This window comes from Schistocerca americana, chromosome 2, assembly GCF_021461395.2.
Source record: "Schistocerca americana isolate TAMUIC-IGC-003095 chromosome 2, iqSchAmer2.1, whole genome shotgun sequence".
Lineage (NCBI taxonomy): Eukaryota > Metazoa > Arthropoda > Insecta > Orthoptera > Acrididae > Schistocerca > Schistocerca americana.
In genome coordinates, this window is record NC_060120.1 from 95,715,331 (window position 1) to 96,003,688 (window position 288,358).

General features: G+C 41.5%; 2 protein-coding genes across 5 annotated transcripts; one reads left to right on the forward strand and one right to left on the reverse strand.

Annotated features, from left to right (window-relative positions):
- The first annotated feature begins 41,776 nt into the window (after positions 1-41,776).
- Positions 41,777-142,051, forward strand: LOC124590150 (ubiquitin-like modifier-activating enzyme ATG7). The gene is made up of 13 exons (XM_047131626.1): positions 41,777-42,213; positions 42,322-42,517; positions 42,707-42,820; positions 54,365-54,618; positions 64,390-64,617; positions 68,503-68,647; positions 73,694-73,852; positions 82,477-82,665; positions 90,316-90,459; positions 119,845-119,960; positions 131,100-131,268; positions 141,437-141,556; positions 141,867-142,051. The coding sequence occupies exons 1-13, from the start codon at positions 42,011-42,013 to the stop codon at positions 141,900-141,902; spliced, it is 2,073 nt and encodes a 690-aa protein (XP_046987582.1). The 5' UTR covers positions 41,777-42,010; the 3' UTR covers positions 141,903-142,051.
- Positions 142,052-142,787: 736 nt separating this feature from the next.
- LOC124590114 (nitric oxide-associated protein 1) lies at positions 142,788-166,133 on the reverse strand. 4 transcript variants are annotated; one of them, XR_006976351.1, is made up of 3 exons: positions 163,815-166,133; positions 154,348-154,457; positions 142,788-143,287 (listed from the first exon to the last, which is right to left on the reverse strand). XR_006976351.1 is itself a non-coding variant. In XM_047131624.1 (2 exons), the coding sequence occupies exon 1, from the start codon at positions 166,036-166,038 to the stop codon at positions 163,840-163,842; it is 2,199 nt and encodes a 732-aa protein (XP_046987580.1). In that variant the 5' UTR covers positions 166,039-166,133; the 3' UTR covers positions 142,788-143,287; positions 163,815-163,839. The 4 variants fall into 4 exon arrangements, 2 of the variants coding, with proteins under 2 accessions (XP_046987580.1, XP_046987581.1); XR_006976357.1 differs by having other exon boundaries at positions 154,344-154,457; XM_047131624.1 differs by lacking the exon at positions 154,348-154,457.
- Between the last annotated feature and the right edge of the window lie 122,225 nt (positions 166,134-288,358).

Below are 288,358 nucleotides of genomic sequence, written 5' to 3' on the forward strand. Positions count from 1 at the left end.
TCAGTGACACTCTCACCCCTATTGGGCGATAACACGAAACGAGCTGCCCTTCTTTGCACTTTTTTCCATGTCATTCGTCAATCCTACCTGATACGGATCCCATACCGCGCAGCAATATTCCAGCAGAGGACGGACAAGTGTAATGTAGGCTGTCTCTTTAGTGGGTTTGTCGCATCTTCTAAGCGTTCTGCCAACAAAACGGTCTTTGTTTCACCTTCCCCACAATATTATCTGTTTGGTCTTTCCAATTTAAGTTGCTTGTAATTGTAATTCCTAGGTATTTAGTCGAATTGACAGCCCTTACATTTGAGCGATTTATCGTATACCCAAAATTTATTGGATTTCTTTTAGTACCCATGTGGATGACCTCACACTTTTCTTTGTTTAGTGCTAATTGACACTTTTCGCACAATACAGAAATTCTCTCCAGATCGTTTTGTAATTGGAATTGATCGTCTGATGATTTTACTAGACGGTAAATTACAGCGTCATCTGCAAACAATGGAAGGGGGCTGCTCAGATTATCACCTAGCTCATTTATATAAATCAGGAACAGCAGAGGGCCTTTGACATAACCTTGCGGAAAGCCAGATATCACTTCTGGTTCAAATGGCTCTGAGCACTGTGGGACTCAACTGCTGAGGTCATTAGTCCCCTAGAACTTAGAACTAGTTAAACCTAACTAACCTAAGGACATCACAAACATCCATGCCCGAGGCAGAATTCGAACCTGCGACCGTAGCGGTCTTGCGGTTCCAGACTGCAGCGCCATTATCACTTCTGTTATACTCGCTTGTGAGGAACGGTATCAAAAGCCTTCTGGAAATCTAGGAATGTGGAATCGATCTGACATCCCTTGTCGACAGCACTCATTACTTCATGGTGCACAAGAACGATATTTTTTGAATCCGTGTTGGTTATGTATCAATAAGTCATTTTGTTCAAGGTGATTCATTATGTTCTAGTACAGTATATGCTCCAAAATCCTGCTGCAAATTGAGGTCAGTGATATGGGTCTGTAATTCAATGGGTTACTCCTATTTCCCTTCTTGAATATTGGTGTGACCTGTGCTACTTTCCAGTCTTTACGAACGGACCCTTCGTCAAGTGAGCGGTTGTATACGATTGCTAAGAAAGGCGCTATTGTGTCTGCATCCTCTGAGAGGTATACCATCTGGACCAGAAGACTTGCCTTTCTTAAGTGATTTGAGTTGTTTCGCAATACCTAAGATATCTACTTTTATGTCATTCATGCTAACAGCTGTTCTGGTTTCGAATTCTGGAATATTTACTTCGTCTTCTTTCGCGAAGGAATTGCGGAAAACTGTATTTAGTAACTCCGCTTTAGTGGCACTATCATCGGCAACATTTCCATCGCTATCGCGCAGCGACGGTATTGACTGTTTTTTGCCACTGGTGTACTTTACATACGACCAGAATCTCTACCATATTTTGAGACAATATTTCATTGTGGAAACTATTAAAAGCATCTCGCATTGACGTCCGCACTAAATTTCGAGCTTTCATGAAACTTAGCCAGTCTTAATGATTTTGCGTTCTTCTGAATTTGGCATGCTTTTTTCGTTGCTTCTGCGACAGTGTTCTGACGTGTTTTGTGTACCATAGTGGAACAGTCACGTCTCTTACTAACTTATGCGATATGAGTGTATGTATTGCTGTCGATCTTTGAGCCATATCCGGTCTACACTCAAAAAAAAAAAAATGTTCCAATGTGTATGAAATCTTATGGGATTTAACTGCTAAGGTCACCAGTCCCTAAGCTGACACACTACTTAACGTAAATTACCCTAAGGAGAAACACACACACCCATACCCGAGGGAGGACTCGAACCTCCGCCGGGACCAGCCGCACAGTCCATGAATGGTTCAAATGGTTCTGAGCACTATGGGACTTAACATCTGTGGTCATCAGTCCCCTAGAACTTAGAACTACTTAAACCTAACTAACCTAAGGACATCACACACATCCATGCCCGAGGCAGGATTCGAACCTGCGACCGTAGCAGTCGTGCGGTTCCGGATTGCGCGCCTAGAACCGCTAGACAACCGCGGCCGGCACAATCCATAACTGCAGCGCCCCCTAGACCGCACGGCTAATCCCGCGCGGCGTCTACACTCACATAATTAGCTTGGAAGGAATGGAGACTCTCTCTCAGGAGGGCATCAAGCGAATTTTTATCTGCTGTTTTAAATAGATATATTTTGCGTTTATTTTTAGTGATTTTGGTTGATATGGTTTTGAGCCTCGCTACAATGACCTTGTGTTCACTAATCCCTGTATCCGTCATGACGCTCTCTATTAAATCAGTATTATTTGTGGTTAAGAGGTCAAGTGTGTTTTCGCAACCATTTACAATTCATATGGGCTCATGAACTAATTGTTCAACGTAATTCTCAGAGAAAGAAAATTGAACGGTTTACTCCTTGTGTAACGACAACTGTACATATAATAATTTTTTTATTTATGAATTTAGATAAATTAATGTAAGCAATGTTTTGAACTTCTTTTTCGGTTCGTTTCGTTATGTTAAAGAAACTGTGAGTAACTTTTGAAATGAATATTATTATTTATGTTAGATTTCAAATAATGTGGTAATCAAAAGAGAGTGTATTTAATGTTAAAACTATTGTAAGATGTGAAAATTGTAATTTATACACTTGGTCCATACGTAGGTAATGCATTAGGATATGTGTAGTAGAAAACCTGTGGTGAATACCCTACCTGTAGGGGAGCGGGAAAATGTGGAGGCAGGCGAGGCGGGAAAAGGCACACTGGCGCCGTTCGGCACAACGGGCACAGTATTACAGTCGGAGGCGAGCAACAGTCGGAGTTGGGCATCGTTCGGAAGTACGCGTACTGTACCGAGGAGGCTACCCAGGAAAAGTGGATTCCATTGAGCCTCGGATGAACCGATTCCGCCGACTACTTGGCATGGCTATATTCTGAGGCACAAAGTTGGAAAGATAACGACGCTAAGAAGATGGAAAGTACCGATGTTGTGTGAGCCTTAGCCGTGCTTGTATGTGTGCCGTGCTGCCCGCTATCTCGCTGCCCGCCATCCGCCGCACCGACTTGCACAGGTCAAACATTTATTTCATCTTTAGAAGTGTATCTGTGTGGACCAGTGTCGAAACTGTTTCTAACTGTTCAATAATAACGTGACTTTTACCAGAATTGCCTTAGCCATTACTGATCCTGATCACTGTCCTAGACAGGGTCCTTACCTCGTATTGTGCAACCCGAGTATCCTGAACTGAAAGTTTAATGTCAGTGTTAATGAAAATTATCGGCAGATTAATCTATGCTATAAAGAAGTTTAAAGTCCGGTGTGTTATTGCAAATGTTGAGAAAGAACTAAAGTATGACTAAATTGGAAGAGAGTTTTTTTTAATTGAGTTTAGCGATGTTATTTAATTAATTTGAGACAGAAATAATGACAGTTAAATTATTCAGAAGTAAGACAAAAGAGTAGTTATCCATAGATCGATAATTTTGAGTGTTAATTTGCCTTCAGTACTTCATAGTTTTAGTATAACGACCATAACAGTTTCAGGCCCCCCCCCCCCCTTCTTTTGTCCATTCTTTCAAACCTTGAAATGTGTTGATCAGATTTGACCAGTAAAGCTAAATTCTATATTAATCCTAAGTGTACTAGTGTTTCTCCATCATTAATAGTGATATTGTGTGTGTACTTTTAAGATTGTCGATGCTAGGGCAATCTATGCCCGATTTCAGTCTGCTCAACATACAAAATGCAGTTCGTAGTAATCATTACTGTGTGGCGTTGTGAAAATTTAGCTCGTCCAAATAAGTACAAAAAGAGAAAACTTTAGTTCAGTGGATTTTTCTGGTTCCACACTTTGCCATATAACGCATCATTACTACGTGTTACTATGCTTGTACATGCACCCACTTGTACAAGGAAAAACTTACTCATTGCCTAAGTAGGCTGGCGACCGAATTGTTAATTATAGGTAGCATCTACTGTGTGTACTTCTTGTCCATGCGAAAGAGTAATTATACTTTACATTTGCTTGACTGCATCACTGTAGTTATTGACTGAGTATAAGTCCGATCTTGCTTCTATTAGGTACACGCGGTCAACTAATGTACTAAAATCCTTGTTTATAAGGTGAAGCCCGTGAACTTATTACAGTACAGGCTTTATAGAGCTAACGTACGTCCGAGCACGGCGGTAGCGTTACACTTGGTGCTCACAGTGACAGTCTCACCGGCCTCTGGGCGTCTGGCCCTCTGGAAATGAGCGTGCAACTGCTGGGGTGGCCGATGCGTGTGCACAGCTCTCGCGAACGGCGTGGCCGCATCTACCTGATTGTCGGCGGACGCCGCGCTCGCCGCAGATGGCAGGTGTATACGATCGGAAGGTTGTTCCGCTAGATATTTTTAGTGTAAGGTGGAAATATTATGGTGGAGGAGCAAGCTTGTGTTCTCAAACGTCGGTAGATACGAGCCTCAGATATACCGGGTGATCAAAAAGTCAGTATAAATTTGAAAACTGAATAAATCGCGGAATAATGTAGAAAGAGAGGTACAAATTGACACACATGCTTGGAATGACATGGGGTTTTATTAGAACCAAAAAAACACAAAAGTTGAAAAATGTCCGACAGATGGCGCTTCATCTGATCAGAATAGCAATAATTAGCATAACAAAGTAAGACAAAGCAAAGATGATGTTCTTTACAGGAAATGCTCAATATGTCCACCATCATTCCTCAACAATAGCTGTAATTGAGGAATAATGTTGTGAACAGCACTGTAAAGCATGTCCGGAGTTATGGTGAGGCATTAGTGTCGGATGTTGTCTTTCAGCATCCCTAGAGATGTCGGTCGGCCACAATACACTTGCGACTTCAGGTAACCTCAAAGCCAATAATCGCACGGACTGAGGTCAGGGGACCTGGGGGGCCAAGCATTACGAAAGTGGCGGCTGAGCACACGATCATCACCAAACGACGCGCTCAAGAGATATTTCACGCGTCTAGCAATATGGGGTGGAGCGCCATCCTCCATAAACATCGTACGTTCCAGCAGGTGTTTATCAGCCACGCTGGGGATGATGCAATTCTGTAACATATCGGCGTACGTCTCACCCGTCATGGTAGCAGTTACAAAACCAGAATCACGCATTTCCTCGAAGAAAAAAGGCCCGAAAACGGTAGATGTGGTAAATCCAACCCATACCGTGGCTTTCTCGTCGTGCAATGGAGTTTCCACGACAGTTCTAGGATTTTCAGTAGTTCTGCAGTTGTGGGCTTTGACAGACCCTCGGAGAGTTAAATGAGCTTCGTCGGTCCACAACACGTTACTCAACCAATCGTCATCTTCCGCCATCTTTTGAAACACCCACACCGCAAATGCCCTCCGCTTCACTAAATCGCCAGATAACACTTCAAGATGCCGATGGATTTTGTACAGATAGCATCGGAGGGTACGCCTAAGTGCCAACCGAACAGTAGTGTATGGAATGCCGGTGCGACGTGCGACTGCACGAGCACTGACTTCCCCGTACATAGACGAACCCGCTACAGTCTCCATTTCTTCCTGAACTGTCTCAGCAGCATTACGCCTTGTGCTCGGTCAGCCACTATGGGGTCTAACGTCTAAACATACCGTGGCTTCAAACTTCGAAATCATTCTCACCACAGCTGCATTTGTCAACGGACCTTTACCCGTTTGAATCCCCTTCCTACGGTGATAGGACCGTAACGCTGAACTAGCACATTCTCCTTTCTGATAATACAGCGCCTTTTCAGGTAACGTCAACATGCTGCGACTGCTGGCGCATCTGATTCTCTCTCTCATTAGAGCTCCTTTTATACACGATAGTCATGCGCAGTCACTGACGTTTTGCTGTCCAGCGCCATCTGTCGGACATTTTGTGAACTTTGTTTTTTTTTCTCTTCTAATAAAAACCCATGTCATTCTAAGAAAGTGTGTCAATTTTTACCTCTCTATCTCCATTATTCCGTGGTTTATTAAGTTTTCAAATTTATACTGACTTTTTGATCACCCAGTATTTAGCGCTACGATCTATCTGCGTCGGAAATTTAATTACTTGATTTGCTAAATGTATGTGTGTGATTCTCAAGCGGCGAAAATATCTTTCATTACGAAGAAGAATCGTCGTAATGTGGTGGTGAGTGTTTTAAGCTATCTACACTGAAGCGCCGAAGAAACTGGTATAGGCATATGTATTCAAATACAGAGATATATCAACAGGCAGAATACGGAGGTGCGGTCGGCAATGGCTGTATAAGACATCAAGTATCTGGCGCAGTTATTAGATCGGTTACTGCTGCTACAATGGCTGGTGATCAAGATTTAAGTGAGTTTGAGCGTGGTGTTAAAGTCGGCGGGCGAGCGATGGAACACAGCATCTCCGAGGTAGCGATGAAGTGGGGATTTTCCCGTACGACCATTTCACGAGCGTACCGTGAATATCAGGAATTCGGTAAAACATCAAATCTCCGACATCGCTGCGGCCGAGAAAACATCCTGTAAGAATGGGACCAAGGACGACTGAACAGAATCGTTTAACGTGACAGAAGTGCAACCTTCCCGCAAACTGCTGCAGATTTCATTGATGGGCCATCAACAAGTGCCAGTGTGCGAACCACTCAACTAAACATAATCCATATGGGTTTTCGGAGCCTAAGGCCCACTCATGAACCTTTGATGACCGTACAACACAAAGCTTTAGGCCTCGCCTGGACCCGTCAACACCAACATTGGACTGTTGATGACTGGAAACACGTTGCCTGGTCTAGTATCAAATTGTATCGAGCAGATGGACGTGTACGAGTATGGAGACAACCTCATGAATCCATGGACCCTGCATGTCATCAGGAGAGTGTTCAAGCTGGTGGAGGCTCTATAATGGTGTGGGACTTGTGCAGTTGGAGTGATATGGGACCCGTGATACGTTGCGATACGACTCTGGCAGGTGACACGTATATAACCATCCTGTCTGATTAGCTGCATCCATTCTTGTCCATTGCCGGCCGGAGTGGCCGTGCGGTTCTAGGCGCTACAGTCTGGAACCGAGCGACCGCTACGGTCGCAGGTTCGAATCCTGCCTCGGGCATGGATGTGTGTGATGTCCTTAGGTTAGTTAGGTTTAATTAGTTCTAAGTTCTAGGCGACTGATGATCTCAGAAGTTAAGTCGCATAGTGCTCAGAGCCATTTGAACCATTTTAACAACCCACATGTCCAGAATTGCTACAGAGTGACTCCAGGAACACTCTGCTGAGTTTAAACACTTCCGCTTGCCACCACACTCCCCAGACATGAACATTATTGAGCATATCTGGGATGCCTTGCTACTTGCGGTTCAGGATAGATCTCCACTCCCTTGTACTCTTACGGATTTACGGACAATACTGAAGGAACCTTCGTGTCAATTCCCTCCAGCACTACTTCAGACATTAGTCGAGTCCATGGCACGTCGTGTTGCGGCACTTCTGCGTGCTCGCGGGGACCCTACAACGATATTAGACAGGTCTACCAGTTTCTTTGGCTCTTCAGTGTATTTGACTTCTGCAGATAGTTTAACAATTAATTTGATACGGTGGTGCAAATGGACTGCATCCCGCCAAGAACAAGTGGTTTCTTCTTCTTCGAAATTTTGCTGTGTGTAGTTCAAAGTTTCTTTCGCTGTATGCAGTTATGATTACACAATTTACAAAGTGTTTTTCGATGTGCGGACAGTTTATAGGTTTCAGTTATCGTTTTAACAATATCCTGCCAATTTTGAGTGGTGTTGTCGACTAGAATACACAGCAGGATGAACATATTTGTACATAGCCGATCGGAAAAACTGCGCGCAGGGGCCGGCGGAAAGGGGGGGGGGGGGCGTGATGGCGGCTGTCGCACAGTTTCGAGCACCCACTACTGGCGATATTGTTGACTAGAGCAGTCGGTCTCCAGTCTTCGATACAAACATATACACAAACACGACTGGAAAAAGTGGGGTGGCAGGCGGCAGACACTGGGTACAGGGACGTGAACTCTGCCAAAGTAGGGAAGCCGTATCTCCCACAAACTGATTAAATAAAGAATATGCAAATTAAATTGATAAATATATTATTGGCATTCATTAATCAACCCCAGGGGGGTCATGAATCAATTCGCCGAACAATAGGTTAAGGGAGGGGAAGAGAAGGAATGGTTAAATTGGTCAAATTACTTAATTAGCAAATCAATTTGAAATTGAAAGTACTCCGGATCGGCTTTGTTCCAATATTTGCATAAGCACATACACTTGTAACTCTTGCACTTGATCGCAAAAATATCTTTAAACTAATAATAGTAAACGATATTTCGTCTGTAATCAGACACATTAAATATTCTTATTTAAAATAGGCACAGTAAAATAATAACACAAGAAACTTATTCTAAACAGATCCACGTATTTCTTAGAGAATAATCTAAATCAGTCTAGGGCCCCAGCAAACGAAAATCAGTATTAGTCGGCAATAACTTTACAACTTCGAATATTTTCTTCATGAATCACAAGGAAATCACTTGAAAAAGATTAGGAGATACAGGAAGGTTTCAGTTACATTACATCATGGTCGGGCAGAGATTCCGAAATCAGATATTGGATTGTAAGGTGTACCCAGGAGCAGACCACGATTTAGTAACCATAAAGAGTAGTCTGAAGTTTAAGAGACTAGTCAGGAAGAATCAATGTGCATAGAATGGGACACGGAAGCACTAAGGAACGAAGAAATACGCTTAAGGTTCTCTGAGGCTGTAGATACTGCGATAAGAAATAGCTCAGTAGGCACTACAGTTGAAAAGGAATGGACATCTCTAGAAAGGGACTCACAGGAGTTGAAAAGAAAAATATAGGTACAAAGTAGGTAACTGCGAAGGGACCATGGGTAACAGGAAAAATGAAAGATGTTCATGGAAATTCAAGTCACTTACAAATGAAATAAATCAGAAGTGCAGGAAGCTAGGGTGAAATGGCTGCATGAAAAAGAAAAGACTCTCAGAAAATCGAAAAAGAAAAGATTGTCAGAAGGACTGACAGAGCATTCATAAAGTCAAAACAGCCTTCGGTGAAATTATAAGCGAGGGTGGTAACATTAAGAGTACAATGGGAATTTCAGTGTTAAATGCAGAGGAGAGGGAGGATATGTGGAAAAAGTACATTGAAACCTCTATGAGGGGAAGACTTGTCTGATGACGTGATAGAAGAAGAAACAGGAGTCAATATACGAGAGACAGGGGATCTAGTATTAGAATCATGATTTAAAACCGCTTTGGAAGACTTAAAATTAAATAAGGCAGCACGGATACATAACATTCCACCAGAATTTCTAAAAATCATTTTCCAACGAAGCTACTACTCACGTTGGTGTGTAGAATGTACGAGTCTGGTAATATGCTATCTGACTTTCGGAATAACATCATCCACGCAATTCCGAAAACTGCAAGAGCCGACAAGTGCGATAATTAGTAAACAATCAGTTTAATAGTTCCTGACAAGAATAATATGCAGAAGAGTGGAAAAGAAAGTTAAGGGTATATTAGATGACGGTCAGTTTGACTTTAGCAAAGATAAAGACACCAGAGAGACGGTTCTGATGTTGCAGCTGATAATGGAAGCAAGCCTAAGCATTCGACAATGTAAAATGGTGCAAGATGTTCGAAAGTCTGAGAGAAATAGGGGTAATCTATAGGGAGAGACAGATAATATCCAATATGTAGAAGAACCAAGAGGGAACAATAAGAGTGGAAGACTAAGAACGAAGTACTCCGATCAGAAAGTGTATAAGACGGGGATGTAGTCTTTCGCCCCTGCTGTTCAATCTACACATCGAAGAAGTAATAGCGGAAATAAAAGAAAGGCTCATTAGTGGATTTAAAATTCAAGGTGAAAGGATATCAACGATAAGATTCACTGATTACATTGCTATCCTCAGTGAAACTGAAGAAGAGTTACAGGATCTGCTGAATATCATGAACACTCTAATGAATACAGAATATGGATTGAGAATAAATCTAAGAAAGACGAGAGTAATGAGAAGTATTAGAAATGAGAACAGCGAGAAACTTAACATCATGATTGGTGGTCACAAAGTAGATGAAGTTAAGAAATTCTGCTACCTAGCCAGCAAAATAATCCAAGACAGACGGAGCTAGGATATCATAAAAAGTACACTATCACTGGCGAAAAGGGCATTCCTGGCCGAGGGAAGTCCACTAGCATCAAATATGGACCTTACTTTGAGGAAGAAATTTCTGGTAATGTGTGTTTGAAGCATTGCGTTGTATGGTAGTGAAACATGGACAGTGGGAAAACCGGTACTGAAGAGAATCGAAGCATTTGAGATGTGATGTTACAGAAAAATGTTGAAAATTAGGTAGACTGATAATATAAGGAATTAGGAGGTTCTCCGCAGTATCGATGAGGAAAGGAGCAGATGGAAAACACTGACAAGCAGAAGGGACAGGGTGGTAGAACATCCATTAACACATCAGTGAATAACTTACATGATACTAGAGGGAGCTGTAGAGGGTAAAAACTGTAGAGGAAGACAGAAATGGAAATACATCCAACAAATAACTGAGGACATAGGTTGCAAGTGCTACTCTGAGATGAAGAGGTTGGCACAGGAGAGGAATTCATGGCAGGCTGCACCAAATCAGTCATAGGACTGATGACTCAAAAACAAAAAAAATTACAAATGGGCACGTAGGATGACACTGAATAACTCAAACAAGCAACTGCCTCTGAAATATCTTACCTCTACTACCAGCGACCTTCACCCTCTATGCTAACTGTCAGGGGTACTTTGGCTCCCGCTGCATCCTGCAATTTCAGCCTCCATAGGTCTACTCCTTTGTATACCTTGAATCCATTCAAGTCAAGATCTTCCTCTGTGCCTTCTGTTACCTGGTCTGTTTGCAAATATATTCTTGGTATTCATTCTTTTCCTATTCTCATTAAGTGTACAAACCAGGAAAAATGCTGTGCTCTACTTTATCCAATATGGTATGTTTCGTGTGTAATATTTCGTATATCTTCATTTGTTGTATGTCCCAACAGGAGGTCCTCTATGCTCGTCTTAGAAATTCTTCAGCTTTGATCTTCTTGCAGCTCTTCTCCCTACTCCATCCACAGACGGTAATTGCCTCAATAATGGCTTTATGTGTGTTAAGTTTTGTTTTCAATCTGATTTTTGTGGAACATAAAATGTTCAGTTCTGATTTTGTTCTCCTTCCAGAGCTCAGTCTGTTTCTCAAGTCATCTTCACTTGTTCCAGTTTTATTGATTATACTCCCTAGGTATTTATATATTTCACAGTTACTAACACCCCCCTGCGGATTCAGGGGTAAGAATAGGCCCGCAGTATTCCTGCCTGTTGTAAGAGGCGACTAAAAAGGAGTCTTACACGTTTCGGCCTTTGTGTGATGGTCCCCTCTCAGGTTTGACCTCCATATTTCAAAATTATTCCGAAGAGCGAGCCGATTTGGGAAGGGCACCTTACTTGGTGCATTGTGTCCATCGTGCGTTGAGACCTTTCGCCAGCTTCTTCGTCGTTGCATTGCAGTCCTGTCCGCTCTCCATCTCTTGGGCACGGATTCGTTCCTAGGTGCACTTTCCGCCGTGCAATGTGCAGTGTCGCTTTCTGCAGTACGAGGACCATGGACTACTTGTCACCTAATATCCAGCATGGTAGCCAGTCTGTTGTGGTGGGGTCGCCATGCACCCTGTTAGTTGTAGCCCCCTGACAACACAGGGATCGCTCTACTGCTTTCTGCAGTACGAGGACCATGGACTACTTGTCACCTAATATCCAGCATGGTAGCCAGTCTGTTGTGGTGGGGCCGCCATGCACCCTGTTAGTTGTAGCCCCCTGACAACACAGGGATCGCTTTACTGATGCCTGTGCCGTTAACTCCCCACGTATGCCAAGGAGTAGATGCCCATCTCTCTGGGGCATCAGGACTCCTGGCAATGGCCATCCTGACAGGTGGCCCTTCCTGTGGCTGGGTGGAGCCCATGGGGAGGGCCCTTGGTCAGAGGGGGTGGCATCAGGGTGGATGACACGCAATGAAGCGTGGCACATCTTCTCTTGCTGGTGGTCAACCACCAGCAGTCTCTAAGTGTTCAAGGGCTCACTTTAATGTTAACATGTATGACTCCTAAATCGTTCCCGTCTCTGGCCACACCATGGGAGGAACGAAAGCCTATGAATGACAGTGAAACGTATTCGTCCCGGTATCTAGTGTGTACCAGAGCTGATGGGGAATCCTTTGTGTCTATGAAGCCTCAGTTCTTTGTAGAGCATTTAGAGGAGAAGTTCGGGGAGGTGGAGGGCTTTCGTCCGGCGCGTCCACCATCGCGTCTGAGGGATAATCAGGTTGCTACCAGTGCCTTCATATCCGTCCCCCAATGCGGTGCTTCAAGTGTTGCAAGTTCGGCCATATGTCTTCCTGCTGTGCTTCCAGCCTCATACGTGGCGATTGTGGTCGTCAGTCCCATCCTGATACTCCATGTGCCCCGCCAGCTGCGGAGAGCACCATCCCCCTTGCTCACCGGACTGTAAGATTCTACAGAAGGAAAGGAAAATAATGGAATACAAGTCCCTGGACCGACTGACCTACACTGAGGCCAAATGGAAATATGAATGGCTTCATCCTGTGCACATGATATCTTATGCTACCACCGTCACTACTGTTACAGCTCCATCAGCTGCACCACATACGGTCAGCTCTCAGAGCCGAAGGACCATACCTGCCCCCTTGATGATGGGGGGGGGGGGCACTACCGTCCTTGTTGCTCCCACACCACCTGCCTCGGGAGCAGCACCCCCCCCCCAACCACTGGGAACACCAGTCCCCACTTCTAAGCTGGAGATGCGTAAGTCTTCTTCGGCTTCTCTCGCTAGCAAGGGATCCCTTGGGTCACTCCCTTCCCAGGCTTCTACCAGTGGCACAGCAGGCACCCGCTAGTGGCTGAAGAAGCCACAGGTCGCTGGTTGTAGAGCTTCACGATCCTCTTCAGTCCCAGAGACTGAATCAAAGAAGCCCTCCCAGCAAGGGCAACCAAAGGAACAGCATGAGAAATCGAAATTCAAGACCCCTAAGGCCAAGGAACCTGCCGTGGCACCCACTCCATCGCTACCTACAAGCTCTGCATCTGAGGATGAGGTGCAGATTCTGGCGTCCGCTGAGGACCTAGATCCAGCTGGTCCCTCAGACATGATGGATATCCCTCCTGTCAGTACTCAACCGGTGGCAGTAGGTGACCCAGTGGCGTAATTTGCCTCCTTGGTCCCTTCACGCCTTTCTGAGCCATGGACAGTGTCATCCTCCAGTGGAACTGCAGCGGTTTTTTCCACCATCTTGCTGGGCTCCGACAGCTTCTCAGCTTTCACTCTTTCCTCTGCATTGCTCTTCAGGAAACTTGGTTTCTGGCGATGCGAACCCCCGCCCTCCGTGGCTACCGGGGTTATTATAGGAACCAGGCAGCTTATGAGAGTGTATTAGGTGGCGTCTGCATCTATGTCCTTCACTCCCTTTACAAAGGGTCTGTCCCTCTACAAACACCTTTAAAGGCTGTCGCTGTTCGGGTGTGGATGCCTCAGGCTGTTACTGTCTGCAGTCTCTACCTCCCACTGGATGGTGATGTCCCACAGCATGTCCTGGCTGCGCTGATAGCCCAATTGCAACCACCTTTTCTGTTACTGGGCTACTTCAACGCCTATAACCCTCTTTTAAATACTGGTGCTTTCACACACTTCAGTGTGGCGCATGGCACGTACTCAGCCATCGACCTTTCGATCTGCAGCCCTGGCCTATTACCATATATCCAATGGAGTGTGCATGATGACTTGTGCGGTAGTGACAACTTTCCAGTCTTTCTGTCATTACCACAGCGTCACTCTTCTGGGCGCCCCTGCAGCTGGGCTATGAATAAGGCTGACTGGAACTTGTTCACCCCCATTGCCACTATTGAGCGTTTTTCCAATGACGCCATTGATGTGGTGGTTCAATCGGTCACCACCGGCATCGCTACTGCTGTAGCATTTGCCATTCCGTGTTCGTCCGGGTCCCCTTGGCGGAGGACTGTGCCTTGGTGGTCGCCCAAGATCACTGACACGATTAAAGATCGCAGGCAGGCACTCCAGCGTCACAAGCGACATCCCTCATTGGAACACCTCATTGCCTTTAAACGGCTCCATGCGCGAGCCCACTGTCTCATTCGCCATCGCAAGCAGGAGTGCTGGGAAAGATATGTCTCCACCATTGACCTCCGTACCTCTCCATCACAGGTTTGGGCCAAGATTAGGCACCTCTATGGCTATTGGACCCCTGTCAGTGTACCTGCGTTTTCACTGAATGGAGCAGTCTGTACTGACTCCAACACAATTGCAAACCGCTTACCAGAGCATTTTGCTCAGAGTGCTGCTTCTGCAAACTACCCACTGGCCTTCGGCTCCCTGAAAGAGCGATTGGAACATCGGAGCCTTTCATTTCACATGCGCCACCCTGAATTGTACAATGTTCCGTTCAGTGAGTGGGAATTCCAAAGTGCCCTCGCCACTTGCCCTGATATGGATCATGGGCCAGATCGCATCCACTGTCAGATGCTCAAACACCTCTAGGTGTACTGCCAGCGACGCCTCCTCGACCTTTACAACTGTATCTGAGTTGAGGGTGAGTTCCCATCGCAATGGCGGGAAAGCGTCGTAATCCCCATGTTGAAACCTGGCAGGAACCCACTGGAGATGGACAGCTACCGCCCCATTAGCCTCACCAACGTTCTTTGCAAGTTGCACGAATCCATGGTGAGCCAGAGATTGAGTTGGCTACTTGAGTCTCAGGGCCTTCTGGCTCCATCTCAGGGTGGGTTCCGTAAGGGCCGCTCTGCCACTGATAATCTTGTGTGCCTAGAGTCTGCCATCCATACGGCCTTTGCCGGCCGTCAGCATCTGGTCGCCATCTTTCTTGACATGCGGAAGGCATATGATACAACATGGCAACATCACATCCTCTCTACACTTCATGGTTGGGGTCTTTGGGGTCCGCTCCCGATTTTCATACAAAATTTTCTGTCGCTTCATTCCTTCTGTGTGCAAGCTGCAGCCTGCAATAGTTCCTCCCGAGTTCAGGAGAATGGGGTAGCACAAGGATCTGTCTTAAGTGTCTGCCTCTTTTTGACTGCAATTAATGGGCTCGCTGCGGCAGTGGGAACGTCTGTCTCATCTTTCTTATATGCTGACGATTTCTGCCTATACTATAGATCCACTGGCATTGCAGCTGCTGAACGGCAACTGCAGGGCGCTATCCACAAGGTGCAGTCTTGGGCTGTAGCGCATGGCTTCCAGTTTTCGGCTGCCAAGACCTGCGTTATGCATTTCTGCCAGCGACGCACTGTTCATCCTGAGCCATGGCTTTATCTTGACGGCGAACCTCTTGCTGTGGTGGAGACACATCGGTTTTTGGGACTGGTTTTTGATACCTGGTTGACTTGGCTCCCTCATATTCGGCACCTTAAACAGACATATTGGCGGCATCTTAACGCTCTTCATTGCTTGAGTCACACCAGCTGAGATGCCGATTGGTCTACCCTCCTACGGCTCTACCAGGTACCAGGCGTTAATTCAGTCCCATCTAGATTATGGGAGCCTGGATTACGGTTCAGCATCCCCTTCCACATTGCGGTTGCTGGACCCCATCCTTCACAGTGGGATCTAACTTGCCACTGGAGCTTTCCGGACAAGCCCTGTCAACAGCATACTTGTGGAGGCAGGTGTCCCTCCACTGCGGTTCCGGCGCCAACGATTACTGGCCGCTTATGCTACACATGTTTGTAGCTTGCCCGGGCATCCCAATTATCGTCTCCTGTTCCCTCAGTCTGTCATCCATCTTCCAGAATGGCGGCCCCGGTCGGGTTGTACGATCACAGTTCGCATCAGAGCTCTTCTCTCTGGGCTTGAGGTTTTCCTTCTTCCACCTCTTTTCCGGGCCCCTCTGCGTACACCCCCGTGGTGTGTGCCCCACTCGATTTGGCACAGGGCCCAAAGGACTCTGTCCCTTCTGAGGCCCTCCACCGCCACTTTCTTTCAATCCTTTCCGCGTTTCAAGACTCTGACGTTGTCTATACTGACGGTTCGATGGTTGCTGGTCATGTCGGTTATGCTCTCACTCTAGGGGATCATTATGAACAACACTCATTGCCGGCTGGCTGCAGCGTTTTCACTGCTGAGCTGGTCGCCATCTCTCGCGCCCTAAAGTATATCCACTCGTGCTCAGGTGGGTCTTTTATTATCTGTAGTGACTCCCTGAGCAGTTTACGAGCTATCAACCTGTGATCCTCTCACTCTCACCTGGCGATGGCTATCCAGGAGTCCCTTCATACTCTTGCCCGTTGCAGAAGCTCTGTGGTCTTTGTGTGGACTCCGGGTGATGTCAGCATCCCAGGAAATGAACGTGTTGACTTGCTGGCCAAACAGGCTATCAGTGCACCAGCCTTGGCGATTGGCCTTTCGGAGAGTGACCTCAGGTCAGTTTTGTGGCAGAAGGTACTTCACACCTGGGGTGAAGAATGGCGCACCCTTCCTTTACCCAATAAACTTCGGGCCATCAAGGACGCTACTGGTACGTGGCGCTCCTCCTTATGGGTCTCTCGCAAGGATCTGTTGTTCTCTGCCAGCTGCACATTGGCCGCACCCACATGACGCACAGCTATTTATTGCGCCGTGAGGACCCACCTCTATGTCGCTGTGGGTCATCTTTGACAGTGGTACTCATTTTGTTGGCCTGCCCCTTTTAATTGTGCTCAGGAAGACGTTTGCGATGCCTGATATGCTGCCTGCACTTTTAACAGATGGCACTGCCATGGCAGGCTTAGTTTTGCGTTTTATTCGGGCAGGGGGCTTTTGTCACTTGATCTAATTGTTTGTCCTTTTTTTTGTTACGTCTGGCCTTTGGCCTACGATTTTAGACTGGGTTTTTTAGTGTGTTTCTTAGTGGTTGGCTTTTCCTTTTTTGGTCTCTATGGTTGGCCAACCACTGTCACCCTGTGTAGTTTTAATTCCTTTTGTCTGGTCTCTGTCTGAGTCGTTTTTGTTCAGTGTCGTCTCTTGTGATCTCCATCGCATGTTTTTATTCTTTGTGGGTGTTTAAAGTTCGTGGAAAAAGGGACCGATGGCCCTAGCAGTTTGGTCCCTTCAATCCCACATACCAACCAACCAGTTACTAACAGCTACAGTGTCTGATATTTCAATATCTACTGATTGCGTTCCCATGGTTAAATGTTCTGTCTTCTTGATGTTCATCTTCAGTACCATTTGTTGTTTTCTTCTGTTAATTTTGTTAACATATACGAGATATCTTCTTCATCAATAGCAAACAACACTTGGTCATGTGCGAATAAAGTGGGCTACTCACAGTGGCCTTCTAACTGACTTTCTGTTTTACTACTTTTACTTCTCCAGTTCTCCGAGGTGATTTGTAGATATATGTATATTGAAAGATGTTGGAGGTAAACAACGACCTTGTCTCAATCGTTTGTTTATCTTAAACAATTTATGAATGACAGATCCAGTCATTTTTCCGTGCACATCTTTATATAAGTTACATATACACTGCCCAAAAAAATTAGTGGATCAGGTGAGATATCATACACAATAGACATGTGGTAAGGTGATTTATTCAGATATCGGTTACAATTGTAATTTGTGTGTGATACAGTACAATATTTTGCTGTCTCAACTCTTTACTTGAGGCTTACATGGCGTTTAAGTAGAGTGGAGCACCATGGGGCTACCATAATAGTGAAACACTCATTCTCATCGCCCTCTAATATGGTGTGTGATCATCTCGGATGGCCAGTACAGTTGCGCACCTGCATGGCATGGACTGTATGAGGTTATCAATAAGTTCTTGAGGGATATTTGGTCATTCTCCAACGAGTGCAGTATCCAGCTCTTCAACCGTTGTAGAAAGTGCTGGTCTGGCTGCAGTGCATCTGCCAAGTGCATCCCAGACAGGCTCAATCGGGTTAAGTCCAGTGAACAAGCTGACCACTCCATTCGTTCAGTTACCTCAGCTTGAAGCATGTTGTCCACCAGTGCAGCCCTGTGTGGATGAGCGTTAACGTCCACCAGAAGGAACCCATCTCCTATGGCACCAACGTAGGGCACAACTAAAGGTCGAAGGATCTCCATACCTCTCAGCAGTCAAAGCGCCATTCTGAACGGCATGGAGATCCATACGTCCGCCAATAGTGACTCCTGCCCACACGATTCGTCCACCACCATGATATGGTGATGTTTCCTGCAAATAAGCAGGATTGTTCCGAGTTCCATTTCTTTCCAGATGAGGGAACGACGATTGTCCAGCTGAACATAAAATCTTGACTCATCTGTGAATAGCAACCGGCGCCATTCGTTATGACTCCAATCCTAATGTTCCTCCGCCCAGTTTCTGCAGGCTAAACAGTGTCGTGGTTTTAATGGGACACACAGTATAGGCCTCTGTGCATAGAGGCCACATTCCAGAAGGCGATTTCGGACTGTTTGTGTTGATATTGCACATCCTGTTGCTGCCTGGAGGATGCGTTGCAGCTGAGTTGCATTCAGCCTACTGCCTCGACTGGCTGTTAATCGGAGATAACGGTCATCTCTTGCTGATGTTACTCATGGACAACCTTGGCCTTGACTTCTTTTAACGGTTCCTGGTGTCTAAAGTCGCGTCCAGATCCTGGAAATTACACTTTGGGACACTTCAATAGCTGCAGTCAACTCCCTCTGTGTCTGTCCCCTTCCAACCATCCTATGGCTGTCCATGCCATAGCTTCGAGTAAGTCACATTGACGTTGCATTGCATTACCTGCTCACTACACTATCTGAACCCAGCTGCTTGTGTAATTCGTTTGGTAAACACAACTCAACACCAACCCTCTCTGCAGAAAATTTCCGCTATTACCACTATCTCAGTGACCATAATGTTGTCTCCACTCCATAGAACTGACAGAAAGGCGTCGAACCATTTTAGTTCATTCTGCCGATGACAATATTTCAGAATCTAGATACCTCAACTGATCCTCTAATTTTTTTTGACCAGTGTACTTATTATGTGTAACATATCAATGCTATAAAGTTTTCATGCTTCAGACAGCTTGGCTAGTGGGACACTGTTACGAGTCGTCGCCATTGTTGACTGGTGGCCAATGCTAAATACGAGGGTCACTCCAAAAGAAATGCACACTATTTTTTTTAAATCCAACTTTTATTCTACATGTTTGAAAGTTTTACAGTGTGTAGATTCATTCTTTAGGAACAATATTTCCATTTCTCCACATAATTTCCATCCATCTCAACTGCCTTACGCTGTTTTGGAACCAGCGTCTGTATACCCGCACGGTAAAATTCTGGACCAACCTGTTGGAGCCATTGTTTGGCAGCGTGCACAAAGGAGTCATCATCTTCAAACCTTGTTTCACGAAGAGAGTCTTTCAGTTTCCCAAAGAGATGATAGTCACATGGAGCCAGGTCAGGACTGTGAGGCGGGTGTTTCAGTGTTGTCCACCCGAGTTTTGTGATCGCTTCCATGGTTTTTTGACGGACATGTGGCCGTGCATTGTCGTGCAACAGCAAAACATCCTGCTTTTGCCAATGTGGTCGAACACGACTCAGTCGAGCTTGCAGTTTCTTCAGTGTCGTCACATATGCATCAGAATTTATGGTGGTTCCACTTGGTATGATGTCCACAAGCAAGAGTCCTTCGTAATCGAAAACACCGTAACCATAACTTTTCCAGCAGAAGGTGTCGTTTTGAATTTTTTTTTCTTGGGTGAATTTGCATGATGCCACTCCATTGATTGCATCTTCGTCTCTGGTGAAAAATTCACAATTCTTCCAAGAAATTCATCTCCACAATTCTTGTACTGTTCCAAAAGTTCGCTGCATACCGTTTTTCTTGTTTCCTTGTGAGCCACTGTTCTGGGAACCCAACTGGCACAAACCTTTTTTAACGCCAACACTTTCAGTATTTTGCAAACACTTCCTTCCCCTATCCCAACATAGCGTGACAATTCGTTCACTGTGATGTATCTGTCAACAGTCACCAATTCGTTAACTCTCTGCACATTGTCTGGAGTGTGTGCAGTATGAGGCCTTCTGCTGCGAGGACAATCCTCAAAATTGCCATGCCCACTTTCATCACATAACCCGCTTGCCCACCAATTAACTGTACTGCGATCGACAGCAGCATCTCTATACACCTTTTTCAACCTCTTGTGGATGTTTCCCACTGTCTCGTTTTCACAGCACAGGAATTCTATGACAGTAAGTTGTTTCTGACGAACGTCAAGTGTAGCAGCCATCTTGAAGACATGCAGTGACGGCGCCACTCATGGGAACAGGTTGAACTAAGTTTGAAAACAAGTGGGAAGGATGTATCTACATACTGTAAAACTTTCACACATGCAGAATAAAAACTGTATTTTTACAAAAATAGTGTGCATTTCATTTGGAGTGACCCTTGTAGAAACATATAAATCATAGCAGGTTTGTAAGAAACGTCGATAAGGTGTTGGTACATTGGTCTGGATCTGCAAAGAGTAAAATAATTAGAAGTCTTTGGCAAAAATGGTTGTACAGGATTCTTCTTGGCTGCATATATATAATTATAAACAGATAGCTATTGAGACATTAGACTTAAGGGGGGAGGCACCGCCATAAATGGTAAAATACCGGTGGTTACAGGTGTTGGAGCAGCACCTTTTTTAGGCTAGGTAAGATAGAAAGATTTCAAGTTCTACGAGGAGTCAGGATTGAAACAAATCTTCAGTTTAGGAAAGAAATTAAACAGCACAATTCTAGCACATTGGATCACCAATCACAGCCGTCAATTATAAATTTTCACCAATCACAAGAAATTTTGTCTCCACCAAGTTGTGTCTCAGTCCTAGGTTATTGCATTGATGAATTAAAGTCACCCAACCCAGTTGACATAATCTGCCTCTCTGAACACCATGTGACCACTGGTATAGGAACTAGGCCTAAGCACAATGAGAAACTCAGACAGGAGAGTACTACAAATGTTAGAATAAGCAAAGGTTCTCATAAAAGTATAATTAAAAATAATGTAAGTATATTTCATCAAAATATTGGGAGTTTAAAGAATAAAATAGATGAGCTTTTGGTTTGTTTAGAAGATTTAGAAGCTGAGGATGAAATAGATATACTATACCTGTCTGAGCATCACATTGTTACTGATATGGATAAGGTAAATGTAAGTGGATATAAGCTCTCTGCACATGTAATTAGAGAAAATATGGAGGAAGGAGGAGTTGCCATATATGTCAAAAGTTATCATTGTGCAAAAAATATAGAAACAAAAAAGTTTTGTGTAGAGAAACATATAGAAGCATGTGCCTGTGAGCTTAAATTAAATAAAGGCACATTTATAATTGTAACTGTATATAGGTCCCCATCAGGAAATTTTCATCTATTTCTGAAAAATTTGGACTCCTTGTTGTGCTATCTGTCAGACATGGGGAAGCAAATCATTATTTGTGGGGACTTCAATGTAGATTCTCTGAAAGAGGGTAATAGGAAAAGGACCTTGGAGTATTACTCGGTTCTTTCAATTTGACATTCGTTATAGATTTTCTTACTTGGGTGGTAAACGATAGCAGCTCACTGATAGATAACTTCTTTATAGACCAAGATAGGTTTAACCAGATAAATGCTCAGCCTGTTGAGAATGGTCTTTCTGATCATGGTGCACAGCTAGATACAATATATGACATAGCTCCGTTCAGCAGTACTAAACAGTCCTCCAAAGTAGTACGTTCAGTCAACGATTTAATAATTGCAAATTTCAGGGAAAGCCTACACCAGTTAGACTGGGATGAGGTGTACCATGAACCTGATGCCAATTTAAAATATAATTTATTTCATGACACTTTTGTAAATGCATTTTAAAACTGCTTCCCCAAGAAAATAGTTAAATATACTCGTAAGAAACCATGTAACAAACCATGGCTTACTAAGGGAATAAAAATATCTTGTAACCGGAAAGGGAAATGTTTCTGACAGCAACAAAGAGTAGTGGCCCAGAAACTATCAAACATTATAAAAACTAGTGTGCTATATTAAGAAAAGTTATTAAAAAATCCAGAAGTATGTGTATCATGTCTGAAATCAGCAACTCTGATAATAAAATTAAAACAATTTGGAATATTATTAAAAGAGAAACAGGTCAACCAAGAGCACATGAAGATAGTTTTACCATCAAATTGAATGAAAACTTTACGAACAAAAAGTCAGAAGCTGAAAATATTTTTAATAATCATTTTCTAAATGTTGTGGATATAATGGGATCCAGGTGTTCATTAGAAGATGCTAGGCTGTTAATGGAAGAGGCCATACCTATGCAATTTGATACAATTGAAAGCTCACCCACTTCTCCCTCTGAAATTAGGAAAATAATAAACTTGCTTAAAAGCAAAAACTCACATGGAATTGATGGCATTTCCAGCAAAAAAATTCTAAAAGCTTGTTTTCAACAGATAAGTAAGATTCTCAGCCACCTGTGTAATAGCTCTCTGGAACAGGGCATTTTCCCTGATAGACTGAAATATGCTATTGTTATACCTTTGCATAAAAAAGGGGATAGATCTGATGTCAACAATTACCATCCAATCTCCCTTCTAACAGCTTTATCCAAAATTTTTGAGAAAGTAATGTATTCAAGAGTAGCTTCACATATCTGTAAAAATGAAGTACTAACAAAATGTCAGTTTGGTTTCCAGAAAGGTTTTTCAACAGAAAATGCCATATATGCTTTCACCAATCAAATTTTGAATGATCTGAATAACCGAACACCACCCATTGGGATTTTTTGTGATCTCTCAAAGGCTTTTGATTGTGTAAATCATGAAATTCTGCTAGACAAGCTCAAGTATTGTGGCATGAGTGAGACAGTGCATAAATGGTTTAATTCATACCTGACTGGAAGAGTGCAGAAAGTTGAAATAAGCAATTCTCACAATATGCAAAGATTAGCACATTCCTCAAGCTGAGGAACTATCAAGAATGGGGTTCCACAAGGGTCAGTCTTGGGTCCTTTGTTGTTCGTAATATATATTAATGACTTGCCATTCTATATTCATAAAGAGGCAAAGTTAGTTCTCTTTGCTGATGATACAAGTACAGTAATCACACCTGACAAACAAGAATTAACTGATGAAATTGTAAATAATGTCTTTCAGAAAATTACCAAGTGGTTCCTTGTAAATGGACTCTCATTGAATTTTGATAAGACACAGTACATACAGTTCCGTACAGTAAATGGTATGACGCCATTAATAAATATAGACCTTAATCAGAAGCATATAGCTAAAGTAGAATATTCAAAATTTTTAGGTGTGTCCATTGATGAGAGATTAAATTGGAAGAAACACATTGATGATCTGCTGAAACGTTTGAGTTCAGCTACTTATGCAATAAGGGTCATTGCAAATTTTGGTGATTAACATCTTAGTAAATTAGCTTACTACGCCTATTTTCTCTCATTGCTTGGATATGGCATCATATTTTGGGGTAATTTATCACTGAGGAATAAAGTATTTATTGCACAAAAGCGTGTAATCAGAATAATAGCTGGAGTCCACCCAAGATCATCCTGCAGACATTTATGTAAGGATGTAGGGATATTCACAGTAGCTTCTCAGTATATATTCTCTCTTATGCAATTTGTTATTAACAACCAAACTCAATTCAAAAGTAATAGCAGAGTGCATAACTACAATACTAGGAGAAAGGATGATCTTCACCATTCAAGATCTAACTTTGGCACAGAAAGGGGTGAATTATACTGCCACTAAAGTCTTTGGTCACTTACCAAATAGTATCAAAAGTCTGACAGATAACCAACAAGTATTTAAGAAGAAATTAAAAGAATTTCTGAATGACAACTCCTTCTACTCCACAGAGGAATTTTTAGATATAAATTTTAAAAAAGGAAAAAAAATTATTTAAAAAATTTAAAAAACAACAAAAATAAAAAGTTGTTATATTAACTTAATTATGTTGTTAAATTAATTATGTCATGTATTGGAAAATTTGACTCATTCCACATCGTTACGAAATATCGTATTCATGATCCATAGAACTAGTATTAATCCATTCTAATCTAATCTCTAATCTTAGGCCATACGTTACTAAGTGCCTTGTTAGAGGTTGCTTCCTATCAGCTGAAGGCTGTGCTAATTTACTACTGGACGTTCCGAGCAAGAGTGGACAAGAGCTCACTAGAAACTTGATACAAGCTGTGGAGCAGGGATAGCAGCGCTGGTCGCGACTCGCGGGTCCAATGGTACTTATACAGACCGCGGTCGATAATTGCAACCCCTAACAAGTGTGGTATCTAACGTTGATACCAAACTTCCGACTGCATCTATATTTGGTGCTAACAAATTTCTCTTTCAAGAACCGTTGCCAGTCTCTATTCTATATCCTCTCTACTTGAGTCATCATCAGTTATTTTGCTGCCCACATAACAAAACTCGTTTACTACTTTCAGTCTCATTTCCTAATCTTTCCCTTAGCATCACCTGATTTAATTCGACTACATTCCGTTATCCATGTTTCGCTTTTGTTGGCATTCATCTTATATCCTCCTTTTGACACACTGTTCATTCTGTTCAACTACTCCTCTAAGACCAGCAGAATTACAGTGTCATTAGCAAAACTAAAAGTGTTTATTTCTTCTCCATGAACATTAGTTCCTATTCCAGATTTTTCTTTTGTTTCCTTTACTACTTGCTCAATGTACAAATTGAATAACATCAGCAATAGGCTACGACCCTGTCTCACTCCCGTGTCAACCCCTTCTTCACTTTAATGCCACTCAACTCTTATAAGTGCTGTTTGGCTTCTGCACAAGTTGTAAATAGTCTTTAGCTTCCTGTATTTTATCCCTGCCACCTTCTGAATTTCGAAGCCAACATTGGCAAAAGCTTTCTCCAAGTCTACAAACGCTGTAAACGTAAGTTTGTCTTTTCTTACCCTATCATCGAAGATAATTCGTAAGGTCGGTATAGCCTCATTTCTCCAGAATCTAAACTGATCTTCCCCAAGGTCGGCTTCCAGCAGTTTTCCATTCTTCTGTGAAGAATTCATGTTAGTATTTTGCAACCATGATTTATTAAACTGGTAGTTCGGTAATGTTTACACCTGTCAGCACCTGCTTTCTTTGGAATTGGAATTATTGTACCTTCTTGAAATTTAAGGGCATTTCCCCCATTTCACACATTGTCCTCACCAGATGGAAGAGTTCGGTCATGGCTGGCTCCTCCAATGGTATCAGTAGTTCTCATAGAATGTCATCTACTCCCAGGGTCTTGTTTCAACGTAGATCTTTCAGAGCTCTGTCACATTCTTCTCACAGCATCATATCTCCCATTTCACCTTCATCTACATCCTTTTCCATCTCTACAATATTGTCTTTAAATTCATCTCCCTTGCAAAACCTTCTATATACCTACTCCACCTTTCAGCTTTCCCTTCTTTACTTAGAAGTGGTTTTCCATCTGAGCTCTTGATTTTCATACAGTTGCTCCCCTTTTCTCCAAACGCCTCTTTATTTTTCCCCATGTGTGGTATCTATCTTTTCCCTGGCAATATATACTTCTAACTCCCTGCATTTATCCTCTAGCCATTTTGCACTTCCTGTCATTCTCAGTATTTAAATGTTCGTGTTCCTTTTTGCCTACTTCACTTGGTGCATTTTTATATTTTCTCTTTTCATCAGTTAAATGCCATATCTCTTGTGATATCCAAAGGTTTCTTAAAGGCCTTGTCTTTTTACCTATTTGGTTCTCTGCTGCCTTCACTATTTCATCTCTCAAATCTACTCATTCATCTTCTTCTCTATTCCTTTCGCCTGTTCTAGTCAATTGTTGCCTAATGCCCCTCTGAAACTCTCAAAAACCTCTGGTTCTTTCAACTTATCCATTTGTCATCTCCTTAATTTCCTACCTTTTTTGCAGTTTGTTCAATTTTAATCTACATTTTCTAACCAATAAATTGTAGTCAGAGTCTCCGCATGGCACTCAGAATGTCTTACAGTTCATAATCAAGTTCCAAACTCTCTCTCTCTTGCCATTAAATAATCAATCTGAAGCCTTCTGGTGTCTCCAGATCACTTCTGTGTATACAAGCTCTTGTATGATTCTTAAACCAAGAGTTAGTGATGATTAAATTGTGCTCTGTGCTAAATTCTGCCAGGCAGCTCCCTATTTTACTCCTTTCTTCCAGCCCATATTCACCTACTATTTTTCCCTCTCTTCCTTTTCCTACTGGCAAACTCATATCCCCCATCACAGTTAAATTTTGTCTCTCCTTTAACTATCTGAATAATTTATTTTATGTTATACACTTTTTCAATCTCTTCATCATCTGCAGAGCTAGTTGACATACACTCTTGGAAATTGAAATAAGAACACCGTGAATTCATTGTCCCAGGAAGGGGAAACTTTATTGACACATTCCTGGGGTCAGATACATCACATGATCACACTGACAGAACCACAGGCACATAGACACAGGCAACAGAGCATGCACAATGTCGGCACTAGTACAGTGTATATCCACCTTTCGCAGCAATGCAGGCTGCTATTCTCCCATGGAGACGATCGTAGAGATGCTGGATGTAGTCCTGTGGAACGGCTTGCCATGCCATTTCCACCTGGCGCCTCAGTTGGACCAGCGTTCGTGCTGGACGTGCAGACCGCGTGAGACGACGTTTCATCCAGTCCCAAACATGCTCAATGGGGGACAGATCCGGAGATCTTGCTGGCCAGGGTAGTTGACTTACACCTTCTAGAGCACGTTGGGTGGCACGGGATACATGCGGACGTGCATTGTCCTGTTGGAACAGCAAGTTCCCTTGCCGGTCTAGGAATGGTAGAACGATGGGTTCGATGACGGTTTGGATGTACCGTGCACTATTCAGTGTCCCCTCGACGATCACCAGTGGTGTACGGCCAGTGTAGGAGATCGCTCCCCACACCATGATGCCGGGTGTTGGCCCTGTGTGCCTCGGTCGTATGCAGTCCTGATTGTGGCGCTCACCTGCACGGCGCCAAACACGCATACGACCATCATTGGCACCAAGGCAGAAGCGACTCTCATCGCTGAAGACGTCACGTCTCCATTCGTCCCTCCATTCACGCCTGTCGCGACACCACTGGAGGCGGGCTGCACGATGTTGGGGCGTGAGCGGAAGACGGCCTAACGGTGTGCGGGACCGTAGCCCAGCTTCATGGAGACGGTTGCGAATGGTCCTCGCCGATACCCCAGGAGCAACAGTGTCCCTAATTTGCTGGGAAGTGGCGGTGCGGTCCCCTACGGCACTGCGTAGGATCCTACAGTCTTGGCGTGCATCCGTGCGTCGCTGCGTTCCGGTCCCAGGTCGACGGGCACGTGCACCTTCCGCCGACCACTGGCGACAACATCGATGTACTGTGGAGACCTCACGCCCCACGTGTTGAGCAATTCGGCGGTACGTCCACCCGGCCTCCCGCATGCCCACTATACGCCCTCGCTCAAAGTCCGTCAACTGCACATACGGTTCACGTCCACGCTGTCGCGGCATGCTACCAGTGTTAAAGACTGCGATGGAGCTCCGTATGCCACGGCAAACTGGCTGACACTGACGGCGGCGGTGCACAAATGCTGCGCAGCTAGCGCCATTCGATGGCCAACACCGCGGTTCCTGGTGTGTCCGCTGTGCCGTGCGTGTGATCATTGCTTGTACAGCCCTCTCGCAGTGTCCGGAGCAAGTATGGTGGGTCTGACACACCGGTGTCAATGTGTTCTTTTTTCCATTTCCAGGAGTGTATAAACTTGTATTACTGTGATACAATAAAGCCTGTTTTGCAGCCAAGATTTTTGTATCTCCACCGAACAATATGTTTCATTGTGCAGCGCTATAGAGCACACTATGTAAGGCCAGTGCTGGACAGATACCCCATACCTCATGTAACAGACTTCATTAATATAACACGTGAACGCCGAGATATTTACCGTCATTGATTGTGAGAAAGAGTACTCACAGATACTGCTCACCCCAGAAGATGTGAAAGAAACAGCCATCATTACCCTGTTTGGTCTGTTTGAGTATCAATACATCCCTTACAGTTCAAAGAACACAGTGTAAACCTGACAACTGTTCATTCAGTGCTTTAGTAGGACCTGTACTTACCAGCACTCAGTACCAGTAGTTATAGGGTTGACCATATAGAGTACCAGAAGTACTAATACCTGCAACTCTATGGCAATATGGACAAGCTCTTAGAATACCAGTCCTACAATTCTTTAAAAATTCTATGAATTTTCTGAGTTGGTCAGTTAACAGAAAATAATCTCATATGCTATATCTAATAATGAGTGAGACATTAATATTAAAGACAGATATTATTGTTTGCAGTACATTACAAAGGACTACAAAGAAAAATGTGCTTCAGCAATGACATTAACCATCATCGACCGCTTATACCAAACCAAGTTAAATGTTAATCAGTAATAGTCAATACAATACCTCAATGTTTAGCTTTCAGAAAAAGATCTAATCTATGTTTTATGTTAAAGAGACCCATTATGTCTAGAGTTTGTTTACATTTGAAAGAGAATCTCTATTCCAGTAGCATTTGGTACGGTGACTTATTAGGAACCAGTAGTTATGTATCTGGGCATCAAATAAGAAGCAAATGAGTTTACTAAAGAAATTAAAACAAAATAAATGTGCCGAAACCGGTGAAGGTGAAAATAATATTGCAAATATTTTGAATAAAGATAGTGACAGTGCTGAAAGTGCAGCGAAAAGGCCCATTTCAGTGGAGAGTGTAGTAGGTGCCTCTGAAAGCTCTTCAAGAAACTGTTTAACATGGTCATTCAATGACACTACTCTTTTGCCTCACTGTTGTATCTCAGATCAATGGGGTTATTTTAATGCTGAGAATCCATGAATAATTATTAATAAATATAACTTAGGATGTAAGATATGTTCAGAAGTAAATTTTATTCCTAACAAGCCGCAGGGACTTCATATTTCACTGTGTAAGTTAACAAATATCTTAGTTACAGCACTGTGAACCAGTTTTTGTGCTAAAAACAAGACAATGTGGAATAACGAATGTCTTTTTTTGCTGGTATTGTAATTATTTACATCATTGTTCCTTCTGAAGTGCAATTAATGTTTTACAACAATCTTCATAAGGGAATAAATGTACTGTGAAGCAGTAGTTAGAATGTCCAACTTCCTAAACAGATGTCTACAAGATGATCTTGGATGAGCACACATATTATTCTTACAGAGTGCTTTTGAGCAATGAAGACTTTCTTTTTTAAAGATGGGTTCCCACAGAACGTTATTCCAAGTGACATCTCTGAATGAAAATATGCAAAATATGTCTACTTGCTGATTTCTCTGTCCCCAAGATTTGCAATGTGACTGAACTAAGTTGTTTTAGGAGTTTCAAAGTGTGCTTTTTCCACTTTAAATTCTCATCAATATGGACACCTAAGGATTTTGAGGTGTCAACAGTATTTATTATTTCTTCACAATGTGTTATGCTTGTCATTGGTTTAGTAAACCCTGTCATCTGCAAAAACAACTAATTCTGCATGTTGTATACCAACAACCAATGAAATTCAGTTTAAGAGAAGCCTAAAGGATTTATTGGTGGCCAACTCCATCTACTCCATTGATGAATTTCTCAGTAGAACCAACCGATTTCTGTGTGTGTATATATATATATATAAAGTACAATATAACTTCTGTGCAATTTCAGTGCAGTAATGTATTCATTGTAAATAAGTGTGTGTGTGTGTGTGTGTGTGTGTGTGTGTGTGTGTGTGTGTGTGTGTGTGTGTGTGTGTGTGTGTGTTAAAAAGTGTTAAAAAGTGTTAAAAAGTTGAGGAAAAATATTCGTGAACATAAATTAAGTAAATCATACATATTTGCATCCGAAATGGTAGAATTAACGAAAAAGCAATAGTTAGAACCAGGAGCTATAAAAATGCAACAAGAAGAAGATAAAACTACTGCTCGTGTTTTTTGTACAGCTTAAAAAATTGCAAAATATCAAAGACGTTATAGTGATATGACAGTTGATGTAGATATCCACTCTCTTTAACAGGCTCAATATGAAGTGAATAAATAATATAAATTTCTCTTGCACTAATATCGTATCTCATATCGCTAAAAGACTGCGTGAAAGGATCATGAAATGTGCTGTAAAAAACAAATAGAAAATAAATGTATTAATAGAGGAACCTACCACACTATAGATATGGTTGAACTATACAGTGGAACAGCTTCTAGTGTTACTACTGCTCTTTTAAAAAAAACTCAGCTTCTTTGGAATGAGTAAGGAATATTGAAAAGAATGTGTTATATGTTTTTTTATGTGATGGTGCCTAAACAATGATGAACATAAACAATGGTGTAGGGGCACAACTTAAAAATTTGTATTGTATACTGGCATTTTAGCAACCACTGACTGGCTCCATCATAGAAGTCCATGGAATAAATTACATTCCGATGTTTGTAGAAAACCTGTATGTGCTAAACAATCAGTTTCCTAAGAACCAAAGGGAACTAAACCCCTGTGTCAAAGCTTAAGGGCAGTGAATGTTGCATATTGGTGAAATTTTTGCAGTTCCATGGTTTTCATTGTGAAAAAGATCTCTACAAGCTGTATAGATGAACTTACATATTGTTTGACACATTCAGAAAACAATTTGGAATAATTTATTGGAAAGCTTTGACAGTTTATATTCGTATTTCTACAAGGCTGTGAATGAAGTTTCAAGACATCAGAAAGAAAGAGGCAAATATTCTGGTTTACAGAAATATTTTGTAGGTGCTGAGTTTGTATAAAATGTTGGAACAATTTGGATGCATTGATAGAATAGGTGACCTACATGTGAGCTTCAAAAGATGGAAATGAGACTCCTAACAGCAGACAAACTGATATAAAGAAGTGTTAGAGTATTTCAGTCATTACAGCAAAATCCTGGTCATTATGTCAACGTAGATAACAGTATGACTAAATTAAGAGAATTCAGATCTGTGCCTCTGTCAGGAGCCAATAAAAAGCAAATCATTCATGTGGGAAAGTTTTACAGGACTCTTCCTGCCAATTTAGAATCAGTATTGTTAACTACTCAGTACTCTTACACTGGAATGTCTCAGGGTTTGCAAAATAGTAGTAGTTATTATCTCCTCTGTCATGTAACTGTGTTAAGTACATGTGAATGGATCAAGAACTTAGATAAAATGTGTGGAGAAGAAAATAGAGTTAATTTCTGCAAACAGTCTCAGACAACAGGAAAATTATAATAGCTTTCGGGAAGTACAAGGTATATAGAAATATTGAAAGGAAGCCTTTTGATCAACTGCCACTGCTTTGTGCTTCAGACACTATTGCTATATCAACAGTTGAGTTTTGAATGCTCATTTATCTCCATGAGTGAGAGTATAGCCCCTTCAATAAGTGCTCTTTTGGTGGATCGTATGTCTAATTTGATGTACGTCAATTTAAATGGACCTCCTCTTTCTGACTTCAACCTACTACCATATGCGAAATCCTGGCTTACAACTAGGGGGCCATCAGCAGAGGAAGCCCCTGCTGTAAAATAAAAATGACACCAGAGTAACATCTCTTCAAGCCTGTCTGGAAAATTTTGAAGGATTAAGTGAGTACCAGAAATTGTATTTTTCCAACTAAAGCCCTGGATTCTTAAACCAAGTTCTTCGTATTCTGTTATTTAGATGACATCCTAGTGTTCACCATCTCACTGTAACAACACAGATTACATTTCAGGCAGCTCTTTCAATTACAAAGGTAACACAAGACAGTCTTAAATAAAGACAAATGTTTAGGCAGAGAGAATGTGGACATCCTTGGTTTCAGAATGTCAGCAGCAGGCATCCTGCCATCTCACCAGAGAGAGTGTTTAGCAATCAAAATATACCAGTTCTGCATACCTACAAGGGACTAAAACTCTTTTTGGGAATGCTAAACTAGTACCATCAGCACATGCCCATAGTCACAGCACTAAAAGTGATGTGTCGGCAGAAGTGCCGACACAGTGTGTCTTGAGGAGACCGAAATGCACGCTATAAGCTCACGCAGGATGGCGTGAGGTCTGAAACAGGATACATAATGAATGCTATAAAGAAAAGTACATAGCTTCTGGAATACTTAACTTTAATCCATCATTTGTATACAGCGTTCTTGATGATACAAGTGAGACTCTCTCTAGAAATGGTTAATGGCGCCTTGCTAGGTCGTAGCCATGGACTTAGCTGAAGGCTATTCTAACTATCTCTCGGCAAATGAGAGAAAGGCTTCGTCAGTGTAGTCGCTAACAAAGTCGTCCGTACAACTGGGGCGAGTGCTAGTACGTCTCTCGAGACCTGCCGTGTGGTGGCGCTCGGTCTGCGATCACTGACAGTGGCGACACGCGGGTCCGACATGTACTAATGGACCGCGGCCGATTTAAAGCTACCACCTAGCAAGTGTGGTGTCTGGCGGTGACACCACAAAAAGCACCGCTGACAGACATCTTAAAATGTAAGTAATCTGAAAGACAAAAAGTGAAGTAACCACAGGATCAGTTAGATGTGTTCCATAAACTCAAGGACTACCCAGCTCATGCTGTGCTTCTTACACATCCTTATCATGACACACCAATACTATTAATGGTAGACGCCAGCATTGCAGCAGCATGTCAGAGGAACAACGCAACCATTGGCACTCTTTTTAACAGCTGCTCATTCAACCACAGCAAACGTGGAGTGCAAAACATAGGAAACTGTACACAATCTACATACAGTACCCATTTCAGAGGCTCAGTAGAAGGAAATCGTTTCATAGTCTACACTTATTGCACTCTATTAACAGCGTTTTTTGCTGTGGACCACGGCTAGCCAAGGAACTGTCAGTAGTATACATCTTGCAGTTCACCATCAACATAACTCACATCAGTGGTAAACACAACAATGTAGTGAACTTCTTCTCGCACTGCTGCGCTAAGGTGCAGGCTATTCCAGGAAAATAAATTGCAGAGTGACAACAGGCAGACACCAGGCTGCAACAACTACTTGTGCAGCAAAATTCCGCACTCAACCTAACGCAGTTTTACATGCCTCTAACTACAACCAATGTTGTGGTGTAACATGGCCCACAACATGCAGTTCCCATGTACACCACAAGAGTTTTGACATCAGATATTTGTGGCCTTCCATAACATAGAGCATCTGATGTCAAGGCATCAGTCAAGTTGGTCACCTAGAAGGTTATTTGGCCACGCATAAAGAACGATTGCTGTCAATGTGTATAATCCTATGAGATCTGTCAGCAGAACAAGATTGCCAGTCACAGCTTGGCGCCATTAGGTGCAATGCATGTGTATGTGGATTTGGTAAGACTGTTCCCATCACAGATATGGAAGCAGAACTGTTGGAAGAGCCCTGATTTCGAACTGGATCACAAGATTTAAGGATATCCCTAACAACTGATGGTGGGAGACAGTTCAAGTCTCAGTGTTCCACGAGTTCCTGCATCAATGTGATTGCAACCATATCAGAAGCACCAACTAAGTTCCACAGAGTCTTAAAAGCAGCTTTAATATCCAACAATGGCCAGTGAGCAGAATCAAAATCACTAGTGCTGTTAGGTCTAAGAACAGTGGTTAAAAATGACCAGAACTGCTCCACAGTACAGATGGTGCATGGAGAACAATTATGACTCTGCTGATCTCATCCCTACCAAACCACAGCATGTTCCAACAACAGAAGCCATGGTATAGTCAGCCAATGGATAATGTCAAATCTAACCAAAAGAATGTAGAAAGCTGTACTTAGTAATTCAACCAGTGTAGTCTGGGAACATTCTGACTGGAGAGGATAAATGTAAGGGGTTCCCCAAGGCTCAGTCTTAGGTATATTATTGTTCCTTATATAAGATTAGATTAGATTTACTTTCATTCCAATTGATCCATAGTGAGTAGGTCATCCAGGATGTGGAACATGTTGGAAAAACAACAATACATGACAGATATATACAACTCAAACAAATAAGCTAATGTACCATTCCACAGGTCCCAAGTGGAATGATTGTCATTTTTTAATGAACACTATATGAAAGAATCATTTTACAAATACAAATGCACTGAATTTAAAATAAAAAAGGTTTTTTATTTATTTATAATGTAATAAACGTGTAATACAACTACTATAATACTTATTTACAATGAACACATTACTGCACTGAAATTGTGCAGAAGTTATATTGTACTTATATATATATATATATATATACAGAAATCAATTGGTTCTACTGAGAAATTCATCAATGGAGTAGATGGAGTTGGCCACCAATAAATCCTTTAGGCTTCTCTTAAACTGAATTTCATTGGTTGTTGGTATACAACATGCAGAATTAGTTGTTTTTGCAGATGACCGGGTTTACTAAACCAATGACACATTGTGAGGAATAATAAATATTGTTGACACCTCAAAATCCTTAGGTGCCCATATTGATGAGAATTTAAAGTGGAAAAAGCACACTTTGAAACTCCTAAAACAACTTAGTTCAGTCACATTGCAAATCTTGGGGACAGAGAAATCAGCAAGTAGACATATTTTGCATATTTTCATTCAGAGATGTCACTTGGAATAACGTTCTGTGGGAACCCATCTTTAAAAAAGAAAGTCTTCATTGCTCAAAAGCACTCTGTAAGAATAATATGTGTGCTCATCCAAGATCATCTTGTAGACATCTGTTTAGGAAGTTGGACATTCTAACTACTGCTTCACAGTACATTTATTCCCTTATGAACATTGTTGTAAAAAATTAATTGCACTTCAGAAGGAACAATGATGTAAATAATTACAATACCAGCAAAAAAAGACATTCGTTATTCCACATTGTCTTGCTTTTAGCACAAAAACTTGTTCACACTGCTGCAACTAAAATTTTTGCTAACTTACACGGTGACATAAAATAACTGACAGACAGTAAAGTAAAATTTGAAAACAAACTGAAAAGGTTTTGCTTTGACAACTCCTTTTTATTTATTTTATTTTATGTATTTATTTAGCATGTGTGTCATCATACAAACGATATTGCACTTGTCATACATAGAAATTAACAATATAGAATATACAAAATGAAATTGTCTACAATTGGATTTGTCATACACAGAAATTAAAATATAGAATGTACAAAATGAAATTGTCTATAATAAATGACAGCAAACTTACAGTTTCTTTCCACATACATGGTTTATAGTAATTTGTTTCTCAGTAATAGTATATAACTAGTACTATAGATGGTAAAGTATAATAAAGGCTGAAACAATCGAAGATGGAAAATTTTGGTGGTTAGTAAGTAAAGTCATTTTCTTGTTCTTCAAGATATTCATTTATTGAGTAGCAACATTTATTAATTAAAAATTTTCTAAGTTCCAATTTCAAATTTGTATTGTCCTTTAAATCTTTAATGTACTGAGGCAGTGCATTATAGAGCTTAATGCCCATGTGGCTTACATCCTTCTGAGTTCGTGTTCTTCTTACTTGTTCTATGTGGAGACCATTCTTGTTCCTTGTGTTATAGTTGTGACAGTGTGCATTTCTGTGGAGATTGCTTAGATTAGCTTTGGTTAAGTGTACATATTTAAGTATATATAGACTGATGGCAGAGTAAGTATTCCTAACTTTTTGAAAACAGATCTGCAGTGAGCTTGTGTCGGACTGTGGGTAATTATTCGAACAGCCCATTTTGTAAAATAAAAATGTCTTTCAAATTAGATTTTGAGCTGACCCAGAACACTATTCCAAATGAGGCAACATAATGAAAGTATCCGAAGTACGCCATTGATGCCTTCTAGGGTGCAAACATTTGCCATAACTATCAGTGCAAAGCAGGCTGAGTTAAGTCTGTGTGTAAGAAATTTTTCATGGTGTTTCCAATTCATAGCTTCATCTATATGCATTCCTAACACTTTTGCAAAATGCACTCTCTCTATTAGTCTGTCATCCAGTTCTAGATTAATGCCTACATCCTGAATCATTTTACCAAACTGTATGTAATTTGTTTTCTTTGCATTGAGTGTGAGGAGTGTGTTCAGGTTGGTTGCACCAATAATCACACCCCTTTAGCAGTAGTTCATTTATTAACCTTAACATATACAAGGATCACAAAGAACTAAACATGGCGGAACAGCCAAAGATAATGCTTAGAGTCCAAAGGTGAATGCATATCGATGTTGGTGTCGATTTCATCGGCGCCACAAGTGTAAGTTTATTTGCACTGAACCAAGTCTCAATACTTCTTAGGATTTTGTCAGTAGTTGACTGTAACGAGTTTTTAAAGTCGCTCACTATCAGAATTGTGTCATCTCATATAGCACAATTTTGGCTGTACCATATTGTAACGGTAAATGATTGACGTATATGAGAATGAGTAGCAGCCCTAAGATGCTGCCCCAGGGTGTTCCTAAAGGAACTATTTTTGCTTCTGAAACTAACCTTATTTTTTTATTTGAATTTACAGTTTTGAGCTCTACAATCTGAGATCTGTTTTTGAGATATGACTCAAACCACATTTTACCTCTTCCTCTAATACCTACTGCTTCCAGCTTATCAAGGAGGATTTCATGGCAGACCGCATCGAAAGCTTTAGATAAATCTAAATTGATTTCTACTACACTTTTGTTTTTCTCCGAATTTTTAATTATTTCTTGAGTGTAGTCTATGACTGCAGTTTCTGTGCTTCGTTTTGCACGAAAACCATGTTGATTACTATTCCAAAATTTATTATTGTCTAGGTAACTAGTGACTCTCAATTTCGTCAATTACCCAATTGGAGGAAGCAGGAAGAAGTGATATGGGGCGGTAGTTTTCTATTTTATGTCTGTCTCCATTTTTAAATAGTGGCCTCACTTTTGAGATCTTCAGTCGCTGAGGAAACACACATTCACTAAAGGATAAATTTGCAATACGTGCTAAAGGTTTTGCAATCTGCACTGCAGTCCTTATTATGATTGAAACTGGTACTTCATCAACACCCACTGCCATTTTTGGTTTTAAGCTTCTAATCACTCTAATTACTTCCTGTTCATTTGTTGAAGGAATATTCATGCTGCAGACAACCCTTGGAGCATGTATTATTTTTTGTTTTGTGAAGTTTACGTTTAGTGAATGTGATACATTTAAAAAATAGTTATTAATATGGTTTACCATTTCCTTCTTTTCTATATTGCAATTTTCACTGCTTTTGAGTATTATTTCTTCCTCTTCTCCCAAGGTAGTAGTTTCATTCCTCACAATGTCCCAGCTAGTTTGTGGTTTGTTGTCTGAGTTACTGATTAAATTGGCATTATATAGCAACTTTGCCTTTGCTATTGCCTTTTAGTATATTTTCTGTATGTTTTTAGATATTCTACAAACTGTGTATCTGAGCAACTTTTAATTTCTTGGTTCAGTCTTTTCATGGTTACACTGGAAATCCTGATGCCTGTAGTTATCCAAGGTTTGTGTGCTTTTTGTTCTGAAGACTCGGACCTCACCAACTTCTTAGGGAAACACATTTCAAATTGTGACATGAATATCGAAGAAAACGTATTATATGCCTTGTTTTCACTTCATTCTGATCTCACATCTGTCCAGCTTTCATTGGTTGGACATTAAACAAGATGTGTGCAGTTTTCTTTAGAAAAAATTCTTTTATAAGTGTGGCAATATGTTTTTTTTCACATGCATTTTGGAAACAGTAAGCACAAGAGCATTGTGATCAGATAAACCAAGGTCAGTGTTATTTACCTCCATTTCAGTGGAATCTATGTTTGGGAATATATTATCTGTGAGGGTCTGTGATGTGTGTGTTATTCGGGTAGGACCTATTACATGGGATAACATGTTAAAACTCTGTAAAATATTCAGAAATTTATCTTTAACCATATTATTGCACATAAGATTTATGTTAAAATCCCCACAAAGAAGCACAGTAGCGTTTTCATTTTACCCAATGTTTAACATAATTTCTAGTTTTGAAAAAAATTTATCTACATCTCCATTTACATCTATCATTTTCCTTTGCTTACCATACAACTCAATAGCAGCTGCTTCAAAATGCTTTTCTGTACTTAACTTTTCAATATCACGTCTCCTTTTGAATTTTGTCCCTGTTTTTATATAAATACAGTCACCACCACCTCTGGCATTTTCCCTACAGTAAGAGCTAGCTAGTCTAAAAGGGTGTATAATGATGTTGTTTAATTCATATTGCTGACACCAATGCTTCAAAAGACACAAGCACTCAATGTTAAACTCATATAAAGCAACTTCTAGTTCAAGGTATTTATTTCATAGGGACTGAATATTTAGATTCATAACTTGAAAAGAATTTGATGGGAGCCTAGATTTAGTTACACTTACAGTTTATTTTATCGAACTGGCCATAGAGAAGTTGGTTGTCTGCACATTTGTAGAAAGTTCTATACTTCAACTTTTCCGTTCTGGGGTAGAAAAAATCCTGGTACATTCTTGAAGGTCATTTTGACCTTAAGCTCATGTTTCCATTCTTTGGTGTGTCGGTTGTCATTGTAGGCTGCAATGGTCTTGTTTTTCCGTTATTCTTGCAACTACTTGGAATGTGGAGTGTTTCCTTGGATTATTGATCTCGCTTTCAGACTTCTGTGTGCTTGTTCCAGCAGGATTGAGCTGTACTGCATTTGTTATTACATTGGTTCTTGAAGCTGTTGGAGTGCATAATTTGTTTTGGACTAGTCCTTTAGGCACAGCTTTCATAGTTACAGAAGGTGCCGTGGTTGTTACCATATTAGAGTACTGTGTTGGGTCTTCTGCTTCTATTTGTAATACAATAGGATCATCATCTTTCTTGTCAATAAATTTTCAGATGAGCTTTTTAATTTGTGTACAGACATATTGTTTTCCCATATTATTCAAATGTATACCATGTCTGGTATAATGCACTCTTTCTAAGCCATCAAGTTTTAAAAACAATGTATTTGGGAAGGCTTTGGTAATCTTTTCAAGTTTTCTGTCCGTGACTTCAATTTCCTTGTTTACACACAAACTTGGAACTAGGCCTAGATCTTTTCTGAATGGTATGCTTGATAACACTACATTTAGATTTTTTAAATTATTCAGGGCCCTTCTGGCTGATCTGATAGCTTCTCTGTCGTTGTTTTGGTAGACATCATTTGCACCACCAAATATTAAAAAAAAAGTCCTTTTTAGTTAGTGGGCCTGCTAGTGTTTTTCAGTCCTGTGTGACTTCATTCATTGAAGCACCCAGCTGTTGCATTAGCTTCTACTCCATACAAGAATTTCTTCTATTACTGTAAAGTGTAAACGGTAGTCAGTAGGAATTACTAAGTCACGTCTATATGTTAAAAAGAAGAAAAAGAAGAAGAGGAAGCTTATAAACGTTCAGCATGTAGCCAAATTTAAAAATTAATTTCCGATGTGAATGCAAAATGACTTGCTCCACATCATTACGATTGATCGTGCAAAATGATCCATGTAACATGAAACTAAATACCAGAGGCGACTATAGAGTCAGCAGTTACAAAGAAAGATGGCACAAGTATGTTCCATGACAACGCAGAATCGAGGAGCTAAAACGAACTTCGTACACAAGACCAGACAACGACGCAATTCTGGCCGAGAAATGAGAGCTTACGGCTTGCTTTAAGACCGCCCTACACTGGACCCAAGTGTGTTCAAAAGAGAGACGTGTACACCTTGATAACAGAACGGAACGCCAAAGAAGTGACGGTTCAGTCACTGACACAAATAAGAGTCGAATACGCCCACCAGATTGGAGGGTGCACGCCGCTCTCCCCCTCACATGCCCTCAGACTCTGAAAACCAGGAAGAAGCTCGAGCCATTCCACCGAATCAATTAAGGCTGTAGATACCATCACCGCTGCAAAGCGGAGAAGCCTGTGTCACGTAATGTACAAAAGGAAAGTGCAATAAATGTGTAATGTGCAAACTACTCTTGAATCATTCAGTGTAGAGTCATAGCTCACCAAGCAAACAAAATCTTAGAAGTATTAAAACGCAACGTTAGTTATAAAAAAATAATTAATTACAAGACTGAAGAAAACAATGAACTCAGTACCATTGTTGACTTCTAAATTTTGATGGCTTAAAAGTATTAAAAAAAATAGATGTATTGACTAAAATGTACACATAAAGCCCGGTCCACACGCAACGATCTGTCTGCGCAGACATCGGCGCAGATGTCTGTACATGCAAAAGATCGCTGCAAATGTGGTGTGTTCACACGACACAAACCCCAATCTACTACTCGCCCGCCATCTGTCGGTGTAGAAAAGAAATATCAGTGGCAAGCGACTACGCTCCCCGAAAACGTCAAAATTTAATTCAGTTATTTTGAAAAATAGAAATGGAGGAAGTTCTGTTGTGGTCTGTGTTCGCAACTTGTGTTGCAAAAAACATTCAGACCAACCGCAGGAAACAGAGAAAGCGGTCAAAATGGTGCAGACAGTGGCTGCTAAAGCGAAAGCAGTTTTGTCACGTAAATTTACTGCGAGAGTTGCAGGGCGAACCTGTTTTGTTTTACATAACCTCGTGTTCCATTTCCTCGCACATTGGTACTCCAATTTCATCTTCAATTGTACTCCTGCTTGGTCTTGGCGTTTCTTGATCACTAAGAAAGCCAAGTAGATCAAAATACCATAACGTTGGCTGGTATACTTGATCTACTCCTACACCAGATCTTCTAGATTTCTGAACTTTGGATAACTCTTTTCGGTAAACAGTTCGCTGACAGACTAATTTACTTGACTTGCCTTCATGAACTCATCTTTCAGGAAAGCGTAAATAGCTTCACATGTGTTGGGTATTATTTCACTCAATGCTTGTTTCGATATTGCAGATGAAAATTCCAAATCATTGTAGCTCCTTCCTGTTGCTAGGAATCTTAATGTTACTGCCAGGCGTTCATGAGGAGAAATTTCCATTCTCATACAAGTATTTTTCTCATAATATGAGGGGTTAAATGCTTTAAGAGATAATTATAAGTTTCGACATCCATCCGCAAATAATTTCGCCAGTTCGCAACGAAATTATTTTTTTATTACCGTTTCTCTGTTTGCCGAGGCGCCAACTGCCCGCAATTTTTCAATTAGAGCATTGTATGCTGCTGTCTTTTTGTCTCGGTCACTATATTCTTTACTTTTAATCATCCACAAACATGGGTGGTTTCTGTATATTTCAATGAATTCACTTACAAACTCTCGAGAACACTGACGAGTATCAGCCATTTTAATGCCCTGTGCACACAAATACAAACACTACACTGAGCAAACAGCTGTTTCGCGCCAGATTTGCGACGATCTCCTGTCCACACGCTCCAACTTGTCTGCGCAGATGTGGTTTGAACCGACAGATTTGAGAGGTTTCGCTCAAACCTCCAACTCCAACTTCCAGGTTTGCACACACCTCAGGTTGGTGCAAAACTTCTGTTCACACGCAACGATCTGTCTGCGCAGATGTGATGTGCGCAGACATTTGCGCAGACAGATCGTTGCGTGTGGACGGGCCTTAACGTGATAGAATCGACAGTTGGCATCGACTTCTGTCAATTTGTTTCGAGTCGACAGTAAAGATTTCGATTGTATTTGGAAACAAATGTCACGTGCACAGTGCTGTGTTGTTTCGTAATTTTTAATTAAAAAAACATTATGGTGCTTGACGAAAATGATATGACACTGGTCGGGCCATGAAGTACTTAATAAATGATGTTCACTGTATTCGCTTAATGTGCTCGCCAGTGTATGCGTAGAGTGTCCACATAATTCTTGCCAGAAAATCAATCTGCTCGCGTTGTTTAAAACGTCAAAAGTATCACAAGCGTCATGAGTCAGGAAAAAGACCGAGATGTTTTGTTGTATGCACCTTTCGAGTCATTCGTACATACAACGTTTTGGCACAAACTCTCGCAAATTAAACTTGAAATAGACAAACTGAAAGAAGAAGCCAGACCAGTATGGGGTTGTTATACTTGTACCACACCTCCCGCAATGTGTTCTGTCCATGTTGATTTTAGTTCGTATAATCAGTGAGTAATGTACATATAAACATTCCTTCCACCATTAAAGTAAGCCAATCGTCATATACAATATTTACCTAGATAACGACTGTTAACAATGTACATTTCGTTGTACAGAGACTTTCAAGATCAACCACTTGCATTACCGATGCATGGGACTATTATAAATAAGAACACATTAGAGTCATTCAAGGAATATAACAAAGTGCAGCTTTTAGATGAATATGGACAAAACTTATTGTCTTCAATAAGGACAGCAGAAGCTTTGAAAAATCCGTCTCTGCTTTCCAGGTTTATCTTGCTGACATACGCTGTAAGTGTTATAATCAGAATTTCTGCAAAAAAAAGTGTTTTTCATGGAAGAATATTTTCCGTCATTTTCATTGCGTTAACTAATAAGTTGTGACTTTCCATCAGTTTCAAGGAAACAATATCTAATTCTATTGATTTTTTTTCTGAATAACAGTTATTTCAGGAGTACTAATCATCACATCTTTTGCAGGATTTAAAAAAATACCACTTCTATTACTGGTTTGCATTCCCAGCCATAAACTTGCCATCCATTAAACTGTTTCGACCGCCAAGAAAACTGAACACATTATTTAGTGGAGATCAGGTAAGTATATAGTGTGTGTAATTTTTAGCAGAGTATGTGCTGTAGTGTTCATTAATGGTAACCTTGAACTGAGACTTGAACCTGGATACTTGCTTTTCATGGGCTCTTTAAAATTGACAAGTCCTTAAAGCTGAACTGTAAGGGCACTGGTGTTTGTCAACATAAAAGTGATTGCTGCTCATATGCTCAATATTATGTTATTGAATCAAATTAAATATCAGTGTAAATATCATTTGCTTGAAGTCAGGAGCAGCAAAGTGTTAACAGTAATCCTTGTAAATGAACCCTACCACAGTATTACCCTCTGCAGTGAACAATATTTCTGTAATATATAGTAAATTTGAAGTCATACCTGCCCACTGCAACATCTGACATGACCCTTTCTTGCACTCAGGCTGTCAAATCCTGTTGCCACTATTGGTAAAGATATGTCAAATAAGTTGTAAATTATTTTGGTAATGTTGTATCATCTGGTCAGCTGATAACACAATATTTTGGTGCCCTTTGTGTTCTACACCAGCTGTATTGTGAATTCCAGGAGAGAAATATAAGGCAGTAACTTACTGTACAAAATATTCGCAAGTATAGGCCTACTGTCTTACAGATAAAAGCTATGTATTGGAGCCCCCTTGCATTTTCCAATGTGGCGGACATATATATTAGGTTTCACTACCGGTCAGTCTGTTACAACAACCAGATTTTCTACTTTCACATTCGCTGACTTCCCCAGCTCACAACCACCCTAACATAGATCTTGGGCTACACTACAAATCAGTCTGTCACCACAAATAAGATTTCAGGGGGAGTCCAACACAAAAAATGGTGTGTCTGGTGATTGACTTTATTTATCAGAAATGTTGTGACATGTGCTAGGGGTGTGGGACACATTCATAGGTGCATGTGTTTGTGGATACCAGTGAATAAAGAATTTTATGTTCGAAATTTGACTCTGTAAGTTACTAGTATTTCTTTCACTGTTTTAACCAGCCATACCCCCTGAAAACATTAGCCTATAATGACGGCATATGGCAACATCTCTGTGTCCTCCACCCTCCTCTCTGCAAGATGAAAACACACACATTTTAAGTTGTGTAAACTAGTCTATATGTGATAAAACCTGGTCATCGAAATCCTTATGTGGTACTCTATATTTAGGCTTTTCATTGTTTCTCTAAATCACTTAAAGTGACTGCAACTTTGTTTGTTTGAAAATATTCACATAGAAACTAGCATGGTGAGCGAGAATGAGGAAGAGTAGCAACTGTGACCATTAAAGAACAAAAGCTAACTGAAACAAATAGATTTGCATGACCAGTAAATTAGAGAAAGGAACAGTAGCATCGTATCTCAAGGAAGAATTTCAACCATTTAGTTGTGGACAGAAGTGGGTAGAAGAACTATGGATCAGATTTAGCGAAATGGTTGACTTAATGCTATATAGATATGTAAATAGTAAAAACAGTTCCTGGTGAGAGGGATGCTCAACAGTATACAGTCTGTGTAAGGACACAACATTTACTATACATTGGCTAAAAACCGAAGCATAGGGCTATAGTTTCAGATAAGCTAACTGAAACAAGTTTGGTTGTCAAGAGGGCAATGAACAACAAAGCCACAGTGGCTGCCATAGCTCAGTCTTATCGAAACACCCATCCCAAAATGGAAAGAAATAGTGGTTGTCTGTAAGGACTTTTAGTATCACCAAAGTTATTGTTCTGACACTTAAGAATGACACTGGAATTGAGTATAACAAACCAAAAGCATGAATGCCGAAGTCCATTTTCAAGTGTTTCTGTACAAAGGAGGACCCAGGATACTGCTCCAGTTTAATTCTCTCGTCATTGCCAAAATATATAGATATTAGTTTCAGAAGAATTGTGGAATGACTGAAGTTACCAAAACTGAAAAAGGACCTAATGGGTAAAGCTATACAAGATTTACAGATGAGTTAGCCCATCTTTTAACCATAATATGCTACAGATCCCTCAAACAAAAAACTGTGCCCAGTAGTTGGAAGAAAGCTTAGGTATCATGTGTATTACAGTATTCTGCTTTAAATGTTTTAAATATATATTATATGTATATATTTTTTAAATATATGTTCAAATTTGATGCTGTTGTGAAAGTCTGAATAGCTGTAATTTAAAATTTTGTCTCGGGCCATGCCAGAGTAGCTTGCTGGACCATATTACCATTACAGTTGCGCCTATGCTGGAATGTGATAATTTTTGCCAATTTTTTAACCTTCTATGAAGGAAAACAGCATACTTCTTCTCTTAAGAAGTGCGTATATTGAATCTCAGTGTACAATCACTTATTGTGCAACTTCTAACAACAGGGAAACATTACTCATATGTACAATCTGAGTTTGTATATTTGACTAATGACTTTTTTACAGTTCTCTAGAACTCTTCTGTTCTGCCGTGACATCATTCAACATTGTCATGCACATGTGTTTTCTCGATGGTGCACTGCACTGCTCTGGAGTGGGATGCCGACTCATGGAGATTACACACCCTGTGCATTTACTGCAACTCATGGTAACAGTGTGATTGCTGTCCTGGCTTGGAGACAAGCAGCATCCATGCTTATAAGTGTTACGTCTAAAACAGATGACAGAAACCCACAAACAGTTTTCCATCCATAACTATTAAACTAATACATGGTTACAGCTATCATGACCACAATTTCATTACACTTCACTTTGCCTGAGTGACATGATACACCATCAACATTTGTCTTCAAATAACAGCCATGGTCTCCAACCATGTCATCATATGACAAAATTACAGTACCTGTTGCTGCAATGAGAGATGGGAATACACTAATCATGTCCTTTATCAGAACAGGTAGCAGAAAGGCAGAAAGACAGATTAGCTGAGCATCTTGCAGAAAGTTTAATGTGGGCCATGAGCATTCAACACAGTATCACACTGTCTGTCTTTATAGTTGAGAGGTGTGTGCATCTGCTTGCTGTGTGGTGGCTTCAGATTCAATTCCTAGTACTGCCATGGATATTTTTCTTTGATGAAAGTGTGGTAACAGGGTACACTCAACCTCGTGAGGCTAGTTGAGGTATTACTGGTTTCTGTCCTGGCTGGTAGAGTGGTGAGATGACACTATGCCCATCCGTACCATATCCAGATGGCATCATGTGTACAGCGAAGGTGATGCAATGGCCAGTTAGTATTGTGTGGCTAACTGAGTGTTTCAGACATCCCCCAAGAAGTTTGTTGGGGCACTTGCTGTTTGTGTTGTATTTTAATGATCTGATCTACAATATTAATAGTAACCTTAGACATTTTGCAGACGATGCAGTTAGCTGTAATGAAGCACTGTATGGAAAAAGCTGCACAAATATTCATTGAGATCTTGATAAGATTTGTAAATGGTGCAATGATTGGTTGTGTGCTTTATACTAGAGATGTAAAATTTTGCACTTCATGAAACACAAAATTGTAGTTTTCTGTGACTGCGATATCAGTGAGTCACTATTAGAATCAGTCAACTCATACAATCTTGTTGTAGCTATTTATCAGAATATGAAATAGAATAATCACATACTCTCAGTCCTGTCCTAAGCAAGTATCAGACATCTGCTCAGTAATTGGATACTAGGAATATTCAGTCAGCCTCTAAAAGAGATTTCATACAAGATACTCATGCAGCCCATCATGTTGCTTAAGTTGTGAGACCAATACCAAATAGGCCTAATAGGGAGTATTGGATGTATACAAAGGAGGGCAGCACTAATGGTCAACTTGTATGACCCATAGGATAGTGTCATGGAAATGCTGTAACATGTGAACTGGCAGCTGCTTGAAGATAGATGCAAACTATTACACAAAAGCCCATTTCAAAAATTTGAAGTAAGTAGTCTAGCAGTATAGTACTGCTCCCCACATTTGGCTCTTGTAAGTACCCCATTACAGCCTTAGACTAATTATGGTGTGCACAGAGGACTTCACCCAATCTTTCTTCCTGAGCTATATACACTCCTGGAAATGGAAAAAAGAACACATTGACACCGGTGTGTCAGACCCACCATACTTGCTCCGGACACTGCGAGAGGGCTGTACAAGCAATGATCACACGCACGGCACAGCGGACACACCAGGAACCGCGGTGTTGGCCGTCGAATGGCGCTAGCTGCGCAGCATTTGTGCACCGCCGCCGTCAGTGTCAGCCAGTTTGCCGTGGCATACGGAGCTCCATCGCAGTCTTTAACACTGGTAGCATGCCGTGACAGCGTGGACGTGAACCGTATGTGCAGTTGACGGACTTCGAGCAAGGGCGTATAGTGGGCATGCGGGAGGCCGGGTGGACGTACCGCCGAATTGCTCAACACGTGGGGCGTGAGGTCTCCACAGTACATCAATGTTGTCGCCAGTGGTCGGCGGAAGGTGCACGTGCCCGTCGACCTGGGACCGGACCGCAGCGACGCACGGATGCACGCCAAGACCGTAGGATCCTACGCAGTGCCGTAGGGGACCGCACCGCCACTTCCCAGCAAATTAGGGACACTGTTGCTCCTGGGGTATCGGCGAGGACCATTCGCAACCGTCTCCATGAAGCTGGGCTACGGTCCCGCACACCGTTAGGCCATCTTCCGCTCACGCCCCAACATCGTGCAGCCCGCCTCCAGTGGTGTCGCGACAGGCGTGAATGGAGGGACGAATGGAGACGTGTCGTCTTCAGCAATAAGAGTCTCTTCTGCCTTGGTGCCAATGATGGTCGTATGCGTGTTTGGCGCCGTGCGGGTGAGCGCCACAATCAGGACTGCATACGACCGAGGCACACAGGGCCAACACCCGGCATCATGGTGTGGGGAGCGATCTCCTACACTGGCCGTACACCACTGGTGATCGTCGAGGGGACACTGAATAGTGCACGGTACATCCAAACCGTCATCGAACCCATCGTTCTACCATTCCTAGACCGGCAAGGGAACTTGCTGTTCCAACAGGACAATGCACGTCCGCATGTATCCCGTGCCACCCAACGTGCTCTAGAAGGTGTAAGTCAACTACCCTTGCCAGCAAGATCTCCGGATCTGTCCCCCATTGAGCATGTTTGGGACTGGATGAAGCGTCGTCTCACGCGGTCTGCACGTCCAGCACGAACGCTGGTCCAACTGAGGCGCGAGGTGGAAATGGCATGGCAAGCCATTCCACAGGACTACATCCAGCATCTCTACGATCGTCTCCATGGGAGAATAGCAGCCTGCATTGCTGCGAAAGGTGGATATACACAGTACTAGTGCCGACATTGTGCATGCTCTGTTGCCTGTGTCTATGTGCCTGTGGTTCTGTCAGTGTGATCATGTGATGTATCTGACCCCAGGAATGTGTCAATAAAGTTTCCCCTTCCTGGGACAATGAATTCACGGTGTTCTTATTTCAATTTCCAGGAGTGTATGTGAATGGAACAGATAGAAACCTTAATAAATAGTACAATGGGGGAAGGGGGCGGGGGGTTACCTTTTGTGATTCACTTCCCAGTGGTTAGCAGAATATGAGTGTAGATGAGAGTAGGAGATGGCCAGTTTTTTGCCAGAATATGTACTCTCTGTCTAATGACGTCATTGTTGATAGGCTCTTAAACACCAATATCTACACTTCTTCATTCTCCATCACGTCATTAAATTTTCACAAGATTTCAGTAGAGTACTTCTGAAGCATTGTTGATTGGTAACACAATGTTATGTGGTTGATGACTTCATCCTTATGTTGCCATGCTGTTAGTTGTGACATCAGTGGTGCTTAGTCCATAACCATATGAAGCAATTCTCTGCATGTCCATCTTTTTAGAGGTGGTTGTGGGACTCAGCTGTTCACTACAGGATGTCAGTTCCAACACCTTTCAGCCGTCTAATTTACAAACTGTTATTTTATTTGGCTACCAGTTATGGTGATTTGCTATGCCATCTTCAGGCCCCTGATTGATTTATAGGAAGATTCCAACCTCGTTTCCAGTCAAAATGGGGTCCAGTCTTCAGATACTGGTATCTGCAGGTTTCTGCTTGCTAGAGCAATCCCTTCAGCTATCATCTGCCGACTCTTCCTACACATCGGTCAGGGGCCTGAAGATACACATTGGTGAGGTACCTGAAGATGGCATAGTAAATCGCCAAAATTGGTAGCTGAACAAAATAACAGCTTCAAAATTAGATGGCTGAAAGGTTTTTGATTTGGCATGCTGTATGAAGCAATATTTGGTGCTTTGGAACTCCTGCTTCAACTTTGAAATTGCCATGTCCTAAACTGAACGCAGCTATAAGCCACCATGTTAGTTGTGTGTGTTTTCATTAGGCACTCAATCACAGCTTTTATTTTACTAGCCCAGAGATTTGGTGGCAGGCCCATTCTTGACTAAAATTCTGTGCAGATTTTCTAACGCATCTTTCATCATAGGTGATTTCGTGAAAGAATTTAGGTGTCAACAGTTTCGGTATACCCAGTTTTGTTGCTCTATAATGTGCACTGTCTGCCTAAGGTAATAGCGCCCACTCACAAGGATTCTTCTATGCCCTTAACATTCTTAGTCCTACAACACTTTTCAAGGGCATTATGGGTTATCGCATAACCCCCCCCCCCCCCCCTTTCTCTCTCTCTCTCTCTCTCTCTCTCTCTCTCTCTCTCTCTCTCTCTCTGGAAACCTCAATACTGATTTAATGTTGTCTCTCTTCAACAACACAAAATTCTTTTTCTGTTCCTTGGAGGCCACCTGCTTGCGTATCCATCCTCAAATATGATCTGAAGTGTCTGTCATTGGCTGTAGGCTTTGTGAAGATGTTTAATAAATGGTACTTTTTGTGCCAGAATTTCTTTACTTAAGGTTGAAGTATCACATATTAACATTCATAAACACATACAGGAAGCACGAAGTGGTGAACGCAGTAACAGTCACTGCAACACTAGATGCATGTTCAGGAGATAATGCCGATGTTACTCCTAACACACAGGAACTGATGTCAACGAGTCTAAATACTTTCCAAGAAAAATTAGGCCCATAATTTAAGTCACGGACATCTTCTGCTTAGCAAGACAATGATTGTGAACACAATTTTACAGGGACGAGAGCAAGCAGTATCAGATTTACCAGTCAGGTACTGCTTAACAGTGGCTGAGAAGTGAGCTGTTGAAAGGTATAGCTGGCACAGCTGAAAACTCAGCATGATTTTATTGATTCTTATTGCTGCAAGGTTATGCGTTAATATGTTTGGTCCATCTATGTTTCCACAGATTGGTGTTATTACATTCTGGGTACATTAATCACAACACGAGCAATGGGAGGAAGTGTACCAGGCAGTTACAATGAATGAGAAATTCTGTTCATTCCTGGATTTATTTCTCAAACATTTTGAAGCCTGCTTCCCCCAAAGAAAGATTAAAATATCAACCTGTTGTGGGAGGAAAGCAGGGATAACAGCTGGTATCAAAATATCATGTGCTAAAAAGAAAGACTTAGGTGTAGAACATAGGGCTAGAACAAACCTAGCAGTGAAACTACAATACAAAAAATACAGTGAAATTCTAATGTGGGTAATCAAGAAGGCTAAACAAATGCGTTTTGACTAAAAATTTAGCAAGTTAAACAACAAAGTAAAAACCATATGGAACATCATAAAAAGTGAGACAAATAAGAACATAAAATCTGAACTAGCAGGGACTCCATAGTCCTCTGGTTGTGTTTCAGACAAGAATAACCAAAAAGTTGCAGCCTCGATTTTAATAACTTTTTTCTCACTATAGCTGGAAGTGCAGGGAACCATAATAAACAGTCTCCCATAGAAGCCATAGACCTACTAAATCACATTCAAATCACACCAAATGTAGCACTTCATTTCGAAAGGACAGCTCCTAAAGAAATTGAAAAAAAAAAATTACTTAAAAGCCCTGGATCTTCCAGATATGATGGAATATCAAATTGTATTTTAAAATCATGTGCAGACTTAAACAGTCACATATTATACTATTCAGTCAATGAAAACTGAGACATTTCCCGAGAAACTAAAACATGCAGTAGTGACGCCCATCCACAAAAGTGGGGCAATGAATGTACTATCCAGTTATTGGCCCATCTCTTTGCTGCCAGTGTTCTCAAAGGTGTTCGAAAGAATAGTTTATGATAGGATTTGTGGCCACATGACACAAAATGGCTTACTGACATCTACAAAGTTCGACTTTAATAAGGGATTCTCCACAGAGAGAACAATATTTAGCCTAACAGATGAAATTCAACGTGAATTAAGACTCAGAAAGTATCCAATTGGGATCTCTTGTGACCTATCTAAAGCCTTTGACTGTGTAGATCAGAACATGTTGCTAAAAAAATCTTCCACACTATGGCATCAAAGACAAACTTTTGACATGGCTAGAATCTTATCTACACAACAGGCAGCAAAGCGTTATCTTAATAGGGGCTAGTCTAACAGTTAACTCAAACTGGGAAATTTATGAGGTGTGATTGGAAAGTGGGGAATACGGTGGTTGTGGAAGGGCACGAATTTTGAATTTGGTCAGAAATTCAATGATGGAGAAGGCACGGTGAGCCAGAGCATTGTCATGGTGTAGCACCCAACTCCTGTCTTTCCACAATGCAGACATTTTCTTCCACACCTTTTCATGCAAATGCTCAAGGACACATTTGTAGTATTCCTGGTTAATTGTCTATCATCCAGGGGTAAATTCATGCTGCACAATACCAGTAGAATCGAAAAAAGTCATAAACATTGTCTTCACCTTCGACAGACTTTGCCGTGCTTTTTTTGGTCTTGGTGAACCTGGGGTCTTCCACTGCAAAGACTATACTTTGGTTTCAGGATCATATTCAAATACTCACTATTTGTCACCTGTAATTATCCTATTAACAAATCTGGGTCATTTTTAGTCCGATTAAACAGTTCTTGGCACACTTCAAGTTGATATTGTCTCTGGTCACTTGACAACACTTTTTGAATGAATTTGCGGACACTCGACGCATGTTCAGATCTTCAGTTAAAAATTGACTGAACTACATAGAAACTTAAATTAAGTTCATCATCCATCTCCCTAATTGTAAATCTATGATCAGAGCACACTAAGTCACGAACTTTCACATTTTCATTTGTTTTTGAGGTGGAAGGATGGCCGGACAGTGGTTCATCTTCAAATGATTCACAACCATTTTTATATCTGTTGAACCAGACAAAAACATTTGACTGACTCATAAAATTATCTCCAAAGGTTGTTTTTAATAGTTGGTAAGTCTCAGAAGCTGATTTCTCGGTTTTAAACAAAATTTCACACAAACTCGTTGGTCCCTTTTTACATCCATTTTCACACAGACAGAATGCGGCAACAAGCCCTAACACACACACACTCAACCAGCTGCCTCAATGAACTGAATAAAGGAAACGCAGTTTCCTGTCAGAGGACGTTCAAGGACAAGGCAATGGCTCACTCCCCCCTCCGTGTACCTGCCCACCAAACCAGTAAGCAGTAGCGGATCCATTCTTAAAACTTTTCAATCACACCTCATAAAATATGAAGTTCCCCAGGGCTCAGTCCTGACTTTTCTGATCTACATTAATGATCTACCAGTTACAATTAATGGCAGAGCAAAAATAGTCATGTTTGCGGATGATACAATTATTCTGATCAAGGGTCCCAACTCCGCAATGCAGGATACAGCCCTCTCAGTCACTAACCAAGTACACAAATGGTTCATACCATATAGCCTAACCCTAAATTTTGAAAAACTAACATTATACAGTTTCAGACAGTAAATAAAAGACTTCAGCTTCCTGAAATGGAGATCAACATCCAAAAAATTTATGAAACCATTCATACACAATTCATAGGCATCCAGATAGACAGATAGCTTGGATGGAAAGAGCAAGTTGATCAGCTGGTCAAAAAACTTAGCACAGCGTGGTTTTCCCTCAGAACTATTTCTCACATTGTTGGCAGAGAAATATTGCTCTTGTCATAGTTTGCATATTTCTGTTGTGTTCTGTCCTATGGTATTATCTTCTGGGGAAATGCTACAGGAGTTGAAAAAGTGTTCAAACAGCAAAAACAAGCAGTGAGGTTAATATGTGGGTTCTCTAACAGAACATCCTGCAGTGGTCTCTCTCTAAGACTCTCAGAATATTTACTTTTACAGATCAATATGTATACTCAATGCCTAACATGTCTTCTTCATGGTAAGCAGCACATTGTTGATACTTCTACCTGGGGTTTCCATTGTTTGATATACTCACTGATGTTTGTAGCCAGCAACAAGGAATTATTCTAGGTGGAGGGGGGGACTTGTGATATTCACAAGAATAACACGAGATTGGGGAAAAATTTCAACCAAGTCTCTGCAACTCTCACTAAAGCCCATAGGGGAGCAACTAAGCTTCCCATCAGTATAAAAAAGGAAATTAATAGCATACAGATATTCCAAGGGAAACTAAAAACATTCCTCAGAGAACAAACTTATCATAAAATGAATTAATTCGTAGTGGAATAAAACAACCTTTTGAGTCAAAATAGGGAAAACCACTTAGATTAAATAATGAAAAAACATTCGTAAAATAAAATCTTTATTTAAATTATGAAGACAAAATTGAACAAAGGAAAATCCAGGATGGAATGTAACAAAACTGTGTATTTCTGCCGTAAATTATAATGATAAAATGTAAATTTATTTATGTCGTAGGTTAAAATGTGCACACTTTAACTTATACCAGTGAAATGCAGGTTGTAATATTGTACGCAAACAATCATTCATAGAAAATAACTACTTGTATCAAACAGTGGAAAATCCGAGATGGAATGTGACAGTATTATGAAAAGGATAGTTGCCTCTCACCATGTAGCAGAGATGCTAAGTCACAGATAAGCACAACAAAAAGACTGTCATAAATTGAGCTTTTGGCCAACAAGACAAAACACACACATGCACACACGTACACACATATAGTGTGTGTGTTGTCTATTTTCAACAAAGGCCTTGTTCGTCAAAAGCTCACTCTTAGACAGTCTTTTTGTTGTGCCTGTCTGCAATTCAGCATCTCCCATATATGTAAGCAAATACCCTTTTCATAATGTAAGTATTTGTATAATATATAAATTGCTCACATAATTTTCTGTTATTTCACTTGACTTGTCCTATATTACTTGTACACCATTTGTAGAATATGTGATCAACATGATCAAGTAAGAAATCAAATCAGACCAATCAAGAAAACTGAACTTTTTTAGGAAACCTGTTAATTAGTAGCTTCATCATTAAGTGATCCTCTCCATAATCAAAAAAAATTCTGAGTCATCTATTTTTTGTAGCTAACAACTAATCAATTGAAACAATGTCAACTTTTTGTGTAAAGAACTCTGTGCATCTTGACAGTGGTCAGAATTTTACCTCTGATAAGAAAATTTATGCTGTCAAAAAAGCAAGTACTCAGTGTCATTCCAGGTGACTTCCTCTCCGAGATGGTTTTACCACATATTTACGTATGCTCATATGAGCATTAAGAACATGAACTTATATGTACATTGCTTATCTCATTAGATGCAGCAACTTCTGGATGCCTATACAAATATTAAAGACTGGAAACAACGTCCATTTTTCTTAGTACAAGTACAAAGTGGTAAAGTTTCCATACTTCCGCTATGTGACATTGATTTACTGAAACAAGAATGTCATATAGAAAATGAAAATAATATAACAAATGGATTGTATCTTGGGTTTGCTGATCCATCAGTATTACCTGCTAATCCTGGATGGCCATTACGGAACCTACTGGCGCTTGTCATCTACCACTGGTATGTTGTCTAGGAGTTTGTCTGAATTGTAATTTGTGATTTTTCTCTCACTGCATTTATCTCTTAAAGTACAATAGTAATGGAAACAAAGTTTGGTCTTCATTCTTGATTATATTGTGTTAAAAATCTTTTAATTCTTTAAAGTTGAAATTTTTCTGTGGCTGACTGATGTCATATATTGAGTACAAGACTTCTCAGTAATCAGTAACTTCATAAAAAAGCAGTATTAATTTCAGGCAGTGAAATACTACTGGTTTCTTTTTCACTTATTATTTTGTTCAATTTCCATCATCAGTGTTTATTGATGTCTTTTAAGTACTGCTTATTTCTAATCCATCTAATGCATTGTGACAAAATGAAATTGTCCACCAAGAAATAGTAGTAATTTCATTGATCTCGGCTCTTTGTAAATCAAGGAACAGGTATAAACTGACATCTGTAATAATACAAAGAATGAGTTGTTTATGAACATATCTGTGTTTGTGTCACAGACCAGTTCATAGTTTCAATATACATCATTACAAATCAATATTTGGCAAGTAATATATTTAAAAAATGTGACCACTTTGTGAATTTCAAGAGCTGAGTCATCGATGTTGTAGCATAAGAAATAGAATTTTTTGAGTGCATGCAAATTATTTATATAATTTAATTTTTTTAAAAACTGTGATTTAAAAACCTTAATCATTTTATATTTTTAATTTATATTTGTACATACTCTTCTGAACTCCTCAGAAACTCTACTGCTTATCATAAAGGATAAAATGTTATGCCAGGAAAGACTTGACTACAACCGTTGTATTGTTTATAACTGAAGCTAGTAACGTGGTAAAGCACTAATCCTGTCTGTGACAGAACACCACATTTGAAGAAATAAATTCAGATTTAATTCATCTTCTGGGACACAGTTGCAACCTCTCAACATTTTTCACTTTGCTGACTTCTCTTCCAGAGAGTGAAAGTTTTCATTTCAGAACAGACCCACACGCTAAGATCTTTTCTCCACAGGGGTGAAATTTATATATAGAAAAGAACTGTCTCTAGGGTTCTCTTCCCCCCAGGCGGCCCACAGTCCCTTTTGTGGGTACGTGTCTAGCGTGCACGGGGCCCCAAGCTATTGCAGCCTTCTTCCTTTTTCCAGACTGCATTACCATCCCTGTTCCTCTCCTTCTTTGTCCTTGAACCTTTCTTCCTGCCCCCTCCCTTCCCTCTTGGTGGACTTCTTTATATTGAAACATTTTCCATTCAGTGTGAGCCATTTGGGGATGAACTCCCAACCTAGTTTCCATGGTGCAGGCTCCTCTCCCCCTCCCTTTTCCCCTTGCACCCTGGTTCCCTTCCTGCTAGGCCACCAGGAAGGTGCCAGTCCGTGTGGTGGGGCTGTTAAGTATCCACTTGGCTGAGCCCCCTGACAACACAGGGATCACACTGCTAGTACCTGAGCTGTTAACACCATGTGTGTGCCAAGGAGTCAATGCTCATCACTTTGGGGCATCAGAACTCCCGGCAATGGCCGCCGTGCCAGACGGCCCTTGCTGTGGCTGGGTGGCGCCAACAGGGTGAGCCCCTGGTCAGAGTGGGTGGTACTAGGGCGGACACCTTGCACATGAAGCGACAAAAGTGTCAACATCCTGGCCATTCTGTGGCCATCTCTCAGAGTGATAGAAGACTTGACACTCCTTCTTCTGATCCTTCGGCCTTCCACTCCCTGGCCACCCCCTGGGAAGAGGGTCAAGCTCGCCGGCTTGGGTTGAAACTCGGTACCTGGTTTGTACCAGGACAGATGGTGAAAGTTTTGCCATGACCAAGCCTTTGTTTTTCATGTAGACGATTGAAGATAAGTGTGGCGAAGTGGAATCCTTGAGTAAAATGCGGTCCAGTTCTTTGCTCATAAAGACATCTTTTGCTGCCCATTCTGAAGCCCTGCATGCTTGTGACCATCTCGGGGACATCGCAGTCTCTGTCGCACCCCACCAATCCTTGAACTCAGTACAGGGCATCATTTTCCACAAGGATCTTCTTCTCCGAACTGACAAGGAGCTCCGTGCAAACCTCGAGCGGTGAGGAGTTCGATTTATCTGCCGTGTACAACGAGGCCCTAAAAATAATCACACCGATACAGGTGCCTTTATCCTGGCTTTCAAGGGGAATATGCTCGCAGAGAAGGTCGAAGTGATGGTGTATCGTTGTGATATAAAAACTTACATTCCACCACTGATGTGATGCTTTAAATGCTTACGGTTTGGACACGTCTTGCCGCTGCACCCATGATCCCCTCTGCAGTGACTGTGGGCGCCCCTCCCCTCCATGAGGAGAGTGGCCATGCTCCCCGAAAGAACAGCGGATTCAAGAATATAAGACCTTAGATCAACTTACCTGCGCTGAGGCTTGTTGAAAGTATGACCAGCTCCATCCCGTGCCTATAACTTCTACTTTTGCTTCAGTTATGTCCATCCCCCTCCTACCCCCTCCTCTTCCCAGCCCCACCCCATTTGTACTGCACCTTCCTCCTCACCCTCCTGCTCCCACTCCCCTTCCCCCTCCCCATCAGTGCCCACACCCACCATTTCGAGTGCTGCTCCCCCACTGGAGAAGTGCTCCCCGTCTTCGGCAGCCGCTGGTGCTGGAGCTCACTCCCGGGACTCCTCTTCCTGGTACCCCCCTGAAAGGCAACCTGCAGCTCCACATCAGCCGCGTGGTCCGCGGCCGGTGGGCACCATGATTGCTAGGTGTAATTTCATGCTCGACCTTGCTGCAGTCTGCCCTTCTCTTCCTCCACAAGAGAAGAAGCAGAAACACAAGAATAAGAGGAAGGCCCCTCTGGTACCCCATGAGGTGGCACCTTCCCCTCCTCCAGCCAATGAACCAACAGTGTCTGACCCCAACTATATGGACATTACCCCATCCTTATCGGTGATGGATGGCGACTCAGCGGAGTGACCAGCTCTGGTCTGTTTGCTTCCCATTTGGATTCCAGCTTGAGAATCCTCCAGTGGAATTGTAATGGATAATTGTGTCTCCTCCCAGAGTTGCAGCCCCTTCTTTCCTCCTACTCTGCTGCTTGCATTGCTCTCCAGGAGACCCATTTTGTCAATTCTTACTCACCCACCCTTCATGGGTTCCACACTTTCTGTCGTAACCGAATCGGCCCCGTTGTGGACTTCTGGTGGTGTTTGCACCTTGGTCCACAAGGACATTGTTAGTAAATGGGTTCCCCTCCATACCACTCAGGAAGCAATAACTGTCAGGGTCCATCTGGCCACTCCAATCACAATCTGTAATCTCTACCTCCCGCCTGACAGGCCGCCCTTTATCCCTTGCCCTAACCACCCTTCTTCAACAACTCCCTTCTCCCTTCCTGCTTCTAGGGGACTTTAATGCCAGCAACCCTCTTTGGGGTGGTTACACGACTACTGCCCTGGACAGGACAGTTGAAGCTGTTCTGGCAGGGCTTGACCTCTGTCTACTAAACACCAATGCTCCCACACACTTTAGTGTGGCACACAGCACTTTCTCTGCCATTGACCTCTCCAACTGCAGTCCCGGCCTTCTTCCCTCCATTCAGTGAGGTGTCCACGATGACTTACGTGACAGCGATCATTACCCGATTGTTTCGACCTTCCTTCAGTGTATCTCGCTCCATCACCCTCCCAGGTGGGCGTTCTCTAAAGCTGATAGGGGTGCCTTCTCCTCTGCTACCATCCCCCCTTTTACTACCACCAGCAGTATTGATGAATCTACACAGACTTTGACTGCCGCCATTCTTTCCGCAGCTGTTTCAGCCATCCCTTCTTCCTCAGGTTACCCCCGTCGGAAGGTGGTCCCTTGGTGGACTGTGGAAATTGCTGTGGCCATAAAAGACCGCTGCCATGCTCATCAACACTTCGAGTGGCACCCTTATACTGCTCGCCTTCTAGTCTTTAAACAACTCCGCACCTGGGCGCATTAATCAAATTTCAGAAACTGATTTGCTGAGAACAATATGTGGCTGCCATAGGACCACACACCTCCTCTTCACAAGTCTGGGCAAAACTCAGGCGAATTTTTGGCCCTCGTCCTCCTACCGGCATTGCAGGAATTTCTGTGCATGGTGTTGTCCTTACCCATCTGGACTTTGTCGCAGAGCATTTCGCTCAATACTTTGCCCAAGCCTCTGCATCTACTCAGTATCTGCCCAAATTCCTCCTCCTGAAAGAGTGCTCAGAATGACTGCCTTTGTCTTTTGTTTCTCGCTGCTTGGAGCCCCATTTAGCGAGTGGGAATTCACCAGCGCCCTCACCCTTTGTCCTGACATGGCTCCTGGACCGGATTAGATGCATAACCAAATGCTCCAACACTTATCAGTGGCTGGCCACCGTCGTATACTGACCCTTTTCAACCGTCTGTGGAGTGAGGGGGTATTTCCTACCCTGTGGCAGGAAAGCACTGTTATTCTGGTGTTGAATCCTGGGAAGCCATCTCTTCAGTTGGATAGCTACTGTCCAATTAACCTTACCAACACCCTCTGCAAGCTCCTTGAATGCCTGGTGAGTCAGTGGCTTGAATCCCACAACCTTTTATCATCGACTCAAGGTGGTTTTCACTGTGGCCACTCTATGGTGAATAACTTGGTCCACCTGGAGTCTGCTATCTGGTCAGCTTTTGCCCATCGGCACACATTGCAGTCTTCTTTGACCTTCATAAAGCCTACAACACCACCTGGCGCCACCAGATCCTCACCACCCTTCACGAATGGGGCCTTCGTGGCACTCTGCCCGTTTTTATCCGTAACTTTCTTTCTTGTCACTCTTTCCGGGTCCAAATTGGTTCCACCTACAGCACTTCCCATCTGCAAGAAAATGGGGTTCCACAGGGTTCCTTGCTGAGCGTCCCTCTATTTCTTGTAGCCATTAATGGACTGGTGGTGGCTGCTGGGCTGACAGTGTCCCCCTTTTTGTATGCTGACGATTTTTGTATCTACACTCATGCTCATAAATTAAGGATAATTGTAGAATGTGGTGCCACACAACATGGCACTACACAAAACTGGTGCTAATAGCACAAGCACATAGGGAACACAGACGGCACAGATCTTTAAGTGCACAGTATTGGTTATATGTCGAGAAAACCATCCCAAAACACATGCTGCAAAATGCCGCTGTTTCCTGCGCATGTACCCTGACATCAGTATGGGATATGATCACCATGCACACGTACACAGGCCGCACAACGGGTTGGCATACTCTGGATCAGGTGGTTGAGCAGCTGCTTGGGTATAGCCTCCCATTCTTGCACCAGTGCCTGTCGGAGCTCCTGAAGTGTCACAGGGGTTTGAATACGTGCAGCGATACGTCGACTGAGAGCATCCCAGACGTGCTCGATGGGGTTTAGGTCTGGAGAACAGGCAGGCCATTCCATTCGCCTGATATCTTCTGTTTCGAGGCTCTCATCCACGATGGCAGCTCAGTGTGGCCGTGCATTATCATCCATCAGGAGGAAGGTGGGAGCCACTCACCCGTGAAAAGGCAGACATACTGATGCAAAATGATGTCCCTATACACCTGACCTGTTACAGTTCTTCTGTCAAAGACATGCAGGGGTGTACGTGCACCAATCATAATCCCACCCCACACCATCAAACGACGACCTCCATACAGGTCCCTTTCAAGGACATTAAGAGGTTGGTATCTGGTTCCCAGTTCACACCAGATGAAAACCCAGTGAGAATCACTGTTCAGACTATACCTGGACTCTTCTGTGAACATAACCTGGGACCACTGTTCCAATGACTATATACTGTGTTCTTGACACCAGGCACTACTGGCTCTCCTGTGACCAGGGATCAGTGGAATGCACCTTGCAGGTCTCCAGGCAAATAAACTATGTCTTCTCAGTCATCTGTAGGCTGTGTGTCTGCAGACAATTGTTCCAGTGGCTGCAGTAAGGTCCTGAGCAAGGCTACCTGCCGTACTCCGTGGCCGTCTGCGGGCACTAATGGTGAGATATCGGTCTTCTTGTGGTATTGTACACTGTGGACGTCCTGGACAATTTCCTGTCTGCTGGAACCATTGCCATAATCTTGAGATCACACTTTGTGGCACACGGAGGACCTGTACTACGACCTGCTGTGTTTGACCAGCCTCCAGTCGCCCTAGTATACTACCCCTCATAACGCCATCAATATGTGTGTTCTTTGAGCCGTTTTCAACACACAATCACCATTAGCACGTCTGAAAACATCTGCACACTTACTCGCTGCACCATACTCTGACATGCCCCAACACACCTCTGCGTATGTGGACTGCTACCAGCGCCACTGTGCGATGACTGCAGGTCAAATGCACCACATGGTCATACCCTGAGGTGATTTAAACCCGCAAACCACCAACCAGACCATTGTTTCACCATGTATCATCTTTATTCTTAATTTATGAGCATGAGTGTACGTTGCTTCCTCCGTCATGGGAACTGCAGAATGCTGTCTACAGGGGGCAATCTACCTCTCGCAATCTTGGGCTCTCTCCCATGGTTTTCAGTTTTCGGTGGCCAAGTTGCGTGTCGTGCATTTCTGCTGTTGACGTACAGTCCATCCCCATCTGGACCTGTTCCTCGATGGCCAGTCCCTCGAGGTGGTGGACGGCCAGCGCTTCTTGGGTCTGGTCTTCAATTCCCAGTTGACATGGCTCCCTCATCTTCGCCATCTGAAGAGGACATGCTGGTTACATCTCAATGTTCTTAGATGTCTGTGCAATACCACCTGGGGTGCAAACTGCTCTATTCTACTGTAATTGTACAAAGCACTGGTCCAGTCTCATTTAGACTACAGGAGTCATGTCTATGGTTCTGTGTCACCTTTGACATTCCAGATACTAGACCCCATCCGCCACCGTGGGGTATGACTTAAATATGGTCTCCTTTATCCAGACGCGGAGATCAACCTCCCGTGGCGGCGGCCACAATGTGGGCTTACCATGGCTGCCCGCATTCAGTTGCTCTTTTCTGAGCTCCAGCACTTCCCTGTACCGCCTCTTTTCTCCGCTCACACACGTACCCCTCTGTGGTGCATCTCTCAGCCACAGCTCTGTCTTGATCTCTCCATGAATTCAAAGGATTCTGTCCCTCCGGAGGCCCTTCACCACCATTTCTACCGTCTCCTCAGTTCATTCCAGGGTTCAGAAGTGATTTATGCTGATGGCTCCATGGTTGCTGGTCACACTGGTTATGCTTACACCTATGCGAGACACAAGGAACTTCGTTCCTTGCCAGATGGCTGCAGTGTTTTTACTGCAGAATTGAGAGCCATCTTGCACGCACTGGACCGTATCCGCTTCTGCTCAGGACTGTCCTTCGCTATCTGTAGTGACTCCTTGAGTAGTTTGCAAGCTATCGCCCAGTGCTTCCCTCGCCATCTGTTGGTCATAGCTATCCAGGACTCCCTTTCTCTTCTTGATCAACATGGATACTCAGTGGTTTTCACTTGGACCCCAGGCCATGTTGGGATCCACGGCAATGAACTTGCTGATCAACTGGCTAAATTGGCTACTAATTTGCTGTTGGCATTCCGGAAATAGATCTTCACTTGGCATTACATCATCAGGTTTTGGGACTTTGGAATGCAGAATGGTACACTTTTTCTTCTCTGAACAAGCTCAGGATGATAAAGGATTCTACAACTATGTGGCGGTCCTCCTTACCGGCCTCTCGTAAGGCCTCTGTCATCCTTTGCTGGCTCTGCATCAGCCATGCTTGGCTGACTCACAGCTATCTCCTGCGTTGTGAGGACTCCCCTCTCTGTCGTTGTGGATTGATGTTGACTGTGGTTCACCTCTTAATGGACTGTCCCAACTTAACTGTCATGTGACAGAATTCTGGCTTTCCTGACTCGCAACCCCTGGTGTTGGCTGACAATGCCTCAGCGGCTGATCTCATTTTACAGTTTTTTTTTTTATTTTTTTTTTTTTATTGCTTTATTTAAGGGTGGAACCTTCAACCTTATTGGTGTGTGGAGGGGATGGCAGGCTGTCTTGCTCCACCCTTCGCCCCGACTGGACTGGCTTTGATTGGGCTTGGTGGTTCACCCCAGCCATCTGTCTTCCCACTCCTCTGCTTATGGCGTCTGTTTTATCTTGAGTGTCTACCTTGTCTACCTGTGCTTCTTTCTTCATGCTGCTGTCATTCATTGCTTTCTTTCCCTCCTTTCTTCTTCTGCCTTCTTCCTTCCTACTCTGTCAATAGTTTGTAATTTTATGGCCATTGTAGTTCCCTCTTATAGTGTGAGGTTTTATCGGTTTTAGTTATCCCAAGGTCGGAGGGACTGATGACCACATAGTTTGATCCCTTCTCCAACCCAACCAGCCAACCAAATGTTCTCTTGGTCACCATTTAAGGCGTGCCCAGATAGTGTGGTTGTTACAAAATTTCCCAATAAATCCCAGGGATTCAGAGATCCTCTGAGATACATTGCCTGGCACTAGTGGTTACTTTCAGTGAACCCTCAATCTAACCTGGAAAAATACCATTTTGTAATTTCCTGCACATATAACATGTAGGATACCTATCTGTGAAATGTTCAAATACATTATGAATAATTAAGGAAACAAAAATGAGTAACATTGTGTTAAAATGTAATAGCAGGTTGTGTATCAAATTTGCAGTGGAAATTTATTTGACTGAAATACTGTTGTAACCTAAGGTCATGATGAACTATGCTGCCATTACTTTATGTGACTTGCTGCAAATAAACAGCAGCTACACAAGGTGGAAGTTGTTCAGTAACAAACTGACCGGTCACTACAAGTATCTGGAGTCGTGCTCTCTGCAGCATTTCCCACGGATGCAGAAGAGTGCATATAGGAGTCACAGTTGTCCCACAGCCTGTGGGTCCTGTTGTATACTACATACTTTGTCAGCACACATCATCTAATGTATGTAGAGAGCAGCATGCTGTTGCTGTCAAATCTAAGACCTGCCGTAACAGTGTGTCTCAATCATGTGACTGGGAGTCGCGTTACATGTTGAGAAAATCTGATTCACTAAGTAACAACGAAAATAATCAGTTTTTGACAATATAATGTAACTGGATAGATAAAAAAATCTACTCAACAAGTGGGAACAGAAGAACACACATATATACTAAAAAAAAAAAAAAGTTTTAAGTATGCAAGCTTTTGAAGCCAGTGGCTCCTCCTTCCACCAGAATGGAAAGGAAGAAGGGTGAAGGAAAAGGACTGGATAGGTTTAGGGAAAAGGGTAGAGTTCAGAAAAGCCACGAGAACTCCATGTCAGGGGAGACTTACCGGACACTAAGTCTCCTCTGATCCATGGTTCTGGGTGACTTTTCCGAACTCTACTCCTTTCCCTAAACCACTCCAGTCCTTTTCCTTCAACCCTCTTCCTTCCCTTCAACTCTTCTGCTGGAAGAAGGAGCCACTGGCTTTGCAAGCGTGCATACTTAAAACCTTTTTTTGTATGTGTGTTCTTCTGCCACCACTTGGTGAGTAGATTTTTTACCTACCTAGTTACATTATAAATCATTAAGTAAACTATCGAAAAACACTGAAGGGAGCTGTACTGATAAATTTTTCCAGTGTTTCACTCTACTTGCGTACCATTCTATAGTCTGCTTTTGCATGTTTATAAGGGCCCATTTCACAAAAGTAAGATCCTTACTTTTCTTCGTTCATACTTCAGCTTTAGCATGCTATCTTTTCAGATGATGAAATAATCCTAAACATATATTAAGTTATAATTTCTCATTACATAATGTGTGTAATACATATTATTTCTTTTTAGTAAAGAGATTTTAGGTAAACCACTTCAGTTAATAGCTCTACGCCTACAAAAATGTGGAGATGGTCAAAGTTGGTCTGCATTCTCCAGTCTTGTACTAAATATTGAACTACCTACTGAAGATGATGCGCCACCAAAGATAACTCCATCATGGATTGGTTGGCAACGCAATGAAAAAGGAAAATTTGGTCCTCGACTTGCCAAACTCAGTGCTTCTATGGATCCTGCCAAGTGAGTTCCTCAAAGAGGTTTTTTTCCAAAAAACACGGAACTTCTTGAGACTGTAAATGTAAATTATTAAATCAGAAAACATAACAGTTACTAAGAAACTGAGTTATATGTGTGTATGTTGTGTTATCTGGTTGTGCTGTTACAGAATTGTCCTAGAGAAACTCAAATATGATGGTATTGGAGAGCTCACTGGTGTCTAGTTTTCATCCTATCTAACTAAAACGACAGTGTGTTACCTTACAGAACTCAGTGTACACAATGAAACAGCATCTTCAGAATGGGGAATAATCACTATAGGTGTAGCATGGGGATTGATACTGGGTCCACTCTTGTTCTTGTTATGTATAAATTACCTCCCATAATATCTGCTAGATTTCCCACTTTATGTGAGCAGTCACCTTAACCAATTCTGCTGTCTGAGCATGCTTCCAGGACTGGGCCAAGTTTCCTTATCACCATGTGTCCACATCCAGCACTTGCACAATAGCTGTTATTCGCACACAGTTGCTGTGATTCCCACACTGGAGGAGACTTACTTGTTATTGTTGTGGCTTTGCCTAGTCGTTTAAATACTGTTTGTAGTGTCTGTATTTGGCAGTCTAGTATGCATTGTCTGCTGTGCACTGCTGCGATCTACAGCTGAGTGAAGTACAAGAAACGTATGAAACTGCAAATACAATGAGACTTCAGCTGTACATTTCATTGGTGAGACAGAAAAATTTGTGCCAAACTGGGACTTGAACCTGGATTTTCCACTCCAGAACTGACCCAAACCTCTATATGTCACCAGGTGTCCACATCCAGCACTTCCACAATACTATTTACTTGCCCAGGGAAAGGCCACGACAGTCATGAGTAAGTCTCTTCCTGTGTGAGAATAATAGCAGTTGACACATTGGACAATCTGCATTGATGCACCAGTAGATATGACAACTTCATTCACTGTGGAGTCATGGGCTCACTCAAACACAATATCTCCTTTCTGCCATTCTATCACATCTCCATGTTGATCAATCCTTCTAAGTTGATTACCGTATTTACTCGAATCTAAGCCGCACTCGAATCTAAGCCGCACCTGAAAAATGAGACTCGAAATAAAGAAAAAAAAAGTTTCCCAAATCTAAGCTGCACCTGAAATTTGAGACTCGAAATTCAAGGGGAGAGAAAAGTTTTAGGCCACACCTACAAATCGAAACAAAGTTGGTCCATTGTAATATGAGACACAATTTAGGTCGAATGAATGATGATACAGCTACAGTAGGTTCGAGTCGTAAGCTTGGCAGTTAAGCTTTACTGATTAGCCATTGCTATGCGTCACGCACTCCGTCCGCATTTATACAGGTACCTTTCCTTTTTCACGTCTGGTTTGAATTGATTGCTTATTTTGCTTTGATCTGGTAAGTGCCGTTCTCTTTGTTATAGGTGTTTACGTCACTCTAAGCTGAAAATGCATTACTGTACTGTGTCATGAATTGTTTGTCGCATTCTAATATGAGTGTATACGGCCTGTCCCCACTCGTGGCATGGCTTGTTTTCGTGCGCGCTATCGCCACTTACAATGAAAAAAGAGAGAAATCATTTCATTAGCAAAACAACGGCAAGAGACTGCTATTTGTTGTTACTTACACTGCTTCTTTCTTTGATAATGATCAACAAGAACCAAATAATAGACTGCTTTTGATAGGAGACATTCTGAATGAGAGTTTAGCGAAAATTTTTCTCCATTTGAAAATCTTTGCAGACGCCTCTTCAGTACATTACATTCTGCACAGAAATTAGAGTCACCTTAGATTTAAGAATCTAATCAATTGCCGTGCTTCATTTCTGACTGTATCACTATTAGGCATAAGAATAATACGAATATAAACATGACATGATATGTATATTCTTCCGCGTTTGCTGTTGTCTCACCCAAGTTTCGTAGTTTATTAGGCAGGCAGGATTTAAATGAGATAGCAGCAAAGATGAAAGAATACACGGCAAAATGTTTATATTCGTATTATTCTTATGGCGAAGAGAATACTGTATGTGATTCACAATTCATAAAAGTTCCTATTAGCAACCATCTCTTCTCACCGGTAGGAAAAAATTCAGAACGTGGGGTTGGCCATATTGACAAACATCCCAAACAGTCTTGCCAGTCGGATTTTCGTAGTACATTGAAATGCTGCTACATTCGAAGATGAACAATACGGAATTTGTATTTATTTCGTTGGATAATGTATAAAATGAAGTGGTCGAAACTCGGGGCGGAGAAGAAGGCTCGTGTTCCACCCTTATTTTTTTAATTTATTTACTGACGCGGAGGTTTTGGCGCTAGTATTTATCTTTGTGCCTGCAAAGCATGCCTATGCAGCGCTACCTATATTCGATGGCAGAAGTCACTTGTGGCGGCACCTACCAACATTTTTCAGAGCTTCCGCTTACTTTGCACTCGATTCTAAGCCGCAGGCGGTTTTTTGGATTACAAAAACCGGAAAAAAAGTGTGGCTTAGATTCGAGTAAATACGGTACATACAACCAGCTAGCACATTCACACCACATGACTGCCACAACTGGGGTGACCAGTGGAGGGTCACCATTTCTACACCATCAACATCCCTTTGAAGTGAGCAGTGTACTGCTTTAAGAGGATGACTAATATTTTGTCTGGTGAACTTAGGTGTGATGGTCCTTAGATCAGATAGTCATTACATTTAGAAGATATCCTCATTGCCCATGTGCTGTTACCAAATCTAGTACTTCCTTATCCAGTCTTCAGTGTACCATATACATATTTTTTGTAATCCTCTGCATTTAATTTCTTAAAGTATTGTTGTTACATAGAATATGACAGTTGCTTTGGATCCTTGTTTCTAAATGTCAGTACTAGCTTCGCCCTTCTGTTGTTCCTAGTGAAGGGAATTACATGAGTTCTGCTACAATATTTTCTTTTTATCCTGCCTCATCTGCTTGCAATGATTTTTATTCTACAACTAATGTTTGCAACATTGCCAGTGGCTTAGCAATAACTGTACAGGCTGCTCTTCAGTCCATTGGAAAATAAATGCCACATTTATTAGCTTGACCTTCACATCATTCCATCTCCGACCATGACAGCTGTCAGGTAGCATGGCTGGTGACTTACTTTTCTGGAGTAGACCAAATGTTCAGTATTATGGGTTTGGTAGGACCACTGCCTTGCAGCCATAGAAAGCATTTAAATGGCACCATTTTCAGCCTCCTTTGGCTGGATGTTCAACAGTTCAGAATGGTTTTTGGTTGGAAAGACATTCAGTTTGAAAAGTAAACAATTTGAGCAACGTGTGTCTGCAATCAGTGTTATTTAAACAAGTTCAGTATTAGATCTACATAATTTACCATTTGAGCTATCCTTGCTCTGTACTCACTTTTTGTGTTACACCTAATAACCAAACACTAAATTTAAATATTTTCAAATTATGTGCATAATATTCATATAATGCAAACCGTGTGGGTAAAGGTCTTGCAATTGATGTACCAGAATCTGTGCCATGGGGAGCCATTGGTATATGAGAGAGGCAGATCAGTCTCAGTGTGAGCTAGTAAATGTAATTGGAGTGTCCTTAAGAGTTATTTCATGTCTGCGTACTTGCTGTCAAACAGTTAGAAATATAAAAAAACTCCAGTACAGAATCATTCATAAGAAGCAACTCTGAGGGGTGTGGACTTCCTCAAGGAGCATAAAACAACTTATTTTCCAGCTTTGTGTGTCTTTTGAGCTTTCATTTCCATTTTAGCTGCAAACTGAGGGAATTTTTTTCTGTATAGCCTTTGCTATTACATTCTAGTACATGTTTGTCATTTCTTCTTATTCAGTTTCAGTACTCATTATTAATTAATGAAGTTATTAACCCTTTTACACAGGCTTGCTGAAACATCTGTACAGCTGAACTTAAAACTGATGAAGTGGCGACTTGTGCCAAATCTGGATCTTGATGTGGTGCGACAAACTCGCTGCCTCCTCCTTGGAGCTGGAACATTGGGCTGTGCCGTTGCGCGTACTCTTCTTGTTAGTTCAGTGAATTCCATCCTACCTACCTAATTTCTTATATATATCTTGTTAGCAGATAAGTAATTTGCTTTGTTGTAATATTTGGAAAAATATTAATGGTTTTCATCACATGAAGGTATGAGCAGTATGTATTTATCAGTTGCTAACATGAAAACATTCATAGCTAGAGTGGCGTAAACACAAATGCAAATGTTAAATCAGATGCAACAACTGGCAAATCCCACATTAAGAAGAAAACATGACACAGATAATGGGTCAAGATAAAGAAAATTTATTCTAGTAATGTATCAAAGGAAAAGTTATCACTTTTTCTCCCAATCCTCAAAACTTAAAGAGAATATTCTTTTCCTATTCCCGTCTGTCAGCCTTGATCTGGTAGTTTTCTTTTACACGAGTGTGGTTGTTTTTCTGGAGTTTCATATGTTTATCTTCTGTACTTACTTCTGTATGCCACAATATATAATATATTAATTTCCATAATGTTTATATGCTAATATACACTGCTTGACAGCTGCTAAGGAACAGAGAAATTTTTGTGCAGTGTACCACGTCAGCATTGGTACCACCTATTTTCTATCTTCCTCCTTCTGTAAGGATAGAGTTCATGGTCTACACCACACAATGGCATGACGAGGTCACACGCTCCCGCACGCGCTAGATGGTGCAGTGACGAATGGAGCTGGGAGCGACAGCCCTCGTTCTGTAAGGATAGAGTGCGTGGTCAACACCACACAATGGCATGACGAGGTCGCACGCGCTAGATGGTGCAGTGACGAATGGAGCTGGGAGCGACAGCCAGGATAGAGGTGGACATTTATGATGTGACAGCAAACTTGGGTGGATTGTGGATTATGTGGTGTGCCCATATTGCTGGTCTCTGGAATCACGTGCCCAAGCTGTCTGTCAACTCTGGTGGTTTGGCAGAACAGCTCCAAGAACTATGTGTGACTTTTGTACTCGGAGGCATGCATTAGTCCTGGATGAATTGGTATCATTAACCCAGTGGGGCAATCTATCCCCCTTCAGACTTGTAATAGGTGAAAGCAGGTCATAGTAGGAAAGTAAGACACATTAAAAGTTGTGTAACTTCCGTGAGACATGACTGGTGCAGACATTCTGTGATTGTGCGAGGTACTTACCCTTTTGTCGCCACACAGAGAGTAATGTAAGATATGTTTTGTCTTTTAAACCTCAGGGTGCTGTTTTAGTGTATGCTCATTCTACAAAGTGTAATTCATGAAGTACTCAAGGTAACGATGTATTTAACGGAATCATTTTAATGCACCCATGTTATTTCCCTATCGAGGATTCTTGAAGGCGGTGCATTTCAAAGTGTTGGTTGTAATGTATGACTATTTGGCTAAGACTGATTAGCTAAATACTTGATGTGATGATTTTCCTAAATTAGCCTTTCTAATGCATTGATGTTAATTATTAGTTTTCCACTTTGAGAATTCGTTAAATCCATTTCTCATGTTTATGAGATTAATGGTGATATGGAATGAGTAATTTTATGGCCTGTTGGCTAGTTTCTTATTAATGTCAGTTAATGATTAATTTTGGGCTGAATGTGGGTTTTTTTTCCAAATATTTTTGCATTACTGAGAAAGCTTTTGATCGATATGTTGAAAGATCATTTGGATCTGCTATATCAGTGGTTATTAACTTCTGTGTTTTTATGGTGGCACGGGTATTGATCCATCAGTCTGTTCGAGTCTAGTCTCTATTTACAAAATATCATATTTTATTGCTGTTTTCTTAAGATTGTCTCGACATTGCTTATATTAATAAATGTATTTCAAAATTGTATCCCAACTCACACTCAATCAGTTGCTCCATGCCTTTACATCTACCTTCCCGTTTATAATTAAAAATGGTACAGATTACACCATATGGGAAAGCAGGATAACAGATATAAATAACATTCATGTCTGACACAGGTCAGACTCTCAGTGAAGAATATGCCCTCCTCAGGCACTAATGCACATTCTGCACATTCTGCACTTGTTAGTCATGCTGGGCTACCAAACTGTTGCGGAGTCTTGGGGGATACTGTCCCACTTCTCTCTCAAGGCTGCTTTCAGTTCTTGCATGGGTAAGGGAAGGGTGTTCATTGAGAAACACATCTGCCAAGAGCATCCCAGGTATGCTCTGAAGAGTTTAGGTTTGGGAAGTGTCCAGGCTCCCCCATACATTCAATACCATTACTTTCCAGTGTATCCAAATCTCAACGGTCCTGTGTGGGCAGGCATTGCCATCCATAAACAGATGAACGTGATCCAGAATATTCTCCCTGCAACACCACTGTACTGTAACAGTACCTCATGCAAAGATATACAGCCGTGTTTGGCCGTCATGTACAGTGCCTGCTCACACAATAATGCCTAGGCCATACGGATGATGTCCGTGAACATTGTTTGGTATTTAACATGTTCCCTTCTCTCTCCACAGTAATTGCTGCCCCAAATCACTTGCCACTGTGAAGTGGAATCATTAAAGAACACCACTCTGGGCCACTGTTGCTGACCACAACCAACATGCTCCGTACACCAACGAACTCTTTCTCAATGATGTCGTGGTTGAAGTGGGATGCACTTTACAGGCTCCTGGGCATATAAACCATCCTGACATAATCATAGCAGAATGATTCTGACAGACAGTTGTACTGGTAGTGGTTGCAATGTGTCCAGCGATCTGCCTAGGCATGAGCTGTCTGATCCTTTTCGTCTTTTACTATCACAATCCTCTTGTGGTGCGGTGGTCCAGATGTGACTACTGACATGCTTTTGTATAGCATTTCCACCTTCAGTGGCCTTTTTTTTATTGTGTGATGACACTTTTGGAAACACCCAGTTATTGTGGCTGTAGTAGTAACACTTTAACTGACTTCAAACCATCAGACTGCTCATCCACAATCGTAAGCACTCAGATGGTGTTTTGCAGACATGTTGTGACACCACACAGAATGTCTCACTAATCGTTTCCACAACAATCATCAAACACCTTGCTGCATGAATTGTCAAATGCGTACAGAACGTTTGTGCACGAGCTTTAGTGAAGTTAACACATCTCGCCCTCTACATTTCATTTTACTATCATTGGTTGGGTGTTCCGTAGCTATTGTCTGCGGTTACATAGCAATTGGCAGTTATTCCTTAGAAGTTGTCAAGCAGTGTTCTGATGATGTACCTTCATTGTAAACATATACACGCCATTATAAACTTAGTGATCAAAAGACACGGGAAGGTTCATCCCAGCTGAAAATGAGCCATGTATGATGTCTGAATGTTGTGGTTGGATGATGCTTAAAGCGTGAGTATAGGCATGATATGTGAGCCATCTGTTACAGACATGCATGCTGTAATCATGGCTCCACATCATGTGTTTACCCAGCTTGAACATGGGGTTGTGATAATGCAAGAGGCGTGGGGCACAGCGTATAGGAGAATACACAAGAATTCAGTTTTCCAAGTGAAACTTTGTCTGGAGTGGATTGTCAGTATTGTTGAGACAGTATTTCCACATGCAAAAAAACACTGCACAGGATAACCACAAGTGTCTGAAGGATGGACACCATGTCACCTCTGCATATCTTTAAAGGACAATGTCAGATCACTGCCATTTTGAATGAGGTGCATCATGCTTCCAGAATCCATTTCTAACAAGACAATATAGAGACAAATGCACCACATAGGCTTCAGCTGCCAGCAACTGATTCATGTCACAGTGCTTTCCCATGTCTTTTGCTCACTCAGTGTGCAGAAAGGCCAGTGGCCCTATTACAAAAGAAAAAAATAAGAGAGAGCGTTACATTGTTGCATTTCAGCCATAATGCATATAAATTCATACTATTTATCAACTTAATATAATTCAGATAAATGTAAACCACTTCAGCACAGTAGTTATCAGGCAATCAGAAGATATCCTGTTCAGAATTTCAAAGAGAGAAAATAAAATTAGGATTCAATATAAATAATATCTCTTATCTATAAACTCTTCCCCCAACATTCATTAAAATACGTGCTTGTCTGTTTTTCATTGTTTTATATTTTAGCTTGCTATTGCATGTTTTCTTGGATATGTTTCACTTTCTGCAGAATTAATCTTTTAGTTATCTGCAACTCCTTTTTTTCTTTTCCCCATTGCATCAACAGCCAACTATATTGTCTGCTAGTCAGTGAGAGGATTTAGTATTCCTTTGTTTCTCACACTGTTTTTATAGTCTGTTTTTCTTTGAAGAATCTATGATTTTGTTCCCATTATAGATACTGGAGATATCATTTGTGTTTCAGTATTTGCTCATGGGTGGACAAAGTATCATCCTTTTTTCCCTATTCACATCTAGTGTCTAATTACATTCAGAGAGAACTGATAGTGGTTGGTGCCTAATAACTACACTTTACAATTTTTTTATGTTTTTGTTTAGTATGAATTGTTCTTGTTATCTTCCTGTGACAATTATTTTGCTTTCTGTTCAGTCTTGGTGTGTTAATTTCAGCTAAAAAGCTCTCAATTAATGTTTGTACAAACTACAGAATTTCTGAAACTTTGGGAAGTAATGCAATTGCTGAAAGTCATAAAGATTAACATTGTCACTATGTTTATCACATTGCTTGGATATGAAGTGTTTCTGCAGAACATTTGCTAACAATTCTTGATGAATCCTAGTTGTAATTAATATATCATTTTCAAGAAGAATATAGGTAATCTGATCTCTCAGATTTTCTTGACGTGATTGATTAAGATGTACTTCCAGGTGTTCAGTCAAGTCTGTATTTCTGTTTTTGCAAATATATTAATGACTGACACAGTTGTTTTCTCCAGGTACTGTGAGTTATGCTATAATGTGTATTCATTGCCTGTATTCCGACGGCCTGGTTGGAGTATAGGCAATGAGTACACACAATAGTGTAATTCATCACAACTGGGTCGTTGGACAAAGTATTGTGCAGAAATGGAAATCAAAACTCAATTGAACACCTGGAAGTACGTCATTAATACCTGTAATGTTTGATCTCTAGCTTTTTTGTATTTTCTTTACAGGCATGGGGAGTGCACACCATAACATTTGTAGACAGTGGCACTGTTTCTTTTTCAAATCCAGTTAGGCAGTCACTGTACAAATATGAAGACTGTTTGCATGGGGGCCATCCTAAGGCTGTTGCAGCAGCTGAATCTTTGAAAACTATTTTTCCTGGAGTTGTAAGTAATTAAAGTTAAGAGTTTTATCAGTCTGAAAATTCAAATGAGAAAACTGGTGTATTATAAGGAGGCAAATGGCTGGTCAGTAGTTATCTTCATGGGCTAAAAATTTTTAGTAACATAAACAAAAACAAGAGTATAAAATACTAATTGTAGCTTTAGGAACTTCATTTTCCTCCAGAGAGGAAAGAGAAATTGGTCAGGGAAGGTTGGAAAGAGGGATTATTCACTCAGATCATAGATTAGGTAGGATCCATTTGTTGAGTGGATGAAGGGAGACAATGTTAAGGAGCAGGCATCAGAGAGTAGGTCTAATACAGCCAGCATCAGTTTGGAGATGACAGAACAGACAAGAATGAAGTAAAAAATTTAATATTTGTCATCCCTATAAGAAAAAATAGGACTGTGCATTGAACACATGATAGTTGGTAAACAAATCATGAAGATTCATGTGTTGCACTGTCTTGGACACTTTAGAATGTATAAGTGGTGTGGCTGGGGTAAATGGAGTGAAGTGGGTACATCGGACAGATTTTACAGTGGGAACCATTGTAGTTGTCGAAATGACAGCCTTAGAATCTCATATGTTTCACGAGTATGTTACAGAGGTTAGGAGGCCGGCAGAATATGACAGTGGTGGTATAAGGAGGAAATTAGTGATGGATGATCTGATTTCAGGGCCTGATTTGAGAAAGTCATATTCTTGGTGATGTAACGTATCGGGGCATTCAGGTCCTGGGTGAAAGTAAGAGCCATACTTGTCAGAGGAAGAGACTGCCAGGAGATTTGTTTGTAGGAAATATCTGAGTCTGTGAGCACACACAATATAATTGACCTTCAAACTAACCATAAAATTAAGCAATGTCTCACACTAGGTGAGGAAGCTACTCATACCATTGGTTAAATACTTCAGAAGTTGATGTCCATCTACCTCACCCCTCACTCGAAACTACCATCCACAACTAGTATGCACTGGAACTCGGTACATACAGATAAAACAGCAGTAAAGTAGATTAGAAATAACGACCTGTTTATTCGGGATACAGGTACAGGAATAAATAACATTATCAAGCAACTGTACAATCTGTGTGGGTACAGGGAGACAGCATTTAGCAAGTAATCACCTAGGGCAGGGGCGGGCAGGAATCCTGCACGTGTGCGGTGCACTTGCACGCGTGCAGTTAACAGGTGTTCTGCGTGCACACGGGGGCAAGCTGGCAACCCGCTTATCTCCCCGCCACACCATACCGTCTGTCCACTCCTTTCTCTGTAATGTGTTTTGTCTCCTAGCTTGCTTTATTGAATGAAGGAATAATGTTATTAGGAGTGCTTGAAAGAAATCATGGTTTGAAAGAGTACTTATTACCTACGATACGTTTTATTTAATTATCACTGGTGGAGTTTACAATACGTATAATATCTGGAACAAAATTTCTACATTCAGACAAACGCAAACAGTTACGCAAACTTTCATCACTGATGTTTGCTCTTAACCGAGACGTATTAATTCAGCCAATGGTTTTCCAGCTCTCGGTATATTAAGCGCAATCTTATGACTTGCACATACCGCTGGGCTATCACTGTTGTGCTGAAAAATTGAAAACAGTGCTCCATAAAATGTTAAATCAGTTACATGAGAGACATGACGAAAGAAAGTCGCAGATCTCACTGGACAACAGCAACTATGACAGATTCCTCTCCTGTGGTCTAAGGCGCTGCAGTCGTGGACTGTGCGGCTGGTCCCGGCGGAGGTTCGAGTCCTGCCCTTAAACTCAGTCAGTTTCCCCATCCGCTCAGAATCTGAAAATAAATTGTACTCGTCCTTGTGAAATTTATTATAATGGCCTTCAATACTAAACTTCCACTGACCAGGGAGAATATTGCCAGATATTAAAAACTTCGAATTTTCACGTTTTTGCACAAAGAAAAAATGATTCTCCCACTCCTTTTTAAAAGATAGCAAATCTCCACTTCTCTGTTTCCTTGTTTCACTCTGCATTTCCCGGTACTTCAAATATAACGTTCACTACGTAGCGGTCGCTTCGCATCAACGTCCGCAGCTTAACCAGGCACTACACTGCCGCAACCTGCCGGCTGTCGCCACTGCCCCGGTCGACGCCTGCACGCGAGCAGCACACGTTCAGCGCTGTGCGCTCATGAGCCGCGTGCAACGTTTGCCCGCCCCTGACCTAGGGAGTTTTTTGAGTCATCAGTCTTTTGACTGGTTTGACATGACTCCACAATTTCCTCTCATGTGCCGACCTCTTCACCTCAGAGTAGAATTTAGTAACATACTTCCTCACTTATTTACTGGATGTATTCTAGTCTCTGTTTTCCTCTACAGTTAACATCTACAGCTTCCTTGTAGTCCAGGCACCCATGGCCTAGGGGGAGCATCATTGATTGGTAATAAAAAAAGTCCTCAGTCCTGCATTCAAACCCTGGCACTGCTTACATTTTGAATAAAAAATATCTGTAATGGTGGCCAAGGAGTTCAGGCATAAGAAGTCACCCTCATTCAGCCAATGGCCTTGTCAGAGAGGGAAGAGGAGCGGACAAAGGTTCAGGGCACTCTCTTGCCCTTGAGATGGGAATAATCAACAATGACCAATGGCATAAGGACGCAAAGGCAGTGGAAACCACAGTGTTAAAGACACACAATGTGTATCCATGGGACATAGGTCCTATGTAATTGAAAAAGTGTCATGATTATCTCCCTATTCAAAAAAGATTGCAGTATATCTCCCCCCCCCCCCCCCCCCCACCTCCACCTTTGGATCTCTAGAAGGGCACATCCAAGGGAGGAATGACCATGAGAGTGAATAACCAACAAAAAGATAACATTCTATGAGTCATAGTGTGGAATGTCAGAAGTGTAAACATGGTAGGGAAAATTTGAAAAGGGAAATGCTGAGTATCAATCTAGATATTGTGGGGGTCAGCAACGTAAAATGGAAAGAAGACAAAGATTTCTGGTCAGAAGATTGTGGAGTAATAGAAGAAGCAGCAGCAGCAGCAGAAAATGGAATTATGGGAGTAGAATTCATTATGAACAGGAAGGTAGAGCAGAGAGTGAATTACTGTGAACAGTGCAGTGGTAAGGTTGTTCTCATCAGAATCGACAGCAAACCAACACCGACAACAATACTTCACGTTTATGTGCTGAATTCACAAGCTGAAGATAGAGATAGAGAAAGCATGTGATGATATTGAATAGATAGTTCAGTACATAAAGGGAGGTGAAAATCAAATAGTCATGGGGCACTGGAATGTGGTTGTAGGGGAAGAAGTAGAACAAAGGCCTACGACAGAATGTGGGCTAGTTACTAGGAATGAGAAATAAGAAAGACTAGTTGAGTTCTGCAATAAATTTCAGCTAGTAGTACTGAATACTCTGTTCAAGAATTATATAGGAGGAAGTATAAATGGAGAAGGCCAGGAAATATGGCAAGATTTCAGTTAAATTACATCAAGGTCAGCAGAGATCCCGAAATCGGATTCTGGATTGTAAGGTGTAGGCATGAGGAAATATAGACTCGCAACACAAGTTAGTAATGATGAAGAGTAGGCTGAAGTGTAAGAGACTAGTCAAGAAGACTCAATGCACAAAGAAATGGGATGCAGAAGTACTATGAAATGAAGAGAGATGCTTTAAGATCTCTGAGGCTATAGATACTGCGATAAGGAATAGCTCAGTAGGCAGTTCATTTGAAGAGGAATGGATATCTCTAAAAAGAACAATCACAGAAGTTGGAAAGAAAACATACATACAAAGAAGGCAATTGTGAAGAAACCATGGGTAACAGAAGAAATACTTCAGTTGATCAATGAAAGAAGGAAGTGCAAAAATGTGTAGGGAAATTCAAGAATACAGAAATACAGGTCACTCAGGAATGAAATAAATAGGAAGTGCGAGGATGCTAAGACAAAATGACTGCATGGAAAATATGGAGAAATTGAAAAAGAAATGATTGATGGAAGGACAGACTGAGAATATAGAAAAGTGAAGACAACCTTTGGTGAAATTAAAAGCAAGGATGGTAACATTAAGAGTACAATGGGAATTCCATTGTTAAGTGCAGAGGAGAGAGCTGATAGGTGGAAAGAGTACATTGAAGTCCTCTATGAGGAGGAAAACTTATCTGATGACATGGTAGAAGAAGAAGAAGAAGAAGAAGAAGAAACAGGAGTCAATATTGAAGATATACGGAATCCGATATTAGAATCAGAATTTAAAAGAGTTTTGGAACTGGAAGACTTATGATCAAATAAGGCAGAGGTTATAGGTAACTTTCCAATAGAATTTCTAAAATCATTGGGGGAAGTGGCAGCAAAATGACTATTCTCATTGGCAAAATACCATATGACATTCGCAAAAACATCATCACACAAGTCTGAAGATAGCAAGAAATGCCATGTACAAAAATTATTGCACAATTAGCTTAACAGCTCATTCATCAAAGTTTCTGACAAGAGTAATATACAGAAAAATGGAAAAGAAAACCAAGGATGTTTTATATGATGATCAGTTTGGTTTTAGGAAAGGTAAAGGAAGTCGTTTCTGAAAGTATTTGTATGGAGTGTAGCCATGTATGGAAGTGAAACATGGACAATAACTAGTGTGGACAAGAAGAGAATAGAAGCTTTTGAAATGTGGTGCTACAGAAGAATGCTGAAGATAAGGTGGGTAGATCACGTAACTAATGAGGAGGTATTGAATAGGATTGGGGAGAAGAGAAGTTTGTGGCACAACTTGACTAGAAGAAGGGATCGGTTGGTAGGGCATGTTTTGAGGCATCAAGGGATCACAAATTTAGCATTGGAGGGCAGCGTGGAGGGTAAAAATCGTAGAGGGAGACCAAGAGATGAATACACTAAGCAGATTCAGAAGGATGTAGGTTGCAGTAGGTACTGGGAGATGAAGAAGCTTGCACAGGATAGAGTAGCATGGAGAGCTGCATCAAACCAGTCTCAGGACTGAAGACCACAACAACAACAACAAAGGCACCAGAGAGGCAATTCTGATGTTGCAGTTGGTAGGGGAAGCAAGACTAAAGGAAAACCATGACAGGTTCATAGGATTTGTTGACCTGGAGAAACCAGTCAACTGTGTCAAATGGTGCAAGATGTTCAAAATTCTGAGAAAAAAATATGGGGGTATGTCAGAGGGAAAGATGGATAATATGCAATATGTACAAGAGCCATGAGAGAACAATAAGAGTGGAAGAGCAAGAACAAAGTGCTTGGATTAAAAAGGGTGCAAGACAGAGATGTGGTCTCCTGCCACCATTGTTCAGTCTATATATATCGAAGAAGCAATGATGGAAATAAAAGAAAGGTTCAAGGGTGGAATTAAAATTCAATTTGAAGGGATATCTGTGGTAAGATTCACTGACAACATTGCTATCCTCAGTGAAAGTGAAGAAGAATTACAGGATCTGCTGAATGGAATGAACAGTCTAATGTGTACAGAATATATATTAAGAGTAGACCAAAGAAAGACAAAAATAAGAAGGAGTAGCAGAAATGAGAACAGCGGGAAACTTAACATCGAGATTGATGGTAATGAAGTTAAGGAATTCTGCTACCTAGGCAGCAGAATAACACGTGATTGATGGAGCAAGCAGTCTAGCACTGGCAAAAAGGCCATTCCTGGGCAAGAGAAGTGTACAAGTAGCAAACATAGGCCTTAATTTGATGATGAAATTTCTGTGACTGTACATCTGGAACACAGTATTGTATGGTAGTGAAGCATGGACTGTGGGAAAACCAGAAAATAAGAGAATCGAAGCATTTGATATGTGGTGCTTCAGAAAAATGCTGAAAATTAGGTGGGTTGATAAGGTACAGAAGAGGATATTCTCCACAGAATCAACACAGAAAGGCTTATAGGGAAAACACTGATAAGAAAAAGGGGAAAGATCATAGGACATCTGTTAAGACATCATGGAATAACTTACATGACACTTGAGGAAGCTTATTTTAATTTAATTTTATTTTCTGAGCCATCTGTCTTCTGAATTGTTTGATGCAGCAAGCCATGAATTTCTCCCCTGTACCATCCTCTTCACCTCACAGTAGCACTTGCAACCTATGTTCTCAATTATTTGCTGGATGTGTTGCTATCTCTGTCTTCCTCCACAGTTTTTACACTCCACAGCTCCCTGAAGTACCATGGAAGTTATTCCATGATGTCTTAATAAATGTCCTACACTGCTGGCACTTCTTCTTGTCAGTGCCATCTATGTATTCCTTTCCTCAGTGATTCTGTGGGGTACCTCCTCATTCCTTACCTTATCAGTCCACCTAATTTTCAACATTCTTCTATAGGACTATATCTCAAATGCATTGATTCTTCTTTTTTCCAGTATTCCCACAGCCCACATTTCACTGCCATATAATGCTGTACTCCAAACATACATTCTCTGAAATTTCTTCCTCAAATTGAGGCCTATGTTTGATACCAGTAGACTTCTCTTGGCCAGGAATGGCCTTTCTGTCAGTCTGCCGCCTCTGTCTTGCATCCTCTTTACTCTGAGTGCTTTATTCTTGGATTTCCACCCTTATTGTTTCCTCTTGGCTCTTTTACATTTTGCATATTATCCATCTCTCCCTATGGCACACCCCTATATTTTTTTGTCAGAATTTTGAACATTTTCCACCATTGGACATTTTCATTGTTTTCTCCAGGTCGACAAATCCTGTGAACATGTCGTGATTTTCCTTTAGTCTTGCTTCCATTACCAGCCACAACATCAGAATTGTCACACTGGTGCCTTTACGTTTCCTAAAGCCAAACTGATCATCTAACACATCCTCAGGTTTTCTTTTAGAGTATTCTGTATATTAATCTTGTCAGCAACTTGAATGCATGAGCTATTAAGCTGATTGTGTAATAATTTTCACACTTGGTGGCTCTTGCTATCTTCAGAATTGTGTGGATGATGTTTTTCCAAAAGTCAGATGGTATTTCGCCAATGTGAATAGTCATTGTGTTGCCACTTCCCCCAGTGATTTTAGGAACTGTGATGGAATGTTATCTATAACCTCTACCTCATTTTATCATAAGTCTTCCAAAGCTCTTTCAAATTCTGATTCTAATACTGGATTCCATATCTCTTCTATATTGATTCCTGTTTCTTCTTTTTCTATCATGTAATGAGATGAGTTTTCCCTCTCATAGAGGACACCAATGTACCCTTTCCACCTATCAGCTCTCTCTTCTGCACTTAACAGTGGAACTGTTACGTCATCAAAAATACATGTTGAACCATGTTTAAATTCGTTGAATCAACATCTAACTGTTGACACTGATAGCAAAGCACCACTATAAATGAAATACATTTTCATTTTTATCTAATCATGAGTGGTTTCATTCAAAAGCGAAAAGTGAATTGTCAAACAATAGGGCACTTTTTTTTCATTTTTGGCAAGAACCATAAAGCACATCTTAATGAAATGGCTGCCAAATTCAAACTAATGTACAAATCAGTGTCATTTTTATTTTAATAACAGCACATGGTGGCATCACTACCAACAACACTATTTTCGATATGGAAATGTAGTCAAAGAAGTTTTGCTAACATGGCACCTTGCAAAAGCTGACTGGGGATGTACTGTGACAGATTATGTACCCATCCTACACACACTCATTTCACTGTTGAGGAAAGCACAGTGTCATGTGTCCACAGTTGAATGAATGGCCTAAAATTAGAGACCATAAGCTACAGGTAGCCAATGACCTAGCTGAGGTGTACTGTTTTTGTCATCCAGCTGAGATGAAATACTTGTAACACTATTTTTTAATATAAGGCTGCCCTTTGATGCATTGATCACTTCTCTGGTGAGAGGTCCCACAGTTGTCTGGTGCTTATTGTGTGACTGGATATGATATAAAAAGAAACATTTTGTGTAATGTCCAGACCTCTTCTTAGGTTGCTAGAGAGGAAATTTAAGTGTATTGTCAAATTGGATGTCTTTCTTGTTTTATATCTGTAAGGGATGAGCCTTAAAATTCTTTCTGAGTTCTCTCTTCAGCCTCTGTTCTGGTTATCCAATCTAATTGCAACAGAATATTTTAAAACAAAGGATATATTCATGCTCAAGTTTGTCTGTTAGTGAATGTGTGAAATGGGAGAGATTGAATATGATTCTAGTTAAAATTATACCTCACCAGTTTTAGCATTTTAGATGGTTTAGAAATACCCATCTGAAATTATTTTTATAAGAGCACTTATTTATTATTACACGGCTAGTCTTTCAAACATGTAAGTACATGCATGTGTGACATGATCATCATTGTAATCTGTATAGTTATGTTTTCTTTAACTTATTGCAGTTAACAAAATTTTAAAATATTTGAAAGCAGACTATCTGAATGCCTCCATGTTCAATACGTGTATGAGAGACTGAGACATGTACCACTGTTTAAAAGAAAAATCTGTGAGCTCCTGCGAATTACAGACACAGATTATTTTGTGTGCAAATGTAGACCATATAATGATAAAAACAGGCATTCTATCCTCACTGAAGTGGAATAATATTGAAATGTCAAAAGATTTCAAAAACCATATACATCTTTATCTACTTTCAGCTGCCTGCTGAAACTCTCTGAACATTTGCAGAATGCGTCTGGCTATCAGTTACATATGCCGATGCCAGGACACACTGTTGGGGAAGTCATGCTTCCTGAGGTCCAAAAAGCTGTTCTGAAACTGGAGCAGCTGATAGAGAACCACGATGTGATATTTCTTCTGACAGATTCAAGAGAAAGTCGTTGGCTACCAACAGTTATTGCGACCAGTAAGGAAAAGGTAAACATTATTTTCATAATAGCAAGCTATGTTATCCTTATCAATTGTAATTACTCATTATTATTATTATTATTACTATTATTATTTATTTTATGGCCTTCATTGGACCACTCTAGTCAAAAATACAAAGTTCTAAACAAGTTGTTACACAGGGATACAATTTGGTTCAACAATAACTTAATATGATATTTATGTAATGGAAGGAAACATTCCACGTGGGAAAAATTATATATAAAAACAAAGATGAGGTGACTTACCGAACAAAAGCGCTGGCAGGTCGATAGACACACAAACAAACACAAACATACACACAAAATTCAAGCTTTCGCAACAAACTGTTGCCTCATCAGGAAAGAGGGAAGGAGAGGGGAAGACGAAAGGAAGTGGGTTTTAAGGGAGAGGGTAAGGAGTCATTCCAATCCCGGGAGCGGAAAGACTTACCTTAGGGGGAAAAAAGGACAGGTATACACTCGCACACACGCACATATCCATCCACACATACAGACACAAGCAGACATATTTAAATACAAAGAGTTTGGGCAGAGATGTCAGTCGAGGCAGAAGTGTAGAGGCACCTGTCAAGGTGAATAGTGGGATGATCTCTTAGAAAAGATCACAACCGATTTCCTTCCCAAATATTTCAACACATGCAGGAACTCCGTCTACACAGACCTTGTGGTCGACGGGATATGAATTGGACATCTCTGCCCAAACTCTTTGTATTTAAATATGTCTGCTTGTGTCTGTATGTGTGGATGGATATGTGCGTGTGTGCGAGTGTATACCTGTCCTTTTTTCCCCCTAAGGTAAGTCTTTCCGCTCCCGGGATTGGAATGACTCCTTACCCTCTCCCTTAAAACCCACTTCCTTTCGTCTTCCCCTCTCCTTCCCTCTTTCCTGATGAGGCAACAGTTTGTTGCGAAAGCTTGAATTTTGTGTGTATGTTTGTGTTTGTTTGTGTGTCTATCGACCTGCCAGCACTTTTGTTCGGTAAGTCACCTCATCTTTGTTTTTATATTTAATATGATATTTAGGTAATATAATTATTAGAGTCTATTCTTATATGAAAGGTGTTTTGCTCTTCTGTCTGCCCAATATTTCTTCATTCTTTCAGATATTTTCTTTCTTTCTTCATCTGAGACCACTCTTCCTGTACTCATTTTATTGATTTTCATTTGTAGTCTGGTTTGCGGGTCTTGCAGTATTCTGGTTTTCTCTGTCTTGTTTTTTAGGCCATCTACTGTAATTTGAAGTTCTTTTATATCTTCCTTAATTTGTGTGATCCATTTAATGTCCTCTTGCTATTCCACAATTTTTGTATTATTTTTTTACTAATTCTGTTTTCTGGAGTTCTCATCAGATGTCCAAAGAATGAGATGCGTTTCTTCCTGATTGTGCTCATGACTGGTTCTATTTTCTTGTATACTGTTTCATTTGATGCTATTCTCCAATGTCCATTTATTTTATACTGTTTATTTATACATGTCCTAATTATTCTTCTTTCTATTTTTAGTATTCTGTCAATTTCTGCTGTATTAGTTGTTCTGAAGATAGTTTCAGCTGCATACATTATTTCTGGTTGTGTAACTGTTTTATAGTGTTTTAATTTTGCATCTATAGATAGGCTTTTTTTGTTGTATGTAGTTTTGGTAATGTAATTTGTGTAGTTCAGTTTTTTTATTCTATTCTGCCATGATGGCTTCTCATTTAGATTGTATGTTATTATTTTGCCTAAATATTTAAATTTATCAACAATTTTGATTTCCTGTTCTCTTATTGTAATTTTGTTTGCAAGTGGTGGATCAGTTAGCATAATCTCCGTTTCTTCAAATTCTAAGGCCTACTTTCTCTGCTATTTCTTGTAGTGATTTCACTTGTTGCCTGGCTTCTTGAACGGTGTTGGCTGGGAGAGCAAGATCCTCAGCAAATCCCAAGCAGTTTAAGCTAATGTCATCTTTTGCACTTCCAATTCTTATCCTCTTTGGATTGTCCTTGTACCATTCTCTCATTATGTATTCCAGTGTGCAGTTGAACAGTAATGGTGATAGGCAGTCGCCTTGTCTTAAGCCTGTTTTTATGAGGAATGGTTCCGAAATTTCTCCTCTAAACTTCACTTTGGTGTTGGTTAGAGTGAGTTGTATTATTTTAATTAGTTTTGGATGGAGTCCTAGATTTCTTAAAATTTTTAATACTGAAGGTTTGTGGAGACAGTCATATGCCTTCTTAAAATCTACAAATGTTATTGCCAGAGGTTTGTTCCATTTCTTGTAGTATGCCATAATCAATTTTAAACTAATTATCTGCTCTGCACAGCTTCTCCATGGTCTGAAACCTCCCTGATATTCCCCTAACTCATGTTCTAATTGCTCCTTGATTCTTTCATATAGGATCTTGGATAGAATTTTGTATGCAATCTAGGAGAGAGATTCCTCTGTAGTTGTCTGGGTTGCTCTTATCTCCCTTTTTGTGTAGTGGGTGGATGATAGCTGTGGTCGAATGTTCGGGAAATCGTTCTGTTACCCAAATTTTTGTTAGATCTTCTCCACATGCCTTATAATTTTTTTGTTCTTTAAGAATTTTTTCCACTTCTTGGAAAGTTGGAGGGTCTAGTTTGTTAGGTTTGGTTTTTATTGGGGTAGTTATGTTGATTTGTAAGAGTTCTTTGGGTTCCTCACAATTCAGAAGTTTGTTAAATGCTTTTGCCATGATTTCTACATTTTCCTTGTTACTGTGTGTCATTCTTACATCTTCATCTTTCAGTATTAGTGTAGGGGCCTCATATTGTTGTAGTTGTTTCCCAAAGATTTTATAGTAGTTCCTGGAGTTGGTTTTATGATAATTACCTTCTATAGAGTTTATAATATCTTTATGAAATCCTCTCTTGATTCTTCTAATATTTTGAGTTAAATTTTTTCTTTCATTTTTTAGGTTGATGGCATTTTCTTCAGTTTTGTGTGTTTGAAACTTTAACCATGCTTGGTGTCTATCTTCATGGAATTTGTCACATTCTGATGTCCACCACACATGTTTCCTTCGTGGGTTCAAGGGAGCTAGATTCTCTGCTTCTTTTTTAAGATTAGGCACTAATTGTTCTAGATCATCCGTTAATTTGATGGTTTGTGTTATTTGTTGGTACCTATTATTTTTAATTAGCTGATGTGGGTCAAACCTCCTTTTTATTTTATTAGTTTTTCTGGTCCTCTTCTTTAACGGAGTGAATTTGATTTTAATTTTAACCATATAATGGTCTGAGCCTGTCTCTAATTTTTGTCCATACAGATGTGGTCTAGCTGCCACTCGCCCTTCCTCCAGTCTGGATGTTTCCATGTTTTAAGTTTACTTGGCTTCCTCTTAAAGTATGTTGATTTAGATATACAGTTGTGTTCTCTGCAGAGTTCTACAAGTCTTTGACCGTTTTTGTTCGTAAATTTATGTGGACTCCATTTTCCAATTATATCTTTATATTTCCTTTCTTTTCCCAACTGAGCATTGAAATCTCCCAATAAGATTTTTACATTCTTTTTATTTACTCTGTTCACAGTTTGTTCTAGAAGGTCCCAAAATTTATCTTCCTCTTCCTTTGTTTTTGTTAGACAATTTTTTTTTTCATTTGTTGGGGCATGAGCATTTAATATTGTATAGGTTTTATTCATTATTTTAAAGCTTAGAGTTGCAATTCTTGGTGATACTGCTTGGAAATCCGTTACTGAATCCATTATTTTTATGTTTACTAAAAACCCTGTTCCAAACTGGGGACATTGTTTCATTGACCTTGGTCCTGGTTTCCCATTATAAATTCTGTATCCTTGTGATTCAAATGGGTCCTCTGTGGTGTTCCTCATTTCTTGGATCCCTGTTATTAAAATTTTTTGTTTATTTAGTTCATCTGTGAGCTCCGTGAGTTTTCCGGTCTGAAGTAGTGAGTTTATGTTGTGTGTTGCTATATAATTTATTTGCTCATGTTTAATCTTCTTTTTGTGTTTTAGTGTGCATTTGGATGGTTGCAAACACTTCGATTCGTTGCTGTCTTCTAGTTGACTACCCACTGAATCCAATGTAGCCTTTTCCTGCCTTTTTGAGCAGGACGGTGGAATTTTTTTCCTAAAAGACCTTTCCATTTTTGACTTTCGAAGGTTGTCAACTTTAGTTGGAGCAAGATCCGATTTACAACTACAGGTGTTAACCGCAGAGGGTGTGTTTGGTCCACGAGAGCTATTTTATTTCACTCGAGTCCGCCAGTAAACCAGTGAGGACTTCCCTATCCGCCACCTGGGACGCGCCACGTAGGAGTATCACCTCTCCTCCTACTATGACAGCATAGTAGGTTCGTGGTGTAATTACTCTATTGAAGGTTACAACAAATATATAGCAGTTAGTTAGAAAACAATTTGTTCACTTATTATTATTTGGTGAAAAAACATTTCCATTTTCCAGGGTGCTGTTTGAGCCTCTACCACTTCCTTCTGCCCATTATAATCTGTCATGGAGAACATTATCCATTGCCCTTCCTTTGGCAGCGAGGTCATCCATGATCATGTCCATCCAACTGGTTCTGGATCTTCCTACAGGAAGATATCCTTCCACTTTTCTTTCCAAATTTATTCAGGCTGTTCTTGTACCACCGTAGTCTTGATGTCCTGAGTAGGTCTAAAAGGGAGTCTTGATTCCATCTTTCTTTCTTGCCTCCTCATTCCTTAACTTATTCATCATGGTCTGCCAGAAAGTGGATCCAAGGAATCTCAGTTCTGATGCCTGGAGTGTCAATGACTGTCTCTTTGTGAGGGTGCCTGCTTCAAAACCATAGGTCAGTATTAGTAAGAAGTAGCTGCTGAATATAACTGATTCCAGTGGTGAGTACCATAATATTATATAAAATTACAAAGCTTCAAGACAGATCAAAACTGTGTGCTACTCTGAAGCTTGGTACTTTAACCTTGTCTTACACAGGCAATCATCATACTGCCTGTGTTGCCCAGGCACAAGCTATGGTGTGCCCTCATGTTTTTTTTAATCTACCCACACTATCCTGCAGAGTGAAAGATCTAATTCAGGAATAATTTGTAGAGTGCAATTAAGACATTGCCCTGCAGTATCCCTTGTTCCAAGAGTGAAAGCAAGCTTCCATCAAGTTTGTAAAGTAGGAACAGGTAATGGCGGAACTGAAGCTGTGAGGGTAAGTCATGAGTTGTGCACTGATAGCTCACTTGGTAGGACCATTGCCTGGAAAGACAAAGGTTCCAGTATCAAGTCCTAGTCCAGTACATAGTTTTTAATGTCAAAAACAAGTTTAAAAACAGTGCACATCCCACTGCAGAGAGAAAGATTCATTCTGAAAATAACATTACGCTTTTTCATAAGAATGCCTCCAATAGAATGTGTGTTATTTCAGGGAAATTTCCCCCTGAAAGCTGCATCACCAAGAACATTTATTACAATGTGAAAGTCACTTCTAAGAAACGATATCCTGCTCTAAATAGAAAATTTTACAAAATTTACACTCCAGTTGCATTTTGCACAGTATAAGTTAACGATCATTGACTTGAAGTTCCTTTAACAAAGCTACGGTTTACGTAATTATGGCCTTTAGGTTGATGTACTTTATCCATCAGGGTAGTGAATCATATTAAAGCGTCTGCTTCCAGAACACAGAGAACTGCACTGGCTCCAGATGAAATCCGCTTTGTGGATAAACAACAGGAGTGGTGCGCTGGCCAGCCTGGATGTGGTTATTAGGTGGTTTTCTATATCCACCCAGGTAAATACTGACCTGGTTCCCTCATCACACCTCAGGCACATAATGCATGAGCACTTTGGAAAACATTGTCACATTTAATCACTAGTTGCAGATAGAGGGGGTACACGGATTCATCGCTTGGGTGTCCTGGCAGTAGCTTTAAAATGCCTTTGGGAGCAGTGACTCCATCACAATAATAACCTATACACTGATATGGTTTGTGCTTCATGAAAATTGGAGAATTACCATACCAGTCCCAACTCTGCACTGGCTGTATAAAGAGTCCTGGAAAGATAGAGAGGGAGGCTGATGTATTTTGAATACAAAAGAATTTGATAGGTTTCCAAATTAATCTTTCTGTTATCAGTGGTCTATACACAGACCCTTGCCTTCACAGGCAGTGCTCGTATTGAGTGATTTGTCAAGTACATCTCTACATCTACATCTACTCCGCAAGCCATGCGACAGTGTGAATTTCAGTGACAACTGTGTTTGATGACAATGCTGATGGACACTACTGAAGGCTCAGAACTAAAACCAAACTGATGTGACTTAGCATTTAGTAAGGTTTTATTCATCAGGTTCACTGTGTAAAATTGTGTTCAGTAAAATGAGATATAAACTTGCCAACCTTAATATATAAAAAATGTATATCCATTTTGCAGAGGTTAAAGGTTTATGATCTGTGGTGAAGAGTAGTGGAAAATGTTGCACCATAAAACAAACTTCAGAAACAAAATACCATGTAAGTTAAATGGAAGATGTGCAACAGCTGTATGGAAAGGGGTTATACACTAAAAGTTTGACATAATTATTTCACATTTTTTGTCAACCCTGAAATGATGCTCCACAATGTCAGTCACAATTCTCTCTTTCACCTGTACCACTGAACACTGCAGTAGATTATAAAGCTTAAATGATTAAGTTGTGAAGTACATTATGTGATTGTCCATTACAATTTTTGTTTCTTTTGTCACAAATTATAATTCCAAGTACTTGTTTTGACTGTTAATCAGTCTTCTTCAAATCTCAAAAGGATAGAAGAGCAAAATTCCTGCTTGTAGTCTGTTATAAATACATGGGTTAAAGAGAAGGGAATGATCCCAATCATTTGTTCGATTTCATGTGAAGCAATATTCACACAAACTCAGTGCTGGCCGTTCACTATAGTTTACCTGCTGACTTCAGCACATTAAGAAATCATCTTTCAAATGACACGTCAGATTAGATACAATATTTCATTCCTTAAACTAGTGTTTTTACTTATGTTTACATGCCTAACATGTTTCTAAGGTACTTGGTTGAATACTAGCTGACATAAACATGGACAGCACTGAGCAGAATAACTGTAGTTCATTGTTACAGATTAAGTTTCTATGATATGCTTGTCTTTAATTAATGTACATCTTGATTCATCCAGTCTCTGAAGGTTGTCAGTCTTGATGGGATTTACGGTACATAATGAATGAATGAATGAATGAACGAATTCATAGCCATGCGGAGTGGCCACGCGGTTTGAGGTGCCATGTCACACATTGCGCGGCCCCTCCTGCTGGAGGTTTGAATCCTCCCTCGGACATAGGTTTTTGTGTGTTGTTGTTAGCATACGTTAATTTAAGTAGTGTGTAAGTCTAGGGACCGATGACCTCAGCAGTTTGGTCCCTTAGTATTTCACACACATTTGAACATTTAAATTTTGAGCGAATTCATATCCTGTGTCCAGAGAAAAAATTCAGATTAAAACTTTTAAAAACCAGAATTTAACAATACAATCAAACAATTTCATAATATTGTTGAATTCAACAGTACAAATTGATATCTGTCAATGCAAGTAAAATAATTTGTGATGATGATTTATTTTTGAAATTCTATGAACATTTAATTTCTATGGTATTAATTTTATTTGTATCTTTCAGTTGGTGATGACAGCTGCTTTGGGCTTTGATACGTTTGTCGTCATAAGACACGGGATGCGCAATCAGAAGAAGGATGTAGCTGTTGCACCAGATGGTCCTCAGCTTGGATGCTACTTCTGCAGTGATGTGCTAGCACCTGGGAATGTTAGTATCAATTTAAATACTTGAACATTTAATTTTGCTTGATAAGATACTTTATTTATCATTTAATCTAATTTTTACTGTTGTGTATTCCTTCTGGTTTACAGTATCATTACCACTTGGAGAAACAAATGTTTGACACAGTTTTAAAGGGTGCTATTTCATTTATTCCTTAGCGACATCCTAATTAATGTAACCAGTTTTCTCAAATGCTGTGCAGAAAACTGGAGAGGGGGGGGGGGGGGGGTGGTAACTATATTTGCCAGTAAACTCCAGGTATACCGAACGAGGTGGCGCAGTGGTTAGACACTGGACTCACATTCAGGAGGACGACGGTTCAATGCCGCGTCCGGCCATCCTGATTTAGGCTTTCCGTGATTTCCCTAAATTGCTCCAAGCAAATGCCGGGATGGTTCCTTTCAAAGGGCACGGCCGACTTCCTTCCCTGTCCTTCCCTAATCTGATGAGACCGATGACCTCGCTGTCTGGTCTCCTTCCCCAAACAACCCAACCCCAACTCCAGATATACAATCCACTACCCTCTACCACAAATAGAACTGATAAGAAATAGCCACACAATCTTATGGCAAAATGGAAATCCATCATTGTCAGCCGTTTGACATCCACCATTGCTAGATAAAGGTGCTCTCTAGATGTATTCTTGCATTATGTGGTTTTCAGGAATTCATACCCAATTTGTTTCTACCTTCCTTTCTAATGTCAGCTACCCATCTTCTGTAGATCATCATTTCATTCTTTTCCTGTGTTTTGAATTCAGCACAGAATGACCTTGGTACATTCTATATCCATTCATCTGGCTACATCTACCTCCATTTCATTTCCATTAAAGTCATAATTACATCTACACATCTGGCTAATACTTAGCTCCAGAATGTGAAATTCCATCACTGCCAATAGAGTCATTTAAATGTGAGAGTACCAATCATAGTTTCTGGAAATATCAGTTCCTTATCCTGAGATGAAAGAGGGATGGTTCGGAAAGATTAGAAAAGAGTGACAGGTAACTCAGACCACAGGATAAGAGGGAGCCAATTGCTTTCAGGACAAGTGCAAACCCCTCCGTCTGATTCCTGGTCGATATTTTTTTCTCTCTCTTAGTAATTCTTAACATTCATGTCTCCATTGTTCAGTAATGCTCCAGTTTTTTTAGTTATGTTTGCAGTGAAAGTATGTGTATCGCTGCCATAAGTCAAAACTGGTAATACCCATTGATTGTAAATTTTCTTTTTCATGTATATTGGGAAGTTAGTTTTTTATGTCTTTTTCCTGTCAATCCGGTCATTGTCTTCAGCATCCTCAAATATATCAGCTGCTTTTGTGGCTGCATTATTAATTTTGTAAAAATGAGAAGTCTGCAGTTCCTTAGATTTATCACTCACTCAGCACACTTTCATAGGTCGGGGAATATCTGCCTCTGGACTCCTACAACATACCTCTTGCAAGAGTCCTTTCTTACCTCACCTGTGGCATGTTATGCACCAATGGGGACACATGCTGTGAGTATGGTGAGGGAAACAATATTTACAGCTATGCATCAGAGCTGCTGCTGACACAGCCCATCACCTTAGATGGGGTTGTTTATGAGGTCATCTGGCTTGTGGAGCAGTGGGGGGGACTGTCGAAGGTGATGGGATGTTTGCGTGACCAGTGCCCGCCAGGGGCACCATAACATACCTGATTAGTGTGCCCACATAAATGTTTGCACAAACTTTTAAAACTTGGGCTTTTAAAACTAGTGCTTCATGCTCATCCTCAGTCCTGCAGACTGAGCCAGTGAAGCCCTCCCAGCCAGGGAAACCCAAGGAGCAGTGAGAGAAATCCAAAGAGAAGACCCCTAAGACCAAGGAAATTGTGGTGGCACCCACACCACCGTTATCTAGAAGCTCTGCATCTGAGGATGGGGTGGAGATTCTGGCGTCCACTGAGGACCTAGATCTCGCCAGAACCTCAGACACAATGGATATAGACTGCTCAGGCAAAAAGTCGGTGGCAGCAGGTGACTCTGAGGCCTCATTGAATGTTCCATGCCTTCCCAGTCTCACAATGACGTCATCCTCCAGTGGAATTGCGGCAGATTTTTCCACCGCCTGGCTGAGCTACGACAACTGTTAAGCCTTACACCTGCTATCAGCATTGCCCTCCAGGAAACCTGGTTCCCGGCAATGCTGACCCCTGCCCTCCATGGCTATAAGGGATATTAAAGGAACCATGTGACTATAATTGAGTGTTGGGTGGAGTTTGCGTTTATGTCCTAAACTCAGTCTGTAGTGACACTGTGCCCCTTCAAACCCCTCTTGAAGCTGTGGCTGTCAGAATCCAGAGGTGTCGAAACTTTACTGTCTCAGTTCGACCTCTGCCTCTTAAATACTGGGGCCACCACTCATTTCAGTGTGGCTCATGGTATTTACTTGGCCATTGATTTATTAATTTGCAGCCCTCTATCCACTGGAGAGCACATGACAGCCTGTGTGTTTGTGACCATTTCCCCATTTTCCTGTCACTGCCCCGGCGTCAGGCCCATGGATGCCTGCCCAGATGGGCTATAAACAAGGCGGACTGGGAAACTTTCACCTCTGCTGTCACTGTTGAATCTCCCCCACATGGTAACATCGATGTCATGGTTGAGCAGGTGACTACCACAATTGTTTCTGCAGCAGAAAACACGATCCCTCACTTTTTAGGGTGCCCGTGGCATAAGGCAGTCCCTTGGTGGTCTCACCAGAAGTCGCTGAAGCAATTAAAGAACGTCAGTGAGCTCTACAGTGGCATAAGCGGCACCCTTACCTGGAGCACCTCATAGCATTTAAACGGCTCTGTGCCCGCATTCACCAGCTTATCAAACGACGGAAGCAGGAACGTTGGGAGAGATACGTCTCAATCATTGGGTGCCATACATCACCTTCCCAAGTCTGGGCAAAGATCAAACGTCTTTTTGGGTACTAAACCCCAACAGGTGTTCCCGGTGTTACCATAAATGGCGTGTTATCTACCAATGCTAACGCGTTTGCCGAGAACTTTTCTGAGCACTCGCTTGAGCCTGTTTGTTGGAGAATTACCCCCCAGCCTTTTGCACTCTCAAACAGCGGCTGGAACGGAAAGTCCTCTCATTCACTACATGCCACAGTGACCCCGTAACATGCCATTTACAGAGTGGGAGCTCCTCAGTGCCCTTGTACATTGCCCCAACACAGCTCCTGGGCCTGATCAGATCCACAGCCAGATGATTAAACATCTCTCATCTGCCTACAAGCGACATATCCTCCTCACCTCCAACCAGATCTGGTGCAATGGCATCTTTCCATCACAATGGCGGGAAAGCACCACCATTCCGGTGCTCAAACCCGGTAAAAATCCACTTTATGTCAATAGCTATCAGCACATCAGCCTTACCAACGTTCATTGTAAGCTGCTGAAACAACCTGGTGATGTCATATCCTTGCCACATTGTATGAGTGGGGTCTCTGGGGCCTGCTCCCGATTTTTATCCAAAACTTCCTGTCGCTCTGTACTTTCCATGTCCAAGTTGCTGCCTCCCATAGTCCCATCCATATCCAGGAGAATGGAGTCCTGCAGGGCTCTGTATTGAGTATCTCTCTATTTTTAGTGTCCATTAACAGTCTAGCAGCAGCTATCGGGCCGTCCATCTCACCTTCTCTGTATGCAGACAACTTCTGCATTTTGTACTGCTGCTCCAGTAGTGGTGTTGCTGAGCTGCGCCTACAGGGAGCCATCCACAAGGTGCAGTCATGGGCTCTAGCCCATGGCTTCAAGTTTTCAGCTGCAAAGTCGTGCGTCATGCAGTTCTGTCGGCACCGTACCATTCATCCGGACCCAGAACTTTAACTTCATGACGATCCATTCACTGTAGTGGAGATGTATGGATTCTTAGGACTGGTTTTTGACGCTCGATTGACGTGGCTTCCTTATCTTCGTCAGCTTAAGAGGAAGTGCTGGCGGCACCTCAATGCCCTCTGTTACCCCAGCAACACCAGTTGGGGTGCAGATTGCTCTACGCTGCTGCAGCTCTACAGAACCCTTGTCCAATCCCGAATTGACTATGGGAGTGTGGTTTATGATTCGGCAGCGCCCTCAGCATTGCATTTACTCGACCCTGTGCACCACTGCAGGGTTCGACTAGTGACAGGAGCTTTCAGAATGAGTCCGGTGACCAGCGTACTGGTGAAGGCTGGCATCCCTCCATTGCAAATCAGACATGCACAACTGCTTGCCAGTTATGCTGCACACATTCATAGTTCTTCTGAGCATCCGAATTACTGTCTCCTTTTCCCACCCGCGGTGGTCCATCTCTCGCATCGGCAGCGCAGGTTGGAGCTAACAATTGCAGTTCGCGTGCAGTCCCTTCTCTCCGAACTGGAGTCCTTCCCTTTACCACCTCTACTTGAGATCCATTCATGTATGCCTCCATGGTGTACGCCTCGGCTGCAGCTTCGTCTGGACCTTTTGCATGGCCCTAAGGACTCCGTTAACCCCGCTGCTCTCTGCTGTCACTTCCTCTCGATTCGTGACGTGTTCCGGGGCTCTGACATGGTTTACACCGACGGTCGATGGCTGATGGTCACATAGGCTTTGCGTATGTTCCTGGAAGACATATTGAACAGCATTCCTTGCCAGATAGCTGCAGTGTTTTCACTACAGAGCTGGCGGCCATATCTCGTGCTCTTGAGCACATCCGCTCATGCCCTGGCGCGTCATTTCTCCTGTGCACTGACTCGTTGAGCAGCCTACAAGCTATCGACCAGTGCTACCCTTGCCATCGTCTGGTAGTGTCCATCCAGAAGTCCATCTATGCTCTGGAATGGTCCCGTTGTTCAGTGGTGTTTGTGTGGACCCCAGGACACGTCGGAACCCAGGCAACTAACTTGCCGACAGGCTGGCCAAACAGGCGACGCGGTAACCACTTCTGGAGATGGGCATCTCCGAAGCTGGCCTGCGTTTTGTCTTACGCCGCAGGGTTTTTCAGGCTTTTGGAGACGGAATGGCATAACAGTATGCACAGCAAGCTGTGTGTCATTAAGGAGATAAAGAATGTGTGGAAGTCTTCCATGCGGTCCTCTCACAGGGAATCAGTTGTTCTCTGGCAGCTTCGCATTGGCCATACATGGCTAACACATGGTTACCTGCTTCACGACAAGGACCCACCTCTGTGTCACTGTGACTCCCAAATGACAGTCGTCCACCTCTTGCTGGACTGCCCATTTTTAGCCGCTCTTCGGCGGACTTTTAACTTTCCCAGTTCCCTACCTTCAGTGTTGGGCAACGATACCTCAACAGCAGCTTTAGTTTTACATTTTATCTGTGAGAATGGGTTTTATACTTCTATGTAGGTTTTAGCACATGTTGTTTGTCCCTCTGTGTCCTCCACCCTAGTGCTTTTAGGGTAGAAGTTTTAATGTGTTGCAGAGTGGCTGGCTTTTCCTTTTTATTCTCGTGGTCAGCCAGCCCCTTTATCTGCTTTCTTGTTTTACTCTCTTCTGTTTCTAGCATCTCTCAGTTGTTTTCTTGTCCTCTTGTGTTACTTTTGGTGTTTGTTGCCTTTCCTCCGTTCTTGTGGTTTTTCCTTTCTTTCCATTTTGTGTTATATGTCTCGTCCATTTTATTCTCACACTTGTGGCATTGTTTTATTAGGAACAAGGGACCGATGACCTCGTAGTTTGGTCCCTTGCTCCCTCTTTTAAACCAACCAATTCCTCCTTTCAATCAAATTGTGTCACACATTTCTTCCCCCCCTCCCAATTTAATTCAGTATCACCTCATTAGTTATTCAACCTACCCATCTAATTTTCAGCTTTCTGTTGTAGCACCATATTTCAAAAGCTTTATATTTTCTTCTTGTCTGAACTGCTTATTATTGTAAATACCAAAAGTCTTCCACAATGTTTCGTGTCTCATTTCCTAGTGTCCATGGTGTCATGTGATGTAATTTCACTACAATCCGTGCTTTACTTTTGTTGATTTTTGTGTGGGGGAAGAGGTGGGGGCGGGGGGCAATGCTGCCCATACCTATGGGCCGTGGCCCCTCCTAGCTCTCAGAGAAATGAAAGAATATAGTGTATTCAGGTGTTATCCCAGGTCTAGTCCCCACTTACAAACTCCTGTTGTATGGACACCCTTGGAGAGAGAGAGAGAGAGAGAGAGAGAGAGAGAGAGAGGGAGAGAGGGGGGGGGGGGGGATGTTCATAAGGACAGGAGCCACCCCTAGCCAGCCACATCAGCAAGGAATCACATTCCTGTATATGTCATCCAAGCTCAGTTCAACTCGATGCCCAGCCAGATTAGAGCAGTTGTTGTGGTAGATGTAAAGCTCTGGGTACTAAATTTTACATACTGCATTCTACCAAATAACTTTCAAATTTCATTACGTATTCTTCCTAGTGTACTGTATATACACAGTAAGTAAAATTTCATTATTTGCTTCATTTGTGGTGTTGCAACTTTAATGGCCATAAATATGGGTATGGTTTAAAGATAGAACAGGACGTTTCACAGATTGGATAGGCACCTGATACCAATTTGGGAGTGATGGGAAGGCCTGTGGATTAGAAGTTCCTCCTTTCCATGCATGGTAATAAGAAGTCATTGCCCTGGTCAGTCATTTGCTCCAATCCATTGTGACGGGCTGGGTGCTTCTTTGTAGTTGGTTCATGGGGGTAGTTGAAGGGTTATGGACCTGTATGGATATGGCTTAGAAGATCTGCTCGTTTGCTAGTTGGAGGGTAGTGCCTGCCTGTGAAGTCCTTAGTAAGAATTTCAGCATACTGGGCCAGTGTTCATCATAGGAGATTTGCTGTCTCAGTGGCCCAACTATATGTGAGATACAAGGGTGAGTCAAATGAAAACCTTAAATTTGTAATAACAAATCAAAATTTCACACTGTTATCTTGTAAGTTCGTAAGCGTGCTACAAACAGCGTGCAGAACGGCCTGTAGGTGGCAGCATAGTGCAGATGCACACATACCGTCGCAGTATCAGTATAAAGATGGCCGCCCCACTTGCAACTTGCACCAGGGAAGAAGAGCGTTCTGTTATTAGGTTTTTGCGTAGTGAAGGTGTGAAACCTATTGAAATTCATCGACGAATGAAGGTTCAGTACAGTGATGCATGTTTGTCACAGCAGCAAGTCTACGAATGGAGTAGGAAGTTCGCAAATGGTGTGACTTGTGGAAGATGCTCCTCGTCCAGGTCAGGCACAATGAGTTGTGACTCCACAGAATGTTGCAACAGTTGAAGCCATAGTGAAAGAAAACCGCTGAGTGACACTGAATGACATTACAGATTAGTAATGGGTCAGCACACCACATTGTGCATGATGTGCTCCAGTTTCACAAAGTGTCTGCAAGATGGGTGCCACGGCAACTGACTCCTGAAATGAGAGAACGATGTGTTGCTGCTTGTGAAGAACTTCTTTGGCACTTTGAATGAGAAGGGCGTGGCTTCCTTGCAAGAATCCTTACTGGGGACGAAACCTGGGTTCACTTGCACCAACCGGAAATGAAGAGAGCGAGCAAGGAATGGCGCCATTCCTCATCACCAAAACCAAAGAAGTTTCGAACAGAACCATCAGCTGGGAAGGTTATGCTGACTCTCTTTTGGGATGAAAAAGGCATCATTTTGGAGCATTACATGCCTAGAGGGACCACTGTCACCAGTGAATCATACACATATCTCCTAAAAATCATCTGCGGCCTGCAATCAAATCAAAGTGACGTGGATTGCTGTCAGCAGGTGTCCTTTTGCAACATGACAATGCAAGGCCCCACACTGCCCATACAACAGTTGCAACAATCGTAGACTGCATTTTGAGTGTCTTCTTCATCCACCATACTCACCAGACCTTGCCCCAAGTGATTTCCATGTGTTTGGACCACTCAAAGACGAAATGGGAGGAAAAAAGTTCCATTCTGATGAAGAGGTATGCCATGCGGTGCATGAGTGGTTGCACGGACTGCCAAAAGAATTTTTTTCTAAAGGAATTTATGCACTTTGTCACTTTGTAAGTGCTGGAGGACTTGTACCACTGAGCGTGGGGGAGATTGTGTAGAAAAGTGGTGCAGCTTTGTACCACTTCCGCACAATAAATAATATTTAAAAAAATATTTAAGATTTTCATTTGACTCACACTCGTACTTTGTACTGTGAGAGGAATGGTACCTATCAAAAAGAAGGTACTGTTAATAGTTGGTGTGCTTAATTTGGACAGAGAAGGTTAGGGTGAGGAACAATCTGTGTCTGTTTGCTGATGATGTTATAGTATATAGGAAAGTATTGTTGTTGCGTGACTGTAGAAGGGTACAGGATGACTTGGACAGAATTTCTATTTGGTACACTGAATGGCAGCATGCTGTCAGTGTAAAAAGCTCGGAGTTAATGAGTAGGAAATATAATATTGTAGTGTTCAAACACAGTATTAGTGGTGTGCAGCTTGACAAAGACATTTTTATTAAATATGTAGGCATAGCAGTGCAAAGCGATATGAAATGGATAAAGCACATAAGAGTAGTAATAAGGAAGGTGAATGGTTGACTTTGGTTTATTGGGAGAGTTTAGGAAAGTGTAGTTCAATTACAAAGGAAACCGCATATAGAACTGCTGTGCAACCCACTGCTTAAGCATTTGGGATGTCCACCAGGTCAGATTAAAGAGGAGGAGGAGGAGATTAGTGTTTAACGTCCCATTGACAATGAGGTCATTAGAGATGGAGCACAAGCTTGGATTAGGGAAGGATGGGGAAGGAAACCAGTCATGCCCTTTCAAAGGAACCATCCCAGCATTTGCCTGAAACGATTTAGGGAAATCACGGAAAACCTAAATCAGGATGGCCAGAGACGGGGTTGAGCCCTCATGCTCCCGAATGCGAATCCAGTGTGCTAACCACTGCACCACCTTGCTCAGTCAGATTAAAGAAAGACATTGAAGCAATGCAGAGGTGTGGCACTATATTTGTTACCAGTACAGTTGATCAACACAAGAGTGTTGCAGTGATGTTACATGAACTCAAATGGGAATCCGTAGAAGGAAGACACTGTTCTATTCATGAAACATGATTTGAGAATATTTAAAGAATAGACATTTGCAGCTGACTACAATACTATCATATTGTCGCCAATGTACATTTCGTGTAAGGAACACGAAGACAACATAAGAGAAATTGGGTCTCATGCGGAAGGATATAGACCAGGGTCGGCCAGAAATTCTGCACGCGTGCGGTGCTCCTGCACATGTGCAACTTCCGGGTCACAGCGTGCACGCCGCAGCCGTCAGCGTTCATGTAGTGCATGTTTCTACCCACAGATGTCGCTTTATCCACTTGCTGGGAGAGACTGTACCGGCGCATTCTAGTGCTCTTTCCACAGCTTGCATGCCAACCATGGGAAGGTATTTCGCGTATTAAACATTTAAAATACTGTCACAGTCTACTCATTGAGACGTCTACTTTTATGTTAACAGTTTAACCCAGTAAGACAAGTAATACAGTTAACAACCGTGGGTTTTTATTAAGGCAGCTTGACTGACGGCACGTAAATACGCGTAATGTTTTTGATCTAGTATTTAAGAAAGAGAGCACTTAGCAACTTCCAACGAACCTTATTCATGATTTCAAATAACATTAAACTAATGCAAGGTTTCCTATAACTAATTCTCGGTGCCCTCAGTTACACTCACATAATTTCTGTCTCACTGACATCTGAACAGAATGATAACCGCAGACCTCTCGATGATCACCTGTTTTTTCAATACGATTATTGCTACATTTTTCATCAGTTCCATCTGAAATGTGCATAATAACCGACAATTAGATGAATGTTATGTTTTATCGACTTCAGCTGGGCGTAGCCCTTCACACATTTAAAAAAAAAAAAAAAAAAAAAAAAAAAACCTAAATGTAAGTATACATTGGAACAATCGGTTTAATGACCAACTTTCCTGATAGTAATGTAACATGGAGCAGAACGAGGCAATAATGCACAGTTAGTAAACAATAATTTTTAATTATGAAAGGAATAAATCCAAACACGTATATCACTGGTCATGAGAAATGATAATCGAGTTGATGTGTCTCATCCATTTTCTTAAGGACATTTAATTTTGCTTGCCGTTCTTCACTGTTGAGTACACTACATTCGTCTTTGAGATTTGTATTGTAGTGCCTTTCAATTGAAAACTTATGCTGGCCGCCTATTATTCGGCGGCATAGCAAACACTGTGAGTTTTCATCAACGGCTACAAAAAAGAATTGCAGTTCCCAGTCGTTTTTAAACGGCTGAGAACATAGATCTTCCGTCCTTTGCTTTTTCACAGTACCTGCCATTTCTCAGTACTTCTCTGTTAAGTTTACCAGGGCTAAACGAGACTTGGTATGTTGCGCTCTTGCTTGTACCACATAAACAGGCAAGTGGAGCCGCCGCCATTCATTTAGGACACATGTCTAATAACAGATGTCGCTGTCGCACACGTGCGCACATGTGCAGCACTTCCGCACGCCTGCACACTGTGCAGCGTTTGGCTGGCCCTGATATAGACAGTTGTTTTACCCTCACTCCAGTTGTGAGTGGAATAGGAAAGAAAATGACTCGTTGTGGTACATGATACCCTCCACCATACACCATATGGTGGCTTGCAGAAAATGTGTGTAGATGTAGATGTCAAATGAAGATGATTGGGGATCAGATGTTGAGTCTGTGGATGACTGAGGATAGAGTTTCATGGCCCTGCATCCAGACTATAGAGCGATCGCCAATGAATCTGGACCAGGATAAAGGTTAAGATTCTTGGGTGACTTGGAAGGTTTCTCCAGGATGACATATGAACAAGATAGAGCTATGAAGTTACTATGTGAGTGCCCATGGCCAACAAGTGCTGAGACTGTTTCCATGGGAACATGTAACCAGCTGCAATGGAGTGTCCAGTTTTATGGATTTTCTGGGGCTGTATGTGAGAGATGAGGAGGAGTAAGATTAAGTTTGATGAGGAAGGAGACGCATTTGAGGGAGAGCTTCTGAGATGGAACTATGAATTTGGGTAGTGACTGGAAATTATCCTGGATTTCTGGGATGGGACCACTGCTGCAGGGATTGTGTATGGAACACTCAGGCAGTTGGTGGATACCTTCTGTCACTTACTGTGGGTAATCAAAACAGTGGTGTAGCCATTCTTCTTAGGGAGATGATCAACTCAAGATTTGCTTAATAGTTGTGAGTAGCTGTTCATTCCTCTGTAAAAATGTTTTTGTTCATGGCAAGTGACCTTGGAAAGGACGGTAAGGCCATGTTGAAGGTAAGGAATTCCTGGAAGGTAACCATGGGATCAGAGTGTGGTTGATGATGGTTGGGTGGAGGTTTGAAGTGAGAGAGGCATGGTTCAGTGTTAGCTTTTGGCTTGGTTTGGTCAGAGAGGGGAAGCTAAGTTGATCTTTGAGCAGTCCAGCTTGACTGAATTTGTGCATGATGCTGAAGGACTTTGTAAAGGGCTGAAGTTTCAGTCAGAGTGAGGTTCTTGCTGTATAGGATGTACAATGTGACAACAGTGTTCTCTGTTTGTTTGGTTCTGGGTTTTGTGAAATGTTTGAGAGAGGATTTTGGGGAATGTGGCAGACATACAGATGGAAACAGTGTGCAAGGCAGTGTCTGGTTGGTAAGAGGAGTTTTGAGAAGGAGTGGATTTGGGAGGGGGGGGGGGCATTATTGGGCTTAGAACAGGTGCCATTGGCAGGTGTAGGAAGACAGTAAGTTAAAATACATTTGGCTATGATGCATGGAGTACAGCCTCTGTCAGCATTTGCATTCATTTTTCTCTCTGCCTAGGGACTTACCATCCTGAATGGAGCCTTTTCCATCTATCTGAATACAATGCCTCTGATCCATCACTGGTAGCCAAACTTTCCACATAAATGGCACATATTGCTGCCTTCCTTTTACATCTCAACCATCTCCATCCCCCCCCCCCCCCCCCTCCCAATGAGGCTCAATAGTGCACTGTGTTGAGCCAAACTGCACCATGCTGATAATGTCTGGAACAATAAGGTCTGTGTCTAACTGTTACTCCCTCTGTTTATTCACATTCACCCTCCTACAAACTCCTCTCTTTTCAGAGAAGTCAGTAAAATAATGACTAAACCTTTACTCCCAGTTCACCAAATCTTCAAATGTGTATAAATCGACAGAGTACTCTACAGAACCCTTTTGTACTTGAAATCAAAGAAACTACTTATTAACAACTGTAATATTAATGAAGTGTGGAAAAACCATGGGAAAAGTCTTCACCAATATGTGTGGACACGCTTCCCTTTATCACAGAAAAACCCCAAGGCTTCAGCTTGCACAGAAAGAAAAGTACAGCCTCAACAGGATAATAACAACCCAAAGCAGATGTGTGGACTCATTATATCAGTGGTTTCACTAGAATGTCAATCTGGAGCCAACAGACAAACCATCCATCATGTACACCAGAAAATCCTTTATGATCTTACTCTGAACAGTGGTCGATCTTCTTCACTGTGACCCAACATGCAAACAAATACATAAAAAAATCCGAGTGTTTATTTTGTTTTACAACTGTTTTTGTCTTGTGTATGTAATCAGTTGTGACATGCTGTGCCATATGCTAAATAAGTCACTACACTATTCTCACAGCCAGTTTCCATCCGCATCCTTCCCCAATCTTAGCTTGTGTTTCATCTCTAATTTCTTTGAAACTTCCTGCTTTTCCTTCCATAATCCTACCAACTCCAAAATCACCACCTCATTCCTTATACATCGAACTTTATCCTTACTCATAACTACTTCTCTTTCAAAGGGAAATTTAGCATTTCCGTGGGCTCCCACACAGCATCCTGACCTACTGACCTGTGTTTGGGGCGTTAAGATGATACCTTCTTAGCTACCCAAGAACATAAACATTTTACCAAGTTCAGATTCATTGATGATATCTTCATGTCTGAATCCAGGGCCAAGACACTGTGTCTTAATTCATCAACAGCCTCAACACATTCTCTCCTATCTTCTTCACCTGATTCTCCTCAGCCCAACACGCTGCCTTTTCAGATGGCTCTGTAGAAGCCTTAGTCTCTGTCAAGCTCTCCAACTATCATTTTGATAGCTGCCATCTCTTTCACACTTTCACACTAAAAAATCTGTCCCATATAGTGTAGTCATCTGTGTACACCACATCTTCAGTTATGAGCAATCCCATGGCCGATTGCTGAAGGAGTTCATAAGAAGTTCACCCACAGGCTCTGTCCTTCAGACATTGTCCACAAACATACGTCCCATGTTATATTTATATGTATCCCTCATCCTTCAACTACACTCACAAACCAACTGCAAACAAGCAACCCACCCCCCACCCCCTCAAATCTCTGTCCACTATCGCGCTGGATTAGAGCAATGTAACCAGTGCCTTTGCAAAGTTAACCAACAGCCATCATTATACCTGGAGATGAACATCTGACCCACAACTCTTCCTATCACTCCCAAAGTAACATTTGTTGCTATCTTTACATTAACCTACAGTGCTAGCCTTTACAATTGCAACACTAGGAAGGAATTAAATATCAAAATTTTACTTTCTGTGAATGTACAGTATAGTAGAAAGAATACATGACTTAATTTGTAGTTGATTTGGTGCTATGCAGACTGTGGAATTTAGTAGTCATTAACCCAGCAGATATTAAATCATACTAACTTGGATATTGGCAAAAGCCTTACTAGGACTTTACAGGGTAAGGTTATATTTAGGTCAAGATTTCATAATTAGTTTTAAAATGAATATACTATCCTGGTGAAGGAGAGCTGCTTTCTTAGTAACAGTTAATGAGATATGATTAGCTGTTATATGAAATCAATTTGCTTGTTTGCATATAGTTTATATTTTTAAAAATGTGAATGATATCTTCTACTGTTACTCCATCACATTTGAAATAAGGATAATCCTGAAAATGGATTTCAGTGAAGATGGGAGGTGAATGATCCATGATTAAATCTCATGTGAATTGTGGAACTTGGAAATTTTTTATACCTTAATTGTCTTGAACCAAAGCTTCAGGGGAATGTTTGGCTGTGTTTGTCCATAATATTTCCCTTCTCAACATATCAATAACTGATATTTGTCTTCTTATTGGTTCTTATTTTGCTATACAGTATGAACATTATTTAAAATGACAAACTCTGGGAGGTTGCATGGGGCACTAAAACAGACATTTTTCTCTAGTGCTGTAATTACCTGTTAGCATTTTTTAATCTGGTAGAGGGTGTAATCACTCTCAGCACTCGTGCAATTGTGCTTAACATAGGGATGAATCAGATGAAATTAAGAAATGTCCTTCATGAGCCATTGTTAATCCATTTGACTTAACAGCTTGTGCGCAACCTGGTACCATGTGATTAACCATTCAGAGCACAGTTTTTTACAGTCGTTCCTGGAGCAGTGTCAAATGCATCCTACACTTCCGTCCTCTGTGCTGTTTACAGATGATGCAATGTTCAGGCATGATGCCATCTTCAATATCCACAATTCACGTCTTGTGAACGAAGTTAATGCACATGGCATATTTATTGATGCTCATAAAGTGCAGTTCTATGTGAATATGTGGGCAGATGTTGGAGACTGTTTAAGTGGGCTATATCTCCTACCTAGACCATTAAAGGACATGCATTATTACCACTCCCTCACTGGAGCATTGCCATAGTTAATGAATGAAGTGCCATTCACTACAAGACAGTGCATGTGGTTCCAGCATGATGAGACACTGACACATTTTAAACACCCTGTGCATTGATTCTTGAATCAACAGTTTCCAGAATAGTGGATTGACAGTGGTGGTCCTGTACCACAGCCTACTCTATTCGCTGATTTGATCCCTCTGGACTTTTTTGTGTGAGGAGAGATATGCAGACTAGTTCACAAAACCCCTGTCAAATCACAGAAGGATCTGGTTGTCCAGATAGTAGCAGCAGCCGTAGGTATTAAGGACACTCCTGTAGCTTTTGACCATGTTAGACGGAACGTGTCTCACCAGTGTAGCCTCCGTTTACAAGTCAATGGAAGCATTTTTAAGCTTCATCTGTAGCTGAAGTAATTGTGTTAATGGTGATGTCTCTTGGTAATAAAGAATTGTTTGTGTCTCTTTCTGTCCTCAGAGGAAAACACATTAGAAAAGGTGTTTTCATTGTCCCATGCTTTTTAGCTTGATTGATTTTCATCCAGTGAAAACTACTACTACCACTTTAAAAAATCCTCACAGAAAAATAACCCCCACAGGGGGCTCACCACACTTTGGCGGGTTCATCCTTGGCTACCACGGGGCCCCAGCCTTTGCAGCATCTTTTCCCTTCTGTGCTGTATGTCTCTACTCCTGTTATTCCTTTTCCCCTCCCTTGGGGAATATGACTGGGGTGTTTTTAGGAATGTGTTCCGCATTTTCTGTACCTGACGCGAGAACTGTTTCACCACTGCTTTGGCGTTTGATGCGCTCCTTTTTCTTCTTCCAACCTATGGGCTCCTGAAGGCTGGCCCATGCATCTGATGCATAACAGTTGACTGGGTAATGTGTAATTCCCAACCCCGGGTTGACAGATAGGGTTCGCATGTACCCCCTGGTACAGGCCAGGCCCAGGGTGGGGTGATTGCCTGAGCTGCTACCTGCCCAAATTGCCGATTGGTCCCTATGTCAGGCATTTGGGAGGTGTAACCTGAATTTTGAACAATCACCTAAGACGGGTGAGTCCCCCTCAGAGGGTGGGCCCCTAGTTGGAAGGAGCATGCCATCAGAGATGGTGGCAACCATGGGGGATTTCCTCGCAATGCGCCAATCATCATCTTCATAGTCCACGTCCACCAAACATAAATGGAATGAACATCCTGATTCAGAGACCCTTCCAGCTGCACCACGGTTCCTCATGGTTTCACTTACTGGAGACAGTCAGTCCTTTGTAACAGTAAATCCATTTCTTATTCAGAAAAGTGTTGGTGCAATTGCCGGCCCTATGAAATCCTGCTCTCGTTTATGCAATGGCACTTTGCTTTTGGAGACTACTTCTGATTCTCAAGCACAACAAATGCATGCCACTTCACTTCTCCACAGCTATCCTGTTCAAGTTGAGGCCCATAGAACTCTGAGTTCTTCCCATGGTGTTATTTACACTAGACTACTCAATGGTCTCACTGAGGCAGAAGTCCAAATGTACCTCTCTGATCAGTGTCTCACTGCCGTCCATCAGGTGATGAAAAAGTGCCCACATGCACTCTTTTTCTCACCTTTGATAGAGTGGTGCTTCGTCCAAGATCAAAGCAAACTATGGTTATCACATTCTGACTGTACATTCCGAACCCAGTGCGCTGCTGCCAGTGTCATTTCAACCACAGTTGAATGTCTTGTTGACACCCAGCCAAATGTATATCCAGTGGTAAGGAGGCACACTAGGGCAATTGTCCGCCTCCTTCTCTCCACTGTATCATCTGCAATGGTGACCATGCTACCTCCTCTCTGTCCCATGTATCTCAATGAGTGGGCTGTCCAGGAGATCCAGGTACTGGAAAAAGTGTCCAGGAGGTCTGGTAAAGGAAAAAGCATCTTACCCGGTCACTCACAAGTTATTGGCTAGTCGCAGACCCTGTGTTCTATCATCTGGCACTTACAGTACTGTCCTTGCTACATCCCGCTCCATGAAGGACATGGCCACGCAGACATGCGACCTCAGATTCAGCACTGCGGTTGAGAAATCGCCCAGTGTCATGGGAGCATCGCCATCTCCTCATCCAGCTGTGCCACAAACCACCAAACATTCGCCTTGCAAGGTGAAGTCACCTGCTACACAACTGGCAGGATGGTATGGATAGAAGGAATATTCTCACATAGACTCCCTATGGCCCTCCAGACAGCAAACATCTGAGTCTTCCTCTTCCAACTGGAAAGGCTCCAAGAAGTCAAACAAAGATAATGGTCTTCTCCTTCACCAACTTGGACATCCTCTTCAATGGTGTTGCCACGTGATACCCTCACACGGCCAACCTGCGTATTGCCAGTGTGCATCACCAACCATTTTTCTGCCCTGGACTCCGCAGAACGACAGAGGGAGAAAGCCAGTGCCTCTTTAGATCCCTTGGAGCAGGATTCTCCACCCTTTGCTCCCTGTAGCCATGAGTCTTCGAAGATTGGCACTCAGCAGCTGCCGAAGTGACATCCCTTCATTTTTTCCCTCCTCCCCTATCCTCATTATGACTCTCCTCCAATGGAACATTTGTGGCCTTCAATCTAACAGAGTATTTTTCAGCTGCTCTTAGAATCACAGCGTCAGTGTCCTCATGACCACTTTGAGCTCTCACATTTCTTCCCAGTCCGTTTTGACCTCACTGAGGACGGCATTCCATCTCCAGGGGAGTCATGCTGTTCATATGGGATGATGATCATAGTCAACCCATCTCCGTGACTACCTGTCTTCAAGCTGTTGCACTTCGCCTTTTCCTTCCTTTCGTGACCTTTTCCCTCTGTACAGTTTACATCCCATCATCATTCGATGTCAGCAGGGCAGACTTCCTCCAGCTCATTAGGCAGCTACCTCACCCCTTTCTGCTGCTCGGTAGCTTTAATTCGCAAAATCCCCTTTGGGGTTCTCACACAACCTGTCCAAGAGGTGCCCTCTTGGCTGACTTCCTCAATCAAGGCAGGAGCATCCACATTCCTTTCAGATTCCACGCACACCTATTCCCATTTGGACCTCTCCTTCTGCACTACCCAGCTTGCCCATCATCTCGAGTGGTCCGTTCTCTCTGGCGCATACTCAAGCAACCATTTCCCCTGTGCTGTCCATTTGCTGACTCATACCCCATCTACGTGCCACCCAAATGTCAGATTACTAAGGCCGACTGGAGGCTTTACTCCTCCCTGGTGACCTTCAGTGAACAACATTTCCCCAGTCGTGATTGCTGGGTAGAATATCTTACAAACGTTATCCTTACCACTGCAGAATGTTCCATTCCTCACACTTCCTCTTCATCACACTGCGTCTCAGTCCCTTGGTGGACTATGGCATGCCATGATGCAATTCACACTTGGAGACGTGCTCTTCCTGTTTTTAACCATTGTCGTTCAATGACAAACTGCACTCATTATAAATAGTTGCCTGTACAGTGTCATTGTGTTCTTAGGGACAGCAAGAAAGCTAGCTGGATTTCATTCACTAGTTCTTTTAACAGTTCCGCTCAATGTTCCATCATGTGGGCCAACCTCCAACAGCTCTCTGAGAACAAGATCTATTCCCCAATTTCCGGCCTGACAGTAGCAGACAATGTCATCATGGACCGTATTGCTATCTCCAACACCTTGGGCTGCCATTTTGCGGAAATTTAGATCTCTTCCCACTATCACACTGCCTTCCTCCATTGGAAACAAGTGAAGGAGGCTCAGGCGATAGCCTTCTCTTCTCCGAATCATGAGTGCTACAGTGCAGCCTTTACTATGAGGGTGTTAGATAATGCTCTCATATCATCCCAATCCTTCACTCCAGGGCCAGACAATGTTCACATTCAGATGTTGCACCTTGCTCTTGTGGGCAAGCACTTTCTGCTTCATATGTACAACTGCATTTGGGCCTGGTAAGGACAAACGCCTTCCTTCTAGCTATTGTCCCATTTCTCCTACCAGCTATGTTTGTAAGGTGATGGAATATATAATTCATGCCCAGCTGGTATGGTGGCTCAAGTCTCGCAATTTACTAACCACTGCACAGTGTGGATTTCACGTGCACCATTCTGTAGTTGACCATTTCGTCACTTCTCCACCCATGTCATGAATAGTTTTCTGCAGAAATCCCAGACTGTGGCCGTGTTTTTCAATTTGGAGAAAGCGTGCAACACCTGCTGGAGGACCGGTATCCTACTTATTCTATACATGTGGGGCTTCCACGGCTACATGTCCCGTTCCTGATCAGGAATTTTTAAAAGACTGAGTTTTCAAGGTACGTGTGGGTTCTGCCTTGTTGAACACCTTTATCCAGGAAAATGGTGTACCTCAGGGTTCAATCTTGAGTGTCATCCTTTTAGCTATTTCCACTAACCCTATAATGCTCTATCTCCCACAGGGCATCTCCGGCTCCCTTTTCATTGACGATTTTGCCACCTATTGCAGTTCTCCATGAACTTGTCTCATTGAGTGGCGTCTTTAGCAATGTCTCGATCATCTTTACTCATGGAGCATCAACAATGGCTTTCATTTTTCCACTGACAACACCATTTGTATGAATTTGTGGCAGTGCAACTAGTTTCTTCCAATGTCTTTACATCTTGGGCCTGTTTGCTCTTCTGTTCATCAAAACTATGAAATTCCTGGGGCTCATGCTCAATAGGAAACATTCTTGGTCCTCCTATGTGTCTTACCTGACAGTACACTATATGTGGTCCCTCAGTGTCCGTGTCCTCAGTGGTACTACCTGGGGAGTAGATTGAACCACTCTCATCTGCTTGTACTGATCCCTTGTCTGTTCAAAACTAGACTATGGGTGTTTCATTTATGCATCTGCACATCCACCCCTCTTATGCCATCTCAGTACTATCCCCATCGTGGCATCTGTTTGGCCACTGGCGCCTTTTACGCTAGCCCAGTTGAGAGTCTGAAGACAGAAGCTGCCAAACTACCGCTGTCCTACTGCCGTGACTTTCTCCTCAGCAGATATATGCATGTCATTTATCTGCCATGTCTGGCCACCTATCCTATGCCTCCTTCTTCGATGACTCCTTTGATCACGAGTATGGGGTGCATCCTGGAGTTCACTTGCGGCTCTTGCTCCAGCAGCTTAACTTTACACTACCTGCAACTGTCCCAGTGGGTGTAAAGTCTTCACCACCTTGGCTTCGTGCAGCAGCCCATGTTCACCTTGAGCTTCATTTGCTTCCTAAGGACACTACACCAACTTTGCTCTATCGCCTTCATTTTCATTACCTTCGCACACAACTCAGCGATAGTACGTTTTGTGTACACTGATAGCTCTCAGACTGACTGTGGTGTGCCTTTGTCATTGGCACCAACATTTTTGGGTATTGGCTTCCAGAACACTGCTCAATATTTACAGCAGAGCTCTTTGTCCTGTATCAGACCACACAGTACATCTGGCGACACAGACTTCTCAGTTGCATCATCTGCTCCAACTCTCTCAGTGCCCTTCAAAGCCTCTGTATGCTTTGCAAAGAGTCCAGGAAAGCTGTCACTTGCTCACTCTTGATGGAGCCACTGTGATGTTTATGTGGGTTCCTGGTCATGTTGGTCTGACAGGAAACGAGGCTGCTGACACTTCTACCAAAGCTGCCGTCCTCATACCTCAGCCTGCTAGTTCTTACATTACCTCTGATGATCTCTGTGTTGCCTTCTGTCAGCAGGTGGAGGAGGAGGAGATTAGTGTTTAACGTCCCGTCGACAACGAGGTCATGAGAGACGGAGCGCAAGCTCGGGTGAGGGAAGGATGGGGAAGGAAATCGGCCGTGCCCTTTCAAAGGAACCATCCCGGCATTTGCCTGAAGCGATTTAGGGAAATCATGGAAAACCTAAATCAGGATGGCCGGAGACGGGATTGAACCGTCATCCTCCCGAATGCGAGTCCAGTGTGCTAACCACTGCGCCACCTCGCTCGGTCTGTCAGCAGGTGGTGTCACTTTGGCATCACCACCGGTTCTCCCTTCATGGGAACAAGCTCCAGGTTATTAAGCCACTCCCAGCAGCTTGGACCACATCCTCTTGGCCCTCTCACTGTGAGGAGATCATTTTAGCCAATTTGCATATCGGGCATTGTCTTTTTAGCCATTGCCATTTGTTAAGTGGTGCTCCCCACCACTTTGTACTCATTGTCCACAACATCTGACAGTCTACCATTTCTTGATAGAATATCCTTTTTTTAACCACTTATGCCTTCATTTGTGTTTGCCGTCTGAGTTATTGGCCATTTTGGCAAACAACACGCGGGCTGTTGACCGCGTTCTACTTTTTATCTGTCATAGCAATATGGTAAAGGCCATTTAATTTTTAGTTCAGGACCTCCGTTTATCTATGGTGTGTTGCTCAGACCTTTCTCCACATCCCTGTTTTTAGCAGTCATCTCTTCCGTCTATTGGGATTAACATGTAGTTGTTTTTAACTCTTCTCTTCGTCTTCGTGTTCTACAGTCCTGCCATGGACGCGTATGACCGTAGTTGTTTTTGTACCCTAAAACAAAACAAAACAAATGACAGAAAAATAAAAATTAGAGAAAAATATTTGTTTCAGTGTCCTGTGCAACTTCCCAGAGTTTGTCCACTGAAATAATTTTTCATCCTATGTAGCATAGTCTGTAGGCCCGATGGCAGTAAGAAGATGGTTCTAAATGTGCTGTTTTGAGCAGAAGTCTTCACTAAGTCATCAACTATTTTATTATATTTAATGATCCCCTTGACCCATGTCAATTATACCTTCTTCCCAAGATTACTATTTTTCTTGTGGCTTTCATAGTGTCCATTACCGGTGGATTAATCTTCCTGAGAAGAGCTTTGTCTGCATATCTTGAAGCGAGTGTCTACAATCCATTTAAATCAAAATGTACTGATACAAGTATGTCTTTCTATGCTGCTTCAGCTCATAGTTAGCATTGGACAGTTTGGTAAGTGATGGCGTGGCAGTATGTTGGCGACCCATGACCAAAGGTTTTTCAGTGGGTGAGAGATCTGGAGAATGTGCTGACCAGGGCAACAGTTGAATCGATGTAGGTCTGGAGAATGTGCTGACCAATCAATGTAGATCAGGGCAGCACAAGGATCATGCAGTCTTGCAATATTATCTTGAAAGATAATGTCACAGGAACCTTGAAGATAGGGCATAGCCAGCAACATTAACACACCATAAATGTAATGATTGCTGTCGAAATTATTGATTATGCAAACCAGACGTGATAGAGTTCATGTCCCCAGTGGCATTCTCCATCATCACACCAGGTGATGAGCTCATATGATGACAATGAATGCAGTCAAGCTATGTTTGTGCTCCTCAAAGGCTTCACCCACAAATATGTCCATCGTGGTGCTGTATCCAGAACCAAGACTTGTCTAAAAAGATGATGTGATGTCACTTCTATGTTCTGTAGTGTCATGGAGCACACCACTGTCAGTATATATATCTTTTCTGCCACATCAAACAAAGCTTTGACAGTGGTCACTGTGCTGATAGTTCGTAGAGTACTCCAGATGCCATCACACTGACTGTGTGGATACTTGTCTTGCTGCAAACAGTCTTAACTGAAGGTATGCAATGTGGCTGTACAGACCTGCATGGTGGAGTGAACAATATGTGTATTCTCTCAGGCTCTAATCATGTGGGGGCCATTGAAGTCCATCATGGCACTGAGTAAGACTATCCTGAACCCATCAGTTCCATGGTAGTTGATAGGATCCAGAGCAACATGAACAGCAGTACCACAGTCCCATAAACTGCAGTCTTGATAGAGCACAATCATGCTGTTGCCAAATTCCACCCTGTGCCAATTGAAATTTCTCTTTGTCACAGAAAATTTAACACAATCTTCTCACAAACAACCAGCATTCAACTGTGATTCATGAATGAGAAACCAACTTCATAATCCTTCCTTTACTACAGAATGTAGAAAGCATTACTCCTACCTACTTTCTGTGGTTGCACTGAAATGCATTTTCAATCAATTACTTCATGTTGTGCAAATTTGACATGTGTTGTATGCTGCCTTTATGATATTTCAATTTCATGCGCCAGCAGTGTACCACCAGCCCCTTGCCGAATGAGTTATATGCTGGGGTGTCAAAAGTCATGGGATAGCAATAAGCACATATACAGATGACAATACTGTCACGTACACAAGGTATAAAAGGGCAGCAAATTGACAGTTGACATTTGCGTTTAAGTGATTCTTGTGAAAAGGTTTCCGACATGGTTATGGTCGCCCAATGGGAATTAACAGAGCACAGATTCTTTCAGCTGAAGTACAGTGGCCAGCTTTAATGTGGTAACTAAGATCATTGGGTTTATGGATTCTGGGAAGCATGGAAAATGCGGGTGTGCAGAGGTCATTAAGGAGATGAAGATGGATTCATGGGAGAGGTTCTGGGACGGGTTTAAGGATTCAAATTAGGACTTGAAGTTTTTTTTGGACTTCTGGCATGGGATCACTGTGACAGTCGCCAGATGCTTTCTGTAAGGTGACAGCTGTGATTCATCACAACGCCTGTGGAGCCTTTGTCTTCTGTAACAGTCATTAAATCAAGGTGTGTCTTGAAGTTGTGATGGCTGTTTTTCCTTCCATTGAGAATGACCTTGGGAAGGAGGGTGAGCCCAATTTGGAGTTAATGAATACCTGTATGGTAACCATCATGTGGTTAGATGGGAGAGAGGAGATTCACAGTTGGATGGTGATGCGAACTGGTACAGGCACGATTTAATGTTGGGATTAGGATAGTGTCCAGAATTAACACAACTTGAATTAAAGTTGTGAAAAACCATTTGTAGGTCAGATTGCAATCAATCACTTTGCAGAAATGGTGTCAGAAACCACTGAAGTATAACTAATAGTAGGTGGGCTTCACTATATTGAGATTCCAAGCAGGTCCAGGTGTCATGAACAAATAATATGATCAGTCCAAAAAATATCCAGATATAAACAGTTAACTGCAAAGTTGTCGCCAGTCCTTTGGTCAGTCATGTAGAGAAACAACAGTTTTCAGACAAAAGTGAGAATTGACCTGAAACCACATGGTCTTAAATTGGCCAGCTGATGGGCCCATGTAACCTGTAGGCCAGAGATGTGATTCGATGTAGCACACCACACCATTAGACATAGATGTAAAGAAGTGTACTGATAGTATGGCATCATTCTCCAATACGTCCGGCAGAATTGGAAATGGAAGTGTGAGAGCTTGTAATTGAATACTCTCATATGCAAAAGTGTGCTGGCCTTTATGGAAATGCTTTCGCTTGCCAGAATCTTTGTAATGACAGCTTTCAGTACTCTCATGTGTGCTGTAATACAGGTCAATGATGCCAAAAATATACCATTAGTGCTTTCAGACACTTGCTTCATAATAATTGCTTATTCTGTTTTAATAATTGTGCACACACACACACAGCATGTTACTAGCTACATTTACAATAACTTCCAAGCAGCTGCATCACTTCGAAACTTCACATCTCAGTATTCAACACACAAATGTGCAGACACTTTATCTCATTTACGTGGAAACCAACTCACTTTTTTCTCACCTGAAGGGCATATAAACTCCGACATAATGAACAGTAAATTAAATATTCAAAAGTATAATTGATTTGTTCTTGGTAAATGGTCTGTCACTTAACTTAAAAAAGAACACAGCTTGTTCAATTCAGTGCTGCGCTAAAAATATCTTCATCAGTAACAATACAAAATGGGGGAGAGCAAATACTGGCACATAAAACTGATTGTTCAGAATTCCTGAGTGTAGATATTGAAGAGAACATGAATTAGAAATCTCATATCAAGCTGCTGTGAAGGATGTGGCACATTCATTGCTCAGAAATTTCCTGTAAGGATAATATATGCTGTCCACCCTTAAGCTACATGTAAGCAACTGTTAAAAAAAAATAGATGTGTTAACAATAGCCTAACAATACATGTACACTCTTGTGAAATGTGTTGTGAAGAATCAGGCATTTTTTGAAAATAGTAATAGTAGTCATAAATATACCACTAGGGACAAAAATAGCCTCTACTATCCACAATCCACAACTTATCCTTGTCTTCATACAGAAAGGAGCAAAGTATTCATCCATAAAAATATTTGACTACCTCCCTTGAGGATTAAAGGTGCTGGCAGATGCTGAAAGTCTTAAAAACAAATTGAAATCAGTTCCCTTGGCAACAAATCATAATCCATATCTGAATCTCTAGTTAGTATGTATGTGTGTGGATTACTGATATCAAATTTTGTTGTAGATCAAGGTTAAAACAAAAACTAGTTATGTAAATGGCCAGCACGTAGCCATGCTTTCACAGAGAATTATTTTTTTTACTTGTGAACTAACTGACATGTTCCACATCATGAGGAGCTGTCATTGGGATAAAAGAATTCTAACATAAATACCAAAACTAATCCATAATGAAGTACTGGCCAGCCAATACCTTCGCTGCGCAGTGCCATTGGTACTGTTACCGACGACTGTGCTGCTAAAGTGGAGTTATTGAACGCAGTTTTCCGAAATTCCATCACCAGGGAAGATGAATGGAATATTCCAGAATCTGAAACATGAACAGCTGCTAGCATGAGTTTCTTAGAAGTAGATACCTTAGGGGTTGCGAAGCAACTCAAATCGCTTGATATGGGCAAGTCTTCAGATCCAGATTGTATACCGATTAGGATCCTTTCAGATTATGCTGATACAATAGCTCCCTACTTAGCAATTATATACAACCGCTCGCTCACCGATAGATCTGTACCTACAGATTGGAAAATTGCGCAGGTCGCACCAGTGTTTAAGAAGGGTAGTAGGAGTAATCCATTGAACTACAGACCTATATCATTGACGTCGGTTTGCAGTAGGGTTTTGGAACATATACTGTATTCAAACATTATGAATCACCTCGAAGGGAACGATCTATTGATACGTAATCAGCAAGGTTTCAGAAAACATCGTTCTTGTGCAACGCAGCTAGCTCTTTATTCGCATGAAGTAATGGCCGCTATCGACAGGGGATCTCAAGTTGATTCCGTATTTCTAGATTTCCAGAAAGCTTTTGACACCGTTCCTCACAAGTGACTTCTAATCAAGCTGCGGGCCTATGGGGTACCGTCTCAGTTGTGCGACTGGATTCATGATTTCCTGTCAGGAAGGTCACAGTTTGTAGTAATAGATGGCCAATCATCGAGTAAAACTGAAGTGATATCAGGTGTTCCCCAGGGAAGCGTCCTGGGACCTCTGCTGTTCCTGATCTGTATAAATGACCTGGGTGACAATCTGAGCAGTTCTCTTAGATTGTTCGCAGATGATGCTGTAATTTACCGTCTAGTAAGGTCATCCAAAGACCAGTATCAGTTGCAAAGCGATTTAGAAAAGATTGCTGTATGGTGTGGCAGGTGGCAGTTGACGCTAAATAATGAAAAGTGTGAGGTGATCCACATGAGTTCCAAAAGAAATCCGTTGGAATTCGATTACTCGATAAATAGTACAATTCTCAGGGCTGTCAATTCAACTGAGTACCTGGGTGTTAAAATTACGAACAACTTCAGTTGGAAAGACCACATAGGTAATATTGTGGGGAAGGCGAGCCAAAGGTTGCGTTTCATTGGCGGGACACTTAGAAGATGCAACAAGTCCACTAAAGAGGCAGCTTACACTACAGTTGTTTGTCCTCTGTTAGAATACTGTTGCGCGGTGTGGGATCCTTATCAGGTGGGATTGACGGAGGACATCGAAAGGGTGCAAAAAAGGGCAGCTCGTTTAGTATTATCATGTAATAGGGGAGAGAGTGTGGCAGATATGATACGCGAATTGTGATGGAAGTCATTTAAGCAAAGACTATTTACGAAATTTCAGTCACCAACTTTCTCTTCCGAATGCAAAAATATTTTGTTGAGCCCAACCTACATAGGTAGGAATGATCATCAAAATAAAATAAGAGAAATCAGAGCTTGAACAGAAAGGTTTAGGTGTTCGTTTTTCCCGGGCGCTGTTCGGGAGTGGAATGGTAGAGCGATAGTATGATTGTGGTTCAATGAACCCTCTGCCAAGCACTTAAATGTGAATTGCAGAGTAGTCATGTAGATGTAGATGTAGACTGTCCTAAAACATTGCAGTCTGAAGTTAGGGGCCAAATGTCCTGAAAGTGTCTTCCAAAGTTTCAAGAACCAGTACTAAGCAAGAAATTAACAATTACATTACAACTTTTTTTTTTATAATTCCCTTCATCATCTGCAACTCAGTTCTGAGTGTGCATAACTCCTTCCTGCATAGAGTGAGCATTTCAACTCAGCTTATGGATGTCTTTCTGATGACTGAAAGACTGGTTCTGATATTAACATGCACCCATACAAATTGCACTAAGTGGTTGGAAGAAAGTGGGAGTGTGATTGATGGAGCTTTCTTGCTTGTCACCTGAACAGCAGTGGGTGTAGTGTTCCTCCACAGTAACCAATCTGCAGCATGTTCTTCCCAAGATGTATATCAGTCTTCATGATGTGTTTCAGCTTGTGCTTAAGATGGGTTCCATGAGGTCTTCTGCCAGAACAGAGTTCACCAGAGAGGATTTGGTGGGGAAGCTTGGTATTGCTCATGTGGTGATCATGGCCTAACATCTCAGTTGATGAGTGATGATGATTTCCTCAGTGCTGTTTAGATTCATTTTCTTGAGAATGACTTTGTTGGTCACATAGTTCTCCCATGTAATGTTTAAGATGTATCTCATTTTTAGCTGATGGACGCTCTCAAGTTTTTTGATAACACAGCAGTAGTGTCCAACTTTCACAGTGTTATAGGAATGTGGGAATGACAACAAATCTGTGCACCATGAGTTTGGTATGCAACTTTGGTCTTTATTCTCTGACTGAACATTAACCATCTGAAAGCTGTGTGGGCAGCCCCAATTCTTTCAACAACATCCTGTTTGCAGGTTCACCTTTTAGACAAGTTGCTTCCAAGATTTGAAAAGCGATCAGCCTAATCCAGTGTTGTGTTTAAGATGGAGATATTGATCTCAGGAAGAATTAATCCTGGGCAGGTTGTGCAAGTACCTTTTTTGTATTGATGGTAAGACTAAAATAATTTTGCGCAGATTTAAAGCAGTTGAGTTACTGTTGTAACTCTGCAGGTGTTAGAACAGAGGATGCAGTGTCGTCAGCATTCTGTAGTTCTGTCATCCACGTAACCTGGATCCTGGGTATGACTTTATGAATGAAGTATTGCCGTACTGAAGAGATGCCCATCAAAATGAAACTTAATCCCTATGCCTTGGTTGTTTGCAGATGATTCATGTGCACAGAAGTCATGTACAGTGCAAAGACTGTTGGAACAAGCACACAGCCTTGTACTGAACCCTGAGTAATTGGGAATGAACCCAATGCAGAGGTACAGTAAAGAACATACCAAAATGAAGAACCTGATACAATCCCCCAGGACATCCAGAGCGTCTCAGTACTTCCCACATGGCAAATCTAGGTACTGAATCAAAGACCTTTCCTAGGTCATGAAAACTAAATATTGAGGTCTGTGTTGCTGTTTGCATTTCCCTGGAGTTGTGTAACACAGGATATCATATCTGTTGTGCCGCTGGAGGTTTGGAAACTGCATTGAGGTTCAAGCAGAACCCTGTCTGAAATAATTTGGAGTCAATTTCCAGAAAAGATTTGTCTTTTGCGTTTCTATCAAGTTGCTGGAGGCATCATCATGTCATTGTTTTTGTTCAGGAGTCAGTGTGTCAAGAATAAACTTTGTATGCACTTCTCTCTTCTTCAAAACATTCTGGAAAACATGTTGAACACTTGATTTAGAGATACTTCTCCACTGTGATTTATGACACAACAGCATCAACACGCTACAGTCGTACGTCCACCACTTAACGCTGCCTGCTCACAACTAATTGGTTGAATGCATATTTGTTATTTACAGCTGTTAGCCCAAGCTACCATAGTTACTGTGCTGCCATCGTCTGTACACCAGGAATAAAATCAAATAATAGAAAGTCCAAGTTGGAGTATCAACAACCTTATGAAAAGGCTAGATTGCTACTCACCGTAAAGATGACACATTGAGGTGCAGACAGCCACGATGAATAGACAGTTACACATCTGAGCTTTAGGCCAAAACCTTCTTCAGAATGGAAAACACATACACACAAAACAACCCTCTCTGGCCGCTCTAGCCACAGTGCAAACATGTCACATCGAACAGAAACAGAAATCCAGAGTGGGGTGGGATAGGAGAGTACAGGTGGGAGGAAAGGTGTCAGTGCCGCCTGCTGGAGTGTATAGGGACTAGATGATGGCAGGACAAAGTTGCCACCAGGTGCAGCATCGGAAGGATGTGCAAGGCGGTGGAGGGGGGTGGGGGGGGGGGGGGGGTGGCAGGGATGGGAAACAGAAAAGAAGAGGAACAGAGAAGGAGAAAAGGTCGGTGGTTGTATTGGCAGAGAGCGGTGCACAGTGAGGGTCAGGGACATGAATCGGCATGAGATGATAGAGATGATAGGACAGAGGGGGAGAAACTAATGCAATGTTTTCCTCTTGTTTCAGTACTTATGTCATTTAGTCTCCTGTGTCAAATGCTATATTTTTAACTTACCTTTGTTAGATGAATTTTTGCTGGACAATGATTTATGTGACCCTGATCCACTTTTCAAATTATGACAGTCACAGGTAGATCGAACTTTGGATCAGCAGTGCACTGTGACGAGGCCAGGAGTCTCAGCAGTTGCAGCAGCATTGGCTGCCGAGCTACTGGTGTCAGTCTTGCAACATCCACTAAGGTAAGGCATCAGAACACTTCACAATTTACGCAGCTAGGTGGAACAATGATCAGAAAATTGAATTCACATTCTGGAGGACTGGGATTTGAATCCCTCGCCCTCCCTCCAGAATGTACGTTGGTTTCCTTAAATCACATTAAACAAATCACCAATTGGTATCTAATGACCTCAGTGTTGACTTATCATTAAATCATACTCATTTTATGCTTACTTGTGATTATTCATTTTGTCCTTACTTCTATTTAGTATAAGAGAAGATGAACATAAAGGTATATTATTTAATGACTTTCAGCAGAGTGTAGCAATATATTTTGCCAGAAGAATTATTTTTGTATCTTATATATGTATTTGTATACACCCTTGGAAAAAGGCTTGCTTATCATTTGTAAACACATTTAGTACGTACAGTGCAGTAAATTTTATATGGTGTAAAATTTACATGGTAAATAGTTTGTAGCTTATACATGCAGTTTAGCTATCAAAATGCAAACTTTTCCCACTCATTCTGATCTAACCTGTACCATAGGTGTTGTTGTATCCAACATGTACACATTCTGATGTAAATTATATATATATATATGTTTTTGCAAGTATACAGGTATGATTCTGCGATTGTTTTTGTAGTTGGGGGAAGGGGGTGGGGGAGGGGAACTGTAGGATATATGATATTAAAATTTAGTTGAAACATTACTGACACAGTAGAGCTGTGTGCTAACCAAGACATGGATGCAGACAGAGATTGCCTTTTGCAGATATCACTACATATTATAAATTGAAGTCCTTCGCCATATTTTTCATCTGCCTATAAATGTTAGTATCAAGAACTACTGTAAACATTTTAGGCATTTTGATATGGTTCTCAATGATAAGACAGATTTGTCAGAGAGATTTGTGTATATAATTTATTAATAATTTCACACCATTTGGCTAAACTATGATAAATTCAAGCCCCAGATGTGTTTTCCTATTTGTATGTGAAGTCTGACCTCAAGAATTACTTTAGGGAGTTTGGTACAGTTCTCGCTAATGGATAGACCGATTCATGAAGAAGGTTTGTGTATCTAATTTATTATTTCTATGCCAGACTAGTCATCTGGCCGAAAGTATTTACACTAGGTGCAAATTGAGACATGTATAGCACAGTGCAGGGCAACATGCATTTTTGTAACTTAATAGGTTCAAGTGAGACCGCGCAATTTGGGATGTAACACAGTTGTGCCACAACTCACGCCTGTGCCAAGCCATGCGGCATTGTGGTAGTGGCACAGTTTCTTGGCTGCGTGCCATACTAGCACCGTGGGAGAGGTGAACTGGGCAGTGGGAAAGCAGTCCTCCTATATGCTCCCTTCGATACCGTGCATATGGGTGGTTGTGTTAGTTTTCAGGAAAATATTGACTTGTTACTGTACTTATTGCCATAGAGTAGTGTTTCGTTTTTCCATTTAAGCTCTCGATCTTTATTCATTAGTACATTATGTTTTCCATTTATTTATATCTGTTTAGTTTTGCTTTTTATTTTGTTATTGTTTTTATTTTGTCAAGAACAATCCACAGTTCAGTCACTCATAAACCTTTAGTCACTGAGATTATATCTTATGCCTCCACAGTGTCTTCAGATCACAAGAAGGGACAGATGATTCATTGTGAAGTTAGTTAAATAGTAAGGAGTATTATAAAATTGTGTGATCAAGAAGCAAGGTGGGACATTTTAAATATTATACTCAGTGAAACTAGATTGTCTACGTGCTGTATATTATGCTAGCGCAATACAAAAATTTGAAAAGTGGGAATTTCTACGAGTGTATACCCTTTGTGCTCCTGGTAAAAAGTGTCCAAGATCTGAGGTAGCATCCAAGAGCTGAAGTACGTATTAAGTTTCACTGTGATAACTTTTTGTACTGTGTGTATGCAGACATCACATTGTCACTGTAAGTTAGAAACAGTCAAGAAACCCCAGTGAATTAGAATGTTGTAATTGGTGCAAAGTGATGAGCAAAATCATATTAGTGCTTGTATACATAGTATTAGAGTCAATAAACTAATTATACAACAGGCTGAACAAATGGAGAACATGCTCGGTATTATTCCAAAAGTATCAATATCCTGGAAGAGTCTGGTGATTTGGTACTACATTTAATTTTCTGAAATGTATTGCTGACTAAGGCAGCTCTACATCCATGGCAATGTTTTTCGAACAACGTGAACTCTTTCCCTGACAAGGCACACCTGGCTAGCTTCCACATTCCTTCCACATGCATTATCTCACCTGCTTACAGTGCACTAACCATCTTGTGGTGGATCAGGTATTTACTTTTCTCAATAATAATTCTTTTATCATGAATGACATTGTCAGTTTGGCAAGCTGTAGGCCTCGAGGGCACGCTCATCATTATTTTCATATTTGTCAGATGAAGAACAGGAAGAAAATCCTTTGGTAAGTTTCCATTCCAGTCATTCACTGTTAAAAACATGATGTGTTATGGGAATTCTGCCAAAACTCCTACAGAACAGGTGATTTATTTTTCTGTGAATTGTTGATCTTTTCTCATTTTAGAAGCATCATTTATGAGTAACAGCTACATTTTTCTTGTTGACAGGTTTAATTGTGCTTCTTTTGCCAAAACACAGTATAGTTTGCAAAGGCGCATCTTGCAGTAGCTATTGCAACAGAATCCTGAAACAGTACCTCATTAAATAAGCACCTGACAGCCAGGGATGTCAATAACCTACAGAAAACATCATTGTGTCAGTTTGCATTAACATAAGGAAACAAAATTTACTGTTTATTTTCATACTAGGAAATTCTGTTTTCACTTGCTGTCAATGACTCATAAAAAATTACAGTAAGGAATTAAAAATAAAATAAAGTAAAAGCTATAGCTTCAGCTATATCAATGTAGATAAGAAATTTCCATGCATTAACCATTTGGCAAAACACTCTCCACCTCGCATGCTATCTTTTGCCAAAATATTGTTTTGATATCTCGACTAGTGCAGGAGTTACGAGGGATGTTACAAATACTTCATTCTTGTGTGTGCACGATTGGAAGTGAATGGCGACATATGATACATTTTCTGAAGATTGGAGACAGATACAGCCCTCCTCCTAAGTCTAAAGAAAAATTCAATATGTTAGTCTAAATTTCATTTGCAACAACATATTGTGTAATATGCACCAAACACAAAATCTTAGTGAAAATCAATTTTTTTTTTTACTGAATAGTTTCCATGAAATTGTTTGACAAAGATTGCAGGGTGCCTGCCTCATTTCTGTCAGAGCAATGCATCACCAACAGGTGCAGGCAAAGAATGCTTGTGCATCTCAATATACGAAGGACCTGCACAACACCCAGAACTTGGGTGTCACACTGTTATGCCGTGTCACTTCACATGTGCCATACATGTCTCAATTTGCGCGTAGCCTTAGTGCTACCCATGTGAAGCTGAAGCGTGTTACTATTATGAAATAAAATATCTGGTTGTATGTCCTAGTTCAGTACATAGTTTTAATACTCATGCTCTTTCACAGTGATTTTTATTTAGGATATCTTGGGAACATTTAGCAGGTGTTTAACAAATGTAATTTTTGCAACATGGGTGTTCCTCAATAGTTTGTAAATTATTACAGTATGAAATAAAATTAAGATACTGGCCATTCTCTCTTTGATTCAAGCATGATTCCTGTTTCTGATGAAACTTACTTATGTAAAATACGTTTTTTCTCAAAATTTACAGTACTATAAATAGTTCTATTCTGTGAATGTGTAATTTTTTTTTTAATTTTGCAATAGCAGAGCACATTGATGAAAAAGTTTCCTATAGGGAAATGCTTGTTCATTTTGCATTTACAATGAAAGTGACGCTGCAGCTATGCTGTTCAGGTGGTGAATATCTTTTATTTGTCACAGCTTTATTTTAGTATAATATATTAGCTGCTAAAGAAATACAAAATATGTAAATTTTGTTCAGATTTAAGACCTGTTCCTCATTAAATATAGTACCAGACTATTTGTAACATATTGAAAAGAGAAGTAATACATTTCATATAATAGAAAATTTTCAACACAATCAGGATGTCGGTCTGAGCTTCAGTGCAGAAATTCAAAGTGTGTCAGCTTCACCACTTGCCCACCACATGAACTTGCCAACTTATTATAGTTATGTTGACTGAAGCCCACAACTTTTTGATTTATTTATACACTGTAGAGAGATAAGCTAAAAGCCAAAATAACTGTCAAGATTTCTTCACTGGAGACTGTATCTGTGAAATTTCATCTATTCAGTGCCTCACAATTATCTACCTCTGCTTGTAAAACTATTATTAGCCACAGTTGATATGGTTTTCCCCTGTTCTAATTGTAATTTACTTGTTGTTGATATAAACATTGCATCCATTGTGTCTATCAATTTTCTGGTGCTGTTGCAGAATCAGGGTAAAGGTAACTGTCACCATGTAGGTATATGTCAGTATGTTAGTTTGTTAGAGAAGAGTAGAGTAGAGTCGACTAGAGTTTTATTGGGCCTGGTTATCATATAGTACACAAATAGTACAGTCTGATGCAAGGAAAGTCAATGTATAACAAAATATAATATTACATTTGATTAATGTCATTATTTCTACCTTAAATGATCACTGAGTTACATTACACAGAGCAAATATTGTACAAAAAAAAGTAGATATTTTAAAGCAGAAAGAGAATTTATTGTACTGGCAGATTAATATTTGTATTACAGTAACATTTACATGGTAAATCATTAAAGTTCTAGTAACATTTATATGATACATCACTAAGGCAAAGGCACAAATCGTTAGTGAACTTTCTGAAGGAACTCATGGAGGCTGTAGAAGCAGTGATGAGTCAAATATGCCATAGCATTGACTTGAAATTTGCCAGGTCTTTTATTGATTTAATTTGTGGGGAAGTTTCTTATAAATAACTTTCCCATAATACAGGGTTCCTTTTTTATTCAGAGTGGTGTTGGTGGGCTCTAGATGAAAGTCTCCTTTTTGCTTGGTGTTATAGGAGTGGATATTTTCATTTTTCTGGAAGAGAGTGGGATTTTCCATTGAATATTTTTTCACAAATACGGTTATCTCATACACATATATACATGGAAGTGGGAGGATTTCTAGCTTTTTAAAGAGTGGTCTACAGGTTTTGTTCCATTTTACACCTTCCATTACTCTTATAATTCTTTTTTGTAGCCTAAAGAGCTTTTGGCTAAGAGAAAATTAAACCCAGAAAATAATTCCATGTTTCAGTTGTGAGTGTGTATAGGCATAATACACAGTTTTCAGAGAATCTTTGTTGCAGCATTCCTCTAATATTCTCATTAAGTAGCATGTAGTGCTTAATTTCTTACGAACTTTTTCAATATGTGTCCCCCATGCAAGATTATCTTGGAGCCATATTCCTAAGAACTTAATGTTGTCTACATTCTAAAGGTCTTATATCTAAAAACAAAGATGATGTAACTTACCAAATGAAAGCGTTGGTATGTTGATAGAGACACTAACAAACACACAAAATTCAAGCTTTCGCAACCCATGGTTGCTTCATCAGGAAAGAGAGAAGGAGAGGGAAAGACAAAAGGATGTGGGTTTTAAGAGAGAGGGTAAGGAGTCATTCCAATCCCGGGAGCGGAAAGACTTACCTTAGGGGGAAAAAGGGACAGGTATACACTCGCACACACACACACATATATCCATCTGCACATATACAGACACAAGCAGACATATGTAAAGGCAAAGAGTTTGGGCAGAGATGTCAGTCGGGGCGGAAGTACAGAGGCAAAGACGTTGTTGAATGACAGGTGAGGTATGAGCGGCGGCAACTTGAAATTAGCGGAGGTTGAGGCCTGGTGGGTAACGGGAAGAGAGGATATATTGAAGGGCAAGTTCCCATCTCCAGAGTTCTGATGGGTTGGTGTTAGTGGGAAGTATCCAGATGACACGGACGGTGTAACACTGTGCCAGTTGATCGGCCTTCCCTGGACCATGTTGTGCTGTGGATACTATTTTGTGCTCTTCCAGAAAAACTACTACTCTTCTTTGAAAAAAATTTCCTATGGTTTTTGAGAATACAGATAGTAGAGCAATGGGCCTTTAGTTGGCCACTTCATCCTAGTTCGAATAGTGGTTTGAACTAATCTGTTTTTAGGCACGATGGCAAAATTCTGGTTTGAAAGGAATTATTTTAAAGGTGAGCTAATGGTACACTAATGAGATCTCCACATTTTTTAATAAGGCTGCCTGGGATGCCATCTATTCCAGTGGAATGATTCACTTTTAAAGTTCAAATAACTGATAGGACTTCTTTCTGGGTTGTTGGAAAGAGAAACAGTGAAGTGGGATTTATGTTGGTATTCACAGATGATACTGGGCAGTTTGTATTGCAAGGTTTGATTTCAGCGATTAATTGCTCACTTATATTGGTAGAATAAGTATTGAACACATTTGCTATTTCTTTAGGATCATTAATTTCTTTGCCATGACAATTCAGTTTAATATTGGAATTTAGAGGAGAAACATTGTCAGTTTGCTGTTTCAATACACTCCACACAGCTTTCATTTTGTTATTGGCATTATTTATATAGCAGTCATTTGCCATTACTTTAGCTTCTTTGATCACTTTTTTAAGTATCATTTTACAATTCTTGAAATATGCAAGAAATTCATTGGATACTATGGAAGACTTGGCGATCTCATATAATCTTCGTTTTTCTGCACGACTTTTTTATACCTGTTGTCAACCAGCAATTTTTTCTGTTAAGCCTACTACATTTGATTTTCTGGTTTTTAGCTGTAAATGACATGTTAAAATCATATGTAAATATATCCATAAATATGTTGAACTTCTCATCTGTGCTTTTATATCCATACATTTCAGTCCATGTTTCCTTCTTTAGTAAATTCTTAAAGTATTCAATGTTTTGAGGGCTGAAGGTTCTTCCTATTTTTATTGTTTCTGATTGTTTAATTAAGTTCAGCACCGAAGATATTTCAAGAATCTGATCATAGTGGTCACTGAAACCTGTGTTGAAGTTTCTAGCTGCATATTCATGGCTTTCCTTGTTTATCAGTATCATATCAATAGTGGTGCTGGATACACCTGTAACTCTGGTAGGGGAATTTATAATTGGGAGCAGGTTGTATGTTGCACAAATAGCCATTAGATCATCTCTATCTTTTGAAACTTTGTTAAAGTCAATGTTAAAGTCTCCACATATTATAACTGTTTTGTTTAGGTCCCTTATACTGTCAAGACTACCTTCAAGTTGGTTAAAGGATATTTTTATGTTTGAGTTTGGACTTCTGTACAGGCAGATGATGATTGTTTTTATTTAGGTTAGTTCTACAACAAAGATTTCAAAATCGCCTTCTTTTCCTAAATTTCCGAGAGATTTTAGGCAGCAGTAGCTGTTACTGTCTTTCACAAATATACATGTTCCTCCATGTGTAGATATTTCTCTACAGAAACGAGATGTCATAACATAACCCTGTATACTTGTGATTGCTAACATCTCATCAGTTAGACAACGTTCACTGAAACACATTACAGATACTTCTTTTAATTGATCTGACAGTAAAACTTCTTGCTCATTAATTTTGTTTCACAATGACTGCACATTTTGATGGACAATTATAAACTTGGGGTTTCTGCTTGGCATATCTGATTCATCACTTACTTTTATTTATCTCTCCCTTCCTTTTGTTTTAAGCTGAAGAACACTTCCGGGATGAACTATGGAGGTGCTATCTGTATCTGTGGCCAGTAAAAATCCTCACTTCTTGATGGTGGTTGTCTTGCTCTAGCAAGTTGTGTCCCCTCACTGTTGTTGGGAGGATATATAAAGGAAGCTAATAGATTGTTCTATTCCTTAGAAGTCTTTCTTTAATTATTTCACTAACATGATCACAAACAAACCTTTTCCCTTCATAGTTCAAATGCATTCCATGCTTTGTGTGCAGATTTCAATGCAGCTTGTTTATATCAAGTACATTGCACTTAGTGTATTGAGAGCAAACTTTCCTTATTTTAATGTTTGTTTTCCGAATTTCTTTGTTTACACACAAACTATAAATTAGATCGTGCTTATGAGGCAGAGTGGCAACTACTGTGTTTCTGCATTTGTTAGCTTGTAGAAAATTCTGCAGTGTTTTCATGCAAACCTCTGCTTCATTTTTTGCCACTTCGCTTGAACCCATTATACAGAGAATAAAGTCATTTTCCATTTCTTCTGAGAGTTAGTGTCTACAACATTTTGACATCCCGCTCCTGGTTTCACTACACTAGTCACTGCTGTCGTGATTTTTCTCATGGAGCATGCTGGATAGATTTCTGCCATGACTGTCTGTTAGTAATAGTACATTATACTTCTTCCATGATGGTCTGTGTTTGTTGTTTACATTTCTTGCAAAAACACTATTCATTTTCAGTTCACTAATTTTTGCAAGTTCACGATCATTTGGAGTCGCTATCACAGTCACTTGTTTGCAAAATGTGACAGTTTTAACAGAATTTGTTGATCTTTTTGCAGTTGGAAAACTATCTTTATATGACACTTTTATCCACTCAGACGATTTATTACTTTTGACTTGCATCACTTCACTTGGTGTTGGCTTCGATCGTAGATCCCGATTTTCTTTCTTGAGTGAATCAATATCGCTTCTTAAAGCACTGAGTGCAAATTGTAAGCTTACAATTCATTCTTTTAGCATTGTTATTTCAGTGTTACAATTCTTATAAACTCCTTTTTTAACCGCATAAGTATAACTATTTTTCAAGTTAGAATCACACATTTCTACTCTCACAGCCATCTTGTCTGTTAGACAGGAATACTTCCCCTATATGAGACAACTTGTGATATAATTCAACTAAGTGAATGTAACAATTTGTTCCAAAGTACAAAGGGCAACTAAAACAAGTTGGAAGATAAGTGTGTTCAGTAAAGTAGAAAAAGGCAGGTAGTAGTGTTGTATCCCAAAGAGGAATTCAAGACATTCAGATCTGTGCAGGGTCATGTAGAAAACTGTGGCTCAAATTCACAACAATAGTTGACCAAGCATTAGGTAAATATGTACCTAGCATAAGAGTTCACGTTGGTGGGAGGGAACCTCCATAATATACAGTCTCTGTGAACAAACTGCAAGAGAAACTGTATTGCAGTGAAAGACTGCATAGGGCTACAAAAAGAGTTATACCTAATGAACCATTTTTGGCTGTCATAAGGACAGTGCTTGAAGCCTTCAGTGACTATCATAAAATCATCTCTAATAAAATGAAAATAAATTATAGTCGTGTGTAAAGAGTGTCAAGGGTGCCAAAGTTAGTGTCATTTTTCAGGGCTGGCACACAAACTGAAGCTGAGAGTAACAAAGCAAAATCAGAAGTTCTGAACTCCCTTTTCAAATGTTTCTTTACAAGGGAGGTTCCATGAGTATTGCCCTAATTTAATACTGTCACCACTGTAAAGGTGAGAGATGTAGATAATGGTGTCAGTAGTGTTGACAAATATCAGAGACCCTACAGTTGTTCAAGACCACAGAACCCAATGGAATCCCTACCAGATTCTATATAGAATTTTCCATTGAGTTAGCCACTGTTTCTAACTGTAATATGTCTTACACCCATCACTTGAGATGCTATAAACAATAGTTGCAAGAAATCATAGGTCACATCAGTCTACAAGATGGGTAGCAGAAGTGAACCAGAAAACTACCATCCAGTATCTTTGACTTCCATGTGTTGTAGAATTGTAGAACATATTCTGAGCTCAAACGTATGGAGGTTTTTCAAAAAGAATTATCTCCCTCATGTCAACCAGCAAGGACTCCAAAAACATCTGTCAGAATACACATGAGGGATGGTAAAATGTTCCTTGTGGGAGCATTCAGGGATGAGGTGGAGAGACAGTAGGGCAGCTAAGTGCTGTCGGGAGGTTAGACGGAGGGCCGGGAGGCCTCCTCCTTATCCCCACCACCCAGTTGCCTCTCCCATTGTGTGCTGCTCCTCACAGTCTGGCTTCAGCAGCCAGAGACAGTGATCATGCATAGGTGTGTATGTGTGTGTGTGTGTGTGTGTGTGTGTGTGTGTGTGTGTGTGTTGTCTATTTATAACAAAGGCGCTGTTGGCCAAAAGCTCACTTTCTGACTGTCATTTTGTTACGCCTCTCTGTGACTCAGCATCTCCACTATATGGTGAGTAGCAACTATCCTTTTTGTATTACCATTACATTCAGCCCTGGATTTTCCATTGTTTGAAATGCAAAATTGTTTGACAAAATGCTAAAATGTATCATGTGGCCACAATATCAATGTGAGGCAACTGTAATCAGCCAATTCATGCAAATACCTGGGTGAAACAGTTTGTGCAGATTTTAAATTATTTTATCACTTAGGCTTAGCCATAGATAAAGTAAGTAGCAGACTTCAAGTGCATTGATGGAATGCTGAGAAATTGCAGTCAGTATAAAGAGAAGATAAAACTCTTTTGTGATTTATCATAGAATCTTGGGCAATGCACTTACAAAACAGAACTATCAGAGGATACTACGTATTCAAAGAAGAGGCAGCAGAGAGTATCATGGTAAACATCAACTACCCGACACTCAAAGATGATGCCAGGCTTCCCACAAATGTCTACTTGTAAATGTCCAAGGACAATGATTAATTGAGGACTCTAGGAATACATTCTGTGTATTGACACCATAGGGATTCGAAAGACAAGATTATATTAATTACAGTGCACACTGTGGCATTTAAGCTGCCATTCTTCCCACACACTATAAGTGATTGGAAGAGGATGAAACCCTAGTGCGTGTAACTGTGAGAAGTACTATCTCCCATGCACTTCACGGTGACCTGTAGTGTATGGAAGTACATGTAGATAATGAAAGGTACTTGCTATCATTGGAAAACTGAAATAGTATTGGTACTGTCATGTAAATACTTATAGTGAATATATTGTGGTTGGTTTCTATTGTGTGACACCAGTGTATCAACATTGAAAGAATCCAGGAGATCCATATCTGTTACAGATAACCCACTGTGATGTGAAAAACATCCACTCAGAGGAAGGACACAATAAATGTATTATTTGCCTCATGATCTGCAACTGCATCTGCTTTGTTTTACAGAGGGCATGCCCCAGCAGAGGGTGTGTTGGACTCAAATAAGACGCTGTCTTATGACAGTCAGTGTCCACTGGGCATTGTCCCTCATTCAATAAGAGGTTTCTTATCATCATATGAACAATTGATATGCGTCAGCCATGCATTCCAGAGCTGCACAGCTTGTTCCAAAATGGTGAGCCTTTCTCTCTACTGTATTCTGTTCATACAAATATATGTGCACTTCCAATAAAAATTTGCATGAAAAAATATAACTTTCAGAAAGCTTATTTCTTGTAAAATGTGCATGTGATACACTGTCGCTACGGGTATGTAAATACTGTAAGCTTCTCATTAGAACAAAAACAGACATTTGCAGGTAGTGAGAAAACTTTTACTATGTGCTTCTAAAATGCGTGTAATATGGTAAAATAGGCAGATTCTCACAACGCCTGCCATGAATCTCTAGAATGAAAATTAATTCCATTGTTTATTTCTACAGACTATTTAGTAGAGTAAAATAGCTAGTATGTCATTAAATGTCATTGTTCATTAAGGAGTTGTTAGCCTACAACATTTATAAGTTTTTTATCCTGATGAGGTAGCAGTGTGTCATGAAGTGTAACAGTCAGTGCTCGCCCATGTAGTTGATGCACCAGTTGCACCCATTTTAAATCTACTTTTTCTGGCACCCTTTATAGCATATAAAGTTCATTAGGAAAATTTCGTACATCAAACGCAACAGTGAAAACTAAACTTAGCAATTCATACAGGTAGGAATTAAAGAAGATTGTTTTGTGCAGTAAGAAAATAAGTGCCACAAATGTAATTTCTGACCTCAATATGCATATATAGAACATGGCTCCAATTATCACAGAGTGACAGGAGCTACAAACACAAAATACTCATAGTGGATTTGCTATTGCCAAAATATAAATTGGGCACATACAAAGGAGGGGGGCTTCAGTGGTGCAAAGAGCATGATATCAGCATTACTGAGCAGTGGAAATGTGTAGTAATTCCGCTGCAGGAGGCTTTTGGAAAGAAGCTGGATGCTTGTGAGTGAGATTAACATGAATTTATTTCAAACAATGGAGTGTATAGAAAGATCACATGGATACAGTACACAATCATTCACAGCAAGCTTAGGACAGCTCGAGTGAGAAAAGGTATTTGTCCCTGTGGTAGGTCTAAATAAACTCATTTCCAAAGAGTTTTGCTTCTGTTATATTTTGCATCATTGATGATGAGGTCCCCCAGAGCTGCCCACAGACTGTCTGACTGCCTGCCTGCAGCAATTCGTTGATAGTGGTTTTGATCACTTTTAGCATTTCTGATGCCAACCAGTTTGCTTTATGGTAGACTGGTGGGCTAGCATGGTGTTGATTTTGTCCATTGTGTCACGTCTAATGCTTCTCTGTTTATACATTGCACACATTGCATTGAGAATATAGGTTCACACACACACACACACACACACACACAGTGGATGCATGCATACTCGCAGAAAACTTCTACAGACATGTATTTGTTGCGACTCGTGTGGGGTAGGATTCACCAACGGTCCGCATGTGCGGTCTGGCAACACTTCAGTGGGTGCTGTTCCTGCTTTAAGTGCCTGTTTTGTGGCATCCAAGTCACCTCACAAATGTGCCCAAGCTTCCAGTGCAAAATTATCATTGGGTAGCCTGAGACTCTCCTTTTCTGTTCTTCATAACTCTTTGTCACCACTTATATTTGGACTCCAAAGCCCCATGGTTGTTAAGTAGTTGTTGGGTAAGATTTGAAGGAGGTTGTACTGAAGTTTCCCCTCTGACACTTCATGTGACTATGCTGGCAGACTGCCAGGTACTGAGTCTCCACTGCTAGTTTGTGTGGGGGATCAATAGTTATATATCAGGGGAGAAGTGAAATCAATGGACGAAATTCGTGCCCAAAATCAGTTCATGACAATAAACTGCTATGTAAATTTCTTATGCAAACCAAGGACAACAGTGTGTGTCATGGTTTCAAATAGCCTGATAAAAGTGGCGTTTTGCGGCATGCAGTTAGATGTCATATGTTCCATTTGTGGCATTTCCCCAGGAATGCTGCTCACTTCAGAGCCAGTGTCTACAAGGAACTATTGATTTGTTGAGATATATAGCACATATACTGTAACACCATCACTTTTAGATGGGGCAGAATTAGTTTGGCCCACTTGCTTGAGCTATAGGCAGCTTTGTTGTGCATCATGATCCAGGGCATCTACTGCAGACTGCAGTTTGCCTTTAGGTTATTGCATGGCATGGAGCAGCTGCATGCCTGGTTGCTGAAACATGAGTGAAGCCAACACAGTCACAGCCATGCCCCTTCACTGCCATGAGGTATGTTATTGTTGGTTACAGGTGTGGAAGTTATGGCCAGCCAGTGATCACTGCTCTTGGAGTCGTCATTCGTGACATCAGTCTTGTCAGTGTACATAATCTCTCAAGTTTCAGTGTCTCCTCATGGCTGCAGCCAGCATGTTGTGCCAGAACTTTGGTGGTGGTGTTTATTGTTACATCGCACTTGAGTATTGCTGTTGCTGTGGGATTCCGAAAAGTCTGTCAGCCAGAAAAAATTTGCTTTCCCTCATATCATATTTGTGTACAATTATCATTGACTGTATCTGAGGCAGTACTTTAATTAACCAGTGTGTGCTATGTAACATGGCAGTCAGGTTGATCAATTCATAAGATATCTCCACATCTGGGAGAGTGTCCTTGCATGACACAGATGGAAAACCAAGAGGCTTCTTCCGATGTGGCTCAACTGGCTGGGCCCCACAATCGATTATGAATGAATTTGTCTGGATCATTCCCGAAACAGATTGACCAGTAAAATAACATGAAGCCTTGTCACGCAGACATGAAATAGTTGCCCAAATGCTGTCTTGTTGATGTGAAGCAAGATTTTCATCATCACCAAAAGCACAAAGGCGTTCAAAATGCATTGAAATTGTTTGTGCACATGTTGAGCATAGTTGCCGTCAATGGTAAGATATAGAAGAATCTCATTTTCATGTTTCATATCTGATCCAAGTGGAAGAGAATATCGTGTGAGTCACTCTTAGTGTCACCATTCCATACGAATTGTCTGAAAAGATATCAAAGCTAACACTCCATTTTAAAGTACACTTGTTATGTCAAGATAAAGGCTGCTGCTTGTTGTGGGGTCAAGACTGTCGAAATTGCAATGGAGGAGGCTTGCAGAATGAAGCTGGTTGCTAGTGAGTGAGGTTAACACTTGTTTATTACTAGCAATGGAACAAACAGAAAGGTCATGTGCTTACAATACAATCATTCACAATGAACTGAGGATGGCTCAAGTGACAAAGATATCCCTCCCTTTGTGAGGGCTAAGTAACATCGCTGTCGGAGAGTTTTAGCTAGGTGATACTTCATGTCACCAGTGGTGTGGTCTCCATCACAGGTAGTGTGGTCTGACAAGTGTAATTTTACATTATTATCTACCACAGGATGTACTGTATTGTCCCAAAAAAAGCTGCCAACTTTACCCAAATTTCCCTCTCGAAAATTTAGGCTTCAGCTTGTATCCACTACTTTGTCTTTTTACATACACTTTCTGTAAAAGTGTTATGCTCATGTGCAGCTGTACAATTAGTGCATTTAATGGAAACTGCTGGCAAGGCATTCTGCTACACAACAATGCAAACTTTTGCCAGTATTTTATTGGCTTTAACATTATGTAGGTCTATTGATATAGTTTTGTTAGTTTATAATTCAGTTTCAGGTGGATACTGGTAAGAAAAACAGATTTATGCCGATATGAATGACCATTTACAGTGCAAAGCATCATCAAGCCAAGGAATTTGATGTACTTATGATGCAAGCTTCAAACTACAGTTGTTCGTTATGCCAAAACCACAACCGACAGAGAAGCCAGATAAAGTATGGCCTGGACAAATGTAATGTGCAACATTATGTTGCTTCAGAAAAAAAATGGAAGAAAGCAGTTTCCACAAGAAAATCATTCAGGGCACCAAAATATGGCATATATCTGGAACTAGAAGCTAAGGTTCTTTCCTATGTGCAATGTAAGAGGAAAGATGGGATGCCTATCTCTTGAGATATAATCTAACTGAAGGCCCTGGATATTGCAAGAGTCTTAAACAAGCCACAAGAAGACTTGTGTGTGAGTACTGGTTGGTGTCATTGGTTGATGCAGAAAAATGGCCTTGCTCTCCTGTGAAATACTACTCTAGCACAGAGAATCCTGGCAGATTTCGTGGAGAAACCAGTTAACTTCCATTGGTATGTCATCCAGTTGCTGAAAGTGTGAATCATGCTCTGTTCATCAGAGTGGCAATGCTGATGAAGTACCATTATTTTTTGACATGCCAAACAGTATGACTGTAGACATGAAACAAGCATAAACTATCTCATTTAAGAGGAACTGCGAATGAAAAATAGAATAAGTGTGATATTAGCTACTACTGCCGATGGGAGGAAGTTACCTCTTTATGTCATTCTGAAGATAAAAACAATGTGGAAAGAAATCTTTCCTAAGGACTTAATGATTCACTGCCGAGGAGAGGGTGGGATGCCAGTGCAACTGATTGTTGACTGGCTGTCTGCTGTTTGGAGCCACAGACCTGGCACACAGCTTGCTAAGAGAGTGATACTAGTTTTTGGATGCTTTTAAGGGACATCTAACTGCTGAAGTACAAAATAAACATGCTGCATAAGAGACAGATCTTGTCATAATACCCAGAGGAATACCTTCAAAACTACAGGTTCTAGATCTGGACAAGGACAAGTCATTCAAGGACAGTCTATGAAAAATGTTTTCAGTTTGGCTCGTGGAAGAAGACCATCCCTTTCACCACCTGGTAAGAAGAAGAAGAAGCCATCAGTCACCCTTCTGTGCCAGCGGATTCTTGCTTCTTGGTCCTCCATATTCTCAGGGTCTGTCATAAAGGGGTTCAAGAAATGCTGTATACTGAATGCATTGGATGTCAGCGAGTGCAAAATGCTGTGGGAAGAGAATAAGAAAATGATGGGAATGAGAGTGATGAAGCAAATACTGGCACTGGTTGTGATGTGAGTGAATAGAACAAAGTATGGTACCAGTATGTTAGGTGCCAATGTTCCGTGTCATATGTTAGAACAAATGTTTACAGCACATACTTCATGTAACTACAAGTAAATTTCTGGCAATTTTTCTTTTCTGTCAATTTGTGGCTCATTTTATAGAAAAAGATTTTTTTTTTAAATTTCTTCTTCATAATTCAAGGGTGTAGCTTACAAGTAGTGGCAACTTATTATCGGGCCAATATGGTGACTACATGTAGGAAACACAGGGAGAAGGATACAATTCAGCCGGTGTTCTGCCAACTTTGAAGCATGGTGGAGTTTCTGGAATGATTTGGGCACTAATAATATGTTTTTTGTCACAGCTGTTGTTTCCAGCATGGCATCACATCTGCAGCATGACAGTTGAAAATACCTTAAAAATGGTTAGATGTGAAAGAGATGTGGAAGCTATTGACTGAGACTACATTGTTGTGGCACATTGGCATAACTGCTGCATAGTTTCCAAAGCAGTTTTTATTGTACATAGAGCAACTAAAAGTTTTTAATGTGTCTGGAGCCATACCTACTGCAGTGTTTCGCATAGACTTTGTATGAAGTATGGCAGAAGATCCATATGGCAAACAATATGGTCAAGATAACCTACAGATGTTAGTTGGTGTGGGATATGAGGAAACTAGGAACCACAGATAGATCTGATGTCTTAATCATTTTCTAGCAGTATTTATAGCTCAAGAGAGGAGCTGGCAAGGCATGCTATATTGCCAAAAGACAATCAATAAGACAGCCCACCTCCTAGATGAATATGATGCCCACCAAAACTTGATTCTACTCCCACTAGTTACAGTCTTACAGTAATAGTTTGACTAGTTGTTCTGGCATTTCTCTCCAGGCATGCCAACACTCATTTATCATATAAAACTGGCAATTTGATTTATGGGAGAAGGGTACTCACTGCCAATCAGCAGCAGTACAGTTCGGATATTATTGGCGATATTAAAGTACTGTATTTGCTCTTAGTGAACTGACATTAATATGGCTGCACACTGTTTCCATCTACAACAGGATTCCCATAGCAACTCCCTGGTTTATTTGAACAGAGATATGTTTCGTTGTATCAAGTCATTTGGCCATAACATGCCATTGTATGATGAGTGTTCAAAAGAAAAGGTACTTATCCAAAAGCAATCACCAGACGGCTGAGCACAATTATTCCGCTGTTTCATAAGCTGAAGGATTCCCTGTTCCTAGAACTCCTGTGGCTGTGATAGGAGCCAGTCCTCCATTGTGTCCTTCAGTTTGCTGTCCGAGTTGAAGCGGTTCCTTTTGAGATATTTTTTCATGGACCAAAGCACATGGAAGTCATGAGGTTATATGTCCGGACTGGAGGGCGGATACTCAAGCTGCTCCCACTTGGAACTTGGCCATTAAAGTTTGTGTGAAGTTGGAGACATGTGGACACACGTTATCATGAAGAAGGATCACTCCCACTGTGGGCAGCCCACACCATTTGCTCTTGACAAACTTGTGTAGGCTACGGAGGATTTGACAGTGCATGCCACATTAATGGTTTTTCTGTGTTCAAGGAATTCTGTGAGTATCTGACCTGGGATGCTGAAAAAGACAGTGGGCATCACCTTGCCTGCTGTGGGCACAGCTTTGAATTTTTTAGGGGGAGGTGGTGACACATTTCGCATTCCTAGATGTCACAGTACTTTATCTCAAAGCAACATAATCAAATTTCAGCTGGTTTTGTTGTTATACCATTTTGTACCTTTTCATTTGAACATTCCTTACAATTCACATTCACCTCTTTCTACAACAGTAAATAGAGCTCTGCAATTTCTACAAAAGGTTCACAATGCTGTCATTAGCATACTCGCATATACGTGAAAAATCTACAAACTTCATATTTTCAAAAATCTAGCTTCCTTGGTCTCGAAGACTATGATCGCCTGTTTTCCCAGTGTGGATGCAGAACTTCTGTTGTCAAGGAGAGCATTGAGTATAGAGTTTCAGGCAGTCTGTCAGTACTCATAGATACTTACTTTGTATCTGGAGATAATGTGATGTACATTGTGAATTATGCACTTCACTCTTAACATCTAGGAGGTAGTCATTATAAGGTGACTCGACAGCACACGTACAGCTGCTTAGGATAAGGATCTCTTCATTATGAAACACTGCAGAGTGAACAGTTCCATTTAGATGACATGGACTTGGAGAATAATTCCTCTCCAAGGCATCTGACTCACCTGTGTGGGTACTCTGCAGGTTCATTTTAAGTAACTGGCGTCCTTAATCACACATTTACTTCATGGAGCTATGAATTGGCTTTCTGAAGTACTAGATCACTTGGCAGTTTTGTGAACACTACAATGCTCCCTTAACAGACAAGGAACTTACTATCTTACATGTATAGTGCACTCACATAGTACTTTTTATCTTTTTGCACAAACCTTATGTACAGGTGCTCCAAGGAAAAATGATGCTTCAGATTACAAGAGTGCTTTTTGATGCACCCTCAAGGGAGAAAGGCTTTGTTTTTATTCATTAGCATTTTCTAAGCATTGCATATGTAATGAGTTTCATTAATTAATGAAGATAACATTCATATGTACAGTCACAGTTAGCTTTATTTTCAGTAATGCATGATTCAATGTAAAATTATTTGTGACTGAGGGCGGCATTTGTACATACACACACGCATCAAAAAAAGTTTTGCATCACCCCAATTCCCAGAACTCCTGAAGATAGATGTTGACTGTGGATATTGTATTACAGACACAGTCCCTTTGACTGTTCAGAGATGTCACTAAACCCATCCAGCGATGTAAACAACCATGCATGAGCAGCGCCTATTAGACGGAGAGGGTCCAACAGCCGATCAGTTCCAGTCATTCCAGCAGGAAGGAGGTACATGGCTCGTGTTGTCTGTAGTTCAACCATGCATAGACGGTCAATATCATGGTTTGATCATGTATGGATTGTTACTTTGTGCCAGGAAGGGCTCTCAACAAGGGAAGTGTACTGGCGTCTCGGAGTGAACCAAAGCGGTGTTGTTCGAACATGGAGGAGATACAGAGAGACAGGAACTGCCGATGACATGCCTCGCTCAGGCCGCCCAAGGGCTACTACTACAGTGGATGACCACTACCTATGAATTATGGCTCAGAGGAACCCTGACAGCAACGCCACCATGTTGAATAATGCTTTTCGTGCAACCACAGGACGTCATGTTATGACTCAAACTGTGCGCAATAGGCTGCATGATGTGCAACTTTACTCTCGATGTCCATGGTGAGGTCCATCTTTGCAACCATGCAGAGATGGTACAGATGGGCCCAACAACATGCCAAATGGACCGCTCAGGATTGGCATCATGTTCTCTTCACCAGTGAGTGTCACATATGCCTTCAACCAGACAATCATCAGAGGCAACCCGGTCAGGCTGAATGCCTTAGACACACTGTCCAGCGAGTGCAGCATGGTGGAGGTTGCCTTCTGTTTTGGTGTGGCATTATGTGGGCCGAGGTATGCTGCTGGTGGTCATGGAAGGTGCCGTAACAGCTGTACAATACATGAATGCCATCCTTCGACCAATAGTGCAACCATATCAGCAGCATATTGGCGAGGCATTCATTTTCATGGACAACAATTCACGCCCCCATCGTGCACATCTCGTAAATGACTTTCCTCAGGATAATGACATGCTCGACTATAGAGTGGCCAGCATGTCCTCCAGGCATGAACCCTATCAAATATGCCTGGGATAGACTGAAAAGGGCTGTTTGTGGATGCTGTGACCCACCAACCACTCCGAGGGATCTACGCCTAATCTCTGTTGAGGGGTGGGACAATCTGGACCAACGGTGCCTTGATGAACTTGTGGATAGTATGCCACGATGAATACAGGCATGCGTAAATGCAAGACGACGTGCTACTGGGTATTAGAGGTACCGGTGTAAACAGCAATCTGGACCACCACCTATGAAGATCTCGCTGTATGGTGGTACAACATGCAATTTGTGGTTTTCATGAGCAATAAAAAGGGTGGAAATGATGTTTATGTTGATCTCTATTCCAATTTTCTGTACAGGTTCCGGAACTCTCGGAACCGAGGTGATGCAAAAGTTTTTTTGATGTGTCTACATTCATTAAAATTACAATCTTGTGTGTTTTAGATGTAATTGATCAACTTAAGTAGTCCTGCTATTACTTTGTAAGTAGCAGCATTAAGATAGGCCTGGAATTTCTGCTCTAAACCCACCTACCCTAGCATGTCTAAAATAAATTGTTTCAGTGGATCTGATGTTACTGAATATTTCCATCTAGTATTGCATGTTGTTTGCTTCAGAAGACTGCAATGAATGTATTTACCTTAATTATTTTATGTCAATTTCACCTTTTAAGACCCAATGTCATCCAAATCTGAATTTGTGTATTACTATTTTGTGTAGCTCATAATCTGGTGCAATCATGTTTGTTCATTGGTCTTAAACGTAACTATTGAGTTTAGTTAACTGTGATACACACGCTTACATTCTAATGTCATGTTTTCTTCTACAGACTATTTAGTAAAGTTATGCTCTGAAAAAGTCGCACCCATATGACCGACTGAGATGGCACAATGGTAATGCATTCACATGAGGAGTGAAGTTTAAATCCCACCCAGCACCCAGATGTAGTTTTTCTGTGGTATCTTTAAATTGCATTAGGCAAATGTATGGATGGTTCCGTCACAGAGCAAATTTACTTCTCTATCCTTTTCCTCCCATACATTGTGCTCTGTTTCCGGTGACCTCATTGTTGTCATTGTGGAAGGGCATCCCAAATCCCAATCCTCCTCCTTCCTTTACAGCAATCACATTCAGAAAGCACAATTGAACCTCTTAACGTATGCCTGAAAAATCTCATTTTCTCTTGCCTGTCAGCATAATATAGATTGAACAATCGAGGAAACATAATCAAATGTATGTTAGATCCCAGAGCTCTTACTGAGCAGGTCCCTTCTTTGGATTCTGAATAGAGGCAACACTTATGAAACATAGGATGGTATTCTATGTATATCATCTGGTTTCTCCTCCACTGTCATACCACATTCAGGTGTAGCCTGTTGTTAAGATGAATATGGAAATCTTTTCTTAGAAACAACTATCTTGTATAGCCGTGTGTGTGTGTGTGTGTGTGTGTGTGTGTGTGTGTGTGTGTGTGTTTTACATTCTCTCTCTGACATTTTCACCCAGTACCTTCTGCAATAGTTTCTGATCATTTCCTATGCAATTTTAGGTGATTCAAGAATATCAGCAGCAAGGATTTGCTTTCTTGATGGCAGCTTTTAACAATCCTCATCATCTGGAAGATCTCACAGGCCTCACAGAAATACACCAAAAGAGTGAAGATGCAGAGGTAATGATATTTTCCCCTTGTATTTTAAGTTAGTTGATGATCAGCCATGTACTGACTGACATACTAATTTTTGAGGGTATAAAAGATAAAGAGTTCACTGTAATTTTCAGTGTCATGGGCTAGATTTTACATTTGAATACACAAAAGTTCTACATTTTATTTCCTACAGTTTTTATGAATTTTTGTATTACTTTTGTCATAGAGAAAATATTTAAAAAATTATGCTTTGATTAATGTTCTAGTGTAATGTCACACTTACTCCACAACATATGGCAATAAAGACTGACATCCTACTTGCTTTCTGTTTCAGGTGTGGGAGCTCAGTGACACGAGTGATACAGAATAAGAGACAGCATATGTTTCATGCTCTGATGCATGTAATTAAAATACATTGCTATATTTCATTTTCAGACTGCTGCTTTACCTCGGTTTGATGCTCAGTAAAAAGTTTGCTAGTCTTATTCACAATAAACATGCCACAAATTTTGGACTTTATATTATATAATTTGTTTACAAAGTTTCCTTTTAGATTTCCTGTCAACCATCACACATTCTGTGAAAACTGTTAGTAGTATTGCAGCCATACTTTTTGCATCTCTTGTACAAAGATGTTTATACCAAAAAAGCTTGCTACTCTGTTGGCAGAGTATATATTTGTGTGTGTGTGTGTGTGTGTGTGTGTGTGTGTGTGTGTGTGTCAAGTTTAGTCAGGTATATTTGTTTAATGTTTCATATCATTCTCTACTTTTTGTTCATTCATTGCTGTATCATTATACACTTCCTTTAGTCGATAGTAAATTTTTGCAGGGTTCACTTCCCAGCATTCCAACAGCAAATAACATCTCTGACAGACAGCCAGTTGTATCTCTCAGTTCATGTTAAACAATCACAAGAACATCTTGTTCTGACTGACACTCACAGAATGCTGAGATTAGTTTTTGAGGAAAGCATTCAACCATAAACAGATGCCAGATATTCATCTGCACAGTGAGAATACGTGATAGGGGTACTATTGCATTTCAAGGTTTTGTAATATGCTAGTATTAAAACAATAATGGAAAATCCTTGTTGGAATATAAAAATTCATTTGAGTAAAGACAAGCACTCATCATGATAATGTGTTGAGTGTTCGATAAGCACATAAATTAGAAATTCAACAACGTAGTCCAGGTTCTGAATTTTCGTTCTCATTTTAATGCTGTGACACTGGGTCTTTATTTTACACAATCTGTTTAAGGATCTGCATTTATCAGTCTTTTGTACAATTGGAGTGCAAATTCAAAAGTTGAACTTCTTGTTTATCTGCCTATATAATGCACAAGGCTTCCAAATTGTCTGCTGTGTAAAGTCTTTACATTGTACTGACATTCCGTTTGCAGTCACACACATTTTTCTCAAAATCTGAGACAGTGGTAGGATATAGATATATTCTTAGCTTTGTGTACTAGACAGATGCAAAGTGATATATTAATTTTGAACAGTGTGTCCTAGTAAATTCGTGTACTACGTTAAGAGTATGTCTCTTTTTGTAGGATTGCATTTCCCAGCTTGTTTTTAACTGTAACTTCTGAAAATAATACATTTTCAACATTTCTTTTCATGTGAAATGTATGCTTTTATTATAAAAAATATGTTCAAGAGTTTACTGTATGTAATATACACAAACACACACTACTTCATACAATATGAAGCACTGTTGATGTCACAGTTCCTTTGTGCTGCACAAAGCACCTGAAAAGAAAAGGCATTTGTAACATTAATTAGGTAGTTACAAAATTAAGCAATAATGTACAGATGTTCAGGGCATCACAATGCATACTGGTTTGGATACAATATAACCAGTGTGAAGAAGGATGCGGGAGCGGAGAAGGGGGAGGGGGGGGGGGGGGGGGGTCCCACAGCTGTTGCCACACCTGCATCCACTGCCAAATGCCTCCTCAACCTTGCCATGCTTCCTCATACTCTTTTACTCCTCTTCTCTCCATTGTTTTTTGGATACTCCTTAACCACACTTTCTGTGGTCTTCCTCTTCTTCTCCTTCCCGGTGGTTGCCATGAAAGTATTCTCTTGGGGTCATCTGTCTCCATTCATTCTTCCTTACATGCTGTCTTTCTTCTTTTCTATCCACAATATTACGAGTGTGGTTTGAAAAGTTCTCGGAATCACCACGAGAGGTCAGCGCTAGCGCAAAGAGTTGTTCATGTGATAATCATTGGACTGTTGCCTGTAAACACGTGCCATGTCAGTGCTCTTGGAAGAGAGCTGTGACAATGACATGGCTCGGTTGTTGTTCCTGCGTAGTGATTAACAAAGATGGAAAAAATCGAGATTTGAGCAGTGATTAAGTACTTCATAAAGAAAGGTTACAAAGCAAAGGACATTCAAGCCAATTTTCAGAATACACTGAGGGACTCTGCTCCTTCATATTCAACTGTTGCCATGTGGACAAATGAATTTAAATTTGGTTGGGAGAGCTTAGATGCTGATCCATGCAGTGGTTGGCTAAGATGTGTCACTTCTCCAGAAATCATTGCAGAAGTGCACAAAATGGTCATGGCGGCTCTGCTCTGTCATCTTAAAGGATACATAAAATTTTACCTGAAGAATTAGAAATAAAAAATTATCTGCAAGGTGGGTGTGCCAACTCTTGATGCTGGATCAAAAACACATGACAATGGACATATCAGAACAATGTCTAGCCTGTTTCGGGAGAAACGAACACGATTTTTTGCGCCAGAGACAAAACAACAGTCAAAGCAGTGGAAACATGCTGATTCTCCACCACCAAATAAAGCAAAGACAATTTCTTTGGTGGGAACATGGCATCAGTGTTGTGGGATGCAAAGGGGATTGTGTTTGTAGATTAAATCCCCACTGGGCAAATAATTACTGGAGAATACTATGCTAACCTCCTGGACAAATTGCAACAAAAGATACACAAAAAAGGCCAGGTTTAGCAAGGAAGAAAGTCATCTTCCATCAAGACAGTGTGCGCCCGCACACATGTGCCGTCGCCTTGGCAAAATTACACAAACTAAGGTATGAATTGTTGCCACACCTGCCTTATTCACCTGATATGACTCTGTCAGACTTCGATCTCTTACCGAAACTGAAAATTTTTCTTGGTAGGTGAAGATTCACTTCAAATGAAGAACTGATAGCCGGAGTTGACAACTATTTTGCAGGTCTGGAGAAAACTCATTTTCGAAATGGGATCTAGGAACTGGAAAATCGTTGGACCAAGTGCATTAACCTACAAGGAGACTACATTGAGAAATAAAAAAGTTTCAGTGATGTAAGTACTTTTTTTTCCAATTCCATTCTGAGAACTTTTCAAACCACCCTCGTATAATGAGTCTGCATCCTTTCTCTTATTTTCTCATTTCTTATGTGGCCATGTCAGGAAATTCTACATGCTCTTCTGAAGTGGTCGATTTCTAAGTCTCTTTTTACTTCTTTCTGTGAGTTACCAGCACTCGCTCTCATAGCTTGTTATTGGTTCTATGATGGATTTGTATAAATGCATTTGTATGAAGAAGAGCCCACAACATAGGACACCAATGAGGAAGAAAACTGCAATCATCCACACTTTTTGAATGGATGATTTATTTAAGTGTGACTGGTTGCAGTTTTCTCCCTCAGTGACATTGCTGAAAACGGATGTGGTGTTCTTAAGCCACCATGGATCTACTCTACATCAATACTCCAAAAGCCACCTGACAGTGTGTCATGGAAGGTACTTCTGGTATCACTGACCGACCTCCTCCCCACCCCTTCCCTGTTGCACTCGTGAATGAAATATGCCACTCCTCATTGGATCTTTCCTCTATCTTCTATCAGTCCCACTTGGTAAGGGTCCCAGATTGATGACCAATACTCAAGAATCGGTTGACCAAGGGCCTTGTAAACCACTTCTTTGGTGGATAAATTACATTTTCTTAAGATTCTTCCTACGAATCTGTCTTGCATCTGCTTTTCCTACAGTTTGTTTTATGTGCCCTTCCACTTCATATCAGCTCGACAGATATTCCTAGATATTTTACAGTGGTTACTGTGCCCAGCTATTTGTCATCAATAGTGCAGGTCTAAGTACTGGATTTCTTTTCCTATGTATGTGCAATATGTTATATTTATTTACATTCAGGGTCAACTGCCAGAGCCTGCACCATTCATCAAACCACCGTAGGTCTTTCTGCAGATTGTTGCTAACTTCTGGCATTGTTACCACTTTACAAACAACCACATCATCTGTGAACAGCCTGAATGACGCATTCTACTAGATCACATTTATACACACTGTAAACAGAAACTGTCCTTTCATGCTTGCTTGGGGTACCTCTGAAAGTATCTTTACATCTGTCGATTTTGTTCTGTTAAGAGCGACATGTTGAGTTCTATCTGTAAGGAAGTCTTGAATCAACTCAAAAATCTGGTTTGATGTTTGGTAAGCTCATATTATTTCCACTAAATGGCAGTGCAGGACAGTGTCAAATGCCTTTCTGTAAGTTGAGCAACATGCCATCAAACCGACCGTGAGTGCCAGTGTCCACTGTGCCTTGAATCTCATGGTGGAATAGAGCAAGCTGAGTTCTGTAAGATCTATGTCTGCGGAATCAATTTTGAATTTCACAGAGGAGATTTCCATCCTCCAAAAGTCATAATACTTTACATGGACATAAAATATGTTCCATTGTTCTAAACTGATAAACATCAATGATACAGGCCAGTAATTATGTGCATCTGCCCTACAACTCTACTTGAAAATAGGACTGACCTGCACTTTTTTCCCCGTGGCTAGTACCTTTTGTTGCTCCAACGACCTATGATAAACTTCTGCTAGAAGGGGAGAGAGTGGCATCTTACAGGTAACTCATCTTGTCCAGGTGCCTTTGCACTACAAAGTGAATTTAGTTGTTTTTCCATTCCTTGATCAGTTATTTCAGTGTCTGCCATTTCAGAAAGTTCATATGATAATTGAAATGAAGGATCGTGTTATGATCATCTGCTGTGAAACTGTTTCTGAACAGAAAATTCAGTATTTCAGCCTTCTCTCTACCATTTTCCAGTTCAGTGCCACTATGGGGACTGAGTGACTATGGGGACTGAGTGACCGAGTAGACGATTTTGAACCACTTATAGGTTTTATGTAAGACCATAACCTCTTAGGGTTTTTGTCAAATCAGTTAACAAAATTTTACTTTCAAAGTTATTGAATGCTTCTTTGATTCCTCCTCCTTACACTCATTCTCAAGGACAAAATAATCAAGAAATATGCTGGGCATATTTGCCTGTAAAACTCCAAAGTTCTTAATACTTGGAAGAGACCTTGGACTAGGAGTGGATTAAAAATGACAGGTATAAGCATGTATCATACATCATCAAAATCAATTAAAGTAATACATCTTCCTACTGGTCATATGCTTTATACTACAAAATGGACAATAAGTAAAACATCCTCTCCTTTCCACATTTTACACATGAAAGACACTGAAACACCATTAAAACTGTAACTAGTACAGTATTCTCAGTGTAACCCGACATTTAGTAAAAGGAGTGCTGATAACCTAAGTATGCAATCCCCACCTTGCACATGGAGTAATTACAAGAGAGGAATGGTGTGGTTGGAACAAATCTGCCTTGAATAATCACACTGGAAAGATGTTGTCTAGAAATGCAGCTGCACATCTTAGGAAACCAATCTTGGACCTAAAATCTTCCCATGCTGTGGTACATTTGGTTTGCCAACCTCTGCCACACATTAGGTTACTTTCATCCTGCACTTATCCAGATACATTACGAAATAGGTCCCAAAATATTTCTTTCATAACGCATGTACCTTGACTCAGGATCTCTCCATCTTCAGTCCCCTCCCATCCCACTCCCTCAAACCTGGCATAAGTTTACTAAAGTTAAATGTACTTTAGTAAGTCAGATTCTTAAGCACTTTAACAACCCATCTGTTAAAATCCTATAATCTTTATGGAGGTCATCATTCCTTTGCTTACAAGGGAACCTCCCCATCGCACCCCCCTCAGATTTAGTTATAAGTTTGCACAGTGGATAGGCCTTGAAAAACTGAACACACATCAATCGAGAAAACAGGAAGAACTTGTATGGAACTATGAAAAAAATAAGCAAAATATACAACCTGAGCAGTCCATGTGCAAGATAGGCAACATCAAGGATAATCGGAGCTCAGGAGCTCCGTGGTCCCGTGGTTAGCGTGAGCAGCTGCGGAACAAGAGGTCCTGGGTTCAAGTCTTCCCTCGAGTGAAAAGTTTACTTTCTTTATTTTCGCAAAGTTATGATCTGTCCGTTCGTTCATTGACGTCTCTGTTCCCTGTAATAAGTTTAGTGTCTGTGTTTGGCAACCGCACCGCAAAACCATGCGATTAGTAGACGAAAGGACGTGCCTCTCCAATGGGAACCGAAAACATTTGATCGCAAAGTCATAGGTCAACCGATTCCTCCACAGGAAAACACGTCTGATATATTCTATACGACACTGGTGATGGCATGTGTGTCACATGACAGGAATATGTTGTCGACCCACCTAACTTGTACACTTGATGAATGGGTAAAAAGATTCTTCTAACTTGCCCGATTTAGGTTTTCTTGTGGATGTGATAATCACTCCCAAAAAAGTGATGAAAATATAAGAGTTTGTGACATAAACTGCAACAAATGAATGCAACAGTTTCACAGTCGCACAGTTTTCCCTGTGCTCTGTCAAAACATATGTTTTAACGTTTTCAAATTTTTCTGTGTGTAGACCGTCAAATCCTGCATATGTCCAAGCAAATCTGAACATGTCTTGGAATTTTGGAGAGCGAAGTTGATTGTGTGTGTGTGCCTGAACTTTGATAATTGACACACAATCACGTAAACAAAACTACTCTGTGTACCTGTGCTGCTTCACAAAATCATAGAATCTTTTCACAAAGTATTTCACTTGCCGAAAACCAAACACATATAACAGTTGAACAAGAGGTGTACAACCTGCAAGAATAGTAATCACGTCTACTCCCACACTATGGCGCAGTTACCTCGCATCGGACGGACAGATAATAGTTGTCTGAAAATAAAAAATTAAACTTTTCACTCGAGGGTAGACTTGAACCAAGGACCTCTCATGCCGCAGCTGCTCACGCTAACCACGGGATCACAGCGCTCTGAGCTCAAACTATCCTTGATGTTGCTTATCTTGCGCGTGGACTACTCAGTTTGTATATTTTGCTTATTTTTTTCACAGTTCCACACAACTTCTTCCTGTTTTCTCGATTGATCTGTGTTCAGTTTTTCAAGGCCTATCCACTGTGCCAACTTATAACTAAATCTGAGGGAGGTGCGATGGGGAGGTTCCCTTGTTAGAATGGTTTTGAAGAAAAATATTTCTCAGAATGATGAGCTGCATTTTTCACTGAATTTATGAGGGATATTCAAAAAATAACCCCCAACTGGCTATTAAAAATAATCAAATGCTTGTGCTTCATGATCCCTGCGTGGTTTAAGAAAGAAACTTTTAAGGTCATGTTGTATCAGTCAGGTCTGTCACATTCAATAGTGTGTAACTAGCAGGTAACTGAAATGGATGGTTTTATTACCTCTCATGGCAGTTGATACATAAGTATTGTTATTCGCTTCCCGCAAGCCAGAGGAGCCAATGCCACCAAGGCAAATTGACAATTGTGTTCTATGTATTGGGATGGGATTATGAGTGATTTGTGCATAACATTCAAGGCTAGTTGCACTGATGTACATGTCGAAAGTGATTGAGGAAGACATTCAGACTGATGAAATTGTGCAACATGCTGACAAATTGCATGTGCAAGAAATCCATGTACAATTTCCGAACTTTCTGAATATGCCCTGCAGATATCAAGAACAACCCTCTTTAACATTTGTGAGATACCATTTTCTTCTGATCACAATCTCTGTCTATTTCCCTTTCACCTCCTCCTCCTCCTCCTCCTCCTCCTCCTCCTCCCATCCTGTCCCAAATCATAATGTCGAACCGCTTTATGGCGACGTATATTCTATATGTTTATGTTAATACACTGGTAGACAGGAAAAGGAGTATATTTTGATTCTCAAGCCAGGCATAGTGTTGCATGTATAACTGGTAGAATATTGTGTAGTGTCACATTGGGAGATTTTTAATGCAGGGTAGAAGACAACGCCTGAAGAAGGAAGACATCTGTTTTTGTTTGGTACGTTGAAAAGTGCCAGTGCCATGTAGGACTAGCTCTGACTGTTTCTATGAGTAGCCCTATGCAACCTGAAGTATTAGAGAAGTAGTGGGATTATCAGATTCTTTCTTGACTAAGCTCCATGCCGATCACTATATATATATGTTTTGATTAAATAAGTGTTACTGTGATCAATAATAAAGTTTTCTGATTCAGTAGACAAAAAAGGTTGTGATGATCGCTACCACTATGGTTTCCATGTCGGTAACTGGTTCCAATTTTGCCAATATTCAAGAAATATATACATCGAACAACAACACTGAAATACACAGTCCGGTGCAAAAGAAATTTTATAGATAAAAAAAGAAATGGAGGGCTGTTTGTATGTTCTTGTGGTTAAATAACAAATGTATTTTTCTGCAGCATCTGCGTGTCAGAGATAATGCACAGGCAGCTAGCAGCACATTAAAAGAATTATCACCACTTATAACATGATTACACATTCTCTTTTGAAGATAAAAATTAAAATGTATTGACGATTAAATATAGAATTCAGAGTTCATGAAAGTTTTAATGAGAACACATTACACTCGGCAAACCTCATAATATAAAAGTCATTGTATCAAAGAGCAATTAAGACTTGAGGGTTCCTCTGAAGCCATAATATTGATCCGATTACATTATAATAGTCTCACAAAACATATCACGTACCACTATTTTCCAATAAACAGGACCAAAATCATTAATAACCAGTGTGACATATTTGACATTTGTCATCACTGCTACTTTATGTAGTCAGAAATAAGAAAAGAAAATTATGGTACCTGATATGTTGTCACAGAGATGTTAGGTTACCATAGGTTTTGTGCATGATGGGTACCGAAATGTTCACAAAACTGAAAGAATGGGCTTGACATTCCTTCAGTGCTACCATGAAGAGGATGAGGAACTTCTGAACAGAACTGTGACGAGTGCAGTAAGTGAACTCTGAAGCTAAGTAACAGTCCAAACAGTGAATGCACACTCATTCTTCCAATAAGTTCAAAGAATTCTAGTAATGTCAAACCACAAAATGATGGTTACACTGTTTTGGGATCACAAAAGAAATTTGGCAATACATTTCATGAGAGTAAGACAAGAGAATGCCGTGACATGGCGGATGTAGTGAGAGATTTGTGAAACTCCGAAAGTCAATCCCAAACCAATAACACATGATGATTAGCAAAGGCATCACTGATCTTCACAACAGTACACAACCCCATACTGTGAGTTACACAAAGTAAAAACTCATGACTTTTTGCTGGGAGGTTTTTCAACATTTTCCCTATACTCTGGAATTGGCACAAGCAACTTTTGTCACTTCCCCTACAGGAAGACCTGGCTGGCTACTCTGCACTTACAACTGATGATGAGCACAAGGATGCTGTCAGTAACTGGCTGAAGCATCAAGTGAGACCATTCTTTGGTGAAGGGATAAAGAAGCTGGTGTCATGAAACAACAAACGCTTGGATAAATAATGACAACATTTTTTTATAGCCAATCGGATGAGTTTAAGAATAGCCACTGTATTTAAAAGTATGGTAAGATTAAATAAATAGTCTATAAACAAGCACTGTTGTGTGTTGTACAAAGTGCTTTGGAAGTAATAACATGTACTTTTAGAATATTTAAACCTAAAAGATGGTTATCGAACAGAAAAATTAAAACTGCAGCTGACCACTTCTTACCACAAGTTTTGAGCACTTCACCAGGTGTGTGTGTGTTTGAGGTTTACGGGCGCTAAACAGCGGGGTCATCAGCGCCCAAACGCATAAAAACAGGAACACATGCAGTGAAGGGACTAAGACGAACAGCGAACAAGGGGAACAGCTAAAAGACACAGACCTGACGCAGTTCCAAATCCTCACATACAGAGGCAAAACAAGAGGAGAAGGAGTGCACTAAAAAAGGAAAGGAAACACAAGGAAGGGAGGACAGAAACCGAAGGGAAACAAGGAGGTATTCGTGACTGGCGGACCTCTTACCTAAAATCTGGGTGAGCCAGTCATCCAGCAGCACATGAAAACCCTCTCCCTAAAATCCGTGGCAACAAATTGGACAGGACACAAAACCGTAAAACCTTAACCACAGACGTTGCGTCGTCTTTCAAAATAGAGGGCAAATCCGGTGGCAAAGAAACCACCGCCCTCTGGTCAGAGAATAAAAGACAGTCAAGTAAAATGTGGCGGACAGTAATCTGGACGCCACAAGCACTGCAGTTTGGGGGATCCTCCTGCCGGAGTAAAAAACCATGTGTGAAGGGACTGTGCCCGATGCGGATGCGAGTGAGGAGAACCTCATCCCGCCTGCATGACGGGTAGGACGTACGCCATGGCCGCGTGGTGGCCTTGACCAGACGCAGCTTATTTTCACCGACTGCCAGCCACTCCTCTTCCCACTGACGCATAATGCAAAAACGCCGGAGGGAGGTAACAGCATGGAGGGGGACGGCACATTCAACAACCTGAGGGAGGGAACATGCATCTTTGGCAGCCACATCCGCCAGTTCGTTTCCCCTAATACCCACGTGCCCCGGCACCCAGCAGAAGGAAACCTCCTTCCCCTGCCGCTGCAGGTGGAGTAGGGCATCCTGGATGTTCTGGACGACCGTATCCGCTGGGTACAAGTGTTGCATGGTCTGAAGGGCACTCAGGGAGTCAGAACAGATGAGGAACTTACGACTGGGAACACATCTCATCTGCTCCAATGCCCGCAAGATCGCAAACAATTCGGCATCTAAGATGGTAAACGCCACAGGAAGCCGTAACTTGACGAGTCGATCAGGGAAAACAACAGCACAACCAACAGAGTCCCCCTGTTTAGAGCCATCCATAAATACTGGTACATGGTCGGGATGCTGGTTTAAAATATCATAAAATAAGGAGGTACACTTCACCAGGATGAGTCCTGTAAAACTTCATAGTTGTAGCAGAATTTGCTCATTTTTGCCATGTGTGGGTTATTGTGTGAAGCAGTTCAAGCTGTTCTTTTTCTCTATCACAGAATTTCGAAATGTTCAACCTAATTCTACATGCAATGCCAACCTCTGTGAAGGACCAAGTGTGATTTGGCACCCATTTCTAAATTAAATAAAAGATATGAGGATTGGAACTTTAATAGTGGCAACTATTTATTTACAGCTTGTACAAAATAGATAAGTGTTTCAGAGTTTTATTGACCTTCAAACTAGTCACCAACATTGTGTGTAATCCATTGCCAGCAATGTGGAAGTCGTAGGATACTCTTAGCAGTGACAGTTGTGTTGACAGTTCGAGCAGCGCGGTCTACTGCCCGACAAATTTGTAGCAGTTCTGAAGCAAATGCCGTTAAGTGTTTCCTTCAGTTTAGAAATTGAGTTGAACTTACGAGGGCTTTAAGTCAGGGAAGTGCAATGGGTGGTATAGCAATTAGCAGCCCCATCAGTCAAACAAATCAGTACCAGCTTGCACTGTATGTGCTTGAGGTCAGGTCCTGCAGAAAGTGTCATCACTTCTGTCTCTATGCTGTTCATTTTTGGAACACAACCTACGACCAGCTTAGAGAAGGAAGCGATGACACTTTCTGCAGGACCTGACTATCATTTTGCAGCTGTTACTGATTTGTTTGACTGATGGGGCTGCTACGTGCTAGACCACCTACTGCACTCCTCTGATTTGAGCCCTCGTGAGTTCAACTCAGTTTCTGAACTGAAGGAAACACTTCACGGCATTCACTTCAGAATTGCTACAAATTCGTCATACAACAGAACACGCTGCTCGAACTGTCAACACAACTGGCAATGGGTTATACACAATGCTGGTGACTACTTTGAAGGTCAGTAAAACTTTGAAACCTGTATCTATTTTGAGAAGCTGTAAATAAATAGTTGCCACTATTAAAGTTTCAACCCTCATATTTTGTCAATAATTGAGTTTGGTGGGATTGTGGCTTTGTAAAAATACAGGTTAATTCTTACAAAATGTAAAAAACAGCAATCAGCCACTGTTAATAAAGCTGCTGCTTAAGAACAAATAATGATATTACTCATTTCAAATCAATGGGCTGATTGTCAGATGGCTATTTATGTTCACCTTATGCTGTACATGCGACTTCGGCTGTTTTTCATTACGGTGTTGGTCCCGTCGAAAAATCCTGCATCAGTTTATGGCATAAAGTATAAAATGACACATCGCCTTCTGTCACCATGAAAAGTGGCCAACATCTCATGTACAGCATAAGGCAAATGTAGTTTTAAACACAAAAAGTCATCTGAAGATGACCTGTTGCTGTTTTTACTTTTTTGTAAGAGCTAACCTGTAAAATAATATACTAACCACGGAAATGGACAGTGGGATAACCATTGCATCCAAATGGCTACTACAATGCTATCTGCTAATGAGACTGGCAACAGCTATAAACAATTCAGTACCTGCCTGAAGTCATCAGACATCTGCCGCCTCCTCCACTCCCAACAGTCCCCACAATAAGTGAGAAGTTATTATCTCTGCACTGTTCTTTCACAGATATAACACATGAAGAGAGAAAGGAAGAAACATCTGACTAACTTAATTGTTTTTACCTACATGCAGAAACTGCTTCACTCTGTATGCTGTGCTGCCTTAAGCCATACGATGTAAGGCAAACATGTTTTGATCAATCCGAATCATTTCTTTAGTTGGTTCGAACAAGACAACTGAAAAAGAACACTACATATTAGAAATAAACAATATCACTGACCTACAATGTCACAGATATAGTAATGTAACATTAGTTATGAGAACATGACATACATCAATGGTCATTTCAGATTTGTTGTCTCTTCAAATCATTATCAAAATTGTTAATTGTTTCAGATCAAATGAATATCATTATTCTGTTTCCAACTAGATGAGAGAGAGATCGATAAAGGATTCATGCCAGAGGTGGCAAAGTTCTGAATCTTGCTTATGTGCCTGTCAATGCCTCTACCATTCAGTGAATTGTTACTTTTACTCCTAACTCAATTACATTTTACCAGAAATTTCCAGTACCATATAGATCTATTGTAAGATTGTGAACTGCTGCTCCAGTAAAAGTTATTATTAATTACATACATACACTAGCTGAGCACCCGGCATTGTCTGAGTATGTATTATTTCAATCTTCTATTAGTCCATCGTATGCTTCTCCCTCTCTCTGTGTCCATCTCCTCCATCCCCCTCTCTCTCCATCCACTTCTTTCACCCTCTCCCACTCCCTGTCCACATGCTCCTGCTCCGCTCTGCCCACCTGCTCCTCCCTCCTCTCACGGTCCATCTCCTCCTCTCTCTGTCCATCTCCTCCTCTTTCCTTTCTTTGCCATTCCCAACTGTCCCTCCTGTCTCTCTCTCCATCTCCCCCTCTTCCCTTTCTCTGACCATTCCTCCTACCTGTCTTCCAGGACAACTACTCCTCCAACCTATCTGTGTCCATCCCCTCCTTCTCCCCCCCCCCCCCCCCCCCCCCTTATCTGCCCAGCTCCTCCTTCCCTCTTCTCTCTCTAATAATCACCCTCACCCATATGTGCAGTTGCTGGTTCTTACCTCCACAATATTTCTTTCAGATAGTAAGTAATATGTGTACGTAATTTGGCTGAAATCAATCAAGGGGTTTATGAGGAGGTTTCTACCCTAGGCTTTGCCCACGTAAGAACTTTCCCATATATGTAACATATTTCATGCATATTTTTACACATCTTTCACCTTATTTGTATCAAAATCACAATCCAGCTTTGTTATCATGCAGCTCAATGTTCATGGTCCGTATCTCCACAACTATGTATCTTAAAATGATCCAATTTTGCACAGGTATAGATGGATACTGTCTGTGAAAGGTATTACGAACAGAGTTAGTAGCAAAGAAGTAATAAATTAAAACATTACGCATAATGCGGCAGTTTTCATGCGTCTCAATATCTGACATCATATCTCCTGGACAATATGTCATACGATGATATATTTTCATAGCTACATCCAGTGGAATATATGGATACTGTCTGCAAAATTTGTTGCGAACAACAGTATGCGTGATGCAGCAGTTTTTGACACATCCTACCATTTATGATGTCGTATCTCCTGATGTATGTCATACAATGATATAATTTTGCTGTGTAAAGGATGAGCCAGACAATAGGAGATTTTACTTTATTATATGAGCCTCCAACTAGTGACTTCATTACTCCATTACGGCCAAGCCACGGCCGGCAGCGTTAGCTGCCTGTAAATTCTTTCGTCCCACGGTCTAGTAACAGGAAGTCAGCACCGAGAAAGGGCACCTTGTTCACGCGCCTCTCTCGTGTGCTGACGAGGTAACGCCGTCCCAGGCGTCGCTTAGCAGGCAACGCTCTGGAAAGTTCCATGCCGCCCGCACGGTTTGCTCGGTCCTGACCAATCAGGGTGGAGGAAGCCGCGTGGTGCGTCGAACATACCCGGCCGCCCGTCGCCGGGCCCGCTCTCTTGTATTCTTGCTCACCCGCGAGTCGGATGCACGCCCTGTAGCATTGAACATCTCCCGCTTCTCCCGGTGCTGCGGCACTGTGGACTTAGTTTTGGCAGACAACAACTTTCAGTAGCTTCGCGAACAATGTTCGCCAAATTGTAAGCTCTGGCTCACCCTCACCTCCCTAGGCATATGTAGCCCCTTTTCAACATGCTTTAGCCAATAAATGGCCTTTCTCTAAAAATTACTCTATTATTCCATAACGCCCACCGCCTGCCCATACCCGCCATCCTGTACAGCTGGTACATTCAATGGTATACATGAATACTATATTGCATGAACATCAAAAATGTAGTAAGCAATAAACTTCATTCCTTTCATTAATTTGAGTTGGGGGGGGGGGGGGGGGGGGGGGGTTGCCAGTAAGAAAAAGTTTTATGTAAAATTACATGTAAAATTTGTTGCAAATCAGTAAATCAGTAAGTTCTCTCATCCTCAAATACTGAACAAATACAGTCTGGCTACTCATGCACCATGAGCTACCCTACTTTTCAGATAAGGTTCATGCGACCACTCACTTTAAGTGGGAAATCTGAGTTTGAATACTGGCCAGGCACAAATTTTCACCTGTTACCATTGATTGATTTCAATGCCCAAATGCAGCCAACACCATTAAAGGCTTTGCGTGATCATTTATTATGTTACATTATACACATCCCCACTGGGCAACAAGCACCGATTTGAAATTCGTTATGGACAGAGGAATTTTTTTGTACGGTATTCAAATATCAATTTTGCCATTGTGCCGAGCATTTCAAAAACTGATGGGGGCATAAACTCCAAAGTAAGAATGGTTGGCAAAAAGCTGTCACAAAATCTAAATTCAGAAGCTTGGAAGATGAATCTCTTGAATCTAGACACCAAGGTATACAAGAGAGCTACACACAGCTGTTCGAGAGAACAGTAGGATCTGTTTGGCATTTAATGACCCATTGAACCACCACCTAACTAAAATTAAGTTACTTTGGAATGTGCGAGACTTAAAACCAGCAAACTAACAATTGGGATATTGTAATGCGAGAACCATTTAAACTTACAACAAATATCATTTGGGCAGTTTGTCAACTCAATGCAGAAAAGTAACATTTTCAAACTGATCATATCAGATTTCTTTCAAATTTGGTGCATCCAATGATCCAGATAAGAGATGGAAATCTACCAATTTCCAAAGGTATACGAGCATTGTGAAGAATGTTACATGTCTGCAAAGTTTGGAGATTGGGTGAAATTTACATGTTTGCCTCAACATACATGACTATAATTCTGTATGTAATTCAGACACAGCAATGCAGCTTGTATCTTTGAAAAGCTGCAGAGTAGAGCTTTACATTGACATGCAACACGGTTGGTTTCTAGGAATTTTTACGTTCAGCATCATTGATCTTAAACTTTGTCTTTTTAAAAACGTCTCCAATATGCTGCTATAAACATGGTATGTATCAAGATGGCACACTAATTGATCATGCCCAAAAGTTTATTTTTTCAACATCAGTACACTATCAAAATGCATAAGGTAGCACATAAATATGGAATACAAATTATTAAAAAATATAATTCATAAGTAATGTACAGAAATATAGTTTATATAATTTTAGTGGTATTATTAATCATTTACAGTATAGCTTCACTGGAAAGGGAATAAAAAGTGATTACATCTTATTTCACAAGTCTCTAATAATTACATTGTTAATGTTAACCAGGTCTGATGCAGGGAACGAGTATGACCTCCCAGTTTGTGTCACTGGAGCCATTCTTGTAGGAATATCACATCTCCTGATAACACAAGTGTCTCGTATTGTAGGAAACATAAGTGAAGGAGATGGTCTGTACTTCATCTGTTTCTTCATAATTTTGTAAGACATAAGCAACTCACCAATCAATGGCACTCATACCTGCAACAAATCCATGTGTCTCTTAACAGCAGTTCTTTCCAAATAGCAATCACTGACTCTCCAATGCCCATTAAAGAATCCAATGATTACATCTGGGAATGTGTCTTTGAAATACACATATAATTCTTTCAGATTGTGCAATCCTAGCTGCTTCGGCTTATGTGCTCTAATTTGAGTTTCTTCCTTGCGTCACAAGGCTCACATTATAGTCACGGTAAAAATCATGTAGTTCAATGGTTTTTTAAGGGCATGTCTTACCTGTCTTTGGATTTTTTGTCACTGATATACCATGTTCTGCTGCTAACTCCTTGCTCTTCACACTATGGAATCTGAAGCGGAAAATTCTTTCATGTTTCTCATCATACGCCAGCTCTTCGAAAGTACTGTCAAAATTTGTATTTTGTCACACACACATACTGTATTGTGAAACCTGTCTTTCTGCTGGACTGTGGCTCCTCTTTCTCAATTTTTTTTCACACTCTTCTTTTTCCAGTTGTCATGTACCGGGTGATCAAAAAGTCAGCATAAATTTGAAAACTGAATAAATCACAGAATAATGTAGATAGAGGTACAAATTGACACACATGCTTGGAATGACATGGGGTTTTATTAGAACCAAAAAAATACAAAAGTTCAAAAAAATGTCTGACATATGGCACTTCATCTGATCAGAATAGCAATAATTAGCGTAACAAAGTAAGACAAAGCAAAGATGATGTTCTTTACAGGAAATGCTCAATATGTCCACCACCATAGCTGTAGTCAAGGAATAATGTTGTGAACAGCACAGTAAAGCATGTCCGGAGTTATGGTGAGGCATTTGCGTCGGATGTTGTCTTTCAGCATCCCTAGAGATGTCGGTCAATCACGATACACTTGCGACTTCAGATAACCCCAAAGCCAATAACCGCACGGACTGAGGTCTGGGGACCTGGGAGGCCAAGCATGACGAAAGTGGTGGCTGAACACACGATCATCACCAAACGACGCGCGCAAGAGATCTTTCACGCATCTAGCAATATGGGGTGGAGCGCCATCCTGCATAAACATCGTACGTTCCAGCAGGTGTTTATCAGCCAGGCTGAGGATGATGCGATTCTGTAACATATCGGCGTACCTCTCACCCGGCCCAGTAGCAGTTACAAAACCAGAATCACGCATTTCCTCGAAGAAAAAAGGCCCAATAACGGTAGATGTGGTAAATCCAACCCATACCATGACTTTCTCGTCATGCAATGGAGTTTCCATGACAGTTCTAGGATTTGCGGTAGCCCAGATTCTGCAGTTGTGGGCATTGACAGACCCTCGGAGCATGAAATGAGCTTCGTCGGTCCACAACACGTTACTCAACCAATCGTCATCTTCCGCCATCTTTTGAAACGCCCACACCACAAATGCCCCCCACTTCACTAAATCGTCAGGTAACAGTTCATGATGCCAATGGATTTTGTATGGATAGCATCAGAGGCTACGCCTAAGTGCCAACCAAACAGTAGTGTATGGAATGGCGGTGCGACGTGCAACTGCATGAGCACTGACTTCCCCGTCCATAGACGAACCCGCTACAGTCTCCATTTCTTCCTGAACTGTCTCAGCAGCATTACGCCTTGTGCTCGGTCGGCCACTACGGGGTCTATGTCCAAACAACCCGTGGCTTCGAACTTCGAAATCATTCTCGCCACAGCTGCATTTGTCAACGGACCTTTACCCATTCGAATCCCCTTCCCTTTTCAGGTAACGTCAACATGCTGGGACTGCTGACGCATCTGATTCTCTCTCTCATTACGGCTCCTTTTATACACAATTATCATGCGCAGTCACTGACATTCTGCTGTCCAGTGCCATCTGTCGGACATTTTTTGAACTTTTGTATTTATTTGGTTCTAATAAGACCCCATGTCATTCCAAGCATGTGTGTCAATTTTTACCTCTCTATCTACATTATTCTGTAGTTTATTAAGTTTTCAAATTTATACTGACTTTTTGATCACCTGGTATATAAGCTCCAACACTAGGGCAACATTTTTCAGTTTTTGCTTTTTGTGATATTTCTCATGCTGAGGTCGATTTTTCTTCAAGGGATATTCACCTGGCTAGTATTTAAAGAATCCAGTGCCAGATCCGATGCTATTTCATCTGCACTTAATATCGTCTCTCAAAATACCTAGCACAGCTAAGGCAACACCTGCAGGAATTGACAGGTTTTGTGATATTTGCTGCCAATTTCCCACCTGGCAATATATCAGGAGACTTGTTTACCATCCACTCCTGAACATTCCTTGAATTCTTCTGTACCCTTGCATTATGTTCTTCTTTAAATGAAGTACAACAATACAATTTTGGCTTGAAATCCATTTTTTACAAACTATAACTAAATATAGTACTACTTCCCAGCACATGTATACTGTAGTTTGAGTAAACAATCCACTCCCATGAAACAAGCTAATGACAACAGGTTGAAATGAAAGTACCTCTGATTGGCTCTTCACAGCAGGAAATTTTCACCAATTTGTTAGCATAATAGTGAGTGCTACTGTCTGCTGTTCTGGAAAAAAAGGAAACAGGTAGCTGTGTGTGTGTGTGTGTGTGTGTGTGTGTGTTTTAAAAGTGGGGTGTTTTGATGTATTCATGGTCAAGGTCAATGACTCTAAATGTAGCAAGTCTTAGAAACTCACCATATCGCATATCAGTGTAAAGCTCTACTCACTCATTTTTGAATTATACAAGTTTTGTTGCTGTATCTGGAGTAGAACCAGAATTATAGTTATTTATGTTGAGACAGACACATGAAGATTTCACAATTCACACATTTTGCAGACCTGTACCTTACTTCACAACTGTCATTTGCAAATTTGTAGTTTTCCATTTCTTATCTGGATTACTGAATGCACCAAATATAAAAGAAATCTGAGTGGGCTGGATTCAGTGCTGTGTCAAACTGAAATGTAACTACACATTTAGTTAATTCCTGAATACTATACACATCAAAAAAAGTTTTGCAACATCCCGGTTCCCAGAACTCCTGAAGACAGATGTTGACTGTGGATATTGTATCACAGTTACAGTCTCTTTGACAGCTCAGAGAGGTCACTAAACCTGCCCAAAGATGTGAACAATCGTGAATGAGCAGTGCCTATTAGACGGAGGCGGTCCAACAGCCGATGAGTTCCCGTCATTCCACAAGGAAGGAGGTAAACGGCTCATGTTGCCTGTAGTTCAACCATGCCTAGACGGTCAGTACTGCGGTTTGATCATGTTCGCATTGTTACTTTGTGCCAGGAAGGGCTCACAACAAGTGAATTGTCCAGACGTCTCAGAGTGAACCAAAGCGATGTTGTTCTGACATGGAGGAGATACAGACGGACAGCAACTGCTGATGACATGCCTCGCTCAGGCCGCCCAAGGGCTACTACTGCAGTGGATGACCGTCACATAAGGATTATGGCTCAGAGGAGCCCTGACAGCAACGCCACCATGTTGAATAATGCTTTTCGTGCAGCCACAGGATGTCGTGTTATGACTCAAACTGTGCACAATAGGCTGCATGATGCAGAACTTCACTCCCGACATCCATGGCAAGGTCCATCTTTGCAATCACAACACCATGTAGCATGGTAAAGATGGGCCCAAAACCATGCGACATGAACCACTCACGATTGGCATCATGTTCTCTTCACCAATGAGTGTCGCATATGCTTTCAATCAGACAATCGTAGGAGACATGTTTGGAGGCAACCTGGTCAGATACACTGTCTAGCGAATGCAGCAAGGTGGAGGTTGCCTGCTGTTTTGGGGTGGCATTATGTGGGGCTGACGTACGCCGCTGGTGGTCATGGAAGGTGCCGTAATGGCTGCACAATATGTGAATGCCATCCTCCCACCGATAGTGCACCTATAGCGGCAGCATATTGGTGAGGCACCCATCTTCATGGACGATAATTCGCGCCCCTATCATGCACATCTTGTGGCCAGCATGTTCTCCAGACATGAACCCTATCAAACATGCCTGGGATAGATTGAAAAGGGCTGTTTATGGACAATGTGACCCACCAATCACTCTGAGGGATCTATGCCGAATCGCTATTGAGAAGTGTGACAGTCTGGACCAACAGTGCCTTGATGAACTTGTGGATAGTATGCCATGATGAATACAGGCATACATCAATGGAAGAGGACATGGTACTGGGTATTAGAGGTACCGGTGTGTACAGCAATCTGGACCACCACCTCTGAAGGTCTCGCTGTATGGTGGTACAACATGCAATTTGTAGTTTTCATGATCAACAAAAACAGCAGAAATGATGTTTATGTTGAACTCTATTACAATTATCTGTACAGGTTCTGGAACTCTCAGAAACGAAGTGATGCAAAACTTTTTGATATGTGAATTTTGATAAATCCGTAATGCTACAGTTTATCTTACATCCATAACAGCTTATAAGCCAGTCTGGCAAAGTTTTGATGTCAAAAATTTGGTGAAAGGTACCTTGTGGACCTCCTTGCATTTTTCGTAGTTTATGCATGATACACATATGCAATATGCTTCAAAATACTTGGAGACAGGTTCATTGCCTAATATAGGTCTTTTGAATTTACTTTGCAATTTTTTGGTTTTATGATGAACGGTGTGTTACTTGTGGTGCGACGTAAACATTAAGGCACATGAAAGGTCAATTTGTAACCACAACCTTTATTTGGGATTCACATTTGTTGGCTTTGAAAACTTACAAACAAATTGTCACCTTCCAACCCAACATAAACCACGGGCTACACGACAGATCAGTCTGTCACCATAACCAAGATTTCAAGAGGTGGCTGAAATACCACATTGTTAACAAGAATTTTCATAATAGCATACAGTATGTTCCATTTAAAATATCAAGCATTTGAATATCTACACATACATTTATCATATTAGCAATCTTGGAAGGGTCAACTGAACCTACCAGTATCAGATGACTCCTCCTTCTTGTCAGGTAACAATGCTGTGGTGTATGAAGTTATGCATGCACAAACAGTAAGAGAACAGAACACTGACAATACCTGTGTTGTGTCCACATTATTTTTTGGAATGTAGGTTGCTGTGACAGACTTACCTGCAGCAAAGCTAAAAGTCTAGTTTATGCTGGAAGGTGAGGATTTAAGGGAATAGGAAATCTTAGTTGTGGCAACATACCGACCTGTAGTGTAGCCCAAGGCCAAGGTTCAGTTGAAAATTTACAATTTTGGTGTGAATTGGTGAAGCACTGCAGTAGCGAAGACATCAGTTAATCTCACTGGTAAAATATAATGAATCTGACCTGAATGGTTACTGAAGTATTCTAGTTCAGTCAAAAATTTATCATTTTGTTGGTCCTAAAATGTTATTCACACTGCCACTTGTTTCAGTTCTACTGTCTATTTCACTAGAAATTTAGAATGGTATCTGTTAAGAACAATGTTGTTTCAAAACAAAAAGTTTCATTGTAAAATCTGTCAATTAAATCTTTAAATGCTTGTTTTAAATTAAGACATTTCTCTAGAGCAAAAGGGGCAAGTTATACCAGAAGAAAACTACTGGTGAGCTATAATTTAACTTTATTCTTAATAATTACTGATAAGCCAAATATAATTCATTTTTTATATATTTGTATTAGATGTACCTGAGCAGTTTGCATCATGTCAAAATTAATTTTTGACATAAACAGCACGCCCCATTCTGTATGCTGGAGTTTTACGTATTCTGGCACCACGCAGGTTAACAGAATACCGCAGTAAGGCAGGCTGACGCACATATATTCCTCTTGCATCTGGAGTCCATGCTTGCAATTTGCATACATGATCCTTAGGAGGAGTGACAGCAATCCATCCAGCAGATGACAACACAATATCAGCGCAGCTTTCTTTTGAACTGATACCCACAACAGAAATGCTCTTTGGAGTAGTTGCAAGTTGTGGCCACTGTGATAATCTTTTGTCTCCACCACATGGTACAACAAACAGTGAAGAGCCCAGCAGCGACGAATATACAGTGTCTGCAATGTCCGTTTGGCATATAGTGACAGGCAGACAATCTGATGCAAATACTGTGAACCTAACAGATTCGTTTCCATCAACATAGTCTAGTCTTCCTAGACCAGCAATAAACAAAGTTCTTTGGGGTTTTAAGCAAAATGAGCGAGGGATCAACATCTTCTTTGGCAATGTCAAAATAAGTTCTTCTGTAGTAAGCAAATTCAGGATCTGGTCAGGTTGAACTGTTCCTGGTGTATCAAAACACCATCTGCTTTCACTAAATTCAGGATCTTTTGGATTTATACCTGACTGTTGGATAGTGAGTGATTTACTAACAGAAAATGGATCGTTCACTTCAGGTTGTTCTTCATTTTGAAATGTCCTTCCAATGTGACCTACAAGTGTGGCGTACTGAACATCATTCATACGTTTCAACTGAAAATGTCGGAGTTTATCTTCTGCTTGTTTGCGTTCTCTCTCAGCCAAAAGACGCTTAGTGCGCATATATAGCCTCCATCCAGACGGGCGAAGTATAGGAAACTTGAGCAAATTCATTGTTGTTCCAGGCCAAGGGGATGTAGTAGCTCTCTCAATAAGGTCCACTGCCTTTACTTTGCAGAAATCGGATTGCAGAAGAGCATTAAACAGGCTAGACTTTCCAACATTGGTACAACCTACCAGATATACATCACCTTTGTAGTGCCACATATTTTGTAACCTTGTAATAAGTTCCTCAATCCCATATCCAGTGCGAGCACTTATCAGCTCTACATGTTTTATGTTTGCAGCAGACAAGCCAGTCTGATCAAGACTTTTAATGATACATTTCTTGACATGATCAAGAAAACCACTGCAGTCCTGTGGAAGTAAATCAATCTTATTCCCAACAACCACCACTGGTCGTTTTCTGCCAATTATATCAAGTATTTGTGGCCAAATGCTACACGGAAAATCAGTGAGATCTACCATCAAAACAACAAGTGCAAGTTTGTTCCTGATTTCGGATAAAAGTTTCGGATACTCAGTAGGAGGTACTGTGACACTAAGAACAGTGTTGTAATACCTAATGAAATGACATCGTTGGCACAGGGTCCCACTAATGTTACTTTCATTCAGACGAAGAAATATCTCACTTGGTAGATAGCCAGGTATTGCAGTGTCCCGACAGTGTAATAAAGCACCACATCCCCCACATGGGGTATTACTCACAGGAATATTTGTATCAGGTGTACCATAGTTAAGTTCCCAGGGTGGTTCTATATCATCACCATCATAACACTCATAATCATTCATCCAGCTTTTTATATAATGCTCACTGGTCTGTTCTTTTGGAACAGGTTCTGTAGTAAACTCAGACACCATTATTTTTCCAGTACCATTTTCACCAGAATTATTCCGAGAAGAATGGAGACTACTACTGCCAAATTCACTGTAAGTCCTGTACGGAAAGTCCACTTTTTCATCTTTGAACACCGCTTCTGGCTGTTCTTCCGTCTCGCTATCTGCAATGTCTTCTACGTACTTTAATGCGACAGGGCTGCAGTGATATGACTCACCGCGATTCAACGTTTTTCTTTTCTTCTTGAAGCCTGCCAATCTATTTTCCCATTCTAATCGGTGCAGAACAGAATTGTATATAATTTTAGACCTAATTTCGCCTAAAACAAAATTCTCTCTATTATCGTTTCTGATGATTTTTTCATAATTTAAATTATGTTGCGAATGTGTAAAATGATAAAGTCTTTTGGTACTTGCAGACGAACATCGAATCACCAAATCTCTTAGGCAGGTTCCGAATGTTAGTATACCGAATTCATGTGACACGGGTGGTATGCGCAGTCTACCCACATGCACAAGTCGCAGAGTTCGCATTCTGGTACTATAGTACACTAAACAAACACATAACCATAAAACCAACGCACTCACTCAAGTTTCTATCGTTTTGTTTATAAACATTTTGAAGTTTTAAACCACAGATATGCTTTGTGATCCTAGATGACTATCGAAACCACAGTCGTAACAGTCGCGACCACATAACAAGAGTGATACTTCACGTCGATTTTGTTACTACTGCGCGAGCAGCTTGCCAATTGGCCAGTAAGTAAAAATGTTGAGTTCGGCGCGATCGTGAAAGCGAATAGTAGTTGTGTATTTTGGTTTTTCAAACAGGAGCGTCTGCAGCGCAATAAATTGCAACAACAACAAGAAGAAGACGTCACATCTGTCCTTTTAGGTTTCCTAAGGACCCTGAGAGGCGTATACCATCATGTTACTATACTGTGTCGTTAGGACTGGCTTGCAAACTATATGTGTATTAATGATTAATGTTTCGTTTTAAGAGCAGAAAATGGGTAGTGAATAGAAGAAGATCTTATGAAAAAAGACCCTCTTTACGTTTATAGTAATGCCAAGTTTTGTTCATGAATGCCGACAATAATAAACCCATGCGGAATGTTTGACATCCCAAATTTGCCACGTCAACCGACAATGAAGAAGAAACTGCCACAAAGGTTCGACAATCCGTCTAAAGCTGTAAAACCGTCCTATGACACAGAAGCGGCCACTTCAACTCTTCACACATCAGTGTCGAATTCATCTGAATCGTCACCATAGACCTGCTTTGGCGATGGAATGGTTAGGTTAAGTGCAGTTATTTGTGTCTTGCAAATGCGTGCGGAGTGTCAGAATGTGCAGATCGCCAGACTTCGCGCAAAACTATTACAGGACAAGGAAAGTGTCTATCATTTTAATTACAGACAGCAACAGAAACTGTATGAGTAGGATCAAGCGAAGGAGGACAAGCAAATTTGGAATACTATGAGATCCTGATATTTTAAAACAGTTGCCATTTATTCGTTGTTAAGCAAAGTTAGCATACTATAGAAGGAGAAACGTGCTGCAAGATGGAAAGACGAAAATAAGCTGTTTGCTCTAAATTTGTCACATTACAGCCCTCTGGTATACGGATTTTGTCAGAATGTTTCATGCTTCCATCAGTGCGTACATTACAAAGGTATATGGAAGGCATACAAATAAAATGTGGGATAAGTGACAATATATTCCACCTTTTAAAGCACAAGGTATATAGCATTTCTCCGATACTGATAAACTAGTGAATATGTCATTGGACGAAATGTCTCTAATGGCAAATTTAATATAAAACAGCATGTCTGAAAGTGTTATTGGCTTTGAGGACGTGGAGTTTACACGTATAGCATATTTGTCCCACTATTTGGCAGTTGCTTGTTCCACTTACAATAATATAAAGATGAAAGTCGTACTTGTGGCAGCAAGCGACAAAGACCAAAACACAGTAGGCCTACCAAACGGCAAATGGGTCGTCGATACCTTTTGCACATAGAGGCGGATGTCTGTGCTTCTTACGTGTGAATCTGTCTGTTTATACTCTTTGGATATAAACATGGTAAGCTGCAGTTCTATCACAGACTGTGGTTCTATCCAATGTCACAAGTGTTTCTTCATGAATGTGTTGTAGTTTGTCACTGGATTCATGATTTTTTTATCTCTACTTGCTCTTAGTTTAGAACCATCTATGTCTTCTGATATTACACAAGCTCTTGTAGGCAAAAAATAAATAAAATACTTCGTAAATCACGCAACAAAGGCATACAAAACAAACATTATGCATCTGACGTTCTCCTTTCTCGCCGCTTGGAACGCTAGTGTCGCTCCAGCTGTCAAATGGTGACAACTATTACAGCAGTGAGTGCCGCGACAATTTATTGTGCTACAGACACTCCCGTTTGTAAAAACCATTGTACAAAACGAAATACACAACTACTATTCGCTTTCGCTTTCACGATCGCACCGAACTCAACATTTTTACTTACTGCCCACTTGGCGAACTGCTGGTGCAGTAGGCAATAAAAAAGGCGCGAAATGTCGCGACTGTTATGTTAGACTGTAATCGAAACTATCTATGGATGAAGCAGAGCGTTTGTAAAAGGAACCAGACTCCAAAAGAGCGATGCAGTTGCAGTAGTTCATTGTGGCGTGCAAGGACACGCATCGAGCATTACGTATTTATTGGGGAATATATACAGTATTTGCCTGTCGTAATTGCTGTCTACACTTTACAGTTTATGTGAAGAAAACTAACGAAGATAGCATTTAAATGCATAAATAAAGTCGATAAAGTAACCAATCACTTTGTTTGCTTGGGGCACCCGAAAGCGGATTTTGTAAGCCAATTTCACAATGCCGTTTCTATTTGATCATGTAAACATGCCTGTATCGGTTCTGAAAATCCGTTTTTAGCTGCCGGTTTTCCTCTTCCACAATCGAATTTTGCTCCCATGTAAAGGCACAATCGTTTTTGAAACTTACTTGGACTGTCAGGTTATGGCTTGATTTCAAAATATTCGCCTAATATGGACAGTGTGCCTTATTATGTTGGGCTGAGCATGAAAGTGTCTACCTCTAATATTTAAGTGAAAAGAAATAGCAACTGTGCTGGCTAAATCAGAAACTAGAATAGCTGTTTCCCAGGCGCCATATTCAACTGGGCTAGCAAATCGGTGTCAGACCTTAACATGTAAACACGATTGCGAAAAACGACCTCCGAAGATCCGTTTTCGTATCTAAGAAGAAGTGTCGCATGTAAACGTAATGAATGTTACCTTCCACAGGTACAATGATACATTTAGATGTTTTGTATGTTAATGCACTTGTCTGATAAAAATGTAACAACATGATAATGAATGTGCATTTAATCGAGTGTTCTCTGTTTCATAACCACAGCTTTTAGAAAAATGGTTAAATGGCGTCAAAAGGCAAGGTTTTCGACTGACAGAAAACCATTTTCTATTTTCAGAACAATCTGAGGAAAGTTGTTTCCTTGCAAACTAGGCAAACTGCAAGAGACTGAAAGATAGTGTAGTTCCATCTATCTTTCGTATCTCTAAACATATACAGCAGAATATAAATTATAATTGTAAACCATAGGGCCCATCATATTTTGTTTTGACTATCGAACTTTAAAGACACTACGATACAAACAAAAGCAGATTTCGGGCGTAATTCTACCAGCATAGTGGCCGCTATTCAATTTGTCAGCTATTCACCGTAGGCCATTTGCGGGATTTTGGGGCCTTGGGTCGAAGTTAGAGTGAGAATATATTGCCTCTAACGCAGTGATCTCTGCTGTAATGTCTCGACTAAAGTTCACTTGCAAGCACCTCGCGTTCTTCACTGGCCCAGACATATCCCATTCAAAAGTGTCATGGATACTACACATACGATTCATAAGCATTTTTGTAATTTGTATTCCATATGTAGAACAAGAGCTTTTAAAGCTCTGAAGAGATATACGCAAGATCGTTTCCCTTCTTTGCAACAACACTTACAGTTCACATTTCGACATTTTTTATTACTGGCTAGAAGAAATGGCCAAAGATATTTCTTAAATTTTTCCTGCACGTTGTTGTGCTGTTTTGTCTGTGTTGTAATAAATTATGCTGCGGCAGCGTTGTGATATGGCTTCCTAGAACACCAAATGAAAGTGTACCCAAAGACCTGACAGTTGGCACAATAGCGATTTATCAATGTTTGCAATATTTCGTAGCGAAGAACTTCCTTCAGTTTTACTTTCTGGTATGCTCATTCCTAGGGGAAACTAAAATATTAATCGCTTATAACTACTCGCACGTCATAGTTGAGGTAGATTGAAAGTCGATGGAACAGAATGTGAAAATGTGCCACAATGCAATGCAAATCGTAGTATTCACACATGCCGAGCGAAACGATAGTCAGCATCAAGGTTTCTTGGGAAGAAAGTTTTGTCGTTGATGTTTGTGGATAGAAGAGTCACATCGTCTGTTATCATGGGAAGTTGCGTCGCGTCCACTAACTCTATAGTGGTAGAGTTCGTGCTTCTGTGTTTTCTCTACAGTAAGTAGTAGAGTTCGCGCTTCTGTATTTTCGCAGACTTTATTTTATTGTTTGCTTTGTTTTCGTAGTACGTTGCAAAGCCTCCATGAGCACTTCAAAATTTTTCCTCAGAAGGTCAATTCACATTGGCCGTCAAATCGTGTCACATCAAAACATTCCACAGTGCATTTCGAAAGGCAGCATTCACGCAGGCCATTAGCAAACCGTCACGTCACTTCACGTCACGTCCATCTGTCTCGCGAAGAAAGTTTTGACGGTGTTGTCGTCTGCTAAGTTAATCTATTTTCACCGTTCTTGGTCATTTCATAGTAGTGGACTTCGTGCCTTTACGTCTTAATTTTTATTTAACACTGATCAGCCAGAACATTAAGACCACCTACCTAAAAGTCGATATGTCCACATTTGGCACAGGCAGCAGCGGCGACGCGCCGTGTCGTGGAAGAAATGCGGCCTTGGTAGGTCGCTGGAGGGAGTTGGCACCACATCTGTACACACAAGTCACCAAAAGCCCATAAATTCTGGGGAGGGAGGTGATGAGTTCTGACACCACGTTCAAATCACATCCAAAATATGTTCCATCAGGTACACATCTGGTGAATTGGGGCCAGCATATCAATTGGAACTAGTCAGAGTGTTCCTCCAAGTGCTCTATCACACTAATGGCCTAATGACATGGTGCATTACCTTCCAGAAAAATACCACTACCGAGGGAAACAATCACCATAAAGGAGTGTACGTGGTCTGCTACTAGCTTACGATACTCCTTAGGCATCATGGTACCTTGCACAAGCCCGACTGGAGTCAAGGATGTCCATGTGAATGTTCTACAGAGCATAATGGACCTGCTGCCAGCTTGTCTCCATCTCGCAGTACACATGTCAAGGAGCTGTTCCCCTGGTAGACGACGGATTCGCGCTCTCCCATCAGCATGATAGAGACAATATCAGAATTCATCAGACGATGCAATGCTCTCCCACTGCACGAGTGTTCAGTGCTGATGCTCATGTGTCCAGGTCAGTCATTGTTGCCTATGTCTTGGTGCTAATATTGGCACATGCATAGGTGGTCAGCTGCAGAGGCCCATTGTTAGGAGTGTTTGGTACAGTGTTTGTTCGGACACACTAGTACTGTGCTCAATATTAAAGTCTGATGTAAGTTCCGTCACAGTTCGCTGCCAGTCCTAGTTCACTGCCTGTCCTGTTTTACTGATCTTTCTAGTCTACAACATCCATCATCTGTAATGAGGAGTGGCCACCCAGATGTGGTTTCCCCTTAGTTTCGCCATGTGTTGAAGAAACTGATCATTGCACTCCTCAAACACCCAAAAAATGATGCAGTTTCCGAAATGCTAGTGCCAAGCCTCTGGGCCATTACAACCTGCCCTCGGTCAAACTCAGATAGATTGCACACCTTCCCCATTCACCACATGGACAGCACATTCACTGATAAGACATGCTCTGTTGATAATCAAAATATCCACGGGTATGCTGCCGGTCTATAGTGTCCAACGGGCACAATATTTCGGCGATCATACATGTCGCCATCATCAGGTGAACTGACGAACTGAGCTCCTGTGAACGTGCCGGCACGGAGATCCGTACGCTATGGCTGCTCAGAGGGAATTGGGTTCGGTCGCGGCGGCGGCCGATTTAAATACCCTCCGCCCGCGGCGCGCTCCCTCCGCCGTCCGCGCCCCGCGCCACGGTCGCGCGGTGGAACAGATTGCGACGGCGTCTGAGATGACGTCGGTGTGATGGCTCTGTCCGCCGTGGTCGTCACAACTATACGTTTGCTCGATTTACTCTTGATTAACCTGATTGCTGGTTCCCAAGCCTTGCTGAGATTATAGCCACAGTCACGGTTTATGAGGTCGTCATTGGTGCGAATTTCGATGGCCTCTCTAACAACGCTCTCCCAGTATCTCGACGTCTGTACCAGAATCCTCGTGCGGTCATACTCCATGGCGTGATTTTCCGACAAACAATGTTCAGCAACCGCCGACTTGCTCGGATACATCAGTCGAGTGTGCCTCTGGTGTTCACGTCATCGATCCTCGACGGTACGCATCGTCTGACCAATACACGACTTGCCACATTGACAAGGAATCTAGTTCACGCCGGCCTTCCTCAAACCGAGGTCATCTTTGGCGCTCCCCACCAGTGCACGAGTTTTATTTGGAGGACAAAACACAGTTTCGATCCGGTGTTTCTTCAGAATGCGGGCGATTTTCCCCAAGAGTGCGCCTGTGTATGGAATAAATGCAGTGCCTACCTCCTCCCTCGTGACTTCATCCATCTCAACAGGTTGTGCTGCAGTGGTTGGGCGGAGAGCACGTTGAATCTGCCACTCTGAGTACCCATTTTTTCGAAATACAGTTCTCAGATGTTCCAATTCCTGGGGTAGTCTCTCTGCGTCAGAGATAGTGCGCGCCGTATGTACTAGAGTTTTAAGTACCCCATTCCTCTGTGAAGGGTGGTGGCAGCTGTCTGCGTGCAAATACAGATCAGTGTGCGTAGTCTTCCGATACACCCCATGACCTAGGGTGCTGTCAGCCCTTCTCTTGACCAAGACGTCAAGGAAAGGTAATTTACCCTCTGATTCAGTCTCCATAGTGAATTTGATGTTGGGGTGTATGGAGTTTAGATGTGTAAGGAAGTCAAGGAGTTTATCCATACCATGTGGCCAGATGACGAAAGTGTCGTCCACGTAACGGAAAAAGCAAGTAGGTTTCCATACGGATGACGACAGGGCTTCCTCCTCGAAGTTCTCCATGTAGAAATTCGCTACCACCGGTGAGAGTGGGCTACCCATGGCGACTCCCTCCGTTTGTTCGTAGTATTCTCCATTAAAAAGAAAATACATGGAAGTCAAGACATGCCTAAAAAGTTCAGTGGTGTTCTCGTCAAACTTCTGACTAATCAATTCTAGTGATTCTCGCAGGGGTACCCTCGTAAACAAGGAAATGACGTCAAAACTCACCATGATATCTGACTCATACAACCTGAAGCTATCAAGGCGTTTAACAAAATCCACGGAATTACGGATGTGATGAGGGCATTTACCCACATAAGGACTTAATATTCCCGTCAGGTATTTGTCCAACTAATATGTAGGTGCCCTGATGTTGCTGACAATGGGGCGTAATGGTACCCCCTCTTTGTGAATCTTCGGGAGTCCATATAGTCTAGGCGGTACCGGACCTTGGGGTAACAATTTCTTAGCGTCACCCTCCGGTAAATCTGCGTCCTTGAGAAGCGCCCTCGTCTTGTTCTCCACCTTCTTTGTAGGGTCAACGCTGATCTTCCGGTAGGAATCGTTATTTAGCAGGCTCTGCATCCTATCAGTGTAGTCCTTATGGGAGACAACAACTGTAGCATTGCCTTTGTCAGCCGGTAAGACAATTTGTACATGGAGAACTTCGAGGAGGAAGCCCTGTCGTCATCCGTATGGAAACCTACTTGCTTTTTCCGTTACGTGGACGACACTTTCGTCATCTGGCCACATGGTATGGATAAACTCCTTGACTTCCTTACACATCTAAACTCCATACACCCCAACATCAAATTCACTATGGAGACTGAATCGGACGGTAAATTACCTTTCCTTGACGTCTTGGTCAAGAGAAGGGCTGACGGCACCCTAGGTCATGGGATGTATCGGAAGACTACGCACACTGATCTGTATTTGCACGTAGACAGCTGCCACCACCCTTCACAGAGGAATGGGGTACTTAAAACTCTAGTACATACGGCGCGCACTATCTCTGACGCAGAGAGTCTACCCCAGGAATTGGAACATCTGAGAACTGTATTTCGAAAAAATGGGTACTCAGAGTGGCAGATTCAACGTGCTCTCCGCCCAACCACTGCAGCACAACCTGTTGAGATGGATGAAGTCACGAGGGAGGAGGTAGGCACTGCATTTATTCCATACACAGGCGCACTCTCGGGGAAAATCGCCCGCATTCTGAAGAAACACCGGGTCGGAACTGTGTTTTGTCCTCCAAATAAAACTCGTGCACTGGTGGGGAGCGCCAAAGATGACCTCGGTTTGAGGAAGGCCGGCGTGTACCAGATTCCGTGTCAATGTGGCAAGTCGTATATTGGTCAGACGATGCTTACCGTCGAGGATCGATGCTGTGAACACCAGAGGCACACTCGACTGATGTATCCGAGCAAGTCGGCGGTTGCTGAACATTGTTTGTCGGAAAATCACGCCATGGAGTATGACCGCACGAGGATTCTGGTACAGACGTCGAGATACTGGGAGAGCGTTGTTAGAGAGGCCATCGAAATTCGCACCAATGACGACCTCATAAACCGTGACTGTGGCTATAATCTTAGCAAGGCTTGGCAACCAGCGATCGGGTTAATCAAGAGTAAATCGAGCAAACGTATAGTTGTGACGACCACGGCGGACAGAGCCATCACACCGACGTCATCTCAGACGCCGCCGCAATCTGTTCCACCGCGCGACCGTGGCGCGGGGCGCGGACGGCGGAGAGAGCGCGCCGCGGGCGGAGGGTATTTAAATCGGCCGCCGCCGCGACCGAACCCAATTCCCTCTGAGCAGCCATAGCGTACGGATCTCCGTGCCGGCACGTTCACAGGAGCTCAGTTCGTCAGTTCACCTGATGATGGCGACATGTATGATCGCCGAAATATTGTGCCCGTTGGACACTATAGACCGGCAGCATACCCGTGGATATTTTGATTATCAAATACGCCGGGAGAAACTCAAGAATCACATGCTCTGTTGATGTTTCTGACTAGCGGTCTTTCCTCTCTTGGTGTCGCTGTTATCGCCTGAACGGGTTTATATCGATAGTAGGTCATTGGTCATTATGTTCTGGCTGGCCAATGTGTTATTATGCTTTGTTTTCGTGGCAAAATTCAAATTTTCCATTATATTTCCTCCATTGAGTGTTCTTCCATAAGTGAGAACACATATCTGAGAGTGAAAATTTATTTAAGTTTCACAATAACAGAACTGCTGCCTATGCTGTATATAATTAAGAACATCAGTTGATGAAGCAATTTTCATTAAATAACATTTCACGTGAAAATGTCAGCTCTAATGAAATACAGTTGTTTATTACATTATTAGTTATGTAAGAAAATAAACATAATGAATAAGGTTAACAGGCTGTATTTATTCTCTTATAAATATTTTTTGATGTGTCTATATGTACATATTTTCGTATCAAATAACTGACGGAATTTTGAAATGTTCTTTTACTTTGCAGCACATTACCACACAATACAGATCAACACCATAACTTTATGAAGTTTGCCATGGCCATTAATAAACTTTATCATTGTTAGTTCCTCAATTGCTATACTATACTTCAACTTTTTGCATCACGAATGGTAACTTGTAGCCTTGCTTTCACTGTTTGGACTGTGTTAAGCAAATGGATGTGACTTGATGTGATGGGCAATGTGAATACACCCTGATGTGATGGTGCGCAACGTGGTGGTGGATGGAGCTGTGACACGATGTGATGACCAGTGTGAACTGGCATTAAGAGCTCTTGCACAAAAGACGCTACACATTTAAAAGCGAAAAATTGGCCAGGTTCTGGTAGGACTCGCGTGCTGAGTGTTCCATACAAATTGAATTTTGAATACAGACAGTTCATCCGTGCTGGAAACCGAGGAGCTCGATAATTTTTACCTTTTATGGACACTGATACTGGCAATATATTGGTCCCAGGGATTCCAAGGCTTTCGAGAACGTTTTAATTTCAAGTTTGAAATCAGATGACAAATGAAAAGAGAACTATTTTTTTGCAATCTTTTCCTTTACTTGTACTGTGAAACCCTTCTTCATCGAACATTCATGATTCTATGTCAAGGGGAAGTTCTATGTAGGTTTTAATGAGTGAGTTTGCTAGTACAAAATATATCTGACATAAATGGTCATACCTTTTGACTGAAATGACATAGAATATTAACAATTTTTACACCACCAAAGGATTACAGACATCTAAATGTGACAAAAATTAATCTACCCATTCCTGAGAAAAAGGGATCTTAACAAATGGAGAGACAGACAAACAGACGGATAACAAAGACAAAAAATCTTTTCGTTTGACATAATCACAAATTAATGACTTCAGATTTTCTCTATTACTTGAACTGTGAAACCTTTCTTCTTGCCGAATTTCATGATCCTAGACCTATGGAATGTATCCTACAGGTTATGATAAGTGTCAAAATATGTGACAGAAGTGGCCATACCTTCTGAGGCCATATCTTCTGATTGCACTGAGTTAAAATCTAACGTTTATTATACCGCCAACGGAGCATAGACCTTAACATGTGACATAAATTTCAACTTGATACGTATAAGGGGTCTTAACGGACATACAGATAAACAGACAGTCTGATAACATCTACATTTACATTTACATGGATTTTCTCCAAATCACACCTAAGTGCTTGGCAGAGGGTTCATCGAAGCACCTTCAAAATTTATGTTATTTCACTCTCGAACATTGTGTGGAAAAAACGAGAACATACATCTTTCCATGTGAGTTCTGGTTTCCCTTATTTTATTATGATGATGGTTTCTCCCTATGTAGGTCAACGTCAACAAAATATTTTCGCATATGGAGGAGAAAGTTGGTGATAGAAATTTCGTGAGACAGTCCTACCGCAACGAAAACGACTATTTTAATGATGTCCTCCCTAAATCCTGTACCATGTCCGTGACTCCCCTATTTCTCCACAATACAAAACGTGCTGCCCTTCTTTGAATTTTCTCCATGTGCTCCATTAATCCTATCTGGTAAGGATCCTACATTGTGCAGCAGTGACAGCAACATCTGAAGATGTCAAGCAGCTGAATTGACGAAACATTGTGAGATTTACACAGTACTATCTGGCAGCAAACCTGAGAAGTGTATTTGCAACAGACCCATTGGAAAACCCTGGGAAGTCAATATAGAATCAATTTGAAATCCTTTGTCATCAGCACTCAACACTTCGTGTGACTAAAGAGCTAGTTGTGTTTCACAAGAACGATGTTTTCTAAATCCATTTTGATTCTATGTCAATAGACCCTTCTCTTCAAGGTAATTCATATTGCTCGTACACAATATATATTTCAAAATCCTGCTGCATACCGATGTTAATGATATGGCCCTGTAATTTAGTGGATTACTGCTATTGCCTTTCTTGAATACTGGTGTGACCTGTGTAACTTTTCAATCTTTGGGTATGGATCTTTTCGTGAGCGATCGGTTACATATGATTTTTAAGTATGGAGCTATTGCATCAGAGTACGCTGAAAGCAGCCTATGTCTGGACTAGAAGACTTGCTTTTATTAAGTGATTTAAGCTGCTTCACTACTCTGAGTATATCTACATCCAAGTTACTCAAGTTGGAAGCTGTTCTTGATTCGAATTCGGAAATACTTCGTCTTCTTTGGTGAAGGAATTTCAGTAAGCTGTGTTTAGTAACTCTGTTTTAGCAGCACTGTCATCGATTATTGCCGCTAGCATACTTTACATACGACAAGAATATATTTGGATTTTCTGCCACGTTTCGAGACAAAGTTTCGTTGTGAAAACTATTATAAGCATCTTGCATTGAAGTTCATGCTAAATTTCGAAGTTCTGTAAAAGATCGCCAATCTTCAGGGTATTGCGTTCGTTTAAAATTGGCATACTTTTTTCGTAGTTCCTGCAACAGTGTTCTACCTGTTTTGTGTACCATGGGGGATCAGTTCCATCGTTTCTTAATTTATTTGGTATAAGTCGCTCAACTCCTGTCGATACTATTTCTTTGAATTCAAGCTACATCCGCTCTACTCTTAAACTGTCAATTTGGAAGGAGTGGAGATTGTCTCTCAGGAAGACGTCAAGCGAATTTTTATCTGCCTTTTTTCATAGATATATTTCTGACTTATTTTTGGTAGATTTGGGAGTTACGGTTTTCAGTCTCACTACGACAACCCTGAGTTGACTAATAACTATATCCGTTTTGATGCTCGTTATTAGCTCAGGATTATTTGTTGCTAAGAGATCAAGTGTGTTTTCACAACTGTTTACTATTCGAGTATGCTCATGAGCTAACTGTTTGAAATAATTTTCAGAAAATGCATTTAGTACAGTTTTGGATGATGTTCCATGCATACATCCGAATTTAAACATGTATTTTCGCTAACACATCGAAGGTGAATTGAATTCCCCACCAACTATAATTGTACGAGTTGGGTTCGTGTTTGAAATTAATCTCAAGTTTTCTTTGAAGCTTTCAGCAATCATATCATCTGAGTTTCGAGGTCAGTAAAAGGATTCAATTACTGTGCCACTCTGGTTGCCATGAATGACCATTATCCATACTAATTCACAGTGACTATCTGTTTCAGTTTCGCTACAAGACAATCTACTCCTAACAGCAGCAAACGTTGGGTTGTCTTTATCATCATCATCTCATCCCCATCGACACGCAGGTCGCCGAAGTGGCGTCAACTAAAAAGACTTGCCCCAGGCGACCGGTCTACCTGACCAGAGGCCCTAACCACATGACATTTCATTTCAGCAGCAAATAAGCTACCTCTAACTGTATTTAGCCTAAATTTTCTGAACACCATTAGGTCTTTTGCAAAAATTTCAGCTGAACTTATGTCCAGGTTTAGCCAGCTTTCAGTGTCCGTAACGATTTGAGCATCAGCGCTTTCTATTAGAGCTTGGAGCTCTAGTAGTTTCCCAACACAACTACGACAATTTACAACTTTTATACCGATGGTTGCTAGATCTGTGTTCGATCTGCACCTATTGAGACTGAAGCCCTTTCTGTATTTACTCAAGACCATCTAACATAAAAAACCGCCCAGTCCACGATATGCGTCCCCTGCTACCCTTATTGCCACCCCCTGCATGTAATGGACTCCTGACCTATTTAGTGGAGCCAAAAACTCCACTTCCCTATGCCGCAAGTAGAGGAATCTGTAGCATACACCATCGCAGAACTATCTGAGCCTTCGATTCAGATCCCTCCATTCAGCTCTATACCAGAGGTCCGCAATCAGTCCTGTCGACTATGCTACAAATGGTGAGCTCTGCTTTCATCTCACAAACAAGACTGACAGCCGCTACCACTTCTGATAGCCGCTCGAAACCAGAGAGAATATCTCTTCTGATCCAAAGCTACACACTTCGTTTGTACCAACATGAGACACCACCTGCGGTTGGCTATACCCTTGTGCTTTTCATGGTAATCAGAAGGACCTGTTCTACACGTGGAATGACTCCACTCAGTATGCACACAGATTGCACACTGTCTTTCTTGCTCTCCTTGGCATCCATGTTTCCAAGCAGCCCCATAATGCACCTAACATTGGAGCTTCCAGCCACCAATATTTCCACCCTCTATGACTGCTTCAGTCTTGCAGTCTGAGAGGTTTCCCTGAAATAGGACAAGTGGCTGCATCTGGCTGGGGGACATGGCCAGTCAAAGAGAACACCTAAAACCTTTCTGTCAGACTAACTGGGGAGACCTTATATTCGGCCCCCTGGGAAGTCCTACACAGCCTCTCACACCCTGAGGCGACTTCCCACTCGACCACAGGTAAGGGGTCAACCTCACTGCAAGCAGTACCTGGGCCAGCTGCCGGTGCGGGCCAATCAGCGGACCAGCGGACTCGTGGATCGTGCTAGACGTCCATTGGGTCCCCATGGCTCGTCCACAGTAGGGATTCCTATTCACTGCAGCCTCAAGCTGTGTAACTGAAGCCTGGGGCTGAAAGAGAAGTGTCACCAACTCAGCTCGCATCCACACACAGCAATTACAATCCCTATCCATACTGAAGACGGCAGAAAACTACACTACACAAACAAACGACTTTCACCACGCACTACTAGGTTTTACTGTACACACTGACGATAATGCAAGAACCGTGTTTTATAAATTTGATTAACACACAGAGATTTCGGCTACTTTCTGACACAAACGAAACGCGATAACTATGTATATTAAATATTACATTAACATTCAGAAAAATCAAAATTAAACTACCAAAGCACACAGATGAAGCGGTATAATTTGCTCCTGGTTAAGAACTCGTAAAATGTCAGAAAGTCTGTTATTTTCATGTTGCTGCTCGTGTCTTGACCGGCTCATGCTGTCTGCCTGCCTGATTGACTGTCTAACGTCGACGAGCGATCACTAGCTTTTAAAACAAACGAAAAAACGACCACCGACACACACTACGCAATTTTACTTTAGGCACTAACTAAAAGCCAAGAACTGTGTTAAATAAAATAGATTAACACGCAGAGATTCGAAAACTAGACTATCAAAGCACATAGATGAGACTAAATAATTCACTCCTGGTTAGAAACTCGTAAAATGTGACAAAATCGACTACTTTCCCACACAAACGAAAACGCGAGAACTGTCTCTATTAAATATTAAATTAACACGCAGAAATTCAACAACTAAACGACCAAAGCACAGAGATGAAATTATATAATTCGCTTCTGGCTAGGAACTCGTAAAATGTCACAAAATCGGTTACTTCCCTGTTGCTGCTGCTTGTATTTCGGCTGTCTGCTGCTGCCTGACTGCAACAAATGAAAAAAAATCGTGTAATATAAACACAAATCCACAATTTTCGGATTTTTTTCCTTTAGTTGTAGTGTGAAACCTTGCTTCTTGCCCAATTTCATGATTCTCGATCATCGATAAGTACCCTGTAGGTTTTTATGAGCGAGTTTTCGAGCATCAAAACATGTGTCATAAATGACCACGTCTTTTAACTGCGTTGACTTAGAAATTTCCTTTTTTACGTCTGCAAAGGACTGTGGACCTTCAAATGTGACATAAATTTCAATGGGATTTGTCTACCCATTCTCGAGTAAAACGGTTTTGAACAGTCAGATAGACAGACAAAGAGAGAGACAACAAAGTGATTTATAAGGGTTCCGTTTTTACCGATTGAGGTGCGTAATTCTACAAATGGTTTAGGCTTTACAATTCCTGGACAATGAAAAAGCCTACAGTGAACTTGAATAACGACATAAATTGATGAAACAATTTTCATTCAGTGACCTTGGCTAAGATTGATCCACACCAGATGTCAGCAGAATGGAACAGACTGTCAGGTAAAGAAACCATCAAATGGTGGAGGTACAGCCAAGTGTACAGTAGGCTATGGTGGAGGATATGAGGAATGTGACGTGATCCAACCTGAACTCCGGTTGTAGCTTGCTCAATTTAATCACTTGTCTAGACAGAACATCAGCACAACATAAATTCCCTTAGCTAGTACCAAAAGGTGAAAGTGAGTTTATAAGATACTATCCACGATAAAAAATCAAAGTATTGTACCGGAATTAAGGAGATAATAACTATCAAGTTTATTAATGGCCAAAGAAAATATCATAATGGATATTCATGGTAACTTTTGTGTCTTTTTACTTTATAAATTATCTGATTTTTCCTGTGTAGCAAATAACATGAGATCAACAGTATTTTTTACCTGCAATACAGATGACGTTTTCACTTAAGAAAAGGTTATTTAATGAAAATTGCTTCATCAGTTTACATTCTTACTTATTCATAAGGTAAGAATTCATTCTGTCCAGTTATTGTAAAACATAAATAACTTCATACTTTCAGATATCTTGCCATTTGTGTGAAAGTATTCTCTTAAAAAATATTTGAGTCATCATGGAACATTTTGAATATGTCACGAAAATAAAAAATGATTATGAAATAAAGACTAACAATTAATAAAAGCCTAAAATCCATTATTATAACATGTGCACAGAAAATAACAATTTTGTAAGGGATCCTCACTCCTTCATTCAAATACGAGCATAAGCCGAGGATTGGCCAATAATCGACAGTCAAGCACAGAGTGTGCCCAGTGGGTGCTATTGTTGTCAGATACTGTTGAACAGGAGAGAGAGTGGGAGGAGTGGGATGAGGCAATATCGAATGGGCTGAAGATGTGTCCCAGTCAGAATGGGTTGAATGATACTCAATTGTGACAGGTGTTTTTAACAAGAAGTGATCATAAATACGGAGTGCCGAAATTACGTGTTGCATCGTTTGGCTAACGAAATGCAGTGAGGATAACGCGTGCAAATTCTTACAACAGTGTATGATGATGTTTCAAAATATTTGACCTGTGATGAACTCAAACGTGAATAGAAATGTGTGACAATGATAGTGACTGCCTTCAAATGTCTTTAAAGTGAACATATAGCTTTGTTTTGCACAAACCTTTCATGACCTTCATTAATCTAAAATCCCTGTTCCTTTCAAGTAGCATTACTGAGTAACCAAAATCCGACTGAAACACTCCCATAGTGGTCAAACCTGATAGTACTTATCCCTTAGGTCACAGTCATTTAAACAAAACGGTTACGCCATTACGTTATTAGACCGCTAACAATACCATAATTTAATCTGGGGGTGTTTCATCTTGGCTACTGCAACTGGGACTTGTTCTTCAAGTTGAACAATAGTGCATCTTAAACTGTGGAGACTGTGATAAATGTAATTCTGGAAGTCAAAAATCGCTGGAAGGAAGAATATAATTTTGACTATACAGTGCAATAATATCTTGTATATCATGAACAAACTTGTTTTCATCACATCAAACAACAGACGCAGTGCTAAAGAACAGTGTCATAAAGTGTCAACGTGAAACTCTGCATGTAAGACTGTGAAATTCAAGTGCTAAAGTAAGACACATGTGGACATTATTCCGACGAAACCGGTCAAATATTCATGACGAACTTACCAGAGAAGTGTTTTTTTTTTGTGATTTTGTTTCCAGATTAGATATCTAAACGGTTAAAATCGGTTGAGTTTACACGGCCCTATAAACTATAATGTGTATGCTAGTTCTCACAATGGTAGCGTAACTGTTAAGCGACGTCACACATGGGAGCGTGGGGCCCACGAGAAATATGGGCCCTGCTATGAACTCATGAGGTCACACTAGTTGCTTTGCCGCACATACATTGCGAACACTCGTTTCTGTCTGGGGCCTATGGGAAATCAGTATATCAAGGAAATGCTATCCATTAAAGGTCTTAATGTTATTTGTTATCAAGAACTTGCATGCATTTAAATGTACATTATTAAATTCATCGGAAATACTAACTCTTTCCCCGCCAGAGATGGTCGCTGGAACTTCTAAGACCCATAGTGTCAAGTGCTGTGAATCATACCACATAGCATATACATCTCGTTAGTCCCGGGCGAGCAGGAAAGCTGTGCCAAAGAATAATATGGTGATTCTACAGGCTGCTAGACCTGATGAAGGATTTTGGACATCGTGAACAATTACATCAAGTTGTGTGATAGTAGAGACTTCAAGTGGCAAAACTGGGAACACAAGCGGCAGCCTCAAAATCTAGTGGAGAAACTCCACATTAATACATCAATAGCGTCACCTTGTAGCCGGTCTGCGAACTGCCACAACCACATCACCACCAAGTGGCCAAGCACTAAACAACTATGGCCAGTAGACTTCATCAGCGCTAGCATTCCGAGAGACTGGGCAGACTGCCTGTGTGACGCCGCCAGTGGAACACATGTGGTCAGCGAATTAACGTAAAACAAAGGCATACCCAAATCAGAGGGCAAAAACTCTAGACTCATGTCAAGGGGTGAGTGAGGACGATCTGCTGACACTATTGCAATCATATTACGCAATCTTTAGAACATGTAATTGGCTTAAAATACTATTTTGCATTAATGTACAGATTTATAAAGAGTGTTCTCAATATTTTCGAGATATTGCTCTGAAGTACTATATACTTAACTGTGCATGTTTACACAACTAAGCTATGACTGTAGCAAGCAACAGGAATTTTACTGGCGCTATTTATTTTGAATTACAGGTTCAAATGTATATTAATTTACGATGTATATCTTGTTTAAATGTTTTGTGCATAACTGTGAATGGTAATGTTGGTGTTTGGTGTTTGAAGGCTGTACAGTCGTGATAGCTATTTAGTTACTTTGGGTGAATTTAAGTAACAAATAGCTACTTTGAGTGAATTTCAGTGGAACAATGAAGGCTTACTTAATTAGTTGTTAATTAGGGAGAGCATTTGGGTTACAAAGGAGTTCTTTAACAGTACCTGCCAGTGGATTTTGAACAGTCAGGATGTCTTCTCAGCCAATGCAGAAGGTTGGGAATGAAGTATCTGGAAAATAGAGGTCGTGCAGGAAGATAAAGATGATTCAGGAATCAGTGATTGTGCATTGTCAGTTGATGGCCCTTTAGGTCACTCAATGAGTTACCCTCAGACACCAGTAAAACCAGCAAAACGAGCAAAAGGCAAGCTAGGTATGGGAGACTTAATCACCTACATATCCAAAGAAAACTTATGAGTATCTCAAAACACGAGAGAGTATAAAGGAAATATTACAAGAAAATTCGAAAACATTACAAGAAAGTAAGAAAATATCCCAGGAAACTAAAGGGAGTACAGAAAAGATGTTACAAGAAAAGTGGAAGGTATGCAAGGAACATTTGGGAACTCGTCCTATATATTTGTTATGGAAGAATACAAAGGGTTACTTCAAATAACTATTTATTTCTACCACACAAACACATACTACAAAGAAAAAAACACAAGAGAGCCAAACATGTTGCTAGGCCGACAGCAGCAAAAGATAATCCTTTTACACTCCAAAGATATCACTATTCACTTATTGTAGTGCATCATCTGATTGATGGACTTTACTTAATAGCCAGTCCTCATGCAAACAGAGGGTGCTGGCATAGGCTGTTCCTGTCCGGTAGCTGAACTGTCAGGTTCGATGTCTGATGTGATCTGTTCCAGGGAACTGCCGTGGCTTGTCAGTTTCCTGCTTAGAAAGTAGAAAGTGATGTATCGGGCTGAGTAAGAAGGGTACCATCTTCCATGCAAACTGATTTCAGACTCTCGATGTAAATCACTTCTTGTCTCCCATCTTTATCGATTTTGAAGGTGTGTCTTCCTCTTTACATCACTTTGTAAGGAACAGCTTACAAGAGAATAAGTACGAGATGAACTGCATCATCTCGAAGCCACAAATGGGTTGTTGTTTCCAACTCCTTGTGCACAAATACCTTCTGTTTAGCATGTCTGTTTAGGTTGGTTCGTTGTATGTCCCTCATTCGATTTCTGAGTTATTGTACATACTGCATACAAAACTGTGGTTCCATTTGCTGTGTGAAATATAGGAAGATTAATTCCCCTGGAACCTGCAACAGTTAGCTGTGAACTAACTGTCTTGTAGAACGTTGAATATTCTCCTTCATTGCTTTGCTTATTCCCAGTAAGATGAAAGGTAGTGCTTGTGTCCACTCTGACTGACTACACATTAGCAATATCTTGACTGTGCGATGGAAATATTCCACCATGCCATTACTGGCAGGATGTTTGCTTGTCATGTGCAGATGGGTGCAGCCACATAATGACATGAGCACTTTGAATAGCTGACTCTCGAATTGCCTTCTGCCATTTGTGAAAATGGCCGCACGAAAAAGTAGGACTCCCAGGTACATTGCAAGCAGTTCACAGTCTTTGGCGCTCCATTTCTGTTGTTGCGTCAAATTCGTAGAGAAAAATGCCAGTGGCTGCCACTTCCTGTCTTCCTTTAGTTGCAACACTGCGCCTACTGCTGTCTGGCTTGCCTCTACCATAACGGCTACAGGAATCTTCTGGCTACCTGTAGTATTCTTTCTGGTTAGCAACGTCGTGAGTGGTTCCTGGGCTACTGCTAGCCCAGGCCGATGGCGTCTATATTAATTTAGCACGTCCAAAAATGTGTGAAGACCTTTGTATGTACTGGGAAGAGGCATTTGCTGCACAGCTCTGACCCGTTCAGGTAATGGTGTCAAACATGCCACTAACACTAAGTATCTCAGGAAATGAACTTCACTCTTTCCCATGGCATACTTCATTTCATTAATAATGGTGCCATAATGTTGCAGATGGTGGTCTGTGTGCTGATCCACTGAAGAAGAGAATATTAGAATGTCATCCATGCAACAAAACACAAATAGCAACTCCCATAGCACTTCGTGCATGAACCTCTGGCGAGTCTGTGCAGTGTTCTTGATACCAAATGGTATAAAATGGTATTCGAAAAGTCCAAAGAGTGTGGTAACTGCTTTGTTTTTAGTATCCCCTGGAGCCATCAGAATTTTAGAATGCACTTTCACACAGTCTCACACTAAATATTGTAGCATCACTAATGGTATCGTTGAAGTCTTTCATGTTAGGAATGGGGTGCCAATCTAGAATTGTCCATGCATTGAGTGCTCTACTATCGCCACATATCCTCCAGGATTTATCTTTGTTGGGAACAATGTGAACTGGTGATGCCCATGCATTGTTAGATCTAATTACAATACTTGCTTTTAGCAGCCAGTCGAACTCTACCTGTGTTGCAAGCAGCTTCTCTGGAGCCAGGGGTCACAGACAACAGGAGACGGGCTGCCTTTGAGTCATATGGATGTGATGCTGTGTGTGATGCTCGCAGTCGTAATGGCACTTGCGGGTTCCATAACTTGTGGGAAATCGTGCAGTAAATTGTGAAACGGACTGTCCATGGATAGTGCTGTAATGTCGCGTATCATAACCGAGCTGTAGCGCTATTCGGACTTCTTCTTGCATGGAGCACCCATGTATTCCCCGTGTCGTTGCAGATACGGAACTGCAGCATTGAATCCTAATGCAAATGGCGTGGAAGAGGTACCGGACATCGTTCTGAGATTAACCATGAGCAACTCACACTGTATGAAACCTGACTCAGAAGGCATTGTAGACAATATTTCTCCTGTATGAACAGGGACCAACCGACAGTTGACTAAATCCCACATGAGGCGGTAATTGTACAGAAAATCTGCACCTATGATAAGAACAGGCACATCTGCAACTATGAAAGTCCGCGACAGATGCAAATTTTTGTTCAGTTGTAATTCCAATCGTCTCTCGCCATTTGTCAAAATTCTCGAATTGTTGGCTGCTGTCAGTACATGTTCTGTTGTTGCTCTCATTGTAGCCTTTCTTGGATAGACATTGATTTCTGACCCTTTGTGCCCAAGAAATTTCTCACCCCCAACATAGTCTTGCACAAATAATCGTTGCAAACTATTGCTTGACGTCAAGGGTGTGTTTGTACTTACACATATTTTTTACTATTCTGGACATTTAAGTTGTTGCTGTGTTCGCGCTCTTTAACGCCTGTCTTTGCGGTTTAGGCTTCTGCAGGGTTGAGTGCAATGGTGCACAAGGTTCTTAAAACGTTTGTGACCAGGACCATTGTCCCATTGATGGTTGTGGTCCAGTATTCCTGCACTGTGACTACATATCTGTTGCTGATGGGTAGCTACTTGCATATTGGGCTTGGCAACTTGTCTGCCACAGTGTATCCTGTCAGCGTGCATGGTAAGTGTGAAACCTTCGTATTTTTTACAGAGTTCATACTTGTCTCATCTATTCCCATATCTGCTTCAGGCCTCTCCTCTCGCTTATCGTTGATTGTTGCACACATAGAAGCCTGTCCTAAAGTGTTTGCGACAGTGTCTGCTGTCTTAGTTAGCTAAGTCCTGTAAAGGGGTATTTGTATGTGCTGCTATGACGTTACGGATGTTGGCCGAAGTTTTAGTAACCATAGCACCCAGAAGGATTGTTCAGGAAGAATATCTGTTTCCGCCAAAGTGCAAAGGGTTCTGAGTATCTGTGACACGTTTCTGTCCACATATGGTGTACTGCAAAAATTTTTCGTAAACGTAGCTCTGGTGAGGAGGTAACCATTGTATCAACGCATCCTTATCTGTTGTCCCAAGGCATCCATAATTTTTTCTGTAACTTCCAAACTCAAGTGTGCAATCGCTATATTGAATTTATCACTGTTTGTGAACACTTTGCATTGCTCAAAAATACACTCGGATGTGTGAACCAAAGCTGTGATCTCATGATCCACAATGACAAAAGCTTAACATTCCCTCTCCAGACGTTTGCAATCCTCTCTTGAACATTATTCTCTATAGTTGTTGATGGCAGATTAACTGTCGAGCATCCTGAGTCCAATGAGAAACCCTGACCATCTTAATTCCCGCTGCTGATCTTTTGGTTGGCGAATCCATTTCTTCTGGCAACATATGTTTCTCCATTTCTTTCTTTACGGGGTCGCCACTTTGGGAACTTACCATATATATATTTGTTGTGGAAGGGTTACTTCAAATAACTATTTATATCTATCTTGCAAACACTCACAACAAAGAACAAAACATAAGAGAGCAAAACAAAAGTTGCTTTGCTGACAGCAACAAGGATAATCCTTTTACTTTACAATTTGTTGTGTTGCATCACCTGACTGATGTTGCCACAAAGAAATGAAGAGCGATTCCGACGAGAGAGGGGGCAAACTGCACCAGAGCATGGACCAGCTCTGCAAAGATATGGGCAAAATGGAAGAGGAAGTAGCAGGAAAAGCTGAGGAAGATATTAGCAGAGTTAAAACTGAATTAGAAGGAAAGATGTGAAGTAGAGACACATCATAACCAATAGATTAAAGAATTAACTTAGATGCAACAACAATGTATATTGCTATTAATGGACTGATTGTAAATTTAAAGAATGCAATAGCAGTACAGAGGCATGAAGACAATCAGAGAGTCACGGCAGAGATGAAACATTTACAGGAAAGGAAACACCAACTGGAGAAAAAAGCTTAAGAGATTGATAGGAGGATCAGCAGTACAACGTTGACAGAGGAGGAAGATACTGTTGCTGTGTTAGTGAACAGTGACAATGGGCACACTAAAGTTAAAATGGGGCAGAAGTATACACCAAAGGGGACATTACACCCAGCGACCTTTACTAAGTGCTTAAGAGGAGTTTTTCCAGCACATTTCATAGCAGTTCACAATAAACATAATGAAAGTCAAAGCTCTCACATAGAAAGTTAAGGAAAAAAGTCGAGATTCATGGTTACAATCAATTTGAAAAGGTATTTCTGAAGAAGTGCTAGTTAGACAGATATATCAAGATGCAACAACTGAATATTTACAGAATTTTAAATTTCGTAATATATCTAGGGGTTACACAGACAACACAGTATAATTAAAAAGACATAAGGAACCAGCAACTCTTCTGCTCATAAACCAATTGACAAATGGTATGCTCCCATTAATAGTCAAGGTCTATAATCTGCTAGATGAAATGAGTGATTTGAGTGAGTTGTTAAAATAAGTCTAATATACTTCTCTAGAATATAAAGAACTTAAGATTGAGAAATCATTGGCTTGAATTATAGCAACTGCTGATTCTAGCACTAGTAAAAGTATTTGTGCAATAATTAATAAAGAGTTTAAATTTATTCATGTTAAAGGTCCTGCATTTCCTAAAAATGTTAGCAGCAGGTGTTGAGCGATTATATCTGTGGCTAATCATACAACTAATGTTCCTGGTCGAAAACATTTCTAATGCTTTCAATTAAAACCATAAATAATATTAGTGTGAGTGGAATACCTTAAGGTACAAGGTGTGCAAACATGTCATTGTTGTGATGAATTCAACCAAATAATGTAAACCTTAATCACATAGGTAAGGTAATTGCAAATGTTAATGCTAGAGGTCATGTTCTAGAGAAAATATATGGAAATAATTTCATAGAATTATTTATTAGCATGATAATAAAATATTGAGATGAAGATGAATATTGTTCCATTGAACGATTTTGGTCCTAACAAGGTTTTGAACTCATTGTGTAAGATTGGATTTAATTTAAGATAATATTGATCTGTGATGGTGTAAGCCAGATTAGTGATGGGATTCATAGTAGTCCTAGGAATGTTCTAGTTCAATTTAGTGATAAATTAAAGATGTTAGGAAGATAAGTAGTAATGGTTATAATCAGTCTAAAAGGGGATTTTTGAAGAAATGCTGGTCAAAAAGTTATCAAGATGCAATAATTGAATATTTACTGAACTGCAAATTTCTTTACATATTTAGGGGTAACCCAGACAACAGAGCAGAATAAAACAAGGTGTAAGGAACCAGCAACTATTTTGGTGGTATACCAATAGATGAACGGTATATTCCCAGCTGGCAGAGATTTTACTTTGTGTTTCAATTGCTCTCCCATCTTCCCTACCCCTATTTTTAGAAAACTGTAGAAATGTTATGTATATTAAGTAGTGGTTGTCAAGGGTTTTCAATTATAAACAGTGTAGTAAGACCTGTGGTATATTCATCACAAAAATATGAAGTCAGTTTTAAAGTAATAATTGAGATATCAGAAAATATGTAATTTGTGTACCTGTTCGAAGTCGGAACTAGAGATATACTATTGTCAAAAGAATAATGATGAATGCCATACCTGAAAGGAAATGCCTGTTTAAATTCTGAGTGAAGCTAATTCTCATCAGTAAATAATTCTGTGTAATCATCTAGAATTACTTCATGGGTCATGAAACAGCAGAGGAACTATAAAGAGCTGGAGTTCCAGAAGAGCTGATGGTAGTGATAAATACACTCCTGGAAATGGAAAAAAGAACACATTGACACCGGTGTGTCAGACCCACCATACTTGCTCCGGACACTGCGAGAGGGCTGTACAAGCAATGATCACATGCACGGCACAGCGGACACACCAGGAACCGCGGTGTTGGCCGTCGAATGGCGCTAGCTGCGCAGCATTTGTGCACCGCCGCCGTCAGTGTCAGCCAGTTTGCCGTGGCATACGGAGCTCCATCGCAGTCTTTAACACTGGTAGCATGCCGCGACAGCGTGGACGTGAACCGTATGTGCAGTTGACGGACTTTGAGCGAGGGCATATAGTGGGCATGCGGGAAGCCTGGTGGACGTACCGCCGAATTGCTCAACACGTGGGGCGTGAGGTCTCCACAGTACATCGATGTTGTCGCCAGTGGCCGGCGGAAGGTGCACGTGCCCGTCGACCTGGGACCGGACCGCAGCGACGCACGGATGCACGCCAAGACCGTAGGATCCTACGCAGTGCCGTAGTGGACCGCACCGCCACTTCCCAGCAAATTAGGGACACTGTTGCTCCTGGGGTATCGGCGAGGACCATTTGCAACCGTCTCCATGAAGCTGGGCTACGGTCCCGCACACCGTTAGGCCGTCTTCCGCTCACGCCCAAACATCGTGCAGCCCGCCTCCAGTGGTGTCGCGACAGGCGTGAATGGAGGGACGAATGGAGACGTGTCGTCTTCAGCGATGAGAGTCGCTTCTGCCTTGGTGCCAATGATGGTCGTATGCGTGTTTGGCGCCGTGCAGGTGAGCGCCACAATCAGGACTGCATACGACCGAGGCACACAGGGCCAACATCCGGCATCATGGTGTGGGGAGCGATCTCCTACACTGGCCGTACACCACTGGTGATCGTCGAGGGGACACTGAATAGTGCATGGTACATCCAAACCGTCATCGAACCCATCGTTCTACCATTCCTAGACCGGCAAGGGAACTTGCTGTTCCTACAGGACAATGCACGTCCGCATGTATCCCGTGCCACCCAACGTGCTCTAGAAGGTGTAAGTCAACTACCCTGGCCAGCAAGATCTCCGGATCTGTCCCCCATTGAGCATGTTTGGGACTGGATGAAGCGTCGTCTCGCGCGGTCTGCACGTCCAGCACGAACGCTGGTCCAACTGAGGCGCCAGGTGGAAATGGCATGGCAAGCCGTTCCACAGGACTACATCCAGCATCTCTACGATCGTCTCCATGGGAGAATAGCAGCCTGCATTGCTGCGAAAGGTGGATATACACTGTACTAGTGCCGACATTGTGCATGCTCTGTTGCCTGTGTCTATGTGCCTGTGGTTCTGTCAGTGTGATTATGTGATGTATCTGACCCCAGGAATGTGTCAATAAAGTTTCCCTTTCCTGGGACAATGTATTCACGGTGTTCTTATTTCAATTTCCAGGAGTGTAGAAAAAGGTGTAAAACGACGTAGACACGTCTATTCAAATGTTGTAAATTACGTTTTAAATCGTGAGCTTAATGTTGAATTTTTGTTTTTCTCCAGTAATCAACAACAGTGCCCCAGCACACAGTTCAAGAAAGGGTGGACGTGGTTCTTATCTGTACTGCAGGCAAGAGTCTATGGGAAGCTGCAGAGGAATATCACAGACAGCATAGAGATCAACCACCCCTACATCACATAACCATTTGTCATTTAGTGGAGTGGTTAAAGGCAACAGGCTGTATCTATGACAAATGACAGTGTGGGAGGTCCAATACAGCAACAGATCATGCAATGAGTCCAACACAGTTGACATGAAAAGTGGCTCAAGAATGAGGCATCAATCAAGCATCCATGTCCATGGTACTATCTAGCAATCATTGACATCCATACCACATGCATTTTGTCCAGGAACTTCATGCAGATGACACAGGTAGACAGGTGGAGTTCTGTGAGTGGTTTACAGTAAGACAAAATCACCAGCCACACCCTTTGGCTTATATTCTTTTCACCAGTATACCCTGTTACCATGTGAACAGAACAGTGAATACACACAATACTTTTTATTGGGCAATCAAGAACCCATACATTGCTGTAGATGCTCATCATCAGACTGACACAATGTTTAAAATATGGTGTGGCATACAAAGGGATGTTATCATGAGTCCTGTATTCCTTAACAACTAGCTCACTGATGAACTTTATAGAGAGTGTCTTCAGGTGACATACTCGCCATGTTTAGATAATCTACTCCTAGCAAAATGTCGGGAGCTTTTCTTTCAGAAAGACAGAGCATCATTGCATTTAGGATAAATGACTTGCGAATTGTTGAATGAAATTTTACCTGAGTGTTGGATAGGTCGAAGCAGGTCCTCTGGAATGACTGCCTAGGCTGCCAGACTTTACAACACTTAACTTTTTCCTCAAGGGCTTTCTGAAATCTGTAGCATACACAAACAGGCCCCAAACACTACAGGAACTCCAGAGGAGCCTGTACGGCAATAACCCTATGGTACTACGTAAAGTATACAAGTGTTATGTGAACTTTATTCAGAAGTGTTATCAACAGGACAACAATAAATTTGAACAATACATTCAGTAGTGTCCAAGCAGTGCAGATGCATAGCATGGCAGTTCAAGTCAATAATTATTTTTTTGTTCAGTTTGCCACTTCAAGGGTTTGCTACTGCGATTGTCAGTTTTGTTGTTAAGTCATAAATGGTATATAGATAAGACAATGATTTCTGTGTGTTTGCTTCAGTTTGCCATTTTGACAGTCATTTTGTTTTGTTAAATTTGTGATTTCATACACACCAGTAAAGTACTCAACCATAAACTTGAATGGCGAATGTTATGTTACAAAAATGAAGCTCATGATTTCTAACAATGTATTTCCAAGAATTTTGCCCTGTATCGTTTTTTCAGTATCAGCACAAATAACAAAGTGGTCCTATGTTGGACAACTTTTGAGTCACCCTGGAGATGAGGAGATACTTGTTTAGATAAATGCTGTAGAATATGAGGCTGATTAATGTAATGAGGTAGATGACATATGGAGAGATTAAAAAGTATGGAGGAATATTAATGTAATTATTGAGGTGAAAAAGGAGGATTAATAGATGTTGAAGGAGTATATATTTGAGGTGAAGATGATATTGAGTTGAGAGAGATATGAGTAATTGAGGTTTATGCGAGTTAAAAGTTATATGGAATATGAAATACTTTAAACACTAATATTTTATTTACAAACAAGGTGTTATCTTTGTATCCACATGGGTTTACATGTAAGTCATGATGAAAAGAGAATGTTGACAACAGTAAAGTATTACTGATGGATGGCAAAAAAATAATCATGTAATGATCTAGTTAACTGTCAAGGTTGACAATGCATATACTGGTATTGAACTTCAAAAGTAAAGTTCTAATGAATAATGAGTACCAATATTTCATATTTCGAACCATATGTTGACTGAACAAGAAAGTACTGCACCAACCCTATTTACAATAATAATAATTACATAACCAAAATAAGTACCCTATGGTAAACTCAAATAGCCATTTCTTCTCTGATCCAGCATATTAACTATATTTGTGATAATTATAAATCAAGAGAATTCTAACTCTTGAAATATTCTTTGATAACAGAGACATACAGACAAATAAATTAAGTAGAGTCAATTGTGTATAATCAATTGTGAGGGACATTTATCTGAAAGGAAAGAGATATTGCCAAATTATTTGGGCTTAAGTTATGTAAGACATTTTTGGAGCGTTAATATTTAATAAAAAGTAAAGACTGTCAGTTAGTTCTACAATGTGATATACTGGAATCATGTTTTGTTTAACAATTATTTGTTTTTCACAGTCGACACTAACTACTGAAAGGAAAGATTAGTCATGGAACAAAATTTGGGAAAATATTTACCATTTGTCATTAAGATATACTCAATTTCAGTATGATATTTTTATAGAGGCAGGTCTCTATCAGAGTCAAAGAGAATTTATGCAAGATACATTATATTTTTTATTGTTTGCTCTTGGACGTAATGTTCTCTATATTCCGTTTTTGCAATCTTTATCAACTTCTTCTATCTTCTTTTTCACTTTTGTCTCCAAAGTGGTCTTTTAGGATGGAATGTAAGGGACCCGTGGCCCCTTACTCAAAGATGAGCATATTTTACTCTCCCAGGTCGAGGATAGGCCAACAATGGATAGTCGAGTGCAGCGTGTGCGCCGTGACTGATACTGCTGTCAGATGCAGCTGAGCAAGAGAGAGAAAGAGAGAGAGAGAGACGTTGTTGTAATGGTGTAGTGGGAGGAGGCAAAATTGTGCCAATGAGAGTGTCCCCACTGTCATGACTGATCCCTAGAAAAAAGAACTATACTGCATTGTGACAAGTGTTTTTACCAAGAAGAGATTATACACTGAAAGAACGTTATGATCACCAACATACTATTGATATAAACTTGCCTAGGTGATAGCAGCGTCACTTGGTGAGGAATGGCAGCTACTCAGACACACGAATGGTGTATGTAGTATCAGTGAGTGGGCTATCTGTGTGTTGAATGGGTAAGGTGTGCAATCTAGCTGAGTTTGACAGAAGGCAGATTGTGATGGCCCAGGGTCTCATTGCAAGCATTTCGGAAACTGCACGACTTACTGGGTGTTCGAGGAGTGCTGTGGTCAATGTCTTCAACACAGGGCAAAACCAGGGTGAAACCACGTCCAGACATCTTGGTGTTGGGTGGCCACTCCTCATTATAGATGGCGGACATTGTAGGCTGGGAAAACTTATAAAATAGGACAGACAGCGAACTGTGGCGGAACTAACATCAGACTTTAATGCTGGACAGAGTGCAAGTGTGTCTGAAAACACAGTATATTGAACACTCTTAATGATGAGCCTCTGTAGCTGACAATCCATTTATATGCCAATGTTAACACCATGACATTGGCAACTATGACTGAAAGGGGCATGTGATCATCAGCATTGGATGTTGGCGCAGTGGAAGGGCGTTGCACGGTCTGATGAATTCCGATACCTTCTTCATCATACTGATGGGAGGGCACGAACCCGTCGTCTCCCAGGGGCACAGTTTCTTGACACATGTACTGTGGGAAGGAGACAAGCTGGCAGCCACTCACGATGCTCTGTGGAACATTCACGTGAGCATCCGTGGGTCCAGTGGAGCTCGTGCAAAGCACCACGATGGCCAAGGAGTATCATACACTGGTTGCAACCACATACAACCCTTCATGACGGTCATGTTTCCCAAGGGAAGTGGCATTATTCAGCAAGATAGTGCGTCATGTCACAGGGCCGGGAGTGTGATGGAGTGGTTCGACGAATACAGCAGCGAGTTTCACTCGATGTGCTGGGCCTCCAACTCGCCAGATATGAACCTGATCGAATGTGGCATCAGAGCTCTTCGCCCCTCCCTGGAATTTATAGGAATTAGGAGATTTGAATGTGCAGTTGTTGTGTCAACTCCCTCCAGCGACCTACCAAGGTCTCATTGCCTTCATTCTACGACGTGTCGCTGCTGTTATCCGTACCAAATGTGGACATACTGGCTGTTAGCTAGGTGCTCATAATGTTCAGGCTGATCAGTGTAAACACTGAGTGCCGAAATTAAGCATTCATATGTACCATGCCAGCCAATGGATTGCATTGATGATAACATATGCAGATTGCTACAACATGATATGACAATATTTTAATATATTTTACCTGTGTCGAGCTTAAACGTAAATAAGAAAATGTACGAGAATGATAGTGACTGTCTGCAACTGTGTTTAAAGTATAAATATATCTTTTGTGATTAATGCGAAAACCTCTATTCTTGATTGTAGCATTACTGAGCCGCCAAAATCCGACTGAAACAACTCACATACTGGTCAGACCGGTTAGCAATTATCCATTACATCATAGTCATTTACATAAAAAGATTAGGCTGCTACATTACTAACTATACCATGAATTTAACGGGGGAATTTCAATTTCCAGTGTTAGTCTACGAAGACTATGTCGATAAAAAACTTCTTCCTGGAAAGCCTTAGGTGTGGTCGCTGATTCTGTGCTGTTGATGGCCTATGCAAATGCCACCATTCGAAACATACTGTGAATGTTTTGACATAACGTTTTCTTCTATTAGTGTGTATTGCCTTATACTGGTCAGTTCCATTGAAGGACAATTACGGTTGTTTTGACATTTTTTTAATACTTAGAAAGAAAAAGCAAGATGGATAGAGTAAAAAAGATTCTATGTGTTGCTTTCCAAATACTAACTGACTTGTTTGTATGTTTGTATTTTTTCTTCCAAATAAAGGTCAGTGTTTCAGAATCTTTAGATGACAGTTTGCATATTGGTTCACTTCTCAGCAATATCAATGTTATTCCTTAATTCTGAAATTATAATCTGATCGTTCGGTATCACTAACCTCAATTTCACTATTTGTTACTGGGCTAATCTAAGTGATGTCACGTTGACATTCAATGTTGCAAGTCACCTACCATCTTGTACAGTTGATGCGAATCAGCCTTCTCCACCATAAATAATGTAACAAGGAATATTTGTTTGTATTAATTATATGGAGTATATACTCCACTGTTGACAATATTATCACTGTAGGTAACCATTTAAACTTTATTTGGCCTTAAACGGTAGCTAGCCATTGTAATTTTCGTCTTCAAATCGTTTTCGGTTTTTTGCTGCAAGATGAAGAGGTGGTTGGCAAATGTCCTCCAAGGAGCAGTGCTATAGAACCTCACTCTTTTGCTTCTGACTCATCAGCTACCTATTTTGCTAAAGATGATTATGTGAGGAATGATATTAGCATACCAATTACATTTTTTTAAATTTTTTACATATTTTGCAGCTGTGAAGTTGACAGTATTCAGTACACAGGAAGTCTGTATAAAAATGCCACCAGTCACTATTTTGAATTGTGTTCTATTAAATTACACGATGCATTTAGAGCTCTTGGATCCATCATCAGGAGTAAATAGTCTAATACACATTTACAATAGTTCCTGAATGAGATGCAATCCACCTTCCTGTTAAGGGAAAGTGACATGTTAGGTTACATATTTAGTGAATAAAGTGCAAAAAAAATTTTTAGGAACAGTGGGAAAAAATTGAAAAACTTACTGAGCAGACAAGGATGATTATTTTTAACCTTTTGAGATCAGCATACATTGGTTTATTCATTCTGCCATAACACATTACGTCACTCAAGCACACATTTGTTTCCACATTTTAAATACGCTTTGCAGATGTAGTTTAACATGATGTGATCAAAGTTGAAATTTATCACATTGTGCCAAGTCATGGTCAGAGATCTGAGTACTGAGAGAAGTTTGACATATTCTAGAAATACATTTAAAATAAGTATTTAAAATTACTAAAATAATTATGGCTAGTGTAACATATTCAAGGAACAAATTTAAATAATTGTTTAAAATTAGTAAAATAAATATGACTAGCGAAATCTGTCTCATTTAACATAGATTCAGATGATTTAATGCCCATCCACACTGGCAGTCATGTCACGTCATGTCCTGTTGCATCAAAACCTTTGGCAATGCATTTCAAGTGGCAGCATCCACACTGGCCATCCCATCTCATCAATACATGTCACAGCTGCATCTAGGTTTCTCAGGAAGAAATTTCGACAGCTGATGTCATCTGTCCATTGTTGATCAAGTGACGCTAACCTCATTTCCTCCTGATACAGGGCCATTCACACATCTCCATATTTCGTATTGTTGTGGTTTTCGTGGTTGATATCAGTTGTTCATTGTTCGTTATAAATTGTTTCATTTCATTATTTCTTTTGTAGAGATTTATAATAAACGATGAAAGATTAACTGAAGCAGTGAGGCAGCAGTCTGAATTGCATCACATGACAGTACTAAATACTTGCACTCTATTACATTTACAAAGTGGATTTTTATACATAGCGGTACTGTATTTAATATTTTACAATGAAATGGATTACAATATCGCTGCAACTTGATGTGAAAAAATTCGTGTGAGTAGAATCAGATTGATCAGTTGGTTGAATCTATTCGTATGTCGTCAGGCATTTGCAGTGTTTCATAAAGAAATGGACTGCAACCTTCATACACTGCAAGTTGATTGTTTAAACATGTGTTTGTGGCAGGTTTATTTATTGTTAAGTATCTCTCCGGATTGTGTATAAAACAGTTTTATGTGGTTTTGCTAGCTAACCCCAGCACAAATAAGGCACTTGAACTATTTAAAAGTCCAATACAAGATGTAAAGACTACCAATAAATCTTGAATGGAAAGTTATTGAGGGAGATTATTGCACAAAAATTGGCACTGAGCTAGTAATTAAACCTAACCTTAAACAAACCAGTTTTTGACACGATGTTATGGTAACTTGTAACACTGTGTTTTTCCCTTTAGTAATTTTGGATGAAATTTACTGTACAAACGAAAACAATTGGTCCTTCAACTTTCTAAAATATTTATAAACTGCAGATTCCTCTTACTCGAGTTTCTTGTAGTGTCTGAAATTCCTCTCTTCTACCATTTAATGATATTTTTCAGACCCACACTCTTTTTTCAAGTTGTTTCACACTTTTGTCTCCCTTCTCTAAAATACAAGCTATTCCTGCAAGTTGGAAACCGTTTGAGTTCGATAAATGTCATTTTCGTATACGTGTGGACCCCCAGCATCGATGTATATAAGCTACCACATTGTGTATGGGCATTTCAGGCATAAAAACAGTTGAAAATCATCTTGCAAAAATCGCAGTTCCCACGAAAAAAGCAGCTGAGGACACCATGCGAGCTGAGTTCACATGACATGAATTGACTTGATATGTCGTGATGTATGAATACACATTGACATGACGGTGCCGAGATGTGACAGGGCCATGGCAGCCAGGTGAATTGAGTTTAAAGTCTTACTATTGGCTTCTATCCCGCTGATAATGTGGTAGATTTCTAGCATATCCTGTGCAATAACTGATTTTTCAAAGTGTTTGAATCTGGAAGCACTCATGCGTTTTTGGAAACAGGTTTCGAAATTTCTATGTGTTTCCGATTCATAGTAAGCAGGACAATTCTGACATGGTACTTTATACACTTCAATGCCATTGAACGTTTTGTTATCTGTTTTTATGTTGTGGAGTAATAATTACTTTAACAAAACACGAAATAAATTGTGAGTGAAGGGTTTTTATTCAATTGTCCTGCGTATACCAGTTATAATTCGTTCCCTACACCCATAAGTCATATTACTGTAGTAATATAACACTGATTTTAAAGACACACTCAGAAAAATGCATGGAAGTAATCGGAATTTGTGGCAGAAGCCATGGGGGTTTAATGTAAGCACTAGAAATAAGAAAGGGATGATGTTACATGTCTGTATATTAATAGGTAAAAGAAGAAAAATTCTCGAGACATGGTGTCACAACGACACTGTCATTTCTCTTACACAAAAGCGATACTGTGGCAGCAAGAGGCACAATGGAAAAAATAGCAAGCAAGCATTTGAAATCATTTCGAGAAAATCATGTAACTTGACTATATAAAGAGGAACTGGTTGACATTAAAATAAATATTCTAATGGACCAGTTTCCTAGACTATTGCAACAGTTTCGTATAGAAGACTATTTAGCTTATGGATGTGGATATAATACAATATTTTACTACAGTTTTTAACAAAATGAAGATGTGTGCCTACCTAACAACGAATCTTGTGTAAGTAAACGGTGATATTATTGTAAGCAATGATAACACTGCTTAACGTGGATAGGCTGCAGTTGTAGAATACATAACAGATTTGTATGTCAAATCACAAATGTAGGAGTGAGCGAAGTTTTCGGTAACTATCTCGTCAGTTTCATAAAGTTACCTAAGACACATCTAGCAAAAACACTTATATCTTCCCTGGCTAAAGAACATAGTATTATCAGAATACTAGCATCAGGCTACAAACTAAGTTTTGTAGCTATGGAATGGATATACATGTTTGACTCAGTGGAGGACTGTATAACAGCGTTAAATCAAGAACAAGAGAACTAACTATATTCTGTCTGCCTAAGGCTTTAATCAGTTGCCAGTAAACTATACAGAGGTTGTTAATGCAGACTCCAACAAGGGCGACATAAGTGTTATTCAGAGATGTTATACTAAAGCTGGAGAAATACACTTTTCTCAAACCAGGCCAATGTTCGTCACAAGCCCATAAATACAGATATTACTAAAGTAGGATTGGCTCCTACAAACACTGCTATTCTACAAGTCTTAAGAGCAAGACCCAGTGTGTTGAACAAACTTGAACCATTCCCTATTAACCAGTGTAAAAAGTGCGCCAGCAGCAAATTATGTTGTCTTAAACCAGTCCATTGTTCTTTTACTATTGTGAGCCTGTACCTACTCATTCATTATTGCTTCATCTAACACAGTGATAAGTTGTGTTACCATTCATCCAAGTGAGCAGCAGTAATATAAAATAAACAGCGAGCTAGATGAGAAAAAATTTACGATCTGTGCAAGAAAAGCCCCCTGATTCTGAGCTAGCAGTACAATCCCACAATGAGGTAGTCGTCTGCAAAATAATCAGTAACGGAGTATGCAACTGGTTGGTATCTGATGCAACTGTGCCATTTAATGCCTCGAGTGGGTCATTACTCCGCAGTAACACTTATACATGGCAGCAGAGTTACATAATGAAAGTTTATTTTATTATATTTTAATTAAACAGTGGTTTAGCTCATATGTAGTATAAGTTCATTTTATCGTTATGTAATTAAATTAAGATTAAGCTATGATTTTTCTCATACATCTTTACCTAGGTAACATAAAAGAACAACTATTCTTTACGTCAGTACAAAGTACGCTGCGTGCCTGCTCTTGTTACGAAAATTGATGCACCCACTTGAGAGCTAAAGATTTTGAATATAAAACACATATATAAAACGACTGTAATATATCCATACACATTTGTTTACATTTACATTGGACATGGGAGACATGGAAGATAAGAGGCAGTTTACATATTCTCCATAGCCTACATTGCATTAGGGACACATGATCACATATCTTACAATAAAGTTAACAAAATGCCAACTGCTCCAGTGCAGTGATTGGGCAAGCTCCTGTGGATACCCTGGTAGTCTGTAGACATTCACATAATATCCAAATAAATAAAACTGCTTCCCAACACTAGAATAAAATGTCGACCAACCTCACTATCCTGGTATATACAGGGACTGTAGCACAATAAATGTATAAATAAAACGATGTGACATAGACATTTAGGACTGTGTAATCATCTTATAAAACGCTCTGATATGTGTCTTCCGACTGAAAAGCATAGTATAAGCTAGTGTTTATACTCTATGATGCTGGTGCGCATTTTTCAGACACAAGCAGTATTCATAATAGGTATCTCTAATAGGTAAATTGTGATGTATACTGACAAACAGACATTCGTTTGATTCGGTAGTCGACTTATCAGTGTTGTAAGGAGCTCTGACTTAAGAACATTTTAGTACCACAGCCCATCGTCAGTGTGCAAGCAAACTTGCAGATTATTTAAAACACCATACATGGGAAAAATCAGAATATGAATGGAAAATACAAGATATCTACACTCCTGGAAATTGAAATAAGAACACCGTGAATTCATTGTCCCAGGAAGGGGAAACTTTATTGACACATTCCTGGGCTCAGATACATCACATGATCACACTGACAGAACCACAGGCACATAGACACAGGCAACAGAGCATGCACAATGTCGGCACTAGTACAGTGTATATCCACCTTTCGCAGCAATGCAGGCTGCTATTCTCCCATGGAGACGATCGTAGAGATGCTGGATGTAGTCCTGTGGAACGGCTTGCCATGCCATTTCCACCTGGCGCCTCAGTTGGACCAGCGTTCGTGCTGGACGTGCAGACCGCGTGAGACGACGCTTCATCCAGTCCCAAACATGCTCAATGGGGGACAGATCCGGAGATCTTGCTGGCCAGGGTAGTTGACTTACACCTTCTAGAGCACGTTGGGTGGCACGGGATACATGCGGACGTGCATTGTCCTGTTGGAACAGCAAGTTCCCTTGCCGGTCTAGGAATGGTAGAACGATGGGTTCGATGACGGTTTGGATGTACCATGCACTATTCAGTGTCCCCTCGACGATCACCAGTGGTGTACGGCCAGTGTAGGAGATCGCTCCCCACACCATGATGCCGGGTGTTGGCCTTGTGTGCCTCGGTCGTATGCAGTCCTGATTGTGGCGCTCACCTGCACGGCGCCAAACACGCATACGACCATCATTGGCACCAAGGCAGAAGCGACTCTCATCGCTGAAGACGACACGTCTCCATTCGTCCCTCCATTCACGCCTGTCGCGACACCACTGGAGGCGGGCTGCACGATGTTGGGGCGTGAGCGGAAGACGGCCTAATGGTGTGCGGGACCGTAGCCCAGATTCATGGAGACGGTTGCGAATGGTCCTCGCCGATACCCCAGGAGCAACAGTGTCCCTAATTTGCTGGGAAGTGGCGGTGCGGTCCCCTACGGCACTGCGTAGGATCCTACGGTCTTGGCGTGCATCCGTGCGTCGCTGTGGTCCGGTCCCAGGTCGACGGGCACGAGCACCTTCCGCCGACCACTGGCGACAACATCGATGTACTGTGGAGACCTCACGCCCCACGTGTTGAGCAATTCGGCGGTACGTCCACCCGGCCTCCCGCATGCCCACTATACGCCCTCGCTCAAAGTCCGTCAACTGCACATACGGTTCACGTCCACGCTGTCGCGGCATGCTACCAGTGTTAAAGACTGCGATGGAGCTCCGTATGCCACGGCAAACTGGCTGACACTGACGGCGGCGGTGCACAAATGCTGCGCAGCTAGCGCCATTCGACGGCCAACACCGCGGTTCCTGGTGTGTCCGCTGTGCCGTGCGTGTGATCATTGCTTGTACAGCCCTCTCGCAGTGTCCGGAGCAAGTATGGTGGGTCTGACACACCGGTGTCAATGTGTTCTTTTTTCCATTTCCAGGAGTGTATATTTACCGTAAATAGCAACTGAAAATTACCACACATTGGTATAAAATGTAAATGTAAACTTCATCCACAGGTATTGAATGAGCCCATCAGTACCAACTGACTTCCATATCATCCTCTGCCAATGTGATCATTCGATGTGGTATGGTGGGGTATGGGGTCAATACTACTCTCTCAGACACTGTCGGTTTTCAAGACCTGTAACTGCTGCTTTTCAGCCAAGTAGCTTCTCAATTAACCTCACAAGGATGAATGCACCCTGTTGCAGTCCTCCCACCAAGGAAAAATCCGAGGCAGTATCAAAAATCGAACCAAGATCCTCCACATGGCATTCAGCCACATTGACCCCTAGCATTGGTGTACTTGTAGAAAATGATGGATTAGAGGACATTTACTATATTAAAATATGCAAGAAAAACCTGTTTATATACCTCCTTTTGCATTTAGATCAGCTCAGTGAGATGGCTACATTGTATCTAAATGTGGAGAACTGCATAATGTGTATAAAATCCGACACTATTACGATTCGCTAGTCAACATATTGACATTATGAAGTGCCCTGATATGCCACTTCCAGACGAAATAGCATGATATTAAGCTGTTATTTGTAGCTCCAGTCATTACTATGTTGCAGCAAAACAGTTGTAACAAACTGCTCTCCTATCAGTAAAATTTTAGTTCGAACATCTTTGGGCTGTTTAGTAGAATATAACATCTGCAACAAGTCAAAATTGCGTTGTCATATGTTAAATGTAAATTACACAGCAAAATTTAGAAGAAAAGTCAGTTTCAACCCTTTCTTTGCAGAGGAATCGGTGGCAATGTTCTATAAATATAGGGGGAATGCTTTACATTAATTCTTGTAGGTATGTTTTAAATGTGTTGGATAGTCCAGAACACGAATCTCTTACCTAGAACTCCATACGGTACACACTTCGTAGTAAGGCACTGTCAGAAGGCACTACTCCACTCAGTCGATGTATATTTATGGGATTGTGATCATCAAAAACGTTGCAAATATAGTCGGTCTTTGCAGTATAAATCTCTTTACTGCACAAGGATGTAATACTCCTGTCAAGCTATGGTATTATATAAGTGATCCTTTAATGCACATAGACCGCTAAATATGCTAGATAGGGGCTTTAGGGCAGAGAGCAATGGCATATGTACAAATAATACTTAGGCAACTTGTCATGATATGCGAGTTTGATTACAGATCACAAATAAAATCGTTTTACATGACTGATTTAGTAGTGCCTGAACGGCGAAACAAGTGTAGTAACATAAATCCAGCAGATAATGTCAGAAGCTCCATGAGACTATAAGCAGCAATACATAAACCAGCAGGAGTTATACTCAGATTGTTTACGAGTTTACAGCGGTGTTACATATGCTGCTGCGGTTACTGGTTTGCTTTTGCATGATATTTTGCCTGACAATTCAAGCTCAACCACAGTGTTATCATAGAGGGCCTGATGATGGCATAAAGGAATGAGAAAGCCGGTTGCCTATAGAATAAATCAGAGATGAAAATACTGCTGTTGGTTTATTTATAGCTGGTTACATCTGTATTCTCTGTCGACCTGTCGTCCCTCGCAGTAAGGATGGATGAAGTGAAACTCCATAAGCATGGTCATAGATTATGTGGTTGTCAATAAGAACAAAATATAGCAGCACTGGAAGGCTGTAGTGAATTGCAGAGGACAGATGATTGGTACTGAGACTGAATACAAAAGTAAATATAACTCACTGCATATACATAGGGGAATAAATCATGTGCTCCATGATTACACTACTGGTGGAAACAGTAACAGCCATACAATACCTGTTGTTGTTGTTGTGGTCTTTAGTCCACAGACTGGTTTGATGCAGCTCACCATGCTACTTTATCCTGTGCAAGCTTCTTCATCTCCCAATACCTACTGCAACCTACATCCTTCTAAATCTGTTAAGTGTATTCATCTCTTGGTCTCCCTCTACGATTTTTACCCTCCACACTGCCCTCCAATACTAAATTGGTGATCCCTTGATGCCTCAGAATATATCCTACCAAGCGATCCCTTCTCCTAGTCAAGTTGTGCCACAAATTTCTCTTCTCCCCAATTCTGTTCAATACCTCCTCATTAGTTATATGATCTACCCATCTAAACTTCATCATTCTTCTGTAGAACCACATTTCGAAAGCTACTATTCTCTTCTTGCCTAAACTATTTATCTTCCACGTTTACTTCCATATATGGCTACACTCCATACAAATACTTTCAGAAACGACTTCCTGACACTTAAATCTATACTCGATGTTAACAAATTTCTCTTCTTCAGAAACGTTTTCGTTGCCATTGCCAGTCAACATTTTATGTACTCTCTACTTCGACCACCATAAGTTATTTTGCTCCCCAAAAAGCAAAACTCCTTTACTACTTTAAGCGTTTCATTTCCTAATCTAATTCCCACAGCGTCACTCGATTTCATTCAGCTACATTCCATTATCCTTGTTTTGCTTTTGTTGATGTTCATCTTATCTCCTCCTTTCAAGACACTGTCCATTCCGTTCAACTGCTCTTCCAAGTCCTTTGCTGTCTCTAACAGAATTACAATCTCATCGGCAAACCTCAAAGTTATTATTTCTTCTCCCTGGATTTTAATTCCTGCTCCGAATTTTTCTTTTGTTTCCTTTACTGCTTGCTCAATATACAGACTGAATAACATCGGAGAGAGGCTACAACCCTGTCTCACTCCCTTCCCAACCACTGCTTCCCTTTCATGCCCCTTGACTCTTATAACTGCCATCTGGTTTCTGTAAAAATTGTAAATAGCCTTTTGCTCCCTGTATTTGACGCCTGCCACCTTCAGAATTTGTAAGAGAGTATTCCAGTCAATATTGACAAAAGCTTTCTGTAAGTCTACAATTGCTAGAACGTAGGTTTGCCTTTCCTTAATCTATTTTCTAAGATAAGTCGTAGGGTCAGTATTGCCTCACGTGCTCCAACATTTCTACGGAATCCAAACTGATCTTCTCCGAGGTTGGCTTCTACCAGTTTTTCCATTCGTCTGTAAAGAATTCATGTTAGTATTTTGCGGCCGTGAGTTGTTAAACTGATTGTTCGGTAATTTTCACATCTGTCAACACCTGCTTTCTTTGGGATTGGAATTATTACATTCTTCTTGAAGTCTGAGGGTATTTCGCATGTCTCATACACCTTGCTCACCAGATGGTAGAGTTTTGTCAAGGCTGGCTCTCCCAAGGCTATTAGTATTTCTAATGGAATGTTGTCTACCCCCAGAGTCTTGTTTAGACTTAGGTCTTTCACTGTTCTGTCAAACTCTTCACGCAGTATCATATCTCCCATTTCATCTTCATCTACATACTCTTCCATTTCCATAATATTGTCCTCAAGAAGATCGCCCTTGTATAGACCCTCTGTATACTCCTTCCACCTTTCTGCTTTCCCTTCTTTGCTTAGAACTAGGTTTCCATCTGAGCTCTTGATATTCGTACAAGTGGTTCCCTTTTCTCCATGGGTCTCTTTAATTTTCCTGCAGGCAGTATCTATCTTACCCCTAGTGATATACGCCACTACATCCTTACATATGTCCTCTAGCCATCCGTGCTTAGCCATTTTGCACTTCCTGTCGATCTCATTTTTGAGACATTTGTATTCCTTTTTGACTGCTTCATTTACTGCATTTTTATATTTTCTCCTTTCATCAATTAAATTCAATATTTCTTCTGTTACCCAAGGATTTCTATTATCCCTCGTCTTTTTACCTACTTGATCCTCTGCTGCCTTCACTATTTCATCTCTCGAAGCTACCCAGTCTTCTTATATTGTATTTCTTTCCCCCATTCTTGTCAATGGTTCCCTAATGCTCTCCCTGAAACTCTCTAAAACCTCTGGTTCTGTCAGTTTATCCAGGTCCCACCTCCTTAAATTCTCACCTTTTTTGCAGTGTCTTCAGTTTTAATCTACAGTTCATAACCAATAGATTGTGATCAGAGTCCACATCTGCCCCTGGAAATGTCTTACAATTTAAAACCTGGTTCCTAAACCTCTGTCTTACCATTACATAATCTATCTGACACCTTCCAGTATCTCCAGGCATCTTCCATGTACACAACCTTCTTTCATGATTCTTGAACAAAGTGTTAGCTATACCCCAATTCCATATTCACCTACTGCGTTTCCTTCTCTTCCTTTTCCTACTATCGAATTGCATTCACCCATGAATTTTAAATTATTGTCTCACTTCACTATCTGAATAATTTCTTTTGTCTCATCATACATTTCATCAATTTCTTCATCATCTGCAGAGCTAGTTGGCATATAAACTTGTACTACTGTGTTAGGCGTGGGCTTCGTGTCTATCTTGGCCACAATAATGCTTTCACTATGCTGTTTGTAGTAGCTTACCCGTCCTCCTATTTTTTATTCATTATTAAACATACTCCTGCATTACCCCTATTTGATTTTGTATTTATAACCCTGTATTCACCTGACCAGAAATCTTGTTCCTCCTGCCACTGAACTTCACCAATTCCCACTATATCTAACTTTAACCTATCCATTTCCCTTTTGAAATTTTCTATTCTACCTACCCAATTAAGGGATATGACACTCCACGGTCCGGCCCGTAGAATGCCAGTTTTCTTCCTCCTGAGTAGTCCCCACCTGGAGATCCAAATGGGGTACTGTTTTACCTCCGGGATATTTTATCCAAGAGGACGCCATCGTCATTTAACCATATAGTAAGGCTGCATGCCCTCGGGAAAAATTACGGCTGTACTTTCCCCTTGCTTTGAGCTGTTCGCAGTACCAGCACTGCAAGGCCGTTTTGGTTAGTGTTACAAGGCCAGCTCAGTCAATCTTCCAGACTGTTGCCCCTGCAACTACTGAAAAGGCTGCTGCCCCTCTCCAGGAACCATACATTTGTCTGGCCTCTCAACAGATGACCCTCTGTTGTGGTTGCACCTACGGTACGGCTGTCTGTATCACTGAGGCACGCAAGCCTCCCACCAACAGCACGGTTCATGGCTCATGGGGCGGATACAATACCTAGGAGCAACCATTCGAAGTGATCTAAAGTGAGGTGACTACGTAAAAGAAAAGCAGGTGCTGGGCTGAGAGAAACTGTAAGGAAATGTAATTCATCCATGAAAGAGGTGGTTTACAAAATCACTACTAGCGATAAAATAACGTTACGTGATTGGTTGTGACTGACTTGCTTGGCAGCTGCATCAACATAAATTATGTGGTCGATAGTATCAGAAGCTCCATGGCAGGTCAGTGTACCCAATTCGAAAACTCGTGCCAGAAAAGCTTGGAAAAAATACAGCCTATTTTTCGCAAAAAGCTATTATGTTAGTTTAGAGAAACTGCATTCAGCGACGAAGATATCCTTTTATATCTGATGTAGCGATCATGAGAATAAAAGAGAGATTAGGGCACATAAAGAGGTATCTAGATGATCACTTTTTCCACCATCAGTATGTGAGAGATAATCGACAGCACTGTTACTGTATGACTAACACCGTCGTGCCCTATACAGTGGCTTGCACAGTACGTGTTTTTTAGATCGTGTACATAGGAGAAGAAATACAGTGTTCTTCTATTTCACTATCGGTAGAAACAGTAGCAGCCGTATAATACCTAGAAGAAACCGCCTGGACTGATTTGAAGTGGAATGGTACATAAAAAAAGGCAGATGCCTGACAGAAAGAAATCTTAAGATGAATTTACATACACCAGCAACACGACGGTGCTGCGACCGGCCTATGATTCTACGACTTCGTTGAAGTATTGTTGTAGGAATTTAAAGGGCATTGTCCACCATCACTCGTGGCGTGACTGTATCAGTGCAAATGTACTATCACTGACGCCCCACCACTACCACCACATTGCTTGTGGCTGATATTTTCTCACTTCGTGGCTATGGCGCTGTCAGATTTTTGAGTTTGATAACAAAGGCAGAGGCCCAACCTCAAAACAGAAGTATTCAGTGAATATTTCTGTTGCTGTGCTCCCTGCTTGCGAATGCGGATGTTGTTATGTGTGACCCTCACTATCGAAAACCATTTGCTGTGTGACATAATTATTCGTATCACTATCTTACTTTCTAATAAAATTATGCAGTAAGCAAGTGATCGTGATTATACTTTGAAGTGGTTTAAATTTGTCCACTATAAAGTCTAAATTTTTGAGAAAATGTATCAAAACTGTTTTCTAATGTCCCTCTGGCATGACTCAATGGAAGTTGAAGTTATGCTTATGATCGTTCAGATTATCCCCTGGATATGGTCGCATTAATACGTTTTTAGAGAAAATGCTTGGAACTCGAGTATCAGTGTTTCGAGGGTAGATTTTGCTAGTATATTCAAAGAGCCCTGTCGAAGAGCTTCACCTAAATTTTCATTGGAAAATATTATTCCCCCATCACTTTCCTTTCCTTATGCCCTAACATCAGTAGTAACAAAGTTACATCAGTCATCTGCGAGAGTCAACAAAATTGTGGAGAATATCTTTTTGTAATCAAAGAATAGTGATTCATTGTGCCAAGGAACCTAAACAGTAATGTGTTCCCATCCCTAAGGCGCTGCAGTCGTGGACTATGTGGCTGGTCCCGGTGTAGGTTTGAGTCCTCCCTCGGGCATGGGTGTGTGTGTTTGTCCTTAGGATAATTTAGGTTAAGTGGTGTGTAAGCTTAGGGACTGATGGCCTTAGCAGTTAAGTCCCATAAGATTTCACACACATTTGAACATTTGTTCCCATCCAAATTCCCATACGGTTAGGGAAATTCCACATTTCATAAAAATCCTTTGCAATGCTCCTCCACACTTTTTCTGTTGGAGTAGGCACAGATTCGTCCATCATATTGTCTGTAACTATCTTGCAGGTTTCTCGTATGATCCTGTGAACTGTATTATGCCTCATGTGATAAAAAAAAGTGAGATCATGTAACGCTTTTTCAGATGAACTTCCAACTTGCTCAGTAGTAAGTTGGATAAATTTTATGTGATAAAAAAAAGTGAGATCATGTAACGCTTTTTCAGATGAACTTCCAAATTGCTCAGTAGTAAGTTGGATAAATTTTCTGTAATTTCTGTTATATTCATAAAACTTTGCTCCATCATTGATCCGTCCACTGTACATAGTGGCAGACTGCCCTTCTGTTTGTTTGTGACAGGCCTCATGGACCTACTTCGCATTTTCACTTTTTTTCCTCTTATTTATCCAAAATCACAGCACACAGCAAGAGATCATTGGCCCAGAACTTCGCCATCCAGGATGCTCAAGTGTACTACCACACACTGGAGGAATAGGTATCCCTGTGACATCATGGGCAAATCATGGTACTGTCACATAACTGGTGTGTTTGAATCCATCTTGAAGAAAATGCAACCCATACACAAAATAAGATGCTTACAAATCACTTGTTCAACAGATTTTTGATTATTGCTAGTCAGTCTGGAATCCATGCCAAACTGGATTAATAAAAGAGAGAGAGAAAATCCAATAAAGAGTGACACTAACTCAGTTGTGTAGTTACTGCAAGACGACAAGGTCCGGTGGTACACACCGCAAGAGAGGCTTTGTGCATCATGGAGAGTTTTTACTGTCAAGAATCTGAGAGAGTATGTCCTGTGCAATGTGTATAAAATATTGCTTCCTACCGTACATCGTTGAAAATTTACAGCAGCTCTGTATTGCGTCTTAGCATCTTGCGGAAGATACTGTTGTATGAGGTAATGTAGATCTTTGTAGCAAGACATGTATAATTAAAGATGCTGCTGCAAGTCTTTTTTGATCATTGCTCTGGAGAAGTATTAATCTGCCTTTCTTTATATTCTATTCCTTAAAACTTTTCTCCTCTAGACTACTGTCTAACAGTGTACCCATCCCATAGGTGGCACAGGGTACTTGTTACCCCAAAACTCCACACAACACGTTGGCAGCCATAATATCTGGGTAACTATGTCACCAAGCGCACTTAAGAACTGTAGGAGGGTGCTGTATAAGGTGGATCGAACTGGGAAACTGGAACGTTTTTGTTAATGGCACCGATATAGGGAAAGGCTGCACCATGTAGCAATACTCTGATGTAAGAACCTATACAATACACAAATGACAAGAGAATGTACCCTTAATGGATTGGATGGCGTCTGTGTATTTGGTATTTAGCTGATATGGATGTATTAGTGGTGTGCTCCACCTCACTTTGCTGGAGTATTGGCTATTCTTTGTGTTCTAACTCCTCTATTAACGTATTTCACTTAAACATTTGTCGCAATGAGTGGATGCTTAAAATCATTTTTTTCGTAACAGCAAACAAACTGAAGCTTTCCCTCGACATTGGGCGCCATATTAACGCTATGATGAGGAATATTTGTTTGAGTGTACTCCAAGTACAAATGGCAAAAAACGAAATTGACAATATCTACTAAAACACCACAAAAAATGTGCCTGACAACTCTTAGGAGGGACAGCCTGTATCTCTGATTGCTAAATAGTGTTAGCATTATGGTATTTAATTGAGGGAAAGCCATGTACTATAATTGGAACATCTGTTCTGATAGACAGGTTAAATTATATATATGATGCTGAACAGGTTGAGTTCGTAGTTATGTAGCATTTGCAGCACATCATTTAACACAGTCGATGTATTTCGTTTATGGGTATATGTATTAAGTTAATAGCTTGCTTCTTCCACTTGAGTATTAACATAATTTTGACTAACCATATATATATATATATATATATATATATATATATATATATATACACAGAGTTAGTCAAAATTATGTTAACACTGAAATGGAAATAAAATGTAGAGGGCAGAAACAGTTTATTGAAATGTATCATAAAAAGTATTGTATTGTATTTTGTTGTTGTACGGCTGATCACTATAACTTCAATTTCTTCTGTTTTTAGTTGACAATGGTTGAACGTGACTCACCCAAAACGAATGTTTTGTGTGATGTGACTTCTGCAGGAGTAATCAGATTCTACTTTTTTAATAAACAACAGTAATGTTTGACCTCTGTTCACAGATGTTGCAGCAGTACTGATGAACTATCGCTAGAAATCAGCTATGCAGGGTATTTCCAACAAGATGGCGCTCTACAACACTGGGCCCGTACTGTTGGAGACTATCTCCATGCAACGTTTCCATGTCGATGGATTGGTCGTGATGGATCATTGTGCTGACCTCCAAAATCTCCTGATTTAACACAATGTGCTTTCTTGTTATTGGGTGTAGTAAAGGAGCAAGTTTATAGAAGCAAACTTCGCGACATCAATGACCGAATGAACCATATATGGGATGTGATATCATCCATTCCCAGTGGAATGTGTATGGGGTTTAAATGCTGCTGTTAACCGTGGAAATAAAAGAAATTATAAAAGAAATTATTCAGATAGTGAAAGGTGACGAAAATTTAATAGTCATGGGTGACTGTAATTCGGTAGTAGGAAAAGGGAGAGATGGAAACATAGTAGGTGAATATGGATTGGGGCTAAGAAATGAAAGAGGAAGCCGCCTGATAGAATTTTGCACAGAGCACAACTTAATCATAGCTAACACTTGGTTCAAGAATCATAAAAGAAGGTTGTATACATGGAAGAAGCCTGGAGATACTGACAGGTTTCAGATAGATTATATAATGGTCAGACAGAGATTTAGGAACCAGGTTTTAAATTGTAAGACATTTCCAGGGGCACATGTGGACTCTGACCACAATCTATTGGTTGTGAACTGTAGATTAAAACTGAAGAAATTGCAAAAAGGTGGGAATTTAAGGAGATGGGACCTGGATAAACTGGCGAAACCAGAGGTTGTACAGAGTTTCATGGAGAGCATAAGGGAACAATTGACAGGAATGGGGGAAAGAAATACAGTAGAAGAAGAATGGGTAGCTTTGAGAGATGAAGTAGTGAAGGCAGCAGTGGATGTAGTAGGTAAAAAAAACGAGGGCTAGTAGAAATCCTTGGGTAACAGAAGAAATATTGAATTTAATTGATGAAAGGGGAAAATATAAAAATACAGTAAATGAAGCAGGCAAAAAGGAATACAAATGTCTCAAAAATGGCTAAGCAGGGATGTCTAGAGGACAAATGTAAAGATGTAGAGGCTTAACTCACTAGGGGTAAGATGGATACTGCCTACAGGAAAATTAAAGAGACCTTTGGAGAAAAGAGAACCACTAGTATGAATATCAAGAGCTCAGATGGAAACTCAGTTCTAAGCAAAGAAGGGAAAGCAGAAAGGTGGAAGGAGTATATAGAGGGTCTATACAAGGGCAATGTACTTGAGGACAATATTATGGAAATGGAAGAGGATGTAGATGAAGATGAAATGGGAGATACGATACTGCGTGAAGAGTTTGACAGAGCACTGAAAGATCTTAGTCGAAACAAGGCCCCGGGAGTAGATAACATTCCATTAAAACTACTGACCGCCTTGGGAGAGCCAGTCCTGACAAAACTCGACCATCTGGTGAGCAAGATGTATGAGACAGGCGAAATTCCCTCAGACTTCAAGAAGAATATAATAATTCCAATTCCAATTAAAGCAGATGCTGACAGATGTGAAAATTACCGAACAATCAGTTTAATAAGTCACGGATGCAAAATACTAACGCAAATTCTTTACAGACGAATGGAAAAGCTGGTAGAAGCTGACCTCGGGGATGATCAGTTTGGATTTCGTAGAAATATTGGAACACGTGAGGCAATACTGACCCTACGGCTTATCTTAGAAGCTAGATTAAGGAAAGGCAAACCTACGTTTCTAGCATTTGTAGACTTAGAGAAAACTTTTGACAATGTTGACTGGACTACTCTCTTTCAAATTCTAAAGGTGGCAGGGGTAAAATACAGGGAGCGAAAGGCTATTTACAATTTGTACTGAAACCAGATGGCAGTTATAAGAGTAGATGGGCATGAAAGGGAAGCAGTGGTTCGGAAGGGAGTGAGACAGGGTTGTAGCCTCTCCCCGATGTTATTCAATCTGTATATTGAGCAAGCAGTGAAGGAAACAAAAGAAAAATTCGGAGTAGGTATTAAAATCCACGGAGAAGAAATAAAAACTTTGAGGTTCGCCGATGACATTGTAACTCTGTCAGAGACAGCAAAGGACTTGGAAGTGCAGTTGAACGGAATGGACAGTGTCTTGAAAGGAGGGTATGAGATGAACATCAACAAAAGCAAAACGAGGATAATGGAATGTAGCCGAATGAAGTCGGGTGGTGCTGAGTGAATTAGATCAGGAAATGATACACTTAAAGTAGTAAAGGAGTTTTGCTATTTGGGGAGCAAAATAACTGATGATGGTCGAAGTATAGAGGATATAAAATGTAGACTGGCAATGGCAAGGAAAGCGTTTCTGAAGAAGAGAAATTTGTTAACATCGAGTATAGATTTAAGTATCAGGAAGTCGTTCCCGAGAGTATTTGTATGGAGTGTAGCCATGTATGGAAGTGAAACATGGACGTTAAATAGTTTGGACAAGAAGAGAATAGAAGCTTTTGAAGTGTGGTGCTACAGAAGAATGATGAAGATTAGATGTGGTAGATCACATAACTAATGAGGAGGTATTGAATAGTATTGGGGAGAAGAGAAGTTTGTGGCACAACTTGACCAGAAGAAGAGATCGGTTGGTAGGACATGTTCTGAGGCATCAAGGGATCACCAATTGAGTACTGGAGGGCAGCGTGGAGGGTAAAAATCGTAGAGGGAGACCAAGAGATGAATACACTAAGCAGATTCAGAAGGATGTAGCCTGCAATAGGTACTGGGAGATGAAGAAGCTTGCACAGGATAGTGTAGCATGGAGAGCTGCATCAAACCAGTCTCAGAACTGAAGACCACAACAACAACAACAACAACAACAACAACAATCGTGGATTGTTATGTATTGAAAGTGATGACGAAGAGTACAGAAAGAGAGAGAGAGAGGGAGAGAACAGAGATCAATCATTTATCACAATTAAGTATGTGGTTGTTGAAGTCACTATGTGGCTACCATACCTGGAGCTGTGTACTGTTAAAGTCTGTGACCACCATATGTCTAGAGTCTATACAAATAGAAATAGTATGTCCGGATGTTAGGATTCCTGGAAGTACCCCCAATGAATAAGATATAAGATTATTAAACTATGTAAGGTGTCCACAGCAGTGGCTCTTGGCACATACTTTCATCTGTGCAGAGTGCTTGCCACTGTAGAGACAAGTAGGATGTGGTTGTACAGTGAGTCGATTATCTACAGGTCTCCACAGGCCTGCTGCTGTTGCAGCTGTTCCTGTTCTTAATTTGTAATTACATCTCACGAAAAAAATATTTCTTTTGTCACTTGTTATCCCATTTCAAACTTGAAATTGAAACAATCAGCAGTTCTGCATCCAGGCTGAGTGGATCGCAATGGTAAAAGTCAACTATCAGGTAAGGAATTATTTTATTGCTAGTCTGCGAATTTTCTTTTCGCGTACAACTTGAAACGTCATACCTACGAGCAGCAGTCACTCCTGGGTATCTGACACCGAAATGTGTCGCATGAGCAGAATGTTTAACTTTTACCGATGCGGCGGCGCAGTCAGCCTGAATGGCGAACTCCTGATTATTCTAACAATGGTCGCCTGCCTCCTGTACAGCTTCATGTCGCATCTTATGTTACTGAAATTGAAACATTCTCGAAAACCTTGGAATCCCCGGGACGAATATCTTGCCAGCATCAATGTCGATAACAGGCAAAGTGGTTAAGATTCTCGATTCCAGGAATGGATGAACTGTCTGTATACATAAGTATGTGTGGAGCCCTCAGTGCGCGGATCCTGTTCGCACCTGGCCATTTTTTTCAAATCTGGATTGTAATTTTCACAGCCAGCAGTCCTTTACAATTATCAGAAAGGGCTTTCTCATCTATAGACATAATCATACAACATCGCAGAATACCCATGTACGTTTGTCTTTATATTGCGAATTAGGAAAGAAGAAACTGGTCTCTGTCACAATTAGATTTTTCTTAACGGATCGATTTTTATCGCCGAGGTCACACAGTATCGAAGCCACATTGTAGCCAGATTCTGTTAGGCTATATACCAGATCAGAATTTAACTCGTCCGCTGTTCTCTATGTATCAAAAATACAGTAAACTGACTAGTATCATACTGGAGAGCTACACGTAGCATAACGAGAAAGAGTGTATCCTATGACAAGATCTTCGATGGAATCTCTCTACGTTCACGTCATGGTTGGAGACTACACATAAACATTCAAATTCTAGCAGCACTGATACATGGACTTTCATTCATTGTAAAACGTCAGCAAGCGCACAAGGACTAGCATCTGAAAGAGATTGATATCCAGTGTTGATACTCCTGGAGGTAGGAAAGCAGCCTTTTTTCCCTTAAAACCAAATAGCTCTTTCTGCGTGGAACACGAGGTTTTAGAACACAGCTGATGTCTTCTCTTTGTTACTACATTCGTTTGTTTATGAGTGACAGATAGTTAATCTATGTTCTTGACAATAAATTTCAACCACTTCGCCTTGTACTTTTTTTTTGTACTTGTCCAATTTTTTCCATTTCTGGGCTCAACATGCCACAGTTAGTTTCACACAGTCTCTTCTATAGTTCTGTTTTGTACGCTCAGCTATCAGTTCACTGTTTTCGAATTCCGATTTTTTCCCACCTTTCACAGAACTGCTAATTCAAAATGCCACATTCTTCAGTATATGTTGTCTAGTCTCTATTTTTTTAGGCGTCAAATTATCAAGGCGTCGACGTGCACTTTCTTTGTCCGCATTGTCTGTAACTTGACTGCTGAGACTCCGATCACAGCTGTTACGTTCGAAACTGTTGATATGAACTGCTGTTACCACGAACAATGGGAAAACTTCCTTGTAATCGTATATTTACACTCGACCCCTCGTCTGCCTTACCTCCTCGTCTTAGATTAAGCAGTTCTCCTCGCAGGTCTAGAACATAGCCATCGGGCGTGAAATGTAACGAACACACTGAATAATAAGTCGATGAAGCAATCTTTCTAGTGAAACGCTGTAATACAAATATTCTGCAACATCCTTCCAAATGTCTTTTGTGTTACATATCCCACTACAGGTAGCTACAATCTCAGCTTGTAAATACACCTGTGTACCTGTTTGGGTTTCATGAACTAGTGAGTTCCGATATCAGGAGTGTTGTGGTCAGGTGACCTAATTGGCGTGGGAACAGAATCCTTTATTCCACCGTCGCGCAAATGTAGAACTGAAACAATGGACGTCCGCACAAAACCGATCAGTACGTCGGCATGCAGCAACCACTTATATTCACAGATTATACTTACAGAACATCTGTTGATGATTCATAGCTTCTTGGGTCATTTGAAAGGCAGGGCTATCTCCTGGATGATAAGTCAAGGCTTTGAGCGGATTTCCAAATAAGGCAAACAGTCCGCTGTGGTGTCCATATCTCCTAAAGCTGGCTTCGCAGACCACACGTTTCTGTTTCACATTAAACTCTGCACGCTTCGACAAGAACATCCAGCAAATTACGTACAGCGTTTCTGGTTTTTAGCCAGTTCGTTTTGGTATGCACATTAAATTGTCTAAATATTCCCGCTACATCCTTAGGTATTGCGTAAACAATCTTAGAAGTTTCGGAGCGCTTGTTGTTGTTTCTGTACGCGCAATCCATACATAAATAAAAATCAATAGTTTTGCATTCAGGCTGACTGGGTATATCCATGGAACGATTACTGCACGTGGGTATGATGTTTCAAGTTGTATGTGAAACAAACATCCTCATACTAGTCTGCGAATGTCTCTTTCACAAACAACCTGAAATGCCATATCTAGCTGCAGTAATCGCTCCTGGATATCTAATGACGAATAATTTCCGAAACCGGACATACGAGCAATAGACTCACTCCTTGCCTGCTGTTTGACTTTTACCACTGCGGCCCAGTCAGCCTGAATGCAGAGCAGCTGATTATTGTACTAATGGTCGCCTGCCTCCTACACGAATTTATGTCACATTTATATTACTGAAATTAAAACATTCACGAATATCTTGGACTCCCTGAGTCTGATATCTTGCCAGTATCAATGTCGATAACAGGCAAAAATGCTCAAGATTCTCGATTCTCAGAACTGATGAACTAGTTATACACATAATTAAGTTTGTGCGTAACCATCAGTGGGCGAGTACTTCTCGCGTCTGACTTTTTTTTTTTCGTCTCAATCTGCTTCATCCATCCAACTTGGTAAGTGTCCCAGACCGAGAGGTAATACGTAAGAATTGGTCGAACGACAGATTTGCAAGCAGCCTGACTTACCCAACCTTAGGATTCTTCCGATAAATCTGAGCTTGTCCACCGCCTACCTAGCTAGTTTTCTGTGGTCATTCCACCTCAACTCACTTCGGAAAGATACTTCCAGATTTTTGACGGTTGTGACTGTTTCCAGCGACTGACCACCGTTTCTGTGATCAGGTCTTTCCACTCATTCACCTGCATTACTTTCGTGTTTGTGGGTCATACAGGGTGCTCCATTGATCGTGATCAGGCCAAATATCTCACGAAATAAGCGTCAAACGAAAAAACTACAAAGAACTAAACTTGTCTAGCTTGAAGAGGGGAACCAGATGCCGCTATGGTTGGCCCGCTAGATGGCGCTGCCATAGGTCAAACGGATATCAACTGCGTTTTTTTAAATAGGAACCCCCATTTTTATCACATATTCGTGTAGTACGTAAAGAAATATGAATGTTTTAGTTTGACCACTTTTCTCGCTTTGTGATAGATGGCGTTGTAATAGTCACAAACATATGGCTCACAATTTTAGACGAACAGTTGGTAAAAGGCAGGTTTTTTTCAATTAAAATACAGAACGTAGGTACGATTGAACATTTTATTTCGGTTGTTTCAATGCGATACACGTACCTTTGTGAACTTATCATTTCTGAGAACGCATGCTGTTGCAGCGTGATTGCCTGTAAATACCACATTAATGCAATAAATGCTCCAAGTGCTGTCCGTCAACCTCAATGCATTTGCCAATACGTGTAACGACATTCCTCTCAACAGCGAGTAGTTCGCCTTCCGTAATGTTCGCACATGCATTAACAATGCGCTGACGCATGGTAACAGGCGTTGTCGGTGGATCACGATAGCAAATATCCTTCAACTTTCCCCACAGAAAGAAATCCGGGGTCGTTAGATTCGGTGAACGTGCGGGCCATGGTATGGTGCTTCGACGACCAATCCACCTGTCATGAAATATGCTATTCAATATCGCTTCAACCGCACGCAAGTTATGTAACGGACATCATTCATGTTGGAAGTACATCGCCATTCTGTCAAGCAGTGAAACATCTTGTAGTAACATCGATAGAACATTACGTAGGAAATCAGCATACATTGCACAATTGAGATTGCCATCGATGAAATGCGGGCCAATTATCCTTCGTCCCATAATGCCGCACCATACATTAACCCGCCAAGGTCGCTGATGTTCCACTTGTCGCAGCCATCGTGGATTTTTCGTTGCCCAATAGTGCATATTACGCCGGTTTAAGTTACAATGGCTCTGAGCACTATGGGACTTGACATCTGAGGTCATCAGTCCCCTAGAACTTAGAACTACCTAAACCTAGCTAACCTAAGGACATCACACACATCCATGCCCGAGGCAGGATTCGAACCTGCGACCGTAGCGGTCGCGCGGTTCCAGGCTGTAGCGCCTAGAACCGCTCGGCCACCCCGGCCGGCAGAATGCATGGAGAAAATCTGTCATCGTCCCGTAATTTCTCTTGTGCTCAGTGGCAGAACTTTACACGACGTTCGAAGTCGTCGCCATGCAATTCCTGGTGCATAGAAATGTGGTACGGGTGCAATCGATGTTGATGTAGGATTCTCAACACCGACATTTTTGAGATTCCCGATTCTCGCGCAGTTTTTCTGCTACTGATGTGCGAATTAGCCGCGACAGCAGCTAAAACACCTACGTAGGTATCAACATTTGTTGCAGGTCGTGGTAAATGTGGTCCAACTAAAACATTCATATTCCTTTACGTATTACACGAATATGCAATAAAAAATGAGCGGGCCAACCATAGCGCCATCTGGTTCCCCCCCTTCAAGCTAGACGAGTTTCGTTCTTTGTAGTTTTTCGTTTGATGCTTATTTCGTGAGATATTTGGCCCGGTCATTATCAATGGACCACCCTGTGTATATATATATATATATATATATATATATATATATATATATGTGTGTGTGTGTGTGTGTGTGTGTGTGTGTGTGTTTGAGGTGCTGGCTGTGAACTTTTGCCTGTGGAGTGATCTGCCTGGTCATTCAAGTAATTCACAAACATTAAAGGACCTAACAATCTTCCTTGAGCTATGCTAGGTTCTTCTGATGACGCCTCCCCATTAGGAACAACGTATTGGTATTTTTGTAGCTAGGAAATATTTAAGCCACTCTCATCCTGTTCCGATATTCCGGAAAGTACGTGTTTTATTTATTACGTGACGCTGCAAAACTGTATCGAAGGCTTTCAGAAAGTCAAAAAACATGGCATCAAGCTGCGCGTCGCTTTATAAAGCCTTCTGGGTCTCCTGAATGGACAGAAAAGGCTCTTCCACTTGAGTGGTGCAGGCGGAATCGGGGAGGGAAAACTTGTGCAGAGTGACACTTCTGGGAAGAGACATTTCTACGTGGCCAGGGGCTCTTGCTGGGATAAGCGGCTTTTCGCAGGCATTATACAGGCACACCAAGAATTTGTTGCCTCTTTAATAGTGGTGCACAGCGTGCTGTAGTCAACGACACATATTACGAGCAAATAGTTTCAATATATGCTGAAACGTCGAAAAAATGCGACCAGTCACTTGTTTATGATAAGTTATTTTGCCTTTGCCAGTTTCATGCTGGTTGCTCATCTTCTGACGACGTCTAGGTTAGGTTGGAATGTGACAGTTTGGTTGTGAGGTGCCAGGGCTAACGAATGTGAAAGCGACAAACCTGGATGTGGATTGATTTGTGCCTCACGCCCAGGTATTGGTTAGGTTGGAGCGTGTCAGATTGATTGTGAAAGCAAAAAACTATCTGAAGTGTCTCGGGCTCCGCAGACATGTCAGCACATTCAATCTCCGCACAATTGTCACTCCGGAAACTGTCACAATGTTTGCGGAATCCATTTTGGTGCCTACAGATCAGGTTTTCGAGTTCTAAAACAGTTTTCATACACGAGCATTAGTGACGTCACTAGTGGCGTCAGTTGAGGTCTACAGTTCCGCTTATCTGTCCTCAGACCCTTCTCGAATACCATCTGCAGCTTTTTTCTAACTGAGTGAGACGATCCATCTTTACAGCGACTTACAGCAGACCGCTGCTAGAAGACGGGCGTTATCTTCCACATGTTCAATGTACCGAGTATCCTATCATGCCCCACAAATTTTTCCCTGTCGGTCGTCTTTAGTCACATTTTTTCTACTCCGTAATCACTTATTAGAATATAGTTTCATTTTTGCGTCCGTGTGATGGTATGAAATAAGAAATGTATTGTTATATCCTTCCAAAAAGCAATTTTGGAAGATAACATGGTGTAACTTCCTGGCAGATTAAAACTGTGTGCCCGACCAAGACTCGAACTCGGGACCTTTGCCTTCTGCGGGCAAGTGCTCTACCATCAGACCTACCGAAGCACGACCCACGTCCGCTCCTCACAGCTTCACTTCTGCCAGTATCTCGTCTCCTACCTTCCAAACTTTGTGTGCACTGGACGGGAGTCGTGCTTCGGTAGCTCAGATGGTACAGCACTTGCCCACGAAAGGCAAAGGTCCCGAGTTCGAGTCTCAGTCGGGCACACAGTTTTAATGTGCCAGGAAGTTTCATATCAGCGCACACTCCGCTGCAGAGTGAAAATCTCATTCTGAAAACATCCCATGTCTAAGCCATGTCTCTGCAGTATCCTTTCTTTCAGGAGTGCTAGTTCTGCAAGGTTCGCAGGAGAGCTTCTGTAAAGTTTGGAAGGTAGGAGACGAGATAACTGGCAGAAGTAAAGCTGTGAGGAGCGGACGTGAGTCGTGCTTCGATAGCTCAGATGGTAGAGCACCTACCCGCGAAAGGCAAAGGTCCCGAGTTCGAGTCTCTGTCGGGCACACAGTTTTAATCTGCTAGGAAGTTTCAACATAGTGTATACACTATGTTATCATTCTTAGAAGTAAACCAAACGTGGCTTCCTCTCATCTCGTTCACGAAATTAAAAATCAGAAGCGAGCTGCAGACAACATTAGATGTCCCGCTCCTGCAATGTGTTTTCGGACGAGTACGCAAATTATTTACAGAAAATGAAAAAAGACGACTTATCTTAGAAGATTAGTTGAAGAGGGGCAAACCTATGTTATTAAGTTTTATATGGAGGACGTTGAAAAATGGGCGTTGCAGACTGCCAGCAGAAGATCAGTCAGGTGATACTGCTACTTCGAGGATTCTTTCGTAGTGTGGACACACGATGCAGAGGAATTGGATGCCTTTCTGATACATCTCAACAGCACCGAACGGAAAATGGAATTTACTACGGAGACGGATAATAATGGACAAGTGTATTTCTTGGATGTGTTTGTTATCAAGCGAGGGGACGGATGTTGGGCCATAGAGTATACAGAAAAGCCACGCATATTGAAGGTTACCTGCGCGAAGGTTCTAACCACCACCCAAGACACAAAAAGAGGTACGATTAAAACTTTGGTAGACAAGGCGCACAAAATTTGTGAACCGGCTTGTTTAAAAGATGAGCTTGAACATCTACGGTCGACATTGAAGAAGAATATTTATTCTAACAAGGAGAGAGATCGGGCACTTCGACCGAGGGAGGGAATCAGGATCGACGACGAACGACGGCCGCCCAAAGTGAAAGTTTTCCTTCCGTTCATCAGTACGATTACAGGCTGCATTGGGAGAGTGTTGAGCAAGTATGGGTGGAAACTGCACTACTGGCCATTAAAACTGATACACCACGAAGATGACGTGCTACAGACGCGAGATTTAACCGACAGGAAGATGATGCTGTGATATGCAAATGATTAGCTTTTCAGAGCATTCACACAAGGTTGGCGGCGGTGGCGACACCTACAACGTGCTGACATGAGGAAAGTTTCCAACCGAGTTATCATACACAAACAGCAGTTGACCGGCGTTGCCTGGTGAAACGTTGTTGTGATGCCTCCTGTAAGGAGGAGGAATGCGTACCATCTCGTTTCCGACTTTGATAAACGTCGGATTGTAGCCTATCGCGATTGCGGTATATCGTATCGCGACATTGCTGCTCGCGTTGGTCGAGATCCAATGACTGTTAGCAGAATATGGAATCGGTTGGTTCAGGAGGGTAATATGGAACGTCGTGCTGGATCCCAACGGCCTCGTATCACTAGCAGTCGAGATGACAGGCATCTTATTCGCATGGCTGTAACGGATCGCGCAGCCACGTCTCGATCCCTGAGTCAACAGATGGGGACATTTCAAGACAACCATCTGCACGACCAGTTCGACGACGTTTGCGGTAGCATGGACTATCAGCTCGGAGACCATGGTTGCGGTTACCATTGACGCTGCATCACAGACAAGAGCGCCTGCGATGGTGTACTCAGCGACGAACCTGGGTGCACGAATGGCAAAACGTCACTTTTTCGGACGAATCCAGGTTCTGTTTACAGCACCATGATGGTCGCATCCGTGTTTGGCGACATCGCGGTGAACACACATTGGAAGCGTGTATTCGTCATCGCCATACTGGCGTATCACCCAGCGTGATGGTATGGGGTGCCATTGGTTACACGTCTCGGTCACCTCTTGTTCGCATTAACGGCACTTTGAACAGTGGATGTTACATTTTAGATGTGTTACGACCCGTGGCTCAACCCTTCATTCGATTCCTGCGAAACCCTACCTTTCAGCAGGATAATGCACGACCGCATGTTGCAGGTCCTGTACGGGCCTTTCTGGATACAGAAAATGTTCGACTGCTGCCCTGGCCAGCACATTCTCCAGATCTCTCACCAATTGAAAACGTCTGGTCAATGGTGGCCGAGCAACTGGCTCGTCACAATACGCCAGTCACTACTCTTGATGAACTGTGGTATCGTGTTGAAGCTGCATGGGCAGCTGTACCTGTACACATCATCCAAGCTCTGTTTGACTCAATGCCCAGGCGTATCAAGGCCGTTATTACGGCCAGAGGTGGTTGTTCTGGGTACTGATTTCTCAGGATCTACGCACCCAAATTGTATGAAAAAGTAATCACATGTCCGTTCTAGTATAATATATTTGTCCAATGAATACCCGTTTATCATCTGCATTTCTTCTTGGTGTAGCAATTTTAATGGCCAGTAGTGTACGTTCAGACCCATTAGGAAGATGAAAGAATGTTTAAGATCAGCAAAAGATATACAGCATGCTTTGGCTACACCGGGTGTATTCCTTGAAGTTTTGGACTGGTTTATATTGGCACCACAAAAAGATGTGTCAACAGTCGTTTGGTTGAACACAAGAGGAATTGCCACCTGGGGCGTGCTGTTGAGTCGGTCGTAGCGGAACGTCTTTACCAAGAGGGTGATCATCAAATAAAATTCACTGGAACGAATGTCACACAAAAAATATCGCACTGTCACGCGCGTATGAGATTTAGAAACTCAGTAATAATTTAAACAGAAATGAGTAAGATGTCCAATTTATATCAAACTTGGATGTCAACACAGCAACTGAAACGAACTAGGGAAAAGTTAAATTTCATGGCACAACTTGATTCAAAGACGACATCACTGGATAGGTCACATCCTGAGACAGCACTGAATAATAAGTATTAAATTGGAGGGAAGTGTGAGTGGTTAAAAACTGTAGAACGAGTTTTAGGCATGTATACAGTAAGCAGGTTGAAAAATATGTAGGTTGCAGTAGTTATTCAGATATGAAGAGGCTTGCTCAGGATAGACTAGCAGTGTAGAGGTGTGTAAGTGACTTGTCCTCTACAGGGAGGTGGATGAGTCGTTCTTCTAAGAAGTGGTGTTGCAGCAAGGTGGTGCACAGGAACCAGACTGACGTCTTCTGATAAACTAAGAAGGTAACAATGTCACATGTTTATCCAATAGTCTACAGGGATGGACATTGATCCTGGTATGTGTCAAGAATGACGATCGATTACTTTCAGTCGAAAAAGCTGGCATTACCGGAGATAATCCCGTAGCCGATATCACGTGATGGAGTGTGGTGACCTCTGCACTGCCCATATACTCGGCGATCCTTCGAGTTCTGGTTGCAGTTCGCCGCTTTACCTTCGAAGATGTCTCCCGCAGTCGGAGACGAAATGTTAGGAGAAAGTTTTAGCCCGGAAGTTTTAAGTGATGTCTAGGTTAACAGAATTTGTGTATTTACAGAAACCTTTTCACATCATTAACTGGAGGACAGTCTTTGGAAGTTTGAAGATAACAGGGATGAAATACAGGGAGTGAAGGACATTTTCACTTGTAGAGAAGCCGGACTGCAGTCGTAAGACTCGAAAGACATGAAAAGGAAGCAGTGGTTGAGAAAGAAATGAGACAGTGTTGAACCCTATCCCTGACGTTATTCAATGTGTAAATTGAGCAAGCAGTAACGGAAACAAGGAGTAATTAGCCTCTGAGCACTATGGGACTTAACATCTATGGTCATCAGTCCCCTAGAACTTAGAACTACTTAAACCCAACTAACCTAAGGACATCACACAACACCCAGTCATCACGAGGCAGCGAAAATCCCTGACCCCGCCGAGAATCGAACCCGGGAACCGGGCGTGGGATGCGAGAACGCTACCGCACGACCACGAGCTGCGGACAAGGAGTAATTAGGAAAAGGTATTACAGCCCAGGGAGAAGAAATACAAGCTTTATAAATTTTGCCGAGGGCACTGTTATTGTCAGAGATGGCAATGGACTGGGAAGAGCAGTTGAACGAAATGAATAGTGTCTTGAATGTGATGCTGTAGGAATTAGCAAATAAGACGCTAAAAGTAGTAGATGAGTTTTGCTATTGGGGCAGCAAAATAACTGATGATGCACGAAGTACAGAGGACATAAAATGCAGACTGGCAATAGCAATAAAAGCGTTTCTGAAAAACTGGAATTTATTAACATCTGACATAAATTTTAAATGCTAGGAAGTCTTTTCTAATGGTATTTGTCTAATTTGTCTGAAATGTAGCCTTGCTCAGAAGTGAAACACGAACAATCAGCAGTCCAGACAATAGAAGGGAATAGAAGCTTTTGAAATGCGGTCCCAGAAGGTTGTTGAAAATTAAACTGAAACGCAGCAATCCTCTTCTTTGGGCATCTTTAAGTATACAAATGTAGGGGAGTTGAATTAGCTGAACGGAATACATATTATCGCAGTGATGGGATGTGATGAGTTCACTTCCTCTTCTTAATTTTCTTATAATCTGACTTGCTGCTGGGCACTTCCAACCGCTTTCTGAGCTTGCTTTAGAAACGAGGAGTGCTGTGAACATGAGACTGGCGTCACACTGCGAGGCCCGGTGAAGTGAACAGCCCTTTTCAGAAACAGGGAAGAATGGCAGATGGGGCGACTACGTCCTGCCCAAGGGATGAAAGTCACTTAGGCAGATGGAGCGCTGGAGGATAAGCCATTGCCCATTTATAATGTTCAGTGGGTGGCCGGTATAAAAAAGCCTTTGCTGCATAAAACAGAATTCGACCGGTGGGCGATAGGCACTAGGAGCTTGTGAAATGACGTACGCTATGTGATCAAAAGTATCCGGACACCTGGCTGAAAATGGCTTACAAGTTGGTGGCGCCCTCCATCGGTAATGCAGGCATTCAGTATGGTGTTGGCCCACCCTTAGCCTTGATGACAGCTTCCGCACTCGCAGGCATACGTTCAATCAGGTGCTGGAGGGTTTCTTGGGGAATGGCAGCCCATTCTTCACGGAGTGCTGCACCGAGGAGAGGTATCGATGTCGGTCGGTGAGGCCCGGCACGAAGTCGCCGTTCTAAAACATCCCATAGGTTTTCTGTAGGTTTCAGGTCAGGACTCTGTGCAGGCCAGTCCATTACACGGATGTCGTGTAACCACTCTGCCACAGGCCGTGCATTATGTACAGGTGCTCGATCGTGTTGAAAGATGCAATCGCCATCCCCGAATTGCTCTTCAACAGTGGGAAGCAAGAAGGTACTTAAAACATCCATGCAGGCCTGTGGTGTGATAGTGTCACGCAAAACAACAAGGGGTGCAAACCCGCTCGATGAAAAATACGACCACACCATAACACCACCGCCTCCGAATTTTACTGTCGCCACTTCACACGCTGGCAGATGACGTTCACCGGGCATTCGCCATACTCATACCCCGCCATCGGATCGCCACAGTGTGTACCGTGATTCGTCGCTCCACACAACGTTTTTCCACTGTTCAATCGTCCAACGTTTATGCTCCTTGCACCAAGCGAGACGTCGTCTGGCATTTACCGGCGTGATGTGTGGCTTATGAGCAGCCGCTCGACCATGAAATCTAAGTTTTCTCACCTCCCGCCTAACTGTCATAGTACTTGCAGTGGATACGGTTGCAGTTTGGAATTCCTGTGTGATGGTCTGGATAGATGCGTGCCTATTACACGTTACGACCCTCTTTAACTGTCGGCGGTCTCTGTCAGTCAACAAACGAGATCGGCCTGTACGCTTTTGTGCTGTACGTGTCCCTTCACGTTTCCACTTCACCATCACATCGGAAACAGTGGAGCTAGGGACGTTTAGGAGTGTGGAAATCTCGCGTACTGACGTATGACACAAGTGACACCCAACCACCTGACCACGTTCGAGGTCCGTGAGTTCCCCCGAGCACCCCATTCTGCTCTCTCACGATGTCTAATGACTACTGAAGTTGCTGATATGGAGTACCTGGCAGTAGGTGGCAGCACAATGCACCTAATATGAAAAACCTATGTTTTTGAGGGTGTCCGGATGCTTTTGATCACGTAATGTACTTGGTGAGATAAACATCTGCTAGCATTCCTACAGAACTCAAAAACAGCTCTGACCTACAAAATAAGTACCGATTGGCGTGTTAGTTGTGATGTCGTGTGGATGTAGCACACGGCACAAAGTTTTTTAGAAAAGAAGCGAATAAATACGATTCATTGGCTTGTTGGTGGTTCGGCATTTGTGGTCATCAAATCTTTCATACGAAACAGTTACAACATTGCCTGGCACTGGCAACTTTTTAGAGGATTGGTCGATGCGTAGTGTTGGTAGGAAGACATCAAGAACCTTCGTTTTCAGAGACGCCAAAAGGAGTCAGTGGGACTACGATTCCAAAGGGAAGCGATGGGAAGACGTGGACGAGGAGTATCGTGTCTGGGAAACGGAAGAGAGGACGTGATCGAGAGCCGTGGAGGCTAGATTGTAATGGCACTTTCACTTGTGGGGTCGTTGTGTCTCAACTCTGCTCATAGTTAAAAGATTATGGTTAGCATCGCTTACAGCTCCGACGTACTAGGGAAATCGAGAGTATTGTAATTCAATTGCAAGAAAACTGCCACTGGCTCATTTATCAGCCCTCTCTCAGTTCTGTAGGGCCCGCCCCCGGTAGCTGAGTGGTCAGCGCGACAGAATGTCGATCCTAATGGCCCGAGTTCGATTCCCGCTCAGGGACTGGGTGTTGTCTTGTCCTAATCATCATCATTTCACCCCTGTGGACGCGCAAGTCGCCGAAGTGGCGTCAGATCGAAAGACTTGCACCCAGCGAACGGCCTACCCAACGGGAGGCCCTAGTCGCACGACATTTACATTTTAGTTCTGTAGGATCTTTGGGTGTCTGTCGGCCAGCTTGGATGGATGGTAACGCGTTTGCCTCCCATGCAGCGGGCTCGGGTTCGATTCCCGGCCGGGTTGGAGATTTTCTCCACTCGTGGACTGGGTTTGTGTTGTCCTCATCATCATTTCGTCCTTATTACCGGCACGCGAGCCGCCCAATGTGGCATCGACTGCAATGAGACTCGCACTTGGCGGCCAAACTTCCCTGGACGGGGCCTCCCGACCAGCAGTACCACACGCTCATTTCATTTCGTTTTGGGTGTCTGTGATCATCATAGTCAGGCTACTGTGACGATTTCACAGAATTATATCCGAGATTTGATGCAACTCCATCCCTTTCAGTAAATTTTCCAACTCAGAGCGTTAGTTAGCAATACGTATAGTAGAGAACATCTTTGAAACGTTCTTGTCATCAAAACTGTGTTTTGCTGCATTAATATCCATAGGTTTTCTGATAATAAACCATAGTATTATTTAAATCTTGAGTTCGTTATCATAACCTGTTCCTTTAAATAAATATATTGCGTCAATTCCAGACCTTCAGATTCTTTGCTAGGGCCAATCAATTAAAGGGTTAGTAAATCTGTTGGGCACACTAAACTTAGCCCTGGGTCTCAAGGATGCAACTGATTGTCGATTAATCTAGAGCCAGATAGATCTCACATTTTTCTCTCACATGTGGCGTTTTGCAAGATGTGTGGATCGAATAACTGATGAGGAGGTACTGAAACGAATAAGGGAAAAGTTAAATTTCACGGCACAACTTGATTCAAAGACGACGTCACTGCATAGGTCACATCCTGTGACAGCACTGAGTAGTAGGTTTGAAATTGGAGAGAAGTATGAGTGGTTGAAATTGTAGAACGAGATCTAGGCTTGTATACAGTAAGCAAGTTTAAAAATATGTAGGTTGCAGTAGTTATTCAGAGATGAAGAGGCTTGCTCAGGATAGACTGGCAATGTAGAGGTGTGTAGGTGACGTCCTCTACAGGGAGATGGATGGTCGGCTTCTAATTGTTGGTGTGGTGTTGCAGCAAGGTGGTTGGCAGGAACCATGTGGATGTCTTCTAATAAACTAAGAGGGTAACAATATCATACATTTATTCGTTAGTATACAGAGATAGACGTTGGCCCTGGTATGTGTCAAGGGCGCCTGGTGCCCGCACAGGATGAACCGTTGTCAGTCTAATACACCCATATGACGTAAATAGGCAGCAAGTAGAGTATCCCTGCACAATGCAGCTAGGCAGACAGCCATGAACCAGAGATCCCCGAGACAGGACCTGCAGTTGGTGGAAGTTAGCTGGTAGGTGGCCCTCCAACTGGAAAGCGCCATTTCAACTCCCAGTGTCATCCAAACTTAGAGATAACAGGCAGGTCAACAGTGTAATAGAAACAGCACCTACCTGTGGCGGGTAGATGACCTATTTCAGGATGGTGAATGGCACAGACTTCCTCTTGTAGCTGGCTCCTGGTGGTGACTGATACTGACAAGCTAAAATGGGCAGTATTCGGGCAGACTTGGCCCAGCGCAGTTTTTCCAGGTTAGCACTCGTTGCGACGTAGGAGAGAGAGGTGGGGAGTGCATGGGTGTGCTGTGTTGTAATCCTGCCATCGTTACTCCAGACTGGCTTCATACTTCATAGCTCATCTCCGTCAGTTGTGGTGAGACCAAGATATTTGGTAACTCTGCAAACAGTATGGTCTGCGCAGTGATTCTTGTAGCGTCAGCAACAGCCATTCTTGCCAAAGAAAGCTTCAGTTACCTGCTCCCGTGATGATCCTTGCATCAAGTCATAACGATGTCGTTCATTACTTTAGCCAAGCCAAGTACAGTGTCTATGGAGGAGGAGGAGATTACTGTTTAACGTCCCGTCGACAAGGAGGTCATTAGAGACGGAGCACAAGCTCGGATGAGGGAAGGACGGGGAAGGAATTCGGCCGTGCCCTTTCTAAGGAACCATCCCGGCATTTGCCTGAAGCGATTTAGGGAAATCACGGAAAACCTAAATCAGGATGGCCGGACGCGGGATTGAACCGTCGTCCTCCCGAATGCGAGTCCAGTGTGCTAACCACTGCGCCAACTCGCTCGGTCTACAGTGTCTATGATGCAACACACCTACCACTTTTGGGAGTTCCAGTTCACCGCATTGCAAATTGCAGACATCTCGAAAAATAGCTCCATTAAACACTCTACACCTTAAGATATACATTACATTCAAGTTCCTAATAATAATTCAACTTAATGTTTAATGTTAATCATTATTTACTAAGGTTAACCCAACCGACACGCGTCTGGTGTGAAGGAAGCTCGGGTAGGTGGGCAGTTTTCCACTACAAAATAATTCAACTTAATCTTTAATATTAATCATTATTTACTAAGGTTAACCCAACCGACACGCGTCTGGTGTGAAGGAAGCTCGGGTAGGTGGGCAGTTTTCCACTACAAGTCGATACAGGCTGCATCAAGAAGAGTCGAGACTATGCATTTCCTTATTATCAGTTCTGAGCTACATGTTCTAACAAAGTTTGCGCTGTCTCTTGCGTGGTAGCTCCTGTGCCTTTGACTTAGACATAGTGGCATCTCTATCCAAACATCAGAATACGACAGCAAAACAAAAGTAATAACAACACAGGGAATCGTTACGTTAAGACGTTATTCCTAATTCTTTTGTCTAATCATGAGCCATCTTGATTCACTACACTGCTTGCTATAATGACCATCCCTACGGCACCTATTCTAGGGCTATTCGGAAAGTAAGTTCCGATTGATCGCGAAATGGAAACCACTTTGAAAATCATAAATATTTTATCTGTAACAGCTACAGCTTCTAGCCACTGCTCTACATAGTCGCCACTCCGACTTAGACATTTGTCGTAGCGTTGTACCAACTTTCCAATACCCTCCTCAAGGACGGCAGCCGCCTGTGCTTCCCGCCAATTCTCTACGCTCATCTATGGCTCGTTGTCTGTGCGAAAATGCTGTCTTCATAGCCAGTAGTTATGTGAGCAGAGATGAAACACAGAGGGAGCCAATTACGGGCTGTAGTGCGGGTGATCAAACACTTCCCATCGAAAACGCTGCAGGAGCATTTTCATTGCTCCTGCAGATTGCGACCAAGAATTGTCACAAAGTAGGAACCGTATGACAGTTCTGTAATGGGGGCTGCATAACATCAGGCAAAATCTCTCACCAGGACCTCATACTTGGCGGGAGACACTATTTTCTATGCATCTTTATGTGCTCACCATGCACTCAGAACTGAAAAAGAGCTAAATGATGTAACCGATAGGCATACTAGAGACACTGTCGAATACATATGTGCAAAGCTTTATTAGATTTTACAGTGGTTTCCATTTCTTGACCAATCGGGACTTACTTTTCGAATATCCCTCGTAACATAGTACTGGGGCCAATTCCATACATGGCACACTGTAGCCTAATAAGTTACACAGGATGCACGCCAGTATAGTCCTCCCTAGTATTACAAGTCTACGCCCTCACCCGACTTGAAAGGTTTCACCTTCAGGTTCCCATGGCGCTCATTCATTAGTCTGTTAAACATGTGCACCAAAAGTGAGAAGAAAATCAGTTATTACACTCATTCAATTCCAGTTTTGAAGTTGCACATCGTCGCTGTCAACGTCATCCACAATCCAGGTGTAGAGGCGGTAGAAACAACTTATTTCACCAAATTTAAAGGTCGGAAGTGCCTTCACCTCTGCACGGGGAGGGGAGGAAGAGGTGGACGAGACATTTTTCTAGTTGTCAGGACGGTGTTCAGCTCTCCACCCTGGGCATGGTTGTTGTGGTTAAGAAGCGGTTGGATGACTTCTGATAAAACAAGAGGGTAACAACATCACACGATTTTTCATCAGCGTACAACACTGTGTTGTCGCAGACAATGGCCAAGGACGGACGTTGACTCTGGTGAGCATTGACGGTGCTAAGTTCAGCAAGCAGTCCCCACTGGTGTGGTTCGAATCCTGCCTCGGGCATGGATGTTTGTGATGTCCTTAGGTTAGGTTTAATTAGTTCTACGTTCTAGGCGACTGATGACCTCAGAAGTTAAGTCGTATAGTTCTCAGAGCCATTTTGAACCCACTGGTGTGGCCAGGCCGTGGCATAAGCAGGCTGTGGTAGCGCAGCGACCCAACGTCAGCAGTATGGCGGTGAGGAACCGCTGAGTCCAGAATTCGTCATCACAACATGAAGCTGTGGTGCCCTCCGGGAAGGATCCACACAGGCCGGCATCAATGCTCGACTTGGTCACAGATTGTGGAACTGAACTGTAGATCTCAGAGGAAGTGGCAGAGGATATCAGCGCTAAAGTGTGCCCATACAGTGTGACAAGCGGCACTGGAGTATGCTTGCACTAGATGAACGGGCGGCGGTAGAGTATACCCACCCAACACACCTAGGCGGACTGATGTATGAAATGGCTCCCCCAGTTGTGGGACGTGCAGTTGGTGGAAGTCAGCCAGCAGGTGGCCTGCTGGCTGGAAGACTCCAGTTCCACTCCCAGCGGCATTCAGACTTAGAAGCAGCAGCCAGTCCTGCAGTTTAACGGAGACAACATCTAGCTGTGACAGCTAGGTAATCCATTTCGGGATGGTGAGTGCCGTAGATTTTCCTCTTGTAGCTGGCTAGTACTGACTAGTCAAAATGGGTAGTATTTGTCAGGCTAACTACAGCCGTAATTTTTCCCGAGGGCATGCAGCTTTATTGTATGATTAAATGATGATGGCGTCCTCTTGGGTAAAATATTCCGGAGGTAAAATAGTCCCCCAATCGGATCTCCTGGCGCACTACTCAAGAGGACGTCGTTATCAGTAGAAAGAAAACTGGCTTTCTACGGATCGGAGGGTGGAATGTCAGATCCCTTAATCAGGCAGGTAGGCTAGAAAATTTAAAAACGGAAATGAATAGGTTAAAGTTAGATATAGTGGGAATTAGTGATTCTGAAGGTGGCAGGGGTAAAATACAAGGAGCCAAAGGCTATTTACAATTTGTACAGAAACCAGATGGCAGTTATAAGAGTCGAGGGACATGAAAGGGAAGCAGTGGTTGGGAAGGGAGTGAGACAGGTTTGTAGCCTCTCCCCGATGCTATTCAATTTGTATATTGAGCAAGCAGTAAAGGAAACAAAAGAAAAATTCAGAGTAGGTATTAAAATCCATGGAGAAGAAATAAAAACTTTGAGGTTCGCCGATGACATTGTAATTCTGTCAGAGACAGCAAAGGACTTGGAAGAGCAGTTGAACGGAATGGACAGTGTCTTGAAAGGAGGATATAAGATGAACATCAACAAAAGCAAAACGAGGATAATGGAATGTAGTCGAATTAAGTCGGGTGATGCTGAGGGAATTAGATTAGGTAATGGGACACTTAAAGTAGTAAAGGAGTTTTGCTATTTGGGGAGCAAAATAACTGATGATGGTCGAAGTAGAGAGGATATAAAATGTAGACTGGCAATGGCAAGGAAAGCGTTTCTGAAGAAGAGAAATTTGTTAACATCGAGTATAGATTTAAGTGTCACGAAGTCGTTTGTGAAAGTATTTGTATGGAGTGTAGCCATGTATGGAAGTGAAACATGGACGATAAATAGTTTGGACAAGAAGAGAATAGAAGCTTTTGAAATGTGGTGCTACAGAAGAATGCTAGATGGGTAGATCACATAACTAATGAGGAGGTATTGAATAGGATTGGGGAGAAGAGATGTTTGTGCTACAACTTGACTAGAAGAAGGGATCGGTTGGTAGGACATGTTCTGAGGCATCAAGGGATCACCAATTGAGTATTGGAGGGCAGCGTGGAGGGTAAAAATCGTAGAGGGAGACCAAGAGATGAATACACTAAGCAGATTCAGAAGGATGTACGCTGCAATAGGTACTGGGAGATGAAGAAGCTTGCACAGGATAGAGTAGCATGGAGAGCTGCATCAAACCAGTCTCAGGACTGAAGATCACAACAACAACAGCATTCCTTGTGATGTAGGACCGAGGGGGGGGGGGAGGGGGGGGGGGAGCCCTTTGCCTGGGCTAGACGTTGTTGTAACCCCAGTCTGCGCTACTCCAGCCTGGCTTCATACTTCCGCTGTGTGCAATACTCAGTTCTGTAGGTGGTCACACGACCTACATACATGGTAACTTCTGTACAGTATGGTGGGGCAGTGACTCATGCAGCGTCTGCTGTGTCCTGCTTCCCTGCTGCTTCCTGCATCAAACATCTTTCGTTACTCGTTACAGCGCGGCTGTGATCCAACAGCGTGGAGAGCTGCATCAAACCATTCTTCAGACTGAAAGCCCTAACGACGCCAACAACGTTTATACTGCTGGTTTCCGGTTTCATTTGTTTTTTTTTGCGTGGGATACTACGAATCTGCTCAGGGGAGCCTTTGGCAGAAGTACAGTGAATTAGTTCACAGTACCTCCAATTTTTTATTTGCAGACTTTTGTGTATTGCATTCTAGTTAGTTTTTTGCAAGAACATTTTCTCTGTATTCTACTGATTCAAAAAAAAATAATTTTTTTCTATAATTCAAGGTTAAAGCATCTGCTCGTTCTGGCTTTAAACTTTGCTCCATGTGCCGCTCCTATATTGCTCTTCTATTTCATATGTTAGTGCATTACTTGTTTAGATAATCTCATATTCCAGTCATGTAAATATATTGACGAAATGGGAAATGTTACACCGTATACGCCTTGATCGAATGCTACCAAACTGATATTCCAGCATTTCCATGCCTGTATGTTGATTAAAATTTCCTATTTATGTGAATTTTGCTTCAGGATTTTCAGTACTTTTCAGTACTTTCATAGCAACCACCGTTCGGAAATATTCATAAACTGACACAACATGCTGAAAGTTAATTGTGTGTCTATTGACTTTCCCCCTGAGCAGCACTCGACAGGTTTAAGCTCAATGTTTATCAAAACAACTTAACACAACAGATGCATAGGGAGGGAACCAGCAGCGAAGGGAAGTAACTGGCTGGCTCTGAGCACTATGGAACTCACCTGCTGAGGTCATAAGTCCCCTAGAACTTAGAATTACTTAAACCTAACTAACCTAAGGACAACACACACATCCATGCCCGAGGCAGGATTCGAACCTGCGACCGTAGCGGTCGCGCGGTTCCAGACTGTAGCGCCAGAACCGCTCGGCCACCAGCGGCCGGCGGGAAGTAACTGTTTAGAAGTGTTTGGAACACAGTCTGACCGATAAATAACCAAGTGGGATTCTCATTTAATTAATGACTAAATCAATGTTATTTCAGAAGATAAATATGTCCAGGATTGCGTTATTATGTGGCGTCAGGTGACTGAAATTACTAGCGTGAACAATGTGATGGTAATTCTCGTTTAAAGATACAATTTATTATGTCACTCATAGGAGGACAAGACATTCAGAGCATATTTAACGCACTGAGGGCGCTTAACATCTATACCTAAGCGATATCGTAACTTACTATGCACTCGAGTGGGAGGAAAACATGATGCTATCGGGTCTATGGTGGTTCTCATGCGTAACTTCCATACTCATGCCACCTATATCATTGTTAACAACTACCATTACTAATATTTATGCACACAACAAGGTTACTTGGGTCAGAATAGATTTGGCAGGAATAATAAGTATGTAATCACAAGATTTCATAAAGGGTCAGGTCAAGGACACACAGTACATATATATCAACTGTAAATCCTAACAAATCTTCACACGTTTAGCCTGTCATGAAATTTTCAAGATCGATCATCACTCATCAATCGTGCAACCAACGCCATGTGGGTGATTGGAAATCAATGGCGAAGTCATGTACTCACCATGTTTGATCATTCTTGGATTATTAACAAAATAGCACACAAATCACTCACAAAACTTCATATGAAATTCCTCAAGAACGATCATCGCTTATTGATTGTGCACTCAACAGCGTGTGGATGATTGGAATTCAATGGCAAAACTATGTACTTATCATATTGGATCGTTCTTAGATTATTAGCAAAACTTAGATTATTAACAAAATAGCACACAAATCACTCACAAAACTTCATATGAAATTCCTCAAGAACGATCATCGCTTATTGATTGTGCACTCAACAGCGTGTGGATGATTGGAATTCAATGGCAAAACTATGTACTTATCATATTGGATCGTTCTTAGATTATTAGCAAAACTGCACACGCTTCACGCAAATTCTACCCTAAGCTAATTTAGGAAGCAGACAGTCCTTTCTCCAGGCAGTTGTGCTCTCGTGTGAGCAAGGAGACAAGTACCAAGCAAGAAATAAAAAAATAAAAACCAAATAATTTTACACACAAGAATACTTAAGTACCTCACACTCTCCACACAACTATAAATCTAACAAAAGCTGAAACAGCTGTATAATACTGTCTACTCTTTTTTAGATTGGTTGCAACCACATGGCTGTCTGGTTGACAATGGGCGAAGCCCATATCACAAAGAAAAAACATTAAAGAATCTGCAAAAAAAAGTTAGATGGCCTTGGGCAAGTACAGAAAGGGCAACAACCTCAACGGGTGCGGGGCAAAGTCAGGACATGCGGGGACCAAGCAGCAATCGGTATTGTAATTGTCAACTGTCGACGCTGCGTTGGTAAAGTACCGGAACTTCAAGTGCTGATAGAAAGCACCGAAGTTGAAATCGTTATAGGTACAGAAAGCTGGCTTAAGCCAGAGATAAATTCTGCCGAAATTTTTACAAAGGTACAGACGGTGTTTAGAAAGGATAGATTGCATGCAACCGGTGGTGGAGTGTTCGTCGCTGGTAGTAGTAGTAGTTTATCCTGTAGTGAAGTAGAAGTGGATAGTTCCTGTGAATTATTATGGGTGGAGGTTACACTCAACAACCGAGCTAGGTTAATAGTTGGCTCCTTTTACCGACCTCCCGACTCAGCAGCATTAGTGGCAGAACAACTGAGAGAAAATTTGGAATACATTTCACATAAATTTTCTCAGCATGTTATAGTCTTAGGTGGAGATTTCAATTTACCAGATATAGACTGGGACACTCAGATGTTTAGGACGGGTGATAGGGACAGAGCATCGAGTGACATTATACTGAGTGCACTATCCGAAAACTACCTCGAGCAATTAAACACAGAACCGACTCGTGGAGATAACATCTTGGACCTACTGATAACAAACAGACCCGAACTTTTCGACTCTTTAAGTGCAGAACAGGGAATCAGTGATCATAAGGCCGTTGCAGCATCCCTGAATATGGAAGTTAATAGGAATATAAAAAAAGGGAGGAAGGTTTATCTGTTTAGCAAGAGTAATAGAAGGCAGATTTCAGACTACCTAACAGATCAAAACGAAAATTTCTGTTCCAACACTGACAATGTTGAGTGTTTATGGAAAAAGTTCAAGGCAATCGTAAAATGCGTTTTAGACAGGTACGTGCCGAGTAAAACTGTGAGGGACGGGAAAAACCCACCGTGGTACAACAACAAACTTAGGAAACTACTGCGAAAGCAAAGAGAGCTTCACTCCAAGTTTAAGCGCAGCCAAAACCTCTCAGACAAACAGAAGCTAAACGATGTCAAAGTTAGCGTAAGGAGGGCTACGCGAGAAGCGTTCAGTGAATTCGAAAGTAAAATTCTATGTACCGACTTGACAGAAAATCCTAGGAAGTTCTGGTCTTACGTTAAATCAGTAAGTGGCTCGAAACAGCATATCCAGACACTCCGGGATGATGATGGCATTGAAACAGAGGATGACACGCGTAAAGCTGAAATACTAAACACTTTTTCCCAAAGCTGTTTCACAGAGGAAGACCGCACTGCAGTTCCTTCTCTAAATCCTCGCACAAACGAAAAAATGACTGACATCGAAATAAGTGTCCAAGGAATAGAAAAGCAACTGGAATCACTCAACAGAGGAAAGTCCACTGGACCTGACGGGATACCAATTAGATTCTACACAGAGTACGCGAAAGAACTTGCCCCCCTTCTAACAGCCGTGTACCGCAAGTCTCTAGAGGGACGGAGGGTTCCAAATGATTGGAAAAGAGGACAGGTAGTCCCAGTCTTCAAGAAGGGTCGTCGAGCAGATGCGCAAAACTATAGACCTATATCTCTGACGTCGATCTGTTGTAGAATTTTAGAACATGTTTTTTGCTCGAGTATCATGTCGTTTTTGGAAACCCAGAATCTACTATGTAGGAATCAACATGGATTCCGGAAACAGCGATCGTGTGAGACCCAACTCGCTTTATTTGTTCATGAGACCCAGAAAATATTAGATACAGGCTCCCAGGTAGATGCTATTTTTCTTGACTTCCGGAAGGCGTTCGATACAGTTCCGCACTGTCGCCTGATAAACAAAGTAAGAGCCTACGGAATATCAGACCAGCTGTGTGGCTGGATTGAAGAGTTTTTAGCAAACAGAACACAGCATGTTGTTATCAATGGAGAGACGTCTACAGACGTTAAAGTAACCTCTGGCGTGCCACAGGGGAGTGTTATGGGACCATTTCTTTTCACAATACATATAAATGACCTAGTAGATAGTGTCGGAAGTTCCATGCGGCTTTTCGCGGATGATGCTGTAGTATACAGAGAAGTTGCAGCATTAGAAAATTGTAGCGAAATGCAGGAAGATCTGCAGCGGATAGGCACTTGGTGCAGGGAGTGGCAACTGTCCCTTAACAGACAAATGTAATGTATTGCGAATACACAGAAAGAAGGATACTTTATTGTATGATTATATGATAGCGGAACAAACACTGATGGCAGTTACTTCTGTAAAATATCTGGGAGTATGCGTGCAGAACGATTTGAAGTGGAATGATCATATAAAATTAATTGTTGGTAAGGCGGGTACCAGGTTGAGATTCATTGGGAGAGTGCTTAGAAAATGTAGTCCATCAACAAAGGAGGTGGCTTACAAAACACTCGTTCGACCTATACTTGAGTATTGTTCATCAGTGTGGGATCGTACCAGATCGGGTTGACGGAGGAGATCGAGAAGATCCAAAGAAGAGCGGCGCGTTTCGTCACAGTTTTATTTGGTATCCGTGATATCGTTACGGAGATGTTTAATAAACTCAAGTGGCAGACTCTGCAAGAGAGGCGCTCTGCATCGCGGTGTAGCTTGCTCGCCAGGTTTCTAGAGGGTGCGTTTCTGGATGAGGTATCGAATATATTGCTTCCCCCTACTTATACCTCCCGAGGAGATCACGAATGTAAAATTAGAGAGATTAGAGCACGCACGGAGGCTTTCAGACAGTCGTTCTTCCCGCGAACCATACGCGACTGGAACAGGAAAGGGAGGTAATGACAGTGGCACGTAAAGTGCCCTCCGCCACACACCGTTGGGTGGCCTGCGGAGTATAAATGTAGGTGTAGATGTAGAATAAACTAGAAAAAAGTTAACAAAACGAATAAACTAGAGCTCACTCTGATATTAAGTTGTCAAACATTAAATCTACTGAAGGCAGCACTTGATTAACTTCAGTCCGGCGGATTTAATTGTGCAGAATGGCCTCGATAGGAACGTAAGTCCTAACCACTGAATTTACTTGGAAAATAATAACACTAGGTACACGTGACACTAGTATTTGTATTTGCGTAGTACTTGTGCATTTGTTGTTGTCATTCACTGAGCTGATGTCAGATTGAATAAAGCTGCTTAGACGTATCCCCATTTTAAAACGCGACACGTTGCGGACGTGCGCTTGTACTTGAGGCGCGACGCTAGCTTCACCGGAAGTTTTCAGGAACTGTTGGCTATGTTCACCTCCAGATTAACTTTGACTTGGTAAGAGACATGTGTAGACTGTGGCATTCATCCTGCAAACATTTACAGAGCACGTGTTGCCACTCAATGTTTATTATTACACTGTCAGTGTAGGTATGTTTGTACTCAAATAATTAATTTCTGTTACTTTTGTATGCACTATTCACTGACAACTGTGTAGTATTTTTGTAGCTTCAGTAGGCCAGGTCTGAAAATTAATCTGTAAGGTTCGAAACTAGTCTCCTATTAAACACTGCATCTGTTGATACAACCATTATAAACGCTTTAAGGAATTTAAGTAAAGTTGCTGTTCTCTGTTAACCAAATGCTAAAACTGAAGAAATGAAAGTTTAAAATCTGAAGTTTGGCCTTGAGTGAAAATTTAGTTGCTACAGAGAGACACATTGAAGATGGACGTAAACTATCCCGCGAAAGTCTACTAACAAAGTTTCAAGAACCGGCTTTAAATGATGGCTCTAGGAATATACTACAGCCCCTACGTATTGCTCACATAGGGATCATGAGGATAAATTAGAATAATTACAGCACGCGCAGAGGCTTTCAAAAAATCATTCTTTTCGCTCTCCATACGTGGACGAAACAGGAACAAACCCTGATAACTGGTACAATTAGACGTATCCTCTGCCATGCACTTCACGGTGGTTTGCAGAGTGTAGATGTAGATGTATTTTCTGGAATTTGTATAAGCCATTCCTTTGAATAATAAAATTAAATTTCTTTTATTCTAAAATCTAGTTGTTATTTTTTGCTTCCGTTTTAAAGAATACGAATGTTATTGAAACTACAATACTGTTTTTTAACATTACTTTTGTAGGAGATTACCTCTTTTCTTGATTCCATCTTCAGCAGTCGAGCTTTCGTCAAATCTAACTCTCAAGTGTTTTAATTTTTTCTGAGGTCTCTTCAACTTCTAATTACCGAGCACTGACTGTACCTAAATCTGGGTGTCTTACATAGAATTTGAACTCTGTGGAATGCAAGTCCACCAGCCATCTCACTGCCCCTGGGGGTGATGCAATGCAATCAGTCTCGCTCTGCATTACTAACGCCTCTGTACTTTCTTGCTCTTTTGGATCGATAAGGTATCTCTTCTGAGTCTTAGTTGTGTAGTTGACACCCGTCAGAAATCATAAAATAATTTCGACTGGCAAAAGTCCGAGAAACAAAAATCGATCCAAAGAATGGATTTCAAATACCTTCAACACTTAAAATTTTTGAGGATTTGTGCTCAAAATTTGTCTCTCCGCAAATTTCTACGACTGCTAGTTCGCCCATACGTTAAGCGGCCTCTAGACGGTAAATATTTCTGTACAATAATATTGTGCAAGCAGAAGAAAAAAGAAAGTTTGCTGATAAATTAGTGTAAAGAAGCGTTACAAAATCGTGATCACCAATAAAACTCATCTCCTCGAAATGACACAATGATGGTTCCACTATTTGGTCGGCGTCTGTGCTACTTTTCTTTGAGTCTCTTGTTCGTTGAGCTTCCTTTTTGAAACTGTTCTTGAATTTTTTTTTTTTTTTATTTTTTTTTTTTTTTTTTTTTTTTTTTTTTTTTTTTTTTTTTTGTAGGATCTTCACTCTCAGCTGAAGAGTTCCGCTCTCTGTATTGCGTACGCAACAACTCGGAAGAAACACGGTTTTCCAATTGTTATTCTCATTTCCCCGTACCTTCTAGAAAGGCAGAAGTAATTTACCGTTCTTCTTGCTCTGAACTCATTTTAAGAAGATAAACGCGGCAGCGAACACAAATTAGCTCTGAGACCTGTAGTTCAACGAAGCACGTGAGCGACTGGGAAGGATATTGTCAATATTTACCACAGATGCAGTCTTTCCTCATTGAGTTTTCGAAATTCCCCTACAGCAAACAAACAAATTTTCAAAATTGAAGCCATTGCGGCAACTTTTCCCCAAATATCTTAAACCTACCAATTCCCTTAAATTATTATTTGTTATCAGTGTTGACAGCTTGAAGAGGTGGAATTATGCGTCAGCATACATAAACAAAAAATTAATCTGTAAATAAAAAACAATAATTTGACCACAGAAATAAAATCTCTGCTGTAGGGGCGCCATATTTGTTTTCGTCATACCTTATTCATTGTTCTGTTGATTTACCTTTAGGGAACAACCTGTACCCCACTTCGCAAATCGACACGCCCATCATCATCCACTACATACTTCCATCCATTACGCTACTGCGAACACATCCTAAGTATTTGAAACAGCATATATTCATAGGACATATGTGATAATATAAAACCCGTCAAATACAGACTTCAACGAAAGCGACGAAATCCAATATGGCGTCTCCTCGGAATTCGATACTACCACGAAACTCAATAGACATCCCAAACGGTCGAGACTGGGCATGTACACTTCATAGTGACGTCAAGGAGAGGTATCGCCGCAGTGAGTCGATTGATTTGAAGAGGCAGTGACATCTAGTGAACACCTAGAAAAATAAATATATGGTGTTTGAGCTAAAATATTCAAAATGACATCAGGCAGATAAAATACTTCCCCAATTAATTGTTGGTAAGGCGGGTGCCAAGTTGAGATTCATTGGGAGAGTCCTTAGAAAATTTAGTCCATCAACAAAGGAGGTGGCTTACAAAACACTCGTTCGACCTATACTTGAGTATTGCTCATCAGTGTGGGATCCGTACCAGGTCGGGTTGACAGAGGAGGCAGAGAAGATCCAAAGAAGAGCGGCACGTTTCGTCACAGGGTTATTTGGTAAGCGTGATAGCGTTATGGAGATGTTTAGCAAACTCAAGTGGCAGACTCTGCAAGAGAGGCGCTCTGCATCGCGGTGTAGCTTGCTGTCCAGGTTTCGAGAGGGTGCGTTTCTGGATGAGGTATCGAATATATCCTCCCGAGGAGATCACGAGTATAAAATTAGAGAGATTCGAGCGCGTACGGAGGTTTTCCGGCAGTCGTTCTTCCCACAAACCATACGCGGCTGTAACAGGAAAGGGAGGTAATGACAGTGACACGTAAAGTGCCCTCCGCCACACACCGTTGGGTGGCTTACGGAGTATAAATGTAGGTGTAGATGTAGATGTACCGAAGTTTCCTTCCCCAGTAATTTCCCCATGGTTTCGGTTTCCCCAAAAGCTCCCACAGAAAAATATTTTGCCTCAAAACTGCGAAAAAAACCGCAATCTGGATCGCTGCTCAGACAATACAACATTTTTCAGACAGCGCAATATATTTCAAAAGTTTTTAATGTGCTGAATATTATTGCACAGCCTATCAGCCAAACCAACACAAGTTCAGTATCACTAAACATCCGCAGATATCGAGCAATGATATTGCAAGTGCGAAGGCCGTTTTTTTAGTTCTGGTCCTGAATTTGCATTTGCCAACATTTATTGTTTAGCAATAATAATAACTTGAGCGAATTTTCAAACACGTCCGTGAATGATAACAGACTTGAGAGACGTAACCACATAAAATGAATAAGACAGCTTTACGCAGGACGCGAATGCACGCTCTAGAGATATACACTGAAAAAGGAGAGTGTATCTGAGCCGCTGCTTCCCGCTTGCATGGCACACGCCACGTTGCCTCCGCGTCAGCTTCCCGCTGCAAGCCGAGCGTGGGCGCGTTCCATTTAGCTTGGCAGAGATAGCGCCGCGGATGCCATCTTATCGCACGCGCGCAGTCAGAGGAAGCCGGCTGCTGCGTCACTGCAGACCTCTGCTATTCAGACTCAGCTGCAGGCGGTTGCTGTGACCACTGCCCTGTACAAAACAGAAACCCCACCGCCTACGCCTTTAGGCAATTAACCTGTATCGCTACTTAAATGCCCAATGGAGACTGTGAACTATAATTTGTTGCGCAAGAATTTTTTTTTATTAATGCTAAATTATGGCCCTGCTGACTTCAAAAGGGTGGTGGAATAGTGACACTGTAATTTAATTTTGTGACCACGTCAGATACGAATGTAATGAAAGCCAAAGTAGCCATAAGTTCTATTATTTCCTGTAAATTTTCACACAAAACGAGTGCAGAAGCTGCACTGAAGTATAACACGAACATGTTTAATAACTATTCACTGAGAAATTATCACAAGGACATGAAACAGTTACAAGTAACTATGGTAGGCGGAGATTCAAGACAAGGAGCCGACAGGTAGCTTACTACGTTATTAGCGCACTGATCCGTTTCCGCGATCTGACGATAGTGATTGCCAAAATCTTATATCGTAAAATTCAGCATGCTAGAATGGCGTCTTCCTCCTACTCACCAACAATCTAATGTTTATATACTAAGATGGTATCTGTTCTTTCGGACATGCAGCTCGTTAGAATGAAATTACAATGAAATGAACACCCTTACCTGCTTACAGGCGTTGACATACGTCAGCGGGGACAGATAAAAGTGTGTGCCACGACCGGGACTCGAACCCGTGATCTCCTGCTTACATGGCAGACGCTCTATCCATCTGACCCACCGAGGACATAAGAGGACAGTGCGACTGCGGGGATTTATCTCTGGCACGCCTCCCGCGAAACCCATCTTAGTATATATATATATATATATATATATATATATATATATATATATATATATAAGGCTCACCGACCACTTCTTCTGTGCGAATGCACACACAGTGCCCGAACTCTTACGGGAATCGGCAACGCGCCGCGAGTAATGAGTATAATGGGCAGGGGAACTACGAATGTAGTGCGGGACAATTCGTTGGGAATGTGGGTTTCGCGGGAGGCGTGCCAGAGATAAATCCCTGCAGTCGCACTTCGCACTATCCTCTATGTCCTCGGTGACTCAGATGGATAGAGCGTCTGCCATGAAAGCAGAAGATCCCGGTTTCGAGTCCCGGTCGGGGCACACATTTTCATCTGTCCCCGTTGACGTATGTCAACGCCTGTAAGCAGCTAAGGGTGTTCATTTCATTGTAATCTAATGTTTACTGAGTATATTACGACCTTTATACGCCCAAGCCAATTGTAATTCTTTTTAACAGCGTCGTGTTGTCCGCTAGTGCTACTGTCGAAGGTTACTGTGTCGGACAACGGCTGTGAATCTCGAAAAGCTACCTAAGGCAAACTTTACATCACGCTCTAATTTGAGCTACAAAGTGAAATGACTACTTCTCACACCGAATTCTACGAGCAGAATTCATAGTAATTCTCCCACTAGCAGTGGAAGAAGTGCCTTCTTAGTTTCTCCTGTCTTCCCTCGTAACATTCGCCCCTTCTTCGAGAGCCAATCCTAGCTTCTCAAGAACAGTAATCCAGTGACAAGTCTCCACTTTCCTGGGCCGTCCTCCCGCTTCTCAATAATTTTCCAAAACTGTGGTGTCACCGCCAGACACCACACTTGCTAGGTGGTAGCTTTAAATCGGCCGCGGTCCGGTAGTATACGTCGGACCCGCGTGTCGCCACTGTCAGTAATTGCAGACCGAGCGCCACCACACGGCAGGTCTAGAGAGACGTACTAGCACTCGCTCCAGTTGTACAGCCGACGTAGCTAGCAACAGACACTGACGAAGACTCTCTCATTTGCCGAGAAGATAGTTAGCATAGCCTTCAGCTAAGTCCATTGCTACGACCTAGCAAGGCGCCGTATTCAATTGCTATAATACGTCTGTATCATCAAGAGCGATGTTCTACAATTATGAATTAAAGTTAAGTATTCCAGAAGCTACGTACTTTTCTTTATAGCATTCATTACGTATCCTGTTTCAGACCTCACGCCAGCCTGCGTGAGCTTGTAGCGTGCATTTCGGTCTCCTCAAACAACACGGTGTCGGCACTTCTGCCGACACTTCAAAAACTACTACGTCAGACCAGGCTGACCAACGAAATTCCCACATTCTCGCGCCCAGAGTCTTACAGTTAAAGAAAGGAATGTGTTTCGGCTCTGTCCTGTCGTTGCCTCAAAAGAGCGCGTTAACTAGTTGTTTCCTACAACCACCGAAATATTTCTATGCGCTTTATATATATAAGGGCACAGCCACAGGAATTTGTGGGACGAGAAAGTTGCACTCTCATAGAATACTTCCACCTTGCCTGCCTCAAAAGAGCGCGTTAACTAGTTGTTTCCTACAACCACCGAAAGATTTCTATGCGCTTTATATATATAAGGGCACAGCCACAGGTATTTGTGGGACGAGAAAGTTGCACTCTCATAGAATACTTCCACCTTGCCTGCCAAGACCATAGAGCCACAAATACGTGTTGCTTTCAAAGAGCCACGATAGTGTCCACCGGTATATTGCTCTCCTGTCGGCAGACTGGCTCCGTCTTCTCTGCATTCTCCGCCTTAGGCTCATTGTTGCCCGCCTTCCCGGACCTTTTACTGTACTTTACCACGCCCTCACCGCCAGCCCAGGTAAACTTAATTTTGAAGAAATAAAAACGCCTATAAGTACTTCATCTATTGCCAATCACTATTGGATAATCTTTAACAAAAAAATGGTTCAAATGGCTCTGAGCACTATGGGACTTAACATCTTAGGTCATCAGTCCCCTAGAACTTAGAACTACTTAAACCTAACTAACCTAAGGACGTCACACACATCCATGCCCGAGGCAGGATTCGAACCTGCGACCGTAGCGGCCGCGCGGTTCCGGACTGAGCGCCTAGACTTTAACAAAAATAAACAAATAAGCTACTGGGTCTACAACTTTGCTTCCGCCGTTTTCTCTCGAAGTTCGGGGCTTTATTGTGAAAAACTTACAAAAAAATTATGATTCATAGTATTGCCCATCGCTGGCCACTACATTCTGCCATCTTTCGGATAGCATACGAATCCCGTGGTAGAAGAACTGGGCGTCTTTTGTGGGGATCCATGAATCGACTCAAATTTGCATTTGTTCACATGATCGGAAGTGCTGGTCAGCCAGACTGTATGCCACTGATCGAAAAAGGTGTTAGTCAGAGAGAGAAACGTATGGAGAATACGGCGGGACGGATAGGACTTCTTATTTCAACGTTTCCATGTATATTTTGACGGGTTTTGCGACATGGGGTCGAGCACTGACCTGCTGCAAAATCACCCTTACGTGTCTATCGCTGTATTGTGGCCGTTTGTATTTCAGTGCTGGGCTGGAACGCATCAAATGCTGTCGATAATGAGGTCTTGTGACTGCCTTCGTCTGTTTCAGTAGCTACGAAAACGTTCTGTCTGCCACCGCCATGCTGGTCTTCGACATCAAAATCACCGTTATTAAGGCATTGAAAGCATTTTCTGCACGTTCTTCCACTAATAGTCCCCTCACCTTTGGTCTTACCAGCATTTTAAGAGCCACAGCCGCAGATTTCTTCATGTTAAAGCAGGAAATTAAAACTTGCCGCAAATGGCGAGAAATAGGTACGTAAGCTGACATACTTACCGAGAATAACCTTATGATGCAATCACAAATCATTTTTATGGTATTATATTTACAGGTGCCTAAGCTCATTGTATTACACCTATGGCCAACCACCTGAACCCCACTTGCAGCTACTGCCGTCTATTGCAAAGTTGTAGACCTAATATTTTCAAAGCAAAGTAATTCGAACTACATATCACTACATATAAATTGCATCTCAAATATCGATAATGTGAAAGTCCACGAAACCGTCGGTTAAGCCATCTTTCAAATGTATCAAGAATAAATGCGGGATAACTGCGGAGTCATGCATATGCAGGGTGTCTCAGAATGAACTGTGAGTTTTGCCGCAATGAATACGTCTACAATTTCTAGTTTAAAAGTCGCATTTACGTGCCACTACGAGACATCACACTCAGGCAAGTACCGTCTACAGCAAACTGGCACAGGAAACATTCTATGGCCTTTTTTTTAGGGTTCCATGCCTCACTTGGTAAAAATGGAAACCTTATACGGTTGCTTTGTTGTCATCTGTCTGTCCGCTGTTAAAACCATTCTTCTGAGAAAGAGGTCGACATATCACGTTGAAATTTATGCCGTATACTGAGGTGTAGAGTCCCTTGGCGGTGTAAAAAATTGAAGCTTCTAAGTCAATGCAGTAAATAGTTACGGCCATTTATGTTACACATTTTAATAATCGCAAACCCACTCATCAAAACCTATAGGATACTTCCCGTTGGCCTAGAATCATGAAATTTGGCAAATAGCAGGATTTCACGTAATACCAAAGGAAAAAAGGGAAACTGTAAACTTGTAATTATAACACACGAAAAAAATTTTTATCATTTGTTATTAGACTGTCTGTCCATCCGTCTGTCGAGACCCCTTTTTCTCAGGAACGGTTAGACGTAACAAGTAGAAATTTATGCCGCATACTTAGGCCTAAGGTCGTTTAGCGGTGTAGTAACGTTAGCTTCTAGGTCAATGCCGTCAAAGAGTACGCCATTTACGTCACATTTTGATTGTTACAAACTCTCTCATCAAAACCCATAGGGTAGTTCCATTTGATCTACAGTGATAAAATTTGGCAGGAAGTAAGGTTTCACAGTACAAGTAAAGGAAAAAATCCGAATGTGGTTAATTTGTAACTGCATCACATGAAAAAAAATTCTTTTCTCATTTGTTATCCGACGTCAAACTTGAAATTAGAACAGTGAGTAGCTCTGCAGCCAGGCCGACTGGTTGGCAATGGTAAAAGTCAAATATCAGTCAGGCAAGGAATGACTTTATTGCTAGTCCGCGAATGTTTGTTTCACATACAACATGAAACGCCGTATCTATGTGCAACAATCACTCCTTGATATCTGATGATGGATACATTCCGAAACGAATCATATGAGCTATAAAGTCACTCCTTGCCCGATGTTTGACTTTTACCATTGCGACTCAGTCAGCCTGGACCGGAGGACTACTGATTATGATAATAATGGTCGCCTGCCTCCTGCATGACTTTATGTCACTGAAATTAAAACATTCTCGAACTTCTGAGACTCCCTAGGACCGGAATCTTGCCAATATCAATGTCGATAACAAGCCAAAATGGTAGAGATTCTCTGTTACCCGAATAGAAATGTCTATATACATAACTAATTTTTTACGGAACCCTCAGTGCCAGACTCCTACTTGCTCCTGGCCTATTTTTTATACTCATCGTGCACTGTTGATGTAGGAAACCTATTGGGACCCATAACTAAGATCCTTCTTCTTCTCACCTGCGTTCATCCCGTCTAACGCAGGTTCTACTTTTCCGGGATTTAGCAGATTTTATTTTAGTATTTAATTTTGTGGCCGGACGCCTCTTGCCCCTCCCCTTCTGGCGCCAAAGTCGTCAAGGCAACCTGGGGGTGGGGGGAGGGGGGGGGAGAAGTAATTGTGCTCCATCCGTCTGTGAATCGTGTAAATGATGGGTTAAACTTTGTTCCATATTATGTTACTAATCATCTGAATACTTTAATTCCTATTGGTAAAGCATTAATTATTATTGTAATGCCAAGTATGCTTGTGGGCATTACCGTATTTTAACTATTCGTGTGTCGTGCTCTCGGAGGAAATTGATTAAAACATTAAAACATTTGCATAAACAGGCGTTGAAATATTATAGAATGGAAGAGGATGTACTGTAGATGAAGGTGAGATGGGGGATATGATACTGCGAGCAAAATTTGACAAAGCACTGACAGACCTGTCTAAACAAGGCCCTGGGAGTAGACGATATTCCATCTCAACCGCTGATAGCCTTGGGAGCGCCAGCCATGACAAAAGCTCGCTATATGATGTGCAAGAAGTATGAGACATGCGAAAAACCTTCAGACTTCAAAAAGAATGTAATAATTCCAATTCGAAAGAAAGCAGGTGCTGACATGTGTGAATATTATCGAAGTATCGGTTTAATAAATCATGGTTGCAAAATAGTAACAGGAATTTTTTTCGGAAGAATGAGAAAATTAGTAGAAGCCAACCTCGCGGAATCACTCTGGATTCCGGAGAAATGTAGGAAGACGTGAGACATTACAGCGATAATGGAATGTAGTCGAATTAAATAAGGTGATGCGGAGGGAATTAGATTCGAAAACGAGATACTCAAGGTAGCAGATGAGCTTTGTTATTTGTGCAGCATAATAACTTATGACGCCGAGGTAAAGACAATATAAAATGTAGACTGGTAATGGCAAGAAAAGCGTTTCTGAAAAAAAATTGTTACCATCGAATATAGATTTAAGTGTTAGGAAGTCTTTTCTGAAACTACTTATATGAAATGTAGTCATGTATAAAACTGAAAAAGGGCGATAAATAATATAGACAAAAAGAGAATAGAAGCTTGTGGTGCCACAGCAGAATGCTGAAGACTGGATGGGTAAATCACTTGAGTAGTGGAGGAGGTAATGAACAGAATTGGGAAGAAATGAAATTTGTGGTATAACCTGACTAGAAGATGGAATTGGTTGATGGAACACATTCTGATACATCAAGGAATTCTCGTGATGGCTGGGTGTTGTGTGCTGTCCTTAGGTTAGTTAGGTTTAAGTAGTTCTAAGTTCTAGGGGACTTATGACCACAGCAGTTGAGTCCCATAGTGCTCAGAGCCATTTGAACCATCAAGGAATCACGTATTGTGTGTGGGGGGAGGAGGGGAGGTAACAACTGTTGAGAGAGACCAAGAGACGAATCCAGCAAGCAGATTCAGAAGGATGCAAGTAGCAGTAGCTATTCAGAGTTGAAGAGGCTTGCACAAGATAGGGTATCATGGAGAGTTGCATCAAGCTAGTCTTCGGACTGAAGACCACAACAAAAAAGAAGTGTCAAAGATCGCGAGGTGGCGAAGTGTAGTAGTATAATTTTTCATCGATACCGTGAGGCAAAGCAATGTCAGTATCCTAAAACATGACGATAGTTTCATTTTCGCGCACAGAGTGTTTAATTTCAGTCTAAATTTCCGTTTCCCAGTGCACCACGATGCTAATGTCTAGCTGCACATGATCCAGAAAATAATGTTACGGGGTCAGGGATTTTCTCTGCCTCGTGATGACTGGGTGTTGTGTGATGTCCTTAGGTTAGTTAGGTTTAAGTAGTTCTAAGTTCTAGGGGACTGATGACCATAGATGTTAAGTCCCATAGTGCTCAGAGCCATTTGAACCATTTGAAATAATGTTACTGTGAATATCTTAGATTGCAGTGGCTAGAAAACTAATTAACGGTACAACAAATCGTATCAAATTTAAAAACCGACTTGTTTCATATCACACCTATATAAATCACTCCTTATTTTCTGTGAAACCTAAAGCTGCTTCCATACCGGTAGCGCTGGGTCGCGCAAAACCGTGGAAAGGGATTTGGCTTAACGTGAAGCGTCCGGTGTGGACGTCAAACAGCTCCGGTCTGCAACAACGAACAAATTCCTCCCAGTGTCGGTACATCAAAGGAAATAGTTCGTGCGCGGCTCTCTTTGGACAGCGTTTCCTGTTTTCCATTGTTATTGAAGCGGGCGCTTGCACAATGGAAATTGCTGCGCACCTACGAACACATTTTTTTTTTATTCTCTTGATCGGACAGCTTTTTGAATAGAATTACCTGTATCCGATGTGCAGTAACCACGATCAGATTCTATAACAGAAGTAAACTAATATACATTACTAGGTACTACATGACGAGATTGAAAACAAATGACAGAAGTGCTGCTCTGCGCTACGCGCTTGTCCACGTGATACTCGCACCAGATCACTCACAGGGAACTGGCAGCGAACATGGAGTGTGTGGGGAGCAGGACTGTGCGAATGGCCTGACACTCGAGAGAATGTAATAGAAATAGAGCAAAATTTCAGCCGACAGATACTCGAACAGGGACGCCATTTATCTCTATAGCAAATTTTAGGAGCCAGCTTTCAGGATTAAATCTGCGAATAGTAGCCTAGGAAATCAGGTTTCCAGGTCCAAAAATAGGAAAACCGGACTCGGCGTTTTATTTAGTTGGACATTTTTGCCCTGAAGTTGGATAACGTATTTTAAATAAAAATAGTCAGTTGGGCGTTTTCAGTTGTTTATTAATAACCGATTGCAGTTAGTTTATTTTGCGAGGTCAACCTTAAACGCTCTTAAACAAAACAAAACAAAAACAGTCAGTAAACACGCTTATAATTTGGTAGCTCTGACAGCAACTTCGTGCTCAGTTTTCTTAATTGCTCAGTTGTCCTGCTAAAAATTTTCATTAAACAAAATAAAGTTACCCATTCTTCTGGGGTGGAATACGAAAAAATATTTTATAACGTCTGTCATTTCAATAACATTTATAATATGCAGTTAAGTATTCATATTTCTCGTTCGAACTCATTTCATCCGCACTGTTATTTTTCTTGGATATCTTTTTGTGGAACTCTTTAACAGGATAATTTTAAGTTACACAACAACAACAACATCTTTGTGATTGTGTCGGTTGGCACTTTATTGCCTTTCGTAGTCTGCAGGACTTTTACGGAAAATTGGAAATTTGCGGTCTATGAAATTTTTGGTCTATGGGACCAAACTGCTGAGGTCATCGGTCCCTAAGCTTACACACTACTTAATCTAACTTACGCTAAGGACAACACACACATACCCATGCCCTCCGTGCTGTGTGAACCGTGAAAGCCAGCCGAGACCGCGCGGCGACGTTTCTGAAAGGTCACGGTTTCGACGTTGGCATTGTGGCCTAAAATTGCAAAGTAGAATTTTACCAATTTCAATAATTTTGAGTAAAATTTTTTATTAGGCAGTAATTTGAAACAGTGGCGTAAATAATGGACCCGCAGTGCAGGAGAGGGGGCGGTAAGGTGGGGAGCATATTTTGGGGGACTCCAAACTGACTTTAATGATCTATTTAAAAACGTGTTCTTATATTCCGTTTAGCCGTGGAAACACTTTAATGAGATATCAAGTTGTGTTCAGCTGTGCGCGGCGTTTGATTAGTGTTATTTACAGCACCTTACCTTAATATCGTCCGATCGTCGTCAAAATCCTTATATCAATTTCCGGGAGTCTCATGAGTATATTTTAAAACTGCGGCCTATAGCACGGTAACCATTCACTCACATGACGAGGCATTAGCCTTTTTTAAGATCGTCCGATGACCGTCCAAACCTTACAGTAAATTCAGAGTGTCTCATAAGCGTATTTTCATATTCGAGCCTGTAGTGTGCAATCCACTCATGCTCGTGACGAGGCATCTGGCTACCTTAAGATCGTCAGGTGGCCGACAAACTATTATAGCAAATTCCACGTCTATCACCATCTTCAGAGTTTTATATCAATACAATCAAAATTGTTGCCTGCACTGCGGCAGCCGCTCAAGTTCGTGGCAAGGAGTTTGGCTACTAGATCGCCGACTAAAACTGCTCTCAAGAATAAAAAATGTACTAGTGCGTTTGCAGGTTTATACAGGGTGGTCCACGGATAGTGACCGGGCCAAATAACTCACGAAATAAGCGTCAAACGAAAAAACTGCAAAGAACGAAACTTGTCTAGTTTGAAGGGGGAAACCAGATGGCGCTATGGTTGGCCCGCTAGATGGCGCTGCCATAGGTCAAACGGATATCAACTGTGTTTTTTTTTAAAGTAGTAACCTCCATTTTTCATTACATATTCGTGTAGTACGTAAAGAAATATGAATGTTTTAGCTGGACCACATTTTTCGCTTTGTGATAGATGGCGCTGTAATAGTCACAAACGTATAAATACGTGGTATCACGTAACATTTCGCCAGTGCGGACGGTATTTGCTTCGTGATACATTACCCGTGTTAAAATGGACCGTTTACCAATTGCGGAAAAGGTCGCTATGTTGTTGATGTATGGCTATTGTGATCAAAATTCCCAAAGGGCGTGTGCTTTGTATGCTGCTCGGTATCCTGGACGACATCATCCAAGTGTCCGGACCGTTCGCCGGTTAGTTGTTATCTAAGGAAACAGGAAGTGTTCAGCCACATGTGAAAGGTCAACCACGACCTGCAACAAATGATGATGCCCAAGTAGGTGTTTTAGCTGCTGTCGCGGCTAATCCGCACATCAGTAGCAGACAAATTGCACGAGAATCGGGAATCTCGAAAACGTTGGTGTTGAGAATGCTACATCAACATAGATGGCACCCGTACCATATTTCTATGTACCCGGAATTGCATGGCGACGACTTTGAACGTCGTGTACAGTTCTGCCACTGGGCACAAGAGAAATTACGGGACGATGACAGATTTTTTGCACGCTTTCTATTTAGCGACGAAGCGTCGTTCACCAACAGCGGTAACGTAAATCGGCATAATATGCACTATTGGGCAATGGAAAATCGACAGTGGCTACGGCAAGTGGAACATCAGCGACCTTGGCGGGTTAATGTATGGTGCGGCATTGTGGGAGGAAGGATAATTGGCCCCCATTTTATCGACGGCAATCTAAATGGTGCAGTGTATGCTGATTTCCTACGTAATGTTCTACCGATTTACTACAAGATGTTTCACTGCATAACAGAATGGCGATGTACTTCCAACATGATGGATGTCCGCCACATAGCTTGCGTGCGGTTGAAGCGGTATTGAATAGCATATTTCATGATGGGTGGATTGGTCGTCGAAGCACCATACCATGGCCCGGACGTTCACCGGATCTGACGTCCCCGGATTTCTTTCTGTGGGGAAAGTTGAAGGATATTTGCTACCGTGATCCACCGACAACGCCTGGCAACATGCGTCCGCGCATTGTCAGTGCATGTGCGAACATCACGGAAGGCGAACTACTCGCTGTTGATAGGAATGTCGTTACACGTATTGCCAAATGCATTGAGGTTGACGGACATCATTTTGAGCATTTACTGCAGTAATATGGTACTTACAGGTAATCACGCTGTAAGAACATGCGTTCTCAGCAATGATAAGTTCACAAAGGTACACATATCACATTGGAACAATCGAACTAAAATGTTCAAACGTACCTACGTTCTGTATTTTAATTTAAAAAACCTACCTGTTACCAACTGTTAGTCTAAAATTGTGAGCTGTATGTTTGTGACTATTACAGCACCATCTATCACGAAGCGAAAAAAGTGGTCCAACTAAAACAGTCATATTTCTTTACGTACTACACGAATATGTAATAAAAAATGGGGGTTCCTGATTTTAAAAAACCCAGTTGATATCCGTTTGACCTATGGCAGCGCCATCTAGCGGGCCAACCATAGCGCCATCTGGTTTCCCCCTTCAAACTAGACAAGTTTAGTTCTTTGTAGTTTCTTCGTTTGACGCTTATTTCGTGAGATATTTGGCCCGGTCACGATCAGTGGACCATCCTGTATAATGTTGTGTGTGTAGCTTCTAACAAGAAAATTGCAATAGGTGGGACATATTGTTTGACATCATATATTTGCATGCCAGGCAATTTAAAAAGTGTTTTCAGTTTGATCGCCAGTTTCAAATTAGAAACAAAACTCCAGTCAAAGCGGTTTGCAAACCACGCAAACGCTAACGAAAGAAATGAACGCTGTTCGAATTTTCCTGCCAACTCGGTTTGGTTATCGTGTCTTAAGAAAAGTTAACAAGCCGAGCAGACGTTAATTTAGCTTTTACTGCCAAGTCTGTCAGAATGAGCTTATAGTCGTCTTGGCTTATGAAACGGGCTAAGTCGAGATGAAGGGGTTGAGTGGTGAGCGGCGTTGAGTTAACGGTTTGTTTAGCGCTAGTTCAGAGCTCACTGCCGCATTCGCACCGACCGCGGACCGAGTTACAGTGTCAGGTGTCTATGCCTTCAGCAACACACGCGAACTAAACGTCACTGACTGACTTTGAAAGTGCAATAACTTTTGATGAGATGTTTCATTTGATCTAAGTTCGTGAAGTGCTTGATAAATGTTATTAGTTACATTACTTTTATAGCGTGTGTTTGAACAATGCCAGATTGGGAGCCGGCCGGAGTGGCTGAGCGGCTCTAGGCGCTACAGTATGGAACCGCGCGACCGCTACGGTCGCAGGTTCGAATCCTGCCTCGGGCATAGATGTGTGTGATGTCCGTAGGTTAGTTAGGTTTAAGTAGTTCTAAGTTCTAGGGGACTGATGACCTCACAAGTTAAGTCCCATAGTGCTCAGAGCCATTTGAACCCGACTGGGAAATTTTTGATTCGCCTGTAGATGAAGAAGTGCAAAAAATGTTCAGATACTTACAAATATGAAGAATATATAAGCGTAAATCACATAAAGCATGAATCACATAAAAAGGCATACTAGTGAATCCTGTAGACTCGAGGTAGACAATTATACTTCGGCATCTAAGAGTACCGGTAGTCGTTCCTCGAACGCGTCATCGCTATCAGCGCCGTCTTTTTCATCTTCAACAAAACGATTCAGGCAAACTCGTTTGATTGTCCCACGAAACATTATGCAGACTCGGGAGATGATGTGCTGGTTCATATGATATTTAATGATTACCGAACAATGCAAACTGTCGAGTATGAAGGTTTCCACGAATACACCAAAAAAATTAAATGCTGTTGATTCCACAGCTTACAAGAACAAATGCAGAAGGTTGAAAATATTGCTTTAAATAAACATCTGATATTTGGACTTCAGAAAGTAACAAATGATTTATTAGTGTGGCCGCCCATTTTATAGAAGAAATAAAATTGCTGTCAATTTTGATTTCTACTTCGGAAATACAGCTGGAAACATAGGAAATGTTATTCGACATGTATTGGAAGACTGGCAGACAAGTTGAAAAATAGTGACTGTAGCTGCAGACACTGCAGCTTCAACGGTAAAGCCCATTAGAGTAATTTTTTTAAACGAAATCATTTCTGTGTCGCTCATGCTCTCAATCTTGCAGCCAAAGGCTGTATAGAAATAAGACAGGCTAAATTTACGAGACAGCACAGCGAATAATAATAATAACAATAAGCAACTAGCAGTGAAACTTGATTTTCTAAAATTGTAGGCTACTAAAAACAAATTTTACAAACGTGCAACAACAAATTATGAAACAACTAAAACGTTGCTCGAAATAATATTACAACCAGCATCTAAAGACAGCAATAATGGTTTACTCAGAGTTGACATACGCCCATCTACAACGTCAGAACTGATGAAGGCAATGAAGCTGTAATAAGCTTATATACTAAAATAAAACATCAAGCAGCATACTGTTTTCCAATTCTCTGCATAATAATAATCAGTTATTGCAAGTATTAAGTAAATGCCGAGCCATTGTTTCATTTTAAACATAGCTCAAAATCTTCGTGTGCCTTGGTCTTGGTCACCATGCGGAAGCAAATGAATCTGGACGTAATCAAACTAAAGCAAGATGTTCACACTCGCTGGAACAGTACATTTTACATGCTCGATTGTCTACTAAAGCTCCGCCACTTTACAAACACAGAAATCACACCCAGCAAATCTGGATTAGCTAGAGTGGTTATTGGTAGAATACATCATGGCTCGCTTACGTCCATTTGACAAAGTAACTGCAATTTTATCGGGGGAAAAATATCCGTCATTATCATCTGTTATAACACTTGTATTCAGTCTACAAAATGCCATAAATATGTAGCAAAATCCCAGTGACAGAGACAGGCAAATACTTAGCAAAGGTAAGAGGAGGACACCCATAACATTGCAGGTCTTGAATGGCAGTAAACTTGTAGATTCAAAGCATCCATGAGATCTTCTCCATTCCCTTCACCTTGATGATGGTATCCATGTGGTCGAATAATCAAAGTGACGTTACCATATCTTTATACGGTATGCAAGTATAATCCCAGTCAATTCCTTGGTAGAAACGTGTTAAGGTGACATTCTATATCCTATGCCGCTAACGTTAAATTAACGAATTTTGTGACCCATAATCTTGAGAATTTTAAAGACACCAACTTACAGTTTTCCATAATCATTGAATGCACCATTCTAGATACACTTAACTAGAATTATTACTAAAATTGTATTGTGGGGCATGTTATCTTTTTTTTTCAAATATTTTGACAGAATTTTGTAAATAAATGAACATAAAAACAAAACAACTCAGTATATTTTAATTATTCTAGTTCCATGTGTGTTGAATCTCACACTTGGCATGCTGTGAAAATTTCATGTCTTTACCATCAGTACTTTTTTAGAAAATGGGTCATTTATTGCCAAAAAAGTAATTCAGAGATATTGAGGTTTAAAACTTTTTTATTACAAATTCTTATACAGACTTACATTTTGCGTTTTTTATGCAGTAGAATTGCCCTGGCCCATAGTCTGTATCTTCTTCAGTGCCACAACAGCCCAGTGCTTTCCGCCTCCTTTCCTTTCTTGCTTCTGTTGTCATTTGCTGAGCAGTTAACTCTCCTTCACGTACATGAAGCTCATCCAGTTCCCGCAGTCCTTTAGCTGTGTTCTGTCCAAATCTTACCCCTAACTTCTCCAGAACCTTGTTTTTCATAGTTCCCACCACTAAAAGTTGTTACAGCATCAGACATTGCTAACTTTAGAGTCATAAGGCCAACAAATACATTTTTAGGCACACGGCACCACACAACATTATTGAAAGACTCATTCACATTCTGGGTCTTCCCATGTAAACACTAATTTAGTAGCTCAGGATTTGCCAGATCTCTATAAATAGGTTTCATTGCCTCCATTATTGCCAAGGGAAGAGAATGTTTATGTGTAAATTCATGCAGCGTGCCAAAAAATTCAGCTTTCCAATATTTACACCAAGTGTCTGGTGGAGGTGGACACAAAGCATGACATGACTTTTCATGAGTTGATATTCGATGAAAGAAAGTGCTCCACACAGCTCTGTTGATCTTCTCTAAATTGTCACAGTTATCTCTAATGGTCTTCCCATAATATTCCTGTAATTCATCAATTACTTTGACCATTAGTCTTCTAGCACATTTTATTGTCTTGCCATCAGACGGTTTTGTGTTACCCAGTTTGGTTTTTAGGTTATGGAGACGTGTTCCCATCGTTTTCTTGACATGACCTACACACTCACGTTTTTGTATAGAAACATCATATGATTTCACTTGTGGCATCATAATTTTTATACACTGCTGCTTATGAAGTAATCTGTTCTTCTGGTTCACTGTACAACCTTGGCAGTACTTACTGAGAAATTCAAAATCCCAAACCTTTCCAGTGTCAATACTTATTTCAGATGTAAAACCATTCTTTTGCCAGGATCCACACACATCAATGCTGATGTCTGTGTCACCCTCATTTTGTTCAACAGCTTCTGATGTAGCAGCAACCACTGAATCTTCAGCCACAGCCTTTACAGAGTTCCCAATTACTGTTACATACTTCGTATACCTAGAAGGTGGTTTTGGCAAATTCAATACAGTGCACAGAACATTACTAGCCCTTGCACCTTTACCAATGCATCTAAGGCCATAGAACAGTCTCACATTAGTTTCATACAATTCATTAGCTGAACACGTTGATGAAGTATGAAATGCTTTTTCGTTTCTGCACTTCTGACATTAAATAATTAACTTAGACACCACACCTATTCTAGCCCCAATATCCTCATTAAGGTTAACTTCACCACCACAAAGACAGCAAGAGACAGTTTCAGAAAGAACTTGTGCAAAGATTTGCAGTTCAATAATGACATTGTCCATAATATTATTACTTTTACCACTGTCACCCTTCCTTCACTGCTAGCACACTTGTTTTCAAGTACTTCAGAAGAAAATGCAGGTCTCACATTTCTGTTACCCGCAAATTTGCGTTTCTTGAAGTTACTTTCATGCTTAGTCAAGTTATTTATGTATAAAAAGCAACAGAAGTTAACTTACTACAGAAATAGCCGATAATGACACTACTTTCAACGAAATTTAATATCAGGAGCACAGGACGGATTTGTTTATTCGTTTTGCCAACTTCTGAGACGTATAAGTATGCACAAAACAAAGCAATTCACAGCCTTTCTAGACTGTGTTGTTCCCAAGATATGACTGCTCAACTGTGGCAATATACGCATAGCCGCGAAATTTGACAGTCACACATGAACATTCAAAATATTATTTTAAGGTCTCACAATTGTCTGATTTTAATGTATTATACACCAAAATGTTCAGGGAAGTCCAAAGCACTTTAAGGAGTAGAAAACAGAAAATGTCAAATTTCAACGAATTTCACATACATTGGCCCCTTAACTACTTTGCACTCTTCTGTGTTTTAGCGCACTTCACATCCTTGAAAGACTTGCTGAGAATGTCTCTATTATTCCAGCATCTTCTGTGTACGCTACGAATGCAACATCTTTAAATATGAACTGTCTACGCTCATCCTCATAGAAACGCTGAGTGTATACAATGATGTTGACAGCTTGAGGTTGTAAGTAGGCTATTTAGGTTTTCTTATTGGTAACGCCACGTAGCGCTCTGTATGAAAATCACTGGCTATGCTGTGTGCAGTCTGTGGCTAGTTTGCATTGTTGTCTGGCATTGTAGTGTTGGGCAGCTGGATGTTAACAGCGCGTAGCGTTGCGCAGTTGGAGGTGAGCCGCCAGCAGTGGTGGATGTGGGGAACTGAGATGGCGGATATTTGAGAGCGTTTGGACGTTTGTCCATCAGAAACAGTACATTTGTAAGAATGGATGTCATGAACTGCTATATATATTATGACTTTTGAACACAATTAAGGTAAATAAATTGTTTGTTCTCTATCAAAATCGTTCATTTGCTAACTATGCCTATCAGTAGTTAGTGCCTTCAGTAGTTTGAATCTTTTATTTAGCTGGCAGTAGTGGCGCTCGCCGTATTGCAGTAGTTCGAGTAACGAAGATTTTTGTGAGGTAAGTGATTTGTGAAAGGTATAGGTTAATGTTAGTCAGGGCCATTCTTTTGTAGGGATTATTAAAAGTCAGATTGCGTTGCACTAAAACTATTGTGTGTCAGTTTAGTGTTGATCAGAGTAGGTAAAGAGCGAAATGTCTGAGTACATTCAGTTTTGCTCAGCTGTTTGAAAATCAAATAATGTAAGAGATTTATCAGCACAGTAATTCAATAATTTTTCTAAGGGGACGTTTCAAGGTACCATTGTGGAATGCTCTGGGTATGGCGTAACACCTGTTCATGTATAGAGCTCATTGCATAACACCCGTGAGTGGGCAGTAGTTAATCACACGGTCATGTAGAAATAGAGCATACGCTGCAGAGCGTTCTGGGAAATTTGTCGAAGATTCAAATTCTATTCGTGCATCTATAGGTCCAGATTTAATTATCTCGTTCTGTTTTGAGCAGTCTATTACGATGCTTGGCGCCAGCTCCTAGAATTTCCGTAGACTGAGTAGACATCCCTCCCCTTCACAGTATGAAGCACAGAATCTCACATACACATCATATGCTAGACTGTATATATTTTCAATCCACTGCAGGTGTAAATTATCGAATGGGTAGAATTCTGAGTTCATGTAGACTTTCATTAGTTAACTTGCAGTTGTCGAATACAGTGGAATCATTTGCTATATTCCCTCTTCTACTGGTCTGAAATGCAAGTATCTAGTTGACAGGAGGTTTCAATAGACCACGTTTGCCTGCTTGCAGTCAGTAGCTCTGGGTACTCGAAAACCTCTCATGAACGGAAAGATAGCGGTAGAAGTACCCCAGCATTCAGAAATTTTAAAATCTTCAAACGCTGCTCATCCGATACTGTGATGTATGGCATTTTCCATATTATTTTATTGGTGGTGATCTCGTTCTCCTCCTGAGCTCCTTGAATGTATGAGTTGTTATCCGTTGCACTCCATACCGGAATAGGTTCCTGTTTGGCATTCAGAACACTCTTCCGTGTGTCCACAAAGTATCCCATATGCAATTTTAAAGGTATACACGCAGTAAAGCTCTTGTACTTTTCCGCTCTTCTATCCGCTAGCTCGTCAATGAACCATCCAGCATTTTCTAAATCGTGCAGATCAGAGGGAGAAGCAGAGACGTACGTTTTAAGAGTTGATGTTATGCCTACGTTGCGTGTATGGTCAATCTCGAGAGCGTTAAATTCATGTCGTATCTCATGAAACAGGAACGCTAAAGCATTATGTGTACGTTTCAATGTTATTGTAGCAGTACCATCCCTTTTCGTAAATGATCCATCAAGATATATGAAACTCTTGCATGGGAGGGTTAAGACGTCCTGGTGCTGGATGACAATCCTGATTTCGTAGTTCATGTTAAATGTGGTTGATGCATAATGTTAATGTGAGAAGTATTCTTGGCCTATAATATTCTCGTCATATTCCACAGGCCTAGTTATATCGAACGACGTCATTGCTCGGCTACAGACCCACTGATTCAAGAAACTCATAGTTTGCACGTGCTATCATCTTGCTGTCCTGTTGTGAAGTGCCCTGCTGCACGTTGTGTACTTTGTTTCTATACCTTATGCCCATCGTGTCTTCCTTGACAATAGGGGTCTGCTGCGATCCCCTGACTGGTTGAAGGTCACCGCCACCGCTTCAGGGTCTCTGCAGCTTGAAGGTCGCTGCTGCTTCCGCTTTATATGTAGCCGTATAACGATTTCCTCTCCGTGAAAATCGACAGGTGGTTATCCTGGTCCACAAAACGCAGTTCCAGATAGTCCAAAGCCTGAACTGTTACTGGGAAGTAAATAGCGTTGATAGGGGTCTGAACGACCTTATACCCTGTTCTCAATGATGGGAAGACTCCGTAAATTGTATGAATCGATCTGTTGTTGAGATAGGTATACACGCGGGAGTACCCCAGGGAAGCATCCTAGGGCCCCTACTGTTTAACCTCTATATAAACGATCTCCCAACCACGCACAACACAATGATGGCAATCTACGCGGATGACCCAGCCATCCTTGCGCAAGATTGGAAACCATCAAACATTACGTCACGCCTACAGACTGCACTCAGAGTGGCCGAGCCTTGGTTGGAGAAATGGCGTGTTAGAGTAAACGTCGACAAGTGCGAAGCCGTCCTGTTCACTAGAAGACCGAAGCAACTGCGCAAACACCGCTACTGCAGACCAATAACTCTACATGCACGTCCAATACGTTTCCGCGAGAAAGTCAAATACCTCGGTGTCTGGCTGGACCGGAAACTACTCTGGGGGGACTACATACAACACATGACCAACCGAGCTAGCGCGAGGCTCAAACAGCTCTATCCTATGCTCAACAGGCGTAGCACACTGAACAGAAGGGTGTCGAGGTCCATGTACATGACACTTATCCGACCCCTGATGACGTACGCAGCTCCTGTCTGGGGGTACGCTGCGCCTACACGCCTGCGCCGTCTGCAGCTCATACAAAACAAAGTACTCGAAATCATAAGCAATGCTCCACGATACACACGCATCGCGGACCTTCACCGGGAATACCGACTTGAGACTCTCACGGAGGTAATCAACAAACTCACCACAAGACTATACAGAAACTCCAGACATTCGCAGAACCCGTTTATTCTGAATCTGGGGAACTACGACCACAACCATAGATGGAAACATAGAAGACCAAAAGACATACTTGTAAGGACATAACATCTATGGCCAAGCATACGCAAACATAACGGCACAGGCGAGCCCCTGTTAATCAGACGCCATTACTGGATATCCAGCTGAAATACACTGTCGAATAACTGGCACCACACAGGGAAGCCGTACCGTACACTGCATGCAAACAAGCTCCACACATCCCCCACACAGTGAGATGATCTATGGCCGATCTCCCACTACTGTATAACGATCTTGATTGTTCCAGGAATGTAGCAGCTGCAGCAACTGGGACACATCGCCATCGCTTTTCACGGTAATGATGCATGATACCTATACTAACAAATCCAACCTTGCATGAGCTATCGCAGCTAGTAAGCCACTACTGCTCTTACTACCCATCCCACTGTCGCAGAGGTTTTTTTCCCACGGCACGAGCCATGGCACTTTTTTCCCTCTGCTCTTCAAATCGCTACCCTCACTCGCGTTTCGTCCACTATCTATCACCTGATGGAGTTTTTTGAGATAGGAGTTTGTTGCAATGTTACACACGACACGAATTGTACTGACAGAGAGTATATCCACTGACTGGTCGGATCTGTAGAATTTATTGGGCTCCTTCCTTTTGCGAAACCCGGTAGCCATCCTATTGATCCTTTCTGGTTAAGTTAATCGATTTACTAGTTGTATTTATTTCAGATTTAAGTGTATCGATGTTTGCACGTAGTGCAGTCCCTTTTCCAGACCGTTTTAAAACTTAGTTTCAATCGTTGATATGGTATGCACCAGGTTCTATTTCCACAATTTCTTTTCCGCCATTAATTTCCAGATGAAATTTATTGTTAGCCTCTGTGATATTCGGAATGCTGTTGTAAGTCTTCAGTCCAATCAGAGCAGTACTCCGCTCTCCGATGCTTAAGTCAATCGGTGGGAAGTAATTCGCACGTAATACTGACGATCGTTCTTTTAAAGTCAGTGTATACGACATTGCATCTGAACCTTGACTGAAGGGATGATGTTATATATGTGCTTCTTCGTAAACGTTACGAGGAACATGATGCAGAGATGCCCACATAAGTAGGTATTAAAGTCTTGGTAGCGATGAAAATTGTAGAACACACGTCTTCTGTTGGTGAAGTATCGTTGTAACTCTTCTGGCGTTTGCAAGTCTCCAAATGAGTCGAAATAGTAGATGTTATTTGTATTTTGCTTAACATACGCCACTCTGTGCATTCCTGGTCCCCCAGCAACATCTAAATTCATAATGCCACATTCTCCGGATTTCCACATCGTCTTCGGTAATGTACCCCGCATGAACACACCACGGAATCTTGGAATGCTGAATTTTTTCCTGACAAACTTGAGCAGATCTGTATTTACAAGTGGTCTGTCCGGTAGTATTGCTAACGGGCTTCCTTTTATTCATGAAGAGACCAAATCCTTTCCTGTGCGGTTTCAAGTATAGTCCTTTTCCCGCTGGCTGCTGCTTCCATTATGCGGTCATGTCTGCTTGCTTCCCCTGGTTGTTCCTGGGAGTTATGTGCGTTTGTTACTGTTCTGGCACTAGGCCCAGCACACCAGCCACTGAACCCGCCGCTGAGAGACTTACGAGGGCAGGAATGAAGAAGGGGATAATTCCATCTAATGTCTTGGGCATTGGCAGAACCCTGGGTGCTTTAACAGGTCTTTTTACTTCAGGGTTCTTTTAGCAGCATACATCGCTGTCAGGATATAGTTTTTTAAACACCCCTTCTTCTCCTTCATCGTCGCCGTCGTCTTCTTCTTCAGTGCACGACATGTAGGATTCATAACTTGCCTGAAATTCATCACCCCTAAGTCCAACTTAATTCTACCACACATGGCTTTATCTTCTACAAATGCAGCAATGCGCTGTCGTATACCAGTATACTTTCTTCTATGTATCGGTTTGAGTTTACAAGCTAAAATTCGATCTACGGGGTGACGTTGTGGCACGTCTTTACGTTTTGCGTATTCAGTGTCGTGTTCCAACGACGCCTCGTCAAGCAGGTTAATCCCCTTATCACCACGGGCCAAACGTTTTTGAAGCTTCGTACCAGGTCCACAGTAGTTATATCCTGGAATGTTATTGATTGGCGACTCCATGGAGTGTTCTGTGCACCACGACCAGATAATGGATATAATTGGAAGGAGAAACAGCATTGATCGTATTTTTTTGTTTTATTATCCGCAAAATCGATTTTCGGTCACTTAGCGACCACCTTCAACTCAATGTTCTTGTGATCGCTCTAAGCTTGTTGATACCAGTGCCTGCCAATTTTAAGTGTATATTACAGCACTGAGGATGGTCACTAAGTGACCGAAAATCGATTTTGCGGATAATAAAACAAAAAAATACGACCAATGCTGTTTCTCCTTCCAATTGTATCCTGGAATGTGCAAATCGACTGGCAGTTTGTCTAGAATACCACCTCCTTCTGTAATGCGTGTTATGCTACTGCGCTGGTTGTGTTCTGTGTACCCCATTATATAGCAAATCATCAGCGTCAATGCAGCTGTTTTGTGGGGCCGGCTGCGGTGGCCGCGCGGTTCTAGGCGCTGCAGTCCGGAACCGCGAGACTGTTACGGTCGCAGGTTCGAATCCTGCCTCGGGGGTGGATGTGTGTGATGTCCTTAGGTTAGTTAGGTTTAAGTAGTTCTAAGTTCTAGGGGACTGATGACCTAAAATGTTAAGTCCCATAGTGCTCAGAGCCATTTGAACCAACCATTTTTGTGTCGTGGGAAAACAGAGCCATTTAACTAGTGCTCCATTTCCTCTACGTCTTATGACGCGCTCTATGAGAAAAACGTGTGGTTCTGAGCTCTTCTGCACTTCCTCGGTGTAAAATCATCCCGAAATTTCAGTGCCATTGCTATCGTTTAAGATCTAAGTACTGGGATTTCTTCTCTACACTTTGGAAACTGCCAATATCTCACTCAACCAGTTTGGGAGGTATGGCTTCTCAAATGCCGTCTTGTGTTTTAAGATATGCACCAACACCTGCTTTAAATTTCTGTTTACGTGAATGCAGCATTTTAATACAATTGTACACCGTATCTGTGAGTCCATTATCACGAACTTCGATTGGTCTCATTTTTATTGTGCTCTGCTTGGCTCGATTATGCTGCGCATTTATTTCTGGGAGGATATATGTCCATTTGTATGAGCCGCGAAGATTAAAATCCATCAAAATTTGTGCTTTTATTGTTCTATTCAGACGTTCTACGATACTCGCCTTCAGGTGGGTAAATATTGAATAGAGATGTAACCCATACCGCTGCATCACAGTCTTGAAATACCAATTGTAAAACCCTCCACCGTGATCGGTTTGGAGGTTGTCGGGGCATCGATTCGTCCTTGTCTGCAACAAACGCTCAAACACATTCTCGACATTTCTGCCCGTTTTTGTTTTTACAGGTGATGCCCACGCAAATTTGGTGTATGTGTCATTAACCATTAAAATATATTTGAATCCATTATTCTCATGTGAATATTCTCTCACATCTATAAGATCAGCCTGCCATATGCCATTCAAACCTTTAATCATAACATGCCTACAAGGGTATGTTTTTCGTGTTGGTTTGTGCAGTTCTCGAACTACTGTCTCCATACTTATTCGATCACACCTCTCTCTAAGCTCTGACGTCATTGAGACAACCTCATTCGAATGAGCCGTATTGCCTGCAGCAGCTGTTGCCATGAGCAGTTGTAGTCGAGCTGTTATCTCATTGGGTTCATCGTAGTATGAAGGCACTGACTGCTGACTCTTTTATGCTGAATTTCATTACCATCACCACTGCTATACCGAACGTCTAATAACAATGGTTTTATAATGTTTCTGTATTTCGCACTGCACTTGTTTCCTGCTTTCCTGTGTACACCGGTCAATTGTTGCATTTCACCATACAACTCCAGATCTTTGGGGGGAAACTTTACTGTTTTGAGTGTTTGAGGAAAATGAGATTCCGTAGACCTGGTTTTCTTTGAAATTCCCTATCCCTTACCTGTAATAATTTTTCATTTAAACTTATAGGCTGTATGCCCAACGTCTATGGTTTCTCGCCACCGACGCCGAATATTTTGTCTATTGCTGTGATGGTTAATGAAACCGACAATAGCATCATCATCGTTTTGTAATTTCGCAAAGAGTTCATCGAGAGATCCAGTAACTGGTTTAAACGTTTCTCGCAGTGTCTGCTACCGATCCAAAAACCCTACCCTCAGCAACCGTAATTTCTCTCGAGTCGCCGTCCGTGCAGCAATGATATCATGCTTAATTGGCATCTTGCTATATACTAAGCGGGGTGTCTCACAGGATACACCCTACACAAATTTCACTCAATCTTTACAGTTAAGTCATGCAGTTTCTTTTGGTTTCCTTTAACTTTTACAGCTAAGCCGTCTACTTCCTTTCTCTGAATGATGTCGGTGTGCAACTTCCTTAATCGTAGCATTTAATTCATTGATCAGTCTCAGAAGGGTCCGGGCATACGTCTATAGCTCCGTAACTTTACGTTCGAAGGACTGAAATTTTCCATCTATGTACAGACGCATTCCCTATCTATGCACACCTATCTCTCAGGCTGATTGCCTGACGTATGTGCGAATTTGTCCATGGTGTGATGTATACTGACATACTCATCGCTTTTTTCATAGTTATGTATACAGAAACTCCTGGAATTTCGTCTATAACTACCTTCAGTTTTCTTGTTTTATCAATAACAAGAAACCCGCACCGTGTGTGATTCCAGCAATCGCCACATATCTTTACAAAATCCCTCGGTTTTCCTCAGTGCCTCACTTAATAAACCACTGTTTCAGAATTCTCTCGCAAATCTCTGCACACTCCGCTGTGTTTTGGCAAAAGAAGCAAATTTCAATATGGCAACAAGAGAAGTGTGTAGGTTTTACTCCAAATTCGCCACTCATGACATTTCCCTAAAAGTTACAAATGCTTAACAAACCAGGCAAAAACAAATCGCTGAATTTTTGGTGGAATCCTTTTTAGATGCAAACCAAAACAGCAGTGATACATCTTGAACGATCCCATGCAAGTGTGGGCGTGTATAGGTTCCACTTAATATTTGTAAAAAAAGATGTGTGCTCGGATTTGAAATTTGCTGGCAGATTAAAACTGTGCGATGGAATGGGACTCGAAACTGGGAACTTCGCCTTTTGTGAGCACCTGCTCTATCGACTTTTCCGACTGATCTGTCTAAGCATGACTCACTAACCTCCCTCAAAGCTATACTTCCGACAGTATTTTATGTCTTACGTTCCAACTCAGTTCAAACGGTAGAGTGCTTGTTTGTGGAAAGCGGAAGTTCCAGGCTCAAGTTCCCGTGTGGCACACAGTTTTAATCTGCCAGGAAGTTCCAAATGTGATATATCGGTTGTGATCTACATCTACATCCAGGGGCGGATCCAGGATCTCGGTCAGGGGGGGGGGCAAATTTTTTGGTACCTGCCTTCCAAAAAATTAATTCCAAGTAAAACCATTAATACTCTATAATCGCACACACACACAGACATATATATATATATATATATATATATATATATATATATATATAATTCTGTTTTTAGTTTAATTGTGGATCGCTATGTGTTAAGTGTGTTTAATGAAATAACTTACTGTATTACCTAAAAAATATTCTTCAAATACGACACGTGCACTTGAAAAACTCTGTGTTTGTCTGCTAATGTAAAATAATCTATAAAAATGCTAATGTTCATTTGTTTCCATTCTTAAATCTTCGAAATTAATTCACCAATTTCTTTCATTTGACAGAATGTTGCCATCGAATTCGCGCATGTGTTTATACGCAGCAATGACGATACGACTGCGAAAAGTTATAATAGGATATTTGACTGTGCTCAGGAAATCATCTTATATTGTTAATTACGTCATTTTATGCTCATAATAAGCTGTTTTTCCTCATGAATGTAAATATTAATAATAAGAAATTTATTTATTTCTTCTTGTAAAAAAAAAAGAAATAAAATAAAAATGCAAAGGTATAAATAAAATGAAATTTAATATTAAATATGTATATTCAAAATACTGCTCTTAAAAATTAAATTGTAATCTCCTTCTAAGCCCACCTTTTTAAAATCTTGTAATTACTTTTTCTACATCTACAGGAATCAGGTAATGAATATGCATAAGTGCAAGACCAAGGAGGCGGTTTTCATTCATCGATGTTCTTAAATAAGTTTTAAGGCGCCGCAACGACGAAAACGATCTTTCAGCAGATGCAATTGTCACTGGAAGCGTTGCCAGGACCAATAAGAGCTTACGTATTAGAGGATATGCATCCTTATCACATCTAGCTAATATGTCAAGGGCGATGGTTGGAAGCTCTTTTTGTCGTTTCTTTTCTTGATTCCATTTCTCTCGCCACAACATCATTTCATCCCATAACATAAGAGAAGCAATGCCTTCGTCCACGTCAAGCAACGAACCGAAGCGGTTGGTGAGGGACTCTGCAATGTTTTCAGTTTCACCTGCAGAGATCTTCACAATACTTTCTGGACTGGAAACAGAAAGGTTGAACACACCCAAAGTTTCAGCAGAGAATCTTCCTCGTAAATCAGTTATAATGAAGTCCAGTAGGGGAGCATAGACTGTTACTCTGTAATATTCTTCTGCCGAATTTGTTTGAGGGTTGTCACGATAAACTTGGTGTCGACCGTGGCGAGGTATTCGAGGGATATTGAGCTCGATGCCGGTGGCCACCCAAAGTGTTCGCACGCTGTCAGTTTCTTAAGAGTCAAACCGCACCTCAACACAACCTTCTTGACTTCAGCGGTTCGCCGTAGTTTCTAATATATGATACTTTTTTCTATCAAATCACGCTTCTAGGCCTACTACAGTGGTGACTTACATTATCACTATCGTGTTTCAATGAATTTGAGAAGCAAAAATTGCGAAGCCTACGATTTTTTTACGTTGGTGTTTTACGTCCTATTGACAATGTGGTCATTTGAGACAGCTTAGTGCTAACTTATGGTAGCTTAATCTACAGACATCACTAACACCGATACCCAAGGGGGAACACGAACACAGTCTTCGGGTACCCGCGGCTCATGACAACGCCTAAAGCTGTTCCATTGGGTTTTCAGAGTCCTGTTAAATACTTATGAACTGGTGGCGAAATATATATTATCAATAAAATCATGTGGGAGGAAAGCAGGTGGGGAATGATGGCATTATAGGATTCAGAAACAGGACGTAAACAATAAAAATTCATGAACTAGCAACAGGAGCTCATTTTTTTCTTTAAATACAGTTATGACAGTTTAGCAGGCTCGAGAGCAGATTCTTCCTTCTACTCCGGCAGTTTCCTTGGCTATTTGCAAACACCAGTTCGTTTCTTCAAGATTTGACTTCCGAAATAAGCAAACAGTTTAGAACAAAGCCAAAGCTCTACGTTCTAACACTGTTATGAAATTCATGCTTTTTTCAGATTGCGGCAGAAACATACGCTTAGTACCTCAGAATAAATTATATTTATGAGGAAAACGCATCTTCCTCAGTCTTTGGCAGAGTTGTTCTCTGCACTCTGGAGAAAGAGAAATGAATCTGAGTTTTCTAGATTTCAGAATCTGTTTGAATCTGCTGACCGTAACATTTATATTCTTACTTGACAAAATAAAAAATAAAATGGGAGAATGGATTGTGAATGAATCCACAGACGTTATTTTCGTGTACATTATTACGTTTGGCTAATTAATGTTTATTCACATTCCGCATCAAAAGTGAGAAGAAAGCCAAAACGGGGGAGAAGCGTTCATCCAGATCGAAACGTGCAATTTGCAACTAATGAGAATATTTTCAAGTATTCCTTCGGTGCTCATTGCCTAATTATCAACACCATCTCTTTGCAAATTGCCACTAGAAACAAAATCTTACATGCGCACTGCAGGGAAAGTGCTAAAAAAGGGACACACATCGCTCATGCCTCAGCGAATATTATCACTTTATTCGCAAGTATAGTTGTTTCTTCTGTAGTTTATTCGCTAAATGGAAGAGGCTTCAAGGTCTCTTTTTGAATTGTTACATCAAACTGCGCGCCATTGTTTACATCTTCGACTTCAAGTAAAACGTACTAGATAGGCCGACGTAATCAGCCCCTAAAGCAGTCGGAAAACAAGATCGGTCAAGCACTAGAGGGGGGGGGGGGCAATTGCCCCCATTCCCCCCCCCCTTGGATCCGCCCCTGTCTACTATATCTACATCTACATCTATGCGTACAAGGATACTGAACAAATCGCACTTAAGTGCCTGGCAGAGGGTTCTTCGAACCACCTTCATAATGACTCTCCATTATTCTACTCTCGAAAAACCTGCGGAAAAAACGAACACCTGTACCTTTCCGTGCGAGCTCTGATTTCCCTTATTTTATTACGATGATCGTTTCTCCATACATAGGTCAGCGTCAACAAAATATTTTCGTAGTCGGAAGGGGAAGTTGGTGACCGAAAGTTCGTGAGAAGATCCAACCGCAACGAAAAACGCCTTTGTTTTAATTATGTACACCCCAAATTCCGTATCATATCCGTGACTTTCTCTCCTCTGTTTCTCGATACTACAAAACGTGTTGCCCTTCTTTGAACATTCTCGATGTACTCCGTTAATTGATAATGATACCACACTGCACAACAGCACTCCACGACAGGACGGACAAGCATAGTGTAGACAGTTTCTTTAGCATTGTATCTTAATGTTCTGCCAATAAAACGCCGTCTTTGGTTCGCTTTCCCCACAATATTTTCTATGTGTTCTTTCCAATTTAAGTTGTTCGTAATTGTAATTCCTAGGTATTTAGTTGAATTTATTGTCTTTAGATTTGACTGATTTATCGTGTAACCGAAGTCTGACGGATTCCCTTTAACACACATGTGGCTAACATCTCACTTTTCTTTATTTAGGGTCAGTTGCCAATTTTTGCACCATATAGATATATTTTCTAAATCTTTTTGCGATTAGTTTTGATCTTCTGATGACTTTACTGGTGATAAACGACACCTTGCCTCTAAACAACCTAAGATGGCCGCTCAGATTGTCTCCTAAATCGTTGTTATAGATAAGGAACAGCAGAGGGCCTATAACACTACCTTGGGGAACACTAGAAATCACTTCTGTTTTACTCGATGACTTTCAGTCAATTACTACGAACTGTGACCTCTTCGATAGGAAATCACGAATCCAGTTTCACAACTGAGACAATATTTCATAAGCACGAATTTGATTACAAGCCTTTTGTGAGGTACGGTGTAAAAACCTTTTGGAAATCTGGAAATACGAAATCATTTTGAAATCCTTTGTCGACAGCACTCAACACTTCGTGTGTTTCACAAGAACGATGTTTTCTAATTTCATGTTGACTGTGTATCAATGGACCATTCTCTTCGAGTTGATGTTTGAACACAATACATGTTCCAAAATCCTGCTGCATATAAACGTTAATGATATACACCTTTGATTTAATGTATTACTCCTATTGCCTTTCTTGAATATTGGTGTGACTTGTACAACTTTCCAGTCTTTGTCGAGCGAGCGGTTGTATATGATAGTTAAGTACGGCGCTATTGTTCCAGCACACTCTGAAAGGAACCTGGTTGGTATACGGTCTGGACCGGAAGACTTGCTTTTATTAAGTGATTTAAGTTGCTTCACTACTCTGTTATTCATGTTATTCATGTTGGCAGCTGTTCTTGATTCGAAATATGGAATGTTTACTTCATCTTCTTTGGTGATGGAATTTCGGAAGGCTACGCTTACCTAACTCTGTTTTAGCAGTACTGTCATCGATTCTTGCCGCTAGCGTATGGGGCTTTTCTATTCCCAACCTAAAGTCCTCCAGCAAGTTGTAACACGCTTTTGCATCAGGTTATAAAACTCCATTCCGAATTCTAGGTAAGGATTCATTATCTAGACCTATATGTAAAGTTTTACTTTTAGTATAGTAGTAGCGAATTGTAGAGTTAACCTTTAATTCACTCTAGCTATGATCCACATATTCGATGAGGCGTAAAGCCTTGACGCCCAAGTGTAAGGATCCCTATGTCGCTAAAGACACTGCTGCAAAGTGTTTATTATCAACTTAACACAATATGTTGACTACATTCTTCTGCAAAATAAGCTCTTTTCTTTGGTTTCAGCTACACTGTCACATACGGATTATGGCACAGGACAGAAATGAGGGAAAGAGTGCTGGTGGCCCCTTATTAAGGTCATCAGAATGAGAGAGATTTCTATTACGGAACCCATACACTTGATCATTATTGTAGGGTTGGTCTCACGAGTGATTTGTAAAGAACCTCCTTTGTAGGCTGACTGCATCCGCCCGGTGTTCTACCAGTAAACCAAAGACTGTCACCTGCTTTATCTGACTCTGAGCACTTTGGGACTTAACTTCTGAGGTCATAAATCCCCTAGAACTTAGAACTACTTAAACCTAACTAACCTAAGGACATCACAAACATCCATGCCCGAGGCAGGATTCGAACCTGCGACCGTAGCGGCCGCGCGGTTCCACACCGAAGCGCGTAGAGCCGATCGGCCACTCCGGCCGGCTCTGCTTTATCTACGACTGAGCCTATGTCATCGTTCCATTTCGTAGCTGGGAATTCAAAGATTTGGCCGATTTCACCTGCGACTCTTCGTTAATGTAGTTTTTTTTCGGTTTGTGAAGCGAATAATTTTGCATTTATGAACATTTAAAGTAAGTTGCCAATCTTTACACCACATTCAAATCTTATCAAGACCTGAGTGAATATCTGTGTAGCTTTTTTCAGACAGTACTTCTATATATATGTCTGCCTCCGTAGCTGAGTGGTCAGTGTGGGTGACTGCCATGAGGAGGATCCCAGTTCGTTTCCCGGTACTTCCATGGACTTTTCCTTACTGGGAGGACTGATAGGGGGTGCACTCAGCCTCTTGAGGCCAATTGAGGAGCTGCTCGACGGATTAATAGTGGTTCCAAGGTCAATACATCCTACAGCGACCAGAAGAACGGTGTTTTGAGCACATACCCCGCCATAATGCATCCAATAATACCATTGGCAGAGGATGATACAGAGATCGGTCGGGCGAGGAATTTCACCTTACTTCCTTACTGATAACTGTGACCGAGCGAGGTGGCGCAGTGGGTAGACAATGGACTCGCATTCGGGAGGACGACGGTTCAATCCCGCGTCCGGCCATCCTGATTTAGGTTTTCCGTGATTTCCCTAAATCGCTCCAGGCAAATGCCGGGATGGTTCCTTTCAAAGGGCACGGCCGACTTCCTTCCCTGTCCTCCCATAATCCGATGAGACCGATGACCTCGCTGTCTGGTCTCCTTCCCCTACAACAACAACTGATAGCTGTGTCATTTGCGAAGAGACTGAGGTGACTGTTAACATTGCCTGCAAGATCATTAATATGAAGCATAAACAGCAAGTGTCCTACACACTAGTAGGGGGACAAAGACAGCATGAGGACGTTTTGTTAGTGTTGGTTACATCCAAGAGGGACAAGTATACACTCAGGGGCAAACCTACTGCTCTCTTTTGATTGACAGGACCTTAACCTATTCTTCTATCCCCAGGGGATAATCTGTCCTTCTGAGAAACCACCCCCCCCCCACCCCTTCCCCTCCTCCTTACAAAACCTCAGGAAATGTCCATCCGTCCCCCCTCCCCCTCACTGATATAGGTACACTTTCAGGCCTGAGTTATTCGAATACCCCCTCCCACTCTATCAATTTGACAGACCAGATGTCGTGCTAACGCCCGAACAAAAGCGTCAGGTGGCTGTAACCCTTTGATATTCGACACTCAAGAAATTCCTGTCGAATTACCTGCTCTCTCTCTCTCTCACTCGTCCTGTAGCATGCTACAGCCAGTCCTGCACACGCTGTCAGTCATGGTTGGACCAAACCGCAAACAAAGCAGTGTTTACCTGGTAAACCCCCAAAACTCCCATCTGTGGAATACCAATGCATGCAACATCTCCTTCCAAGGCAAATGCTTCACTGAGAATCGTTCCAGAAATACTTCTGCAGTCAATAAATCGAATGAGTGATTAATTTCTGGTCACGTGATCGTCATGCAGGGGATATAAGGTGGGCACGATAGGTCACTGCTCCCACTCGCAGTCAGTCTCTGGAAGAAGAAGAACCATGAAGCTTGTCAGCAGTTGAGACCGTCATCTGCCTCTCCGTTGCAGAAGAAGCGTAAAAGTAAGTGCTCATTACATGTCATTGCTACTATTATTGCATGTAACGGTTCCTCCTTCTCCTCCCCTCCTTTGCCTAGTTCTCTTTCTTTGTTCAACGAAATGTCATTCTCTGTGGATTCTTATTGTTTCATCTGATTTGTTCAGCGGCCTCTGGGGTGTCCGTATCAGCAACAGCCACCATCAGCTCGTCAGGACTTGCAGCAAACTCTGGCCTCTCAGGATCAGCAGCAGTAGCAGTACTGTGGGATCCTATACTACACCTACCAGCATGCTGGAGCAGGACAACGAGCTGCTATAATCCATCCTGCTCATTGATTTAGACACCCAGCAAGTCCTTGACTCTCAGAAAAACTGTGCTGAGGGCCCTACACCACATGATGTGGGTCAGTACTGGTCTCTGAGGTATGATCCATCACAGAACATTCTGGTGCTACTGCAAGGGCAGAATGTTGATGTGGTGGATGAGAAGCTGCTGATTTCTCCCAGTGCTCTACTGCTTTTCACTTCAACTTATAATTTAACAGCTAGTCCTTCAAAACACTTAAATATCGGTATAGAAGTATCAGTGGACAGTGGGTGGCACGTTCTGTTAGAGATTTAAAATGCATTGAGAAGTGTTAAAGTGGGGTTTACAGAGATGGATTTGGATGAACTGTGTCATGCAGAACATTACATCAACCAACAGATGACCTCCGCGTATTCTCCATCTCCGGACATTTACTGAGTGGGTCTGACGCTTTCTATAACATCATTGTATGACGGCGTGAAACTCATGGTGAGATCTGGAGGTCAATCCATTTATCTGCAGCACTCCACCATTACAAACTTGTTCGGTCTACGGACGGTGCTATCCCTTGTGCTGAAAGACTGAACAGGAGGCTGCTGTGTCTTCAAATTGTGTAGGAAGACATCATGAATTATCTCCGTATGTATAGTGTGCATGCAGATGATTTAGAACAGTGCAGCAATACGGTGTCAAAAGAAGAAGCTAAAGGAACTGCCATCAGTTTGAGAGAAATACATGCTGAATTTACTGCATACAAGAAACAGTTATTTGGATAGTACTGTAAAAAATGAATCAGTTGTTTTTGTTGTTGTTGATGTAATGCAATCTGTGTATCACTGCTGAAATATAAATGAAATAAATATAATCGCAAATCTTTGTTGGTTTTCTTATTCAACTACCCCATCATTATATACTGTAAGGTGTACCCATTTTACCTCACCAAGTAAGAGGACTGCACTATAGAGGCTACATATGCTGTTGTTATCATTGCTAGTATTATTATTACAAGCGTTCATTTTTTCTATACAAGCCCTTTGCAAGCCAAAATCTGATGGAGTTGGTAACATGGGTAACACGGAAGGGTGGGTGAAGCATCAGAACTTTGTTGTAGGTGACTGTCCTGTGATGCTGCAGAAGAAGACTGGGAGAAGAAGAAGAGGAAGAAGAATGGGCTACTCCCCTCCAATAACATAAGACCGATGATTGTAGGTCCGTCCAAATGCAACAAGATAAAAGTTCTCATGTCACTACTAACACACCCAGATGGAGTCCGCTTTGAGCATGTATGTGTATTTTCAAAAACGCTGTTTCAACCAAAGTACCTGCTACTGCAAAAGATACGCTGGGTGTTGACAGTGTAACATACACGACATTCAGTCAAAGCGTTCAAATTCCCCCACCAGAAAAAATAAAGCCAAATACAGCGTTCGTATTTGACGACTTCACGGTGGAAAACCAAGATCAAATTCTATAATACGAGGGCGGTTCAGAAAGTAACCTCCGATTGGTCACAGTGCGGGTTGTAGGGGGAGTAGCGACGCCATCTGTGCGTTCACGCACTCAGCAGGTCAGTCGGCATCAAGCCGTGGTCGAGTGAATGTCGTACCTGCGCTAGTTTAGTTTTTGTGGTAGTTTGAAATGTGTGCGGCAATAGAAAACCCCGCCAAATGTGAAGTGCGCGCTGTAATAAGGTTTTTTACAGCCAAAGGATATTCTGCAGCAGCTATTCATCATGAGCTTTGTGCTATGTACGGACCAAGAGTTATGAGTGAAGGAGCTGTCCGTGAATGGGTACGTTTATTTAAAAGTGGACGAGAAAACGTTCATGATGAAGAGGGGAGTGGTAGACCATCATTGGTGACTGACGAACTCGTTCAGACAGTTGATGCAAAAGTTCGTGAAAATCGACGTTTCTCAATGTCGGAGTTGTCTACTGGTTTTCCACAGATTTCTAAGACTCTCTTGTACGAGATAGTGACAGCAAGATTGGGTTACCGTAAGTTCTGTGCACGATGGGTGCCCAAAATTCTTACCGACCACCAGAAAACTCAAAGAATGGCCTCTGCATTAGACTTCCTGTCACGTTATGAGGACGAAGGAGAACCATTGTTAAACAGAATCGTGACCGGTTTAAGTACGTGAACCCTGAGACAAAAGAACAATCAAAGATGTGGGCACATTCAAATTCGCCTACCAAACCAAGAAAAGCCTCGCAAGATTTTTCTGCCAGAAAACTGATGGCAACGGTGTTTTGGGATGCCAAAGGGGTGTTGTTGGTTGAATTCATGGAACGTGGTACGACCATTAATCAAGACGTGTACTGTGAAACAATAAAAAAGTTACGACGGGCTATACAGAACAAACGCCGTGGTATGCTGACTTCCGGTATCGTTTTTTTGCACGATAACGCCCGTCCTCACTCTGCTCGCAGAACAACGGCCCTTCTTGAGTCCTTCAAGTGGGACGTTATCAACCATCCACCTTACAGCCCAGACCTGGCGCCAAGTGATTATCACCTCTTCATGCATTTGAAGAAATGGGTCGGGTCACAGCGGTTTGATGACGACGAAGAGCTCAAAGATGCGGTCACAGGCTGGCTCCAGGCACAAGCGGGTGATTTTTATGCAGAAGGAATTTCAAAGCTTGTGAAGAGATACGATAAGTGCCTCAATCGCTATGGAGACTATGTAGAAAAATAGTGCAAAGATGCCGTTGTAAGATGTATATATTAAAATATTTTTATTTAACTTGGTGTATTTTTTTAAATCAACTGGAGGTTACTTTCTGAACGGCCCTCGTATTTCTGTTTTGGTCGTCATATGGGTATTGGAAGTATTTTATATGAATCAGACATATTCCAGAATCCCGAAACAGTTGGCGAGGGACAATACAAATCTCATTATGGCTTTCAGACAAGACAATTTGAATCTAAAACACATTTACCAGGCACATGTAGGAACTGACATGTCGTTCAATGATGTGGTTAGCACAATGGACTCGCATTCGGGAGGACGACGGTTCAGACCCGCGTCTGGCCATCCTGATTTCCTTAAATTGCTTCAGGCAAATGCCGGGATGGTTCATTTGAAAGGGCATGGACGACTTCCTTCGCCATCCTTCCCTAATCCCTTCTCCAAATCAACCAACCAAACCAACCATCCACTGAGGAAAAGCAAGATCGTCAGTAGCTCGTATCCTCGATAAAAAGTAAACGTGTTATGTCTTCACGTACGTTGTTCCAAAAACCATAGCATTTCTCATTTCACCAGCTGCCAACGCCCCTTAAAAATTACATTCTTTCATCTACAAGTCTGTAGTTGGTGGAATAACACAGTAAATAATGAAGTTGTGCATAATAATTGTATGGTAAAGTACTCCTCTTTGTGCGCTGTCATTGGCCAACATCTCATTTCGATATCTCAAACCGTTTGTGGAATATGAGGAATATTGTGGATATTTCGGTCTAGATTTACCACTGGCGCGGCGCGATCGCAAATGAGTGTTACATCAGATCAATTTTCTTGAGATTGGCGACGGAGAGAAGCTCCCACCCAAGTCTAAAGAAAAAATCAGTATGTTCGTTAGATTTCATGTATATGTAAGATGCAGCAAACGCAATATCATAGCGACTCTTATTTTTCACTGCAGACTTTTTCGAATTTTGCGCAGAGTCTTACTTCCAGCTAAATATCACAGTAACTACGACCATTAACGAAATGAGAGACACATCATTATGAACCTGACTTATAAAGCTCTAAATAACGCAAAAATGTTTTTTTTTATTAAATAGTTTCTGTAAAATCGATTGGGAAAGGTTGCAGGACGTGCGCATCGATTCTATCATTGCCGACGGACCGAAAGGTGGCAAACCCAGTCGGCCTCCCCTTCCGAACAAACGAATGAACTCGCCCAACGCTTTGGAGTAAAATTGGTCACTGCGAGTCTGCCTGCTTAGCTGGGTGGTAACGCGCTCGCCTCCCATGCAAGCGGGCCCGGGTTGTTCGATTCCCAGCCGGGTTGGAGATTTCTCCGCCCGGGGATTGAGTATTGTGTTGTCCTCATCATCATTTCATCCTCATAACCGGCGCGCAAGTCGCCCAGTGTGGCATCAAATGAAATAAGACTTGCACTTGGCGGCAGAACTTCCCCGAATGGGGGTCTCCCGGCCAACGATGCCATACGCTCATTTCCATTTTTTTGGTCACTGCGCACTCAAACCACATCCACTTCAGATCCGCGGTGCGCAAACGTTCATAAAACGTTCCCACAGTTCCACATGTGATTAACTCTAGACGCAGATAGGACACGCAATTTCCGTCTTTGGTGTTAGTAGGAGGCTGATGACTCCAAAACCCTTAATTATCGTCAGAAGCCTCTGCGCGGACCAGTCGTTGCATGTTTAAAGGCCTTAAGCGTAAAGCACGCTTTCTCTCACGTAGCCCGTAGTTTCCCGCCTCCTACCGTGAGACACAACAGATTATATGTTCCTAGAGACATGGTTTCCAGATTTTCCGGTTTTCCGGGACAGTCTGGGTTTCAGATTAAAGAAATCGGTGTCCCGAAAAATACGAACTGGGCAGCAGTTTGTCTCAGGTTCCAGATTTCAGAGAAATATTGTCGTATTACCTGTTTTTTCTTCAAATTCTTGCTTGGATCTATGTTTCAACTCTCGATGTTAAGCTAAAAACCGGAAGTTTTCATTATTTTAAAGAGCATTATTGCGTGTTTAGCTGCTGAGTTTCCATTATTGTCCCTTATCTCAGTTCAGTTTAATCTTTGCAGCAATGGGGTTCTCTGTTTCTCCGCCTGAATCATATCGCGATTAATCTGTTATTAAAATGTTTCACGTAAACTCTAAATGCCAAAGAGGAACTGTTCTACACTCCTGGAAATTGAAATAAGAACACCGTGAATTCATTGTCCCAGGAAGGGGAAACTTTATTGACACATTCCTGGGGTCAGATACATCACATGATCACACTGACAGAACCACAGGCACATAGACACAGGCAACAGAGCATGCACAATGTCGGCACTAGTACAGTGTATATCCACCTTTCGCAGCAATGCAGGCTGCTATTCTCCCATGGAGACGATCGTAGAGATGCTGGATGTAGTCCTGTGGAACGGCTTGCCATGCCATTTCCACCTGGCGCCTCAGTTGGACCAGCGTTCGTGCTGGACGTGCAGACCGCGTGAGACGACGCTTCATCCATTCCCAAACATGCTCAATGGGGGACAGATCCGGAGATCTTGCTGGCCAGGGTAGTTGACTTACACCTTCTAGAGCACGTTGGGTGGCACGGGATACATGCGGACGTGCATTGTCCTGTTGGAACAGCAAGTTCCCTTGCCGGTCTAGGAATGGTAGAACGATGGGTTCGATGACGGTTTGGATGTACCGTGCACTATTCAGTGTCCCCTCGACGATCACCAGTGGTGTACGGCCAGTGAAATAGATCGCTCCCCACACCATGATGCCGGGTGTTGGCCCTGTGTGCCTCGGTCGTATGCAGTCCTGATTGTGGCGCTCACCTGCACGGCGCCAAACACGCATACGACCATCATTGGCACCAAGGCAGAAGCGAATCTCATCGCTGAAGACGACACGTCTCCATTCGTCCCTCCATTCACGCCTGTCGCGACACCACTGGAGGCGGGCTGCACGATGTTGTGGCGTGAGCGGAAGACGGCCTAACGGTGTGTGGGACCGTAGCCCAGCTTCATGGAGACGGTTGCGAATGGTCCTCGCCGATACCCCAGGAGCAACAGTGTCCCTAATTTGCTGGGAAGTGGCGGTGCGGTCCCCTACGGCACTGCGTAGGATCCTACGGTCTTGGCGTGCATCCGTGCGTCGCTGCGGTCCGGTCCCAGGTCGACGGGCACGTGCACCTTCCGCCGACCACTGGCGACAACATCGATGTACTGTGGAGACCTCACGCCCCACGTGTTGAGCAATTCGGCGGTACGTCCACCCGGCCTCCCGCATGCCCACTATACGCCCTCGCTCAAAGTCCGTCAACTGCACATACGGTTCACGTCCACGCTATCGCGGCATGCTACCAGTGTTACAGACTGCGATGGAGCTCCGTATGCCACGGCAAACTGGCTGACACTGACGGCGGCGGTGCACAAATGCTGCGCAGCTAGCGCCATTCGACGGCCAACACCGCGGTTCCTGGTGTGTCCGCTGTGCCGTGCGTATGATCATTGCTTGTACAGCCCTCTCGCAGTGTCCGGAGCAAGTATGGTGGGTCTGACACACCGGTGTCAATGTGTTCTTTCTTCCATTTCCAGGAGTGTATCACAGAAAAATACTCAGCAGAATGTTACTTCATAAAACGAGGGAGAAATGACTGGTGTGACGTCATAAGCGCGTGACTGCGTGTGAGATCGCTCTCTAAGTTTTCATCTATTTTTAGTTTTCAGATATATATTTTAACTGTTTTTGTGATAATATTTACTATATAAGTGACTTATTAGTGGTTTCTTCATTCACCTCTGCATTTCGTGTGTTGTGGCCTGATATTTGTGAGTGTTTTGTATCGAGCAACTTAACCTCTTACCCGTGTTTACATTCCGCGCTGACCAGTTGCAGCTGTAGCGGCGCATCGAAAGCTAAGTACTAATTAATTGTTTGTGTATAGTATTTTATTTAGGAACTTTAGTGGTCTTCAACCGGTGTTCTTGGTGTTTTCCGGTGAAATAACTTCAGAAGAAATTTTTGCGAACTGCTTTCAGTTTCGTTACTGTCATTAGACGTTTGATTTTCTTTCTGTGTTAGTATTTTGTTATATTCTCATTTGTTGTTGATTAATACTTTCAATAATAGTAGTTACTTCCCTTGTAGAGCAAGTTTGTGATAATTGTAGTCAGTTTTTAACATCTTCTTATTGTAGTAGCGGAACTTAGATAAAGTTGTTTTCTTGTTTCAATAATTGTAAAATTTTACCATGAGTGAGAAGTGTAGGCTTTGCCGTAGGTTCGTGAGTAGTGGATTGCGGTGTGAGACTTGTTCGAAGTATTTTCACTGGGGTGAATGCAGTGGGGAAGCCAGTGGGCATTCTGGTGAGATCCTCTCCTGGAACTGCAGGTTATGTAGCAAGAGTAAGTTGATAGAGGAGCAAGAGCGTAAGATCTGTGCCCTTCAGGTGCAGTTGAAAAACGCACAGGAGGAGCTAGATAGGATGAGGAGGGAGAAGGGGGTTGGGGAATGGGAGCTGGCTGTTGGCAAGAGATCTGCTAGGAGAAGGAGATTTTCAGATAGCTTTACTATTGGTGTTTGTAATAGATATGACCAACTGTCAGAGTCTAGTGGAGAGGAATCTCTAGTAGCTGTAGATGTAGGAAGTATGCAGCAGACCTCAGCAGTTACGGTGGCTAGGACAGTTGCAAAGTCTAAGAGAAAGAAGGTTCTGCTGTTAGGTAGTTCTCATGGTAGAGGTGTAGGCCAGCAGTTGCAGGAAGTTTTGGGGAGTGAGTACCAGGTCACCAGCATTGTGAAGCCTAATGCAGGATTGGCTCAGGTGACTTTTAACATAGGGGGGTTATGTAGGGATTTTACTAAAGAGGATCAGGTAGTGATTGTGGGTGGGGCTGGTAATAGTATTGATAGGGATGGGAAGTATGACATAGATGGTGACCTGGAAAAGATAGCCACTCAGACTGGCAACACGAATGTGCATTTCGTGGGACTGTTTCAGCGTCACGATCGGCCTCATCTTAATATAGCCGTCAGGCGTAATAACATGAGACTTGGGGGTGCGCTGATGACAGAAGGCATGAGTCACATTTCAGTGGTGTCGGTGGAGTCTATCAGTAGGACGGGTTTCACTAGACATGGCCTGCACCTCAACAGGTATGGGAAGGGGAGGTTGGCAAAACTTATAGGTGACAGCATAGGTGGGGGTGGTGGGATCACTCATGGGAAAATTCCGGTAGTTGTGGGTGTTAGAGCTGTACCTTTTTTAGATTGAAGTCAGCTGATAGGTATTCCTGCTTAAGGGAAGTCTCTCTAACAAAGAAACCACTTTCTACAAAGCTTGGGTATCCGATTAATGAGGGAATTAGTATATTTCATCAAAATATACAAGGTATTCGAGATAAAGTTAGTGAACTGATTATAGATGTTGACTCTGAAATTATTGGTATATCTGAACACTTCTTAAATAAGGAGATAATTCAGAGGCTTCCTTTACCAGGATACAGGTTGGCTGGCAGCTTTTCTAGGAGCTCTTTGCGGTGTGGGGGAGTAGCCATGTATGTGAAAAACGGTATCCCATTTGAGTCAATTGATGTTTCAAAGTACTGCACTGAAAAGGTGTTTGAATGTTGTGCAGGTGTGGTTAAATTTAGTGGAGCTAAACTTCTTACTGTTGTTATTTATAGATCCCCAGACTCCGATTTCACAACATTTTTGCTAAAGCTAGAGGAGGTTCTTGGTTCACTTTATAGGAAATACAAAAAGTTAGTTATATGTGGTGACTTCAATATTAATTGTATAAGTGATTGTGCAAGGAAAAGGATGCTGGTAGACCTCCTTAATTCATATAATCTTATGCAAACCGTATTCTTTCCAACGAGAGTGCAAGGGAACAGTAGAACAACCATAGACAATATTTTTGTTCATTCGTCATTATTAGAAGGGCATTCTGTTAGCAAAAAGGTGAATGGCCTTTCAGATCATGATGCACAAATTTTAAGTCTAAAAGATTTTTGTGCTTCAACACATGTTAAATATAGTTACCAACTTTTTAGGAAAGCTGATCCAGTTGCTGTACAGACTTTTGTAAACCTTATCAAGGAACAAGATTGGCAAGATGTTTATAGTGCTGATACAGTAGACGATAAATATAATGCTTTCCTCAAGACTTTTCTCGTGCTCTTTGAAAGTTGCTTTCCGTTAGAACGTTTAAAACAGGGTACTAGCACAAACAGGCAGCCTGGGTGGCTGACTAAAGGGATAAGAATATCTTGTAGAACAAAGTGGCAATTATATCAAAACGTTAGAAACAGTCAAAATCTAAATGCAGCAGCCCATTACAAACAGTATTGTAAGGTGCTTAAAAAAGTTATTAGGAAGGCAAAAAGTATGTGGTATGCGGATAGAATAGCTAAGTCTCAGGATAAAATTAAAACCATATGGTCAGTCGTAAAGGAAGTGGCTGGTCTGCAGAGACAGGTCGAGGATATAGAATCAGTGCGTAGTGGGGATGTCCGTGTTGCTGATAAGTCGCATATATGTACAGTACTTAATAATCACTTTCTGAATATAGCAGGTGAACTAAATAGAAACCTAGTCCCAACAGGGAATCATATAGCGCTCTTAGAAAAAAGTGTTCCGAGACTGTTACCTGAAATGCTCCTCCATGATACTGACAAGAGGGAGATTGAGTTAATAATTAAATCACTAAAGACCAAGAACTCTCATGGATATGACGGGGTATCTAGCAGAATACTGAAGTATTGTTCCACGTATATTAGCTCAGTACTTAGCCATATCTGTAACTTTTCCTTTAGCAGTGGTCGGTTTCCTGACCGATTAAAGTACTCGGTAGTGAAGCCACTTTATAAAAAGGGAGACAGGGATAATGTTGACAATTATAGACCTATTTCTATGCCATCGGTGTTTGCTAAAGTTATCGAGAGGCTTGTATGTACAAGGTTACTGCAGCATTTAAATTCACATAATTTGCTGTCAAATGTACAGTTTGGTTTTAGAAATGGCTTAACAACTGAAAATGCTATATTCTCTTTTCTCTGTGAGGTTTTGGACGGATTAAATAAAAGGTTGAGAACGTTAGGTGTTTTCTTTGATTTAACGAAGGCTTTTGACTGTGTTGACCACAAAATATTACTGCAGAAGTTGGAACATTATGGAGTAAGGGGAGTAGCTTACAATTGGTTCGCCTCCTACTTTAAGAACAGAAAGCAGAAGGTAATCCTCCGCAATATTGAGAGTGGTAATGATGTTCAGTCCCAATGGGGCACTGTTAAATGGGGCGTTCCCCAAGGGTCGGTGCTGGGGCCACTGCTGTTCCTTATTTATGTAAATGATATGCCTTCTAGTATTACAGGTGATTCAAAAATATTTCTGTTTGCTGATGACACCACCTTGGTAGTGAAGGATCTTGTGTGTAATATTGAAACATTATCAAATAATGTAGTTCATGAAGTAAGTTCGTGGCTTGTGGAAAATAATTTGATGCTAAATCACAGTAAGACTCAGTTTTTACAGTTTCTAACCCACAATTCAACAAGAACTGACATTTTAATCAGACAGAATGGGCATGTTATAAGCGAGACGGAACAGTTCAAGTTCCTAGGCGTACGGATAGATAGTAAGCTGTTGTGGAAAGCCCATGTTCAGGATCTTGTTCAGAAACTAAATGCCGCTTTATTTACCATTAGAACAGTATCTGAAATAAGTGACATTTCAACACGAAAAGTAGTATACTTCGCATATTTTCATACGCTTATGTCATATGGTATTATTTTTTGGGGTAATTCTTCTGATTCAAAAAGGGTATTTTTGGCTCAAAAACGGGCTGTTCGAGCTATGTATGGTGTAAGTTCGAAAACCTCTTGTCGACCCCTATTCAATAGTCTGGGAATTTTGACATTGCCCTCACAGTATGTATTTTCTTTAATGTCGTTTGTTGTTAGCAATATTAGCTTATTCCCAAGAGTTAGCAGCTTTCACTCAGTTAATACTAGGCAGAAATCAAATCTGCATGTGGAATGCACTTCCTTGACTCTTGTGCAGAAAGGAGTGCAGTATTCTGCTGCATCCATTTTCAATAAGCTACCACAAGAACTCAAAAATCTTAGCAGCAGCCCAAACACTTTTAAGTCTAAACTGAAGAGTTTCCTCATGGCTCACTCCTTCTATTCTGTCGAGGAGCTCCTGGAAGAGATAAAAAATTAAGCAAATTCCAGTGTTACATTCTTGATTTTCTTTATTTAAACTAACGACTTGTTTCATTTTATGTGTTTCTACAATCGTGTTATAATTTCATGTATTGACTCGTTCCATGACCATGGAGACTTCTCCTAAATGTGGTCCCACGGAACAATAAATAAATAAATAAATAAATAAAAATAAATAAATAAATAAATAGAATGTGTAATTTGTCTTCTGTTTCCATTGCACATGGGAGAAGAGCAAATATTAAGGATCATTTAGCTAGCGTAAAGCATAAATCAAATGTGTACTCCGCAAGTACTTACAAAAATGGACAG

Bases quoted from the DNA above. Each gene is read 5' to 3' on its own strand.
- LOC124590150 (XM_047131626.1), top strand. From the start codon at position 42,011: ATGAGTCAGGAAAAAGACCGAGATGTTTTGTTGTATGCACCTTTCGAG. The intron at 42,214-42,321 runs GTGAGTAATGTA...TTCGTTGTACAG, and splicing joins GATTTTAGTTCGTATAATCA to AGACTTTCAAGATCAACCAC. The intron at 64,618-68,502 runs GTGAGTTCCTCA...CCTTTTACACAG, and splicing joins GCTTCTATGGATCCTGCCAA to GCTTGCTGAAACATCTGTAC.
- LOC124590114 (XM_047131624.1), bottom strand. From the start codon at position 166,038: ATGCGAACTCTGCGACTTGTGCATGTGGGTAGACTGCGCATACCACCC.